Below are 288358 nucleotides of genomic sequence, written 5' to 3' on the forward strand. Positions count from 1 at the left end.
ATTCAAGGTTGAATAAGTATTGAACCACAGAATCAGTAGTGCTTAGACCTAAAAAAAAAGGAGAACATTAAATGTTAGACCTCATTCACATGGATGGATAGGGGTCAGTAAAAACAGAAGGTTGAGTCACAGTTTTATTGCCCTCAATTTTCCACCTAAAGGATAGCATGCAGCCACTCAGAGTTGTACAGATGCTATGGCCTCGATGCTGTGCGCCTAAGAAAAACTATACTCCCACTTGTGTTTCGGCAGCTAGTACCATCGCCCAATGCAACCCATTTAAGTGATTGGGGACGCTTTGCAACTGCGAGGCAAACACTTGGCTCACGGTTGCAGTGTGCTATTTACATACAAAATCCCCATCTTGCTTGCTCTTGAGAGAATAAAATCAGACATTCAGGTTGTGGCAGTATTGCCTCCTAAATACCTGGCACCCACTGCTCTACCATCCTCTGAAAAGTGATCTTCTGCAAATTGCTTTTCAGAGGAGTGGCAAAGGCTGCCGCCATGTAAACGAGCTCTTAGTGCAAATAAAAAAGTATCATGAATGGTACTTATCTGTGTTGTTGCAAGTGCACCAGTGGAATTTAGATGCACACCTAAAAAACGAAATATTACTGCAACATAAACAGTGATCCCAAGTATTCATACGTGAAGCAAAAATGAAGTCAGAATTATTTGCTACATTTTTCAATTTAAGTGAAGTAATTTGTGTTGTTCTGTTACACAAATTATTAGGCAATGCACTAATGCCCCCTCCTGGCAGCACAGAGAACATGCACTGTTAGTTGGCCACCATTGAAGTAACATTTGTGAAAAACTCACTGTATATTTGTTTTGTGTTACCATTCGCACAACTTTCCTAAAAATAATCTTTTTTTTTAAATATTTCTTACCATTCTAGTTCTTTATTTGGAACAGGCCAAATGGCAGACTGCAAGCTACTCTGAAAAATTTCAACGGAAAGCCTTGAGATCTTTAAACCTTTACAAACCAACACCAAATAATGGAGATGGCGTCCCCGGCTCCTATCAGTCCGGATCCGGTGACTGAAGCGTGCCTCCTGGGAGAAAGCTCGGCTCAGCTCAATGAACACAGGCATAGAAAAGAGGCAGGAAGTCCCCAAATGCCACACATCTGTCAAAGCAATCCAGGCCACTCCTCTGGGGCTTAATCATGAAGAAGGCCACTTTCATTATAGACATCGCCAGGCTTTGTGGGATGTGCGGCATTTGGGAACTTTCTGCCTCTTGTTTATGCCTATTCCTATCTTTAACCATTTGCCAACCACCCTATAGCAGATACACTGCTACAGGGCGGCCGCTGTGCGCAGGATCACGTATATATACTAGATCCTGCACTTCTGGGTAGCGGGTACAACTGTACACCACCAGAGGCTTGCACCTGCTGCGATTATACACAGAGGAAGCCGATCATTCGGTACAGAGGCAGAACGGCAGCCTTGCCTATGTAAACAAGGCAGATTGCCGTTCCGTCAGTAGGGAAGGCATGGATCCTGTGTTCTTGCAAAGCAGGGACAAGGATCCATGTCTTCCCCTAGTAAAAGCACCTCTCACACTGTACAAAAACACAGGATAGGCACATAGTTAACTCTTTGATCACCCCTGATGTTAACCCCTTCCCAGCCCATGTCATTAGTACAATGACAGTGCATATTTAGCACTGATCACTGTATTAGTGTCACTGGTTCCCAATAAGTGTCAAAACTGTCATTATCCGATTTGTCCGCCACAATATCACAGTCACTGATCACCACCATTACATTATTAAAAAATAAATAAATAAAAAATACAATATGTCCCATAGTTTGTAGATGCTATAACTTTTGTGCAGACCAATCAATATATGCTTATTGGGATTTTTTTTTTTTTTTTACAAGAAATATTGGCGTAAATTGAAGAAATTTGATTTTTTTTACATTTTTTAATTGGATATGTTTAATAGCAGAAAAAAAAAATGTTTTTTTTTTTTTCAAAATTGACTGTCGTTTTTCGTTTATAGTGCAAACAATAAAAAACACAGTGAATAAATACCACCAAAAAGAAAGCTCTATTTGTGGAAAAAAAAAATTACATCCATTTTATTTGTGTACAGTGGCATATCACAAAATATGGCCTGGTCATGAAGGGGGTAAATCTTTCAGAGCTGAAGTGGTTAAAGGGGTTGTAAAGCTTTGTGTTTTTTCACCTTAAAGCGGTTCTTCACCCTAAAGGGGAATTTCCGCTAATCTGATCCCTCCCCCCCTCCGGTGCCATAATCGGCACCTTTCAGGGGGGAGGGGGGTGCAGTTACCTGGATAATCCAGGTATCTGCACCCACTTCCGGCCAGACCGCCGCAGACCCCCGCAGACGCCCCCCCCCCCGTTGTGTTCTGGGAAACACACAGTTCCCAGAGACACCATAAGAGACGTGCAGCGCGACTTGCGCATGCGCAGTAGGGAACCGGGCAGTGAAGCTGTAATGCTTCACTTCCCGATTCCCTGACAGAGGATGGCGGCGGAGGCAGGTAAGTGTGATTTTATTAAAAGTCAGCAGCTGCAATATTAGTAGCTGCTGGCTTTTAATATTTTTATTTTAGGTGCAGAACCGCTTTAATCCTATGCATTAAGGTGAAAAAACACCTTGCACTCTCCGGCCCCCCCGAGCCCTCCGTTTTACCTACCTGATCCTTGAATTCCCATGAGCGCAATCCCACGTTGCTTTCCCCCAGCTCCTCTGAGTTTTTCATTGAATGATTGATAGCAGCACAGCCATTGGCTCCTGCTGCTGTCAATCAAATAATTGACACGGCACGCCGGGGGGGGGGGGGGGGCAAGGCCGAGTGATACACACGGCGGCTATAACCCTTAGGTCTGCTTTGAATTTTCATGGGAACCCTACGCCAAATTAAAAAAATAAAATAAAACACCCCAAAGCACCATGTCTCCATGTTGATGGGGACAAGGGCCTCTTCCTGACAACCCTGGGCGGTGGTTGTGGGGGTCTGCGAGCAGGGGGGCCTATGAGAATCTGGAATCCCCCTTTAACAAGGGGCCCTTCAGAACCCCCCTGCTATGTGAATAATATGGGGTACATTGTACCCCTACTCATTCACCAAAAAAAACTGTCAAATATAAATAAAAACACTAGACAAATTTTGGACAAGTCTTCTATGAAAAAACAAAACAAAAACAATGTCCCCCAATGTAGGTCCTTCGTCAATCCTAATGCACGACTGCACCACCAGACCCGGGGAAAAAAATTAAAAACGGTCCGCCGTATGCCAGGTGACAGTTCTTAAATAGGTCAACCTTATGACATCACCTGGCCCCACCCCTTACCTTTTTTAAAGGGTCTGGTGGTGCAGCGAGCATTGTGATTCATGATGAATATACATTGGTAGACTTTAGTTTTGTTTTTTACAGGACTTTCAGGTCAAAAACTTGTCTAGTGTTTTTATTTTTTTTTGACAGTTTTTTGGTGAATGAGTAGGGGTACAATATTCACATGGAGGGGAGGGATGGGTTCTGACATGGGGACAATGTGCTTTGGGGTGTTTTTTTTTCTTTTTTTTAAAGCGTGGGGCCAAAATCCACATGGGGGGCAGGATCTTAGGGCCCCCTTTTTAAAAAGCCCCCTGCCTGCAGACTTCAACAACCACCGATCAGGGTTGTCAGGAACAGCCCCTTGTCCCCATCCCCATGGTTTAGATCAAAGCATATTCATGTGTTAGAATGGCTCAAAGTCCAGATTGAGAATCTTTGGCAAGACTTGAGATGCTCTCCATCCAATCTGACAGAACCTGAGCTATTTTGCAAAGAAGAATGGGCAAAAATGTTACTATCTAGATATGCATATTGTAGGAAAAGGTGGTTCTACAAAGTATTGACTCAGGGGGGCTGAATACAAATGCAGGCCACACTTTTCACATATTTATTTGTGTTGGTCTATCACATAAAATCCCAATAAAATACATTTATGTTTTTGGTTGTAACATGACAAAATGTAGAAAATTTCAAGCGGTATGAATACTTTTTCAAGCCACTGTAACTGTTGTCCTCGTACCAACTTACCAGCTTTGTTGCCCTTCTTTGGACTTCCCACCTTTAATTCCAGCACATATTTCCCGAGGACTGAGGAACAGAACTGGACAACATATTCAACATGTGGCTGAACCAGAGTTTTGTAGAGTGGCAGAAATATAGTTTTATCTCTTGAGTAGATACACTTTGTAATGCATGATAGTAGTCTTCTGACTTTGCTTGTTGCAATTTGGCATTGAATGCTATTGCTAAGCCTGTGATCTACTTAGCTCCCAAGTACATTATTTTACATGTATCTACATAAAACCTCATTTGCCATGTATTTGCCCATCCCTCTATTTCACTGAGGTCCTCCTGTAAAATAGCTATATTTTGCTGAGAGGTTGTTGCCCTGCTTAGCTTTGTATCCTCAGCAAACACTGAAATTGAACTATGTATTCCAACCTCTATATCGTTTAGTTAAGCAGAACTGTTTCCAGGACAGAGCCCTGGGGCACCCAGGTCGCAATTCCACGCAATTCAGAAAATACGCCATTTATCACTTCCCTCTGGACACGCTCCTGTAACCAGTTTTCTATCCAGGTATACAGTGCCTTGCGAAAGTATTCAGCCACCTTGATTTTTTTCAACCTTTTGCCACATTTCAGGCTTCAAACATAAAGATATAACATTTTTATTTTTTGTGAAGAATCACCAACAAGTGGGACACAATTGTGAAGTGGAACGAAATCTATTGGATTTTTGAAACTTTTTTAACTAATAAAAAAATGAAAAGTGGGGCGTGCAAAATTATTCGGCCCCCTTGCGTTAATACTTTGTAGAGCCACCTTTTGCTGCGATTACAGCTGCAAGTCGCTTGGGGTATGTCTCTATCAGTTTTGCACATCGAGAGACTGAAATTCTTGCCCATTCTTCCTTGCAAAACAGCTCAAGCTCAGTGAGGTTGGATGGAGAGCCATTTGTGAACAGCAGTTTTCAGCTCTTTCCACAGATTCTCGATTGGATTCAGGTCTGGACTTTGACTTGGCCATTCTAACACCTGGGTACGTTTATTTGTGAACCATTCCTTTGTAGATTTTGCTGTATGTTTGGGATCATTGTCTTGTTGGAAGATAAACCTCCGTCCCAGTTTCAGGTCTTTTGCAGACTCCAACCGGTTTTCTTCCAGAATGGTCCTGTATTTGGCTGCATCCATCTTCCCCCCAATTTTAACCATCTTCCCTGTCCCTGCTGAAGAAAAGCAGGCCCAAACCATAATGCTGCCACCACCATGTTTGACAGTGGGGATGGTGTGTTGAGGGAGATGAGCTGTGTTGCTTTTACGCCAAACATATCGTTTTTCATTGTGGGCAAAAAGTTAGATTTTGGTTTCATCTGACCAGAGAACCTTCTTCCACATGTTTGATGTGTCTCCCAGGTGGCTTGTGGCTAACTTTAGACGAGACTTTTTATGGATATCTTTGAGAAATGGCTTTCTTCTTGCCACTCTTCCATAAAGGCCAGATTTGTGCAGTGTACGACTGATTGTTGTCCTATGGACAGACTCTCCCACCTCAGCTGTAGTTCTCTGCAGTTCATCCAGAGTGATCATGGGCCTCTTGGCTGCATCTCTGATCAGTCTTCTCCTTGTCTGAGCTGAAAATTTAGTGGGACGGCCAAGTCTTGGTAGATTTTCAGTGGTCTGATACTCCTTCCATTTCAAAATGATTGCTTGCACAGTGCTCCTTGGGATGTTTAAAGCTTGGGAAATCTTTTTGTATCCAAATCCGGCTTTAAACTTCTCCACAACAGTATTACGGACCTGCCTGGTGTGTTCCTTGGTCTTCATGATGCTCTCTGCCCTTTCAACAGAACCCTGAGACTATCACAGAGCAGGTGCATTTATATAGAAACTTCATTACACACAAGTGGATTCTATTTATCACCATCAGTCATTTAGGACAACATTGGATCATTCAGAGATCCTCGCTGAACTTCTGGAGTGATTTTGCTGCACTGAACGTAAAGGGGCCGAATAATTTTGCACGCACCACTTTTCAGTTTTTTATTTGCTAAAAAAGTTTAAAATATCCAATAGATTTCGTTCCACTTCACAATTGTGTCCCACTTGTTGGTGATTCTTCACAAAAAAATTAAAATTTTATATCTTTATGTTTGAAGCCTGAAATGTGGCAAAAGGTTGAAAAGTTCAAGGGGGCCGAATACTTTCGCAAGGCACTGTATATACCATTGTCAATGCCAACTGACCTCAATTTGTAAATTAAGCGATTATGGGGTACTGTAGCGATTAACAAATGCTTTGGCCGGTAACACCACATTAACCACATAGAATGATAAAGGTTGGTCTGGCAAAAACTCCTGACCTTTCATTCCATCTGTGTCTCATTGGGGAGATTTTCCTTCACTTTGTGTCCCATAGCCAAAATAGGAAGTGAGAGGAAATCCCTTCAAAGGGAATCCTTGGCTGGCACTAGGATCGCTAGAATGAATGTCCTCATTGTAAGATGTCCCCTCTATTCTTGTTCTGGGGACAACTCAGAATTTGAGATTTTCTTTTACTTTTACTTTCAAGGATAATAGTAAACACGACAAATAGAAAAGGCCAATCTCCCTAATGGGGGCACAGACATTAATAAAATCCTGACTGGTTAAAAGATAACATCTGACGATGCATGCGCAGCTCTCTGTGTGATGGCCGCCTGATCACGGAGCTCCGTCCCGCTCTGTGCATTCCACGCACCCTGGAGCGGCTATATTAGCCACCACACTGCCAGACCGAGACCGGAGGGGTCAGTAAGCTTTGGGGAACATTTAAATGCAAGCGGGATCGGCAAGGAGAGGCTTAAGGGCACAATTAGCAGCACTCCTCACGAGGCTCTCACAGGGATCCCAGGATCTTCTCCTTGGTGGGACACACTGCATGAGGAGGTATGTGGAGGGTCCCCATCGCCCACAACAAGCAGAGGCCCACTGTCACCAGCCACCACGGTATCCCTCCTGAACCAGACCCTGGATGACATGCATATGCTCATGTCCTCCTCAGGAGCCCACACTCCCAGGCCTAATGTATCATAACAGGAGACAGGCAAGCACATCTCACAGCCCCAGTACATTACATTTATGTTCTCAAAATTTGCGGAAATGCTGGATAGGGGCTTAGCTCAGACTGCATGCAGAATCACCTCTGATATTAAAGCGGATCTCCAACTTCTAGGTTCCCGCATTGAAAACAAAGTTAACGCCATGATCGACCGAATCAAAACACTGATTGCTTTCAGGTAATGCATAACCAACTAGAGGGGGCCACGGCAAATGTGCCAGATGCAGTACATTCTCTTATAAAAACCTAATCTCAGACATTCGAGCCCATAAAATGGAGCTTAACCATGCGCATAGGGCCCTAGGACCCCCCCCCCCTGCGAAGATGGCCTGCCATGCAACATTGTGGTTAAACCACATTATTATAGTGTCAAGGAAGAGGTCATGAGGAGAGCTTGCACCACCCCACAGATCCAGCTGATGGGGCACCAGATACAAATTTACACGGACGTCTCGCCCTTCACTATCCAGAAAAGGCGGGTGCTCAAGCCTCTTCTGACGGTTTTGACACAAAAGAATATCAAGTATTGGTGACTTTTCCCTTTCAGTCTGAAATTTGATCTCAACAGCAAGCCTTTCCGATTCTCCACATACCAGGAAGGAGAACAACTGATGCAAAAATTGGGCCTTCTTCAAAAGGATCCACCTTCTCCCAAGCAGTCCTCTCCATCCAGCATGACCAAACTTCCATCCCCATCTAGCCCTATAACCTCCCTCTGGCTGACACCCAGAAACAAGAAAGCCAAAGACGGACTCTCCCCTGATTTTGAGGGGCACCTTTTTCTTTCAATACAAACTTCCTATTTTTTGGGTCAGGACCCTCCTAGACCCCTTCCATTTATACCCAAACCAATCCCCAATTTGTCTGATTCTAAGGGACTATTACTCCTCTGGCAGCTTCTGCTACATCCCCCCCCCCCCCGAGTCTCTTGGCCATGCTATAGTGTATATGAACTTAGACAGATCCGGTGAGGACCCACCATTACCTTGACCCCCCCCCCCCTTTTTTTTCATCTACTTGGACTACCAGCTGGACTCCATGGACTTCCTGCGCAACTTAGAGGACTGATCATCCGGTCTCGACCAGTCTGCTCTACAATGTGATCCGCGTCTACACCAGAGGAACTTTTACCCAATTAATTAACACTTGCTCCCCTTTTTAGGTCCACTGGCGCTGTCGAGGAGCATGCGGAGGGAACCGTTCTAGCCCCTTCCCCCAACGCAAGGCTGGAGCCATGTCTGGCCCATTAGGCTCCCCTCTCCCCTTACCCCATTCCCCTCTCCCTTCCCATAGTTTGCATTTCTTATCTAGACCTCCAAGGCTGGCTCTACACCGGACTTACAGTTCATGGTCTCAAGTTATAATTTTGTACTCCCCTCTTTCTCGCCCATATCCTGTTATACCCCCAGTCCCGTTCCTTCATATTTTAGTTTATAAGGGACAAATATCCTGACTGTTCACCTTTTTTTTTCTGTTACAAGCTGCTAGCTAGGGGTGCGGAGGATGGAGCGGGTCCTATGCGCCTACTCCCGTATGGAGTTGTTAAACGTAGTGGTTTCACTACTCCTGGTCGGGAACTCCCTCACTAGTTGGGGGATACCATGATTGTTTCTCTGGGTGGGGTGGACTTGCTCTCACCTCTACCTTGGAGCTCACTTCTACTTGTTCTTCGTACTGTCATCTCCTTCTTTCCTCTATCCCTCATCTCTCTAATTTTTCTTTGAGTGATGGATGTGGTCTCGTTCCTTTCAGGAATCTGATGGATGACATGGTGAATTCGCATGGAGCATTCGCAATAAGATCAGCCTCTGCAATGAAGGTAGGTGGTCGGGGATCGCCCGCTTTCTCCTCTATACTGCTCCATGGCTAACCCCACCACACAAAGACCAGCTCTACGCATTGCCACCCACAATGTTCAGGGACTTAATTCCCCTGTGAAACAAAGAAAAATCTTCCAACATTATCATGCCCAAAAAATAGATATATTGTTCGTGCAGAAAACACACTTCCCTAAACCATATACCCCTTCATTCATTCATGCAAAATTCCCCGGATTTTATCTAGCGAACTCTGACAATAAGACCAAAGACGTAGGCCTGTTCATTTCTAGCAAAACTCAGTTCTCCCTGGTATCTGAATTCAAGGACCCGGAGGGCAGATTTCTGCTGGTAAAGGTGGTCATAGACGAACATCTTTACTCCCTTTGGCTCATATTACGCGCCAAACAAGGGGAAGGTGAAGTTCTTTAAATCCCTTTTCCACACCCTTGCACCACTTACTGAAGGCCTAGTCATTTATGGAGGAGACTCCAACCTAGCCTTTGATGCGGGAATCGATAAAACCCATCCCCCAGGCAAAAACCAGGTTCGTCCTACCAGGCAGAGTCTTAATGTGGTCAGACAGATATTCCATCATGGTTTGGTGGATATTTGGAGGGAAATGAATCCAAGGGCAGGGGACTATATGCACTACTCCAACCTACATCAATCCTTTTCTAGAATAGACCATTTTTTTCTTCTACAACATGTTCCGCTGGTGCATAGGTTGGACATTAGGAACTCTGCCTGGTCAGACCATTCCCTTCTCCTATTAACTTTGAACGGCGGACCAATTCCAGGATTTCAGTGGAGACTAAAAGCCTCCATCCTCAGCAACCCCACTCACGTCTGCAAAATCAAAAAACACATTCAAGAATACTTCCTTCTGAATGACATTGACAACATCTCCCCATCCACTCTGTGGGCAGCTCACAAGGCCGCAATTAGGGGTAGCCTAATCTAAATTTCTTCTAGAATACGCAAAGCTCGCAAGTTGGACATTGAAAGGTTGGAGAGGGAGTTTTCCTCCCTAAGCAAACTGCATAAATCCAAACCTTCGTCAGGCTCCGCAAAGAGGCTGCAATCAGCACGCAAAGCCCTGAACCTAGCTCTCGTCGCAATAGCGGAAAAGAACCTCAGATGGGAGGGGGGCGGTTTTACCGCCAAAAAGATAAGCTAGGATCTTTATTAGCGAGACAGTTAACCCCTAAAATAAGAACCCATGCACTCCCTAAAATAAAATGAAGTGACGGGTCCCTCACACAGAACCTCAAAAAAATTATGAAAGCCTTTCATGACTTTTATCGCACTCTGTATAGCAAGGTGGGGAAGAAACCCTCTCCCGACATCATAGATTCCTTTTTGGGATCGGTAAAGATCCCGAAGATCAGGGAACAGCACAGGGACAAGATAGAGGCTCCGGTCTCAATGGAAGAAGTAGCATAGGCCATTAAAACCCTTAAAAACAACTCAGCCCCAGGCCCTGATGGCTTCTCTGTTCTGTATTATAAGCATTTCTCCCCAATACTCTCCTCATAGCTCGCTTTTTCAATCATCTCCGGTCCGGTGCACCCCTTGATAAAGCATCAAACTCAGTGTTCATTAAAGTGATCCCTAAGCCAGGTAAGGACTCCAGTTGCACCTCCAATTATAGGCCCATATTCTTGATCAACAACGATCTTAAAATTCTAACAAAAGATATAGCTGACAGGATTTCCAACTTTATTGGCCTTTACATTCATAAGGATCAAGTTGGCTTTATTCCCAGGTGACTGGGATTAGGATGGGACGGGGGCCCCCAACAAAAGGATTTCCTGCTCTTGCTGAATCTCATGAAGGCGTTCGATTCCGTCTCCTGTCTTTTCTGGTCCCTACCCTGCAAAAATGGGGATTTGGTGAGTTCTTTATGAACATAATAGGTGCTCTCTATTCTAATCCGGAAGTGAAATTTAAGATGCAGGGATATCACTCGCATTCCTACCTAATCCTCCACGGTACAAGACAGGGGTGCCCCTTATCCCCATTAATCTTTGCCATGATCATTGAAACCCTGCCCATTTCCATCAGAGACAACCCTGATATACAAAGGGTACAATGCGGACCACAAACCCACAAATGTGCTTTGTTCGCCGATGACATCTTGCTCTTCATATCCTCTCCAATCACCTCCCTTCCTATTATATGCAGGGTGCTAGATGATTTTGGCAAAGTCTCGGGACTCGCGGTTAATTATCCAAAATCTTTAGCTCTTAATATTAATCTACCAGTTCAGCTGGTCTCTCAATTTAAAAACAACTTTAGGTTTGGGTAGACCGAGACAGCGCTCCCCTATTTAGGGATTAACTTGACTGCCACTATAGATAAACTCTACTCAGCCAATTTCCCAGTAATATTTCGCAAAATGGAGGAAGATCTCTTAATATGGGACAAACTGGGCCTTTCCTGGCTAGGCAAGGTGAACTCTGGGAAAATGACTCTATTACCAGGCATCCTGTATTTCTTCAGATCATTACCTATCCCCATCCCTAAGGACCGTCTCCAGAATTTACAATCAAAAATCGTAAAGTTTATATGGGGTGCCAAAGGGCATAGAATTGCCAAGGGGACTCTCTTCTGCAGAAGAGATCAGGGTGGGGTCGGTGTGCCAAACATACTCTGGTACTATCGAGTAGAGTAATTGTCCCAACTATCGACTATATATTCTAAAATAGCTCACCCTGATTGGGTACATATGGAAAGACAGGCTGCCCCCCACTACACTCTAGATTATATACTTTGGTGTCCAACCAAGACCAGACTGGCCATCCTAGCTCCCACACTTTCTCATTCCTTAACACTTTGGGATTCAATTAAAAACAATTCACACTTGATCTCCCACTGGCACCCTCTATCCCACATTTTCCCCTGTTCCCACCTGGACAGGAAATTAAAGCCTTCCAATGGTGGCTAGATAAGGGACTTCACAGGATTGGTCACTTTGTAAACGCGACAGGTCCTCTTGCCTTTGCCCACTGCACCGGTAAACTTGACATACCAAGGTCGGAAAGGTTTAGACTCCAACAAATGTCCCATTTTATCAGATCTCTAGGGCCCTTCATTCACAAACCTCTGTCTATCATGGTATATTAAAGTGGAAGTAGACCCATGGATTTAAACAGTCGGGAATGCTAACTGCACATTGGCTGTGCTCTCAGCCAAACGATCAAACAATCCAATGGCTGGTGTCATAATGAATCACATGTGCAGCACCATAGCAGTTGAAGATTAAACAGAGGCAAAGATGGCAACTTCCTTGGCTGAAAACCATAGGGGAGTTTACTTCCACTTTAACTATAGTATGGTCAGGCCATGGAGCAGAGAAGTGGGGATAACGGTGATTTGCTGGGCACTTGCTCGGGCTGAATCTAAAACGCTTTCATGCGAGAATAGGAGACTGATCTACAACAACAATGGACCCTAACTGAGTGGCACATAGCTTCTGTTGCTGCTTCAAAGGACATCCTCAACATAGCGTTAGTTAAAGCTAACTTAGAATTTTTAATGAGATGGCATATGGTACCCTAGCGGATAGCTAAAATCTACCCGAATGCATCCCCCTTATGCTTTCGTAACTGCAGACATATTGGTTCCATGATCCATATCTGGTGGGAATGCCCCAAAATCAGGGATCTATGAAACAAAATATTCCATATTATTAGGAAAATTATGAATGTATCTGTCCCAAAAACTCTATTACAACCCTGGGGTACCGAAATTAGCCCAAAATCTTATCAGGTTCATCCTTCTTGGAAGTAAATTAACAATAGCTCGAGCTTGGAAACAGCCAGGGCTGGACTTACCATTGGGCTTGACTGGGCTCAAGCCCATGGGCCCCACCCAATAGGGGGCCCCGCGGGCCCTGCCGAGATACATAGCTGAGTATACTCGGATCAGATCTGCTCACAGTCACGCCCAGTCCCGCCCTATGATGGACATAACACAGGGACTGGGCTACTCTCAGTTCCGCTTTGGACTGCAAGAGTACCCTTAGCCGCTGAGAGGACCCTTAGCCCGTCGAGAGCCGGCGAGATACACAGGACTCTGTGTATCTCAGTGGCGCCATTTTTAAACTTCAAGGCAGCAAATGACACTGGGGCAAGGCTGCAAATGACAAAGCTACACTGACAAGGCTGCAATGACACTGGACAAGGCTGCAGATGGATAGGCAAGGCTGCAGATGGACACTGATAAGGCTGCACTGATGGGCATTTAAATGTAAGTTTTTTTTCCTTAAACTACCCTCCTAAACTTGGGGTGCGTGTTACACGCCGACGCGTGTAATACGCCAATAAATACGGTAATGTATAGAAGGTAGGGCCCGAAAGTGACATAATCCCAGGGGCTCCCACCACCCTAAGTCCTGCCCTGGAAACAGCCCACAGTCTCATTTTTGTTAGATAAAAGAAAGATATTCTGGATTATGGTTCAGGAAAAAACAGTCAGCATCCTTCTTGACACGGTAGACAGAAATGATGCCATATGGGATCCCTGAGCCAAATACATTTCTGGGTCACTGGTCCATGCTTCCTCTTCTGATTAGATGCAGAAGAGCGAGTGCCACTCCGTCTTAGGTTGCTTTATCAATGCCTCACTTTCTCTTTCTCCTTTTTCTCCCTATACTCTTTTCTGTTCTCTCTATCCCTTTATTGCATTTGTTTTCCCATTAGGTGCAGCATGGTTCTAGACGAGGTCACAGATATTAAGTGCAGAAAAACTATGTGTTAAAATCTGGGGATGAACCCTAATCTACTTCTTGGAACTCTTTAAACAGATCCTCTCCAAACGAGCGACCCTTGCTAGCCAGCCAAAAAACAAGCAATAGCCGAGCGATAGGCGCTATGGGGGGGGGGGGGGCGACACTCCTCGGACCCCAACACAGTTGGTTCCCATTAGGGGTGTTTGGACTGAGGAATTCCCTCCCCTCTCCGATAATGATGAAGGCTGCTTGAAGACACTACTCTGTATGTAGGACCATGTATGTTATGGCTCTGTTGCACCTCTGAAACACATGGTTTATTATTTGTCTGTTTGATAGCTGTTATCGCTGTACCATGAGATTTTTCCATTGCTGAAACTTCTATAAAAATGTATTAAATGAAAGATCAATAATATCCAAGCACAATCACTAATTGGCGTATTATACAGTTACATAGTAGGTAAGGTTGAATAAAGACAACAGTCCATCCCGTTCAACAGGTGTTGGTGTGTGTGTGTTTTTGTAGATAATCATTTCCCATATCTCTGTATATTGTGTTTGCTAAGATGCACATCCATGAGACTTTCAAAACTATCAAAACTTCCTGCTGACACCACAAATTGTGGAAGAGAGTTCCACATCCTTACCACCCTGACAGTGAAAAACCCCCTACGCAGCTTAAGGTTAAAGTCATTGTAAATGCCGGTTCACACAGGGGTGGCTTTAAAGTCGCTCGACTCCTGTCCGACTCTGAAGCTGCCCCATACAGTGTGACTTCAGCGTGGCTTGCAAATGACTTCTGTATAGAAGTCAATTCAAGCCCCTCCAAAGTCGTCCCCAAGCAGCTCAGGAAACTTTTTTTCGTCTTGAGTCACTCCTATTAGAATGGTTCCATTGTACTGCATGGAGCGTGACTTGTCAAGCTGACAAGTTGCCCGACAGGTCACCCCTGTGTGAACCGACAGTAGAGGTTTGTGTTTTTTTTTTTATATAAAAAACTTTATACTTACCTGCTCTGTGTAAGGGTTTTGCACAGAGCAACCCTGATCCTCCGCTTCTGGGATGCCCAGCCAGCACTCCCTCTCTTCACTGGTGCCCCCACAAAGAGCTGCTTTCCATGGGGGCACCCGTGCGGGCATACTCAAGATTCCCACTACAGCGTCCATTGACACAGACAGCAGGACTCAGCTTCTCCACCCGTTTCCATGTCACTGGATTTGATTGACAGCAGTGGGAGCCAATGGCTCCTGCTGCTAAGGCACCGCCGCTGAATCCTGGGACAAAAAAAAGGGGCAGACTTGGTTCGGGGACAGTGTCCTCAGTCTGGGGACTGTCCCCAGAAACCGGGAACATCTAGTCACCCTAGCCTAGGAGACTGTGTCTGAACCTACCTTCTGTGAGTTCATTTATACTCATATCATCATTTACTCTAACCCATATTCCTGTTCTTATAAGGGCTTGCAGCAGGGTTGTCAAGTGTCCATAAATTTACGGACAATTGGTAAAAATCTGACGATTTACAAACTGTCCGTAAATGGGCAGTGGCTGCCCGTAAAAAAATATGTCTGTGGGCTGGCTTCGGAAACTGCGCATGCTTGGATTAGGGGAGAGCACATGTTGACATTTTTGCAATGCTTGGTGCCTTTTATAAATTACAGAAAAACTGGTGGCCTGGAACAGTCACTGGAGGACTGGACGTGGTCTGGATTGTGGAGGAGAAGAGGGGAGATGTGGTGATGTGGATCAAATCAGAGGAGCCAACCAGAGGACTGCATCTGACTGCTCTGATGTAAAGGGGAATGCTGCAGACCATGAAGTAAGGGGGGAAGATGTGGACCCTGATGTAAGGGGGGGGGGCCTGGTGACCAGAAACCACAGTACATCAGAGTTACCCCTACACCAGAGTCTGTAGCATTCTCCTATTCATCACGGTCAGCAGAATTCCCCTTTACAACAGAATTCTCCTTTACATCCATGTCTGCAGAGTTTCCCCTTACACTGGGTACTCTGTGGACTTTGATATAAGAGAGAACTTTGTGGACTGTGATGTAAAAGGGAACGCTGTGAAATCTGATGTAAGGGGAAACTCTGTGGACTCTTGTGTAAATGGAGAGGGGGCTCTGGTAACTAGAAACCCCCTTACATCAGAGTTTCCCTTTACACCACAGTTCGCAGCATTCCCCCTACATCAAAGTCCTCAGTTCTGCTTTACATCAGAGTCTTCCCTTTTGTATTCCCTTTTACATCAGGGTCCACAGAGTTCTCCCTTGCGCTGTAAAGAGGAACCCTGCAGACTCTGATAACTCTGTGCTGGGTTATATAAACCTGACCTTTGTGTAAAAGAAGAAATATGCTTTTTTGCTTTTTCACATTGCTAATCGCTCTAGCTACATGTCTGTAGCTTAACTGCTTAGCTGTCGCTCCATGTACATTTATTGCAGTAGGGCAACAGCTCTGTGCCAGATAACATACATAGTACGTGATTGCGGATCTGGGGCGCGTGCTGTCCGCTGGGACCTGCCGATCATTCAGGAAAGAAGCTGAATGGCGGTCTGCCTATGGAAACAAGGCAGACCGTCGTTCTGTCAGTAGGGAAGGTAGAGATCCTGTGTTTCTGCTAAGCACCTCCCCCACAGTAACCAAGCACATTTTAGGCACACATTTAAAGGGTTTGTAAAGTCTCAAGGTTTTTCACCTTAATGCATCCTTCACATTAAAGTAAACAACCTTTTGTGGTGCAGCTGCCCCCCAGAGCCCCCCTTTTACTTACCTGAACCCTATCTTTCCAGCAAAGAGAACGAGCCCGTTGCCATATTACAAGGCCACCTATGAAGCTAGGGGGTGCATGAAGAAGTTTGATAAAGTATGGCACACGTGGTTTAACTCTGAATCAACAGTGGGATGAGAGGGACTGGAGTCGCATGGTTGTTCGGGTGCTGGGCATATCGATGCTGAAGTAGATGGGTTGTGATATAGTGACTTCTGTAATGCATCTAGGGGGGTATGGAAACTGAGGTTCTGATGATGGGGCTGACCTGATAAGGTGGTGCAAGACAACGGGTGAATCCGTTAGAAGATCGAGCTGTGACCCAGGGGGGGAGTGGGGGGTTGGGGGATAGATAGTTGTATCGTGTTAGCTAGTTCAACGGCCGGCTGGCCGGATGGACGCCTCCAGTTGAGGCGTTCACTGTTTGTATTGTATTATTCTATGACAAAAATAATAAACAGAATTTTTCAAAAAAAGAGAACGAGCCCAGCAGCTCCAGCTGCTGTCGCGGGTCCTCGTTGGATAGATTGATAGCTGCTGTCAATCAAATCCAGTGACATGGGAGCCGGGGGCAGGGCAGAGTCTTGCTGTCTGTGTCAATGGACGCAGCAGGACTGGAAAGTGCTCACGCACAGGTGCCCCCATGGAAAGTGGCTCTCCGTGAGGACACTAGATGTGGAGGAGGAGCCAGGAGCACTGCCGGGGAACCCCAGAAAAGGAGGATCTGGGCCACTCTGTGCAAAACCCTTGCACAGAGGAGGTAAGTGTAACATGCTTGTTATTTAAAAAAAAAAAAAAAAAGAACCTTTGCAACCACTTTACCCTTTGATCTCCCCTGATGTTAGCGGACAATTGCATGGTCGTGCGACGTTGTACCCAAATAAAATGTATGTCATTTTTTTTTCCAACAAATAGAGCTTTCTTCTGGTGGTATTTGATCACCTCTGTGGTTTAAATTTTTTGCACTATAAACAAAAAAAATTTGTGGATTAAAAAAAAAACATTTTTACTTTCTGCTATAACACACATCCAATAAAAAAATGGAAAAAATGTCTTCATTAATTTAGGCCAATATGTAACCTGCTACATGTTTTTGCTAAAAAAAAAATCCCAATAAGCGTATATTGCTTGGTTTGCGCAAAAGTTATAGCATCTACACACTATGGGATGTATTTATGGAATTGTACTGTATAATCAGGGCCATCTTTAATATTGATTGGACCCTGGGCAAAAATGTTCTTAGGGCCCCCCCCATGCAATTTCGATCTCCACCTGCTCTGAGACATACAATAAATAGCAGCTATACTTAAAATCAGTTTACTGTATCAGTTCAGGCAGCGATTGTGATTGGTTGCCAGAGGTTACAGCATATCATTACTGCTTACTGACTGGTGCTAGAGGTTACAGCACTCCTTAAGGCTCACTGATTAATTGCTAGAGGTTACAGCACATTTCTGCTTGTTGATTGGCTGCTAGAGATTACTGTACAGTAATACTGCTCACTGGTTGTGATTACAGCACATCTTCTCCTCACTACAGGGGGGCATGATATACCTATGAATGCTGCCTTTATTTACATATCAATGCAGTTGGCCTCAGCTATTTACATATGCATGTGACTGCTATTTACATATGAATGCCAGTATTTACATGTAAACACAGGGTCTGCAGGTGAGCCATATGTACACAACAATAGGGCAGAGCTGGGCAGCAGTAGTAGCAGCACAGGACTAAAACTTCAAGGGAATGTAAACTGGGATAGTTGGCAAGTATGAGGCAGCTGCTTTGGGCCCCACAACAATGACAGGCTGCCCCTTTTGCCCTGCCTTAAAGTGGAGGTCCACCCTAAAGTGGACCTTCCGCTCATTGGAACCCTCCCCCCCTCCGGCACCACAATTGGCACCTTTCAGGGGGGAGGGGGGTGCAGGTACCTGTACAGTACAGGTATCTGCACCCACTTCCGGGATGGCTCTCTGCGGAAAGGGGCGTAGATTACGCCCCTTTCTGAAAGTCCCCCGCTGCCTGCTGGGAAACACACAGATCCCAGAGGCAGCGGGTCCATCCTTATTGCGCAGCGCGACTCGCGCATGCGCAGTAGGGAACCGGGAAATGAAGCCGAAAGGCTCCACTTCCTGATTCCCATACCCAAGATGGCGGCGGCAGCACCCGAGAGACGATCGAGAGATCGGCTTCGGGTGCCGACATCGCGGGCGCGCTGGGCGGGTAAGTGTACTTATTTTAAAAGTCAGCAGCTGCAGTATTTGTAGCTGCTGGCTTTTAAAAAAAAAAAAAACGGCGTAACTCCGGGTGGACTCCCGCTTTACAGACGGCCCTGTGTATAATGACACTGGTTGGGAAGGGGCTAACCACTTCAATACTGGGCACTTTCCCCCCTTCCTGCCCAAGCCAATTTTCAGCTTTCAGCGATTTCGCTGTTCAAATGATAATCATGCTACACTATACCGAAGCAAAATTGCTATCATTTTCTTCCCACAAATAAAGCTTTCTTTTAGTGGTATTTGATCCCCTCTGTGTTTTTAATTTTTTGCTATACAAATAAAAAAAGACCGAAAATTTTGAAAAAAAAAATATGTTTTTCTTAATATCTGTTATAACATTTTGTAAATAAGTATGTGTTCTCCTTCACTGGTGGGCACTGATGAGCACGGATGAGGTGTCATCACTTAGGTGGCACTGATGTGCACTGAAAGGCTGCACTGATGGGTACTTATGGGTGGAACTGATGGGCATGGATGGACACTGATAGGTGGTACTGATGGACACTGATGAGTGGCACTGATTGGCATCATTGATTAGGAGGCACTGGCAGGTATTGCTGATGGGCACTGATTGGCATCATGTGTGGGCACACATTGCCACCAGGGATGCCATGCCTGGTGGTCATCAGTGGTGGCATCCCTGGTGGTCCTGGGTTAACATCCGAGGGGGGCTGTGCTGATGAACAATCAGCGCAGACCCTCCCCCCTGTCAGAGGAGCAGCCAATTGGCTCTCCTCTACTCGTGTCTGTCAGATGTGAGTGAGGAAAAGCCGATAAAAGGCTCTTATTGTTTACATTGTGATCAGCCGTGATTGGACATGGCTGATCACGTGGCAAAGAGTCTCCATCAGAGACTCTTTACGTAGATCTGAGTTGCTGTGTGTCAGACTTACACGCTTCCCCCGGGCGCACATCGGCTTGTTATCCTGACCACGTCATATAACGTCAGATCAGGATATCGCAATCACTTTGCCGACATCATTTTGTTATATGGCGGGTGGCAAGTGGTTAAAGTAAGGAAGTGCCATATCCCCAAAATGGCCAGGTCATGGGGGGGGGGGGGGGTAAGCCTTCTGGAGCTGAAGTGGTTAAATATTGATAGATGAACAGAAAACGGTCAGTAAAAAATTGGCATGGTCAGTACATTTTTGCATTGTGTCAGTAAATTTTATTTTGGGAGGTTGGCAACCGTGGCGTGGTTCACCCATGGGTATCAGAGGGTGTTATTGGAGTGGAAGAATAGAATCCAAATTACCAAGTGCCTCCTTCTAGAGTATGGCTACATATATGTATATAATGCATATACTGCCAGCACCATATCTATAGATGTGGACTACAGATCATACACGAAGTGTCACAAGCCGTATTAGTGCAATCGCCACAAAAACAACGTTTCCAGTTGTGGTGACTAGAGATCACGCACTGTCATATTCTCCACTTCTAAACGTACACACTAATGACACGCCAATGACAGCCTGTGTCTGACAAGCAGCTCTCCTGACCAATGAACACACACCATAGTAGCCAGCGCGTCCAATCGAGGCTTAACAAAATAGCTTCTATCTAAACCATGCCACGCCCACCGGCGCGGCGCTACCAAACTCAAAGCAAGTCTGGAAATTCCCTTAAAGGAGGCGTGTCTGGAGACAGACGTCACCGCCTGCCAATAGCAGCGAGCATTGGCGCTAGTGGGCGGTCGCTGGTCCCAAGCGCTGGGTGGAACCAGGGAAAGTAGGCGGGGTTTCGGCTGGCTGTAGGGTTCGGTTGTGGCTGTGAGGAATGTAGCGTTGTGAATATGAGGTAGTTGTTTATTTATAGTAACAGGTGAATGGTTTATTGGACGGCGCACACCCCAGAGGTGAGTGTTGGGGGGTCGCGGTTTGAGGGCCGCTCTCTGCTACGTCCTGCTGGTGGGCTCAACGTCTTATATATTACAGCCTGACAGGATTGGTGGGAAGACTTGTGGAGAAGAGAGCAGAGCAGAGGAGAGGAGAGTGTCGCTATGACCTTCTGTGTCAGGTGAGATGCTGCACTCACTCCTATACACTACACGGCACAGAGCGGTCTGTATGAAGGGATGGGAGTGTGGTACCCAGCACAGGGGGAGGGGGGAGGGGCAGGTATTGTACACCAGGGATCATCATTACTCAGGAGCCCCCCATAGAGATCAGAGCCCCCCACCTCCATCCCACCAATCACATCACTACCAGTCTCCAGAAGAACCACCTACACTTGATTCAGGTAAACCATTTCCCAGCGTCAGGAACATTACCAACGTGTGCGGCACTTCTTACTACCGCCCCTTTAAGAACCCGGCGCTGCCAGTGCCCAATTCCTCAATCAGAACTATACCTTCCTTTACAGCCCAGGAGGCTGCCATCTTAGCCTCTGTTTGATCTGCAGTTGCCATGGCGCTGCACATGTGATCAGCTAGGGCGCCACCCATTTCATGGCTTGACAGGTCACCTACCAGAGCTAACATAAGCAACACAAGCAAATTGTGAGCGTTCTCATCCATGGCATGCCTACAGTGTAACTGTCATGGGAAACAAAGCGGAATTCCAAGGATTCAGACACTTTGTAAAAAGTGAAGGTACACTGTGAGTTAAAGTGTTACTAATCCCACAACAGTAACATCAGTGTGTATTTGCAATAAAAGCAGGGATGTCAAACTGGCAGCCCTCCAGCTGTTGCAGAACTACAAGTCCCATCATGTCTCTGCTTTTGGTAATCATACTTGTAACTATCAGCCTTGCAATGCCTCATGGGACTTGTAGTTCTGCAACAGCTGGAGGGCTGCCAGTTTGACACCAGTGATACTGCAGCCTTGTTATAATACTTTGGAACCTAAGGGGTTAATCCTACACATTGTAAAAAGGCTGTTTGATCCTGTCTTCTCTGATCCTCTTTTTTGGTTGATGTTATTTTTGAAGACAATGTCTCTATTTATAGGTTAAGGTGGGAGGTTCCTATTATGTATTTATATTAAACATTAATTAGCATTCTTTGTGCTTTCAATAAAGATTTTTTGCATTTTTTTTTTTTTTATACTGACTTTGGTCCTTTGAGTAGACTTTATTGTCCACCTCGTTTCTATATGCATTGTGTTTTAGTTATAGAACCCCACTTCTAATCTAAGTTAATGAGTGGGTAAGTTGCATAAGGTATCTTTTTGGATAGCTCACATTTTTTATGGATCCCTCTGTTTTTTTTTGTTTTTCTTTCTCTGATCCTCCCCTTCTTTTACTGTCCCCAATATATTTCCTGATAATACAGAGCCAGGGGACAGGCTGCACATGTTCAGTTTGGTGTTTATTGCTAAAGAGTTATATTTCTTTTCTTGGGAGGCGCATGTGATCAGCACAGGGCCAATCAGCACTGTCCAGATAGAGGGTTAGAGGTCCTGCATCCTGATAGGACAGTCAGTGGCAGTGCAGAATGAAAACTCCTCCTACAAGCTTTAACCACTTGCCGCCCGCCATATAGCAGAATGGCGTCAGCAAAGTGGTTGTGATATCCTGACTGGACATAATATGAGGTGCCCAGGATAACACAGCTGGCACGCGCCCGAAGCGGTGCGCAGTGCAGCGATCGGAGGTGCTGTGTGTCAGTCCGACACACTGCAACTCCGATCGTGGTACGAAGCTTCTGACAGAGGCTTCTTACCATGTGATCAGCTGTGACCAACAGCTGGTCATTACGTGAACCAGGAAGTGCTGGTAAATGGATGACATCCAGAGGCAGAGGCATGATGGGACTTGTAGTTTTTTTTTTTAACAGCTGGAGGTCCACTAATTGCATATCCCTGGTCTAGGGGAACCAATTTCCTTAAGAAGTTGCCTACTTAGTAAATCGACTTCCACCTATGTGTAATTTAATCTCAGTGTAAATATAGCTGTTCTGTGAAGCCCCCAGCAATTTGTTAGAGAACCTTAGAGAACAAAGAGCATCATGAAGGCCAAGGAACACACCAGACAGGAGGTCAGGGACAAAGTTGTGGAGAAGTTTAAAGCAGGGTTAGGTTCTAAAAAAAAAAAAAAAAAAATATCCCAAGCTTTGAACATCTCACGGAGCACTTTTCAATCCATCAACCCAAAATGGAAAGAGTATGGCACAACTGCAAACCTACCAAGACATGGCCGTCCACCTAAACGGACAGGCTAGCCAAGGGGAACATTAATCACAGAAGCAGCCAAGAGGCCCATGGTAACTCTGGAGGAGCTGTAGAGATCCACAGCTCAGGTGGGAGAATCTGTCCACAGGACAACTATTATTCGTGCTCTCCAAAAATGTGGCCTTTATGGAAGAGTGTCAAGAATAAAGTCACTGTTTAAAGAAAGCCATAAGAAATCCCATTTGCAGTTTGCGAGAAGTCATGTGGGGGACACAGCAAACATGTGGAAGAAGGTGCTCTGGTCAGATAAGACCAAAATTGAACTTTTTGGCCTAAAAGCAAAACGCTATGTGTGGCGGTAAACTAACACTGCACATCACCCTGAACACACCATCCCCACTGTGAAACATTGTGGTGGCAGTGGTATATTGTGGGAATGCTTTTCTTCAGCAGGGACAGGGAAGCTGCCCAGAGTTGATGGGAAGCTGGATGAAGCCAAATACAGGGCAATCTTTAACCACTTGCCGCCCGCCCTATAGGCAATTGACGGCTGCAAAGTGGTTTCATAATCCTGACCGGACGTCATATGACGTGATCAGGATTATGAGCCGCTGCGCGCCCCCGGGGGCGCGCATCGCGGCGATCGTTGTTGCAGGGTGTCAGTCTGACACCCGGCAACTACGATCTCGGTAAAGAGTCTCCGACGGAGACTCTTTACCACGTGATCAGCCGTGTCCAATCACGGCTGATCACAGTGTAAATGGGAAGAGCCGGTAAACGGCTTTCCCTCACTCGCGTCTGTCAGACGCGAGTAGAGGAGAGCCGATCGGCTGCTCTTCTGACAGGGGGGGGTCTGTGCTGATCGATTATCGATTATCGATTACCGAGGATGCCCACGCTGGACCACCAGGGACGCCACCAGACCACCAGGGAAAAGGTAATCCTCCCTAGACCACCAGGGATGCCAGTCAGCACAATGGATGCCAATCGGTGCCCACAATGGGCATCACTGATTGGCATGCATTATTGTTTGGCACTGATTGGCATCCATTACTATAGTATAACACCAATGCCGCCTATCAGTGCCCACCTGTGCCGCCTATCAGTGCCCACCTGTGCCGCCTATCAGTGCCCACCTGTGCCGCCTATCAGTGCCCACCCATGCCCATCTGTGCCGCCTATCCATGCCCATCTGTGCCGCCTATCCATGCCCATCTGTGCCGCCCATCTGTGCCACCCATCCATGCCAATCCGTGCCAGCTATCAGTGCCAATTTGTGCCACCTATCAGTGTCCGTCCGTGTCGCCCATCCGTGCCGCCCATCCGTGCCGCCTATCAGTGCCGCCTATCAGTGCCGCCTATCAGTGCCACATATCAGGGCAGCACAGTGGTGTAGTGGTTAGCACTTTCACCTAGCAGCAATAGGGTTGCTGGTTCAAATCCCAACCACGACACTATCTGCCTGGAGTTTGCATGTTCTCCCTGTGCCTGCTTGGGTTTCCTCCGGGCACTCCGGTTTCCTCCCACACTCCAAAGACATGCTGGTAGGTTAATTAGACCCTGTCCAAAAAAATTGGCCATAATATATGTGTATGTCAATGTTGTAAGTGCGTCAGGACCCTACAGGTTAAAGGACCACATAAAAAAAAAAAAGCAGCAGATGGACACCGGTGGCAAGAAAGCGCCCTGAGGCGATTCAGTTCGTATAGGTAGCGCTATACAAGTCATTCATTCATTCATTCATTCATCAGTGTCCATCAATGCCACCTCATCAGTGCCACTTCATTGGTGCCCATCAGTGCCGCCTTATCAGTGCCCATCAGTGTAGCCCCATCAGTGCCCATCAGTGAAGGAGAAAACTTACTTATTTACAAAGTTTTGAAACTGAAACAAAAAAAAACATTTTTTTTTTTCAAAATTTTCGATATTTTTTTATTTGTAGCGCAAAAAATAAAAACCGTAGAGGTGATCAAATACCACCAAAAGAAAGCTCTATTTGTGGGAAAAAAATGATAAAAATTTCATTTGGGTACAGTGTAGCATGACCGCGCAATTGTCATTCAAAGTGCGACAGCGCTGAAAGCTCAAAATTGGTCTGGGCAGGAAGGTGTTTAAGTGCCCTGTATTGAAGTGGTTAAAAGAAAACCAATTAGAGTCTGCAAGAGACTTGAGACTGGGGCGGAGGTTACCTTCCATCAGGACAACAATCCTAAACATACAGCCAGAGCTACAATGGAATGGGTTATATCAAAGCATATTCACGTGTTAGAATGGTCCAGACCTAAATTCAATTGAGAATCTGTGGCAAGGCTTAACTCCAATGTAAAAATGCATATAAAAAGCAAAAGAGAAGGTCTTCAAAAAATACAAGCTTGAAAGATCATCATCAGCATTTAGACTTTATAAAGAATGCAACAAAAAAAGTAAGGGTGCAATTAGGGCGGCTAAGATAGATCACGAAAGACACATATCGGAGGAGAGTAAAAAAAATTCCAAGAAATTCTTTAACCACTTCCCACCCGGCCAATGCACATATGCGGCCGGGTGGGAGCCGTCTACTTCTGATAAGATGTTCAGGAACGTCCTTCAGAAGGAGCGGGATCGCGCGCGCGCTCCCGATTTGCTCGTGTCACCCGGACACCGAGCATCTCGGATCGGCAGGAGGGCTCTGTGATTGGCCCTCCTGATCACATGACGGCCGTGTCCAATCACGGCCGTCATGTGATGTAAACAAACAGCCGGTTGCTAGGCAATCGGCTCCTCCTCTCCTCACACAGAAGTCATCGCTGAGGAGAGGAGAGCAGATCGCTGCAGTCGGCTGATGATCAGTGAGTATGAGCTGTTTTTCACAGCTTTTTACTCACTGATTATCAATCTAGTGTAAACACACAACACACCACACAGTATAAACACAATGTCCCCACATATGTCCCCAAAACATATATGTCCCCAAATAATAAAAACACATGTCCCTAATAATAAAAACATGTCCCCTACATATGTCCCACTAAAATCACATGTCCCAATGATTATCTGCACACACATGTACATGATCATTTGCGTACATATGTCCGTTATCACACAAACCAATTATTATACACTTAACGGAATTTTTTTTACCAAAAACATGTAGCAGAATAAATTTTGGCTTAAATTTATGACAAAATTTGATTTTATTGGATTTCTTTTAAAATAGAAAAAAGAAAATATTGTTTTTTTTCCAAATTTCCGCTTTTTTTGCACTTATATCGCAAAAAATAAAAAACGGAGTCGTGAATAAATACCACCAAAATAAAGCTCTATTTGTGCGAACAAAATGATAAAAATTTCATTTGGGTACAGTGTAGCATGACTGCGCAATTGTCACTGAAAGCGATAGAGCGATGAAAGCTGAAAATTGGGCTGGGAAGGAAGGGGGCGAAAGTGCCCTGTATTGAAGTGGTTAAGTATGTAAACAGTAAAAAAGGGAGGACAGACCATATTTGCTCCATAAAGAATGAGGAGGGACATCTGGTTACAAAGGATGGGGAGATGGCAAAGGTATTGAATTTACAGTATTCTTCTCCTCAATCTTCACAAGGGATTTGGGGGGCTTCAGTAACCAAAACCGCAGTGTTTATCCTCGTGACACATCACAGGAAGCACCTCCATGGTTAACAGAGTACAGAATTAAAATTAGACTTGGGAAACATAACATTAATAAATCATCGGGACCAGATGGCTTGCACCCGAGAGTACTTACGGAACTCCGTCAAATAATTGCCAGACCATTGTCTACTGACTAGAATGGTACCAGCTGATTGGAGAAAAGCCAATGTAGCCCCAATATTTAAAAAGGGCCCAAAATACATCCCTGGGAATTACAGACCAGTTAGCCCAACATCAATAGTATGTAAACTCTTGGAGGGGATGATAAGGGACTATATACAAGATTTTAGTAATGAGAACAGTATCATTAGCAGTAATCAGCATGGATTCATGAAGAATCATTCTTGCCAAACCAATCTGCTAACCTTCTGAGGAGATGAGTTGCCAGCTATATAAAGGAAGGCCCGCAGACGTTGTGTATCTGGATTTTGAAAAAGCATTTGACACAGTTCCCTATAAACGTTTAATGTATAAAATAAGGCCCGTTGGCATGGACCATAGGGCGAGTGCATGGATTGAAAACTGTCTACAAGGGCGAGTTCAGAGGGTGGTGATAAATGGGGAGTACTCCGAGTGGTCAAGGGTGGGTAGTGGGTCCCCCAGGGTTCTGTGCTGGGACCAATCCTTTTTAATTTGTTTGTTCAACAGTTCAATCTCTGTATTTGCGGACAATACTAAGCTAAGCAGCGCAATATCTTATCCGCAGGATGTGGAAACCTTGCAAAAAGATCTGAACAAATTAATGGGGTGGGCAATTACATGGCAAATTAGGTTCAATGTAGAAAAATGTAAAATAATGAATTTGGGTGGCAAAAATATGAATGCAATCTATATACTGGGGGGAGAACCTCTGGGGGATTCTAGGATGGAAAAGGACCTGGGGGTCCTAGTAGATGATAGGCTCAGCAATGGCATGCAATGCCAAGCTGCTGCTAACAAAGCAAACAGAATATTGGCATGAATTAAAAATGGGATCAACTCCAGAGATAAAACTATAATTCTCCCGCTCTACACGACTCTGGTCCGGCCGCACCAGAGGATGCTGTACGATTCTGGGCACCAGTCCTCGGGAAGGATGTACTGGAAATGGAGCGAGTACAGAGAAGGACAGCAAAGCTAATAAACGGTCTGGAGGATATTAGTTATGAGGAAAGGTTGCGAGCACTGAACTTATTCTCTCTGGAGAAGAGACCCTTGAGAGGGGATATGGTTTCAATTAACAAATACTGTACTGGTGACCCCACAATAGGGATAAAACTTTTTTTGCGGAAGGGAGTTTAACAAGACTCGTAGCCACTCATTGAAATTTGAAGAAAAGAGGTTTAACCTTAAACTACGTAGAGGGTTCTTTACTGTAAGAGCGGCAAGGATGTGGAATTCCCTTCCACAGGCGGTGGTCTCTGTGGGGAGCATCAAGAGTTTCAAAAAACACGTTAGCACCTGAACAACCAAAACATACAGGGATATACAATGTAATGCTGACATATAATCACACACATAGGATGGACTTGTGTCTTTTTTCAACCTCACCTACTATGTAACTATGAAAACCATTTAACGTTTTCCTTCGACTTCACAATTATGTGCAACTTTGTGTTGGTCTATCGCATAAAATTCCAATAAAATGCATTAACTTTTTTTGGTTGTAACATGACAAAATGTGGAAAAGGGGTATGAATACTTTTTCAAGGCACTGTACATCAATTGGGGGCAAGAGCTGCACCCAGATAGAATTGTAAACGGTGTCTGACACCATTTACCGTATATACTCGAGTATAAGCCGAGATTTTCAGCCTCTTTTTTGAGGCTGAAAGTGCCCCCCTCGGCTTATACTCGAGTCATCGCTGTCTGCCTGCTCGATCAGCGTGTCGAGCAGACAGACAGCGGCCATTCTATTCTAATTCAAAAGCCGCGCCTCCGGCTCCGCCTTCGCCTGTGATAGGCGGAACACTGAATTTCCCAGCAGCCTGTGTTCCGCCTATCACGGACATCCGCTCATCCTCGTACTACGGACGAGGATGAAAGGATGGCCGTGATAGGCGGAACACAGACTGCTGGGAAATTGTGTTCCGCCTATCACAGACAGGGAGGCGCGGCATTTGAACAGGAAAATGGGCGCCGACGAAGAGCGGTGATCCTGGGACGGGACCGGACGGAGGCTCGGCTCGGCTCGGCTCGGGACGGGACGGGACCAGACGGAGTCTCGGGACGGGACGGGACCGGACCGGACGGAGGCTCGGCTCGGGACGGCTCGGGACCGGACGGAGGCTCGGGACCGGACGGAGGCTGGGGACACAGGTAGGCTGGACACACAAGGCCTCACACACACACACACACACACACACACACACACGGATGGACACACACACATGGATGGACACACACACATGGATGGACACACACACAGGGATGGATGGATGGACGGACACACACACAGGGATGGATGGATGGATGGATGGACGGACACACACACAGGGATGGATGGATGGATGGATGGACACACACACAGGGATGGATGGATGGACACACACACAGGGATGGACAGGCATATCTCACCCTCGGCTTATACACGAGTCAATAGGTTTCCCAGTTTTTTGGGGGTAAATTGGGGGCCTCGGCTTATACTCGGGTCGGCCTATACTCGAGTATATACGGTATACATTTCCCAGATGATATCCTCGGTTGCATGCTGTGGTTCCTTCTGACTAGAGATGAACTTGGTTGTCCTCCTACCTCACCTTTTTATATGAACCAAAGTCACGCCCCCCCCCCCCCTTTTTTTTTAAAGACCGCAGTACACGGAGGAGCCGTGCCATGGGCACTGCAGCTTCCACATATATTTGAGAATGTGTGCAACAAAACCCTCTGTTTTTATCATGAGTTGTTAGGTGGGCAATTTGGTTTGTTTTCAGGCTGGCTGGTAAGTGTGGGGAATTTTTGCTTCTTTCAGCCCAATCACTTGTGGGCTGAGTACCAAGTAAAATTTCTGCTCTTACACTAGTTGCTTTTATAAGCACATTACTGCATGAATTTGTGTTTTCTTTTCACAACTTCCTGTTTGTTCAGCTTTGTGATGTTTGCTATAGATAGCGTTTTGACTTATCACAAAAGGGACAGCTCAGCTAAAATATATTTCATTGCTAGATACTGGTGGGTTGAACCATCCTTTAAAGAGGAAGTAAACCCTGATGAGTTTACTTCCTCTTTCATTCCCTGCAAAGGCAAAGCATAATGGACTACTGTGCATCGCATAGTAGCCCATTATGTGTCACTTACCTGACACAGGAGCCAGCGAAGTCGCCGCTGTCCCCTGTAGTCCGCTGCATCCATCTTGTTGGTGGGGTCTCGCAGCTCCGCCGCTGTCATTCGGCGAGGCCGCGATGACGTCACTCCCACGCATGCGCACGGGAGTCGACACGCGCGGCAGCTCCATTCTTGGAAATGCCGCGCTCAGTGCGCCTGTGCGCCGCTGTCTACGGCGCATGCGCCCTAGAGAGCGGTGCCCGTTTTCGGGCAAATATCTCCTAAACCATATAGGTTTAGGAGATATTGCTTGGACCTACAGGTAAGCCTTAATCTAGGCTTACCTGTAGGTCAAAGTGGTTTGTAAGGGTTTGCAACCACTTTAAAGTTTTTTTTTTCTTAGTTTTGGATACAGCGGAGAAGGATTAGAACCCTTGTGAGTTTTTATTGCTGTCTGTGCCCCCTTTAGGGAGATTCACCCCCTGTATTTACATTTATCATCAAGAGGAAAGTAAAAGAAAATCCCAATTTTGAGTTGTTGTCAGAACAGAAATAGAGGGAAAATCTTTCAATGGGGCACTAGATCTGGTGACCCCCGTAACAACCAGAGATTTCCTCTCAATTCCTGTTGTGACAACTAGACAGGAAGTAAAGGGAAATCTCCCCAAGGGACACAGATGGCAAAAAAAAATAATAATAAAAAAGACCACAGGGTTTAAAACATTCCTTTATACTATGCAAAAATAAAAAATCTATTTTGGCTTTGATTCTGCCTTAGGGCCAGAATGTGTTGCAGGAAACCTGCGTTTCGTGCGTTTTTCCTGCACAGCGTTTAAAACGCACTGCACTTGCAATCTGCAGGAGATACCAATGTTAACGACATTCCAAACACGCGGTGCATTTGCTTGCACCAGATTGCATGATACAGTAGTGCCATGCAATCCAGCCTCTGTGTGTTTTGTAATTTTGTAATATAGGGATTTATTTACTAAAGATAAATCAACTGTGAACTACAAGCGCACTTGGAAGCGCAGTCACTGTAGATCTGAGGGGTAGATCTGAAATGAGGGGAAGCTCTGCTGATTTTATCATCCAATCATGTGCAAACAAAAATGCTGTTTTTTTTATTTTAGTTTTTTTTTCTTGCATGTCCCCCTCAGATCTAAAGCGACTGCACTTCCAGTGCACAGTGGTTTCCTCTTTAGTAAATAAACCCTATAAAAGTGGAAGGTGCAAGGAATATTTGGGTGACTGTGCTTCAAATATCCATAGCTTTTAGGAAGCTTGTAAGTTTGAGCATTATAACTTCAAGTTATGCTACATTTCCATCGAAAATATGTTAATTGTCAAGATTTGGTGATTTTTTTTTTTTATCTATTGATTTTTTGATTTTTTATTTTTTTTTCTTGCTTTAAACAGTGTCCTGCTTTTGAAAGGGTTGAGTTTTCTTTTAGGCCCCTTTCACACATGCGGACCATATGTCCGTATTTCATCGATCTGTTTGCGGATGAAATACGGACATACATGCATCCCTATGGGATCATCTGGGTTCATCTGCTGATGAACGTCCGCAGACACCCGATATTGTCCGCCTCCGCAATTGTCCGATTCTGCAGACGGAGGAAAATCCTATTTTTCTATCCGTCTGCAGAGCGGATCGGATGAACACGGACAGACGGTCCGTGCTCATCCCATCCCCCATAGAGGAGAATGGAGAGCTGACAGGGCCGCACAGTGTGCTGGGACCGCCCGGTTATCCGCCGACTCAGCGGGGACAAACGGAGCGATCCCCGCTGAGCAAGCGGATCATCACGGGGCGTCCCGTGTGAAAGGGGCCTTACAGTGTTACACCTTTTATTTTATTTTATTTTTTGTCACATTTATGTATCAGTAATTTCAAGAAGTGGACTTTTTGTTTTTTGGTAGTGAAAAGTCTGTGTCTTGTCAGTATAGGTAGTCTGTAAGGATGAGCTCAGGCGTGTTCACATGGTCCATGTGCTGAGCCCGCCAGGAAGTTTGCGCAGCGCTGCGCTAATCACAGGCAGTGAGACATTGCCCGATGTGCAGAGATCGGGCAATATTTCACTGCCTGTGATTAGCACAGCTCTGCGCCGACTTCCTGGCGGGCTCTGCGCGTAGACCATGTGAACACGTCTGAGCTCATCCCTAGTAGTCTGTATGATTTTCATGCTAAACGGCAGGAATGGAGGAATCTCCATGGCTGTCAGTATACATAAAGAGCCACTGCATCTGATTGCTGCAGTTACTGACAGGACCACCCACAGCTCAGATTTCAAGCCTTGTCTGGCCAGCAGTGTTTGCATTTTGCAAAACACAGAGTTTTGGTTATTAAAGTGTCTGGAGAATAGATGCCTCTAGAAAGAAATCATTCGCCCTTCACTAGGACAGCAGGGCTGCTGAAAGTGAAATTATGATTGGTTTCTGTGTTTAACAAGAACAAGTTCTTACTGATGTTTTGATAAAAAGGGCATTGTGTTTGGTTCCTGTTTTACATTGAATAATCGCCGGTATGATGAGGTAAAAGTTATTCCAACTTGACTGATAGAATAATATGCATGTGTAAAATCTTTGTACTATAAATGTACTCTGTGTTCCTTTGGTATTATGAGTCAGAATATCCTAGTGGAGCATAGCCTGTTATGGACATAAATGTTCCCAGTCCATTTTATTCTTAAAACCTCCATACATTGTGATATTGCACACCTTTTTAAAAAAAAAACACTTGGTAGAAAAACCTGCTCCATTCATGCGTTTATCAGCCTTAAGGTTGTTTGTGTATAAAGGCAGCCGTCCTAGAAGAGACAAGGCCTGCCCTCTGATTTGTGAAATAGAATAGAGTAAGGCTGATAGATGAGTAGCATAGTAGTGACTTTATGGAATCTTCTTCCAAATCTTGTAAAACTAGCAGTCAGAAAGCACAGTGTCTTAGATGATCTCACGCTGCAGATATACATTTGTGAGGCTTAAAGAGGAAGTAAACCCTGATGAGTTTACTTCCTCTTTCATTCCCTGCAAAGGCAAAGCATAATGGACTACTATGCATCGCATAGTAGTCCATTATGTGTCACTTACCTGACACAGGAGCCAGTGAAGTCGCCGCTGTCCCCTTTAGTCCGCCACATCCATCTTCTCGGTGGGTCTCGCAGCTCTGCCACTATAGGTTTAGGAGATATTTCTTGGACCTACAGGTAAGCCTTAATCTAGGCTTACCTGTAGGTCAAAGTGGTTTGTAAGGGTTTACAACCACTTTAAAGTGGAACTAAACCTACCAATTTAACTGCTTCCCAAAACATGGCATGCCTTGAATGACAGCTGCCATAGCTACTACTGTGCATATGTTAGCTCTGAACTGAACTGTTTCATTGCTGGTGTCATAGATGATCACATGTGCAGATCAGACATTGGTTACAATAGTAGCTTCCTTGACTGTAAAGTATAGGAGTGTTTAATTCCACATTGAGGCCCAGGAACTGCTTTGCAATGTAGGCTAAAGTGTTTTTTTTTTTTTTTCCATCTTAATGCATTCTCTGCATTGGGGTAAAAAAAACTTGTCATGTTCGGCTCCCCTTTCCCAGATACTTACCTGAGCCCGCTCTCGATTAAAGTGCTGAGCCCGAGAGCATGAACGCTCAGCTCTTTGTTTGTCCTCACAGGGACTGAGGCAGCAGTGAAGCTGCAGGCAGTGTGGCTCGGGAGCGAGCCTGCAGGGGTGCCCCCCCATAACAAGCAGCTTGCTATGAGGGTACATCAAGAAGAAAAATAAAACAGCCTTTAGTATCAGCTTCTGGGGGTGGGGAATTGCCCACTGCATCAATTTTCTCCAAACCCTGTAGTGGCCATGGTGTCTCCAGATGTGGTATTTCAGCACTATTCACTTCAAATCAGACAAATTAGTTTGCAGTGAAAGAATATGAGTAGTTGCTCTAGTTATAGAATTTTTGCCGTTGTGATCCCCCATGGCAAGGTGCTTGCTATGTGGACATATGTGTGCACTTGATCTTGTGTCCATAGACGCACACAGCGTGTTTCGGACCTGCCCCCCTCAGGATTTGGCTGACAGCAACAGAAGCCAATGGCTGCTGCTACTGCCGAGTCTTCTATGAGAAGGCAGAGAGGGGAGAAGAGCTTCTGCAGAGAGGCACAGCACTGGATCCAGATCAGACTCAGATGATTGTTTGGGGTGAGGCTCGGGGAGTAGCAGCTATTGGAAGGTTTTTTTTTCCCCTAATGTAGAGAATGCATGAAGGTAAAAATCTTTAGTTATATAACCACTTAACATGAGACATTTTAATTTTGATGGAAAGATTTTTCTTTCATCCTGTCCCTGAGACCGGCATACAAGATGGAGGTACAGTTGTCACTTGGACAGGAAGACACGATTTGCAGTAAAAATGTATTCAGAAGTTCTAACCCTTTCCCCTGTATTACATTTTTTTTCACCTTTGTGCGGGGAAATCACCCCACTAGAGATATGTGCAGATGGCAATAAAAACCCAACAGAGGCTATAAAATTTACTTTTAAAAGCAAAAAAGTTCTGGTTGCAATTGAGCTTTACCCATTTGGGAAACTTTTATTTTTTTTTTTTTTTTTATTTTTTTTTACTTGCACAGCACTGTACCAGAAAGTTTTTATGTATTCCTAAAGATGAGGGTTGGTAATAATTTACCTAGCAAAATAAATTATTATTATTCAGGATTTATATAGCACCAACAGTTTGCACGGCGCTTTACAACATGAGGGCAGGCAGTACACTTACAATACAAATCAATACAGGAGGGGTCAGAGGACCCTGCTCATTAGAGCTTACAATCTAGAAGATATATAAATAAGTTCCATAAAAATGACATGCCTTTGTGCACTGTAAATATTTACAGTGTACGTACATTTGCTTGGTTTTCCCCTTGCATATGCACGAGTCTTCGCCGAGCATCCTGAATGGCCAAGCAATCTTCTGGGAGCTGTGACGTGTCCCAGAAGATTGCAGGGAGGGAGGAGGAGAGCAGAAATGGGGGGGGGGGGGGGTACCTGTCAACACTAGTGGCATGTCAGGTGGTCAGGAGTCCTTAAAGTGGTTGTAAACCCTCCCCCGCAACTTTCTCCCATGTAAATCAGCATAAAAAACCCTAATGAACACTGCTTGTAGATATCTCCTTACTTGCTTAGTATTGTTGTAATCCTTGTTGTTCTGTAGAATGAAGTCACTGAGCATGCCCAGATCTCCCCTGATTTAAGGCACACACTCTATGTCTTATCTGAACTTTGCTAATCACTCAGCTTCCTCCTACACACCATGTGACCGCACATAGTCTAAACATGGCCATTACTGCAGTCTTATCAGCTGAAGCTGATAAGCCTGACAAAGGGAAACATTAGACATCAGCACAAGTAAATACTATGAAATAAAACAAGTAAGATATGAACAGGGAAGCAGGGTTGCCATAGAAACGTTGGATTGAGAAGGAGGCTTGGTTAAAAGTACAGGAAGTGCTCAATGTAAGGACGGAAATACACTCCACTGTGGACTCAGAAAACAATACTTAAGATGGTGCTGCCTAACCCCTGGAAACACGTTTTTTAAAGTTTCTTTAAACAGTAAGTAATATGCGATTTGGGCTGTAATACAGTGGCTATAGTCTGATAATTACTTATTATAATGGACTAAATGAAAAGAAGCATCAGAGTGGGAGAGTTTACTTCCTCTTTAAGGCCGGGTTTACACCGCTGCGATGCGGGAACGCCGCGAATCCGCGGCGTTTTCCCGCATCGCATTACTCCCGCCGGCAGTTCACACTGCCCTATGCGGATGGCTGGGAGTGTCAATGATATGTTAATGACACCCCCAGATCCGTCCGCATATCGCAGTGCGATCTGCCGACTCGCACAGGAATCGGATCGCATGGTGTGAACCCCCATGCGATCCGATTCTGTTGCGGACCAAAAAAAGGGTCCCGTGCGAGTTTGCTGCGGGAGCGATGCGAATTCAGCCATACTATCTGTATGGCTGAACTCGCATCGCTACGGAGATCGGATGTGATTTGCACTGCAGTGCGGTGCGAATCACATCCGGATCTCCCCCCGCAGCAGTGTGAACCCGGCCTCAAGCTAAAAAAGTAGGTTGTGTTTCATTCTTTTTTCTGTATAAAGCGCAAAGGAACACAAATGTCCTCAATTGTGCTCAATTGAGATGAAGAAGAAAAGAGGGAAAAAAATTAACTGGAACGAATCAAAAACATGCGCAAAGAAATGTGTCCAGAACACAGAAATTGTGGTGTGAACTCACCCTCTGGGTTCTTTTTGTGTGGACTTTATATGCTCAAATGTGTTTTTAGAAAAGATTCCTTTTTTCAAATATATGAATCTTTAATGTTGATAAGTTATCAGCATATATTATGTTAAAGTGACCTTCTCCCTCTTCACCCATTTTACATACAACCCCTATTCCCAAAAAGTTGGGACACTGTGAGTCTACATAAAAACAGAATGCAATCACAACAGAAAACATATTAACCACAAGCCTCTTTCTGAGATTTGGTGTTTACAAGTTAAAATAATTTTTTTTGCTTTTACTTGTAACCCCCAAACTTTATACGCACGCACGCGCGCGCGCGCGTATTCTATGACCCAGAGACTGGGGAGAGGGAATCATAAGGGTAAAACACACAGGTAGAGCCGTGTGATCAGTCCAATTGAAGTAAAAATGACATAAGCCAATACTCTTATATTGTACATCTGTGATATTGTAACCACAAAGACCAAGAGGAGACCAATTTCTCTTACATAGATTTTTAAATGTCAATAATCTTTCCATTTCATATTGATGGTTGAGGTTTCTTATTTTCTTAGTTATGTTGGGCTAAGAGAGTGAGTTCAATAATCTAACTAGGCTAAGTCTCGCTTAACCACTTCAGCCCCGGAAGATTTTACCCCCTTCCTGACCAGAGCACTTTTTGCGATTCGGCACTGCATCGCTTTAACTGACAATTGCACGGTCGTGCAATGTTGCACCCAAACAAAATTGATGTCCTTTTTTCCCCACAAATAGAGCTTTCTTTTGGTGGTATTTGATCACCTCTGCGGTTTTTAATTTTTGCGCTATAAATAAAAAAAGAGTGACAGTTTTGAAAAAAAACTCAATATTTTTTACTTTTTGCTATAATAAATATCCCCAAAAAATATCTAAAAATGTTTTTCCTCAGTTTAGGCTGATATGTATTCTTCTACATATTTTTGGTAAAATAAAACGCAATAAGCGTATATTGTTTGGTTTGCGCAAAAGTTATACCATCTACACAATAGGGGATAGTTTTATGGCTTTTTATTATTATTATTATTATTATTATGTTTTAGTACTAGTAATGGTGGTGATCTGTGAATTTTATCGGGACTGCGACATTATGGCAGGCATGTCGGACAACTTTGACACATTTTTGGGACCATTGGCATTTTTACAGTGATCAGTGCTATAAAATTGCATTGATTACTGTGAAAATGTCACTGGCAGTGAAGGGGTTAAGTGTGTTCTAGCACGTGTTCTAACTGAAGGGGGATGGGACTGTGCAGGGGAGATGACCGATCGTCTGTTCATACTCTGTATGAACAGACGATCTGTCTGTTCTCTGCTCAGAGAACCGGAAACTGTGTGTTTACACACACAGATCCCATTTCTCGGTGTGCCCCGAGCGATAGCGGGAGCCCGGCGGTGATCGTGACAGTCGGTAACTCGCAACGGCTCCGTGGGCACCCGCCCCCTAGTGGCCGTCTATGGCAGGGCTCGACAAACCTCAGGCGCCAGGTCGCCAATGGGACCAGAAATCGCAACCTGGCGCCTAAGGTGCCACCAGCTCACTCACTATTGATGCCCCAGACATACTGCAGCATTAACACTGACTGCCGTCCTCCTCCCTCCTCCACACTCAGCGGTGCCACGCTAAGTGTGTGAAACTGACAAGCAAGGGAGAGAGGAGGATATGTCAGATTTCAGCTTGATTTTCGGGGTGGGCGGATCCGGCCGGGGTGGGCGGGACCCAGCAGCTATCAAACACCAGCCAATGGGATCTGGGCGGGTTACTACGTGTATGTGGCCCCGCCCCTTATCTTAAGCAGCCCAATCGTTGGCTGGAGTTTGATAGCTGCTGAGTCCCGCCCACCCCGGCCGGGTCCTGCCCACCCCGACATCAAGCTCAAATCTGACATATCCGCCTCTCTCTTACTTGTCAGTTTCAAACCCCAGCCGGGTCCCGCCCATTCCGACATTAAGCTCAATTCTGACAGCTCCTCTGTTACATTTCAGTAACAGAGGTCTCCGTGTGAAACCTGCCAGTGCCAACTGTCAGTGCCACCACCAATCAGTGCCACCTGCTAGTGCCAACCAGTGCTACCGCCAATCAATACCACCTGCAACCACCAACCAGTGCCACCTCCAATCAGTGCCACCTGCCAGTGCCACCTGCCAGTGCCACCATCAGTCAGTGCCAACTGCCAGTGCCGAGTGTCACCGCCAATCAGTTCCACCTGCCAGTGCCAACCAGTGTCACCTGCCAGTGTCAACCAGTGCAACCTGTCACCACCTACCAGTGCCACCTGCCACCGCCAATCAGTGCCACCTGCCACCGCCAACCAGCGCCACCTGCCACTTCCAAACCAGTGCCACCTGCCAATCAGGGCCACCTGCCAGTGCCAATAGTGCCATCTGCCAGTTCCAAACCAGTGTCACCTGCCAATGCCAACCAGTGTCACCTGCCAATGCCATCTGGCAGTTCCATGTGCCTGCCAGTGGCAACCAGTGCCACCTGCCACCGCCAATCAGTTCCACCTGCCAGTGCCAACCAGTGCCACTGCCAATCAGTGCCAACATCAACCAGTGCCACCTGCCAACACCAACCAGTGCCACCGCCAATCAGTGCCATCTGCCAGTGACAACTTGTCCCGCCGCCAACCAGGGCCACCTGCCATCACCAACCAGGGCCACCTGCCACTTCCAAATCAGTGCCACCTGCCAATCAGTGCCACCTGCCAAAGCCAGTGCCAATAGTGCCACCTGCCAGTTCCAAACCAGTGTCACCTGCCAATGCCAACCAGTGTCACCTGCCAATGCCATCTGGCAGTTCCACGTGCCTGCCAGTGGCAACCAGTGCCATCTGCCAGTTCCATCTGTTGCCAGCCTTACTTTTTCTTGTCAGCCCATAACCCTGATGTAACAGCGCTTCAATGGAGTTATTGACTGGGTGCTGCATTCTGAGTTAGGTATAGGGGGTGAAAATGAGTGGCCTTACCCCGGGAGCTGACAATCCATACCACTCTAAAAAAAAAAAAAAAACTGGCTCCTAACTTTTTTAACTGGCTCCTAAATTCAAAGCAAATTTGTCAACCCCTGGTCTATGGTACCGATGTACCATGACGGTGATTCGCTCAGCTGAGCCATGTTGCGCAGTATAACTGCGGCAGCTGGTCGGCATACGGTTAAGGAGCAGATGGATGATAACAGAAATAGAGTTGGTGGTGGGCAACCTCTTTGTGCCTATATGCAATAAGGCTAGAGCTGAGTCAAGTCATATGTGTGTTAAATCCGATTTAGGGGTCTCAAAACAAGACAGATGATGAGATAGTGAGTCCAGATCTTAATATAAGTATGTGCTTTTTATTATTCTAGACATAGCAGTGGAAAGACATGGCACTCCCAGGCCGAACGAAGCAGGAAGTGTCTCTGACTTACAAACATCAAGTTTAACAATTTATACTTTATAAATATGTATAAGCACTAGGCTTGTTATAGGTGTGATTGTATAGTTTAGTCCAGTGATGGCGAACCTTGGAACCCTAGATGTTTTGGAACTACATTTCCCATGATGCTCATGCACTCTGCAGTGTAGTAGAGCATCATGAGAAATGTAGTTCCAAAACATCTGGGGTGCCATCACTGGTTTAGTCCAATCAGCATTCATATCTTCTTATGCCGCGTACACACGAGCGGATTGTATGGCGTACTTAGTCCGTCATACAATCCGACGGACAGTCCGTCGTACTTTCCACTGAACGGACTTGACCACACACGGATACACAAACAGTCCGTCGAAAGCTTGCGCGATGACGTGTACAGCACATACGATGGGACTAGAAATAGGAAGTCCAAGACACAGCAAAGCACCCTTCCGCCGTGTAAATCCTTTCTGGGCATGCGCCATTCTTAGTCCGTCGAACTAGCATACTGACGACCGTATTGTCCGCTGAAACCAAAGTACGACGGACAGAAATTCGAAAAAACCGAAATACTTAGTACTCCGGACTGCACGCTGAAAAAGTCAGCTGAAGCCCACACACGAGCGGATTGTCCGCTGAAATGTGTTTCGACGGACTAAGTACGCCATACAATCCGCCCGTGTGTACGCGGCATCAGTAACAAGGGAACAGTTGAATGGGTGGTTACATCATGTGACTCCACCATCTTGGTACTGGTTCAGACTAGCTAGATAACTGTCCGTTTCTCGGAGCAGAGGGAGTAAACTGTTTCTTATCTGGCGGTGAAGGTCATCATAGACTGAAAACTCTCTTATGCCGTGTACACAAGGCCAGACTTTTCGACAGCAAAGGTCCGATGGAACGAATCCGTCAGACAATTCGACCGTGTGTGGGCTTCGTCTTACCTTTTGCTGTCGAAAAATCAGACGGACTTTAGATTTAGAACATGTTTCAAATCTTTATGACGGACTCAAGTCCGGTCGAAAAATCTGTTTGTCTGTATGCTAGTCTGACGGATGAAAACAGACGCTAGGGCAGCTATTGGCTACTGGCCATGAACTTTCTTATTCTAGTCCGGTCGTACGTCATCACGGTCGAATCCATCGGACTTTAGTGTGATTGTGTGTAGACAAGTCTGATTCAACGGAAGTCCGATGAAACTGCATCGAAAAGTCAGCCGGAATTCAGTCCGTCAAAGTCTGGTTGTGTGTACACGGCATAAGAAGAAGCAAGAAAGTATATTACAAATTCTTAAAGCGACAGTCTCTTATCGGACCCCTATAATTCTACTCATGTGCGTTCCAGTAATGTTGGAGGCGAGGGAGAAGATCTGGTTAATATATGAGCAGATAGATTTGCAATACCACAGTACGTGAGAGAGGGAGCTGGTTTCTCCATAGTCTCCAGCACCTTGAAGAGTGTGCTGGGTATAATTTAGAGGCTTTATAAGGAAAGAAATCCAGCGTTGCAGGTTTATTTATTTTTTTCATATAGTTCCAGGTGATTCATACAATGGGAAACTTTTTCCACTTGGATTCAGTATAGGTCCCCCCGACTCTACTTTGTTTACACATATACTGTAGTTACTTTTGAAATCACAGATGTTGTTGTTCAGTAGGTCGTAAAACGGAGAGCTTCCTTTTACTTGGAGCCTGTTACCCGACAATAAAACAACATATAGGAAAAATAACCAGAGAGTGTTAAAGTGGATGTAAACCCGATTCATGAAATTTGACCTAGGCACATATATCTGTAGTGTTTTTTTTATCTCTTTTGAAAGCCCTGAACCCTGTTTCTTTATGCTGCTCCGTTCTTCTGTTATCAGCATGATAACTTCTAACAAGTCCTCTGACACAGGAGAGGGAGGTTGCTATAAATAGATTAGCAGAGAGCTTGTCTTGTCACAGCACAGCTCTTAAAGTCTCTGCCTATGTGGAGTGGGAGTGTGTGCCTTTCCTCCTATCAGCTGTCTCCCAATGTAATCCAAGACCACTGCTACTGCTGAATGAAGAAGTGAAAATGTTAACCTGATGTAAAAATTCTAAAGAATATAGCAAGCTGAAGACATATGTAAAACTTATGTAGGGAGATTTGTTTCATCTCTGTGTATCATCTGAGGCTGTTCACTTCACTGGGTATATGTAAGGGTTTACATCCACTCTATCCAAGTCAAATTCAGTACTCAATCTTTCAAAGGATTTGATACTCTGCACAGAGATTAGGTTGCTAAGAGCAGCGAACCCTTTGGGAATTATGCCTTTTTTTTTTTTTTAATGCAGTGTCTTCTGAGTTCCTGAAGACCAGACATTCAATATTGCATTTGGGTCTTATCCCTCGCACACAGAGATTTCTTCGGATTCTCTGAATCTTTTGATGAGATTATGTATTGTAGATTATGACATATTTAACCACTTCAGATTTGGCTGTTCAATGTCCAGAACCCTTTTTACAATTTGGCACTGCGCTGCTTTAACTGTAACTGGTAATTGCGTGGTCATGCAATGCTGTACCCAAATTAAATTTTTGTTCTTTTTCCCCACAAATAGAGCTTTCTTTTGATGGTATTTGATTGCCTCTGCAATTTTAATTTTTTGCAATATAAACAGAAAAAGACCAAATGTATTTTTTTTTTCAAAATGTACAGCTTTTTGTTATGAAAAAATGCAATAAACTAAATTTTATTAATAATTTTAGGCCAAAATGTATGTATTCAGCCACATGTCTTTGGTAAAAAAAATGTCAATAAGGGTATATTTATTGGTTTGCGCAAAAGTTATAGCGTCTTCAAACTAGGGTACATTTTCTGGAATTTACGCAGCTTTTAGTTTCACTGCCTAACTGCTTTCTTGAAGTGCTAAAATGGCTGGGCAGTACAACCCCCCAAATGACCCCATTTTGGAAAGTAGACACCCAAGCTATTTTCTGAGAGGCATGTTGAGTCCATGGACTATTTTATTTCAAACCCAATTTTTTTGGAAACAAGACACTTTTTTAAATTTTAATGCACTAAAACACACTATATTGCCCAAATGTTTGATGAAATAAAAATGATGATCTTATGCTCAGTACATTTATACCAAGCACAACATGCTTTAAAATTGCGCACAAACGTGCAGTGGTGACAAACTACATACATTTTTAAAAGCCTTTACAGGTTACCACGTTAGAGGAGGTCTACTGCTAAAATGTACTGTCCTTGATCTGTCATTCGTGGTGATACCTCACATGCATAGTGAAATTGCTGTTTACATACGACACAAGACCGACACTTGCCTTTGTGCGTGAGCACAGGGGGACAGGGGTGCTTTTTTTTTAAAATTATTATTTATTTTGCATTTTAAACTGTTTCATATATAATATATAAATCTTCTTTTTTTTTTCCATTTAAAAACAAATTGGGGTCTATTAGACCCTAGATCTCTCCTCTGCCCTCAAAGAATCTGGCCACACCAAGATCGGTGTGATAAAATGCTTTCCCAATGGCGCTGTTTATATCCGGCGAAAATGCTCGTAGCTTCCGGTTTCTTAGGCCATAGAGATGATTGGAGTCATTCTGGTCTCCGATCAACTCTACGGTCAGCTGGCGGAAACAGCAACTGCATTCTCCGGTTCCCTGGTGGGACAGGAGAGCCAGAGAAAACCATTGAAGAAGCCAGGAGGGGGGGAGCGTTGCCTCCCACAGCTTGTAGAAGCAGTCTAGAGGCTAATTGCCCACTAGGATTGCGTTTACATGAAAGCCGACCGCTGGCTGAAAAGAATGACACGAAGTTGATACATAAACCTGCAGCCACCAGTCCAGCAACATACCAGTACGTTGCTGATCCTTGTTGGGCATATATTGTAATGTTCTTTTTTTTTCATGCAGCCTGTGGGCTGAACGAAAAAAAGAAATTGATCGGTTGGTATGCCCACCATTAGAATACCGCCCTTCATCCACCCACTTGATGGACATACATGCACCATTTTTTTAACTGTGGTGAAATCACCTTCTACAGCACTGGAGTCATGGCTTTACGTATCGTGGGATCAAACACTGTTGCTGTCAGAATATATAAACCTGTGCTGCAGCTGAATGGTGTACCTGCTAAGCAAATTATGGTTAACAATAAACAAAGTAACATTACAGTACAACAGTAAGACATACCATAGCTTCAAAGCAAATACAGTAAAACAAAGTAAAAATAAAACATTACAGTTTTAAAATACAGTAAAAATAGAGAGAGAACAATATAGAACAATAGAGAGCGGGCAATAGAGAGCGAATGTAAGAGAGAGAACAATAGAGAGTCCCCCCACCCCAAAGCACCTTGACCCATTTTGATGAGGACAAGGGCCTCTTCCTGACAACCCTGGCTGTTGGTTCTCGGGGTCTCCGGGCGGGGGGCTTATCACAATCCGGGAGCCCCCTTTAATAAGGGGGGCCCCAGATTCCGGCCCCCTACCCTATGTGAATGAGTATGGGGCATGATGTAGCCCTACCCATATACCTGGGGAAAAAAGTGTACATAAAAAAAACACAACACAAGTTTTTAAAATATTTAGACAGCTCCGGGGGTCTTCTTCTGTCTTCAGGGGCCTTCTTGCCGGACTCTGCTATCTTCTACTCTTTTGTTAGCTCTTTTACTAGTGGAGGAGCCCGCCTTCGTCACCGCCGCGGCCTGGGGGTCTTCTTCTGACTTCGGGGGTCTTCTTCCGACTTTGGGGTCTTGTCTTCGGTTCTTCTTGCCGGGCCTCCGATTTCTTCTTCCAAGTCTTTTACTAGCGTTGGCCCGGTCTTCTGTCTCTGTCGCTGCCGCCTTCTGCTTTTGCTTCTTTTTCTTCCTCTTCCTGCTATGTACACTTTTTTTCCCCAGGTGAATGGGTAGGAGTACCTACATCGTACCCCATACTCATTCACATAGGGTAGGGTGCCAGAATCTGGGGGCCCCCTTATTAAAGGGGGCTTCCGGATTCTGATAAGCCCCCCCCACTGGCAGACCCCAATGACCAGGGTTGTGGGGAAGAGGCCCTTTTCCTCATCAACATGGGGAGAAGGTGTTTTGGGGTGGGGGGGGCGCAGGGTCTCCTCTTCCCCAAAGCACCCCCCCATGTTGAGGGCACGCAGCCTGGTATGGCTCAGGAGGGGTGGCGCTCGCTCGTCCCCACCCCCTTTCCTGACTGGCCGGGCTGCGTGCTCAGATAATGGTCTGCTATGGACTTTGGGGGGACCCCCACGCCATTTTGGCGTAGGGGTTCCTCCCCTTTAAATCCATACCAGGTGTTGGGGCTTGCGAGGTGTCAATCTCGACACGTTCAAAATTAAAGGACTTTACTCCGTGTGTGGGCAAGTCTGTTCATTTCAAAAGTCTGGCGGACTAGCACACAGACGGCTGGATTGTCCACCGGACTGCAGAGTCCAGTGGACAATTTTGAGTCAAGACTTCTTTCTAAGTCCGCCGGACTTTTAGGAACAAAAAGTGCACCGGAGCCCACACACGGGCGGATTGTCCGGCGGACTCTGTAGACTCTATAGAGGGTAACCCAGTAAACAGGTTAAGAGGGGATTAAAAAAAAAACAGTGGGTCCTTCCCTGACCATGGCTCATGAAACCTTAGACATGTTTAATCCTATTTCTTATTATAAGGTCAGTGATGGTAAATCTCATATACTAAGCTTAAGAACTGATAAAACAACCAAAGCCAAACTCAAATCACAATACCCATGTTCGTGGAACATCAAGGGAATAAAATACCTAGGCATAACACTGACATCGAAGGTTGAGCAACTGATTGACGGAAACTATACCCCATTTCTTGATAAACTTAACGAAACTAAATGCCATATCCAAAAAGGAATTACCCTTGTCCGGAAGGTTGGCAGCCTTCAAAATGACCATATTGCCACAATTCAGTTACCTGTTCTGAACCCTCCCCATCCCAGTCCCAAATTCGTTCTTCTCTAAAGCACAGTCATTAATTAATACATTTCTATGACAAGGGAAAAAAAAGCCAGATATGCTTTCAAAAAATGGATTAAAGCACGGAGTGTAGGAGGGGTGGGACATGTTCTTATAAAAGACTACTATGTATACTTCTAGGGGTAAGATTAGAAATTGCTAAACATTGGAAACAAAAAGAGGCTCCAACCTTTACGGAACCACGAATTTACATATCCCTTACGAACAACCAATCAATTCAAACACACTGGAAATCCTGGTTAGATTGGTATAATGCAAACAAAGCATGACCATCACTACCTCTACAACAAACAGTATTGTCGTATCACTTATGTTCCGAAATACATCCCACTTCATGTTATTTTTGTTACCTTCTTAGATACATCTTTATAACCGTTCACTTCCAAATACTAAGTAAATGGGCTGATTACCTACAATACACCCTGTTGTATAATTATAGGGCTCTCCCGGTTGCTCTGGCCTGGGGTCGCAGTGAGTGCCCATGTGGGGTGTCACCAGGTAGAGGGCAGTCGAAATTTATGAGTCACAATTATGATGTCTTCCTGGGACATCACTGAATAAAAATATTAACTGAAATGAATAGCCCTATTGAAGGTTAATAAATGTGTCTTAGGAATATATTAAGACATAAGCTAATACAACATGTAGTCCTATGTATTCAAATACCTTCAGCGCAATGTACTGTCCATACATATTGCATTTTTTTTTTATCTTTACTTTGTGTTAATATCCTGTACAATTTTTGTTACAATCAAAAACTTTTTCAATAAAAATGATTGAAACTAAAAAAAGAAAAACAGAGAAGGGTGAAGTTCCTATTTAATGTCTAAAAGTTATCTTCTGTATCATACGTCTGCATTCAGTTTGCAGTTGGAGACTGTACAGGCTTTCAGACTGACTACGTCAGAGATGAAAATGTGGACAGCAAAGGGTTTGACAGTTTTTTTCTTTTTATGCATGACTTACCCACCTACACACAATACTAGATTTGGAAGCCTAAAATAACATGGTTATTGTTCTGCAAATGAGACATTTAACCCCGCTTTAATTCCAGTGCTGCATTGCTATGCGCTAGCTTTTACCATTTTAGTGTTATTTCTCTAAGAAAAGGAGATGTGTGGCTGGATTCTGTGGGTTATGGGCATATCTTTGCAGGTGCTCCTAGATTTTTTTCTGCCTTGCAGATTCTCTACTCTTTGTGACCAGTTGGAACCTGGTAGTTTTAACTTCTACAAACTTTAGATACTGGTGCCAGATATCTGATTGCTGTGTGGCAATATTGTGTGTACCAAGTCTGGTAATACTGCCCCTGTCAAGCCTATGGTCTTCCATAACACCAGGCTGACTATGCTCATTGTGCCCAATGCATCACGTAGAAGGCGTGCTATTGAGTATTGACTTCAGTAAGGAATTCTGTAGGAGAAGAAGGCAGTGACTGCTCTGGCCCTGGAGAAAGGGCATAAAGACTTTGTGTATTGCCATATAAAACTTTTAAAGAGCAAGTAAGATATGTGGGGGAGAATCTTGCTGCCTGAGAAGTCAAAAGAAAAAGAAAAAGTAAGATGTCAAAGCATTTCCTCTTCAAATGTCTAGTTATATTAGGCAAGGCATCCAGAAAATAGTTGAAATGTTTTAAAGCGGAACTTTACCCATAGCAGTGTGTATTGTAAGTGTACTGTCTGCCCTTATATTGTAAAGCGCTGTGCAAACTGTTGGCGCTATATAAATCCTGTATAATAATAATGAAATAAATATAAATAAGCATTTACAGTGTAAACTAAAGTAAATAGCTCAACAGTATAAATAAACCCAGTGACAGATTATAGTGATCGACAATACTAATACATAAACAACTGATAATAAAGTTTGTGCAAAAATAGTCCATAAGACCCCTTTCTCACGAGGCGTTTTTCGGGTGCTTTTAAAAATAGCACCTGAAAAGCCCCTGAAAAACACCTCTCCTACAGTCCCAGTGTGAGAGCCCAAGTGCTTTCACACTGGGGTGATGCGCTGGCAGGACGTTAAAAAAAGTCAGCATCTTTGGGGTGGTGAAGGGGCGGTGTATACACCGCTCCTGCCCATTGAAATGAATGGGCATCGCTGCTGAATCTCACCAGCGACCGATTGTGGGACGTGGCTTTAAGGCATCCAGTTTTTCACACTTGACGCTATTCCGGAAGTGACGCACAGAGGATCACCATTTTTCGCTGGCGAGATTCAGTTCACCTGTGCTGTGTCCGCTGAGTCCACATTACACCAGTACTAGCTGCTGCAAGTGGATGCCTCTAGGCTTCATTGATTTGAGCTTATGTGAGTGCAATGTTTGAAGCTGTTTTCATAGAACACATTTTTTACAACGATACTGCACTATGATACTGTCCATGATATCGGGTGTCACATCTGTTTATTGGTGGATATCTAACCCTGTAAGGGTGGACACTGAGTGAACGTGGTGTGGTGAAAGTTTTGAAGATCCCACATTAGGATATATTCAGCTTTCCTTGTTTGAGATAATCCAGTCTCATTTATAGACTATTTTTGCAAAAACTTTATTATTAATTGTTTATGTATTAGTGTTGATCACTATCACCTGTCACAGTTTTTTTATTTATACTGTTTAGCGCCGCTATTTACTTTAGTTTACACTGTAAATGCTTATTTATAATTAATGTTCTTTAACAAAAGAACATACATTCCACATGCATAATTATGCTACCACGATTAGGGCTCATGCACACTGCATCTCAGAGAAGATGCTCCTAAAGGCTTTTGAGCTCTTTTATTTTCTGCCTGGAAACCCCACTCCATGTTGGCCAATGTGTCCATGCACACTATGGCTTTTTCAGGAGTGTACAGGCATATGCTCTTAGGACTCATGCACACTTCAGCTCAAAAAAAACCCAAAAACCTGCTTTTACAGTCATTTGAGCTTTTATTTCAGCTTGAAGTAGCTTGTGCTTTTTTTATTTTTATGTACTATTTTTTATTTTATTTTTTCAACCTTTTTTGAGCATAAGCATTTTCTTTATTCGTATATCATGGGACACAATTAAAAAAGTAATTACTATGTGGGTTATAGTCCACCTTCAGGTGCTGGACACTGGCACACCCTAAACATGAAGTTGCCTCCCTATATAACCCCTCCCACTATTGGGAATCTCTGTTTTTTCATCAGAGTCTAGTGTTGGTCACAAGTAAAGCTGTGCTGAGCTCCACTGGAGCAATCCTTGCTGGGGCTAGCTATTCAACTGGATCCATTCAAAGTGTCTTTTAGGCTGAATTGAATGGTACTTGGGCCTTGTGCCTTTTTATAGAGCTGGACCCCGGGATCCAGTACTTTTGGTATTAAGGCCATAAAGTTTTACTGGTGGAGGTGCTATTACAGGTCCAGGATTGTGGGTTTCCCCAAGGATCCCTGACTCCTGAAGGTTTAACAGAGCCCACTGTGAAGGGTGAAATCATTGGGTCTGTTGGTTTTTACCACAGAAAACCCTGCGGCGGGAAAGGTAAGTGGAGTTTTTTAAGACATTTTTGAATTTTTTTATGAAATTAATTTAATTAGTAAATGTTGTCATGTCTATGTGTCACCACTGGGGGCTGTATGGAGCACATACCTTCTCATGCTTCCTCAAGAGATCACACTGTGTCTAGAACAGCAGGCTTCCTTTTCTCTTCAGCCAGCAGCCAACCTCCGGTAAGTCTGGGGGGGGGGGGGTTTCTTCTCACCAGACACCCCCCACCTGTGCTGTATTCTCCCCTCTTCACGAGAAAGACCATCAGGAAAAAAATAATTATCAGCACGCCGCTCTACTCCACGGCTTCCAGGCTCTTCTCTCCTCGCCATTTTTTTACCCTCATGTGACCATCCTGTTGGATCAGAGGCCTGGGAAAGTTCTTAAAAAAAAAAAGGAGGGGGCGGAGCATAGCGCGGCATTGGCGTTCTCCAATGCCCAGAGTGGGAATGTCTTTTAAAACACCGTTATTACTGCCACAGGCTGACCAAGGGACACAAGAGCGTAGAGGGTCATGGTTTGGTGACCTAAGCATTCCTTTTGACACATTTACTATTGCATTAGGCTGAGCATTAATAGCAGCAGCAGGGCTGGACTATTGCCCAAGAAATGGATGCAGTTTCTTCTGGTAGTACCTCTGCTTTGTGCATCGGACTATAGTCAGAAGGGGGGTGGAAACATCCCCAAAAAATAAGCTAAAAGGGTCTCCCTCAAGCTCTGGAAAGCCTACTCTACAAATAGAAACCTCCCCTGAGAGGGGGTGGCTGGTCAGAGTGAGATGGGGGCCATGAAATGTTTGCAACTGTTTTCAACACTGCAGCCCCTTTTTACTAAAGATCTCTTTTACCTTAGCTATGGTAGGTTTAAAAAAAATAAAAAAGTTTAGGGACTTTAATCGCATCCCAGTGTGGTCAAGATGCGACAGGTTCTCTTCCATTTTCCTAGGACCCTCAAACTGAGGAACTAGGGGCAAGAGTAGACAAATTCCCTCAGGGGACTCTTCTGAGGTGTCAAATGCGGGAGAGTCAGCTTTCACAATCTATAAGATTGTTGGTACAATTTCTGGTACATCAACATTACTATATCCGAATAAGTTTGACTTGTCCGGCAGACAATACTCAAATACTTAGGGTTCCAATGGATAAGAGGTTGGAATTCCTATTAAAAAAACAAAACAAAAGGCCCAGGAGGCAGCTGGTGTTTGTCATAGTTGCTATGACAGATTCTATCCTTTAGGTCTTCGCTAAGTGTCATGCAAGAAGCTAGTCTTCCTTTTTGCGGTGAAGCAGCTATCTGGGGATATTTTGGATAATATATCCAAAGAATTTCTAGTGAAAAAGTACCCCTATTGCCATTTAAATGAATGAGTAATTGTATTTTTGTTTCAAAACTCCTTCTTCTGTGCCAGGGGCATCAGCCTCCAGGCAGTCACGACTGCTTCCACCATCAGGTTCAAAAGGTAATCCTTAGGGTTAACCCCAGGGACAAGAGAGTTCTTGGGGGAGGAGGCCTACAAGATACTGAAGCCTCCTGATGAGGAGGTTCCCCTGCTTGCTCAATAGGGAGAATTCTTCTGCAGTTCTCAGGGATCTGGCAGAAGGAGTGACAAGACGTATGTGGGACTTCGTCAATAGCTCTAAGGTAGAAACTGGAGTTGTAAGAGTTTCCGTCTCCTCGTTTTCTCAGATCAACCGTTACTAAGGATCCAGAGAAAAAAAATAAGTCTTTCTCTCAAGCATTGTACCATCTTTTGGCAAAACCTGTTCATGGTGGCCCCCAGTAAGAGCAGAGGTTGTGGTTTGGTTAAATCCAAATGGACATTATGGATCTCAAAAATCTAAATTCAGTTCCTGAATATAACCACTCTTTTTTGCATGAAGTCAATCCAATCAGTTATCTCCATCCTACAAGGAGAAGAATTCTGGCATCAATCCACGTCAAAGATGCATATCTCCATATGCCTATTTCCTCGCTCACTAGTAATATATAGTAATATATACTTTTCAAAGTAGAAAATCTTAATTTTCAGTGTGTAACTCTGCTTCCGATCTAACTACTGCACAACGAGTACAAAGGTTCTGGCTCCTCTTCTAGCCAGATTGAGGGCCCAAGGTATAACGATTATGGTTTACCTAGTCAATCTGTTCTTGATAGGCTAGTTGGTAGCCCGCTTAGACCAAAGTATGGTCAGCACATTCGACTACCTGGAATATCTAGGTCGGATTCTCAACCTAGGAGAAATCTTCTTTAAAACCATGAAGAAGGCAATACTTGGGTCTCATCATAGGTACACCCAGAAAGGGGTATTCGTACCACAGGCAAAGATCAGTGCCATAAAGGAACTGATATAGGTGGTCGTAACAAGATGAATTTCTCCTATTCAACTTTGCATGAGGTTCTGGGAAAATTTTTTTTATAAAAATGCTATAAAACCATCCCCTATTTTGTAAAAGCTATAACTTTTGCGCAAACCAATCAATAATATATATTTTTTTTTTACTAAAAATATGTAGAAGAATACGTATCGGCCTAAACTGAGGAAAAAAAGGTTTTTTTTTATATCTTTTTGGGGGATATTTATTATAGCAAAAAGTCAAAAATATTGCATTTTTTTCAAAATTGTCGCTCTATTTTTGTTTATAGCGCCCAAAATATAAACCCATCAGGGTTTACTTCCTCTTTTAAGTGGTTAATATACAACTGTATTGTCAATAATCACTTGGTGCACTATGGAACTATACAATATTTTTCTTCAGAACGATGTGTATAAATACCATGTGCAATAATACAATCACTGCATTTATGAATAACGGTGACACACCCTAGTAACACTAAATCTAAGGAGTGACACACCCAAATATGCAGAAATTGCTGTCTCTTCCGTATATAACCATTCAGTACCCACTTCCAAGTGTTACCACTGCTGATGACAGTCCACCAGAATTATTCTATCTCCGTGCTGTTATTGTTAATTCTACACCACATGAAATTCTTTACCAGATCCACCAACTGCTCACCTTCACAATATGATCTGCACAAAGTATAGATCAGTATGCTCTTTCTATTATGTAGGCTATCACTCTCCAGACAGGATTTTACTTCTGATGCACCAAGATGGATGTTTAGAAATATACCAGGCTCTCCAAGGTGTTCAAGTGATTGTAAAGGTTTTTTTAAAAATAACAAACATGTAATACATGCTCTGTGCAGTGGTTTTGCACAGAGTGGCCCCAATCCTCCTTTTCTGGGGTCCCCCGGTGGAGCTCCTGCTCCTCCTCCACGGTGAGTGCCCCCATGAAGAGCCACATGCCATGGGGGCACTCATGCGGGCTCACACCCGAGTCCTGCTGCTGCGTCTATTGATACAGACAGCAGGACTCGGCCTCATCCCCCGGTAGCCAATGGCTCCTGCTGCTATCAATCTATCCAGTAAGGACCCGAGACAGCGTCTGGAGCTGCTGGGCTCATTCTCATCGCTGGAAAGGTTGGGTTCAGGTAACTAAAAGAGGGGCTCTGGGGGGCAGCTGCACCACAAAAGGTTTTTCACCATAATGCATAGAATGCATTAAGGTGAAAAACATTGAGACTTTACAACTCCTTTAACCACCTCAATACAGTGCACTTACACCCCCTTCCTGACCAGACCAAATTTCAGCTTTCAGCGCTCTCACAGTTTGAATGACAATTACTCAGTCATGCAACACTGTACCCATATGAAACTTGCGTCCTTTTTTTCACACAAATAGAGCTTACTTTTAGTGGTATTTAATCACTAGTGGGTTTTTTATTTTTTGTGCTATAAATAAAATAAAATGTAGATTTTGTGAAAAAAAATGCCTTTTTCTTTGTTTCTGTCTTAAATTTTTGCTAATTAGTAATTTTTCTTCATACATTTTGGCCAAAATTTATACTGCTACCTATCTTTGGTAAAAATAACCCACATTAGTGTATATTATTTGGTCTTTGTGAAAGTTATAGAGTCTACAAACTATGGTGCCAATCGCTGAAAATTGATCACATCTGATCAGGCCTTCAGTACATCAGGTGCATCTCATTTCTGGAGACACTAACAAGTCAGGAAAGTACAAATACCCCCCAAATGACCCCTTTTTACAAAGTAGACATTCCAAGGTATTAAGTGAGTAGCATGGTGAGTTTTTTTAAGTTGTAATTTTTTCCCACAATTCTTTGCAAAATGATATATATATTTTTTTAAAGAGATTTTATTGAGATTTAACAAATTACAACAGGGCAAAATAAAGACAGTTCTCTTCCATGTTGCAACAAGTAGAAACCAGAAAAGATGAACATTAGTATTAACAGAGCAATGTGAATCACAATCGTACATGTTTCGTGTATGCCAAACTCAATACAAGCATAGAATCGTAGGAATACAATTTAGGTTGGGGCACAATAGTAGGGCTGGAATGAGAAGCCACTTGTCTAGCTTTTCCTGGCGGAATCTGAGAGCTTGTATTCAAGTGTTTTTCAAAATGGCCGGCTGGGTTCTTAAGCTCCGATCGGGTTTTTCTTATAGGTGGTATGTTGTCTGTGGCAAATTGGGGGACGTCTGTATAGTTCTGTAAGGGAGTGATGTAGATCTTGTCTGAAATTTCGTAGGAATAGTCGCAATACGTTTGAGTCCTATGGGAGATAATGGCTGAAGGAATTGATGAATGGGTAATGTACGGGATTCGTATGTTTGGAAGAGGGTGCTAGTAACAAAGGGGGCAGATGGGGTAGGAGAGGATAGTAAAAGGTGTGAAGATAGGGAGGGAGAAAGGGGGAGAAGAAGGGGAGGGGGGGGAGTGATCACGCCTCCCGGGGCTAGGTTGAACAGCTACGATCGTTTTCAGGATTAAAACCAATATTCGTTGATCTTATTCGTAGTAGTATGTTATTTACTCAGGATATTTGTTCGAGAATCAAGGTGGGCCATTGAGAATGTTTGCATAGGATGAGGTGGATTTGAAGTGGGTCCAGCAGGCCCATTTTGTGCTGAATTTCGATGGTGTGTCGCGAGCGATGTGTATCAATTCTTCCATCTCTGCCGATTTATTTACTCTACAGAGCCAGTCTTCGATTGTGGGTACTTGTGTAGATTTCCATTTGGCAGGAATTTATTATTTTTTTTTACAAAATTGTCATATTATCAGGTTATTTCTCACACACAGCATATGCATACAACAAATTGGCCACATACAGATCACCAACATTGATGTAGTACCTTCAGACGTTCTACGAGCAAAAATGAAGCATCTCATTTCTCAACCACCTATTACATTTTTGAAGGCCCTGGAGTACCAGGACAATGGAATTTCCCATAATATTTCCCCATTTTGGAAAGCAAACACCCCAACGTATAATCTGTGAGGCATAATGAGTCTTTTGAACGGTTCATTTTTTTCCAGAAGTTTTTGGAATATGTGGAAAAAAATTAAAACGCATTTTTTTTTTTTTTTTACACAAAATTTCCAATTTAGAAGATATTTCTAACACATAGCATATATATATATATATATATATATATATATATATATATATATATATATATATATATAATATAGCAAAAATTACAACCCAAAACACATTCTGCTACTCCTCCCGAATATAGCGATACCACATGTGTAGGACTTTTACACAGTCTGGCCACATAGAGAGGCCGAACATTGACATTGACGTTCAGGCATTCTAGGAGCATAAATGACACATCTCATTTCATTCCTACCTATCACACTTTTGAAGGTCCTGGACTACCAGGGCGGTGAAATTACCCACAAAATGACCCTATTTTGGAAAGCAAACACCCCAACGTATATTCTATGAGACATGGGCTGGAGATAGGTACTCGGGTACTCTGATGGCCTGGTGACAGGTACTCGGGTACTCTGATAGCCTGGTGACAGGTACTCGGGTACTCTGATGGCTTGGTGACTGGTATTTGGGTACTCTGAAGGGCGGTGACAGGTACTCATATGGACTGTGACGGGTACTCGGGTACTAAGATGAACTGTGACAGGTACTCAGATGAACAGTACACTGTAGGCGGTAACGAGATTTTACCGCAATCTCCTCCTCACACACGATCGGTGTGTGAGGAGAAGAACCCGGTAACATCTCGTTACCCTGGTTTGTTTACATTTTAGTGATCGGCTGTGAAAGGATCACAGCTGATCAAGTGGGTAAACAGCCGGCCAATGGCTGTTTACCAGCGTCGGTGACGAGCAGTATTTCCACAGTGCGATCGCGCGCATGCGCCGCGCACAGTCGGGGTGTGACCATCTGTGACCATATATATATATATATATATATATATTTTTTTTTTAACAAAAATATGTAGAACAATACGTATCGGCCTAAACTGAGGAAAAAATTAGTTTTTTTGTGGGATATTTATTATAGCAAAATGTAAAAAATAATGCGTTTTTTTTTCCCCCAAAATTGTCGTTCTTTTTTGTTTTATAGCGCAAAAAATAAAAACCGCAGGGGTGATCAAATTCCACCAAAAGAAAGCTCTATTTGTGGGGAAAAAAAGGACGTCAATTTTGTTTGGGAGCCACGTCGCCGACCACGCTATTGTCAGTTAAAGCGATGTAGTGCCAAATCGCAAAAAGTGCTCTGTTCAGGAAGGGGGTAAATTCTTCTGGGGCTGAAGTGGTTAACCACTTCAGCCCCAGACCATTTGGCTGGCCAAAGACCAGAGCACTTTTTGTGATTTAGCACTGCGTCACTTTAACTGACAATTTTGCGGTCCTGCGACTTGACTCCCAAACAAAATTGATGTCCTTTTTTTCCCCACAAATAGAGCTTTTTTTTTGGTGCTATTCGATCACCCCTGCGATTTTTATATTTTGCGCTATAAACAAAAAAAGAGCGTCAATTTTGAAAAAAAAAAGCTATTTTTTTTACTATAATGAATATCCCCAAAAAATATAAATTTTTGTTTCCTTAGTTTAGGCTGATACATATTCTTCTACCTATTTTTGGTAGGTAGATATCAGTAAGTGTTTATGGATTGGTTTGCGCAAAAGTTATAGCGTCTACAAAATAGGGGATAGTTTTATGGCATTTTTATAAATAATTTTTTTTTTTTTTACTAGTAATGGCGGCGGTCAGCAATTTTTATCGTGACTGCGACATTATGGCGGACGGATTGAACACTTAAGGTGCTATTTTGGGACCATTCACATTTATACAGCGATCAGTGCTTATAAAAATTGATTACTGTTTAAATGTTACTGGCAGTGAAGGAGTTAACCAGGAGGGGGCACTGCAGGGGTTAAGTGTCCTAGGGAGTGATTCCAACTGTGGGGGGGGGGGGGGGGCTACGTTTGACACGACACTGATCACCTTTCCTGATTACAGGGAGCTGTGATCAGTGACAGCTTCACTAGGCAGAATGGGGAAATGCTTGTTTACATCAGCATTTCCCTGTTCTTCCTCTGTGTCAGATGATCGTGGTTATCCCTGCGGACATTGAGTCCGCAGGAGCCGCGTTCATACTCACGGCAGGGTCACGTGCATGCCGCCAGTGGCAAATTTAAAGGGACGTACCTGTAAGCCCATTTGCCTTCGGCAAAGCCTTCGGTAAGCCGGCTGTTCACAGCTACCTGCCCACTGCACATGCACCAAGTGCGCTGAGTGTTTGCAATCTTCTGGGACCTGTGATGGCCAGAAAGCTGCAGGCAGATGGGAGGGAAGGAAATCGCCCAGGCAATCGGAGCAAAAGTGGGAGTGAGTACCTGCCAAAACCAGGAACCCCCCCCCCCCCCCCAAAAAAAAAACACTACGTGCCAACTGCCTGAGGAGTGGCGGAGGAAGTGCTGAATTTCCCCTTTTGGATGAAGTTTTTCTTTCAGAATATGTAAATGGTTTAATGTCATAGTCTGGGCAGAGGTGCATTTTAAAAGGGATTAAACATAAGAAATAGTCACATATTGCAGAGTGGTACTGCCTATGTTTTTTGTTTTACTTTACCCACATACACACTTCAATATTTTCTTGTGTCCCCTGACTGCTTACTGGGCACTGACACCTTTGGCAGGTTAGACAGTTCTCCGTTCTGGATTTCAGCACTGTGTATTTATCTGTGTGAGTGGAGTTCTCCTTTAGTTCCGGTATGCTTGATCCAGGAGCCAGCTCTGACTTGAGATAAAGCCTCTCATGTCATATTTAGATCTTAACACAGGCATTGCCATTTATATTTCATTACTCAGTGAAACAGGAGATCAAGAAGAAAAGAAAATAGACTATGAATCATTTATGGGGCACACATTTGTAGTGATTGTACCTTCGTGGTCATTTGAGAACAAGTTACTGTTTGTACTGATATCCCACAGCTTATTATAAAGTTCTAGAGAAATGTTAGGGTTGAAGAGCTGGAGTTTTCTTTATGTAAATATTGGTATTGAGGTTGTGATTACAGCTCCAATAGCAATGCATAGAAGTTTTTCTCTGATACCAACTGTTGTAGGAATAGGTATAGTTCATAGGGATACATTCTCTATTCTGTGTATTGAAATGGAAATGCAGGCTTTTGTTTTTGTGCAGTTCTCTCTAATGCCTGGCTTTGCATACACATGAACTCCAGGTTAGCAGCTAAATACAAAGATGGAATGCATACAAGGGAGCCATTATATCTGCCATTTGTCAAATCAGCTCAGGTATTTACACAGCCCTGCCACTACATACAGCTCTGTCTGGCAGGGGAGGACAGCGTTTTCTCAGTTGCAGTTCAGTAACTTGCAGGTCTCCTCTGCACCCCCAGTGTATGACTGGACAGTAAAAACACAAGCAGCAGACTGATGAGCTCATTTATCACTATGCTTCCTAGCAGCATGCTTTTTTTTATTTTTTTCTCTGCAGCACAACTGATTGACTCCTTGAGTTGCCCCCCCCCCCCCACCCACCAGAAAAATTAAGTCAATAGCTATGAATATTGTAGCTGCTGACTTTTAATGTTAGGACACTTACCTATCCATTGATCCCGCAATGCCGCCACCCCAGTTGATTTTTCGATCAACTCTCGGGTGCTGCCGCTGCCATTCGTGGTAAGGGAAACTGGCAGTGAAGCCTTTCGGCCTCACACCCGGCACCATACTGCGCATGCGCTTTCTAACTGGCACGGCGGTGGAGGAAGGAGGAGGGGGGCCACGGTCGTAATGATGTAGTTTTCTGGACATGGGTGACGGGTACGTGCCCCCCCCCCCCAAAAGGTGCCAAATGTGGCACCGGAGGGGGGAGGAGGCAGATAAGCAAAGCTTCCACTTTTGGGTGGAACTCCACTTCAAACTGGAAGTTCAGCCAAGAATGATCTAACTCTAAGGCTACTTTCACAATGAGGTGCTTTGCAGGCGCTACAATGCAAAAAATAGCGCCAGTAAAGAGCCTCTCCTGTCTCCCCAAAGGGAAAGCCTGAGGTGATGGTAAAAAGGTTCTGCAAGCCGCATCTTTGCAGTGCTGTAGGAGTGGTGTATACACCTGCCCATTGTAAACAATGGGGCAGCGCCGCCAAACCCTTTTTCATCCGCTAGCGGGGGGTAAAACTGCCCCACTAGCAGCCGAATAGCGGCGCTAAAATGATGGTAAAGCGGTGCTATAAAACAGCGCCACTTTGCTGCCGATGCCCGCCCGCTCCAGTGTGAAAGTAGCTTAAGACTACTGGCAGTCACATTCTAAGACTAACCTATCTAACCCTGTAAAGCAAAAATTGCTCTACAGTACATACCCTTTCTGAAGCTGGTCCGGTCTCCAGCTGTGTACAGGAGACAGCTGACAATGGCTATGCAATGCCTGGAAAGTGACGTCACCCATAGAGTAACTATGGGGCTTCTGTTGTCGGCTGCCTCTTCTGCACACTCACACTCGCACAGAAGCCACCGCTGACAGCTCAGCGTGGGACCAGAGCGGCTGCAGAAAAGGTATGTATAGCGATTTTTTTTTTGCTTTACAGGGTTAGATAGATTTGTCTTAGAATATGGTTGCCAGTAGGTTTAGAATTTTTAGTTACAGTAGTTTTTGGCTGAACTTCTACTTTTGAACTTCTTGTATTTAAAAAAAAATACAATTAAAGTGAACATTAAAGTAAAAGTTTTTTTTAAAAACAAGCCTTCACTCACTTCTGTAGCTGCTTTTAATGTGAAGCTGTTCATTCTCTAAAATTCTGACTATAAGAATTACAAAGACATTTTAGTCCGTTTCTAACAGCTTAGAAATACCTGCTGGTGGTTTACACTAGAGGGCAAACATATGTTATGGGTTTGTGAAATTTGAATATTAATTTCTCCACAATGCTTTAAGATATAGAGATAAATGAAGGCTTGCTTTAGACCTCATGCACACAAGCCCGACATGAATTGTGGATGTATTTCTGTGCCTGGGGGACGACACCACTACAGCATACAGTTGCCCATAGTAATGAATTGCTGTACATGTGTAAACACGCATGTGGGCGGTAATTCTGTGGATGCAGCTAGTTTGCATCCAGGGGTTTACGTCATGTTTATGCAAGCATGGATTTTAGCTAAATTATAGTCACTTATTACATTATATGTCTGTATGCAGCAGCTGTGTCTCTGAGGTATTGAAATACGCCCACAATTTATGTTACATAGCCTTGTGCGCCCATATGCATAAGGCCTTAAAGTGTTTTTACAGCTTTTTCAGAATCTGTATATACTTTTGTGTGCATGATCTGGGCACAGATTCACTTTCTGAATATATTAATTAATACAGAGCTGCATTCATTTGTGTCTTTTATACCTGCCTGGAGTTGCGCTTTAATAGAGTAAATTCACATTTTCATGAAAAATTTAAAGGTGACTTATTTACAAATAACCTGACCACTTCCCAGGACACCGTTGCAAATAGTGGCCATGATGCCCGCGCTGTTGGTGTAATGGTCCACTGCTCAGGAGTAAGCATCCATCATAGTGCTCGCAATGGTCAGTGTGACTATGTGGCCGTACTCATCAATGAGAAGCACTTCTTTCTTCTGGGAGACTTTACCAAAAGAAGAACCCTCCGATTCCCATTCAGCATGGTTATATGTCTGTGCTGTTCTATAAAATACGTGTCATTGTGAGCACTGTGATGGATGCTCACTCTGAGGCTGTTTATTGCGGTGCATGGACTGCTACACCAGCAGCACAGGGCATCATGGCTGATATGTGCAGTGCTTTCAGGAGGGGTGGTTTATTTTTCATAAAAAGTGAACTTGACTTTTAGAGCTTTTAAAAAATAAAAAGCAAATACTCCCTGAGGTCGGTACATATTTGCATGAGAACAATGGTCTCGCTCTGCAGTGGTCTGATACTTCCACCTCTGAGTTACAGCTAAACCTTTGGCAGTGTAGGTGGCACAATTAACACAATTTCCTATTCTAGAAGTGTATGTAACTCTTAAAATTATTATAGCATATATAGGTCCATCGGGGTATGTCTTTCCTAGGCAGCTTAGCCTCTTGTGCTTATAGTGTGTGCTTCAAGGACAAATAACTGGTGATCATTTACATTTCAAATATGACCACGCTAGTCACAGAAGCACATCCGTACTAGTGTGGTCAGTTTGTATTATAACTAGAGATGTAGGCACATCACTCCTGTGTCTCTGTAGTCAGAGCAGCAGACACTTCCTTTGGCCAGTGCTGCTGTGACCCATCAGCCAATCACATCCAGTCTTATGCAGCTAAAGCCAATAGGGGCACGGACAACATAAGATGTACACAGTCGGGTAAAGTAATTCCCTGTTGTGTATGTCACTCACAGCCTGGAGAGCAGAAGTGGAAAGCTCCTGGAATGCAATGTACACAGCGGGAAAAGTACTCCCTGTGGTGTTAGAAGTCGCTAACAACCCATCCCTCTAATGATGCAACTTGCATATGTGATACTGTAGAATCTTATAATCCTGGCTCTTCACTCCACTCTTTACATATGTCAGGAGTGTACACTGCACTGTGCATGCACTGCAGGCAGTAAACAAAGCATTTAGTAAAAGGTAAGGATTGTTTTTGGCTTTCCCTTTTTTACTTACCGTTATTTTTTTTTCATTTTCACTGATTGTGATGTCTGTACAGTACATTCAAATAATTTTTTTCTACAAAAAAAATACCCCAGCTTTCGAGCATTCTTTTTTTTTTTTTTTTTTTACTTCGACAAATGTAACTTTGCAGGCTGTAGCGTTTGCATTGAATGAGTTAAAATCAAGCTGGTTTTTATTTTAATCTTGCTGCAAGAAGCAAGGGTGGGAAATATCACATGCTGACCGTGAGATGGTAATTATAACCCTACATAATCACCAGCCTTTTCTAAGGAAAGAATAACTTTGCATTGTTCTAGTGCTGACAGCCATACGCTATAAAATTAGATGACTTTGTAAGCTGTAGGTAACTTCTGGCCCATACTTCTCTCAGGTCCTCACTGCTGGAAAATGTCTGCTGCTTCTGTGCTCTTATTTATCATTTTTAAAGCATATCTCAACCCAGAAAAGAAATATGCAGCAGCTTTCCAGTCATTAGATATTATGGCTGCATTTGTGTTTATTTATTTATTTATTTATTTTTTTCAAGCTCAGTACATAAAAATCCCTATAATCCTGCAAGAAGAAATGTGTACTTGTAACTTCATGTGCAAGCAATGTTTTAATTTCTTCCAGCTATCTGCTGTTAACTACAAAACATACCCTCTCTATATCATGGAGAGTAGAAGAAGTGGGGTTAGCCAAAAATCTGGGGTGCAGTCAAGGTGCTTCCTTTACAGACCCAGTACAGTGAATGTTGTCACCCTAAGACCGGAAGTGTGAGCTATGATTAAGCGCTGATTTAGCGTGAAACGTGTTGGATTTGCTGTATTCTCCTGCTATGTTTTGTGGAGGTGTTTTTACATGAAGAATTATCAATAAAGGTGATTTTATCAGATGTGCGGCCAACCAGATTTTCTTTTATTCTTTGAAGACGGCTATGAGCAAGCCAGCACCTGCTAGTGTGTGAGTGATGGTGGAACAGGAGACCGTCCTGTAATGGGTTTCATTTTATTTGGGTTTTACACATTAACCATACTTTATGTCTTCTTCTGAGCTCAAGTCTCTGAGTTGTGACACAAAGTATTGCAGCCAGTGACAGCGAGGCAACTAGAATATTCAGAAGGATGTTCGCAACGACAACCCTGTTTGTTTCTTTTTGGATAAAATGTTTATTTTAAGGGTATTTCGGCATGCAATCTTTTTATGTTGGCTTGTTACGTGATTAGCCACATTTATTTAAGTTGTTTATCAAGCAGCAGAGTTTTAGGGGTCTTGTACACTAGAAAATGTAAGAGACACGCTCACCTCTCCAAAGCTCCCACATCACTCCTTATTCTGTGGTCACCAATGAAAAATACCCAGTGTGGAGAGCACATGACCTCCTCCCATGATGCAGTCGTCAGCACAAGCAGCCAATTGCTAGGCTCAAGCATTGTCACATGACTGAGAGAAAGACATCACCACTTTTAAGCACTGATGAAGGCGCCATGGGGGAACACTGGAGAGGTGAGTGCAAAGTGTTAAGAGAGTGGGCTTTACACAGACAAGGGGGCATTCCTTCTTAATTAATATTAGTAAAGGTAACAATCAAATACTTTTATTTCATGTTTTGATTTTGCTTTTCTTTACAGATTTAAAACCGATTACTATTTGCACTGAAAGCGTATGCACTATTACTTCAAGTATTAAAAGCCCATTAATGTGGGGATTTCCACATCAAACAGGCGGCAATATGGATCACCGCTGAGGCTGCTACACCAATGGATTATTTTACCTAATGGATTAAAATATTAAGGTAAAAAAAAAATGGCTTCTTTATCCAACTTGTGGAACCAAGATCTACACTGCTGCTAACGTGATAAATATCCTGGTTACTCTTTCCAGGTTGATAACCACTAAAAAGACATGTCTTGTGAGGGCCGGTAGTGAAAGGAAATGTGTGATCTAATGGTTGCTGTGTAGGTAAAGATGAGGGAAACGATATTGTAAAAAACTTTGTTTTTAAAGTAAACTAAAAGGCTAATGTTATCTATATTGAATTTGTCTATGGTCATCTACCATATATCCACAGATGCCTTCTAAAGCAAATGTCTTTCACATAATAAATGCTTTAGCTATATTCAAATATAAAGGCTGGTTATGTAGAGATATATATTTTGCATTAAATGGTGGTTATACTGTAGTTCTCAGTCACTGAGACTGATGGAAGAAAGCTGCTGAGACTGCATTTTGGATTGAGTGGGAAGAATTACATTTTGTTAGGCACAGATCAATAGATGCTGCAGCAATTATCTTACCGCGTCCAAAATCTCCTGGTTTGTGTCCATATCCTGTAATGCTTAAAATCAAGATCAAGACTTCACAAATGGACACACAGCATATATCCTGTGTAGAAGGCTGGTCATCCCAAGCGGTTCTGTCTTCACTGGGTGACTAGTCTCTGCAAAACCCTCTTTACAGTTCTCTTCTCAGCAGGCAGTGCTGATGTCATTTATGTTGGCAGTGCCTGAAGTAGGTGCATGCAAATAGACAATGCTAACCGAGGCACTGCCTACACATGAATGTATAGATTTTCAATAGTCAAACCCACCAGTAGTTCCTATATTGCTTTGCTTGGCTCTGACAGATTACTTAGCTCTATGGTTCATGCAAAATATTGACATTGGTCTCTTCCTAATTAGACATTTAAAAGCTAATGTAATCTAATATTTATTACAAGAATTACAAACACATCAATTAAGGGTAGAAGCAAATTAACAACATATAAAAATGTTTATATGTTGTGTAAAGTCTATAAAAATCCATAAAACCAGGGATAACATACAAACAACATGCATATATCGTTGTTATGATTAACTCAGAGTATTTGAGGATTGCATCCGTAGTATTTAAAATGTTAACTTTCTCGCCACTATTTTGCTTGTTGGCAAATTATTGTAGTGCTAATTTACTTTTAGGTACATGACATTCATAGACATATAGTACTGACATCTCGTAAGCAGTCAGACAGTATGGAAAGTTATCATGAGGGTTCCTGGTTCTCCATAGACATTGATTGGTCCATAAGTGAGTAAGGTGCATACTCTTGGTGAACCTTTTTGTTAGCTATTCTTTACTGTGTTCATTCTTCTTTTAGGTTGCTTTAATTCATTGTCCTAAACATGGACCTGCCCTCTCTACATTGTTGGGCATAAAAGGTCATCTGATTCAAGGACTTGCTGAAGGAACTCGGTCAAAGCCCATCTTATCACAATGAGTTCGAACCTCTGGGGGCAAGAAAAAAGCAGCTCCACCTACTGGGAAGAGCGCATCTTTTACTTGTTGGTCCAGGAATGCAGTTTGGTTGACAAACAGACGCAGAAGCAGATTAAGATCCCCAGGGGAAGCATTGGTCAGTTTGTCCAAGAGCGTTCTGCAGTAGCACATAGCCGGAGCATCCCTTCCAAGAGCAAAAAAGTCCAAATTGCACTAAAAATCTTAGACCAGCCCCATGCCCTTCTGTTTGTGGATGAGAAGGATGTTATTGAGATCACAGAAAAGCTGGCTGAATTGCTTTTGGCCGTTACAAACTGTGAGGAGAGATACAGCTTGTTCAAGAATAAAGTGAGACTTTCTAAAGCTTTACAGATTGAGACTGGCTCTGCTGTAAGGGTGTATATGAGGCCTGGAGATGGGCACTATCCTGGTGTTGTGCGATATAGGGGACCTTTGTTGCCAGAAAGGACTGTCACTGGTATATGGTTTGGGGTAGAATTATTGGTAAGTTTTTTTTTTTTCTTTTATTCTACATATGTTATATTTTTATGTTCAATCTGTTTTTATTAAAAATATTATTTTTTTTATATCAAAACCAACAAGTGAAAAAACAGTCTGGTTATTCACTTTACATAGCACAGTACTATAATGTATTCAAATACAGGGTAAGGCACTAGTATGATAGCTGTCACAATCGAATACGTAACAGAATAACTTATATGCAATGCACATAGTTATAGATAGACAAAACTTACAAAATGTCCCTGTCTTCACTGCAGAAAGGGCATATAGAGGGATAACCTGAAAAGCTGCACAGCCCACACTATAGGAGCATAACCCTGTGAACATAGAGTAAAAAGAACTAACTAAAAAGAGAAAAAGAGGTGGAAGAAAAGGGGGGGCACAGCCCAACAAGGAGACATCCACTTGGACAAGGCATCACCCCTAAACACCTTCCAAGAGAGCCAGGTTTGGTGAGGTTGATCATATGTTCCGAATTCCTGTGCGCCATTCTAAGAGAGCTATAACTTGTGCAGTTTGCCAGTGGCGAGGGATAACAATCTGGCTGCTGTCAAGAAGTGTTGTGGACTACCTTTCTTTGATTAGTCCCGGTAGACTGGACAACAGAAAATCCTGTGGCGAAATTGGAATGGTTGCATCCATATGTTGACCTATTATTGAAAAATCAATCAATGGGGGAGAAGTTTCCTGCTCATATTGCGGAGCTGGAGGGGGGGGGGTGCAGGGGCCGGTTTGTTCGTAGCATGTTACACTCTGAATTTATCCTTCTTTAAATTGTTTCTCATCCCTGTAAGGCTACATTCACACTGGGGCAGGGAGTTAGTGGTAAAGCGCCACTAGTTTTAGCGGCGCTTTACCGCTGTTACAGCTGCGCTTTTCGGTCTCTAGTGGGGCGTTGCCTCTGCTAGTGGCTGAGGGAAGCTGTAAAAGTGTCAGAAAAGTGCAGCCGTCGAAGCACTTCTCAGGGGCTTCGGTAGTGCTGGCCATTGATTTCAATGGCAGGGGTGGGTTAGGAGTTGTGAATACACTGCTCTTGCACCACCCCAAAGGTGCTCCCTTCCTGCAAGTGCACCTCCCCAGTGTGAAAACACTCAAGCTTTCACACTGGGGAGGAATGAGAGGCGCTTTTCAGGTGCTTTACATGTGCTATTTTTAGCACTAAAACACCTGTGTTTGAAAGTAGCCTAACTGATACATTCTGCTGGAGAGCTTTTTCTTTTTGAAAAAACAAAAGACTTGCTGGCCAGATTGCCATATGAAAATTGAAGAAAGCAAGCCTAAAAAATGCATCCATCACAAGTAAGAATTGATTAACCGCAATATAATAAAATATGATTACTTTTGGGTTTAATACTGCTTTTATTAGCACCTAGGCCTTTTACAAGTATTTTCCTATATAATGAATTCCTAATAGATCTTTTCCTTCATCTGGACTGTCATTTGGCTGTTATTGCAATCCAGACTTAATCCTAGAATATTACGGTAATTTTCTCCAATAAATTTAATGTAGACTAAACTATTCTAGTTTTTTTTTTTTAAATAAAATAGAAGATACCTGAACTCAAAGTTGCATAAAAAGTCTGATCCATTGTAACATGCAATCCATCTGAGGTAGCTGAAAGATATTGATTTGTATTGTGTATTTAAGAACATGTATTATTTTTAATATCTTGTTTTGTTCCCACCCACCAGGAAGATGGCCGTGGTCAGGGATTTACGGATGGTTCTTACCAGGGAAAACAGTTATTCCGATGTGATGAAGAGTGTGGAGTGTTTGTCGCTCTTGATAAATTAGAGCTGTGTGAGGAAGAAGATGAGGAAATAGAAAGTGATTATGCATCACCGGTAGACAATAACCAGACAGAAATCCCTCCTCTAGAAATTAACTCCAGGGTGTCTCTAAAAATCGGGGAAGGAATGGAATTTGGGACTGTGATCTTCTGTGATGTCCTGCCTGGCAAAGAAAGCCTTGGATATTTTGTCGGAGTAGATATGGTAAGTGTTACATTTTTAATGCCAGAGTGAGAAATGTATTCCTTTTCTCTTTAGAATTATCTTTAAATGGGATGTAAACCCAAATTATTATTATTTTGTTTTTTATGTCATAATGTAGAGTATAAGATTTCCTATCATTTGAGCCCAGTCTTGCCACACAGAGTTATTCCATCTCTGAGCAATCCTCTTTTATTGTTCAGTGAGATAAATCTTGACAAACAGAGAAAAACTTTGTCAAATCCTCCCTGTTGCTGTGAGTGACAGGTGATTTACATATCTCATGCACTAGCCTAAAAGACATGCATTATTTTTTAATTCCCTCCCACTCCTTTCTTCTGCTGCTCTGCCAGGATTGGATGTTCCACACCTCAGCATGATTTGGCATGCTGAAGTCATGTGGTTACTTTCCTGTCTTTTCATTGGATGTTAGAGATCATAGCAGAAGTTCAGTGTAAGAAATACACAGGAGAATATGCATATTGACAAGGGAAGTGTAGAGGTGGGCGAGGAGTCTATTGACTTCACGACTCCACCTATCAAGCTCCAGACAACCGACCCACCCACAGAATCTGCAGTTTTTCGGGTCTCATAGCAGACAGAGGGGAGACATTTGACAGGTAAAGATACATGCAGGAGGCATGTATATCCTTACAGATAACCCCTATGGCAGTAATTTAGAAAGGATGACATTGGGTTTACATCCACTTTAATACTAAAATATTTTCTGAAAAGTTAAAAGAAAAGTACAATTAGGCTGTACACTAGCATTTTTTAAATCTCATATAAACTATTATGAGCATTTTTTTTTTTACTGCTCCTAGAAGCTAATAGTTTTATTCTATTCCCTAGTTTTTCGGAGCGTTTCCCGAATGAAAAAATGCTGCTAAAACGCTCCTAATAGCTTTTTTTTCTCTGAGTTTTTCTTGTTTGTTTTTTCCTTCATGTACTGTAAAAATGCTAATAAATGGCTAATGCTGCTAAAAGCCTAAAAAAAAGAATTCATAAATATTTCCAAGGTAACAAGTGTACTTAAAGTCCAACTCCAGCCAAAACATATTTTTTTGTTTTTAACAGAATGGAGAAAGGATAGACCCACTGGTACCTCCTCTAGCTTAACAATAAATCTCTTTTACTGGGGATGATAATTTAATAAAATTTTTCATAGATTGCCTAGGGTTCTTTCCACTGCCTTTTTAATGTTTCAGAAACTTATGGTAGGTCCTAACTGAGGTTCTCCTCCTACCTATCTCAGCGCACTTTTAGTGTCACTTACAACTCCATCTCCTCCGCTCCCCTTCCTCTTTCTGTTGGGGTACCAAATTCTGTCCTTGGGCCCCTCCTATTCTCACTCTATACCTCTTCCCTGGGCCAGTTGATAACCTCCCATGGTTTCCAATACCACCTCTATGCCGATGACACCCAGATCTATCTCTCCACTCCTCAACTCACCCCCTCGATCTCCTCACTGATCTCAAACTTACTGAATGAAATATCAGTATGGATGTCACACCACTTCCTCAAACTCAATCTTTCTAATACCGAGCTTGTTATATTTCCTCCTTCACGATCCTCCCCCATGACATCACCATTGATATCAACACAACCATTGGTCCCTTCACACATGCCAGAGTCCTGGGTGTAATTCTTGACTCTGACCTCTCCTTCAGCCCCCATATCCAATCACTGGCTAAATCCTGCCTCCTTCACCTCCACAATATCTCCAGAATTCGACCCTTCCTGACTAATGACACCACAAAGCAACTCGTTCACTCTTTGATTATTTCCCACCTTGACTACTGCAACGCTCTCCTTAATGGCTTACCCTTAGCAGGCTATGCCCCCTTCAGTCTATTATGAATGCTGCTGCTAGACTAATAAACCTCACAAATCGATCCGTGACTGCCGCCCCTCTCTGCCAATCCCTTCACTGGCTTCCCCTACCCCACCGCGTAAAATTCAAAATGCTAACCATAACATACAAAGCCATCCACAACATTGCCCCCATCTATATCACCAACCTCATCTGCAGATATCGCCCAAATCGTCCCCTCTGCTCCTCCCAGGACCTCCTGCTTTCTAGCTCCCTTGTTACCTCCTCTCATGCTCGCCTTCAAGACTTCTCCAGAGCCTCTCCCATCCTCTGGAACTCCCTGCCCCAGTCTGTTTGATCAGCCCCTACCCTGTCCACCTTTAAGAGATTCCTGAAAACTCATTTATTCAGGGAAGCCTATCCCACATCCACCTAACAACTGTCCCGAGCCACCCCCACATCAAATCATTCTCTGCATCTATTAACTTTTGTACCACCACCCCCTCCCTTGTAAGCTCTATGAGCAGGGCCCTCCTGTACCTTTTTGTATTGAACTGTACTGTAATTGTGTTGTCCCCCCCCCCCCCCCCCCCATACATTGTAAAGCGTTGCGTAAACTGTTGGCACTATATAAATCGTGTATAATAATAATAAAAAATAATAATAGTGATGACAACCTCCAGGCCCAAGATTCTAGCTCCACCCTCCCTTTTCCAACGGCATGTGCTGACTGTCTCTGGCACATTGCGTGTCTCTAGCTCAGGATTCCATATTTCATTCTTTATCCCATAGGTACACTTTAAAGGAAATGTTTAGTGTTTTTGTATACATTTTCTTTAAATTCAGAGCTAAAAAAATAAAAGAATTGCAATTTTTTAAGTCGCGTTAATATGAAATATTGCAATAGGTGGAGTATTGAGCTAATTTTTGCACGTTTTACTTGTCTATTTTAGCTGCTTTGCTGAAAGAAAGGGCCTTAGCCCTTGTACACACGGTCGGACATTCCAATGAACAATGTCTGATAGGACCGTGTTGTCGGATAATCCGACAGTGTGTGGGCTCCATCGGACTGTTTCCGTCGGAGTATCCGATGGACCAAGTTTTACAGCTGGGCTATAAAATTTTCCGACAACATGATCCGATCGGACTTTGTCCGATCATGTGTAGAGAATTTCCGATCGGACAAAGGGCCACGCAGGCTCAGACCAAATTCCTAGACCAAAGCTATTGGCTACTAGCCTGAATGTAGTCCCGTCCTAACGAAATAACGTCATCACGTTAAGTACGATCGGATTTTCTGACAACTTTGTCCGACTGTGTGTATGCAACAGTTTCGGACAAAATTTGGTTGTCGGAATGTCCGACCGTGTGTACCAGGGCTGAGACTCTTTATCAGATAGGGAGTTACCCATATTACCTTTTTGTAGGAGCATTAGATGTTGAGGGGACCTTCTCCTGTCTCCCTGCCCTTCTCTCATCCCCTGTCGGTTCACCACAGCCCCTTACTTAGCGTTTTCATTAGATGCCTGACCAGGAGTTTTCTTTGCAGTTTATTATCTTATTTATAAACCTCTGGGGCTGCATTTTGAAGTTCCGGAACAGGTGGTTCCTTCTACTTCATGGGATCTCTCTGGTCGGGTCCACTGTTTGTACACCGATGGGCACCATCTAGGTACTGCTGTATCTTCACCATCAAGAAGGAACAAGAGTCCTTCCCGTGTCAGAAGAGGTAGTCTGGTTGTGGACAGTAACAGAGGTCTTAATTTTACCCTTACATTAGGGACTTCACTATCACCTAGTCTTTTCTTATCTAAACAATGCCACCCCACCTGGCTCTCCTATCCTGGAAGTTACCCTTGTAATATAAAAACCTGTAGGTAGTGTAATTTGTGTCTTTTGGGTAAAACTTTGTTGCCACAGCAATAGATGAAGAGTTCATTATACAGCAATACATCAACTGTGGCACAAACTATGTGATCTACCTGATCGCCTGTATTTCATGCAGCCTCCAATATGTAGGTTGTACCACATGTCTTTTGAGAGCCCGTATAGGGGAACATTACTGTGACACAAATAACCCAAATGCTAGAAATATTTTGAATGCAACACGTCACTTTAGGGAATGTCATCAGGGCGATCTTTCTTCATTTTGCTTCAGAGGAATAGAACGGTTGTCTCACTCGCCCAGAGGAGGTGACAAGGAGAGAAGGCTGCTGGGGAGAGAAGCATGGTGGATTTTTAGATTAAAAACTAGATCGCCTCAAGGGTTAAATCTGAGGTGGGATCTGGACTTGCACTTACATTAAGAATGCCTCTCTCCAGAGCCTCCTCTCTCTCTTTTCCTTTCTTTCTTCTGTTTTTTTATTCACATACCTGGATTATTATTTCCATCTCTTTTTATTTAATGTTTTTTGAATTTTATGATGTGCTTCTTTATGCCTATGTCTATACATGTATAATTGTATGCACGTGTGTGTACATACATGTGCATATTATCATTATACACATATACATATACACATGGATCACCCTATATGTATTGTAGCTGATTCTCTTTTTTGGATAATTGCCTGCAGTCAATTAAGTCAATCAATGGGTGGAGCCTGTGATCTTTAGAGCTACTATTTCTTTCAAAGTTTTATGTCTGTAATGTGGTCATGACTAAGGCCTTAAAGGGCTGAAATGCATCAACTGACTTAATCTGCATTTGTTCATGGTTGCTATTCAATCAAATGAAGAAATTTTAAGAGCAACAACCGGAGTGCGGATAATTTTTTCTACATTATTCTACTTAGCCAGCGACTGTGGATCGAGCACCTGGGAGCTCTGCTATCTATGTGGTGTATGGGTAGTAGCACTGACTTTTCTGTTTATACTTAATTTTACTCTCACTTTAAAGGGTAATCCTTTAAAGGGTAATCCCCACTTTGTAGCTTCTGGATATAGGAGGTGATTCATGCTTCAAGGTGCACCTAATGCCACACACACACACGACCGGACTTTCCAGCAGACTAGGTCAGACGGTCTTCCCAATGGACTTTCCGCAGAGTTCCGACTGACCTTCCGAACTAACGTACTTGGCCACACACGAACGGACTAAGTCTGTTCGAAAGTCTGTTTGTTTTGAACATGATGACATAAGACTGGATTAAAAAAGAAAGTTCAATAGCCAGTAGCCAATAGCTTCCCTTGCGTTGTATTTTGGTCCATCAGAACAGCATACAAATGAACAGTTTTCCCGATAGGAATTGAGTCCGTCAGACAGATTTGAAACATGTTCTATTTCTAGGTCCGTTGGATTTCTTATGTGAAAAACTATCAGATTAGCCCACACACGATCGGATTGTCCGACAGACTGATTCCGTCGGACCTAGTCTGCCCGAAAGTCCTGTTGTGTGTACCATGGCATTAGACTCTGGCTTGCAGATTAATTCCGTAAGAAGAGGTCCTTATGTCTCCCTGGCCTGTCTGCAGTTGGAACAACTTGTATCCTCCATCAGGAACAGGGAATACCTTCAAGACTCCATGGGACCTGTCCCCATAGGGTTAGGCCCCTCTACCTTGGCTGATCTACAGTTTTAGGCCTCATGCACACTGGACATTCTAAAAAGGCCAGTAGCATTAGCTGTAGAATGCCACGTTAAAAACGCAAGTTTTGTTGCATTTTGCAGAGTTTTTGCATTAACTTTTTTTAGCGTTTTGTCACGGTTGCATGTTTTAGTAAAACTATACCCCCACAAAAAGACGATTAAACACAGAATAGCCGTGTTTTTCTACGTTTTTCAGCATTTAGAGTGTTTTTACAGCTGAAAAACTCTTCAATTGCCGTAGTTCTATTGTTTGTTTTTTGTTTTTTACAGCCTGAAAATTGCCCTGCTAAAAAACACTCATAAAATCTTTTGTGTGCATGGACACATTGGAGAACATGCTGTAGAAAAAAAAAACACCTGATGCCAAAAACAGCAGCTGTTAAAATGTCCAGTGTGCATATAAAGAACACCTTTCTGGCACTGTTCCTTCTTCTTGATCCATTCAAGTGAGTTTCCTTCACTGTTTGACTCTGTTCATTGCTGCTGCATCTTTGAATTGGGTGGAGGATTCGGAACATTGTTTGCCCTGTGACTCTTGCAGTCAAGTTTAGGCAGGGTTATTTTTTCACCCAACTCACCAGTTTATGATTGGGTCCTAACTTTCATTTCCTGCCTACCCTTGTTAAAGGGGTTGTAAAGGTAAATCATTTTTCACCTTAATGCATTCTGTGCATTACTTTGCTTATATTTCTTCAGTTACTTTCTGGTTTCCAGGTCTAGATAAATGATGTCATACATCCCAGGAGTCTTCAGGAGGTGTTTTCTCAGCTAAGCACAACCTCTTGCCGTATGTCTGAGCTAAGGGTAGATTGATTTCAGGAAGTAAATGCTACATGAATCCTTTGCGTTATTCAAGATGGCATGCTAGGGGGTGTTTTTCAAAGTGATTTCTTGGCAAAATAAAGCATAGAGACATGGATGGACGGCTGATGTTGGTTTGAATATTAAAAATGAATTAAACAGAGTTTTTGGTTTATAATGCTCAGATGCAGTGTAGTTTCGCTTTTAGTTAATGGGATGGAATTCTTTGTTAGTCGTTTTCACATTCTTGGCAGGCTGTGGGTCAATTTCAGGGTTCTTCCCTGGTAAGATTCACCTTGGCGAAAGGATTCTGTTTCAAAAACCTACTTCAGTTCCCTTGCAGAAGAAATCCATCTGCACTGCTCATGAAAAATATATATTATGTATTAAATACAACATTCTTAAATAAGCATATGACATCCTAACAACTACCCTATTTATTTATTTATCAGTATGTTTTACATAAGCAGTGTAACTGATTTCTTTTATGGGGGCTTTGTGGTGGTTTCATATTAAGACTGGGTTTACGCTATAGCGTTGTCAGATATTGCATGTGATTCGCATTGCATTGCTGTGCAGATCACATGCGATGTCTGTGCGATGCAAATTCAGCCATACAGATTGTATGGCTGAATTTGCATTGCATTCGGACCAAAATGGTGCAGGACCTTTTTTTGGTCCATACTGAAATTGGATCGCATGGGTGTTCACACCCATGCAATCTGATTCCTGCAATTTGACAGTTCGCACTGCGATCTGTGAACCGATCTGGGGGTACCTTTTTAACTTTGTATTGACACCCACAGCGGTTCGCATAGGGCAGTGTAAAGTGCTTGTCGGATACTTGCGATGCGGAAACCCGCACTGGAAGCACACTGGTTCCCGCATTACAATAGTGTAAACCTAGCCTGAGTCTTTCCCTGGCCAGCATGTAAAGTTATGTGGATCTAGTTTAGATTAATATGTTTCTACCACCTCAGTTCTAATTTCTTGAGCCTTATTGATTCAGGGACTAAAGACTCGTTTCCTTTCTTAGTTAAACATGTTTGATTTGGAGTTTTAACCTTCACTAATGAAAATGTGTTGCTTGCTTAACCCTTTGGTATGTTTAGATTGTGCAGTTTCTCACTTGGTCAATGGTTCAGTGCTCCCTTCCATGTTGGGTCATTTCTTTTTGGTTAATGACCGTTTTTGCTTTGGTTTTCGGCATCAGGTTTATTCTGCACCCTCATTCTGATTGTTTTGGCCTCATCCGTTGTCAGATTCGGACACTGGTCCATCAGGTGTCTCTTCAGGTAGTCTCTAGTTATGCTTTGTTGGGCCTGTTGATAGTAGTTGCCATTTGCCCATCCTTCAGTTGAACTTATGTTGGAACTCCTTATAATCAGCAACCTTCCTAAGGCCCTAATGCCAGATGGGAAGGAATTGACCAGATGGGATCTTGCAAGTATCTGCCACTGGCAGTTACCTGTCATTGATGGACACAGCTGTTCAGCTTCAACCCTCGCTTGTACACCTGTGTGCTATTGGATTCCTTGTCAGAAGTTCCCTCCCATCCAATTAGGGGTGTGATGGGCATTGGGTGAGACCTCTTTCAAGATGGTTTTTCACTGCCTCCCTATTGCTATGAGCCTGTGCTCTGAGCATGACAGCTTTACCCACACAGATGGTGCAGACAAGTGCACCTGTGGCTTTCCTGCAGGTTAGCTGTACTTTGCCATAGACATCTATTATATCCTGCGGGTGTGGTGCACTTTCTGAAAGTGCGCTAAACTTGCAGGTAATAACAGAAGTCTATGGCTCAGTGCAGGTAACCTACAGGTGTTCTGCACCTGTGGATCAGTTTGAAAGCAACCCAGTAACCACTGAAGAACAGATATGCCCATATATACACTGTGATTTAAGTAATAAACTTACCTTACCAGATTTTTTTTTTTTTTTGTTTGCCATCCCTCTTGTAGGCAGCAGTATAACCTGACCATATATGTCTTCCTGTGTCCCTTAACAACTTGTCTACCAATGTATGCTTCTAAAACGGAATGATAAACAAGTGGTTAAATCAATCTCATAAGCTTTAACCGCTGGCAAAGGGCTTTCCAATAAAAGTGATCTGGGCAGTCTAGAGCCCTCAATCACCTTTATGGTGCTCTTCCCAACATCTGTTCCCCAATCCCTCTTGTGACTAATTACGCTGGAAGTGTGTATTACATCACTTCCAGGGTCAGCGCTGTCATTCTTTGGCTAGCATAGGTTTTAATGTGTGATTAAGGGAGAACTGTGGAAAACAAAAGAAGAAAAAAAAACATACATACTCACCTATATGGCTGCAACATTGATGCAATGCTGCAACTGTCCCTCACTGGCACAAAGCCCAAGAACTGAACGATCAAATGCGTGCTGATAGCTCAGTTGTCTGGTCCACTCTGTCAGTCACCACTCTTTGCTCTGCCCCTCCAGCTCTCACTGGAGCATCGGGCAGGAGAAAGCTGACCGATGGCTCGGGCTCTCAGTGACGCACTGAGAGACTGAGCCAACTGCCGCTCAGGCATCTGGGTGGACTGATGGCTGATTCTGGAGCAGCCGGAGATATTCACATCTGTAGTAGCCCGGTAACCTCACCGCCGCATGTGCACTGTGCTCTGAATGGATGGCACTCTTGAGTGTGCTGTCCATTTAGAACGCTGTGGCGTGGCCATGACTCCTGTGTGCATTATATAATATATCTATTAGTACTAGGGGGGACATTTATTTATTTGTTTATTTTCTTTTAAACATGTTTACTACTGCTTTAATGGACTCCAAGATCAGGATTTTATGATGAGTAGAAAAACCCTATTTTATTTTTTATTTTTTGTTTAAATCATTCATGAATTATAACTATTGAACTCGGAACAGAGTTCTGTAAAAGCCTAATAATTATTATTATGAAATCCTAAGATATCTGCACTTGTTTATCAACCATACAGCACTGACATGTGTGCCAAAACGTTCACATATTTGGGGTCCGTGTACTCTAAATAAATGACAGAAAATAGTTCTGTAAAAATATTTGGACTAATATTCAATATTCGAAAACAAGTATACATTAAACAAGCTAAACCTACAATTGCATTTTGTTCATATCGCTATGTGTTTTTAAAAACACTCAAGGTATTCTGTAAATGATTTTACTATGCCATGTTGAGTATTTTTGCATTGCAAAACTTTAAGATTGCATCAGGTCATAAAGGATTTGATTACTCCTGGCCGTGAAAAGGTTACTACATTGGCTTACTCCCAGCACTAAGCGCAATTTAATATTTGTTATTTAAAGTGATTGTAAAGGCAGAAGTTTTTTTTTGATCTTAATGCATTAAGATAAAAAAGCCTTCTGTGTTCAGCAGCCCCCCTAATACTTACTTGAGGTCCCTCTAGATCCAGCGATGTTGCAGTAGTGTCTTCACTGCCCGGGACTCCCCCCTCTGGTTGGCTGAAACAGCAGCATAGCGCCATTGCTTGCATTGAGGGCACTCAACAGAAGGGGGCAGGAGCACCGAAGATGGATCAGAGAACAGGAGGATCTGGGCTGCTCTGTGCAAAACCACTACATAGAGCAAGTATAACATGTTTGTTATCTTTAAAGCAGTTCTCCACCCTAAAGGGGAAGTTCTGCTCATCTGATCCCTCCCCCCCTCCGGTGCCACAATCGGCACCTTTCAGGGGGGAGGGGGGTGCAGTTACCTGGGGGGTGCAGGTATCTGCACCCACTCCCGGGACAGACCGCCGCAGATGCCCCCCCCCCCCCCGTTGTGTTCTGGGAAACACACAGTTCCCAGGACACAGCGGGGACCAGCAGAGACGCGCAGCGCGACTCGCGCATGCGCAGTAGGGAACCGGGCAGTGAAGCCGCAACGCTTCACTTCCAGATTCCCTGACAGAGGATGGTGGCGGGGGCAGCAGAGAGACGAGCGATCGCTCGTCATCTGCCGCCGACATCGCTGGACCTTGGGACAGGTAAGTGTCAATTTATTAAAAGTCAGCAGCTGCAATATTAGTAGCTACTGGCTTTTAATATTTTTTTTAAGGTGCAGAACCACTTTAACTAAAAATAAAATGAGACTTTAGTATCACTTTAAATTCTCTGTTATGATGTATATTAACAACTGTTAATAAAAGTACCGCTAGTTTTTCTTTTTAACAAAGACAATTTTCTTTTATTATATCAGTTCTTTTGTTGGGCTTTTTGAGCTAGTTATATTAACTATATAATTATATTATTTTTGAGAAATGTGTACAGTAGTTGCCTTAATGTGTCTTTCACTGCTACAAGTGGAAATTTTACTCTTGAGCTGACTGTGATGTAAGCAATGTGAGGGTAGCTCAAAATAAACCGTTTCAGAATGGAAGTTTGTAATTTAGTTTTTTTTCGTGGTGCCCAGCCCTAAATTAGACTAAATTCACATTTCTGTATAAAGAGTTACTGTTAGAGACTATGTTATTTGATTCTCTCCTTCTACTGCTGGATGCTGCCTTCTCGTTCTACTGCTGGAAGTTTATTTGATAAAAAGGTGGAACTGATGTTTGCTTTTGATTTTAAAGGACAATCCTATAGGAAATTGGGATGGAAGATATAATGGAATCCAGCTGTGTAGCTTTGCTAGTGTTGAAAGCACACTTCTTCTACACATTAATGACATCATTCCAGGTAGGAATTTGGTCTTATTCCTCTGTATTGTTTTAGTTTGGTCACTTTATTGCTGTTTTATATACTTTAATCCAAAGTATCAGATTTCTAAAATATATTGTGCGTTACTTTTTACAACTTTGACTGTTATTATTCAACATTTTTCATTGCAATTTAGTATTTTTTTTGTTTTGATTTAATTTATATATTTCTTGAGCAAACATTTTTGAAAGATATAACCAGGTTACGAAAAGAGTCCAAAAAAGCCCACACTAGAATAATTTAAAATACAGCATTGTCTTCATGAAACAAATGCATTTACATATCACTTCCACAAAAACAACAGGAATTCTTGCTTAGCAATACAAATCTATTCTTTACAAAGGGACATGTGCGTTCATAGTCTCAGATCTGTAGCAGAGGTATGATCAAAAAATGCTATAGTCACTTATTACAAAAGCTGTTTTAATCATTTTTTGATATTGTCAGTACAGGAATAGAAACAGGGAAAAACAATGGATTTCAGATTTTTTCCCTGATTCTATTTAAAAATCTTGGGAAACAAATCCAGACCTGATGAAATAAAAACGCAGGCAATAGTATTGGAAGATCCCTTTGTACCACTGAGGTGCAGTGGGGACATTATACTTTATTTTTTTTTTTAAATAATAAAATGAATAAACCTGTTATAGTTATCTGCTCTGTACAATGGTTTTTCACAGGGCAGCCCCAAACCTCCTTTTCTGGGGTCCCCTGCTGGCTGTTTGGCCCCGCCCCCTGATCCCTTCACAAAGTTTTGATTGATAGCAGCCAATGGCTCCAGCTGTCATCTCTGAGCCTGTGAGGAGAGAGAGGGAGAGCAGTGCTGCTACTCTCTGGCACAGAGATTGGGCTCAGGTAAGTGTTCAGGGGGGCTGAACATAGAAGGTAAAAAAATATTTAGGCCCCTTTACATGGGAGGTGCAAAGTTAACAACACCCCAAACACAGGTCGAAAACTTAGTTCGTTTGACCACACTGGATTGCATACAGTAGGTGCCGCCGATATTGTGTTTCCAGTGCGATCCTGTCGCGCTGGTTCCCGGCAACAGGCTTCTCTCCTGAGCCGTACCAGGCCGCGCGTGCCCTCAACATGGGGGGGGGGGGGGGTGGGTGCTTTGGAGAAAGGGAGCGCCCTGCGCCCCCCCCCCCACACCCAGATACCGGCCCCCCACCCTGTGTGCATGAGTATGGGGTGCCATGGGTCCCCTACCCATTCACCTGGTGGAAAAAGTGTAAATAAAAAACACAACACAAGTTTTTAAAATACTTTATTAGACCGCTCTGGGGGTCTTCTTGCGTCTTGGGGGAGTCTTCTCGCCAGGCTCATCCGCTATCTTCTGCTAGCTCTTTTACTAGCAGAGGAGCCTGGTTTTCTTCTTCGGCGTCACCGCCGCCGGTCGGGGTCTTCTTCCGACTTCGGGGGTCTTGTCCCCCTCTTCGGTTGTTCTTGCTGGGCCTCCGCTATCTTCTTATAGCTCTTTTACTAATGGTGGCTCGGTCTTCTGTCGCCGCCTTCTTCTCTTCTTCCGACTTGGGGGGTCTTGTCCCCCTTTTCGGTTCTTCTTGCCAGGGCTCCGCTTTCTTCTTCCAGCTCTTTTACTAGCAGTGGCCCACTCCTCTGCTCTATCCAGGGAGAATTTCACCATGCAGAAATTTCGCAGGATCCGCCGCTCGCACTCGCCCCCCCGGGGGGACGTGCAGCTTTGCGATTGTTGGTGCGGTATGTTGCTCTGACACACCGCATCTCTGATCCTGGTAAAGAGCCTATGACGTAGTGTCCAATCACAGCTGATCACATCCTAAACAAGAAATGCTGGTTCTTGTCTTTCCTCTGAGAGCCGATAAGTGGCTCTCCTGATGGGGGGTCTGCGCTGAAAATAAATGCATTGATTATCAGTGCAGGTCCTTCAGGGATGCCCACCAGTGATGCCTTGAAGTGCCCGCTTGTGATGCCAATCGGTGCCCATCAGTAATGCTTGTCAGTGCCTCCTCATCAGTGCTGCCTATCAGTGCAGCATATAAGTGCTGCATATTAGTGTCTCCTCATCAGTGCCCGTCAGTGACGCCTCATTGGTGCCCATCAGCGAAGGAGAAAATGTGTTTACAAAATTTTATAACGGAAACAAAAATAATTATTTTTTTTCAAAATTCTCAGTCTTTTGTAATTTTGTAGCACAAAAAATAAAATAAAACCCAGTGGTGATCAAATACCACCAAAAGAGAATGTTATATTTGTGTGAACAAAATGATAAAAATGTCAAAAGCTGAAAATTGTCCTGGCCAGGAAGGGGGTAAAAGTGCCATGTATTGAAGTGGTTAAATTGCACTTTTATGAAGCACAGTGGTGTTTTACTAATGTGCAATGTGCTCTACTTGCTTTGGGTAACTATACTTTTTTGAATTGATGGCTCTATTAAATTGGCCAATGTTGTTTAGAGTCCTGGTGCAAAGCAGCATCAAGCTATAGTGATGTCATCATTCCAGCTATAAAATGTAACTAGGTTGTTGTGGTTAAATAAGGCTCAAAAAGTTTATGCACATTGGCTACCTGGCTCTTTGATTGTGTCCAATCCTGAAACTATCTCTCTTTATTGCAGAATCTGTAACCCAAGAAAGGAGGCCTTTAAAACTTGCCTTTACTTCAAGATGTGGAAGTGAAAAGAGCTTATCCAATCATAGCAAACCAAAGGTTACAGGTATCTGTAGTGTATCCTTACTAAACTAGATTATGGTGTGTATCTGTATATACTACGCGTTTTGCTTTTCATCTCTGTGAAGATGTGTTTTGGATTCATTCAGATGACTTGAAGTTCATTTTGCTGTGCTATGCTTCAGCAGCTGTAACCTTTCATTTAGAGTTAGTATATTGCTCAATAATTGCAGCACTCTTAGCCCTTGTACACACGGTCGGATTTTGTCCGAAACTGGTGTTGCATACACACGGTCGGAAAATCCGATCGTTCAGAACGTGATGACGTTATTTCATTACGACGGGACTACGTTCAGGCTAGTAGCCAATAGCTTTGGTCTAGAAATTTGATCTGAGCATGCGTGGCACTTTGTCCGATCGGAATTCTCTACAAACGATCGGACAAAGTCCGATCGGATCATGTTGTCGGAAAATTTTATAGCCCGGCTCTAAAACTCTGTCGGTCGGATATTCCTACTGAAACAGTCCGATGGAGCCCACGCACAGTCGGATTATTCGACAACACGGTCCGACCATGTGTACAAGGGCTAAGGCCTCGTTCGTGGTTACATAGTCAGGTTGAAAAAGACACAAGTCCATCTAGTTCAACCCAAAAAAAAAAATAATCCCATATACACAATCCTATACCCACAGTTGATCCAGAGGAAGGGGAAAACCCCCAGCAAAGCATGATCCAGTTTTCTTGCATTCAAATGCCACAACTCCCAAACCTTATTGTGCCTATCTGCATCTATATGTCATTAAAGTGTGCAGTGAGCATTTCCATGAGCTCCACATCTTTAATTCTGGCATGCAGGACTATTTGGCAATGGGGTGCTCTCTGTTTCCAGTTAAACACGATTAGGCATCTAGCTGCTGTGAGGTTGCCTCTCAACAATTTCTTACTTGATTTTTAAAATGCAGGATTTTACTGTGCAGGCAGCTGTCAGTGGAAGGTCTGGGAAGGGGCGGTGTGACTCTTATTTAAGTGTATTGCACTACCGGTATATCCTTTTTTTTTTTTTTCTTGTAACTTCATTGAAATGTCAAAATGACCTTGCATTCATTTCTATGAACCGCAGATGCTTAGAAATGTACAGCATACAGAGTCTTAAGTGAGCTCTGGTCCGTTGCTGAAAAATGCTTATCCAGGGGCTCCTTTTCAGGGTGAACAGTCTGATCCCATGCAGGAAAACACCAGCCACAGCATATAGTTTTAACAAGCCCTAAATCAAGTCTGCAGACTGAGCATCTAGTAGACACCCCAAGCACCTTCTCCCTTTGTTCTGTAAATTAATGTATGTTTTATATTCCAAAAAAGTTGGGATGCTATGAAAAATCTATAGAAAACAGAATGCCATGATTTGCAAATCTCACAAACCCATATTTTATTCACAATAGAAAATAGAAAACATATTATATGGAAAAAAATAGGATCATTTTTAAATTGATGGCAGCAACACATCTCAAAAAGGTTTTGAGCAAAGCAAAGTTAAAGCAAAGTTAAAGAACATTTTGCAACTAATTAGGTTAATCAGCAACAGATTAGTAACATGATTGGGTATAAAAGCAGTGTCTTAGAGAGTCAGAGGGTAAATAGACTGTGCAATTGCACTATGCAAGTGCAGTTGCTCCAGAGCTTAGTAAATGAGAGGGTGTCCTGCTGACTTCCATCATCCAATCATGTGCAAGCAAAAATGCAGTTTATTAAATTTTCCTTGCACGTGATTGGGTATTCTTTGCAAACTGAACCTTTACCTCATTTACCAAGCTCTGAAGCAACTGCACTTGCAGGGTGCAAACGCACTTTGCAAAGTGCACAGTCTATTTGCCTTTAGTAAATCAACCCCAGAGTGTCTCAGAAATAAAGATGGACCGAGGTTCACCAATCTGTGAAAAGCTGCATCTAAAAATTGCTGGACAATTTCAGAATAAGGCCTTTGGCACACTGGATGTTTTGCAAACTCTTCTAGACTCCTTCTGGCAGAAGAGTTTTGGCAGAAATAAATGCTTGATGCTTCTAAATTTGTGTAACCTGTTTAGGCACGTCAATCGCTTGGGTGCTCATTAATTTCATTGGCTAGAATAATAATTTATTCTGGCAATTGAAATGAATTAATGCTTAGGCGCGTTTAAACGTGTTTACAAACATTTAGGCATGACGAGCGTTCTTCCTGCCAAAACTGTGCGACTCCTGGACACACTGGCTGTGTTTTTTTTTTTCTGCCTCTAAACGAATCTGGCTTTAAACGCCTGTAAGTGCTTATGTGTGCATGAACACATAGGCTAACATGCAGGTGCATTTAGAGGCCAGGGGCACAATATTATCAAAGGATTACAAGGATCTGGAGAAATCTCTGTGCGCTAGGGACAAGGCCAAAATGCAATATTGGATGCCCATGATCTTCAGGCCCTCAGGCTCGGTTCACACTGAAACTGGCTGTGGGTCGCAAAGGAATGCTGTGCATCCCCATTCTCCGGTTCAGGGGGGAATCAGGGCTGAATCGTTGCCTGAATTCAGCCCTGTAACGGAGCTAAAGACACACAGCGTTTCTGTGCAGTGCGCTCCGCATCTGCCCGGAGATATGTGAACCGGCTCCATAGAGAGCTGGTCACATTCTCCTGTTATGCAAATTGGATGCAGTGAAAATCACATCCAGTTCATATAGCTGTGAACCCAGCCTCACACAGCACTGTTTTAAAAACAGGCATAATTCTGTAATGAACATCATTGCATTGGCTTAGAAATACTTCCAAAAATCACTGCCTGTGAACAAAGTTCACCATGCCATCCAAAACGCAAGTTAAATTGGATGTAAACCTGATTCATGAAATTTCAGATGGACGCATATATCTGTAGTCTTGTTTTCTTATCTCTCTCCAAAGCACTGAGTTCCAAGGCTTTCATCCTGCTACATAGCTGTGTTATCAGCCTGATAACCTCTGACAAGTTCTCTGACACATTAGATAAAAGCAGCCTGGAATTTGTGTCCTGGGAGGTTGCTATAAATAGATTAGCAGATAGCTTGCCTTCTCACAGCAGAGCTCTGCACATTCCTTCCTTCCTTTGCCAATGTGGAGTGCTGAACAGGATGAGATGTGCACATTCTAAAGGATATACAGTTGTGCTCATAAATTTACATACCCTGGTTGAATTTATGATTTCTTGGCCATTTTTCAGAGAATATAAATAACACAAAAACAACTTTCTTTCACTCATGGTTAGTGTTTGGCTGAAGCCATTTATTATTAATCAACTGTGTTTACTCCTTTTAAATCATAATGACAGCATAAATTAGCAAAATGACTGTGATCAAAAGTTTACATACGCCAGTTAATACTGTATATTGCCCCCTTTAAAATCGATGACAGCTTGATGTCTTTTGTGGTATTTGTGGGTGAGGCTCTTTATCTTCTCAGATGGTAAAGCTGCCCATTCCTCTTGGCAAAAAGCCTCAATTTCCTGTAAATTCTTGGTCTGTCTTGCACGAACTGCACTTTTGAGATCTCCCCAGAGTGGCTCAATGATATTGAGGTCAGGAGACTGAGATGGCCACGGCAGAACCTTCTCTTTATTCTGATGTAGCCAATGACAGGTCGCCTTGACCTTGTGTTTTGGATCATTGTCATGTTGGAATGTCCAAGTATGTCCCATGCGCAGCTTCCTGGCTGATGAATACAAATGTTCCTCTAGTATTTTTTGATAACATACTGCATTCACCTTGCCATCAATTTTGACCAAATTTCCTGTGCCTTTGTATCTCACACATCCTCAAAACATCAGCCATCCACCTCCGTGTTTCACAGTAGGAATGGTGTACCTTTCATCATATGCCTTATCTCCAAATGAAGTGTTTATGGTTGTGGCCAAAAAGCTCAGTTTTGGTCTCATCACTCAAATAATTTTATGCCAGAACATTTGAGGCTTGTTTCTGTGCTGTTTGATGAATTATAAGTGTGATATTTTGTGGCATTTGTGTAGTAATGACTTTCTTCTGGTGACTCAACCATGCAGCCCACCTTTCTTCTATGAAGTGCCTCCATATTGTGCATCTTAAAAAAGCCACACCACATGTTTCAGAGAGTCCTGTATTTCACCTGAAGTTATTTGTGGGATTTTCTTTGCATCCCGAACTATTTTCCTGGCAGTTGTGGATGAAATTGTAGTTGGTCTACCTGACCGTGGTTTGGTTTCAACAGAACCCCTAATTTTCCACTTCTTGATTAGAATTTGAACACTACTGATTGGCATTCTCAATTCCTTGGATATCTTTTTATATCCCTTTCCTGTTTTATACAGTTCAACTACTTTTTCTCAGTGATCGTTTGACAATTCTTTTGCTTTCCACATGGCTCAGAATCCAGAAACGTCAGTGCAGCACTGGATGAAGGATGCAAGGGTCTGTCAGGAGTCGAGAAACTCATTGACCTTTTATACACACACACTAATTACAAGCAAACATCACAGGTGAGGATGGTCACCTTCAACAGCCATTCAAACCCCTTTGTGTCAAATTGTGTGCATGTTATCAGGCCAAAATCACCAGGGTATGTAAACTTTTGATCAGGGTAATTTGGGTAGTTTCTGTGGTCATTATGATTTAAAAAGAGTAAACACAGTTGATTGATAATAAATGGCTTCAGCCAAACACTAACCATGAGTGAAGCCGAAAACAGTAGGAATCGGCTGAAAATTTAAGCAGCATATGGCCAGCTATAGTCACTGAGCCAGAAAACATGTAACCACCTAATTGTGAAAACAAAACTCAGTTGTTACTGGTCAGTGATTTGGGAATTTTTGAAGCCACTAAGCCAGCATGACAAGCAAACAGCTGACATTTTCAGTAGTGTAGATTAGAAGTGGCTGACTGCCTAGCTTTAAAAGAAAACCTGTACTGAGGGAAGTATGTAGTGGAATAGACAAATGCTGTCTTTCAGGAAGTGGCTCATAATAATATTTTGCACGTTCAAAGCTGATTCCCTGGGACATACCTTTTAATCTTTTCTGTTTCAGGATCTACCTCTGAATCAGGAAGCAGGAACCGTTCAGAATTTTTTTACACTTTAAATGGTAGCTCGATTGAAACTCCACACCAACCGAAGAGCAAATCTAATTGGTATATGGAAGAAGGTACATTGCTTACTATACTTCTTCTGGGATGTACTCACGGGGTTTTAAAGGACCATGTTTGATGAGGTCCCTTAAAAATGTCATATAGTTGAGCTCTCTAAGGGTCCTTTCACACGGGGCGGATCAGTTCTGATCCGCCCCGTGGATGTCCGTTTGCTCAGCGGGGATCACTCCGCCGATCCCCGCTGAGCAGGGAGATGACAGGTCTGTCTCCGCACACTGTGCAGGGACGGACCTGTCACAGCGCCGCTCTCCCCTATGGGAGATCGGATGACGACGGACCGCAGTGCCCGTCGTCATCCGATCCGATCCGCAGACGGATGGAAAAATAGCTTTTTCCTCCGTCACACTTTTTCGGATCGGAGCGGGTCGGATGTCAGCGGACATGTCACCGCTGACATCCGACGCTCCATAGAGCTCTATGGAGCACCCGTTCAGGTCCGCCTGAAAAACTGACAGGCGGGCCTGAACGGGACGTTAGTGTGAAAGGGGCCTAACTCTACTTTTATTAAATGAGTAAGTGCACATTCATGCATTTTTTAGAGATTATGTACATACACGTTGGCAAAATAATGATGGGCCAAATTTGTATAAGTTATACTGTGTATTAATCTGATTTCAGGCTGTTGTGGCATGCAGTATAAGGCCTCATGCATGCAGGACGTTTTGAAAAGATTTTCCTCCTGGCAGCAGTGTTTTTTGCAGAAAAAATGCCTAAAGCTTATAAAAGTGTCTAACGATTTTACAAGCGTTTAGGCACATTTACAGGCATCAAGCGCTTGCACATTAATAATTATTCTGGACATTGAAATTAATTAACGCTTAAGAGCTAAACACGCCTAGCGTTAATACTCGTTTAGATGCGCTTACAAGCTTCAGTCTTTTTTTCTGCGAAAACACTGCTGCTCCTGGATGCACTAGCAGTGTTTTTTTTTTTTTTTTCATGTTTCTAAACTCTCCTGCCACCAAAGGCTGCTAAAATTCCGTGTGCATGGACACATTCAGTGGGGAACGAAAGTTTGGGCACCCCAGGTAAAAATGTGTATTAATGTGCATAACGAAGCCAAGAAAAGATGGAAAAATCTCCAAATGGCATCAAATTACAGATTAGACTTTCTTATAAGTTGTGAAAAAAGTTCGATTTTAGTTCCATCATTTACACTTTCAAAATTACAGAAAACAAAAAAATGGCATCTGCAAAAGTTTGGGCACCCTGCAGAATTTATAGCATGCACTGCCCCCTTTGCAACGCTGAGACCTGCCAGTGTCATGGATTGTTCTCAATCATCGTCTGGGAAGACCAGGTGATGTCAATCTCAAAGGTTTTAAATGGCCAGACTCATCTGACCTTGCCCCAACAATCAGCACCATGGGTTCTTCTAAGCAGTTGTTTAGAAAACTGAAACTGAAAATAGTTGACACTCACAAAGCTGGAGAAGGCTATAAGAAGATAGTAAAGCGTTTTCAGATGTCAATATCCTCTGTTCAGAATGTAATTAAGAAATGGCAGTCATCAAGAACAGTGGAAGTTAAAGCAAGATCTGGAAGACCAAGAAAAATATCAGACAGAACTGCACGCAGGATTGTGAGAAAAGCAATTCAAACCCCACGTTTGACTGCACGATCCCTCCAGAAAGATCTGACAGACACTGGAGTTGTGGTACACTATTCCACTATAAAGAGATACTTGTGCAAATATGGTCTTCATGGAAGAGTCATCAGAAGAAAACCTCTTCTACGTCCTCACCACAAAAATCAGCATTTGAACTTTGCAAATGAACATATAGACAAGCCTGAGGCATTTTGAAAACAAGTTCTGTGGACCGATGAGGTTAAAATAGAACTTTTTGGCTGGAATGAGCAAAGGTACGTTTGGAGAAGAAAGGGCACAGCATTTAATGAAAAGAACCTCTGCCCAACTGTTAAGCATGGGGGTGAATCAATCATGCTTTGGGGTTGTATTGCAGCCAGTGGCACAGGGAACATTTCATGAGGAGAAGGAAAAATGGATTCAATAAAATTTCAGCAAAGTTTGGATGGTAACTTGATGCCATCTGTGAAAAAGCTGAAGTTAAGGGGAGGATGGCTTCTACAAATGGATAATGATCCTAAACACACCTCAAAATCCATGGGGGATTACATCAAGAGGCGTAAACTGAAGGTTTTGCCATGGCCTTCACAATCTTCTGACCTCAACGTTATTGAAAATCTATGGATAGACCTTAAAAGAGCAGTGCGTGACAGACAGCCCAGAAAGAATGGAAGAATGGGAAAAGATACCTCAATTAAGAATTGAAAGACTCTTGGCTGGCTACAAAAAGCGTTTACAAGCTGTGATACTTGCCAAAGGGGGCAGTACAAGATATTAACTCTGCAGGGCGCCCAAACTTTTGCAGACACCATTTTTTTGTTTTCTGTAATTTTGAAAGTGTAAATGATGGAAATAAAATCGAACTTTTTTTGACATATTATAAGAATGTCTAATCGGTAATTTGATGACATTTGGAGATTTTTCCATCTTTCCTTGGCTTTGTTATGTACATTAATACACATTTTTACCTGGGGTGTCCAAACTTTCGATCCCCACTGTAAGCTAACATAGAGGGGTTTTTGGAAGCGGGAAAAACACCTGATGCCCCTAAATGCAGCAGCAGTAAAAACATGTGCATGAGGCCTTAAACAGAATAAATGTGTACCTTTCTGATGCTTGTATGTAGAAACCATAAGATTTATGTACCAATTTACAAGTAGATGCCATCCTCAGTTCTCTTTGGATGTGCAGTAGCTTTGGGTAATCTTGTTTCTCTGTACAGCTACCATTTTAATTAAAGACCCAGTCTAAGCAAACCGCTAAATACAGAGATGAAATACCTTCATGAGAGCTTTAAAGGAGCCAAAAAAAGTTCATCCAGTCCCAAACTCTACACAGCTGTGCCACACAGTGGGCAGGGAGGGGACCTGATCCTTCTCTGTTGCAGTTTCACTTACAGGTCTCCTCCCCACTCTATAGACAGGACAGTGAAAGGAGAAGAAACGCTCTGATGAGCCCATATTTTTCCTTTAGCTTTAGCTGCTTTAAGAGGATTTTTCTAAAAACAGTTAGACTCACACAATACAAAGTAATCATGTTATTCATACATAATAATCAGCAAGGTTTAGTTGCATACAGTTTAGCTGCGTTTAGGAAAAGAAGGAAAGTGCTGCATCCAGGGTTGACTTTTTGTTCCCATCTGCAGCTAAACGCACTTAGTGTTTACCAACAGAAAAATATTTTTTCCCCCTTTTTATCCTGAAATATTTTTGGTAACTCTCATGTTTGTTCACATTCATCCACATGTTGGTATTCATTCTTTGCAGACGTCATCTAACAATAGTTAGTAGGCTGCCAAAGGGGGACATTGACATTCTGGTAAACTTATGCAATTTATCGGGATAGGTTCTCATTTCCTCATACATCAGGTACAAATATCCCCTAGTTAGATGTTTGGATGTTAGTAGAAATAACCATCTTCGCTTCGTTTGCCTCTCTTTCTGCCTCAGGGCCAATTCACACCAAAATAATGTGATGCGGGAAAGGCGCGTTCCAATGCGAAAATCACACTGGAGGTTTTTCCTTTACAAAAAGTTTTATTTAACCACTTGCCGACCGCCGCACGACGATATACGTCGGCAGAATGGCACGGGCAGGCATATGGGCGTATATATAAGTCCCTGCCTGCCCGCGGGTGGGGGGCCCGATCGGGCCCCCCCCCCCCCCCGGTGCCTGCGGCGGTCGGCATTCCTTCGAGAGCGATCCGGGATGAGGGGGCGGCCATTCATTCATGGCCACCCCCTCGCGATCGCTCTCGTAGAATGGAAATCCTCCGTGACATCACTTCCTCTCCTGTAATGTAAACACAGGAGAGGAAGTGATGTATTCTCTCCTCTGTGTCGGTATTTTTCGTTCCGGCACCGAGGAGAGAGGTTCGGTGAGTTGCACCAACACACCACACATACAGTAGAACATGCCAGGCACACTCACACCCCTCCTTTACCCCCCGATCACCCCCCCAATTACCCCTGCCCCCCCAGTCACAGTGACGCCAATTGCTTTTTATTTTTTTTTTTTATTTTTTTTTTTTTGCATTGGTGTCATTTGTGACTGTAATAACTGTTAGGGCAGTTAGGGTTAGCCCCCTTTAGTTCTAAGGTACCCCCCTAACCCCCCCAATAAAGGTTTAACCCCGTGATCACCCCCCGTCGCCAGTGTCACTAAGGCTGGGTTCACATTGCAGCGGTTTGAGAACGGATGTGATTTGCACCGCACTGCAGTGCAAATCACATCCGATCTCTGTGCGATTCGAGTTCAGCCATACAGATAGTATGGCTGAATTCGTGTCGCACCCGCCGCAAACTCGCACGGGACCCTTTTTTTGGTCCGCAGCAGAATCGGATCGCATGGGTGTTCACACCATGCGATCCGAGTTTGCAGATCGCACTGCGATATGCGAACTGATCTGGGGGTGTCATTAACATTTCACTGACACTCCCAGCAGTTCGCATAGGGCAGTGTGAACTGCCGCCGGGAGGCATGCGATGCGGGAACCCGCCGCGGATTCGTGGCGTTCCCGCATCGCTCCAGTGTGAACCCAGCCTAATAAGCGATCATTTTTCTGATCGCTGTATTAGTGTCACAGGTGACGCTAGTTAGGCAGGTAGGTATTTAGGTTCGCCGCAACTTTTTATAGCGCCAGGGACCCCCATATACTACCGCATAAAGCCCCCTGATTGCCCCCTAGTTAACCCTTTCACCAGTGATCACCATATAACTGTTACAGGTGACGCTGGTTGGTTACTTATTGTGTCGGTATTTTTCGTTCCGGCACCGAGGAGAGAGGTTCGGTGAGTTGCACCAACACACCACACATACAGTAGAACATGCCAGGCACACTCACACCCCTCCTTTACCCCCCGATCACCCCCCCAATTACCCCTGCCCCCCCAGTCACAGTGACACCAATTGCTTTTTTTTTTTTTTTTTTTTTGCATTGGTGTCATTTGTGACTGTAATAACTGTTAGGCCGCGTACACACGCGCGGACTGTTGGCCCAACTTTGTCCGTCCAACAGTTTGAGCGAACAGTCCGCTCAAACTTAGCATGGACGGACATGGCCACACACGACGAACGAACAGTTTGCTGAAACCGTGCGCGATGACGTGAACGGCACGTACGACGGGACGCAAAATACGACGTCCTATACACTGCATTATAACTTTCGGCTTGAAAATCCTTTCTGAGCATGCGCGGAACTTAGTTTGACGAACAAGCCTACACACGGGCGGACTGTTCGTTGAAACAAGGTTTCAGCGGACAGTTTTTCGGAATTTCCGTAAAACCTTGTCCGTCCAACTGTCCGCTGAAACTGTCCGCTGAAAGCCCACACACGAGCGGACTGTCCGCCCAAACACTGTTCAGCGGACAAGGTTGGGCCAACAGTCCGCGCGTGTGTACGCGGCCTTAGGGCAGTTAGGGTTAGCCCCCTTTAGTTCTAAGGTACCCCCCTAACCCCCCCAATAAAGGTTTAACCCCGTGATCACCCCCCGTCGCCAGTGTCACTAAGGCTGGGTTCACATTGCAGCGGTTTGAGAACGGATGTGATTTGCACCGCACTGCAGTGCAAATCACATCCGATCTCTGTGCGATTCGAGTTCAGCCATACAGATAGTATGGCTGAATTCGTGTCGCACCCGCCGCAAACTCGCACGGGACCCTTTTTTTGGTCCGCAGCAGAATCGGATCGCATGGGTGTTCACACCATGCGATCCGAGTTTGCAGATCGCACTGCGATATGCGAACTGATCTGGGGGTGTCATTAACATTTCACTGACACTCCCAGCAGTTCGCATAGGGCAGTGTGAACTGCCGCCGGGAGGCATGCGATGCGGGAACCCGCCGCGGATTCGTGGCGTTCCCGCATCGCTCCAGTGTGAACCCAGCCTAATAAGCGATCATTTTTCTGATCGCTGTATTAGTGTCACAGGTGACGCTAGTTAGGCAGGTAGGTATTTAGGTTCGCCGCAACTTTTTATAGCGCCAGGGACCCCCATATACTACCGCATAAAGCCCCCTGATTGCCCCCTAGTTAACCCTTTCACCAGTGATCACCATATAACTGTTACAGGTGACGCTGGTTGGTTAGTTATTTTTTTATAGTTTCAGGGCACCCGCCATTTATTACCTAATAAAGGTTTAACCCCCTGATCACCCGGCGGGTGTCATTTGTGACTGTAATAACTGTTAGGGCAGTTAGGGTTAGCCCCCTTTAGTTCTAAGGTACCCCCCTAACCCCCCCAATAAAGGTTTAACCCCGTGATCACCCCTCGTCGCCAGTGTCACTAAGGCTGGGTTCACATTGCAGCGGTTTATGAGAACGGATGTGATTCGCACCGCACTGCAGTGCAAATCACATCCGATCTCTGTGCGATTCGAGTTCAGCCATACAGATAGTATGGCTGAATTCGTGTCGCACCCGCCGCACCCGCCGCAAACTCGTACGGGACCCTTTTTTTGGTCCGCAGCAGAATCGGATCGCATGGGTGTTCACACCATGCGATCCGAGTTTGCAGATCGCACTGCGATATGCGAACTGATCTGGGGGTGTCATTAACATTTCACTGACACTCCCAGCAGTTCGCATAGGGCAGTGTGAACTGCCGCCGGGAGGCATGTGATGCGGGAACCCGCCACGCATTCGTGGCGTTCCCACATCGCTCCAGTGTGAACCCAGCCTAATAAGCGATCGTTTTTCTGATCACTGTATTAGTGTCACAGGTGACGCTAGTTAGGCAGGTAGGTATTTAGGTTCGCCGCAGCTTTTTATAGCGCCAGGGACCCCCATATACTACCGCATAAAGCCCCCTGATTGCCCCCTAGTTAACCCTTTCACCAGTGATCACCATATAACTGTTACAGGTGACGCTGGTTGGTTAGTTATTTTTTTTAAAGTTTCAGGGCACCCGCCATTTATTACCTAGTCTCACTAGTGTACCCCTAAATTTAGGGGTGTCTACTTTCCAAAATGGGGTCATTTGGGGGGGGTTTGTGCCATCTTGGCATTTTATGGCCTTCAAAACTGTAACGCCCTTAGAAAGCCTGAAGGCGGTGCTTGGTTTTCGGGGCCCCGTACGTGGCTAGGCTCCCAAAAAGTCCCACATATGTGGTATCCCCGTACTCAGGAGAAGCAGCAGAATTTATTTTGGGGTGTCATTTCACATATGCCCATAGCATGTGTGAGCAATATATCATTTAGTGACAACTTTGTGAAAAAAAAAATAAAAAAAAATTAAAGTTTGTAATTTTCCCGCAACTTGTGGCAAAATATAAAATATTCCATAGACTCAAAATGCCTCTCAGCAAATAGCTTGGGGTGTCTACTTTCTAAAATGGGGTCATTTGTGGGGGTTTTGTGCCATCTTGGCATTTTATGGCCTTCAAAACTGTAATAGGTAGTGAGGAGTGAAGTCAAATATTTACGCCCTTAGAAAACCTGAAGGCGGTTCTTGGCTTTCGGGGCCCCGTACGCGGCTAGGCTCCCAAAAAATCCCACACGTGTGGTATCCCCGTACTCAGGAGAAGCAGCAGAATTTATTTTGGGGTGTCATTTCACATATGCCCATAGCATGTGTGAGCAATATATCATTTAGTGACAACTTTGTGTAAAAAAAAAAAAAAAAATATTTTTTTGTCATTATTCAATCGATTGAGGCAAAAAAATAAAATATTCGATGGGCTCAACATGCCACTTATCAATTTCCTTAGGGGGTCTACTTTCCAAAATGGGGTCATTTGGGGGGGTTTTGTACTGCCCTGCCATTTTAGCACCTCAAGAACTGAGATAGGCAGTCGTAAACTAAAAGCTGCGTAAATTCCAGAAAACGTACCTTAGTTTGTAGATGTGACAACTTTTGCGCAAACCAATAAATATACAGTTATTGACTTTTTTTTTACCAAAGACATGTGGCTGAATACATTTTGGCCTAAATGTATGACTAAAATTGAATTTATTGGATTTTTCTAATAACAAAAAGTAGAAAATATCATTTTTTTTCAAAATTTGCGGTTTTTTCCATTTATATCGCAAAAAATAAAAATCGCAGAGGCAATCAAATACCATCAAAAGAAAGCTCTATTTGTGGGAAGAAAAGGACGCAAATTTTGTTTGGGTACAACATTGCATGACCGCGCAATTACCAGTTAAAGCAGCGCAGTGCCAAATTGTAAAAAGACCTCTGGTCATTTACCAGCAAAATGGTCCGGTCTGAAAGTGGTTAATATGGAAGCTTACAATACATGTTAAGCTAAATGAAACTAAATACAAGAGAAAAATAAAACTGCTCTAGTCCCATACGTGGTGTCCCTAAACAGGGAAAATCAAATTACACCGTTTGAAGAATCCAGGAGATCCAAACCGCATTGCAGAGAACATGGGAGCAAGAGTGTCCCAACATAGGAATAGGCATGACTAAACTTAAAGCATTTGTCATAGAAACATATTTTTAGGAGTAAACGTAATGCAAAAAAAAATAAAAAATTATCATTACAACCATCTTTACCAGGGCAAAAGCCGTCAGCCTAATGGCGAGAATAAGGAAATGGAGAAAAGAAAGGGAAGGAGAGAGGGGAAGAGTCCACTGGGCCTGCAACAGAAGAGCGCTAAATTAAAGTGTATTATTAGGTTGGATATATGTGAGCCACGGTTGCCAGACCTAAAAAAAATTACTATGGTTGTCTGAGAGGATATCGGTCAATATGATAAAAAAAAGTGAGAATTTCGAAAGTGCAATCATGATTTGCCAATCCTCTGGATGCAGCTGCTTTCCCATTGGAGATAAGGTCTCAGTGGAGGCTTTTTAGAGGAGATTATTGATGAATAGATTCGTGAGATAAGTCCCGTGGAGTGTGGACGGTCTCTGCAAAGGCTGTCAAAGGTGGTCAAAGTATACGGAGTAGATTGAGATTTTATGAACTGTTGAAGAAAATATCATGAGAAGATCATAGGGCATCAAATGTTAGTATCCTAGTGGGGGTAAAGTGAATGTTGAGAAGCCCGTTGGCGACCCACCGGGAGAATTGTGCTGGGTTTTTTCACCCTGGGGGGGAATAATGGGCAATGGATAAGATGGAGTAGAGAGAGATGGGGGTGAAATCAAGCCCACAGAGTATTTGACTGAGTCCCACAGTCGGAGGGAGTAGGCAAGACACGGTCCTAACATGGTTGGACGATTAATAGGGGGAAGTCAAGGCTGGGAAGAGATGGGTATAGGGTGAGAATCCAGAATATCAATAGTGGACCAAAGTGGCAGTTGATATGTTTCAAGAAGGTGGGCTAGTGGGGCAATATTCGCTGCTGTATAATAGACCTGTAATTTAGGAACTGAAAAACCACCAGTGATATTGCAGGCCTACAAAACCCACTTATTGATCCGGGGCTGGGAGGATCCCCAGACAGACTTCAATAGTCTACGTTGATGTATGCGTAAAATGTGAAGGGGGGGGACTGTAATGGGCAATACTCAAAAGAAATAACGTCGTTTTTGGAGATAAGACATGCAGGCAGCTATCCTGCCAAACCTGGACAGTGGGAAATGAGTCCAGGAGGACAGCAAATCGGTCAGTCTCCTGAGTAAAGGTGGAAAATTGGCCTGGTACAGACCGTCATACTTTGGGGTAAGGCAGATTCCCAAATAGGGCGAAGAAGTAAGCAAGTGGCATGGGAAAGCTTCTTTCAAGGTTGCCAACTCAGAGGGGGAAAGATGAACTGACATTGCCTTAGATTTAATAGTTGACATGGAGTCCCGAAAGGGACACAAAAGTATCCAGAAGGGATAGTAAATTGGCTAGCAATATTTAGGGGAAGTCAAGGACAACAAGATATTATCTGCAAATAGGGATATCTTTTATGGGGAACCTGCCATATCAATGCCTTTTATGTCTGGATGGGAGCAGACCACCTCAGCCAGACGTTCCAAAGCCAAAATAAACAAAAGGGGTGAGAGTGGGCAGCCCTGATGGGTACCCCTTTTAATAGGGAAGAGAGATGACTCAAACCCATAGTATTTAATCTTTGCCTAAGGGGTATCATGTAAGTGCATCTCAGGAATGAGGTTCCGAAACCACAGTGGCCGAGTACATTCAAAAGGTAAGACCATGACAAAGTGTCAAATGCTTTGCTCACATTGAGAGACAAAAGCATAGATTCTATGTGACGGTTATGAGCTACATGTTGCAGCTGTTTTAGTTTCAATAAGTTTTTATTGTTTTCAACACAAGTTCAAACAGAATAAACAAGAACAGGACCAGGTGCCCAACAAATGGCGTCCTGGTCTGGTAAATTCGTGTTGTACAAAAAATATAGTGCATTCTATGTCTTTTATATAGGTAATCTGGGAATGGATCATTTGAGGTAAAGTTCCAAAAACCGTACTAACATTTGTACAAGTGTAATTTCTGTCGGTTTGGGCGCCCCTTTTGGAACCTACTGTGATCAGAGACCGAGGAAATCAATGTATCTAAACTGAACATCGGGTATTATCAGTACAATAATATTGGTGTACTTTCAGATCCCTTGGATGATATCAGTGCTTATATAGAGGAGCTAGAATACAATTGATTTCATAGTATGGCTATATACAGCCAAATGCAGACCAAGATGACAGAGGGGGAAATGATAGAAAAGGGGGGGGCTAGATAAAGTGAGGGAGGGGAAGAGATGAAGAGACAGCAAGCCTCATTCAGAGGGGAGGATTGCTAGTCTAGGGTATAAGGATGTCGTCGTTGAGAGTCTGTGCTTCAATTTGTCAGAAGTAGAGTAATGCCTCCAGGTGCTCCAGATCAAGGAACATTTTTTGTATTTATCTAGAGATTTGTCTTGCAACTCCTTCATAAGCATAATATTGTTTATCTCACCCACTCATTCTATGAGGGATGGGGGGGAGGTGGTTCCAATGTCTTGGAATTAGCTGCCGACCTGCACTAAAGAAGGTTGTGCTTTTGGGATTTAATAGTACCAGGTAGTATGGAAAGGAGGACAATGGAAGGGGAGTTTATGAGCAGTTTGTCATATATCTCAGTGTAAATTTGAAAGATTTGAGCCCAAAATGGGTGGATCTCATTGCATTCCCACCAAGTGTGATTGTAAGTACCCTTCTCCAAATTATATCTCCAGCAGATATCAATAAATGATGGGAACATGATCTTGAGGTTCGTTGGCACTCGATACCACTTGAACACCAGCTTATCATTTTTTTCCTCTGTGTAGCTCGAGATAGATGACTTATGGGTAAAGAGAAAGGCCTTACCCCATTCTGCCTCTGATATGTCTCTCCCCAGCTCCTCTGACCAGGCTTTAGTGTACTTAGGTAAAGTACCATGCGTATGTTCTAGGATCAGTCTGTAGATCGTTGATAACGTGTGCCGGGGCATTTCTGAGAATGTGCATAACTGTTCAAAGCCAGTGAGGGGTCTGTGAATTTGTTGAAAATTGTGAATTTCTTACAATAGAAGGTCAAGTGTAGGCAGGTCAGCCATGTTATATTGGTTTGTCACGAAGATACCCTGGGTGTCATTGACAAATTGTTGTACTTTGGGCCAGGTGGATCTGTTATAATTATCTATGGTTAAAGCGGTAGTAAACCCTCAGAATTTTTTTTTTATATCTGCAAGGGAAAATGCATAATGAGCTAGTATGCACCGCATACTAGCTCATTATGAAATACTTACCTTAGAACGAGGCCCCTGACATCTCGCCGATACGCGCCGAGGGAACATGTCAGCTGTGTTCCGGATATCGCAGCTCCGGCGCTGTGAGTGGCTGGAGCGGCGATATCGTCACTCCCGCGCATGCGCGCAGGAGATTTCTTTCTGGCAGGGTCCGGCGTCTGCCGGGCTTCCAGCCGAGAAACCCCTTTGCGCATGCACCGCTGCAATCAGCGGCTCATTGCCAGGGGAATATCTCCTAAACCATACAGGTTTAGGAGATTTTTTTTACATACAGGCAAGCCTTATTATAGGCTTACCTGTAAGTAAAAGTGAAAAAAAAAAAGAGTATACAACCGCTTTAAGGCTGATCTACCATCTGGTAGAGCTGGGTTGTCAAATAGGGGGATGATTGGGCTCTGTCAGTGGATAGTGAGTAGCTGTCTCTTCTGCATTACCAGATTTGTAGAGCTTTTCTGGTGAGGGGGGATAACGTTGGGAGAGATTTGTACGTCCAGTCATAACCCCATAGAAGTGCTCGGAGGTCAGCTAAGGACAAATCTTGTTCCACCAAGGTGGAGGCTTTAATCAGAGGGCGGGGGAACCACTCCAGGACTTGGGAGACCACTGTGGATGTATGGTAGAGCTCAAAATCTGTTAGGCCTACCCTGCCAATGGAGATGGGCGAGCATAAGAGCTTGTGTTTCATGGATAGAAGTGCAATTGGTAGGGCTTGAAAGAGATACAATAACTTGGGGAGTATATACATTTTTAGCATATTCATGCGACCAAACCATGACACTGGTAGGTCCATTCTGTTTTCAGTGAGGCGTCCGAGTTTTGTGAGTAGTGGGCTAAAGTTTAGAGCATATATGCCTGTTATGTGTGTTGACATGGCTGTGCCTAGGTATAATATTGAGTTTGATTGCCACTGAAAGTAGAAGTTGGTCTTGAGGGAGGAGAGGGTAGGTTGTGTTAAGGAGAGGTACAGTTCTTCAGTCTTGGAGATGTTCAGTTTGTAGTTGCTGAACCGGCCAAACCTGTGGATCTCTGGGAGTATGGATGTAATGCTGATGTGGGTTTGAGTCACATAAAGGAAAAGATCATCTGCGTATAGGGAAAGTTTACGTTGCGAGCAAGGGGTTTGTATACCGTGTATATTTGGATTCGCTCTGATGGCTTAAGCTAGATGTTTAAGGACTAGGGCAAACAGAAGTGGGGAGAGGGGCAGCCCTGTCTGATGGCATTTGGCGAGTGTAAGCTTCTTTGATTGAGTTCCATTCACTAAGATTGTGGCAGAGAGATCATGTTCATATATGAAAGTATATATCTCCCTAGAGTATCAATATAGGTGTCAAGGACATCTGGGGTGAACGTGGCGTGGAAGGCGATGGAGACCCCCTTAGAGTTCGCAGAGGGGTTGGGGCTATGGAACCACGTGGGGTATTGCTTATGGAAAAGATGTGGGATTGTATCGGATCTAAAGTGAGTTTCCTGGAGGAGTATTTGGGTGCAGAGTTTATGGAAATTATACAATTTTTTCCCTACTTTTCTCTGGGGTGTTGAGGCCTCTACAATTCAGAGAGGAGACTTTCAAGGAAACCTGTGTAGCGATGAGGGGGAATAGCTTGGGTTGCAGATAGATATTGTTGGAGTCGAGGCTCGCTGTCTCAAAGAAGGGGGTGGGAGGGGAGAGATAGGGAATAGAGCAGCATCTAGTGGTGAATAAGTAGAAGGTATGTGTGAGAAATAGCATAGGAAGAAAAAGGGAGAGCAAGGTAGAAAACCAAGGCCTCAACTGCCAACCTAATAGCTTTGTGATCAACATGTCAGGTAAGACCGCTAGGGGGGCTGAAAATCCTAAATGGGGGGTGGCGGTCAGTGCATGAAGGCGCGCGCACACACCGGGCAGCAACAAAAAAACGTTTCTGGTAAACATTACAGCTTGGGACCCTGAGAGGCTGCATACATTTTGTATACCAGTAAACGAGTTTCTGAGAGGACAAGTCCTGGGATGATACAGTGAAAACCTGACCAGTATACAGGGTCCTTTTACTGGCTCTAAGTATAACAATACATTGTAATAAGGGTGGGGAGGGGAGGACCCATTTTTAAGATCAAAACCTGTTTGAGGGAAATAAACAGTAGGTTAGTAGTGTCCCAACAAAACTGGAAACGGGGAAGGCTTCACGGGTCTGATACCTGTGAAGGGGAAACTAGTCAAAGTGTAAGAGATGGTAGTTCATCTGGCTGTCGATTTGGAGCTTCCGATCTGGAACGTTTGTTCTTCTTGGGTCTTTTTTGCCAGCCTGTGATGACGGGGAGTCCAGGAGTGGCTGCATGAAGTGGCCATTCAGGTGTAGGGATTTGTGGTAGCCCAAAGGTGCCAAGGAAATTTGGGAGGTCACCCAGTGTGCAATGTGTCGCTGATTTTCCATCGTGGGACGCAAAAAGGTGAAATGGGAAACCCCATCAATATTTAATTTGTTTTGCTTGCAGGATGCCTGTAAGTGGTTTCAGAGCTCACTGCATGTCCAGGGTCAGCTTGGAGAGGTCTGGGAGTAGGGATACCTGGGCACTATCAAAGTATATGGCCTCTTGCATGCATGCCGCTTACATTATGTCAGCTTTAATAGCATAACATTGCACTCTGCGTATAACATCTCTGGGTTGTTCCAGGTTCGGATTTTTAGGGCACAGGGCTATGTGTACACAATCAAGTTCCAGGGGAGCTCTGGGAGGCCACGGATGCGTTTATTGTTGCGTCTGACCCTATTTTCCTGGTCATATTGGTGATACATGATTTGTTAAATCTGCAGGATGTGTTCATGTAAAATGGCTTCATGTGAATTCAATGTGGAGACCGTTTCCTCTACACTGTGTTCCACTTCCTCTAGCCTGTTTGTGACAACTCTGCGCAGCTCTGACATCTCTTGTTTGTATGAGTGTTCAAGTCTCTGCACACACTCTTCAAAATCATGTCTGGTTGGCAGGGCCTTAATGTAAGCTTCCATGTCCCAGCTACGGAAGGCCCGGTGTAATTCAGAGGATTGGCAGGCAGAACGGATGGAGCCGTTTTCAGAATCTACAGGGGATCTGACGCGCTGCCTGGTTCTCATGTGTGGTGTGGAGTGCTGTGAAGCAGCTCCCTGTGAGGCTGCATGTGTGCCTGTGGATCAGGATGGCGCCATCTTGGATGGGGGGGGGGGGGGCATGCTGGCTCGGCCCTAATCAGGGAAAAAAACCCGGCAGATTTCCCCCTCTTTATGCGGGTCGGTGGTCTGGTGGCCCTCTCCCCCCACCTCTCTTCCCTATTACCGATCTTTGCTGCAGATCCTGAGAGTGCTGGGAGCCGTGAATAGCATGGTGTGTGCGGGAGCCTCAAGTAGGACACATCCTACTTCTCCATGCGCTCGACCACGCCCTCCATTGCAACTATTTTATTTGCCTAATGGCATCTCCTGCCTAAACGAGGGAGGAAAGAATAGCACACTGCAGGTTTTTACACTGCTCTTATGATCTGTATGTAGAAGCCAGTGTATTTTTAATGGCACCCAATCGCAGATGGGCACTAAATCGCATGGTACTGCAGTACCATACGGTTTGGTTCATAGTTTTTTTTTTTAAAGTAGTGCTTGTACTACTTTTTCCACTTTTCAGTGTGATTTGCAGCCTGTCAAACTGCACCGCATTAGGAAAGCGGGCCGTGTTCCTGTGTGACCCTGGTGTGAACTGGCCCTCAGGCGTCTTCTCTTTTCAAGTAGGCATACAATGGTAGGCACCATCTGTAGTATGTACTCCATTTCAATTGCATTTCAATTATCTCCTAGCTCAGAAAACTACCTACAAAGAGGAAGCAGAGGTGCCTGGGGTATTTAGGAAAAAATACCTTAAAACGATGACGCAACTCTGCAGGAAATATTAAACTTTTTCCAAGTGCAGATTACTGGCGTGTGCTGCTGTCAGATACAAATGTCCATGTGACTGTAGCTTTGCTTTGCTCTTTCTTTTTATCAGTATTCTACTTGCACTTTAGCACACCTCACTGGCTTCTTGTGTTAACTCCAATGTAGAGTAAACTAAAAAATGCTGATACCAAGTCAAACTCATGTATATACACTGCTTGCATGAAAACAAAAATATTAGAAATGCATTAATTTGGGTCTGATATATCTTTCTTTTAGCTGGCAAATTTTAACATAATAAGTAAAGTGAGAAAAGAGAAAGTCAAAGCAGTCTTTTTCAACCAGGGTGCCTTCAGGTCTCTTCGGGTGTGCCTTGGCAAAATGGTCAAAAAATTGCCCAAAAATTGCATTGAAGTAGCGGATGGATGAAGCCCGCCTTTTAGTTACACAAAGCCACAGGTTTTCATTATGTACCATTACAAACGTCCAGCCTGCCGGCATCCTGACAACCAATGATGTCATCAGTTTATAAGGAGGACCCTGGGAGTCTTCACAGAATCCGTATTTGCCCCTCCCCTGCCCTCTCTGTCAACACTGGGGTATCATATGCTAAGTGAGGGAGAGAAACCTAGAGAGCAGAAAAGCACTAGGATATATTCATTACCAGTGTGTTAAGATGTATTTGCTTTGGAAGAATAAATCATCTCTAACATTGGGTGTCCTACATGTGTGGCTTTTGCTGCATTATATAAAACTATTCATTTTATTTTTACATTTTAGAATGCAGTGCCTCGAGATGTGCATAATTTTAAAAGGGTGCCTTGACTGAAAATAGGTTAAGAGTTAAACCAATAATGTTACTGCTGATTTAGTAGGAAGAAATGCAAAAGACCAGTGAAACACCTGCCATTTTTTATATTAGGGAAAAAAATCTTTGCCATTATCAATTGAAGTTGTATTATTTCCCTAAATTCTACATATTGTAACCTTTTTTTTCATAGGAAAGACAGTGGGGTTTATTTACTAAAACTGGAGAGTCAAAATCAGACTCACTTCTGCATAGAAACCAATCAGCTTCCAGGTTTTATTTCCAAAGCTTAATTGAGCAAGCTGAGATTAAAAGCTGATTGGTTTCTATGCAGAAGTGACCCTGATTATGCACTCTGCGACTTTAGAAAATAAACCCCATTGGGTCACCCTGTTTGCCATTGATGCCCTCTTTGGCAGTAAAAAAGAGACATCTAATTGAAAGAGTAATAAACCCAAAAGCTTGCAGCTTACCAATTCTTGTGATGTGATGGCTGTATTAGTTTTCTGTTTTAGGCTTTCTTCTATTTTCATCTGGTGATCCTGCCAATAAGTGTCCATGTGCATACAGGCTTTGGCAGGGGCTTTTAGAGACAGAACACCCCCCCCCCCCCGCCAGTGCATCCAGGAGCAGCAGAGCTTTGGTAGAAAAAACACTTGGCACTTCTATATCCGTCAACGCGGGTTAATACTATGCATTTATCACTTGAACGTTAATTCATTTTTACGACCATAATAAATGATTATTATAGCCATTAAAATTAATTAATGCCCAAGCTCTTGACGCCTGTAAATGTGCCTAAACGCTTGCAAAAGGGTTGAACCCTTTTACAAGCATCAAGCGTTTTTTCTGCCAAAATATTGTTGCCAGGAGGAAAAGCTTCTAGGAGAGTTTGTAAAATGTCCTGTTTGCATGAGGCCTAAGTCAGTTTTTCAACAGAAAAGCTCTTTTGCAGTTACAGTGATCAGACAGATCATTTAACCCCAGAATGGGTGCTTAAAGTGATCAGCTTTTATTTATGTAAAAAGGAGAAACTCGGTTTGCCATAACTGAATATAATGTATTAGCTGGAGTTGAGCTTCAATTTGTTATCATATTTAAATTTGGTAGTACTTTTAACCCTCCCCTTCCCCCAGAGTGGCAATGCTATTGTCCAAAATTGCCACCAGGTGAAACAAAGGGGAAAAAGCCTAAAAAATAAACTGATGCAGCCACTATTGGGTTCACACTTATGCAAATAGGATGCAAATTTCTCTGCATCCAATTCACATGACAGGAGAGTGTGACCAGCGTTCAGTGAAACTGGTTCTCACATCTCCTGGGTGGCCACGGAGCACACAGCAGAGGGATCCTGTGTGTCTTTGGCTCCTTTTCAGATCTGATTTCGGGCAAAAATTTGAACTTAATTCGGACCTGAAACGGGGACGTATCTCCTTGCTGTGCTCAGCACAGCACATAGTGTGAACCCAGCCTTACTATAACCTAGCCATAAGCCCAGCCTTATGTTTATAGATATCAGCACACTCAGTATGTGGTAGGGCTATATCATATAAGCTTGAAACAAATATACAGTGTATGTATACAGTGCTGCGAAAAAATATTTGCCCCCTTCCGTTTTTTTTTTTTTGCATACTTGTCACAATTCAATGGTTCCGATCAAACACATTTTAACATTACTTAAAGTAAGCCCCATTAAATGCAAAATGCATTGTTTAACCACTTCCCACCCACACGCCATCATATGACTTCACAGATTTTGAGTGGTGATACCTGAATGATGCCTGCAGTTACAGCCATCATTCAAATACCTTCTTTTTACAGCCGGTGATTCCCTGCACTGTTAGAACAATCTTAGCGGCAGTTCAGTCGATTGATCGTTCGTACAGGTGGGAGGAGGTTACGTCCCTCCTGCTGCTGTCCGGTGCTTTTAGCGGCTTGCCCGTGCAGGAGGAGGAATTGGCCGGCGCTGGAAATGTTGGCCATAGAAAATCTGGTGGGCCAGATGGTCCCCGAAAGTCTCTATGACCTTTTGGAGGCTGAGCGCAATGTTATGATGTCACGCCCAGCCACTGCATTTGAAAATATGCTGCCACTTTGGCTGGGAATCCAAGATTGTTTTTTTGGAGGGGATTTCAGGGCTTCCCAGCCTAGAGGCGAGGTCTACGAACTTATAGACCCCAGATCTCGCTGTAAAAAGGACCTGTCAGGCCCTATTCCTATTACAGGAGATGTTTACATTCCTTGTAATAGGAATAAAAGTGATCTAAAAAAAATGTAAAATGAAAGCGTCAACATAGAAAAATACTAGTAAAATAAACAATAATAAAAATAATGTACCGAAGTTTGGTGCCATTCCAGGAGTGTGTGCACTTTTAAAGCGTGACATATTGGGTATATATTTACTTGGCATAACATTATCTTTCACATTATGCAAAAAGATTGGGTTAACTTTACGGCTTTGTTTATTTTAATGCATAAAACTTTCCTACAAAAAAACTTATTTGAAAAATGACTGCGCAAATACCGTGCGCAATAAAAACGACAACCATTTTATTCCCCCGGGTCTCTGCTAAAAAAACATATATAATGTTTGGGGTTTCTGAGTAATTTTCTAGAAAACAAAATGATTTTGAGAATGAGAATTGGCCTGGTAGGCAAGTGGTTAAATGATGATTTCATGTAATAAGGGGAAAAAAGCTGTCCAAACCTTCCTGGTCTTATGTGAAAAATGAATTGCCCCCTAAATCTAATACCCGCTTGTGTCACCCTTGGCAGCAACAACTGCAATCAAGCATTTGCCATAACTGGCAATGGGTCTTTCACATCGCCGTGGAGGAACTTTGGCTCACTCTTCTTGGCAGAAATGTTTTAGTTCAGCTACATTGGAGGCTTTTTTGAGCATAAACTGCCTGTTTAAGATCATTGCACATATTCTCAATCATCTGGACTTTGACTAGGCCACTCCAAAACCTTTTGTTTTGTATTTTTGAGCCATTCAGAGTTGGACTTGCTAGTGTGTTTCGGATCATTGTCCTGCAGTATAAACCCAACTGTGTTTTGAGTTTGGGATCACAAACTGATGGCTGGATATTGTTCTTAGACTTGAGAGCCCAGAACTCATAGTTTCATCAATTTTGGCAAGTCTTCCAGGTCCTGAAGCTGTAAAGCTGTCCCAAACCATCACACTACCACCATCATGTCTGATTGTTGGTATGATGTTCTTTTTATTAAATTTCAGATGTAACGGGGCGCACACCTTTCAAAAAGTTCAACTTTTGTCTCATCAGTCCAGAGAATATTTGCCCAAAATTTCTTGGGCATAATCAAGATAATCTTTGGGATAATCAAGATGATTTTTGGCAAATGTAAGACGAGCCCTTGTGTTCTTTTTGGTCAGCAGGGTTTTCACCTTGGAACTCTTAACTGAGGCAAGTGAGGCCTGCAGTTCTTTAGATGTTGTTCTGAGTTCTTTTATGACCTCCTGGATGAGTCGTTGTGCGCTTAGAGTAATTTTGGTAGACTTGCCACTCCTGGGAAGGTTCATTACTGTTCCAAGTTTTCTCCATTTTCTCCATCTTTGCGAAATAGCTCAAACTCTGTCAGATTGTATGGAGACCGTCTGTGAACAGCAATTTTCTTATTTTTTTTTTTCAAATAATTTTTATTGGTCAATCCTTTTTTTTTTTTTTATAAAAAATAAGACACTCCAGGATATAAGCGCTATGTTCATTACATATAAAGATCACTAATAATGCAGTAAAGACATTTTTAAACAACCATGGCTGTAACAACCACAATGTTCAAATATAAGAGAATGCAAAAAAAAAAAATGGAACGAAAGCCAATCTAAACAGGTTCTCAGTTAAAACTATAAAACTGGCAGAACATTGTAGCGCAAAAATTTTTTGTTAGAAGGAGAAATAATATTACTTAAAGAAAAGCATGAAGAGAAAAGATCATCAGGAAAGAAAGAGAGAGAGTCAAGGGTCATCACAACAACTCGTTTACGAACTCAAGGGGGGTCCTCCTGGAGATGCCATAGTTCCCAAACATGATTGTGAGCCTCCATTCTGTCCTGTGTTCTAGCAGTCATTTTCTCCATCAACTCCACATCTTTAATCCTAGCATACAAAGCATCTGAGGAGGGAGGAGAGCGCTGTTTCCAGTTAATAGCTATAAGAAAGCTCACAGCTGTAAAGGATATGGCAGAGCAGCTTGTTATAGGGTTTAGAAATTTTCAGTGGGGATAGGCCCAGCAAAAAAAGTTTTGGTGTCATAGGAGTAGATACCTCAAAAAGGCGCCCAGCAACTGTTAAAAAAAATTGAAAAAGGGGTAATCAATGGACATCTCCCATATATATGGAGGAGGGTACCTTTATCCCTGTGGCAATGCCAACAACAATCAGAACTAGTATGGTAGATGGTGTGAAGAACATCTGGTGTTGGGTACCAAAAGTAGAAAATATTATACTCATTTTCCTTATAGAGAGTACAGAGGGAGCTTTTAGCTGCCTGAGAACAAATCACCTGCCACGCCTCCAGAGGAATTTCCTCACTTGGCACCCTCTCCCATCGGAGCATGTAAGAGTGTTTACCTTGATCTTGAGTGGAATAAGCTTTCAATATCTGGTAAATGTCAGAAATCAGTCCCTTCCTTGCAGTGCCTTGCAGAATTATACGTTCAAAGGAGGATGGAGAGGAGAATTACAAATTTGGGGTCATGGTTTGGGAATAATGGTGAATCTGCAGTTAACCATAAAACGCCTGGTGAGGCAAATCAAATTTATCCTGAAGTTCAGCAAATGGCAATAATTTACGAGACCTAGGGTCTACCAAATGGCCAAAATGGAACAGGTTCCTCAATGCCCAGGGAGATGACATCAGGGAAGTGAGGCCGTCAGGTAACTTGGGATTGTATAGAAAGAAGGTCGGCAGTGATGCTTCAGATTTAAGAGCATATTGGCGGGATAGCGTGCTCCAAATCGTCCGAAGCTGGGACATGGCCCCCAGCAATCAACTAGGATCCCCCTCCGCATTCGCATTCCAAAGTAGATTAGGATGTATAGGTGCGCTAACCAGAGTTTTGGGATTTCCAAGGCTTGGTAATATTTTATAAGGTTGGGGAATGCAAGGCCACTGTCAGAGCATGATGCAGTAGTTACTGAGCGGGGTATTCTGTGCCATTTGTAGTTCCAAACAAATTGCAGCAGATCTGTGATTTTTTAAGATGTGCAGAAGGAAAATGAATAGGTAGTGTTTGGAACAAATTTTGGGGCTGAATACAAATGCACGCCACACTTTTCATATATTTATTTGTAAAAAAATTTGAAAACCATTTATGTATTTCCTTCCACTTCACAATTATGTGCCACTTTGTGTTGGTCTATCGCATAAAATCCCAATAAAATACATTTACGTTTTTAGTTGTAACATGACAAAATGTGGAAAATTTGAAGGGGTATGAATAGTTTTTCAAGGCACTGTATGCCTTGAGAAAGAGCTTTTTTTTTTGATCAAAAAAGCAGCTTTATTGAGCATGGTGAACAGGATAAAGTTACCAAAGTGTAGCGCAACAGGCACTACCAAAACTAACAAGTGCATTTTACATACAGGTGCATATAATATACAGATAAATGCAAAACAAGGCACACGGGACACTTATCAGCAGAAAAGCTTTGAAAAGGGTGCGGAGTGAGGGGGGGAGGGGGAGACAGTCCCCATGAGAAACCCAGGGGGCATGCTGGAAAGAAATCATCTAGCTTTCAACACTACAGGTAGAAGCATCCTCCAACCATCTGTCCCAGATTTTATTGTATTTATGGGGACATCCCCTGTGAGTGTACAACAGTTTCTTGTAGGGGAGAGTGATATTGATTGCCCTGATCCATTGTTGTATCGTAGGGGGGCATCCTCTCAGCCATGTTTTGGCGATCTGCAATCTGGCCTGAAACAGCGTCTCTTGCAGAAAGATATTAAGGTATTTTTCGCCATCAGATAGAGAGAGGAGCCCCAATAAACATTGTCTAGGGCATAGAGACACCGGGGAGCCCATGCGGTCATGGAGGAACTGGACCACCTGTGTCCAGTATCCCTGTATAGTCGGGCATGCCCAGAGTAAATGATAGAAGGAGGCATCCGAGGAAGCACAGCGAGGGCAGCGGGGATCATGCTCAGGTCTGTATTTGGCGATACGACGAGGTGTGAGGTATGATCTGTGCAGGATATAGAGGTGAGTGAGGCGGTCTGAAAGTTTAGGTGACACAGTTTTGTGGTTCGCTAGAGCTTCGTCCCAATCTTCTGTTCCGATTCTTGGGATGCGGTTAGCAAACTGGGTATGGAGCGCGTGTCGGAGTTGAAGATAGCAGAATAGCATGTGATTGGGTAGGGCAAAGTCGTCCTTGAGGACCTGAAAGGATTTAACCATCCCATTGGAGACCACCTGCGAGAGATAGATAACACCCCTGTTTGCCCACAACTTGGGACCCGGGATGAGGGCAAGATCCGGCATATCGGAGTTGTTCCAGAGGGGCGTATGAGAATGGGGGAAGGGGCCTGTCCTAGTCGCGTTGCGAGTCGCCAAATTTTACAGTGGTGAGAAAGCATGGGGTGCTTATCCCTAGGAGTGGGCGGGAGGAGGGAGCTACAAAACAAAAACTGGAAAGGGTGGATCAGTGGGCCTGGGGTCTGCGGACACACTAAAGTGGTGTATCGGGCTCTGTCCGTGTGATTGAAATGAAAAAAATGGGAGAGTTGAGATGCGATGTAGTAAAGGAAAAGGTCAGGCAGGGCGGTACCACCAAGATCCGAGGGGCATTTTAGGACCCGCCACGGCAACTTGTGCCGGGATGAACCCCAAATAAACGTGTTGAGAATAGATTCCAGAGCTTTGAATATGCGAAGGGGAAGGTGTATTGGTGCCTGCCAAAAAACGTACAGAAGCTTGGGGAGGAGTTTCATCTTGACTAAATTTATTTGGCCCATCACCCCAAGGGGGAGACGGGACCATACTTGTGTTTTAGATTTTAGGGTATCAAATAGGGGCTCAACATTGAGGGTAAGGTAGTCTGGGAGGGACCTGGAGACATGCACTCCAAGGTATTTAATGGAGTTTGCTCTAGCATGCGGAAGCGCCGCTTGCTCGGCGGTGGGGGGCCCCAAGTCTAGCGGAAGTATTTAGGACTTGGTCCAGTTAATCTGGAGCCCAGAGAAGGCTCCAAAAGCCGTGATGGTTCGCAGGGCCACCTGCAATGAGGGGCCAGCATCCGCCAGATAGAGGAGCATGTCGTCCACATAAAGACTGACCACCTCATGCAGGCCACCACAGCGAAGACCTCTGATGTCCGGGTGGGTCCTAAGGGCCACGGCCAGGGGCTCCACCACCAGAGCATATAGCAGTGGCGAGATGGGGCAGCCCTGACGTGTCCCCCGGGAGAGCGGGAAGGGGGGGGGAAATCCTACCATTTACCTGGATATGCGCCATGGGAGCGTAATATAGCAACTGAAGCCATTTAATAAAGTTGGGACCTATTCCAAATCTGCGTAGGCATTCCCAAAGGTAACACCACTCCACAGAGTCAAACGCCTTAGCGGCGTCCAGGCTGACCACCACTCTGGAGCCAATGTCAGAGTGCTGGGCCTGGAGGTTCATGTGAAGCCTCCGGAGATTGAAGGCCGTGTTCCTTTGGGGCATGAACCCAGTTTGGTCGGGATATATCAGGGAGTGGATTATTTTGTTCAATCGCAGGGCAAGAATTTTGGCCAAAATCTTTACATCTAATTGGAGCAGGGATATGGGTCTGTATGATTCGGGAAGCGTCGGGTCCTTGCCCGGCTTGGGAATGAGGACTATGAGGGCTTCGCCCATAGATCTGGGGAGGGTGCCAGAATCAAATATGTGTGAGTACAATTTGGTCAGTTTGGGGATCAAAGTCTCACTGAACTGGGTATAGAACTCCAGGGGCAGACCATCAGACCCTGGGGCCTTGGAAGTAGGGAGTAGTGACAGGGCCTCCGCTACACAATCAGAAGTGATGGGCGCTTCAAGTTGGAGTTTTTGCAGAGGTGTGAGGGAGGGGAAGGAGACAGTGCCGAGGAACGCTACGAGCTCATCCTGAGAGTACTGTGCAGTAGAGGAGTACAGGTCCGAGTAGAAGGACCCAAACTCCTCCGCCACCATATCAGGATCAGTGACTACAGTTCCATTTGCAGTTCTAAAGCCGCGTACACACGTAGCGGTATGTCCGACGTACTTAGTCTGGCGGACTTCCCGCCAGACTGTCCGTCGGACTTTCCGAACGGGCTACTTGCCCACACACAGCACTTTTTGAGCGGACTAATACGGCGTACTAAGTCCGCCGTACTATCCGCCCTACTTTTGAAATGAACGGACTCGCCCACACACGCGGAGGAAAGTCCGCTCATTTCGAGCGCGTCTCCAGGTAGACGGGGCCCGCGAAGGAGACGTCGCTCGCCCCGCCGCCTGGTATGGACTTAAAGGGGAACCCCAACGCCGAAAAAAATCGGCGTGGGGGTCCCCCCAAATCCACAACAGACCCTTGTCCGAGCACGCTACCCGGCCAGCCAGGAAGGGGGGGCGAGCGAGCGCCCCCCCCCCTCCTGAGCCGTACCAGGCCGCGTGCCCTCAACATGGGGGGTGCCTTGGGGAAGGGGGGGCCACACGGCCCCCCCACCCCAAAGCACCTTGTCCCCATGTTGATGAGGACAAGGGCCTCTTCCCGACAACCCTGGCCGTTGGTTGTCGGGGTCTGCGGGCGGGGGGCTTATCGGAATCCGGGAGCCCCCTTTAATAAGGGGGCCCCCGGATACCGGCTCCCCACCCTATGTGAATGATTATGGGGTACAATGTACCCCTACCCATTCACCTGTAAAATAAAGTACAAAAAAAACACAACACACAAGATAAAATAATTTATTGCACAGCTCCGGGGGGTCTTCCGTCTTCGGGGGTCTTCTCGCCGGACTCCTCCGCTATCTTCTTGTAGCTCTTTTACTAGCGGAGGAGCCCGGCATTCTTCTTCATCGCTGCGGCCTCTTCTTCCGACTTCGGGGGTCTTGTCCCCCTCTTCGGTTCTTCTGCCGGGCCACCGCGCCTTCTTATAGCTCTTTTACAGGCGGTGGCCCGGTCTTCTGTCGCTGCCGCCTGCCGTTCTTCTTCTTCTTCTCCAGGAGATGTTGACTCGATCTCTCCGGCCGCAATGCCAGGGACACGCTGCGCTGACACTTATATAGGGACAAGGGGCGGTGTCACATGGGTTGATGTCACATGGCGACAGTCCCAGCATCCTCCGGGACTGTGACATCGTAAGGGGGGCGGGGTCACCATGTGACACCAACCCATGTGACACCGCCCCTTGTCCCTATATAAGTGGCAGCGCAGCGCGTCCCTGGCATTGCGGCCGGAGAGATCGTCGAGTCAACATCTCCTGGAGAAGAAGAAGAAGAACGGAAGGCGGCGGCGGCGACAGAAGACCGGGCCACCGCCTGTAAAAGAGCTATAAGAAGGCGCGGTGGCCTGGCAGAAAAATCGAAGAGGGGGACAAGACCCCCGAAGTCGGAAGACCCCCGGAGCTGTGCAATAAATTATTTTATCTTGTGTGTTGTGTTTTTTTTTGTACTTTATTTTACAGGTGAATGGGTAGGGGTACATTGTACCCCATACTCATTCACATAGGGTGGGGAGCCGGTATCCGGGGGCCCCCTTATTAAAGGGGGCTCCCGGATTCCGATAAGCCCCCTGCCCGCAGACCCCGACAATCAACGGCCAGGGTTGTCGGGAAGAGGCCCTTGTCCTCATCAACATGGGGACAAGGTGCTTTGGGGTGGGGGGGCCGTGCGCCCCCCCCTTCCCCAAGGCACCCCCCATGTTGAGGGCATGCGGCCTGGTACGGCTCAGGAGGGGGGGCGCTCGCTCGCCCCCCTTTCCTGGCCGGCCCGCGAAGGAGACGTCGCTGGCCCCGCCTACCTGGAGACCCGCTCGAAATGAGCGGACTTTTCTCCGGGCGGGAAAAGTCCGCTCATTTCAAAAGTACGGCGGACTGGCATAAACACGGTCGGATTGTCTGCCAAAATGCGAGTCCGGCGGGAAGATTGGAGTGCAACACGGCATTCTAATTCCGCCGTACTTTCGGGTCAAAAAAGTATGCCGGAGGCTACACACGGGGGGATTGTTTGGCGGACTTGAGTTTGCCGGACTTTTCCACCGGATTGTTTGATCGTGTGTACGCGGCATAAGGGACACCACCACCGGGGGCCGGTGATCCAAATGGGCCATGTAGGCCAGTAACTTGCCCGCGCGTTCCCCATATTCAAATAGACGTTGTTTAGCAAAAAAGATACCCTGCCTGGCCTTTTCGTGGTGAAGCTGGTCCGTGAGCCTAATCTGCAGTTTCAGGAGGGAGGCGTTAGCCTCTGACGGATCAGCCCGGAAGGCCAGTTCAAGAGGATGCAGTCGCTCCTCCGCCTGTCCAAGCAGGCATTTGGAAGAAGCCTTATGCCTGGATATGCGTGTGGTGAGGATCATGCGGGCATGCACCTTGAAGGCCTCCCACACGGAGCCGTACGAGGCAGAGCCCGTGTTCGTGTGAAAAATTGGTCCCACTCGCGCTGGATAGAGTCTAGGTCTGACAGGACAGTGAGCCAGAAGGGATTAAGTTTCCAAACACGGGGTCCAGGGGGATTCGGCAGTCGCAATTTGATCCAATAGGGGGAGTGATCGGAAAGTACCCTGGCCTCAAACCCTACGTCTAGGAGGTGGGGGAGGAGAGGGGGCGAGAGAAATATCAGGTCTATGCGGGACATGGCAGAGCGTGAGGGAGTGAAACATGAATAGTGTGTTAATGTGGGGTGTCTATGTCTCCATGAGTCCGTGAGGGCAAATTCCGCGATGAATCTCCCAAACCTAGTGACACCCAGCGACGGGGGCGAGGAGGCCAGTGGGCTCAACCTATTGAGTATGGGATTTATAACCATATTGAAGTCCCCTGCCCAAACAGCAGGCACCAAGGGGTACCGGGCCATGAATGCAACACCCTGCTGCAATACAGCAAAGGCAAATGGTGGGGGGATGTAAAAGGCAAGGACGAGGAGTTCCAGACCTCCAATAGTAGCATATAAAAATAAGGAGCGACCCTGAGGGTCGATTGTAGGTCATGCAGCTGAAATTGAACTGTTTTAGCGATCAAAACCGCTACTCCCTGGGAATTCGAGGTGTGCGGGGCTTGGTAAAGCCAGCCCACCCATGGTTTTTTGAGACACATCTGCTTTTGTCCCGCCAAGTGAGTTTCTACCAGGATCGAGACCTCTGCCCGTTGAGACTTGATATGGGACAGGACTGCCGCCCACTTAGCTCCATCTCCCAGGCCCCTAACGTTCCATGTCAGAAGCTTAAGGGACGCCATAATGTATGCTTGGAGCGCATGCATATGCAGATCCCCCCGGTCCCACCAACATTTTTACACGTAAAAAGAACATGCCCAGCAATTGCACATCCCGCCCCAGCAGCCCGGGTTGCCAAGCCCCCGGGTCAGCAGCCGATGGCCACAACCAGCACCAAGGTGGCACAGTTCAAGGAGGAGTCCGGCAACCTCGGGCACATAGAGCAGCGAGCTGCAGCAGAGGATGTGAGGTAGCAAAATGCACATAACGATAAGTAACAAAAATACCGCATTAGCACTGGTCCGGCTAGGCAGGTTCAACTCTCTGGCCACCTCCGAAAACAGAGGGGCAGAGGCCGGCCAGGGAAACTTGGGCTTACAGGTAACAGTCAGTCGCGTCAAATACGCCAGTGTCTTAGGGTAAGCCTCAGCAAGGGGGCGAATAAACTGAAGAGCACACATCAGTTTCTGGGGGACTCAACCAGTCCCAAACAGAACGGGCTAGCGAGGGCCGCCCGAGGCACAATAACACGGTATAGGGCATATGGCATTGGAACAGGGCACGCAATGCCAGAGCTGAGGGACAATATAAAGTCACCGGGGGAGCCAGGAGAAGAAGGGGAAGCATAACAGGGGGTGTGCAGCTGAAAAACTCACATGTCCAAGTCTTGTGCACGGTCCGTAGGCCAAACAGAGAGCATCCGCGCCGGGAGTTGGACATCACTGGTCGGGCCGGCCGGCCTCGCCACGGCGTTCCAGCCAGGAGAAGACGGCCTGCGGGTCCTCAAAGAAGTGCGCCTTGCCATCCCTGGTCACACAGAGATGAGCTGGGAAGAGCATCGCATAGGGCAGGTGGAGCACGCGCAGTTGGCGCTTCGCCTCAGTGAACTTTGCTCTCTTCTTCTGCACCTCTGCAGAGAAGTCTGGGTACACTGCGACAGGCACGCGGAAGTTGAGGAACTTGACGATGAGGGTCCTCGGTGGGGCTCCCGCTGGAAGCGCCTTTGCGGCAAGGCGGTGGGCGCGCTCCACTACAAAGGTCGAGGAGAATGCCTCTCGGCCGTAGGTGGTAATCAATAAATTCTCCAGGTATGTGGGGGGGTCGGCACCCTCACATCGCTCAGGCAGGCCCACAAAACGAAGGTTGCACCTCCGGAGGCGGTTCTCCATATCGTCCTGTTTGGAGAGGATGGTGTTCAGCTGGAATTGCAGCTGCTCGGTGGTAACTTGGAGGGGATGCAGGCCATCCTCCACGTGGGCGACCCGGCGCTCAGTCTCCAACACCTGCTCCCGGAGCCTGTGAATGTCCTGCCTTATCAAAGAGATGTCCACCTTCACCTCTTCGATTCTGGAGGTGAGGGTCGATTGGCAGAGAGCTATGGCTTCACGCACGCGGGTGGTATCACTAGCAGGCTGCTCACCACCCTCAGGGAGCTGAACGGCGCCATCTTCCTCATTGGGGTTCCGGTCCTCACGGCGGTATTTGTCCAACCTGGCAGCAGCACCGGAACGTTTAGGGGGAGACATGATGGGTAGTGGAGCAGCCCCAAGCCCTGGCAGCGTCCAAAAGCTGATGAGAAATGCACACAGGATCGGGTAAAGGATATGCCTCGAGCGGAGCTCCTACACCGCACGTCCTATTCCATGCAGCACCAGACCACGCCCCCTGAGAAAGAGATTTTAATATAGAATCTTATAGATAAATATAGATGAAAAAAATATATATATATATATATATATTTTTTTTTATTTTTTTTTTTTTTTTTTATGTCTAATATTATTATATAATATATTTTAAAAAATCTATAAATATAGACATATGTGAAAGTATCTAGTTTCTATGAACGTTGTCTTTTGTCCCTGTCTGTTTTTTTTTCTTCTGATTTGAGTTTACTTGTAAAGATGAATAGCTGCATATAATTAAGAATTTCACATGTCACTACCTGTGACTTCACAGAAAGGCATATACAAATTAAGTTTCAGAAAACTGAAAACCAAATGCTCACATTGCCTGCAGTAGCTTACTTGTGTCTGTTTTGTGAGCACTGCTGATTTCACTGTAAGCACAAGGGAAGGTTTTCAGCAGTTGCAATAACTACTGCTTATAACACCCATATACTGTAGATAAAGAGAAAGCAAGCTTTGATATAGCCTACTCCACCCTCTACATTCATGGAAGATGCAGGACCACAGATCCAGAGAACTCATTGGATCTCTAAAGGGAACTGCCGGTGATCAATATCCTGCAGTAAACTTGGTACTTTGGCATCTATTGCAATATTTTTTTTTCTCTCTGCAAGATATACATGGTAATTCATATAGATTTTTATAGATAAAAGGAATGGTGGCAATTTTTCATACACCAGCAAGTTATTTTGAGGATCAGAAGATTTTTTCTTTTCAAGTTGCGTTGTGTTATAGCAGAAATAATAATAATTGTGTGTATGAATGGTGTCTTTGTCTTCACAGCTAGAGAGAGATCATTACGAGGAGGAAGTTCTGGTATGCAAGAAAGCAGCCGCTGTGAAGGTATAAGGTGTCTCTTTAATATAAGGACTTTTAGTTGTTTTTTAGGATGTTGCAGGCATTAGGTTAATGGCAAATAATGTTTAATGTAGAAAAATTTAAAATAATGCATTTGGATGGAAAAAATAGGAATACAATCTATACACGGGGGGGCTCTAGGGGAATCTAGGATGGAAAAGGACGTGGGGGTCCTAGTAGATGACAGGCTCAGTAATGGCATGCAATGCCAAGCTGCTGCTAACAAAACAAACAGAATATTGGAATGCATTAAAAAGGGGATCAACTGCAGAGATAAAACGATAATTCTCAGACTCTGGTCCGCCCGCACCAGAGTATGCTGTCCGGTTCTGGGCACCAGTCCTCAGGAAGCATGTACAGGAAATGAAGCGAACACAAAGAAGGGAAACAAAGCTAAGGGAGTTAAACAAGACATTTGGCCAATCATTAAAATTTGAAGAAAAGAGGTTTAACCTTAAACTACGTATAGGATTCTTTACTATAAGAGCGGCAAGGATGTGGAATTCCCTTCCACAGGCGGTGATCTCAGGGGGGGCATCGATAGTTTAAAAAAACTATTAGATAAGCACCCCAACAAGCGCAGCATACAGGAATATACAATGTAATACTGACATATAATCAGACACATTGGTTGGACTTGATGGACTTGTGTCTTTTTTCAACGTCACCCTACTATTATTATTTTTATTATACAGGATTTATATAGCGCCGACAGTTTACGCAGCACTTTACAACATTAGGGCGGACAGTACAATTACAATACAATTCAAAACAGGGGGAAATCAGAGGGCCCTGTTCATTGGAGCTTACAATCTAGTATGTAACTATGTAAGGCTTCAGGTGCTTCTATTAGAAATTTTTAGGTCCCATAAAGCCTACCTGACAGGGCCCCCCTTTATTTTTTAAAGATGCATTTTGTGGATCTGTATCCCTCTGCTATGTGAACAATAAGAGACACTGATTCTAGCTCTAGGACTTGTCATCAGCATCCACTATTGTGACAATGCCACAAACATCATGACCTAACATATTTGGTCTGTGACATGCTCTGTCAGAGCTCTGTCCACCCCCAACCCCACATCTGTCACGGTGATGTGTAGAACACTTCCACCTTGGAGACCTGTATTGATAGGTGCTCACTGCCATTGTTCTACTGCACAAGCCTACTGGTCACAAGGTGTTGCAAATTCTCTCTCCTACGCTTGAGGTGCTGGCTTTCTATTGCTTTTTGCAGCCAGATTCTCCTGGCAGAGCCTAGCGTGATCAGTGATTGGTATGCTCTCAAATTCTATTGCCATAAGCATCACTTTCCAGCAGTCAACTAGAACAATATCATGTGGTCAACTGAGCTGACAGTTTGAGGGTTACGCAGGCTGTACACCTCCCCTATTGGTGATCCTGCTATCTAGTATTGTGTAACCACAGGCCAGTCTTTATTCTAGACAGTTGTAAGGTACTATACAAACAATGATCCACTCCAACAGGCTTTGAGCCAGATGGGTTTCTAAATGGTCATATCTCAGCTCTTGTTATCTGGTATGACCTAATGCATGGTTAATCTTTGTCATATTTGGTCCCAGAAACTGTCAATGGGCATCATAACTGTGGGTACTTTTTTTTTTTTTCTTTTATTCATTTTGCAGTTGACGAGTAACCAGTGTAACCCAAAAAAAAGAAAAAGTTTGTGCTCACACATGAACTAATTGGTTCTTTTAGTTTTCTAGGAAACTCTAGCTTGTCCAAACTTGAAATGTGAATTGATTTTGTAATATATATATATACATTATTAACACTACTAAAACATGTTCTTATTTCCTGTTCTTTTATGATTCATATGTTGTATTCTAGGATCTGAAAAGTGTTTTAATGTTGCCTTTTATAATAGGCAGACTTTACATTTTCCTGTGAATCTTTGTGTTAGCTTATCTAGAGGGATAGTGTTTCTTTGACAAAGTGACTGCCACTAGTACTGCCACTAGTCTCACTCTGAATAGCAGGTACCACCCTGCTCAGGTTCTAGCTGAAGAGCTATTGTGTGCTTGGGGGAAAAAATTTAAAGGAAAAAAAACAAAAACTGACAGCACAGGTTGGAGCCGCAGTAGTAATAACACGACATTACAGAGATCTCCCCTGCTGTTCTATTTTGTTCTGACCAGCTGCCATGCGCGAGAGCCGAATGCTGACTGTTTTTTATTGAACCAGCCAACATTTGGCCCGTGTGTACTAGGCTTAAGGAAGGGTAGAACCCCCCTCTAGGTTTATTCCTTTCCTGTCTGTGCTATATTGGGGAGATATTCTTTAAATTCCTGTGCCAGAGATGTAACAGAAAGTGAGAGGAAACCTCTACCATGTCACCTTTTACACAGTTGTCACCAGCATAGCTGTCCCCATTAGAAGACTTTCCCTCAAATTCTGTTTTGGTGACAACTGTAAGATTTTGATTTCTTGTCAGATTCTGTTCTGGTAAAAAGGTCACCAGGAAAAATAGGGTGAAGGGGACACAGAGTAATAAAACATTGACAGGGGTTCTTATCCCGCAGTACTCTATCCAAAACTAAAAGAATAAAAAGTTTTGGCTATATATACACTTTAATCTCAGGCACAGGTGAATGCAGTGAGTGCATAGGGTTAATACCAGGATGATATGTCTTTCATGAAAGCTGTATAGTATCAACTATGCAAGGGACAAACCTGGTTATGACATTACATGTTTTTGCTACAAAGCATTTATAAATGTTTAGTAAACTTGGGTATTATATACCATCTTTTTAATGACTCGTAACTATGTGATTTCTTCTAGTTGTTGAAGATTCAGCAAAATCTCTGACAGAGACTTCCCCATCATCATATGGACATTGTTCACCCCCTTTGCAGCCTACAGCAAGCAGCTGTTCACCTGGGGAGAATAGATTTCATTCTCTCCCCTTCAGCCTTTCCAAGATGTCTAGTACCAATGGCACAATGGGGCACACCCCTCTCTCATTGTCTGTACAGTCAGTCATTGGAGAGATGAACCGTTCTTCCCTGCAAGACAGCCTACCAGAACTGCCCCACATGTCTAATTTGCATGGCCTTGAGGTGGGATCACTTGCTGAGGTTAAGGAAAACCCACCTTTCTATGGAGTGATCCGTTGGATTGGTCAACCTGTAGGAGTAAATGAATTGCTGGCAGGACTGGAGCTGGTAATTAGCCACAATTATGTAACTAACTATTCAACTGTTTAACAATTTACTTAATATCACATATGATAACCAGTGATTGCTTCTAATTGCATGACTGACTCGCAGGTGATTTTTAGATTCATGGGGATGTTTGAAAAGGTATGCAAATGAAGCGTTTCTTTACTTAACATTCATTATGTCAAGGGGCAGTGAATCTCTCTAATGGAAGCAGGTATCTGTTCTGATTTCCACATTCCTGGAAGGACATCTGTTGCTATATGCGGAGGCCAAGATGAAGTCAGTGCTGTGAAATAAAGGAGACAATGTGCAGAGGCATCCTTCCATAAAACAAGAAAACACATTTTGTATGAAAGGATTAAAAACATAATACTTAAAAGACAACTGTGGCTTAAAAGGTAGAAGAACCACAATTCATCTGTACACAGCCCCAAACCTTTGTTTTCTAAGGCCTCTTTCAATGGGCACTGAGGGTGCACTGTGAATTGGCCATTTTTCTTTGTGACTGGAACTGCTAGATGCTGGATGCAGGCAGCTCATCTAGGTCTATAGGGACGCAGCGTTTGCTTGACACAGTCACCTACATGCTTGTCAAATTAGGAAAAGCGACTGGGTCCTTGCAGCCTTTGCTTACCCATAGACTAATGGTCGAATTTCAAACAAATTTTCTTTTCAAAATCAGAAAGCTAATTATTATTTTTTTGGATCCAATGATGCTACCATTGTTTTTTTTCGAAATTCGGCCGACCAAGCCTTCGATTTCACCTCATGTTGCTACAGAAAATTGTTTTCGTGGCCGGGAATCTTCGTTTATCTCTGTAAATTTTCTTTTCTTGCACATGCACATTTTTTTTCTTATTACATTTCTCGCACGATTCTCCCATCATTGATTCGAAAATCGTTTATCTTTCAAAAAATTTCCAACATGTCCAATTCCTCAAATTTGATTGCCGCACGAAAATTGGCTGTTGCTGCAGCCCACTAATGGTGCAAAATTTGTACGAAAATTCTTAGATACGATTTTTGAAAGAAAATTCTTTCGAAATTCGAACCGTGTATGGCCGGAATAACATTGGCTGCCTGTGTGCAGCACCTGGTGACTCCAGCTTCCTAAACGAATAGGCAGTTCATGATGTACAGGCCTCAGCACCCACATGAACGAGATTTAGGTTTATATAGTATTTGGATGATATTTCTGTTTTTTTAAGCTGAAAAACATTGTGTATACCATTAACATTTGTATATTTTTATTTGTAGCACTGTTAGAATTTCTTTGCTTATAAATGTCAGCAGTATTTATTAGGATTTGTATTTTAGATAACATTAGTTATGAATTAGTGCCAATCTCTTTTGTTTTTTTGGCCTCGGTTCACACTAGCATGTTGTGTGGGAAACCTATAATTTGTGTGTTTTCCACACCACATTCAAACTTACAATCTGCAGCGGGTGTCAGTGAAATTCTAACGACCCCACAAATGCAGGTCGCAAATGCAGAGCATTTGCCTGCACCGGGTTGCATGGTACAAAACAACCATGTGAACGGGTTGCAATGTATTCCCAAAATTGCTGCATGCCCAAATGAACATGCTCAAATAGCACTGCGCTGAACTGCATGTGAATTGTACAGAAACGTGTTGTCCCTATGTAAATATTTGCCAGCAAAAAAAACTGATTTTCAAATAAATCTGAACTTTTTTTTATTTTTTTATTGAAGAAAGATCACACTACAAAAATGTGCAAAATTTTTAAGCCACAGAGAGCCCCTTCATCAGGCATGTCAAGATCATCACATGCCTGATAAAGGGGCCCTGCGTGGCTCAGGAACGTTGCACTTTTTTGTAATGTGATCTTTCTTCAATAAAAAAAATAAATAATGTTCGGACTTACACTATGTTGTAAAAAGTATTGTGACACCTACCTTTACATGCACATGAACTTTGATGGCATCCCAGCCTTTTAGTCCATAGGGTTCAATATTAAGTTGGTCCACCCTTTGGAGCTATAACACCTTCAACTCTTCTGGGAAGGCTGTCCACAAGGTTTAGGAATGTTCGTACCAAAGGTGTTTTATAGGGAGAGGTTAACACTGTAAAGACCAGTCAAGTTCCTCCACCCCAAACTTGCTCATCCATGTCTTTATGGACCTTGCTTTGTGCACTGGTGCACAGTCATGTTGGAACAGGAAGGGGCCATCCCCAAACTGTTCCCACAAAATGGGGAGCATGAAATTGTCCCAAATGTCTTGGTATGCTGAACTGGAACTAAGAGGGGCAACCCCTGATAAAAAAATAAAAAAAACACCATAATCCCCCCTCCACCAAATGATTTGGACCAGTTCACAAAGCAAGTTCTGACATCAACCTGATACAACACCTTTGGGATGAATTAGAGTGGAGACTGCAAGCCAGGCCTTATCCACATTTTCATAGACAAACTCTCTTAAAGCCTTCCCAGAAGAGTTGAAGCTGTTATAGCTGCAAAGGGTAGGCCAACTCAATATTGAACCCTACAGACTAAGACTGGGATGCCATTAACCACTTAGGCCCCGGACCATTTGGCTGGCCAAAGACCAGAACGTTTTTGGGATTCGGCACTGCGCCTCTTTAACTGACAATTGCGCAGTTGTGCGATGTGGCTCCCAAACAAAACTGATATTTTATCACTTCTGCGGTTTTTACTATTTGTGCTATAAATAAAAAAAGAGCGTCAATTTTGAAAAAAAAACTCAATATTTTTAGTTTTTGTGATAAATATCCCCAAAAAATATATAAAAAAATGTTTTTCCTTAGTTTGGGCCGATATGTATTCTACATATTTTTGGTAATATAAATCGCAATAAGCATTTATTGATTGGTTTGCGCAAAAGTTATAGCATCTACAAAATTGTTTTAGTAATGACGGCGATCTTCGTTTTTTTATCGTGACTGCGACATTATGGTGGACAGATTGGACACTTTTGGTGCTATTTTGGGACCATTCACATTTATACATCGATTAGTACGATTAAAAATGCATTGATTACTGTGTAAATGTGACTGGCAGTGAAGGAGTTAACCAGGAGGGGGCGCTGCAGGGGTTAAGTGTGCCCTAGGGAGTGATTCTACCTGTGGGGGGAGGGGCTACGTGTGACACGAGACTGATCACCGCTCCTGATCACAGGGAGCTGTGATCAGTGTCACTAGGCAGAACGGGGAAATGCTTGTTTACATCAGCATTTCCCTGTTCTTTCTCTCCGTGAGAGAATGGCGGGTATCTGGGTGTCCGTGGGACCCGCGATCACACTCACAGAGCTTGCAGCAGGGTCGCACACACGCCGCCAGTGGCACGCACATGACCACACAGTGGCAAATTTAAAGGGACGTACCTGGACGCCCATTTGCCTGTCCATGCCATTCTGTTGACCTAAATGTACATGCGGCGGTCGGCAAGCGGTTAAAGTTCATGTGTGTGTAAAGGCAGGCGTTGCAATACTTTTGACAATATAGTGTACTAGAAGATCCGTGGTGTGTTGGCAAATATTTACACAGTGTCGTGCATGCCCCAGTAACCCAGCTGGTGCCCATTGCAGCATCCAATATTTTTAACATTGCAGGAACGCGTGCATTGGAAAGTTGGACATTGTACAGGAATGTGGTGTGATTCCTGTGTGATTTATATGCAATTTCATAGTGTTAACCTAGGCTTTTTGGTTCGTTTTGACCAAATGCCTAGTCTTTTAGTCACATGACCAGCTGTAAGTGTAATCTGGGCAGCATTCTGTCCTAGAAAAGCAGCAAACACCTACGTATATTGATGATAAAAACATATGTTTATTGTGTTTACCTGCCTAAGGTTCTATTCTTGTAATACACACACCTCTCCAAGTCAGTTAACTTACTCCCTCCCTTATCAGCTCCTACTTACTTGGCATAGCTATTGATGCTGATTTACTATTCTATGAAGAGGCTGGAGGTAGAGAGGTAACATAGAAAACTGAAAAAAAAAGTGAATTTCTTTATTAGGATCTCTGTATCATGTGTGTGGTCTGGCTGTGTAAAACATGTTTGTAAATCACAAGCTTGGCTATACAGTAGCAAATACTTTGGCTTATGAACTGTTTAATATATGTGTGTATATATTTAAACTACTGTAGGTATTTTGCTGTTTTGCTTGGAGGTTTGCTTTAATGTATCTTTCTCTTGGTATAGGTCAACCTTAAAGCCCAAGTAAAGTCTATGCATAGCTAAAAATTTAAAACCAGAAAAATCAGCACAAGGCATGGAAGGAGGATCCCCCTCCTTCCATGCCTCAAGCCACTGTTATCTTTCAATGCGCTGGGGGTTAATAGAACTAAAACAGGCCATACATGGATCCATTTTTTTCAATCTGCCAGCAGCCTGATCGGAAAGAAACTGAACAAACTCCCTCTCCCACACAAGTGAGGTGAATGGAAGAATCCTTCCCGCTGTGTTATTGTATTCTGACAATGGTACTCCTTCACTGTCAAAATACACTGATCAGCATTGGAGTCGATTGCCTGCAGCACTGATCAAACAAAAAAATTTCAACAATCCTGTTCAACTGCAGCCATGAGCTTGTTTTAAATGCTTCAATCTCACTCTTTGAACATTAGTTAAAAAAGCATTCTCACTTTAGAGTATTTTATCATATATATCAAGAAATACCGGCAACACGATTGCTTCTTACAAATCTTTATTTCGCACTAACAGCAGTGCCACATCTATAGTGCTAACATGATTTGGCCAGAGCCTTCCTCAAAGCATACAGGTTGATTTTATTGTAAACCTGTATGCTATGAGGAAAGCTCTGGCTGAAACGCGTTAGTCTATAGCTGTAGCACTGCTGTTAGTGCCAAATAAAGATTTGTAAGAAGAAGCAATCGTGTTGCTGGAATTTCTTGCTATTTTGATGTTCATGGGACACAACAAGCACCGATATTCAGCTCATTACTTTACAATTGTGCTATGGAGCTTGGGAGAGTCTTTAGCTACAGTACTATTTTTTCATAAGTGCCTGAAACTTTTGCTCAGTATTGTGTATTTAGGATAATCATCTCCAAAAGAATGTTAAAGTGCTGCTTGCTTTCATTAATACTTATGAAATGGAATTTGACATGTGTATCAAATTCAGCAAGCCTGGATATTAATGATGGCATTCTTTTTCATTGTGGTGGTAGTCTCATCTTCCAAGTGACTAAGCCTCAGTTTTGCTGTAATTAGTTGGGATCAAATTTTGTCTAGGTCCTAATGGACAAATCCAATATCTAGCTGTACAAATCCAATCTTACAGGTCAAGGTTGTCTGGCAGGCAGCAGCTATAGCCTCCATGACATTTGAAATTGGTGGCGATCTTCTGCTATATTTGCGGGTCAGTTTGGGAAGGCCATGTTGGTCATTGTCCTGGGAGGTCTATCTTCACAGTTCTTCAATACACAGGGGAATTTGAAGTCTTTCCTTCCTTAGGCATCCCACAAGATTAATAAAGTAAAAGATAAAATCAGTAACAGGAGGATGTGCTTAGGCGAGAAAACCCCTTCTCCCCTTCTGAAGACTCTTGAGAAGTTAAACTTCGATTCTAAAAAACAGTTGGGATACTGTGTAAAATCTATGTAAAAACCAAATGCAATGATTTTCAAATCCCATAAACCCATTATTTTATTCACAATAGAAAACATATCAAATGTTTAAACTTCGAAAATGTACAATTTTCAGATCTCATTTAGACTTGCAGTTGGGGATTGGCAAAAAATGCTGTTTTTGCCAACTGCCTCCTTTAGCTGCAATAGGCAGAGAACAGGTGTTCATATGTTGTGGCTGCACTGAACTCTACACAATCAAGTCAATGGGAAACAGCCGCAAATATCCTGCAACCGTGTGCAATGCAGTGCTGTTCATTCATTCAGATGCTTCCGAATGAACGAATATGCAAAATTTCGTATGCAAACTAATTTGTAATGAAAAAAATTGCACATGTCTATTGTGATCTGGGTTCAGACCAAGCCCAGCTCCTCTTTTGTCATCATATAGGATAAAAGGTTTAACCACTTCCCGACCAGTGCACACCGATGTACGCCGGCAGAATGGCACAGACAGGCAAATGGGCATACAGGTACGTCCCTTTAAATTTGCTGCCGTGCCATTGTGTGCGCGCTGGTCAGGATCTCTGTGAGGTGCCTGGACTGACATGCATCTCAGCCTTTCAGCGAGAGGCTGAGAGCCTGAGATGGCCCCTCCACCCTCTCCACAACTCAATGCTCCAATGAGTGAGGCTGTGACTGACAGTCTGCAGCTCTCTGCTCACAGAGCTCTGGAAACCGAGCATTCAGCAAAGTTTGATCACTCAATTTTCAGTGCAGAGGTGCTGGGGACAAAGATTCCTGTACTTCTCTTTTAATAGAAACCTGCACAAAGAAAACACATAAGAATTTAAAGTTTCTGTACAGTTTAAACCTGATTGATTACTGCTTACAACAACTCTGTATGCTCTTTACTCTTCTGCTGTTTTATGAAATCGGCTCCTTTGTGTCAAGGAACAATGTAACTGCTTTTTCCTCTTTTCTTTTGGTCACCTCTTAGGAAGACGAATGCGCAGGATGCACTGATGGCACTTTTAAGGGGACAAGATATTTTACCTGTGCCCCTAAAAAAGCACTTTTTGTGAAACTGAAGAGCTGCAGGCCAGACTCGAGGTTCGCATCACTTCAGCCGGTCTCCAATCAGATTGAGCGCTGTAACTCATTAGGTAACATCTTTCAAGAGAACCAACTGGAGGAACTCTACCTCAACACTATGACTTGTTTCTAAAATTGCTATATAAAATATACCTGCACCCAGTATAATTTATAAAACCTAGAAGGTGTCCCCATGCCTTTTGTAAGGTACATAAGCAGATTGGTAATAACCTTTTCCCAGTAACACATTGAGAGCTTTACTGGCTCTGCCATTGCTCAAGAAACTTTGATTCTTTATTACAACTTTCTTTTCTCCTCTATGTAAACTTAAAAACACTGAAAACCTTTGAGCTATACTTTCTAATATTGCAGGGCACTTGTGGAATTTTAACTGGTTTTATTTGATTAATTGGATCAGCTTGGGAAATGTCACCAGGGGTGATGGCTTAAGCCCCATACACACCATCAGTTTTTCTGCTGCGTTTTTCCTTCAGATTTACCAAAACCATATAATATGAGGTCAAACCTTAGGAGTTTCAATTTGTATGCAATCAGGCAGGCCCTTGCACTACATGGTTTTGGTAAACCTGAAGGAAGAACTCAGCAGAAAATGTGTATGGGGCTTTAGTTGTCCATAATGACAGATGTATTGACATCATTGTTAAAGGTATTATGAATAGTAATAATAGTAAATTATAATTTTGTTTTGTTCTAAGCTTTTGGTGGATACTTAAGTGAAGTAGTTGAAGGGAACACGCCTCCACGATCAGAAAAGGAAGGCTTAGAGGTAATGATTGGAAAGAAGAAAGGTATCCAGGGCCATTACAACTCCTGCTACCTTGACTCAACCCTGTTTTGGTGAGTAGATAAAGTTCGTATATCCATAATATGCTTGATTATTGTATACATCTGATAACATTATAAAACTGCCCTCATCTTTCCATACAGCTTATTTTCCTTCAGTTCAGTGCTAGACTCTGTCCTTCTGAGACCGAAAGAGAAAACAGATGTGGAATATTACAGTGAAACACAAGCACTTCTTAGGACGGAGATTGTGAATCCTCTAAGAATGTAGGTTAAATCACAGCCTCATATTTAGTAACATGCATTGCTGATACATGTGTGATCCTTATCCCAATATCCAGTGCTTTTTCTACAAATTGCTTAGTGGTTTAGCAATGTTTAAGAGAAGCCATGATCTGTTATTGTTTCATCTTGCCAGTTACAGAAACATGTAATATAAAGATGGATTTACTGGGGATAAGTATAGTCTATTGCATAAGTCCAATTACCAATTTAGGCTTAAAGTTACAATGTACTTCATTTTTAACTTTCCTGCTTGAGAACAAATGGTCTAGCATAATTGTTGTCACCTTATTAAAATGGAACTTAAAAAAAAAATGGCGAACAGGCAGGATTTTTAATGCAGACGAGGCCTATTATGTAGTTTCTGCATTAAAGTTTCTTACCTGTCTGTCCACCCTGTACACTGAACTGCGCATGCGCAGCTTATTGTACAATTTTGGCAGAGCCACGATGAATGACATAATTTCAGCCCGACCAATGAAAATGGCCAAAGAACGATACCCAGTAGCAGACCGACCAAAGATATCAGCAGCTGGCAGGGAGCTCCAGGACACTGCAGGACTGGAATGAAGGGGAGTATAGCTCAGCTTTATCCAGGAATACAGTGGGGGGCTCACAAGGCTGTAACCTTGTAACAAGTCTCACAATGCATCTTACTGCTCATGTTCAGCATTGCTTTGCCATGACCCCTCTTTGATATAGTTTCACTTTGTTAGTGGAGCCTAAGTTTCCTTGACTTCAGGGCTAAGCTCAACCTACTGCCATCCCCATTTCCAAGAAAAGTGATCTAAGTGGCCGTTGAGGTGTTCATTTGGGAAGTGAAATGGAAGTTGCTGGAACTAAGTCATGAAAATCGTAAAAGACTGGCCAGTAACAAAATAAAGCTAAATCAGAGAGAGGCAAAGAAAACGATTTATATAACGGGGGCCTTGTGGTATCTGCTCCCGAGCAGCACCAAAGTACTGGCAATGATTGTTCATAGGCTCAGTTTGATAAGCTATAAAAATTGTATTTGCCATTGTAATTGCTGAAAATAACAATCACATGTCTAAAAATGATTGCTGCAACAGATAAAATGTGTTATAACAACTTATTTAAATAAGCTTTTTAACCACTTCAATACCAGGCACTTAAACACCTTCCTGCCCAGACCAATTTTGAGCTTTCAGCGCTGTCGCACTTTGAATGACAATTGCGCGGTCATGCTACACTGTACCCAAATTTGTTCCCACAAATAGAGCTTTCTTTTGGTGGTATTTGATCACCTCTACGGTTTTTATTTTTTGCGCTACAAATAAAAAAATACCAAAAATTTTGAAAAAAAAAAATGTTTTTTTTGTTTCAGTTTCAAAACTTTGTAAATTAGTACGTTTTCTCCTTCACTGATGGGCACTGATGGGGCTACACTGATGGGCACTGATAAGGCGGCACTGATGGGCACCAATGATGTGGCACCAATGAAGTGGCACTGATGAGGTGGCATTGATGGACACTGATAGGCGGCACTGATAGGCGGCACTGATGGACACTGATATGTGGCACTGATGGGCGGCACTGATGGGCGGCACAGATGGGCGACACAGATGGGCGACACGGATGGACACTGATAGGTGGCACAGATTGGCACTGATAGCTGGCACTGATTGGCATGGATGGGCGGCACAGATGGGCATGGATAGGCGGCACAGATGGTCATGGATAGGCGGCACAGATGGGCATGGGTGGGCACTGATAGGCGGCACAGGTGGGCACTGATAGGCGGCACAGGTGGGCACTCATAGGCAGCATTGGTGTTATACTGTACTAATGGATGCCAATCAGTGCCAAACAATAATGCATGCCAATCAGTGATGCCCATTGTGGGCACTGATTGGCATCCATTATGGGCACTGATTGGCATCCATTGTGCTGACTGGCATCCCTGGTGGTCTAGGGAGGATTACCTTTTCCCTGGTGGTCTGGTGGCGTCCCTGGTGGTCCAGTGTGGGCATCCTCGGGGGGGCTGTGCTGATAATCGATCAGCACAGACCCCCCCTGTCAGAGGAGCAGCCGATCGGCTCTCCTCTACTCGTGTCTGACAGACGCGAGTGAGGAAAAGCCGATCACCGGCTCTTCCCATTTACACTGTGATCAGCCGTGATTGGACACGGCTGATCACATGGTAAAGAGTCTCCGTCGGACACTCTTTACTGAGATCGTAGTTGCCGGGTGTCAGACTGACACCCCGCAACAACGATCGCCGCGATGCGCGCCCCCGGGGGTGCGCAGCGGCTCATAAACCTGATCACGTCATATGACGTCCGATCAGGATTATGAAACCACTTTGCCACCGTCAATTGCCTATAGGGCGGGCGGCAAGTGGTTAAAAATTACAGCAGCTGATTGCAGCATATATGTGTGCATTTTGTTTTTAATGATTTATTAAGTAAATTGCAGTGCATTAGTTATACATAACATATAGTGGGTATGGAAAATAATTATTCCCTTTAAAATCATCACCATTTGCTGTTTTGCAGCCTGAAATGAAGACAGACACAGTTTTTTTTTTTATCCAGCTGTTCTTTAAGTGAAAAAAATAACACCAACATGTCAGAAAAAAAAGTCAATCACATCGGGCCTGAATGGGTAATTATGAGGGAGGTAGGGATAAAGGGGATGGGTAAGGGAGTATAGTGAAGGAAGCTAGAGGAGGTGCAATTCTCCCAATTTGTATGCCCCCTAAATTATCACATATGGTTTTGTCCTTTTCATCACTTTTTTTTTGGTTATCTGTTCACATCACAAACACAGGAAGTTAGGGGTGATTGGGGGTGATGCAGGGGGGAGGATAAGTGGGTGGGAGGGGGTAGGAGATTTGGGGAGCAAGGATTACTTTAACACCTAGATTTTTTTTCTTAAGGGGGGGGGGGGTGGACCGGTTAGAATGTTTGCATTCAGATGCGGGGTGCCAACCACCTCTCACATTGTCTCTTGCCCTGTCTTATTATAATTACGATATATATTGTTATTATGACAAGGTCCTAGGGGATGCACCTTTTCACCAGTGTTTGTTACTGTATTGGTGTTTGAGATAGTTTATTGAATGAATATAGTCTTGGCTTTTTATGGTGGCATTTTGTGTTTTTGTAATCCCTTGTTGAAATGAAAAAAAATAATGTAAGCATGAGAGAAAAAACAATCATCGAGTTGGAAAAAAGGATCACACCCTTGTGTCAGTATTTTATTGAACCTCCCTTTGCTTTAATTACAGCCTTTGGTCTGTTGAGATATTTCTCTACTAACTTTGCACATCTAGACTTTTGATGGTATTTTGCCCCATCCATTTTTCCTTCTATCCTGACAAATGTTCCAGTCCCTGTAGCAGAGAAACACCCCTACAACAAGATATTACCACTTCCATGAGGTACTGTAGGAATGGTGTTATTTGGATGGTGAGCTGTATTGAATTTCCGCCAGACATATCATTTGGTGTTAAGGCCAAATTATTCAAATTTAGTCTCATCTGACCAGAACACCTTTTTCCATGTGGCCTCAGAATCTTCAAGTTATGTTTTGGCAAAGCTCAGTTGTGACTGCATGTAGCCTTTCTTGAGGAGTGGATTTTTTCTTGCAACCCTCCTATACAAGCCATATTTGTGGAAATCTTTGTGATATTGTCACATGCACACAATGACCACTCTTTGTTACAAATTCCTGTAATTCTACAGAGTTGATGTAGGCCTCTTTATCCCACAGATCTTTTGACAGTGCCTTGCCACCCACAGTTGATTGCTTCAGTTGCACTATCAGGGACTGAAATGCTCCAGGAAAACTTTTTTTCATGCTGAGATAATCAAAATGACCACAGCTGATCACAGTTGAAAGTCAAATGGCTTTGTGTGCCATTGTGAAGGTGATTATCTACACCAGATTGTGTTTACAAGTCATTTTTAGGAGGCGGTGATCTTTTTTCCAACTCAGTGATTTTACTTTTATTTTTAACTTTTTCTGACATGTTATATAGTTAGTCTGGTTGAAAAAAAGACACAAGTCCATCTAGTTCAACCAATAAAAAGGGAAAAAATATATACAATCCTATATAGTTACATAATTGGTAAGGTTTAATAAAGACAACAGTCCATCCAGTGCAACCTGTGTAGGTGTGTGTGTTTGTAAAAATAATTTCCCATATTGTCTTCATTAAGATGCCCGTCAGAGTCTTTTTTTAAAACTATCCATACTTCCTGCCAACACCACAGATTGTGGAAGAGAGTTCCGCATCCTTACCACCCTGACAGTGAAAAATCCCCTATGCAGCTTAAAGTCCAGCCTGACATTTTTAGGCTGGGCTTCTCCTCTGGGTCACAGAAGTGCAATTCGTTTTGGACTCCTGTGACCCATTTTCGGCAGATAGTAGTCTGAAGTCCCCTGGTCAGAATACCCCTTCTTTTCCTGTGTGAAGACTTAGGAGAAGAAAGCATTTAGCACAGCTGTTGTCTCCTTGTCATCTGTAACCACCTTCCCTTCCTCATCCTTTATGGGGCCTATGTGTTCCGACCTCACCTTTTTGCTATTAATATATTTTAAAAAACCTCTTGGGATTATTTTTTCTCTCCTCCACTAAGTGTCTCTCATAGACTTTTTTTTAGCCGCTCTGATTGCGCTCTTAAACCTCACATTGCATTCTTTGTATTGTTGGAATGCGGACACTGACCCCTCTGCTTTGTACTTTTTAAAGGCCATTTTTTTTGTCCTTAATATTACATTTTATGTTTTGGTTCAGCCACCCAGGCTTAACCTTTGTTCTTCTATATGTATTACCCCTTGGAATGCACTTGTGATACATTTATTTTAAATATTCCTAAAGCACTCCCATTTTTCCTCTGTGTACAATGTTTCAAGGATTTGGTCCCGCTTAATACCCTGCAGTATTGAGTGCAGTTTAGAAAAATTGAAATTTTGAAATGTAGTGTTCTTGTTCTCCCCTTGCACCTCCCTTTTCTGTGATTTATGTGGAATGTAATAATTCTGTGGTCGCTAGTTCCCAAGTTTTCCCATATTTCCACGTCTATAATTAGATCTGTATCATTTGTAATTAAAAGATCTAGCAATGCCTTACTTCTAGTCAGGGAATCCACCAATTGGTCCATGAAGTTGTCCTGTAGAACATTTAAGAAATGGCAGGCCTTTAATGAGTGGGCTGTCTCTTCTGCCCAGTCGATGTCGGGATAATTGAAGTCCCCCATTATAATGACATTACCCTGTCTTGCTGCCTTTTCTACCTGTGAAAGGATATCCAACTCCACCTCTTCCCTCAGGTTTGGGGGTCTGTAAAATACCCCCACTAATAATTTCCCGCTTACTTCCACCCTTTGGAGTTCCACCCATGCGGACTCCACCTCCCCCCTTCCCACATCGCTGATGTCATTCCGCTCTCCTACCCGTAAATCAGTCCCAATATATAGACACGTCTCTCCCCTTCTTCTACCTTCCCTGTCCCTCTGGTACAAAGAATACCCCTGGATGTTTGCCAGCCTGTCAAACCAAGTTTCTGTTATTGCCATGAAGTCCACCATATATACACAATACTATACCCACAGTTGATCCAGAGGAAAGCAAAAAAACCCGGCAAAGCATAATCTGATTTGCTCCAGCAGTGGAAAAAAATCCTTCCTGATCCCACAAGAGGCAATTGGCTATTCCCTGGATCAACTTTTACCTAAAAATGTTAGTATCCAATTATATTATGTACATTTAGAAAAGTTATAAGTACTGAGTAAATACAGCTGGATAAAACAAAAATGGTGTCTGTCTTCATTTCAGGCTGCAAAGCAACACAATGTGATTATTTTAAAGTGGGTGATTATTTTCTATACCCACTGTATAGTAAACAAATATTTGCTATGCTGAATAAGAGACTATGGCAATAAAATGTCATAATTAATGGCCAGGTCAGTAATAGTTGTCTTTCTTGTACATTGAGGAACACAGGAAATCTTTAACCTTTTGGGTTATAATGCTGTCTATAGGAGAAATGGACACTGGCAAAAAAAAAAACTGCTTTGTTGCACAAAATAACCCTGCCCACAACCAGCATGCCTCAGTTTTAGCTAGTGTCCTCAGGAGAGTGTTCAGCTCTGCTGTTCTCTGTTCATTTGCAAAATTTGTTTTTACTATCCACAGCTGCCGGTAGTTATGTTGAATCCCAGAAACGTCTCCACTGAACCAGCAAGCACAGGTTCTCCACTTTATACTTTGACAGTACTTCATTTCTTAAAGTTCCTTCAGTTGTCTGTCTACTGGTAGATTCAAGCCTGATGTGATAATCCTAAAAAAGTTTTTGAGTTTTCAGTGCAGGTTCCCAGTTCCCTGTTCATTATCTGTACAAATAATGAACTCAGCGACAGTCTTGCAGTTAACAGTTACTGTTCATCTGTGTTCTAGTTCTCACACATCTCCGCTATTCAGGTTAAGCCAGAATGTCCATGGATTCCTTATGAATTTATTGGTCCAGAGCTGATAGACTTTTCTTGTGCTCATCTCTGCAGCTTACTGTTGTTAGTATCTAGCAGGCTTATGCTGGATTGAGATTTCCTACATATGTGGAATCTTAAATCTTCAGAATTTAGTGCTGGAACTAACTTAGCCATTGAGTATCTTGGTTTAGTTCTGGTAACAGCTCAAACCAGAGTGTTTTTTTCCACTGGAAAAACCTCAGACTCTGTAATCTCAGTTTCCACCTCTCCAGTCCAAGAGTTCTTCAACTTTCTGCTTTATATGAGAGTCTTTGACCTGATTGTAGCCTCCTGTATGGCAGTCTCATTTGCCCAGTTTCCTTTTAGACCTCTACACAACCTCCTGTCAAATACTTGGCATGGTGGCTGGATTTGGTATCAGGAAGCCCTTCCTTCCCTTCTTCTATCAGGCTGGAAAGATGTTCTGGGCACCCTAGCAATGCAGGGGACTTGGTCATTTTTAGAGACTCCTCTTCTGATCAGCATCCTGTTGTCTTGGGCAATTTGTCTGTTTCTGCAGCATTGGACAATCCTGCTGACTGGTAATCTGACCTGGATTCAAACTGTCAACGCCACAGGGGTGTGTGTACATGAATCACCACCACAAATATGTCACTGCAGCAAGTCCTTGCATCCTGTCCCGGGCAGAACTTTCCTCCTTGTCCACTTTGTACATCCCAGGTACAGGCTACCGACAGGCAGAATCGGCTTACGGCACCTGGACCCAGGGAAACTGGTCCCTATACCTGGAGACATTCCAGGACCTGTGTTGCAATTGGGAAACAATGTCTTCTTCACCTGCTTCGCAAGATTGAGATGGAGGACACTCAGGTGAACTTTACTGCTCTAAACTGGCCCAGAGGGATGTAGTACACTGACCTGGTTAGACTCCTGGCACCCCTGCTTCATGGTCGCTGACTTTAACAGCATGCAGGTTTTGAGAGACCGAGTCATCCGATTTTGTGATTCCTAGAATATTAGGAAGGCTAGTTCCCTTCACATAAGATCTACCATCCAGATATAGAAGGAACTTATAGAATGCACTACTTGGATATAGAAGGCACTACTTGGTGTGATCTCGAGACTTCCACCCTTGAAGTTTCTCTATGGGATGAATCCTCTCTCTCTGGTCCAGTGTTTGGCTCTCAGCATAAAAGTTAGGTTTCTGTCTTTTCTACCTTGTTTCAGATATTGTTGGTCTCTCACTTCTTGATTAAGATCTTTGTACAGGGAGTCTTCCCTTTAGCCCCCATTTGTTCATTCTCCTGTGACATCGTGGGATATAAGTATTTTTTCTGTATACCAGAAACTGCAGTTTCAATGCATTAGAGACATTACCCTACTCTCACCTGTATGGGGGTGTTTTTTGTAGCCATCACCTCTGTGAGGCAATTGTCTCAACAAGAGGTCTCCTTCTGTTAGGAACTCTTTCTGGTTTTGCATAGAGACAATGTAATGTTGATATCCATGACGTCTTTGTTGTCTAAGGTAGATTATTGTTACCCTGTGTGGACCCTGTAAGGGTGAATCAGTTTATTGTTACCCTGCTCTAGAAGGCTCAGGCAGACCATCATCCAAGCTTATGGTTTTTAAGAATCGTGCTGCACCCTTTTCTTTCAAGGCACACTACTAAGTACTTCTTTGGTCTTTTCGACATCAAGCATATATTCCCAGATTTGCAAGGCTACAGCCTGGTCTTGATTTATTTTCAAAGTTCTACCAATGTTCAGGCCTCATCTGATGCCAGCTATGAGCTTACAGTACTTCAGGTGGCTTTGGAAACTGTACTTATTCCCCAATTGCCTGTTTTCTTGGGCCTGTTAGCATTTGTATACCCACCCCTCTGACTGCTTTTGGTCACCCTGAAGGTTGAAGACTTTTTGTTCTCTCAATTAACAAGCAAGAAAAGGATTTTATGATAAGTACAAAATCATATTTGCTTTGAGTCTATTGAGGGACACAGGTCAACAGTAAGACCCAAAGGCTAAAGATTTCGGGTACCCTCAATGGACTCCAAGAATAGGATTTTACAGTGAATAGAAAAATCCTTTTTTTTTGGTGGTCACCATTTTTAAGTTATATTCTGTTTTACCTTTACCTTTAGATATGGATATGTATGTGCAACAAAAATAATGAAACTAAGGAAAATTTTGGAGAAAGTGGAAGCTGCATCAGGATTTACATCAGAAGAAAAAGGTTTGTGTCTACTAGTGTTTTATAAGACCACCATGATTATTTCAGCTTCATCTCAGCAGCATAACTCTGGCCTCTTAGCAGATTGAGAATAGCCTCTTTTTCGGGGACATAAAGGGAAAAATTTTGGAAAATGTTATTAATTGCTCCTTGAATCCTCCTACATTTCTACTTGTATTTTACATTTCTAAACATTTGGTAATGCAGGCAGATTATCAATTTATAGCTAGCAGGAAAGGTGCATTTGGAATGGGTAATTCATGGAAAGCACGTTACCAAACACTGGAACATTCTGTGTATAGCATGATAAAGGATGATAAAACGGAATAAAGCTTTCCTGGAGATCATCCAAGTCATTTTTAAAGTGAATCTCTGGCCAGGCTATAAACATTAATGATTTTATATTATGATTTTTACTTACAACAAGTTGAAAACAATTTTTAAAGCTGAAGTTTACTCTGCTTGTAGTTTGCTTTACCCTGCTACCCTACCACCTTTCCCTACCCAATCAACATGCTATGGACATTTTTAAATAAAACATTTACATTTTTAATACGCACTTCCCTAACCAATCAATGTGTTATGGAAATTTTTAAATAAAACCCTTTTCTATTTTTATTATTTAAAGCTCACAATGTGCAGTGTATTCAGAGTAAGCTATTTCTGTACAGCAGAGAGCTTAAAAGCAGTGTAAGAATGAAGGTAAGACTAGAGTTCAGACCTAAAGCAAGCCGTAGCTGATCTCTGCAGCTGCAGACAGCATGGAGAATTTCATCCTCGAATTCACAGTAGAAGAAATTGTTTATTTCAGGTTGATTCCCTAAATAGCTAAGATTCCCCCCTAAACTGCTGACATAATAACTTTACAAACCTGAGCTCAGCTCCCGGTTGTCCCCATTCCCCTAGCTATGGTTTAAAGGCTTCTGGCCTTCTAATCTTTAATACAAAGAAGGTTCTTTGGGAGGAGGGGGGAATCCGCCAAGCTGTTACGAGAACAACCTGAACTACTTCATTTTTTTCTGCTGTGAATTTTTGAGAATGAATTTAACCAGAGTAAAAGCAGCTATAGATAGGTCAGTGAGAACATGTTTTTGAAGCTCGTTTTCTGCTTGTTAAAAATAGGAGAATACTTCACTGCCTATAGCCTGGTCACCGATTCACTTTAATATATAGGTGTATGTTTAAAAAAAAAAAAAAACAACACTCATTCACTCTGCCTAGCCCCACTAAAATCTGTACTAGAAACCACAGCTGTTTCCTTATCTAAGGAAGATCACTACAGCTTAATCCTGGCTGCAGATTTGTTTTGATTCTTTACTAGTGCTGGCTGCATCTGTACTTTGAATTCTTATAGACTTTTATAATAATTATATTTAGTGATTGCTTGCATAAAAGAGATTTATTGTGATTTTTAGGATATATAAAGGTAGTCTATTTGAGTGTGGCTAATGTAGGTTGCTTGAAGAAGGTGGTTAGATTGTAAATAATGGAAGTAGACATTTGTAAAATGCAGCTGCTTGTAATGAAATACCTGATGTACAGTCATATGGACCATTTACACACTTTGCTAACTAACTCAGTCCCGCAGTAGTGTTGCAAGGTGTGTTAAATATAAAAGTTGAGCTGTAGAACATCAGATTTTCTATGATGTGTTTGTTTTCTCAACAGATCCTGAAGAATTTTTGAATATCTTGTTTCATCATATATTAAGAGTAGATCCCCTCTTAAAAATAAGGTAACATTTCTTTAACGTAAGAAAGAACTCATGGTGCTAAAAGTAATACAATGTTTACAATAACCTAAAAATTACAGTAAATGGAACAAAGTGTAAAAAAAAATAAAAAAATGTAAACAATATTATTAGGCTAATAAATATGAAATATTTTTAATGTATAGTTTGTATTTATTTTAATTATAAAAAGTAAAACTTTTTTTTTTAATTATAATGTCGCTGTCTATTATTAGATGACAGAAATGTAATCCTGTAGACTTTACAGTTACTGACAGTTCCACTGTAAATTTAGCAACAGCTACCCAATTTTCTCTTCCTAAACAATCTTACAAACAACTAAAGGCAGAACTTTTAAAAACATTTTTGGACAGAGTGGAGAGGGATTAGAACACCTATTAGGTTTTTCTTGCAGTCTGTGCCCCCATTAGGGAGATCCACCCTCTCTATTTGTCCTGTTTACCATTTGTCAAAGTGAAAGTAAAGGAAAATCCCAAATTTGGAATTGTCCGCAGAAAAGTAATAGGGGGAAATTTTCCAATGTGGGCACATCTTGAGGTCCCCAAAGATCTTTGGAGGTCCCCAAAGAATTCCATTAATTTACATGGGTTTTCTATCACTTCCTGTTTTGGCTATGGGACAGGAAGTAAAGGTATAACTCCCTAATAGGACACAGATGGCAAAAAATAAACTGATAGGGATTATAACCCTCCCTTTATTCTATCCAAAATAAAAGTAAACGTTTTGCCTATAGTTCTAAATGCAGGCCCTTTCACTACATAGATGTGGTTAAGCATAAAAGATTGTACCATCAGACTCTAATGAATGTGTGGCCAGCTTTGTGAATCACTACACCACAGTTACTAGTCTCCCTGACACTGCTATTAGGGGTCTTTACCTATTTTATTATTAATTTGTATTCATTTTACATATCTGAAAGTACGACCAAAGCTGGTAAACTTACCATTCCTAGTAGAATATTGGAGAGTCCATGCCATGCAAAGCTGAAAACACTAGTTTGGAGACAGTTGCACTCAGTAGGTGTTTCAACTGACAAATATGAGTTTTAGAAGTTACAGGCATTTTATTGAAAATAAATTGTGTTATTCTCGCTCATTGAGCAATACACAAAGTCTTGTGTGTGTCTCGGGTTTTGGCTAATATCCTAAAAGGATGGATGTCCTTTCTCTGCTGAGAAAAATCAGACATTTTGGCTAGCTACTCTTTAGACCTCTGAATATTCAACCACCAAAACCCCTTCTGATGCCAACTTTCTCAAGTCCCTGATGGACCAACCTGTAAACAGGGCGTCACAGTGCTCTTCCATTACTCCCAGTCTGAAAGACTCTGTTTTGGCTCTTATTGATGCAGTTTGCACCACTTTAAAACTCAAGAATCAGCCCATAGCCTCTACCAGTGCTGTCCTCACTTTAGCCTCCTTTGGGGCTCCTAAAACTGCCAAGACTTTCCCAGTGTACCTGCTGTTTGCAGTCTTTGAAGACTGGAAACATTCTGACCATCTCTTTGTACTTCCCAAGCGTCTACCAGCCATGTATCCATTTGAGGAGGATTTTGTTAAAAAGTGGGCTGACCTCTCTGTGCAGTTTTAACAAAGATTCTACCATCCTATTGGAGAATACACCTATGTTTAAGGTTGCCAACAAGTGACTGAAGGTCCTTTTTATAGTTTTATTTTCTAAAAAGCAGGCCCTGCACTGCAACCTGTCCTGGCCTTGCACTGCCAAACACTAGCTCACTGGTTTAAGGTCATTAGAAGGGATCTGATCACGTTGGCAGTTGGTCTCTTTGTCATAGAGCATTTGGAACTAATACTGCAGTTTTGAACTACAGTGTGTGTGGGTTGTTGGTCTCCTACCCCATCTCCTGTATGAGCCTTCCTATCAGTATAAGGATGCTTTAGCTGAAGTGTTGAAATGCAGAACCCACATACAAAGGCACTAGCTGCCCTGTGACATTAAACCTCTCTTCGGGGTTGCTTTGGGTACCCTTTGTCAGGGATATCCCCAGTGGCAAGAGTGCACATCTTTCTCAGCAGAAGAAACCTGGTGCTTGGTCTGGTAAGACCCACCCCTCAACTGAGGCCAAGTAGAGTCCCTTTAGTTACTGCATGGTCTCAACCTCCAAACCCAAGTCTGGCCCCAGTCCTGCTGCAAATCTTGGGTTTTTAAGCCCCAAAAATCCTAGTATAAATTTTCTTCAGCATTAAGGGAGACCAGCACTTTCCAGAGTAGGGAGAGTTTATTAGTCTTTGCTGACACATAGACAACCTTCATCTCAGATGCTTGAGTCCAGGAGGTAGGTTACAGGGGCTGGAATTTTGCTCCTAGCCCCTAGTTAATTTCCCCCAACCTGCTTCTGTCACCGAAGAATTTAACAGATCACCATGCAGTAGGGTGCACATTTCCAAACTGCCATTCAGGGACAATTTTTTCAAGGACCAGGGGCCTGGTGTTGAATGTAGTCTCGGAGTTGACGGGATTTCGGCACTGGGTGATTTGTCGGGTTAATGGCTGGTTTACATTAAGTATAGACCCCCTCCTCTTAGTACGGACCCCCCTCTCCACTAAGTTCAGACCCCCCATTTTACTGACTCCCTCCCCTTCCACTTGTGCTTGTAGAGAGGTGGAGGTCGGAAATGTGCTGGGGGGGGGCGCTTTTTACTTTTTTCCTGATCACTGTCCCTGTCCCCCTCCTCAGTCCTTCTATATACATATGATAATATAAGCTTAACAACAGACCTCAGATCAGTGTCCCTCCTCTGGCTCCTGTGTACATGTAAACAGCCGAGGAGGGGGAGGCGGCTTCGGCACACTCTGCTGTATGAGGCAGGGATACAGCCAGGAGCAGAGCCACAGAGATCCTAACCCAGACTGCAGTGCAGGTGTTCTGTCCGCCATTGTGGAGACTGGAGAGTGTTAGACGCAGAGGAGGAGGAGAAAGTTAACTTCTCCACTTTGAATGCTGGCCAGAGTCTCAGGTGGAGCTGGAGGCGGAGTGAGCGCCAGCGCTATGGCGGGGTTTGCATACCTCCCAACTTTCTGAGATGGGAATGAGGGATACCTATTAGCAAAAATATGTAGGCATAGGACACACCCCCTGCCACGCCCCCACAAAGGAGAATTATACAAAAAAAAGATTGTTTAAACCACAGGTGCTTTTTTTCCACTACTATTCTTTTATATTGGCTTCTGGAATTTACAAATGCAGCCATTTGGAATATTGATTAAAGGTTTAGCTCTGTAAAATGCTTTTTAATAGATAATTAGTACATTTTATATACAACTATATAGATCAGACCAAAATGAGGGACAAACAAGGAAGAAAGAGGGACAGAGGGACATTGCTCTAAATGAGGGACAGTCCCTCCAAATCAGTAACAGTTGGGAGGTATGTATTTACCAGCCCCTTCCCTGCTCTCCATCCTGACATATCTCAGCAGCAGATGATGGGTTAGGGGAGGAGGGAACCTGGCAAAGCTGCAGGGGTAGAAGGGGGGCCAGGAGACAGTACAGGGGGACTGAAGAACAGCAGGGAACTGGAGAAGAGCACAAGGGGAAGGGGAACCAGAGAACAACATGGAGACCGGGGGGGGGGGGGGGGATAGAGAAGAGCATGACAACCTGAGAAGAGCACGGGGGGGGGGGGGGGCAGAGAACAGCACAAGAGGGGACCAAAGAAGAGCACAGGGGGACCGAAGAAGAGCACAGAGGGACTGGAGAGGAGCACAGGGGGACCGGAGAAGAGCATGAGGACCGGAGAAGAACACAGGGGGACTGGGGAAGAGCACAGGGACTGGGGGGTGGGCTGGAGAACGGCACAGGAGGGCACCGGAGAACAGCAGAGGAGGAGACGGGAGAACAGCAGAGAAGGGGACGGGAGAACAGCACAGGAGGGGCCCGGAGGACAGCACAGGAGGGGCCCGGAGGACAGCACAGGAGGGGCCCGGAGAACAGCACAGGGTTGGGGGACTGAAGAAGAGCACAGGTGGGACCAGAGGACAGCAGGGGGTTGGAGAAGGGGGAGTGGGGTGGGAGAGAGCAGAGAAGTTGCTCAGGAAGATCACAGAGGGGCCTGGAGAGCGTTAAGGGACCTGTGGGCAGCAGAAGTAAACTGGATAGGAGGGATGGCATATAGAGCAACTGATGCCCTCCATGTTCTTCTTGCAGCCACTGAATGCCCACTTTTCCTCCTTTACCACCTGCAGGCATTCAGTGGCTGCAAAAAGAACATGGAGGGCATCAGTTCCTCTATATGTCGCCCCTCCTATACAGGTTTAGAGGGAAGCTGCATGGGCCCCCTGGAGTATGAACCTGGGTTGCAATGGCGACCCCTGTGGTTATACCGCTGCAGTGGAGAAAAAAAATAATTCTGTCAATCCGGGACACGTGGCCACCCTACCATGCAGGCTTGGCAGGTTTTCTGGAGCAGAGCATCGTTGCTCCAATCCCTGTGGCAGATTGGTTTCCAGGGGTTCTACTCCAACCTGTTCACCTTTCCAAAACCAAAAGCTGGCATCTGCCCCATCTTGGATCTTAAGGCCCTAAATGTCTTTATTTAGGCCCAGAAATTCTGCATGGAATTCAATAGGTCTGTCATAGCTTTCCTTTAGCAGGGAGAATGTCTGTCTGGCTTCTGTGGACATCAAGGATAAGTATCTGCATGCCCATGCTCTGTACTTTGGGCATTCATCAAGGTGCTGGCCCCTGTGTTAGCCCTACTGTGCTTTCAGGGCATCCCCATTGTGGAATATCAGTCAGTGCGGGTTCTGTCAGACAACTTAGCTGTGGCATTCATCAGACCTTACAGAGGTTTGGCTGGGTCCTGAACCTTCAAGCTGAACTAATATTCTGAACATTTACGTAGGTCCAGCATGCTTAAGTAAACAGCGATTACACCACACGTTTGGTATCACTTCAGAAAATCAGGGTGAGAGCTGTAATTCTAGCACCAGACCTGCTGTTTTAACACAAAATTTGTTTCTTGTATAGGCCTTTAAAACGTCACCTATAGATAATTTTAATGTATCTTATTTTGTTGCAATTCCAAGGGCATGTGCAGTTTTAAAGCCTGACATGCTAGGTATCTATTTACTTGGCGTAACATCATCTTTTATATTTTACCAAATAGATGGGTATAATATTGTGTTTGTGCTCATTAAAATGCATTTCTTGGGACACAGAGCACCATAGTAATCACTTAGTGGGTATATAGGCACCTTCAGGTGATAGACATTGGAATACCCAATACAGGAAGTTCACCCCCTATATAACCCCTCCTCCTTCCAGGAGTACCTCAGTTTTTTCACCAGTGTCTAAGATGTTGGTCACGAGTGAAGATGTGCTCTGAAGAGCTCCAAAGCTGGAGGGATCCCTGCTGGATTTAAACAGCCTCCATAGACCAGATCCATCCAAAGTGCCACTGAGGCCAGGGTGGATGGTACCCAGGCCTCTCATAAGAATAACAAGATTTTGCCTGTTACACCTCTCTTTGTAGGGCTGGACCCAAGGACCCAGGAATTTTTGGTCATTCTATATTACCTAAAGTTCTTGTCTGGCGGGGTGCTAATACAGGTCCAAGGGAGTGGAACCCCTATAATAGGGACCTGGTCCTTGAAGGTTTGCTAATGCAGCCCGCCGTAATGGGTGAAGTTTGGATCTGCCTGTTACAACAGTATCCTGCAGCAAGAAAGGGTAAGGGAAGAAGCCTAGGAACTGTAAAAAGTCCACCTATGCTTTTTTTTCTTCTTCCATAAGTAAAATGTTGTCATGCCTAAAGTCTCCACTAGAGGGAGTAAATGCATACCTTATTATGTTGCTTCTCAGTCAGGTCAGAAGTCCCAGCTAAACAGCATGTGTGTGGTCTCAGCAAGCCAGGGGGATTCCTCATCTAGAACATTTCCCCTGGGGGAAGGGAGGTACAACAGTAGCTTGTATTCCCCCCCTCCCCCTTGGGGGTGCGGCGGTGGCTTTCATATGTTGAGTTTTCTCTTTTTCCCCACAGAAGTTTTTCAAACTTCCCACCTCCCAGCCCTCCCAGCCCTCCCTCCCCTCCCAGCCCTCCCTCCCCTCCCTCCCCTCCCAGCCCTCCCTCCCCTCCCTTCTCACCTCCCTTCTCACCCAATGAGCGTATCGAATGCCATCCGCCCGTGTGTGGACTAGGACTAGTTATACAGAGGGAGGGACATGTGTAATTGACGGAGGGGGTGTAGCTTAAAGGCACGGCGCTGTGTGCTGGGCGTAAGTCCACAAGCAGCACACAGCGCAGGGGATGGGGACAAGAGACAGACGCTCCCAGCTAACAGCTGGAGCTTGACACACAGGAGCGCTGGGGGCACGTAAGGTTGATGCAGGCATTTCCACTACAGGAAATAACATTTACAACAACACTAAAGCTGAACTTTATTAGCTTTGTCTTTTGCTAGACTATTTTCTCAGCGAGTTGTGCATTTACTTAGCGCCTCTGCTTTTGTGCTCAGCACTATGGCTCCAAAAAAACACCACAAATGTACCAAAAATTCCACCCCCAGGCGCTGGGAACTCCAGTCGTGCCTCCACACTGTCATCCTCTCCTGAGATACCAGATATGGCAAGCCAGGGTGAGTCATTGGGACCTTTTCAGCCCCTGTATACGTGACTGAAGATGCGTTTTCCTCCGCCCTGCAAGGCCTAGAAGGAAGATTAGCGACTTTAATCGCATCCTCCATCCATAAGGATAGGAAGCGTTTTAGATCCCCTTCCCCCACCTCAGACCCCTTACCAAGGGAACAGTGGGTAGAGGATGAGGTGTTACCCTCAGGCGATCAGGAAGAAAGGCAAACCGATTACTCCTCTGTGGAGGAAACAATGGTAGATGAACCTTTTTCAGCCTTGCAATCTGAGATATTGCTGGTACAATCTCTTACGGAGATGGTTCGTGCCTCTTTCAAGCTAACCCTAGTGGAGTCAGCTGAAAGTTCTGTTTCTTCTTTAGGTTCCTTAAAACCTTTACAGCCTTTTCATGAGTTTCCTGTACATGCATAAAGCTTATTTATACTGAATGGGATCACCCGGATAAGCATTTTCTCCCTCCAAAGAGATTCACAGCACTCTATCCCATGGAGGAGAAATTCACCAAATGATGGACTGTACCAGCAGTTGACGCTGCGATTTCCAGTGTGAATAATAGTCTAACTTGCCCAGTAGACAACGCACAAATGCTTAAAGATCCAACAGATAAAAGGTTGGAATTTCTGTTGAAATACTATTTTTCTTTGGTAGGTGCGGTTACTGAAGGACCGGCTTAGACAGGGCCTTAAGGAGGTCCCTGCACAACAGACCCGCAATTTGGCCGAACTACCAAGGGCGCTATGTTTTTCCATAGACTCCATGAAATACTCACCAGGCATCCCGCCTTGCACTTGTGCTAGTACACATGCTTAGGACCATGTGGTTAAAAAATTGGTCAGCCGCAGCATCTTGCAAAAAGCTCCTGACTAGTTTCCCTTTTCATGGGGATTGACTATTTGGGGAAGATTTGTACAAATACATCCAAACGACTTCTAGTGGGAAGAGTACTCTTTTGCCAGGCAAAAGAAAGTATAAACGTCCTTCATTTAAACTGACTCTTTCCCAATGCGCCATGGGAATCTGCCTATAGGCAGTGGCAACAGTCTCCACCGTCAGACTCTAGAGGAAAGCCTCAGGGTCAGGCCCAGGCACAGAAGAAGACCTGGGGCTGGAAATCTGCAGAGCAGAATACTAAAGCCTCATTGTGAAGAGGCGCCCCCTCTCACCGGAGTGGGGGAAAGACTTCTGCAATACTCAGAAGTTTGGCAAGAGGAAATTCAGGACAGATGGGTCATCTCCACAGTGTCTCTAGGATACAAACTAGAATTTCGGGAGTTTCCACCGTCTCGTTTTCTGAGATCAAATGTTCCCAAAGATCCAGGGAAAAGGCAATCTATGTTTTGGGCATTAGACCGATTACTGGCTCAGGGGGTGATCATTCAGATCCCCACAGAAGAGCAAGGTTTGGGGTTTTATTCAAACCTCTTTACGGTACCAAAACCGAATGGAGATGTCAGACCCATTCTAGATCTAAAGAATCTAAATCAGTTCCTGAAGATCTGCTCCTTTCTCATAGAGTACCTTCTATCCTACAAGGAGGAGAACTTCTGGTGTCTATCGACATCAGGGATGCATATCTTCTTTCCCTATGTTTTCCCGCTCACCAAAGGTTTCTGCGGTTCAAAGTAGTACAGCAGCATTTTGAGTTTGTAGCCTTGCCCTTCGGGATAGCTACATCACCCTGAGTGTTCACAAAAGTGGTGGCCCCACCTCTAGCCAGGTTAAAGGCACAGGGCATAACGGTCTTGGCATACCTAGACGATCTATTGCTAATAAACCAATTGGTGTCTCGTTTGGAGCAAAGTGTGCTCATTACAACTAGTTACCTGGAAAGTCTGGGTTGGATTCTAAACCTAGAGAAGTCTTCCTTAAAACCGCTAAAAAAGCTGGAGTATTTGAGTCTGATCATAGATACAACACAGAAAAAGGTGTTCTTGCCTCAGGCAAAAATCAACTCCATAAGAGAGCTGGTGCGGATGGTCAGGTGGAAAGGAGATCCCTCCATTCGCCTTTGCATGAGGTTGTCAGGAAAGATGGTGGCTTCATTTGAAGCGGTTCCCTATTCCCAGTTCCATTCGAGACTGTTGCAAAACAGTATCCTGTCTGCTTGGAACAAAACGATCCAAGCTTTGGACTTGCCAATGTGGCTGTCCCCAAGGGTGTCTCAAAGCCTCAGTTGGTGGTTACTAACTCGGAATCTGCTGAAAGGAAAATCCTTCAGACCAGTTATCTGGAAAATGTTAACGACAGACGACAGCCTTTAAGGCTGGGGAGCAGTACTAGAGAAGACAACTGTCCAGGGACAGTGGTCAAGAACCGAAAGAGCCTTGCCCATCAATATCCTAGAGATTCGGGCAGTGCGTCTCGCTCTGAAGGCCTGGACTTTCAGGTTACAGGATTGTCCTGTCAGGATCCAATCCGACAATGCCACAGCCATGGCCTATATCAATCACCATGGGGGCACCAAGAGTCTTGCAGCGCAGACAGAGGTGAACCATATTCTAACTTTGGCAGAAAGGAATGTTCCATGCCTATTGCTTCTTTCTGGGAGTAGAGAATTGACAGGCGGACTACCTAAGTCACCAGCAGTTATTCCTAGGGGAAAGGTCTCTTCACCCCAACATTTTTCAGGCTGTTTGCCAAAGAAGGGGGACTCCGGACGTAGATCTTCTAACGTCCAGATTCAACATGAAGTTAGTCAACTTTGTGTCCAGGACAAGGGATCCACTCGCATGCAGAACAGATGCGTTGGTGACCCTGTGGGATCAGTGCGCACTGATTTATGCATTTCCCCCTATTCAGTTGCTGCCATAACTTCTTTGCAGGATCAAGCTGGAAAGAAAGCCGGTAATTCTGGTAGCACCAGCATTGCCCAGAAGGTAATGGCATGCAGAAATCGTAAAGATGGCAGTGGAGGATCCATGGTCCCTTCCACTACGGCCAGACCTACTCTCACAGGGGCCGATATTCCATCCTACCTTACAAATGCTAAATTTAACGGCTTGGCTTTTGAAACCCACATTCTGAAGAAATGTGGGCTTTCCAGGTCATTTATATCTACCTTGATTAATGCAAGGAAGCCAGCTTCCAGAACTATATATTATAGAGTCTGGTGGGCTTATGTTTCCTGGTGTAAATCCAAGGGTTGGAGATATATCATAGGCAGAATTCTTGCCTTTCTACAATTAGGGGTAGAGATGAAGTTGGCCTTGAGTACTATTAAGGGCCAAGTCTGAGCTTTTACAGGTCAGCTGTTATAAAAATCCTATTTTGCAGAAACCACCATTTCATTCTAAGTCTAGGTCCTCTGCTTTCAAACATATATGATGTTTGGGGGCTCTTAAGTAGTTTTCTAACAAAAAGTGCGGATTTTAACATAAATGGCAGAATTGGTCTGGGTTTAAAATGGTAAAGCAAAAGTCAGCATGGATTCACGGAAGACTGAAGTTGTCAAACCTGATTTCTTTTTATGAGGAGGTAAGCAAAAACTTGGACAAAGGAGTGGCTATGGACGTAGTATGCCTGGATTTTGCAAAAGTGTTTGACTCATTTCCCCACACATGATTAATGTGTAAGGTAAAGTCTACAGGCTTGAAAAAATCAGTTTGTACATGGATAGAAAACTGGCTAAAAGACCGAATTCAGAGAGTAGTGGTTATTGATTTATACTCTGAATGGTCTAAGGTTATCAGTGGTGTACCCCAAGGTTCAGTGTTGGGACCCTTCCTTTTAATATCTTTATTAACCACTTTCAGACCGGACCAATTTGCTGGTCAAAGACCAGACCACTTTTTGCGATTCGGCACTGCGTCGCTTTAACTGACAATTGCGCGGTCGTGCGACGTGGCTCCCAAACAAAATTGACGTCCTTTTTTTCCCACAAATAGAGCTTTCTTTTGGTGGTATTTGATCACCCCTGCGGTTTTTATTTTTTGCGCTATAAACAAAAATAGAGCGACAATTTTGAAAAAAACGCATTATTTTTTACTTTTTGTTATAATAAATATCCCCCAAAAATATATAAAAAAACATTTTTTTCCCTCAATTTAGGCCGATACGTATTCTTCTACATATTTTTGGTAAAAAAAATCGCAATAAGCGATTATTGATTGGTTTGCGCAAAAGTTATAGCGTTTACAAAATAGGGATAGTTTTATAGCATTTTTATTAATAATTTTTTATTATTTTTTTTTTTACTAGTAATGGCGGCGATCTGCGATTTTTATTGTGACTGCGACATTGTCGGGGACCCATCGGACATTTTTGACACATTTTTGGGACCATTGTCATTTATACAGTAATCACTGCTATATAAATGCAGTGATTCCTGTGTAAATGACACTGGCAGTGAAAGGGTTAACCAGTGGGTGGCAGTGTAGGGGTTAAGTGTTCCTAGGGGAGTGTTACTAACTGTGGGGGGGTTGGGCTTTCATTTAGTGTACACTGATCTCTGCTCCAATCACATGGAGCAGAGATCAGCGTCACTAGTTGCTAGGCAGAATGAGAGAATGTTGTTTATACAGCATTTCCTCCATTCCGCCGCTCCGTGAGACGATCGCGGGGATGCCCGCGGCGATCGAGTCCGCGGGTCCCGCGACCGGACTCACGGGGGTCCCGACCAGCACGGGAGCGCGCCGCCGGCGGCGCGCTCCCGATGGCACGGCGGCAACGAATATTGGACGTACATGTACGCCAATATGCCTGCCCGTGCCATGCTGTCGACGTACATCGTCGTGCACTGGTCGGGAAGTGGTTAATTATATAGGGTTTAGGTTTAAAAGTAAAATTTCAGTCTTTGCAGACACCACGCTATGCAGTGGACTAACGGCCTTACAGGATGTCTCCAATTTAAAAGCCGACCTCAATGCACTGTTTAATTGGGCAACTAAGTGGCAAATGCGGTTTAATGTTGATGCACTTGGGGGTTAAGAATATGCATGCATCATACATACTAGGGGGAGTACAACTGGGGGAATCCATAGTGGAGAAAGATCTGGGGGTTTTGGTAGACAATAAGCTTAATAGCATGCAAGTTTCCAAAGCAAAAGTCCTTTCTTGTATTAGGAGAGGTAAGGACAGCAGAGAGAGAGACATCATGTTGCCCCTGTACAAATCATTAGTAAGACCTCATCTGGAATATGCAGTTCAGTTTTGGGCACCAGTTCACAAAAATGATATCGGGGAACTGGAGAAAGTGCAGAGAAGGGCAACCAAACTGATAAGAGGCATGGAGGAGCTTAGCTATGAGGAAAGATGAGAGAAAATGAATTTATTCTCTCTTGAGAAGAGGAGATTAAGGGGGGATATGACCAACTTGTATAAATACATAATTGGTCCATATAGTCAACTTGGTGTACAGTTATTCACTTGCAGGTCATTATAGAGGACAAGGGGGCATTCTTTACGTCTGGAGTAAAGAAGATTTAACCTACACGTACAGAAAGGCTTCTTCTCAGTAAGAGCTGTGAAAATGGGAAAAATCCCCCGAGAACTGGTACTGGCAAGCTCAGTAGATTTTTTTTTTCTCTTTAAGAGCTAGATGCATTCCTACATGCACAGAAGAAAACTGGATACCAAATTTTAGAGGTATTAATGTGAGGGGTAGTTGATCAAGGGAATATCTGATTGCCTCTTGGGGATCGGGAAGGAATCCCCCCCCCCCCCCATTGGAGCAAATTGAACCATGCTTTATTGGATTGCTTTTCCTTCCTCTGAATCAACTGTGGGTATGGGATTGTGTATATAGATGTTTTATCTTTTTGTGTGTTTTTTTTTTTTTTTTTTTTAATCAGTTGAACTAGATGGACTTTATTTCAACCAGACTAACTACAGTGAAAAGATCTTTTAACGGGGTGTATAGAATTTTTTATAACCACTGTATGTAACTATGTAACATATTAACTATAGTTTTCAAGTTATGATTTTATAGTGTACATTTCAAGTTGTCCAATGCAGCTCATCCCTCAGACAAGGCATACATCTGAAATATAAAATGTGGATAGTGCGACACCTAGTGGAATATCTAGAAAATAGACTATGTTAAAAGTTTTTTTCTTTTTAGTGTGTGTCATTTTCATTTATTGTCCTTTCCTTCCTTTTGACATTGAGGGTGTATCATTGGAACCAGAGGAATGTTTTCCCCTCCACCTGTGAATAGACAATGGATAGGCACAAGACCCCTTGACCTTTATTTATGTTTCTATGTACAAGTAAAGCTAGAACATTCTATATTTTTTTTGTTTAATTTAACGATTCTTTTGTTTCAGGTCAGCAGGTCAGAAAGTACAAGACTGCTACTTTTACCAAATCTTCATGGATAAAAATGAGAATGTTGGGGTTCCCACCATACAGCAGCTACTTGAGTGGTCATTTATAAACAGCAATCTGAAGTTTGCAGAGGTGAAACACAAATTCCTATGTCCTTATTGTATTGTTCCATATATATGGAGGTTCCAATATACAGTATATAAAAGGGCACAAGTAGGTTGCAACCCTCCAACATTTTTTACTTAAGAATTGTCAGTAAAATAGCCTATCCAAGACTACACTATATTCCCAAAATTGTAGGGCCTTTTCTAAAGGATTGCAGTGGTGTATGTAATGAGACTAATGTGAAGCTATTTGGCATACACTAAAAGTATTGGGACGCTTCACATTAGTCTCATTGCACATCACTGCAATCCTTTAGCAAAGGCCCTACAATTTCCAGCAATGTCACCAGTGCAGATTATTGTACTGAAAAAAGTTTTTTTTAGGTAACAAGTGCAAGGGGTCTTTTCCATGCTTGAACTGTGTGCATTACTCACATGCTTAAGCGGTACCGCGTGCTGGTCGGGACCCCCGTGAGTCCGGTCGCGGGTCCCGCGGACCCGATCGCCGCGGGCATGTCCGCGATCGTCTCACCGGGCGGCTGAACGGAGAGATGCCATTGTAAACAGAATCTCCCCGTTCTGCCTAGCAACTAGTGACGCTGATCTCTGCTCCATGTGATTGGAGCAGAGATCAGTGTTCACTAAATTAAAGTCCAGCCCCCAACAGTTAGTAACACACCCCTAGGAACACTTAACCCCTACACTGCCACCCACTGGTTAACCCCTTCACTGCCAGTGTCGTTTACACAGGAATCACTGCATTTATATAGCAGTGATTGCTGTATAAATGACAATGGTCCCAAAAATGTCCGATGTGTCTGCCATAATGTCGCAGTCACAATAAAAATCGCTGATCGCCGCCATTACTAGTAAAAAAAAAAAATTATTAATAAAAATGCCATAAAACTATCCCCTATTTTGTAAACGCTATAACTTTTGTGCAAACCAATCAATAATCGCTTTTTGCGATTTTTTTTTTTTTTTTTTTACCAAAAATATGTACAGGAATACGTATCAGCCTAAACTGAGGGAAAAAAATGTTTTTTTTAATATAGTTTTGGGGGATATTTATTATAACAAAAAGTAAAAAAGAATGCGTTTTTTTTCAAAATTGTCGCTCTATTTTTGTTTATAGCGCAAAAAATAAAAACCGCAGGTGTGATCAAATACCACCAAAAGAAAGCTCTATTTGTGAGAAAAAAAAGGACGTCAATTTTGTTTGGGAGCCACGTCGCACGACCGCGCTATTGTCAGTTAAAACGACACAGTGCCGAATCGCAAAAAGTGGTCTGGTCTTTGGCCAGCAAAATGGTCCGGGGCTGAAGTGGTTAAAGAGGAGTTCCACCCAAAGTGGAAATTCCGCTTTAAGCACTCCTGATCCCGATATGCCACATTTGGCATGTCATTTTTGGGTAGCGGGTATCTTGTTTTGACAGGCACCCAGCTCCCACTTCTGCTCATGGTGCCGCAGCGCCAAGCGAAAGTTCTTCTCTCCCTCCTTGCAATCTTCTGGGACACGTCACAGGTCCCAGAAGATTGCCCAGCCGTTCAGAATATGCAGTGCGCACCCGGCTGTGAAGCCGCAAGCTTTCACAGCCGGGTGCCCACACTTGCAATGCCGGCGCTGCCAAGAGGGAAAGGAGAGAAGCGAGTCTTTGGGCAGCCACATCGCTGGGCCATGGGACAGGTGAGTGTTTGTTAAAAGTCAGCAGCTACACTACTTTTTGTAGCTGCTGACTTAATAAACACAGAAATGAGTGGAACTCCGCTTTAAGGGTAGATTTTTCTAACCATACCCATAAGGAACACCAATCTTAATGGGTAATGCACATATCAGACTTCATATGTAATCTATATTATCAAGTGCATGTGGAAATGTGATTCATGAGGCCAAGACATCTTCTCCCTTTGCTCCATGGTCTAGTTATGATGTTCATGTCCATTGCAGTTGCTTGAAGGCTGTGGAAACGGGTGACCATGGGCACACTGACCGGTCTGTGGCTATACAGCCCCATACACAACAAACTGCAATGCCCATTTTTTCTGCTTTCAACACATCAATTTCATAGACAACATATTTACTTGCTAATATATCCCATTGACTTTCATATGCCATTGTAACAACATAATCAATGTTACTTGCTTAACCTGTCATAAATATTTCACTAGAGACAAGAAAATAGTATTACCAGTACCCAGACATTTTAGAGTAATCTCATTCAGGATCCTATATGCCATGTGCCTGCTGTACCATATACTTGTGTGAAAAAGTATCCTGTTCTCTTTGGATTGCTTCCTTTGTGTGAAGTCCCTGGTGTTCCTGCCAGTCCCTCTTCATTCCTATAAAAACTGACCACACTAAACAGGAGAGCACATTGCGGTCAATTCTTTAGCTATGCTGGGATGATCAGACTTGTCCCCTCCCGCATAGCCATTTACTGGGAAGCTCAATGTGATGCTGTTTCTTCTCCCCCAGCTCTTATGCAGCTGCAAACAGAGGGAATGTGATCACTTAAAAAGGGGGGGGGGGGAGGGTATTTATAATGTTTTTTTAGATCTATACACAAATCTTTTGCCTTTTACTTCTATTTTAAACAAAATTGTCTGTTTTATAAGGTGATCATTTACAATCACTTTAAATATACAGTCATAGATCATATAGCTCCATTAAGATGGAGTGATGACAGATAACTTATGCCTTGTATACGCGGTCGGACTTTTTGACGGAAAAAGTGCGATCGGATTGTGTTGTTGGAAAATCCGATCGTGTGTGGGCGCCATTGGACTTTTTCCGTCATAATTTCCGACACACAAATTTTGAGAGCAGAATCTAAACTTTTACGAAAACAATTGCCTCGTTCTGAACGATCTGATTTTCCAACAACTTTGTCCGACCATGTGTATGCAAGAGAAGTTTAGGCCAAAATCCTTCGGAAAAAATCAGACGGATTTTGTCGTCGGAATGTCTGACCGTGTGTACAGGGCATAATTCTGAAATGCGTAGAGATTCAGTGGATCTATAAAATGTACACTGTAGAACCTAGAGGTTTAAATGTAGACTTCGCCCTATATTTATTTGTATAATAGCTGAGAGCTGGGGTTACTGAGTCCGTCCCATTTGTGAACACATAGAACTATGCTGGTGTGCTAGTTAACCACTTCAGCTCCAAAAGGATTTACCCCCTTAATGACGAGGCCATTTTTTGTGATAAGACGTTGTTTTAACTGACAATTGCGTGGTCGTACGACGTTGTACCCAAACAAAATTGATTTTCTTTTTTCTTTCCCCTCAAATAGAGCCTTCTTTTGGTGGTATTTAATCACCTCTGCGTTTTTTTTTTTTTTTTTGTTTTGTTTTTTGTGCTATAAACAAAAAAAAGATTTTTAACTTTCTGCTATGATACATATCCAAAAGAAATATGTATTAAAAAAACAAATGTATTCATCAGTTTAGGCCAATATGTATACTGCTACATATTTTTGCTAAACAAAATGCGTATCGGGGTATGGCGCTTCCTCGGGACATGATCAGCCAATGGGGATTAAATAGGAAATGACTGCTGGAAGATTAACATTTTTAAAGAAACCATGACAGGTTACATCCACTGTAGCAAAATCTCTACTATTAAACAGCATAAAAATCATAATACAATTACTGGAAAATCACTGACTAAGACCTACATAAATAAGAAGCCACAAAGAAAACTAATGATAATAAAGGAATGGTAGATATAATTAATGTAGGTAGGGGAAGGGAGGAGTAGGTAGGGAAAGGTGAAATAAAATTAAATGAAGGATATATGTATATGTACGGCTAAATAAGGTACCATTATAGTGGTGAGCAAGCAAGAAAAGGAGGATTTTCATTTTTTTTAATTAAAAAAAATAATTGTATGGCAACATTAAATCTATAAATGGTTCTTTTAATTTTTGCCTGTTTATCTGTCTGCACAAGACTGGCTCGAATAGTGCTTTTCCTTATGGTTGCCATTGACTGTGTACACTTTTATCACATCTCTCCAGTTGTGTTCATCCATATAGCTGCTTATTGGGCACAAGTAGGACATAAAGAATTACAAATGTCCCAGTTTTATGGTGCCAGACTTTTTTTGCTGTTTTCACAAAAGTTATAGCTTCTACAAAATAGGGGATAGGTTTATGGACTTTTATTTTATTTTTTTACATGTAATGGCGGCAATCTGCAATTTTTAGCAGGACTGCGACATTGTAACAGACAAATCTGACCCTAAGTGACACTTTTTGGGGACCAGTGGCATTTGATACAGTGATCCTGGCTAAAAAAAATGCACTGATCAATGTATAAATTTCACTGGCGGGGAAGGGGTTAACACTAGGGGCCGATCAAGGGGTTAACTGTGTTTCCTGGGTGTGTTATAACTGTGTGGGAGATGTGCTCACTGGAACAACACAGAGATCGCTGTTCCTGATCACTAGAAACAACAGCTATCCAGCTATGTTGTCCCTTGTCAGAACGGGGATCTGTCTTGTTTACATGGGCAGATCCCCGTTCTGCCTCTCTGTACCCGATCGCAGGTGTGGCCGGCGGACATATAGTCCGTCAGACTCACGGGGACGTGCAAGCGCAACACCCACAATATCTATTACACAAAATGATGTACAGGTATGTTTCACGCAATAGAGCCGTCCTGCTGCAGTATATGTGCAGTGGGTGGTCTTAAAGTGGTTAAATATATACCGATCAGCCATAACTTTATCACCACTGACAGGTTAAGCGAACAACATTGATTATGTCGTTACAATGGCATATGAAAGTCAATGGAATATATTAGACAGCAAGTAAATATGTTGTCTATGAAATTGATGTGTTGAAAGCAGAATAAATGGGCATTGCGGTTTGTTGTGTATGGGTCAGTGTGCCCATGGTGACCCGTTTCCACAGCCTCCAGCAACTGCAATGGGCATGTGAACATCATAACTAGACCATGAAGCAATGGGAGAAGATGGCCTAGCCTCAAGAACCACATTTTCTTTTACATTATGTGGGGGTGAGTACATCACTTACCTGAGGAAGAGAGGGCGCCAGACTGCATTATAGGAAGAAGGCAAGCAGGCATAACAGTGTGATGCTTTGGGCAGTGTTCTGCTGGGAAATGTTGGGTCCTGCCATTCCTGTGGATGTTATTTAAAATGTACCACCTACCTAAACATTGTTGTTGACCATGTACACCCCTTCATGGAAACAGTATTCCCTGATGGCAGTGATGTCTTTCAGCAGGATAAGCCATTCTGCCACACTGCAAAAATGGTTCAAGAATGGATTGAGGAACACAATGAGTTTGAGGTGTTGACTTGGCCTCCAAATTCTCCAGATCTCAATTCAACTGAGCATCTGTAGAATGTGCTGGAAAAACAAGTCCAATCCATGGAGGCCCCACTTTGCACCTTACAGGACTTAAAGGATCTGCTACTGACTGCTTGGTGCCAGATACCACAGCATACCTTCAGAGTCTAATTGTGTCTATGCCTTGATGAATCCGGGCTGCTTGGCAACAAAAGGGGGGCATACACAAAATTATGTGGGTATTCATACAGTTATGGCTGATTGCTATGTATGTGTATAAATCAGATAAATGAGAGCAACAGCATTTTGACAGAGCTCAGTTCATCTTTCGTAGGACATTAAAACACAAGATGGCTTTTATGTATCTCACTTTGTGCCCAGGTCAAGCTGGAATATTCCTTCCCCAAACTATTGGCACAAGGGTAGAAGCCTACATTTTGTCTTAAATACTTTATATGTGGTGGCATATTGAACTCAGTCCTTTGGAGGGTTGTTCACACACGTCTGCCCATATAGTGTAGCTTTTTATTTGAGTTCGTTTTTATTTGTCCTTTCATTTGACATTATTTCTGTAATGTATTCATTGTTTAATAGGCTCCATCATGTCTAATAGTTCAGATGCCTCGATTTGGAAAAGACTTCAAGATGTTCAACAAAATATTTCCTTCCTTGGATCTGAATATTACAGACTTACTGGAGGACAGTGAGTAACAGAAATTTCCTTAACAGACACTTTACTCTTTAAAGCAAAACTGTAACTGCTTAAAGTATACCTGTGAGGATAGAAAAGGGGAGTTTTTCACCAGATAGTCAAGCTATGATCAGAACGACAGCCCGATGTCTGCACCTTTAAAATCTGTCAGCAATGACAAATCCCTCTCTATGCTGCAATACAATTAATAAAGGATATGAATTGCTAGAAGCAGGTAGCCTATACATACCTTTTATGTATAGTGCAGAGAGGTCTCCAGAAAAAGAATGACAACAAATCCTTAGATGTCGCTCTTGATGTGCATTCTTCTTTTCCACAAATGCATGTCTGATTTTTTTTTTTTTTTTTTTTTTTTAAGATTATGTAAGTGCAGAGCAACATCACACTAATAATGTATTATACTCCAGTCACTTAAGACATATGCACTGTTAGAAGTGCAACTGCAAACATGCCAAATGTAAAAATAACAATATTTACAGTGGCATGGGCTTGTGCTAACAGCCCTAAAAGCATAGGGGAGGACAAGGTGAGGAAAGGAAGAAAGTGAAAGAAACAAGTACTTGGTGTGTTTTTATTTAAAGTAGTACATTTTGCATTAAAGCGGAGGTCCACCCTAAAGTGGACCTTCTGCTCATTGGAATCCTCCCCCCCTCCGGCACCACAATTGGCACCTTTCAGGGGGGAGGGGGGTGCAGGTACCTGTACAGTACAGGTATCTGCGCCCACTTCCGGCGTAGATTCTGCAGAAGGTACGCCCCTTTCCGCAGAATCTACGCCCCTTTCCGAAAGTCCCCCGCTGCCTGCTGGGAAACACACAGATCCCAGAGACAGCGGGACCATCCTTATTGCGCAGCACGACTCGCGCATGCGCAGTAGGGAACCGGGAAATGAAGCCGAAAGGCTCCACTTCCTGATTCCCATACCCAAGATGGCGGCGGCAGCACCGGAGAGACGATCGAGAGATCGGCTTCGGGTGCCGACATCACGGGCGCGCTGGGCGGGTAAGTGTCATTATTTTAAAAGTCAGCAGCTGCAGTATTTGTAGCTGCTGGCTTTAAAAAAAAAAAAAACAGCGGAACTCCCGGCGGACTCCCGCTTTAAAGGTACCATTATTGCTTAGTAAGGTACAGTGGTGTGAAAAAGTGTTTGCCCCCTTCCTCATTTCCTGTTCCTTTGCATGTTTGTCACACTTAAGTGTTTCGGAACATCAAACCAATTTAAACAATAGTCAAGGACAACACAAGTAAACACAAAATGCAATTTGTAAATGAAGGTGTTTATTATTAAAGGTGAAAAAAAATCCAAACCATCATGGCCCTGTGTGAAAAAGTGATTACCCCCTAAACCTAATAACTGGTTGGGCCACCCTTAGCAGCAACAACTGCAACAAAGCGTTTGCGATAACGTGCAATGAGGCTTTTACAGCGTCCTGGAGGAATTTTGGCCCACTCATCTTTGCAGAATTGTCCTAATTCAGTTACATTAGAGGGTTTTCGAGCATGAACGGCCTTTTTAAGGTCATACCACAACATCTCAATAGGATTCAGGTCAGGACTTTGGCTAGGCCACTCCAAAGTCTTAATTTTGTTTTTCTTCAGCCATTCGGTGGTGGACTTGCTGGTGTGTTTAGGAACATTGTCCTGCTGCAGAACCCAAGTTCGTTTCAGCTTGAGTACATGAACAGATGGTCGGACATTCTCCTTCAGGATCTCTTGGTAGACAGCAGAATTCATGGTTCCTTTTATCACGGCAAGTCTTCCAGGTCCTGAAGCAGCAAAACAGCCCCAGACCATCACACTACCACCACCATATTTTACTGTTGGTATAATGTTCTTTTTATGAAATGCAGTGTTCCTTCTACGCCAGATATACTTGGACACACACCTTCCAAAGAGTTCCACTTTTGTCTCATCGGTCCACAGAATGTTGTCCCAAAAGTCTTGGGGATCATCAAGATGTGTTGTGGAGAAATTGAGACGAGCTTTGATGTTCTTTTTGCTCAGCAGTGGTTTTCTCCTTGGAACTCTGCCATGCAGGCCATTTTTGCCCAGTCTTTTCCTGATGGTGGAGGCATGAACGCTGACCTTAACTGAGGCAAGTGAGGCCTGCAGTTCCTTGGACGTTGTTGTGGGGTCTTTAGTGACCTCTTGGATGAGTCGTCGCTGCGCTCTTGTGGTAATTTTGGGCGGCCGGCCACTCCTGGGAAGGTTCACCACTGTTCCATGTCTTCGCCATTTGTGGATAATGGCTCTCACTGTGGTTCGCTGGATTCCCAAAGCTTTGGAAATGGCTTTATAACCCTTTCCAGACTGATAGATCTCAATTACTTTCTTTCTCAATTGTTCCTGAATTTCTTTGGGTCTCGGCATGATGTGTAGCTTTTAAGGATCTTCTGGTGGACCTTACTGTGTCAAGCAGCTCCTATTTAAGTGATGCCTTGATTGTGAACAGGTGTGGCAATAATCAGGCCTGGGTGTGGCTAGAGAAATTGAACTCAGGTGTGGACAACCACAGTTATAGTATGTTTTAACAAGGGGGGCAATCACTTTTTCACACAGGGCCATGATGGTTTGGATTTTTTTTCACCTTTAATAATAAACACCTTCATTTACAAATTGCATTTTGTGTTTACTTGTGTTGTCCTTGACTATTGTTTAAATTGGTTTGATGTTCCGAAACACTTAAGTGTGACAAACATGCAAAGGAACAGGAAATGAGGAAGGGGGCAAACACTTTTTCACACCACTGTATAAGTGGAGCTTTTTTCTTTCTTTTTTTTTTTTATTTTGTAAATCTTTGTTAAAAAAAAAAACTTTTTTCCATAGGAATATATAATAATTTAAGAATGTTTCCTACAGAATTACACCTACTGACAATTAAATCTAATTTCTCAGAATGAATACTTTGAAAAATTAAATGGTTGCCTTTCACTAGGCGTAAGCACTTCAGTCACTAAACTTTGGTATTATGCTGCCATCTAGTGGTATATTTGTTAAAAGATTCTATAAATAAAATGGGTGTCATTTAATCTGCTCCCAGGGATATTTCTGCAAATTTCTAAAAGTTCAGCATAGATATGGGATGGTTGTAGCCTAGGCTGCAAGCAATTTCTCTTAATTACTGGCAGTTCTAAGTTAAACCGGGTCTGTGACCAATTCAATTCAGTCAGTGTATCTGTGTAATTCATGCCTCTCAGTAAATAAGGAGGCTTGGTAACACTGATAGTTGTTTGGTCCAGCAAGTAGTCAGATTGGGAAATATCTGTATGTTTATAGGCAACCTGTACAGACTCGCTCTGGCTGAATAATCGATCAAAATGGATTTTTTTTCAGATGGTTGATTTTCATAATTTCTTTCCCAGCCGCACAAGATTTCAAAATACATTCAGGTTATCCTGCTGCATACTTAAGGTTTGTACAATAGCAAACAGAAAAGTGTAACATAGTCCCGTATAACCCATGCTCTGCTCAGCATGCCTCAGTTTTCTGCCTGTGTCCCCAGGGGCTAGACACCTTTTCTTCTCTTAATGAATTTTTTTTCCCCCTCTGTGACTTCAGTTGCTTGAGCTGCTTTCTACACAGCAGCTATCTGGATTGTTTCCTCAGCCTACCTTTGATGGATTGGATATTCAGGGCTAGCCTGAAATATGATCTTCATGCACTGGTTCATCATTGTGGGCCTGAGGGTATAGTATAAGTGAACTGTGGAGCGCCTCTCAGGTCCACAACTGTAGCACTGCCCCAAATGTTACCCTGTCTCTGAATACTCATTTTGTGAGTATGGCCATTTAGGCTCAAGCACAGCAAGTTACTTAAATGTTTATATGGCTGGACACCTTTCAGAATTCCCACCACTGCCAGTCTTACCGTGCTAATAGTTAAGGAGATATTAAAGCTTAAATTCTTAATTGTTTAGGTTATTTCAGATGCTATTGAAATAACTCTCAATGTTTGTTACCCCTTCTTGTATTTCTTTTTAATATTGCATTTTCATCTTGTCCCCATCACCAACCCTGAGATGAAGTTTTAGGGGCTCTCTATTCCTTTGCATGGTGCCATGGAACCACCAGTTTGTGCATGTTCCCAGTTGGGACCGTATGTACACATGTTGCCTGTGCACATACACGAACACACACTCACAGACAGAGACAGTCCTAATGCTCAATACTAATGATGCAAGCCCTGCTTCTGCTCCTCCTGCAGATTTGCAGAGGGGTTGGAGGGATCCCACACCTCTCAATTCACTTCGTCCTTCAGAGCCTGACTCACACTCAAAGTCTGAGCTCAGCTAACCCCTCTGAGAAGCCTTGTGCTTGAAGGTGCTCTTCCATTTCTACAAGGGAGGGTCTTATTGCATATCCAGGCAAACTAACCCCTTGTCTCTGGCACCTCCTTCAGTTGCTCTTTGCTATCTCCCTTGTGCTACTGCACAAAATAATGCAACTTCCTCAGTCTCCCTGTCTTCCTGGCATCTTTGTACCTCTTGCTTAAATGGTAACTGGGGTTTTGGGGTTGTACCCCATCCAGATGCTCACTCCCTTTCCTCAGGAGACTCCTCTGTCTTTGAGTGCCTTTAACCCTTTTAAAGTCCACATTTTTCATTGAGTTAGTGTGACTCAAAATGTGCGCTACTAAACGGTGGAGCAGAACTTTAAAGGGTTACGTTCCACATGGTACATGTACCACTCAGCATCCCTTCTCTCCAGAGCGACTTCCTGACCTATAAGTTTGACATGCACCCTTTCTGGCTGCCCACTACCTAAATAAGAACCTGGCATCTTTGCGTACTTTGGATACACCTCTTACATTTGGGAGCTTTGGTCCTTGTGTTTAATCTACTGCCCTTTTTGTGGCATTCTCTTTGTGGGATGCTGGTCAACACTTTTTTTGAAGGGCCTAATGCTTGCAATATTTGCCTGCCAGGTAGGACCTTGCAGTTATTCATCATTGGCAGTTACCTGTCACTAATGGGTGAGGCTGTTGAGCTTAAAACATTGCTTAAAAAGTCTACACTTGTGTGCCATTGGACTCCTTGTCAGCAGTCAAAGGAATTCATCACTCTACCCTTAGTCAGAGGTGTGTAGGGCATTAGGGGAACCTCATCTCTATTGCTGTGGGCCTAAATTGGATTGCTTTGACAGACCAGGTAATCCACTTGCCAATGTGTCTCTATTCTCAAGGCTTCTCAGGCTGGCTCTTCAGAACAGATGGGACTGTGCTCATTGGATAACTCTGCTTTGAGTCAGCTTCCTGGATTGGACTACGTTGCACCACCTAGGGTTTGCAGTGTCTGCTTCCAGGAAAGAAAATTTGTCCTTTCTGCAGCAGGACAATTAGTGTGGTCCTTATGCTGGACAATGCTAATGCCCCGTACACACGACCAGACTTTTCAACATCAAAAGTCTGACGGAATGATTCCGGCAGACTATTCGAACGTGTGTGGGCTGCAGCGGACTTTTGATTTGCAAAAGTCTGACAGACTTTAGAAATGGAACATGTTTCAAATTTTTCCGACAGAACTCTGCCGGACCCAGAAATCAGCTCGTGTGTGTGCTAGTCTGACGGACTAAAACCGACGCTAGGGCAGCTATTGGCTACTGGCTATGAACTTCCTTATTCTAGTCCAGTCATACGTCATCACGTTCGAATCCGTCGGACTTTGGTGTGATTGTGTGTGGCCAAGTCTGTTCATTCGGAAAGTCCGTCAGAACTCTGTCAGAACTCCATCAGAACTCCGTCGAAAGTCTGCCGGACTTAAGTCCTGTCGTGTGTACGGGGCATAAGAGTGCTACTCTTGCCCACACTGTCTTCCATAAGGACAATACATTGAAATCTAGCTCTCCTTAACCAGTAGTCCTTGCAGCAAAGGGAGAGGTTTGCACACCGGTCATTCCTTATGTCCATTGGAGAACTCTGGAGCACCTGGCTTGTCAGCAGGTGGCACATACTGGGTTCCTGCTGAAGGCATACCCTGTTGGTGATAGAGTATTTCTGGAGGCCTTTGTGGGATCTAATTTCCTAGGTCATGAGTGCTCAATCTGTGGCCCTCCAGCTGTTGGAGAACTGCAAGTCCCATGAGGCATTGCAAGGCTGACAGTTACAAGTATGACTTCCAAAGGCAGAGGCATGATGGGACTTTTAGTTTGTGGCTGATTTCCAGCTTCCCCTAATCAGGTGAATGTTATTAGCAGTTAGTAAGGATGAGCTCAGGCGTGTTCGCATATGCCACGTGCAGAGCCCAGAAGTCGGCGCAGCGCTGCGCTAATCCCAGGCAGTGAGACATTGCCCGATCTCTGCAGACGCACGGCGGGGCAATGTCTCACTGCCTGTGATTAGCTCAGCGGTGCGCCAACTTCTTGGCGGGCTCTGCATGTGGAGTATGCGAACACACCTGAGCTCATCCTTAGAAGTGAGGCCAAGTATCCTGCTCCTTCATGGCGATGGACGCTTTACTGGACTGGGGAGAGTCAGAAGAGTCTGTGCTCAGGGTTAGGTGGAAAGACAGCTCCAGGTGTTAGAATGGATGTTTTTGTTCAGACTCACTTTCACCAGTGGTAATGGATATCTTGCTTAGCAAGACTCTAATTATGGATTTGTTTTTTGTAATCCACATCATTTTGTGGGTTTGTTCTTCCCTAATCAGGTTATTATGACGTTCCACCTTTTTTGGTGTTTTTTTTTGTTCCACAGCATCTCGCTAGTCCAAGCTCGGTGTTTCCTTTTGGGTGATGTCTTTCCACTCTGGTGGTGATCTCCTCTATACTAGTCTTTAAAATTAGGTTGGTTCTCTGTGCCCTCCCTTCGTTCATTGGCAGCTTATTGCAAGGGGGTCCGAATCTAGTTCCAATTCTGGCATTGGTCCTTCAGGTGGTTGGAATTGCAGAAAGTCCTTAGTCTCCACTTGTTGGCCTATCGATGGCTGTTGCACGCACCTCATTTGGACTGCTTTTGGATACTCTGATTGCATCTGAATTCCTGTGTCCCTCAATGAATGAGAGAGGAAATTATACATTTTTTCTTTCTGTAACATCTATTACTTGGGGTCCTTTTGAGGCTCCTGGCCTTGGTATTGCTTTTTCACAAAACTGAAGTATGCTGGGTAGAGTTGCCATTATACAGGGGCTGACTTACAATTTTTCAGTTTGTCAGTGTTCAAACCCTTTTTGCAGTAGTATAATCCAACTGTATCTGAATGCTTGTGTCCCTCAAAGTAAGTACAAAAATCTTGTCATGCCAAAATATATTGCTATTCAGCTTCTGCCCTATACTAAAGGAATGAAACTGCTTTTGACTATAGCAGTACTACAGCATTGTCATTTTGAAGGTCTATTTTCTGCTCTCTAGCCTAGCAAAATACTTAAAAGTGTCAGATTGACAGCATTTGGCAATACAGTACAGATTAACCGTCTGACAGTCCATAAGTCGCCACTCCCGATCTGATTTCATATTTTTGTGTAGCTAATGTTTCCACACTATCTGAAAGCAAAAAAAAAAAACATTTGATGACATTTAAAGCATGCATATCTTGACACTGGTGTGTGATTCAGTCAAAGGACTGACATGTAGTTAACACTTTTTCTTGTTGAGAGAAAATTTGGCCAGGTAACATGCAGATATTGAAAATATGTGAGCAATAAAAAGGGATCAAAGAGGTTCCCATTAAATAACCAATTTTTACCCAAGTCCAATGAAGTCTTATGCTCCATTTGGGAGAGGCTTTGCTGGAGTTTTAATTTTTCTTGTCACTCACTGCCTGTCTTTGTCTGTTTCTGTCTTACAGCCCCACGGCAGTGCCGCATCTGTGGAGGTCTTGCAATGTATGAGTGCAGGGAGTGCTATGATGACAGTGACATTTCTGCAGGAAAAATTAAGCAATTCTGTAAAACATGCAACACCCAGGTTAGTGCTATGTATGAGGTCTAAAAGTTAGGTTTCCAAAAGTCAAAATGCCTTTTTGACAATGCCTTGGCTATGTTTATCCAGAAGATTACAGGAGGAATATACACCTTTCTTTTTACCTCTAAAGAAGTGGCAAAAGCCTTTGAAGCAAAAACTGTCTATATCAGGGACCAGCTTCCTTTGGCTACTATCAGAACTTCCTTTCATAAAAAATTCTGGAACCCCAAGAAGAGCAACAGGCCTTCTATCTAAAGAAGGAGTGCCACCACTTCTATAAGTGGACCAATGCCTGGTGGCCTTTGCGGCCATTTACACCTGAGACATCTTCACTGGGTTCAAAACATTGTGTCCAGAGACTACAACTTGTAGTTTTGCATCTTTCATCCTTCATGCTTCACGTCGTAAAATGTGCTGGACCTGTTGCACTCTCAAGGGACCATTTGCCCATTCCAAAATCAGAAAGATTTCAAAGTTAGTGTTTTAACCTGTTGATAGTGGCCAGGTCGAATGGCAATGTGTGGCCCGTTCTGAGGCTAAAGCACCTGGAGTATTTGGGCCTCATCTTAGACCTGGGCACATGTGTTCTTTTCCCAGGCAGAGCTTTGGACCCTTTGGCCCAAGATAGGGAAACTATGTTCCCTGGAACAGCCCACTATTTGCCTTTGCATGAGGGTGCTGGGATTAATGGTAGCTTCCATCTAGGTAGTCCCGTATGCTCTGTTTCATTCAAAAAAAATTGCAACTCAACATCTTAATGGCATGGGACAAGACAACTCTGTCTTTGGATTACCCCATGCATCTCTGCACCAAAACGAAGTTATCCCTGGACTGATAGCCATGTGCTGGAGTTTGGGAAATGCTTTTTCCTCAGAGTTTGGAAGGTCCTGAAGAAATATGCCAATCTTTTAGGCTGGGGAAGTGTCCTGGATTGTCTGTCGGTTCATGGGACACAGTAGCCAGAAGAAGCAGAGGAGCTTAGGGCGATTCAGTTTACCCTTCAGCATTGGAAGACCCTACTCTGGGGTCTGGGTCCAATTAAAAAAGCACAGAGTGTACATAATTCATCAAGGTGCAATCAGAAGTCTTGGGTATTCTGAATTGGGCAGAAATTCACATTCAAATCTTGTCTGCAGTGCACATTCTGGATGTGGAAAATTTAGCAAACAAACTTCTTAAGCCACATCTTGACAATTCATGTTGTTCGTTTTCCTGTATTAACATATAAGTTACTACAATAAATAGTTTTTTTATGCTTTAGGGGCTTCACTATTTGCTGCCTTATTCTTCCATTGGGTGATGCTGACTGCTTGAATTGGATGACACACTCTGTATATGTTGGCGTTTAGAAATTTGGTAGGGAGAGTGGAAAACCACCGCTCCAGGCCAGTCTACCTGAAAAACTTGTGCAATTAGCCTGCACCTGGGACTCCCCTGGCTGGAAATTTCACAACCAATGGATAGAGAAAGAGAAACTCTGAACAGCTGCACTCCGGATCGAATCTGGAATAGTCGATGCTTTTATTTTTCAAATAAAAATCACTACATCACACGAACCACAGCAGAAACAAACAAAAATTCGAATGCATTTCTCGCTAGATTTAGCGCTTGCTCATAGCTATGAGTAAGCACTAAATCTAGCGTGAAATGCGTCAGTTTTTTTCATGTCCTCACTTTCTGCTGTGGTTCATGTGATGTAGCAATTTTTATTTGAAAAATAAAGGCATCAACTATTCCAGATTCGATCCGGAGTGCGGCTGTCCAGAGTTTCTCTTTCTCTATCCATATGTTGGAGTTTGTGACCATATTGTTCTATGGGAGCAGTGCTTGATGCAAGTTGTATTCTATGATTGGATCACCATATACCTACTATCAGTGTCTGGGGAGTGAAGCTATGATTCCTGCTTATTGATCCACACATGCCTGTTATATATACCTTTCTGGTAAGCAGATTGGATTTACACATGGTGCGGTGTGCTTTCCTGTACAAACTGAAGCTGGTGAAGGGTTTTTCATCTCTCTCTGCTTGGAAAAACTGTTGATTTTTTTTTAGTGCCGCATGTGGACTTTTATTTATTTTTTGTTTGCTGGCCTCTCATGCTAATATTATTACCACAGTTTAGTAGCGCGGCTATCCACAACCTTTTTTATAAACTTCTTAAGCCGCCAATGTCTAGAGCCTGGAAATGGGTCTCTCCACCTAGAGGGGTTTTACTCACTCTGTTTCCACTGAGGTATGCCAGATGTAGACCTTCTGGCGTCCAGACCCAAGTTCCTAATTTAGGTCCAGGGATCCTCGGGTCTTTGGGATGGATGCCCTAGTCGCTCTGTTACCTGATGGCTTCCAGAAAGGAAAAAGCTGCCTCCCAATCCACAATTGCAAGGTAGATTTGGCAAATTATTTCTCAGGCGTACAAATTTCCGATACTTTGTTAGCTTTTCAGCATTGGGCCATGGTTTTCCAGGTCTTCTGTACACCTTTGCCATGTTTTAACAGATGAATGTGCAGGCTTCCGTGGATAAAGTCAATGGATGGAAGATTTTTTTCTTATCTTGTTAAGATGTTTTCTTTGTGGGCCAGTTAGCCATTGTTTGCTGTTGCTCACCCCTCATGGAATTGCTTTTGGACATCCCAATGGTCTAAGAATGAATACTCCTGTCCTGTGTCTTGTGATGTACGATGAAGAAAACTAAAACCCATTTCTTGGAGTACATTACAGGATACAGGTTCCTCCCCTCTTATTTCACTTCAGTATTGCTTGTTGACAAAACCAAGGCAGTGGTGGGAGTGGGTGGGGTTATGATTTAAGCTTAGCAAGTGTCCAATCACCTAGCGTGGATGGGTGCAGCATAACCCAGTGGTCTAAGAATGAACTCTTCTGTGTCTTGTTATGTACTTAAAAAGGGCTGTTATAGGGAAGTCAAAAAACTGTGCAGAAGAAATGTGTGTGTGTGTGTGTGTGTGTGTGTGTGTGTGTGTGTGTGTGTGTGTGTATATATACACACATGCACATACACACGCACACACACACACACACACACACGTGCATCTCAAAAAATTGGAATATCATCATAAAGTTAGTTTATTTCAGTAAATAAATTCAAAAAGTGAATATTTTATACAAATGTGTTATACACACAGAGCGATTATATTTTAAACCTTTGTATCTCAGAAAATGTGAATATTACATCAGACCAATAAAAAAAGGATTTTTAATACAGAAATGTTGGCTTACTGAAACATATGTCCATGTACAGTATAGTATGCACTATACCAATACTTGGTCGGGGGCTCCTTTTGCATGAATTACTGCATCAATGCGGCATGGCATGGAAGCGATCAGTCTGTGGCCCTGCTGAAGTGTTATGGAAGCCCAGGTTGCTTTTGATAGCGGCCTTCAGCTCGTCTGCATTGTTGGGTCTGGTATGTCTCAGCTTCCTCTTGACAGTACCCCAAAGATTCTCTATGGGATTTAGGTCGGACAAGTTTGCTGGCCAATCAAGTGATACCATGATCATTAAACCAGATATTGGTACATTTGGCAATGTGGGCAGGTGCCAAGTCCTGCTGGAAAATAAAATCAGCATCTCTATAACGCTGGTCAGCAGAGGGAAGCATGAAATGCTCTAGAATTTCCTGGTAGAGGGCTGCGCTGACTTTGGACTTGATAAAACACAGTAAACCAACACCAACAGATGACATGGCTCCCCAAATCATCACGGAATGTGGAAAATTTTGCATTCCATTTGGAAAGCAAATGCCAGAGTCTGGAGGAAAAGTGGAGAGGCACAGAATCCAAGTTGCATGAGGTTCTGTGTAAAGTTTCCACAGTTAGTGATGATTTAGGGAGCCATGTCATCTGCTGGTGTTGGTCCACTTCTTGGAGTTGGAGTTCTTCTTTGAAGCAGAACTAAATTCATTTGGATGGGCACTTGCTATAATGTGCACTTATGCATACTTGCACATTATGGCACACTTACTGTACCTTCTAGTGGGCCTTCCTCCCACAATGACAGGTCCAGGCTCCAGTTGCCGTTTGCCTTTGCCACCTCATCTTCCCTGCTGCTTCTTCTGGGCCTGGTGTCTCTTCCTTGGCCATTGGGCGGTCAATGATTATGTAATTCTTGCTTTTGCTTTACACTGTCTCTGCCATTTAGATCTATTCTCAGAATGCCAAGAACAATCTGTGATGTACACTACATGGCACATGTTCCACAGTGTAAATAGGAAATCTAAAATTGCTGGGATCATAAACTTTTTTTTTTTTTTTTACAAAAACAGACTAACTCCTAGCACATTTTAACTTCTGGACTTTATTTTCGATTCAAGAATCAGATATTGATATTCCCATGTGATGGATATCACATAGGGATTAACTAATTTAACTTACAGTGCTTGTTGTTGCATCAGGTTCACTGCTTCTCTTAAACATATCTTGATTTTAAATTCCATAGGTTCACCTTCACCCAAAAAGACAACACCATAAATTCAATCCAGTATCCCTTCCCAAAGAGCTCCCAGACTGGGATTGGAGGCGTGGCTGTATACCATACCAGAAGATGGATCTGTTTGCTGTTTTGTGCATTGAGACAAGTCATTATGTGGCATTTGTAAAATATGGCAGGGATGACTCTGCTTGGGTGTTTTTTGACAGCATGGCAGACCGTGATGGTAGGTATATACAGTATATGTCTAAGTATTTTAAAATTCTACTTCACATTTTTCCATAAAGATGGTGTCATACAAATTACTTTTATAAAAGTCTATGCCAGCCTCTCTATTAGAGACTGGCACAACAGACTGTGTATGTTTTATTTAATAGTAAATACTGTATATCAGCTGTCTTCGGGCCGGTCTCATCACTCACGGCCGCTTTACAGCTCTGATAGATGTCTTCTGTGGGAGGGGCTGAGATCTCCCTCTGACGTCAGAGGGAGATCGTGTGGCCACTTGTCTCCTCTGCAGAAGACACCCACCGGAGCGAGAAAGTGCCAGAGAGTCACGTGACCGGCCTGAAGACAACTCATATACCGTATTTACAGCGCTTGTTTTTAAATAAAACATACACAGGGTGCTATGCCAGCCTCTAATAGGGAGGCTGGCAGTGACAAAATGTATATTTTAATATTAAAATAATAGCAGCGGGGGGGGTGGGGGGGGCCGGAGACAGAGAGGGCGCTGATAAGGAGGGGGTGAGGCAGGAGAGCAGGCAGCCTATCGCACTTTGACCATGGTGATCAGGGCGGAGGTCAGATTACAAAAGTACAAATGCTGTGCTGTGTAATCTGCTTTAAAGTACCAGATTTTACTTTTTTTTTTTTTTTTTGGGTTAACAAACGCTTTAAGTCATATTCAGATATTTCTTTGGTACTATGCATCATACTTTAAAAGCGGTGAAAGTCACATTCAGCAAACACTCGCTTCAGGTGTATCTTCCTGGTTTGTATAAACTTCAGCAGTTGATTTAGAAATATACCCCTATGTCTGAGAAGGAGAACTGGGTATTCTCAAAAGCTTACACAACAAACTATATGCAGTTTGCCAGCAATAGCCTTTTATGGCTAACGCGGTACAGCGCTACTTCAGACTCTGTCACTTAGATAATGAAAGGCATTACAAAATAAGGAAAATGATGGCCACTGGCCTTTTTCACACTCTTAAAGCGATAATAAAGCTGTGTTTTAACCTCCCCCCCCCCCCCCCCCCCCCAAAAAAAAACATGTTATACTTACCTGTTCTGTGCAATGGTTTTGCACAGAGCAGCCTGGATCCTCCTCTACCCAGGTCCCACGTCAGTGCTCCTGGCTCCTCCCTCCTGCCGGGTGCGCTGTGGGGGCACCCAAGCAGGCACACTCCCGAGCCAGGGCTCTGTGTGTTCATTCACACACTGAGTCATGGGTCGACCCTGCCCCCTCTGTCTCCTGATTGGCTCACTGGTTGTGACTGTAAATGATCGCAACAGGAGCCAATGGCTCCTGCTGCTGCCAAAAGGCAATAAGGAGTGCGAGTCCCCGGAGAGGCAAGGCTCTTGTGGACATTGCTGGATCAAGTGAGGGCTCAGCTAAGTATTAGGAGGGGCTGGGAAGGCTGCAGCACACAGAAGATTTTTCACCTTTATGCATAGAATGCATGAAGATAAAAAACCTTGTGCCTTTACAAGCAGTGCAGGCAATTGCTGTAAGTTATATGACCAGCCTCTCCTCTACTCATGCATTGAGCAAGGAGGCCAAGGCAGGGTGTAATACTGGAGTGTATTGTGAAGAGCAGATAGCAATATTCACTTTCCAATATAAATGGGCGCATTAGTGTAAGTAGATAATTATAGTATGAGCAAAGAAATTCCGGGTGGCCGGACTCCAATTGGCTATGATTAAACATCGGTAAAGTGGTGTGAAACGCATCAGTTAATTTGCTTTTTATTCCATATTTGCATGTACTTATTTTTCAATAAAGGTATTCACTTGGAGTGCGGCTATCTGAACTTTCTTTGCTCATTCCTATCTTGCATACTGAGCCAGCACCCTACCTATGCGAGGGCTGTGAAAATTTTGGAATCAAGAGCTGTCTACCACTCTAGATAGTTATAGTGTTTTCAATGCTCCTGCTTGTTCTGTATGTGATACAACAACTCTGTATTGTTCGTGTAATTAGTCACAGTTTTCACACAAAAACTATTTCCGATTCTATGTTTATACATTTGGACTTTCAGATGTAGTGCCTATTTGATAAAAATTGCTCATTAAAACTGAATGCACAGATAGATTGTAAATAAAAGGAGTTGTATTCCTGTCCATCCAGTTCTAAGATTTACACAGGTTTGCCACACACCTAGGTAGGTAAAGTCAATATCTCTATTAGAATTGCAAATTGTAGAAGAGATATAATCTAATAAACATTGTAATGACATTTATTCCTGTAACAAACAGACAAAATCGTTGTTTTATTTTTTTTAAGTTATAGACTCTAGAAATGAAAGCTGGAAACTGGCCGATATGGGCCATAAAATCCTTCTTGTCAGTGCACTTTTCATACATAAAACAAATTAGTTCGTAGCAAAAAGTCTCCCTACATAGAAATAAGTAAATAATTGCCTCTTCTACGCTGCTGATCACCATTGTTATGAAGAGAATTCATCCCCCAAAGTGAAACAGACACTTCCAGGGGTACCAGTCTTTTGTGTCCCCCGTTGAGCTAACTGGTTCCTCCCAATGACCTCTACGTCACTACGGTGTGCTGGAAGTGTCTGTTTTTGTGGGGACTTTGGGGATGATTTCTCAAGTGGCGTTTGGTGGTGCAGAAGCAGAGGAAATGTATTTGCTCATGTGCAAGGAAACATTTTTCTGCTGTGTTAGTTTATCGACGCAGTTGCTTTGAAGGGTTAGTTCACCTTTTCAAAAAATTGCCTATGGGGTGCAAGTAGAGAAAAACAAACTGTGCGGCTATAACTAAAATATTGACTCCTGGACCTGCTATTGCTTTAGGCCATTTCCACCCCTCCAGAAACCTGCCAAAAAACCTCCCAAAAATGACATATACCGTATTACAATTCTCTCCCTAGTTAAGCACCAGTACCATACACTTTTCATAAAAACTCCCATAGCAGGCAATCCTCCATCCTTTTCTGGCACTCCAGCCACTGATGCTCGTCTCCACCATCACAACTCTCTCAGATTCACACATGTGCAGTAGCTCAGAGCTGCTGCAATGGATGAGCATATGCATGCATGGTGTTTGAATCTGAAAGATTAAGCTTGCCCTTGTGATACAGGAGGTGAGAACCAACGGCTGGAATGTTGGCATAACAACAGGATAGGACAGGGGAGTTTTTCTGGCAAGATTTTGGAGGGTCAAAAATGTCCTACAGCAATAGCAGGTAAATTATACAATATTGTTCATAGCGACACAGTTTTCATTTTACTGGTGTCCTTCATTGCATAAGCATTTTTTTCACAAATGTGAAATAACCCTTTAAATAAGAACAAAAAAATGACTCCAGAACTGATCATCTACACTGGAGAATGACTGAGCGGTAATTAAACTCATGAGAGTTCAACTTTTGCCTTGGTTTAGGCAGTTCTTATTAAAGAAACTTTGATAAGACCCAACTATGTCTCGGATTAATATTTTCTTGTCTTTTGGCAGGTGGACAAAATGGGTTTAACATTCCACAAGTCACCCCGTGTCCTGAGGTTGGGGAATACCTGAAAATGTCCTTAGAGGAGCTTCATGCCTTAGACTCTCGAAATATTCAGGGTTGTGCCAGGCGGCTCCTGTGTGATGCCTACATGTGTATGTACCAGAGCCCCACTATGAGTTTGTACAAATGAAAGACTGCTCTGTTCACTCAACAGTGTAAAATATATGCCTGAGGGGGGCAGACTGTGACTCCACAGCTTCTGCTAACCCCGTCTTGATGAAAAATACAGTTCAGTGACTGGAGAACCACAGATTGCCTGAGCTTGTTATGGTTTCTTGCCTATGAAAACTGGCAAAGCATTTTTCGTACACTAAAATTATTCCCATTTTTTCCTTAATAAATTTACTCTCAACAAACAAAACAAGATAACATACAGTATAACTGCATCCGCAGCCTTCTTTGCACTTCAGTTAGTTTTATTTTCTTGTTTTGTCTTTGAATTTCCACTGAATGTAAGTAACAAGGAAAGGAACAATTGTTCAAGCTTTAAGTCATAACAGAATTTCAATGTGTTCTTTTCTTTTTGTTTGAAATAAAAACATTATAAATGCACAAATTAAATGACTTATGTCTGGACTCTTTTGGTAATTTTTGTTTGATTTTTTTTTTTTAAATATACTGATACAGTGACATATTTTTTGAAGTGTCTGACATTTAAGACCCCTTTCACACTGAGGTGTTTTTCAGGCGCTACAGAGCTAAAAATAGCATCTGTAAAGTGCCTGAAAAAAGCCTTAGACCCCTTTCACACTGGGGCGTTTTTGAGGCGCTTTAGCGTTAAAAAAGCGCCTGTAAAGCACTTGAAAGAAGCCTCATCTGCAGTCCTAATGTGAAAGCCCAAGTGCTTTAAGAGCCCTTTCACAATGTCAGTGCCCGAAAAACGCTCGTAATGCGTCGCTTAAACTAGCTGCGCTTTACCAGCATTTTTCAAGCTTTATTGGGGCGCTTTTAACCCCTGCTAGTGGCCAAATAAAGGGTTAAAAGTGGCCACAAAACACTGCTTCCAATAACACTTTTCAGACGCTTTTCAGGCGTTTTACAGGCGCTTCCCATTGATTTCAATGGGAAGGGGGCGCTTTAGGAGTGTTGTATTCACCACTCCAAAAGCGCTGCAAAGAAGCTGCTTGCAGGACTTTTTTTGACGCCCTGCCAGCGCAGCACCTCAGTGTGAAAGCACTCAAGCTTTTACATTGGGATTGCAGTTGTGGCTTCTTTCAGGTGTTTTACAGGCGCTTTTTTTTAAAGCTAAAGAGCCTGAAAAACGCCCCAGTGTGGAAGGGATCTCAGTGTGAAAGCACTCAGGCTTTTACATTGGGATTGCAGTTGCAGCTTCTTTCAAGCACTTTACAGGCGCTTTTTTTAACGCTAAAGCGCCTGAAAGGGGTCTTAGCTGCGCTGGCAGGGCATCACAAAAAGTCCTGCCAGCAGCTTCTTTGGAGAGGTGAATACACCGCTCCTCCACCACTCCTGCCCATTGAAAACAATGGTGCAGCGCCCGTGATACCACCGGCTTTAACCCCTTTTTGGCCGCTAGTGGGGGGTTAAAACTGCCCCACTAGCGGCCGAATAGCGCCAGTAAAGCGGCTCTAAAAATAGTGCCGCTTTACCGCTGACACCCAGGGTGGCTCAGTGTGAAAGTGGTCTAAAACACATGTAAAATACTCACATTTTACGTGATAGACCAACACAAAGTGATTGAATGGTTTTCCAATTTTTTACAAATATGTAAAAAGTGTGGCATACATTCGTATTCAGCCCCCCAATACTTTGTTGAACCACTTTTCCCTGCAATTACAGCTGCAAATATTTTTGGGTATGTCTACTAGCTTTGCACATCTAGAGAGTGACAATTTTGCCCATTCTTTTTTGCAAAATACCTCAAGCTCTGTCAGATTGGATGGAGAGCACCTGTGAACAGCAATTTTCAAATCTTGCCACAGATTCTCAATTGAATTTACGTCTGGACTGTGACTGGGCCATCCTAACACAGGGGTGGGCAGCCTGGGGCCCACCAGCTGTTGTAGAACTACATTGCCTCTGGGACTAATTGTAACTGCCAGCCTTGCAATGCCACATTGGAAAATGTAGTTCCATAACAGCTGGAGGGCCCCAGGTTGCCTACCCCTGTTCTAACACATGAATATGCTTTGATATAAAGCATTCCATTGTAGCTCTGGCTGTATGTTTAGGGTCGTTGTCCTGCTGGAAGGTGAACCTCCGCCCCAGTCTCAAGTATTTTGTAGACTCTAAGCCCTTGTACACATGGTCGGACATTCCAACGGATTTTGTCCTAAACTTGTGTTGCATACACACGGTCGGACAAAGTTGTCGGAAAATCCGATCATACTTAACGTGATGACGTTATTTCGTTAGGACGGGACTACGTTCAGACTAGTAGCCAATAGCTTTGGTCTAGGAATTTGATCTGAGCATGCGTGGCACTTTGTCCAATCGGAATTCTCTACACACAATCGGACAAAGTCCGATCGGATCATGTTGTCGGAAAGCTTTAGAGCTCAGCTCTAAAACTTTGTCCGTTGGATATTCCGACGGAAACAGTCCGATGGAGCCCACACTCACAGTCGGATTATCTGACAACACGGTCCGATCGGACATTTTCCGTCGGAATGTCCGACCGTGTGTACAAGGGCTAACAGGATTTCTTCTAAGATTTCCCTGAATTTGGCCCCATCCATCTTCCCATCAACGCTGACCAGCTTCCCTGTCCCTGCTGAAGAAAAGCATCCCCACAATTTGATGCTGCTGGTGTTTTCAGAATGATGTGCAGTTTTCGTTTTCTGCCACACATAGCGTTTTGCTTTTTGGCCAAAAAGTTACATTTTGGTCTCATCTGACCAAAGACCTTCTTCCACATGTTTGCTATGTCCCCCACATGACTTCTGGCAGACTTTTAGACTTTTTATTTATTTATTTCTTGCCACTCTTTCAAGGCCAGATTTGTGGAGTGCATGACTAATAGTTGTCCTGTGAACAGATTCTCCCACCTGAGTTGTGGATCTGTCCGAAACCATGAATCAGACTGACAGTTAAGTACAGTTAAATCTCACTTGTTTAATTATAATAAAAAAAGAGAAACAGAGTAAACGTAGTCAAAACATGGCCAGTGTTTAGGAACCGAAACAGATAGTCAGACAAGCCAAAACTTCAGGGAGCCAGAGATGAGCGCAGTAGAACAGCAAGCAGGATTTTGAGCCAGAAGGAATGTTAGCCAGGAACACAGGATAGCGTCTCTAGAGATGTGACCAAGGCAAAGGCAGAGATCATCTTGGCTGGACGGCTTAAGTAGGCAGGACTGACGAGCAGGATATCAACAGGTGAGTCACTGTGGAGAGATAGGAGCTGGCAATTAGCCGACAGCTGAGCGGCCAGCTCAGAGAAACAAGGGCTGAGCTCAGCCCTGACAGGATCTTGGCAGCTCCTCCAGAGTTACCATGGGCCTCTTGGCTGCTTCTCTGATTAATGCTGTCCTTGCCTGGCCTGGCATTTTTTGGTGGACAGCCATGTCTTGGTAGGTTTGCAGTTGTGCCATACTCTTTCCATTTACGGATGATGACTTGAACAGTGCTCCATGAGATGTTCAAAGCTTGGAATATTTTTTATAACCTAACCCTGCTTTAACCACTTTCAGACCGGACCATTTTACTGGCTTAAGACCAGACCACTTTTTGCGATTCGGCACTGCGTCGCTTTAACTGACAATTGCGTGGTCGTGCAATGTGGCTTTCCAAACAAAATTTACGTCCTTTTTTTCCCACAAATAGAGCTTTCTTTTGGTGGTATTTGATCACCCTTGCGATTTCTATTTTTTGCGCTATGAACAAAAATAGAGTGACAATTTTGAAAAAAAACGTATTCTTTTTTACTTTTTGTTATAATAAATATCCCCCAAAAATATATAAAAAAAAAATTTTTTCTCTCTGCATATTTTTTTTTTTTATTAATCATTTTTTTTTTTTTTTACTAGTAATGGCAGCGATCAGCGATTTTTATTGTGACTGCGACATTATGGCGGACACATCGGACATTTTTGACACATTTTTGGGACCACAGCATCTCCCAGTTCAGCCTCACCGTGAGGCAATCGCGGGTATCCCCGCGGCGATCGAGTCTGCGGCACCCGCGACCGGACTCACGGGGGCCCCGACCGACACGCATGCAATGGCAGGGCGGCATATAGAAATGGATGTACACCAATATGCCTGCCCGTGCCATTCTGCCGACGTACATCGTCGTGTGCGCCGGTCGGGAACTGGTTAGACTTCTCCACAAATTTATCCCTGACCTGTCTGGTGTGTTCCTTTTGCCTTTTCTTGTGTTTCCATCATAATGCTGTTTGTTCACTAAGGTTCTCTAACAAACCTCTGAAGGCTTCACATAACAGCTGTATTTATACTGAGATTAAATTACACATAGGTGGACTCTATTTACTAATTAGGTGACTTCTGAAGGCAATTGGTTCTACTAGATTTTAGTTAGGGGTATCAGAGTAAAGGGGCTGAATACAAATGCACGCCATACTTTTCAGATATTTATTTGTAAAACAGTTTGACAACCATTAATCATTTTCCTTCCACTTCACAATTATGTGGCACTTTGTGTTGGTCTATCACATAAAATCCTAATAAAATACATTTACGTTTTTTGGTTGCGACAAAATGTGGAAAATTGCAAGGGGTATGAATACTTTTTTTCAAGGCACTATATATTCACACAATATTGTCAAAAGTATTGAGACACCTGCCTTTACACATGTGAACTTTAACTGCATCCCAGTCTTAATCTGTAGGGTTTAATATTGAGTTGGACCACCCTTTGCAGGTATAACATTTTCAACTCTTCTGGCCGTCCACAAGGTTTAGGAGTGTGTGTATGGCAATGTTTGACCATTCTTCCAAAGGCGCATTTGTGAGGTCAGACACTGATGTGGATGAAAAGGCCTGGCTCATAGTCTCCATTCTAATTCATCCCAAAGGTGTTCTATCGGGTTGAGGTCAGGACTCTGGGCAGGCCAGTCAAGTTCCTCCACCCCAAACTCGCTTATCCATGTCTTTATGGAGCTTGCTTTGTGCACTGGTCCAAATCATTGGGTGGGGTTATGGTGTGGGGCAGTGTTAATTGTGTCGCCTAAATTAATACTATTTAAGTAAACTAAATAGGAATAAAACTCAGATGACTAACATATGACTAAAACTAAAATGGCATTTTAGTCAAAAGACTGACTAAAACGAAATGAAAATTTGATGTCAAAATGAACACTGCACTACCACATAAGAATATGTATGGGTCATCTAATAAGCCGATAAAAGAAAAAATAAGAAGAAAAAGGCTTTGTTGGTAATATATTCAGGTAATATGTGCAATGGCATTACAGCCAACAGAGTTGACAGTTTTGTTTTTTCAAGTTGTACTTCTTGTCAAAGAGCAATATATTTGTTTAGAAATAAAATCAAGTTTCATAAACAAAGACTTTATATATTGCAACAGCTAGATCTGTGTCTGTAGTGCATGTTCAAACCTTAAAGCGGGATTCCACCCTAAAGTGGAACCTCCGCTGATCGGATCCCTCCCCCCCTCCGGTGTCACAATTGACACCTGTCAAAGACAGGTATTTACACCCACTTCCGGGCATAGACTCCCGTGGGAGTCTACGCGATTTCCTGCCCTGCCGCGCTGTCTGCTGGGACACACACGGGTCCCAGTGACAGCGCGGAGATTTCCTATTGCGCTGCGCGACTCGCGCATGCGCAGTAGGGACCTGGGAAGTGAAGCCGATTCGCTTCACTTCCTGATTCCCTCACCTAGAATGGTGGCGGCAGCAGCCGAGAGCCGAGCGATCGATCGGTCTTGGATGCCGGCATCGCTGGAACCCGGGACAGGTGAGTGTCCATTTATTAAAAGTCAGCAGCTGTAGTATTTATAGCTGCTGGCTTTTAATATTTATTTTTTTGGTGGAATCCCTCTTTAAAGTGATTGTAAAGGCTTGTTTGTTATTTTAAACATGTTATACTTACCTCCTCTGTGCAGTTGCTTTTGCACAGAGCAGCCCGGATCCTCCTGTTCTCAGTTCCCTCTTTGCTGCTCCTGGTCCCTCCCTCCTTTGAGTGCCCCCTCAGCCAGCAGCCTGCTACAGGTGGCACCCAAACCAAGTCAGAGCTCTGTGTATCCATTGAGACACGGAGCCCTGACCTGGCCCCACACCCTCTCCCTTGGTTGGCTGACTGACTTTGACAGCTACGGGAGCCAATGGCGGCGCTGATCTGTCTCAGTCAATCAGGAGGAGTGTACTGGATGGCTGTGGGGTTTATATACATCGCTGGAGAGAGTAGGGGCTCAGGTAGGCAATTCGGGGGTGCTGGGAAGACTGCTGCACACAGAAAGTTTTTTTTTTAAACCTTCTGCCTTTACAATTCCTTTAACCACTTCAGCCCCAGAAGATTTTACCCCCTTCATGACCAGAGTACTTTTTACAATTTGGCACTGCGTTGCTTTAACTGACAGTTGCACAGTCATGCAAGGCTGTACCCAACCTAAATTGCCTGCTTTTTTTCCCACAAATGGTGGTATTTGATGTGGTTTTTATTTTTTGCGCTATAAACAAAAAGAGAGAAACAATTTTGAAAAAAAAACACATTATTTTTAACTTTTTGCAATAATAAATATCCCCCAAAAAATTTTTCCCTCAGTTTAGGCCAATACATATTCTTCTACATATTTTTGGTAAAATAAATAAAATAGATCGCAATAAGCGTATATTGATTGGTTTGTGCAAAAGTTATAGCGTCTACAAAATAGGGGATAGTTTTATGGCATTTTTATTAATATTTTCTTTTTACTAGTAATGGCGGCAATCAGCGTATTTTATCATGACTGCGACATTATGGCGGACACATCGGACAATTTTGACACATTTTTGGGATTGTTGGCATTAATACAGCGATCAGTGCGATTAAAATTGCATTGATTACTGTAAAAATGGCACTGGCGGGAATGGTGTGTGAGTGAGTGTGAGAATGTTCAGGTGCTCCACCTGTGCCTCCCTCCGCCTCCCTGATGAGAAGAGCTGCTGAGAAATGTGTGTTGAACTCAGCAATTGTCTCTCCGTATCCTGACCACCTTACCCTCTTCCTTTGCTGAGGCTTGAGAACTTTGGGCTGGGTAGTGGCTTGAGAGAGCGGTGTTCATCCCCGCGGAAGAAGCTGAGGCAGTGCTTGAAGGCACCTCGGGTGATTACGGGATCCCGAGCGGTGTAGCGGCAGAGTTCGGGAGAGCAGCATCCATCGCCTCGGAACCAGCTGGTGCGGCCGAAGGAAATCTCGCTGCCGGCTTGGGCTATCGCGAGATCCCGAGAGGCATAGCAGCATAGTAAGTGGCGTGGGGACGCCTGAAGCAAGCCAAAGGAAGCCACCTTTACGGAGTCTAGGGCAGTGAGGATCTCAGCCCTTGCATTGAGCCCTGTCTGATCCAGGAATAGAGGAGCACTTGAATAGCCCTAAGGTAACGGCTTAGTTAAACGGTACTACAGGAGAGTGAGAGTGAGGAGGGGGGAGAGAGAGAAAAGGCTGGGATTAGACTGTGGACATAGGATTGTGGATACTTTTTGATGTTGCTGTCAGAAGTTGGAAGGTCTGAGCGTTGAGAGATGATTTAACAACCCCCTCTCCCCCGGTGAAATCCCTTCTCTCCCTCTCTTACTCTAAGTAGCCGGATTGCTGGATCCCTGGATTGCGGACATTATGATATATCGATTCTATTTGACTATAGGGAAGATAAACTGAGCAGAATTGAAGAGAGACTGCCATTGCATTGTGTTGCATTGTGTCCCCCCCCCCCCCCTCCTCCTTTTCGATAGAGTGCTCGGCTCCTTTTTCGCCACCGCTGATAGTATCCCCCTCTTCTCCTCCCCCCCCCCTTTTTTTTTTTTTTGGGCCCTGTCACACTGCTGGTTAAGTTTACATCAACACCAGGGTGTAGACCATACTTAGTAAAAGGGCTATGGAGGATACGCCTTATGGCGAGGGGAACCATAAAACCCGAGCGGCCAGAGAAAAACTAAATCAGGCCTCTGCGGCAGTAGCAGCCACAAAACTTGAACGCTATGCCCATGTAACCTCCCCAAGCAGGAGAGGACATCATCAGCCAGCTGGACAAACAAAGCCACAGGGGACAACTTTGGAAAGGAGAAGCACTAGCCACCTAGCCCCAAATCCAGCTACTCAAACTGTAGGAGGAAAGGGGAATAACCTAACCCCAGAGGAGGTCAAGGCAATATATAGCTCAGTAGATTCATTAGAACCCCCTGTGTTGGGGGAAGGCGAACCCACACTGCGAGATATACTGCAAGCGGTTAATGAATGTAAGGATTGTATTTCTGGACTTAATAAACAGCTGAGTAACATAAAAAATGAATTACACTCTATGGGTCAATTACTAAGCAGCACTATTGAAAGAACGACTGTACTTGAGGGAAGATTAAGTGTGGTGGAGGATGAGCTCTTCCCATTACAACAAAAAATAACTGGACTACAGAAACAAATAGCTACACAAACATCAAAAATAGATGAAATGGACAACAGAAATCGCAGGAACAATGTGCGCCTGATTGGCCTTCCAGAGGGAAGTGAGGGCTCTAATCCCATAGTTTTTTTGGAGAGTTGGTTTAGGGAGCTTTTAGGGGACACTTCTTTCTCTCCACTTTTTGCTTTAGAAAGGGCTCACAGAGTCCCCTTGAGACCTCGATCATCGGAGGAACGTGCTAGACCACTAATATTGAAATTTGTCAACTACAACGATCAAATGACCCTGCTGCGAAGAACTAGAGAATTGAGGGATATTTTTTATAAGGGGACTAGAGTATCATTTTATCCGGATTTTTCACCGGACCTGCAGAAGCAGAGGGCCGAGTTTATCCCTATCAAACGTATTCTTCAAAAATACAAGATAACTTACGCACTACTATATCCTGCCCGATTACGAATGACTGCCTTGGGGTCAACTTTTTTTTTTAATACTCCACTTGAGGTCAAAAGGTGGTTGGAGGAACATAAGGGGGATTTGTAGAGTTATTTAGGACTGTTATGTTTATAAGTTTAATTTTAAGGGAGGGAGGAGATTGGGTTGAGGAATGGATTGAGGAGGGTGAGGGATTGCTCCCCCTAACTCCGGGGGTTAAAAAATTACATTTTTTATTTTTTATTTTTTGTGATGAAATTTGCACAAAATGAAGCACTAATTTGTATTAATTTGCACTAATTTGCAATATTGTATTTATATATAGATGCAACTAACTAGATAAGGGGTGTTATGCTATTAACTGACACTTATTGTTGGAGAGGGGGGGTGGGGGGAACAAAATGAGGACACTTTTATAGCATAAATAATATTAAATAGGATTATTAGGAAGGTAATGGTGGGGAGCTGTTGCCCCCCCCCCCTTCTCTTTTTTTTTTTTTCCCCTTCTTTTTAAGAAGAGGGATGCACTAAGTATTAGCACTGTTTTTCGGAGGTAAATAGATATGACAAAGTGTGCTATATTATTATTTGGCACTTATTATGGGGTGGGGGGGGGGGGCACAAAATGTGGATACTACTATAGTATAAATAATACATAAATAACATTGCACTTGATCGTTAGGAGTGAAAGTATGGGGAGTGGGTGTGTTTTCCCCCCTTCTCCCCTCCCCCTTTACCTTTTTTTTTTTTTTTAGCACTGTCTTTATAAATGGAGGTAATAGAGATGACAAGGTGTGTTATATTATTATTTGGTATTTATTAAGGGGTGGGGGGGCATAAAATGTGGACACTATTATAGTATAAATAATACCTAAATAACATTGCACTTGCCTGTTAGGAGGGTAAGTGTGGGGAGTTGGTGTGTCCCTACCCCCCCTCCCCCCTTTTTTTATTTTATTTATTTATTTATTTTCTCTCTCTCTCTCTCTCTCTCCTCTCTCTCCTCTCTCTCTTTCTCTCTTTCGCTCTTTCTCTCTCTTTTTCTCTATCTCTCTCTTTCTCTCTCTCTCTCTCTCTCTCTCTCTCTCTCTTTCTCTCTCTCTTTCTTCTCTCCATTCCCCTCCTTACCCATTGAGGGAGGAGAAGGGACCATTTTTTATGCCACAATAAGTCCATGACATCTTCCTTAGAGTCAGGGAGGGTAGGCTTAGGGGTTGGTCGTGGGGGGTTGGTGGGGCACCTTGGGCTTTGGTTGTGTTTTGAGTAAGAGGGCCACAATGGAGACCCCTAGGGGACGCCTTGATGGGCAGGGTTGGGTGGGTAGAGGGGGTGGAAGGGGGGAGTGGGTGGGTAGGTCTTTGAACACACGCTGTACGTATTGGGAGAGTGGTGGATGCGGGGGGCATGAGGGGGTGTCTCCGGGGGAGGGGGGCAGCCCTCTTCCCCCCCGCCCTCTATTGCTTTTGGCCTAGCAATTACTGACTTCAATGAGTAGAGTGAGTATTATTTCATGGAATGTGAGGGGTTTGGGAGACCCAAATAAGAGGGCGGCGGTCATGCTAGAAACAGAGGGGAGGGGACCTGGTTTGCTCTTCTTACAGGAGACGCATTTAACCCCAAATACAGCTTCGCAGCTAAACAACCGGAAATTTCAGGCATACTATCACTCCTTCCATTCTTCATACTCTAGGGGAGTGAGTGTCTTAGTAAGGAGGGGAACTGACTTTTTATGTAAAGAGTCTTCTATAGATGAGGAGGGCAGGTTTGTCTTCCTGTATTGCTTGATTGGTAGACAACATTATATCCTAGCTAATATCTACATACCTCCTCCCTTTAAGCTGGAGGTTATGTATAAATTATTTGCATTTAGCCTGGATAAACTAGGTGTCCCGTGGGTAATATTAGGGGATTTCAACGAAACATTGGATAGGAGTTTGGATAGATTCCCTTGTCCTGATAGGAATAGAGTAGGCCGACTGCAGGGATTCCTATCAGAAATAGGACTGAGTGACCTTTGGCGAATGCGACATCCCCAGGAGAAGCAGTACTTCTGTTTTTCTAATACTCACCATACCCTATCAAGAATAGATATGGTTCTCGGGAATAAGGAAGCATCAGGGTTGGTACAGGACATAGAGTATGGTGTAAAGGGGATCTCAGATCATTCCCCATTGTCTATTACTGTGAGTATGGGAGATAGAAGGGGCCCAGGAGAGTGGAGGGTAAACCCTGGTTGGTTGGAATTGTTTGGTAGAACTAGTTACCCAGCGGATAGGATCAGGGAATTCCTCCAAATTAATAAGGGCTCAGCGGCACCTGGAATAGTTTGGGACTCCTTAAAAGCCTATATTAGAGGTATACTAATACAGCAAATTGCGACAATCAAGAGGGAAACCCGAGAACAGGAGAATGTAATAAGAAACAATGTCACTCAGGCGGAGAGAGAGTATATAGAGGATCCATCGATTGATAGGCAGAAGGTATGGGTGGATAGCCAACAAGTATATAAAATGGCACTTCTGAAGAAGGCAGAGAATAGACGCATATTTCAACGCCAACATTATTTTGGTGAGGGGGAGAGGGTGGGTCGTGCACTTTCCCTTTTGGTCCAAACTAATAATTCCTCTACAGCAATACAAGTGATTAAAACGCCGAATGGCGACCTGGTCTCCAGCCCTTCGGCTATTATGAAGGTACTTGGCGACTATTATAAAAATTTATATAAATCAGCTGCACAGGGCCATCCTATTGACTTTTTACATCAAACAGCAATCCCAACTCTATCAGAATATGACAAAATGAGCCTTGAATCACCACTAACGCTAGAAGAGTTAAAAAACGCAGTGGTCGAAATGCCTAACTATAAATCCCCAGGCCCAGACGGGCTTCCAATAGAAATTTACAAACGCTATGGCGAATTGCTGCTGCCGGAACTCCTGGAAATGCTAAACTATGCATTGGAAGTGGGTGAACTCCCCGCTTCCATGCTGGAGGCCAATATCACCTTAATACTTAAGGAGGGGAAGGATCAACAGGAAGTTTCATCATATCGGCCAATATCTTTGTTATGCTCCAATGTTAAAATACTAGCTAAGGCCTTAGCGACCCGTTTAAATAACTGTATTCATAAATTAATACACCCAGACCAGTCCGGGTTTATCCCGGGCAGGACAACCAGCACCAATATTAGGAGGGTTTTTCTTAATATACAAACACCCAGGGACAATGATGGACCTGGAGCTATATTAGCCCTAGATGCCACCAAGGCCTTTGACAGCCTGGAATGGGGTTATTTATGGGGAGTGCTGGAGCGTTTCGGTTTTGGCCCTTTATTCATTCGATGGGTAAAATTACTGTATAATGGACCTAGGGCAAAAATTAAGATGGGAGCTGCATTTTCTGAAGCGTTCCAGTTGGAGAGGGGGACGAGACAGAGATGTCCACTGTCTCCCCTCCTGTTTGTACTGGCTATGGAACCCCTGGCTGTCCTGACGAGATTACGCCCGGACATTCAGGGATTCCGACGTGGATTGGCAGAAGACAAAATCGCCCTATACGCGGATGATGTTTTGTTCTTTATTGGGGACATGAATGCTACCTTGAATAATGTAGTGCAGATGATGGGTGAGTTTGGGCAACAATCAGGCCTGGTAATTAACTGGAGCAAATCAGCCCTTCTGCCTATGATCAGACCTGGGGATTTATTACCGCCTATTATTAGGTGTTTAGAGGTGGTGTCTAAGTTGAAGTATTTGGGTGTCTGGATCACTGGAGAAGTAAATCAGTATGTCAACGAGAATCTAGCACCATTATTGATGAAATTGAAACAGAAGGTTAACAACTGGTGTTGCTTCCCTCTCTCCGTGGCGGGGCGCTGCAACTTAATTAAAATGATCTGGCAGCCACAAATTTTATATATCTTGCATAACTCTCCAGTCTGGATCAACCAGAAATGGTTCAAGAAACTGGAATCATTGTTTCGCGACCTAATTTGGAAGAAAGGGCAAGCCCGGATTAGGCTGCAGACAATGCAGCTCCCCGTTGGGAGAGGAGGAGTGGCGATACCTCATCCGAGATCAAACTTTTTGTCAGCCCAGCTCCAGCATTTAGCTGGGGCCGGGCTCCAAAGTGGAGGGTGCCCAAACCACAAACTAATGATTGACAAAGCACCCCATAAATCCTTGGTTGAAGTTTTGGAAGCCAATTCATTTGCCCATAGGTGCCCTACCAATGTATTAGTGAGGAAAGTGTGGCAGACAGTAAAGCAACTCATGGGATACGTGGGAGTGACCGATTATACCCTGCTATGGAATAATGGAAACCTGGCTGAATTAAATGGCATAGATAGATCCTTGGAATGGGAGAGGCAGGGGATTAGCAGGCTAGTGCAATTATATGAAGGGAATCTTATGAAATCGTTTGAAGACCTTAGGCAGGAATTTGGTATTTCTAATAAGACGTTTTATAAATATTTGCAACTGAGGCATGGAATTCAAGCACAGTACGGGTCACTAGTTATTGAGAGGACTGAAACTCCTCTGTTCCAGGGACTCATCGACCGTAGACAAGTAAAAGGCCAGATCTCTAGGCTATATATAAAACTTAGGGACAAAATTTTGAAGGGGGAGGGACCCGATAAGAGTAGGCGGGGATGGATGGGGGATGTAGGACCGATAACTAGGGAGCAATGGGAGGAGACACTTGAACAGGGGAGTTTAGTATCTATATCTCCATCACAGCGAGTGTCTCACTTGTTTCTTATCCATAGGGCATATTATACCCCCCAAAAGATGTGTAAAATGGGTAGGAAACCCAGTGATGATTGCCCCAGATGTGGGGCATCAGGTGATCTCCTCCATATGGTGTGGAAATGCCCAAAACTGTACAGGTACTGGATAGAAATTTTACATAGAATAAATAGGATTTTTAAGACCACTCTGAAACCAGAAGCCAAGACCTGCCTATTGGGGATCTTAGAGGAAGGTAGAATTCCCTCCCTAACAAGGACGTCCATATTAAGGTGCCTGTACCAGGCTAGGCGACTAATAGCAATAAATTGGCAAGCTAAAAACCCCCCTGTACTAGAATCATGGGTAAACGCAATTAATTCTACAATCTGGTGTGAACGTGCGATGCTTATAAAGCAAAATAATTTAATGAAATTCAGGGAGCTATGGAATCCTTGGCTGAGGGATATGGGTTACCCCCTGAGTGGGGTTGCTGAGGGATAGATTTGGTATCCGTTGGCCTGGCTCATGGTCGGGGGGGGGGTTGGGGTTTTTTTCTCTTCTGCACCCCCCCTCGATGGATTGCCCTATGGGTGCATCCCTCCCTCTTTCCTTTCTTTTTTTTTTCTTTTGACCCCGACGGCGTCCATCATCTTCCAACCAGCCAACCATGATTGAGGTGGCTGGGGCGCGCAGCGTGTGTTCAAGGTGAGGGGCGGGTAGGGTGGGGGGTTGGGGGATATTTATGCCGTCATGCCTACGGTAACTTGAGTGTTGTATATGGCTTTGGCTTTATTATATATGCATGAGATGATGAGTTTTTGTGAATTGTGAAAGCTATTGTAAATCCTTTAAAAATTTAATAAAGAGAAATTAGTACAAAAAAAAAATGGCACTGGCAGTGAAGGGGTTAATATGTATCCTAGGGAGTGTTCTAACTGAAGGGGGGATGGTACTGTGCAGGGAAACTAACAGATCGCTGTTCATACGCTGTATGAACAGACAATATGTTAGTTCACTGCTCAAAGAACTGGAAACTGTGTTTACACACACAGCTCCCAGTTCTCCTTGTGCCCGAGCGATCGCGGGAGACTGGCGGTGATCAAAACTGCCAGGCACTCGCATTGGCTCGGGGAGTGAGCGAGGGGCATGCGCGCACACCCCCTAGTGGCCGTTTATGCTACCGACATAGCATAACAGCGATTCGCGTAGCCGAGCCATGCTGCCGCAGTGCAACTGCGGCGGCTGTTCGACATGCGGTTAAGAGGTGTGGGCGGAAGTGATGTTTTGACGTCGCTTGTACCCAGCAATTGTATGGAGACGGGTGGGGGCCATCTTCCCTTCACTCATCTCCATACTGAGCCAGCCAATAGACTTGATCGTCTCCGCCGCTGCCGATGGCTCCAGTAAGTGGCGGAGAGCATTGGATCACGGCGGGGGGGGGGCCTCTTCCACCACTGATAAAAGTGATCTCGTAATGAATGTGCCACAGATACCACCTTTATCTTGTAGCGGACCGCCCACTGAAAAAGAGGATACCGGGGTTATGGCAGCTAGCTGCTGCCATCACATCAATATCCTCCTTCAAACAGCCAACATAAAACTGCGGTGGGTGGTCCGTAAGTGGTTAAATATTATGCCTGGAGCGTGTCTATAGTATTCCTGTAAAGTGGCGCAGTTTTCCTGTGTTTAGAACAGTGCCACAGCAAAATTACATTTCTAAAGAAAAAAGGAATTTAAAACCGCGGCTGTAATGTTTTGTCGGGTCCTGGCAATATAGATGGGCCTGGTATGGATATTAAGGGGAACCCCGCACCCAATTTTTTTTTAAATGGCGTGGGGGGACCCCAGGCACTATATACTCTGAATAGAAGTATATATACTATACGGCCTGCCCTATATACTCTGCAGAAAATTGGGCCTTAGGTGTTGGTGGTACCAGAACACTGTAAGCCCTCACAGTTACTCTTGGGCGCAGGAACGTGCCCTACTGTGAAATATTGGATTAAAAATTGTAATTACATACCCCTGTTAAACAGGGGCAGAAAAATTGGACCTTGGGTAGTGGTGGTGCCACAACACTGTAACCCTTTCACAGATACTCTTGTTAGGCACAGGAATGGGCCCTGCTATGAAATATTAGATAAAAAAAAACTGTAATTACATGCCCCTGTTAAACAAAAATATTGTTGGAAGCTAGCATCATCAAGATTGAGGAGGAATAAGATAGTCACTCAGCATAGGCAGTCTTTAAGGGGGATCCCACATCTATAGAAAAATCAATCAGTTACATTAGCATCAGGCGCTTAAAAGCTGCTGATCCAAGACTGATTCATTTTTATGAATGTGAGCTTATCAACGGAGTCTGTGGACAAGTGCACTCTGTGATCCGTTACAAACCCTCCAGCAGCACTGAATGTGCATTTAGAAAGAACGTCGGATGCAGGGCAGACCAGTAGCTCAGTTGCATATTGAGCAAGTTCTGGCCAGTCATCCATCCTCTAGACCCAGTAACCCAGTGGATGGTCTGTTGGAAAGGTCTGTAAGTCTGCTCTTGCCCCTAGATATTCCTGTACCATGTAATGCAGACACTGGCGATGGTTGCTTGAACCGATCAGACCTTGGCGCTGAGGACTGAAAAATTGTCTAAAGGCATTGGTCAACCGGCCACCTTCTCCACCGCTCTTCATCTGACTGAACGAAGCCTCAGCAACACGTTGTCCAGCACCAGGAAATTGTAACCTCCCAGGGTCTGGAAATGCATTGCACAAACCTTTCTTCAAGGCCTCCTGAAGATGTTTCATCCTCTGCTCCCTCTGCAAAGGCCGGATGAGTTCTGCAACCTTACCCGCTGAACCACCAAATATAGGACGTGTGCCAAACATGGAACATGGGTCAAGTGTCCCTGTTGGAGAGCGGGGAGAAGGTTGGTGCCATTGTCGCATACAACCATTCCTGGCTGAAGCTGGCATGGCGTTAACCAACTCAGAATCAGAAATAGGTTGCAAACAGCAATGGTGCAATCTGTTGCACACATGTCAAAAGCCCACACCAAGGAACTTTTCCAAATGACCAGGGAGTCAGGAGCGCCCTGCACCTGTGGAGCTCTGTGGTGTGATGCAGTAGGATGGCTGCCCTTAAACTGCCCTTTAGAGGACATTCTGCCTCGGAGTTGACCTCATCATCCCCTCCCTCCTCATCACTGGAGCAAACTTGGCAGTATGCTGCAGCTGGGGGGACATGACTGCCAGTTTCTTGTCCTTCTTGGGTACCCCCTTTCTCTAGGCTCACGTTACTCCCTTCTTCAACCTGGGAACCAACATTGGAGCCTTCATATCGCTGTACATCCTCCAGCAGCATGTACCCGACACTGTGGTTGAATAGTTCAAGGGACTCCTCCGTGCACGGTGGTGGGGCTACGGAAGGAGTGACTGTGAACAAGGAGCCGGTGGAATAGGCCACTTTGACAGCTGCATTGGAAGGCACAGTTCTCTGAGCCTGGGTGACAGAGGATGAAGAGGATGAGGACAGCTTTGTTATCCACTCCACCAACTGTTCTGCATGTTCTGGCTCAATAACACGGGCAGCAGCAGAAAAAAAGGACAAGCATGCCCCATGTTCAAGACCAGCACTGTTGACTGTAGACACAGAGGCTGCTTGCCCTCTTTTAGTGGCCTGTGAGCGTCTGTCACGATCAGGGGTCAGGCTCGAAGACCAATTGCTATAGCAGTTGCAGGACTACCACTAACCAGCAGGATGGGTACAGAGGCAGTCACCCTGGCAGATGACACAGGCTTGCCTGAGGTGCAGAGTCTAAGTACTAACTGGTGTTCACCAGAGCTCCTGATGGTGGAGATGGATTTAGCTGCAAGTTAGTACCTGGTCGCGGTCCTCAGGATTGCCCCACCAGGAGGTGAGCAAGCTGGGGTTCAGTAGCGGATGAGCAGGTGAGGATCAAACAGAAGCGTGGTCAGTAAACAAGCCAAAAGGTTAGTAATGAGTTGTTGCAGGTTGGGATCAGGCAGAAGCGTAGTCATGGAACAAGCCAAGGGTCAATAACGAGCAGTAGAAAATATGAACAGCAGCAGGGAAGACAGGAGCAAAATACAGGCTGGAGATTGTACTTCCTTCTTGCCAGAATATTGTGCTGAGACATGGCTTATATCAGGAAGTTTGTGGGAGGAACAAAGAGTTCAAGGTTCAGCTGAAATCATGGTACAAGGCAGAGTTGTCTAAAGGATCAGACAAGGCACTGTCCAGCATCTCAGATAGCTCAGTAGATAGCTCAAGTCCAGGCCCTGAAAGTCTTCTTCTCCTTGGTGACCTTCCAAACATGATGTATATTTTGTTTTGCAACACCACACTACATACACTACTGATTTAACACATTGATAGAGTTATAAGCACAAGTTGATTTATGTTCTTGATATGGTTTGGTTATAAAAACGGAGGAATATAGCACTGGGTATTAGCACAATATGAGGTGGAGGTAGGGTCGTCTACTATTTATCTATTCCTCATTTGGCCCACTAGTTGGGACAGTATTGACAGCAACCATGTCCTGTGGTCTGATGAGACCAAGATAAACTTATTTGGTTCAGATGGTGTCAAGTTTGTGTGGCGGCAACTAGGTGAGGAGTACAAAGACAAGTGTCTCATGGTGGTGGGAGTGTCATGGTCTGGGGCTGCCTGGGTACTGTCAGGACTGGGGAGCTACAGTTCATTGAGAAAACCATGAATGCCAACATGTACTGTGACATACTGAAGCAGAGCATGATCATCTCCCTTCCGAGACTGGGCCGTAGGGCAGTATTCCAACATGATAATGACCCCAAACACACCTCCAAGATGACCACTGCCTTGCTAAAGAAGCTGAGGGTAAAGGTGATGGACTGGGCAAGCATGTCTCCAGACCTAAACCCTATTGAGCATCTGTGAGGTATCTTCAAACGGAAGGTGGAGGAGAGCAAGGTCTAATCCACCAGCTCCGTGATGTTGTCAGGGTGAAGTGGAAGAGGAATCCAGTGGCAACCTGTTAAGGTCTGGTGAACCCCATGCCCAAGAGGGTTAAGGCATGTAAGGAAAAAACAGGGAGGGGAGGTGCCGACCTGAGTGTAGTATTAAAATGATGGCTTTATTAGAATAAGATTAAAAACATTTACAAGATGATAGAAGATGCATGCTTGTCAAAGTAAAGGACAGTCCTGGCATTCCACATGGCTCTGTGGGTCCCACCTCTGTTGCGGATAGCTGGAATGGATCACAGTGTTTCTCCAGGAGCAAAGGAACCAAGCAGCTCCACACAGACCAACATGGACCATGGAACAGGAAGTGATGTCGCCGGCATCTGATTGGACCTAGGCAAGGCTGGAATCTTGTCAATCAATGTCATTTTAAAACAATTATACACATGGAAATATTTGAAGCATAGTTTTCTTCTAAATGTATAGTGGAATACAGTAGGAAAACTTGCAGTAGGAAACTTTGGGTTTGGATGTTAGGGTGGAACCCAAAAAAGCAGAAAGTTCTGGACACACTCTGAAGGATGGCTGCCTTCCTTTTTAACCCTTAATACCCCTTTCTATGGATACATCAACCATCCAGCTATTACAGCCACAGACTATACCCCTAAGGATTACTCCATCTGGAGCGCTAGATAAACACTGCCTATACTACTAAGAGGGTTAAGGCAGTGCTGGAAAATAATGGTGGCCAAACAAAATATTGACACTTTGGGTCCAATTTGGACATTTTCACTTAGGGATGTACTCACTTTTGTTTCCAGCAGTTTAGACGTTAATGGCTGTGTGTTGAGTTATTTTGAGGGGACAGCAAATTTACACTGTTATACAAGCTGTACGCTCACTACTTTACATTGTAGCAAAATGTAATTTCTTCAGTTGTCACATGAAAAGATATAATAACATATTTACAAAAAAATGTGAGGGTTGTACTCACTTTTATGAGATACTGTACATGGATTAACATTCAGCAGGGACCTGACAAATTTCGATCCATGTATGTGCACTGAGATTGTAGAAGTCAGTCTACCGATCTACTACTGTACAACCGCTCTATCAGATGCACGATCAGCACCACAGTCTATAGCCAACAATGCTGATCAGTGTATTCTGATGGTGGGGAAGTCTCACTGCTGTCAGAATACAAAGGCTCAGTGGGGAGGATTCCCCCATCCACATTCGAATTAGGTCAGTTTTTTTGTTCAACCATTGACTCATCTATGACCAGGTTAACAGCGGGACTCTTCCACTCTCAGAATACACTGATCGGCATTGCAACTGCAGATTGAAAGAAACATTTCCAACATTCCCATTAGACAAAAGTTGATCATTAGATCAAGGTCTGTCAACAGGACAGGCCATAGATGGATCAAAATTTGGCTGGTCCCTGCTGAACTGGCTGAATTTTGATTAATCTATGGCTAGCTTAAAGTTTAAGGTACTATGTGGTGTATATAGGGCTCAATTCACAAAGCTGACACACCAGGATACAAATTCTTATTTTTTTTTAAAGTGACTGTTCATTTCCAGTCCTATGAGCTTCTAAAATGACAGGTACACAGATAAAATAAAAATCCTTATCCAGGTGTCAAAACTTTGTAAATGAAACCTGAAGAGTGTAGCTTTCAGGACTTTACAATTGACTACATAGTTCATGTCAATAGATCCTGGATGGGGAAAAATATCCTGATGTCATTCTTCTTGCGACTAAAAAAATTACCCACATTAGGAGGGAGAGATTGACCTGGCCTTAATTGTCTGGATGGAGCAGATATTTATAAATCGGTCTGGGTGAGCCTGAGGTGTGCTATTTGATGCTTTAGTCTGGGTTTACATTATAGCATTGTGGTAACAAGTTATGTGTGTTGGTGTGCTGCAGTGCCATACGTTATGAATGGCACCACAACACAATAAAGGTGGCCACAGACAGAGCAAAATCTGGTTCAGCAGGGAGTGGACGGATTTTGATCGGTGTGTGCCCATCTAATTGACAGAAGTTGATTGTTAGAATGGACAGGTTGGAAAACCTTTGTTGATCAGCAGCCACAGCCATTGATTAGTGTATTATGACAACAGAGGGCCCTGCTGTAAAAATACAATGGGGGTGCTGAAGAATTGTTCAATCCAACCCAGCTGTGTGGATGGAGGGATCTGTTAAATTTTTTGTTCCGTCCGCTGGCAGCCCATTCACAACCAATCATTTGCCCTAACAAAATGCATGTACATGCAGTTGATAAGTGTGAACTCAGACTAAGAGCTCTTTCACACGGGGCGGATCAGTGATGATCCGCCCCGTGGACATCCGCTAGCTCAGCGGGGATCGCTCCGCCGATCCCTGCTGAGTCAGCATATGACAGGTCTGTCTCTGCACACTGCAGGGATAGAACTGTCAGAGCGTCGCTCTCCCCTATGGGAGATCGGATGACGACGAACTGTAGAGTCCATCGTCACCCGATCCGATTAAGGATGGAAAAGTAGGTTTTTCCTCCGTCACACTTTTTCGGATCGCAGCGGGTCGGATGTCAGCGAACATGTCACCTCTGACATCAGATGCTCCATAGAGGTCTATGGAGCATCCGTTCAGGTCTGCCTAAAAAACTGACAGGGGCACCTGAATGGATCATTTGTCTGAAAGAGACCTTAGGGATAATAATGATACATCCAGGGGCAGTCATCAGCAAGAATCAGTATTTTCTTGGTGCCAGGTGTAAAGCTGTCTGCACACACAGTGTTTGATCAGTAATGATGTGCTCAGGTGTGTTCGGATGGTACCTGCCAGGAAACTGTCACATTACACTTCCAATCATAGGCGGCGCATGTATATGCAGCTCCGAGCCAGAAATTGCCTCACTGCCTATGACTGATTGTGTGCAGTGATGGCTTCCTGGTGGGTATGACCCAAACATGCTTGAGCCCATCCCTAGTAATCAGCAAGGGTAGTTAGCAGAAGGATCTCTACTCTGTACAAATCACCAGTGACGCTGTTCACATGTAACTTACATGTGAACAGAATCTTCAACTGACCCTGGATGAAGACACTGAATTCTGAGTCAGGCCCCATCCACATCTATTGATTTAGTATCACGGGTGGAATTGCTGCTATTCTGCCCACAATTCCAAATTGCACTGCAATCCTGGCAAAATGCACAATGCATGGTTTTATGCCATTTATTTTTAATGACACCTAAAATATGGTATGGTTTTACTGTAACTGTTGCATGGCAAATCACATCACATGAAGCTCATTCCCCAAAAAAATCTCCTGCTCTTTTTAAGGTGACAAGATTCATGTGCCAATTGTGGCAAAACAAAACTATACCTCATTTTAGGTGCCAATGAATGGCACAAAAACCATGCATATTGTGGTTTTTCCAGTGCAATTTGTAACTGTGGGCAGAAGCACAGGCATTCCACCTGTGATCACAAATCGCTAGATGTGAACGGGGGCTGGACACAAACTGACCCCAGCTAATGAGACAGTTTATACATGGTTATAGTACAGAGTTGTTGTGTCCAGAAGTGCTGTTTAGCTAAATGCTCTGAATGCAGCAGACTATGCGCCCTGTGAATGTACTGTGAGCTGTAGAAGATGACTAGAGATTAGAATACTCCTGTTATGTGATGGATTTGGTGTGTTGTTTTCCTACCCTCACACAGACCAAGTTCTCTCACCCCCTCACATAAAGTCATGTTTGGTAACTTCTCCCTGCCTGAATGTCCATTTTGACATTTTAGAAAATAAATTCCAACTTCTGCAGGATCATCAGGATCATGTGTTAGAGGTCACCACATTCCGATAATATAGAAAAAAAACACAGGCCTCCTGGGGAAATGGGATTATGAAAGTGACCAAAAACACCAAGTACTAATATAAAAAGTATTTTATTACAAAAAATATAGTATAATCATAAAAACCTTTTCAAATAGACAGGAATGCACAAAAGCATAAAGATTAAGTAATTTTGATACATGTACAGACATTTATGACATCTCTGATGAACCAGAGGTTTCCGGCTTGATGCCCTTCTTCAGGATTTTTTTTACAAACAGAGCAAAATGTCTATCAAGAAAACATATATCATAAAGACAATACATGAACATCGATGTAAGGCATGAAAAGCACATAAATGGCAATGCATATTACGTACCAAGGGTATCAACAGATTGTGTATAGGTATAGGAGCCCTTAGGCCCCATGTAGCAGAGGGGCTGGACGGATGAGACTTAATCTCAGATAACCCCACAGGAAGTATGGATATCCCAGCGAAGGTTCAAAAAGGGTGAGGAAGTTGTGACTATTCTTGGTCTTCGGACAACAGGCTAGTGCTAACTTACCCCCTGGTGGGGGTTCAGCCTCATCTAGTGCCAATTTCGGGCATGGGTTTGACAGCATTTGTGCTGCATACAGCCCCCAGTTGTTCAGGTTGAGCCTGTTAGATATGCTTTTCTGGTGCCTACCCCACAGTTGGACTGCTTTCAGAGATCTTGACAGTTTATTATTTCCTGCGTCCTTCCAATAGATGAGAAAAAAAATAAGATTTTTGTACTCACTGTAAAATCTTTTGCTTGGAGTCTATTTAGGGACACAGATCCTATCCCTCTATGAGTATGATCATGATTTTTGCACTGCTTGCTATGCAACTGAGGCATGCTAGTTGTAGGAGGGGTCACCCTGGGCTTGCCTATAGATTTTATCCAATCCTTCTGTAAGTGGCAGTATAATGACAGAAAATGGCTTCATGTGTCTCTCAAGAAATGAGTTTTACACAGAGTATAAAAATAGTTTTTAGTTAGAAATAAAGTTTACCTTTTTGCTCATTACCTGTTCCAATGACTACATTTAAAGTGTGGCTTTTTAGGATTTTTTTTTACAACAAATTACAAGAGGTCAAGAAACAATTATTGGAAGAGTCCTGCAGAAAACAGGGTGGAATAGTGAAGGAAAAACAATAAAGAACTGCCAGTCATTTAAGCTAGCCATACTTGTATAGCTTTTTATTTTTCAGCCTGTAGGCTGGCACAACATGCAGCTGCTTGAATATCCAAACAGTGACTGCATCTAACTGGATGTAGTCACTGTTTGGTTGACAATTTTCAACCCAGCTCATTCACCAGAAGTTGATTGAAAAATTGACTTGTCGAGGTGGGTGGTACGAATAGGGACACCCATAGCTCAAATTTTTACAGACTAAGCAGGAATCTGCTGAAATTCATACTGTGTGTGGTTAGCTTTAGAATGAAAGATAGTAAGGAGCTGCCAAAATCACTGATTGAATAAAAATAATATATTACCCATTTTGCTTACAGCTTTTAACACTTTAAAATATTGGCTTAGTATCACACATGCAGAAAGTCTAAAGTGTTATTATTAAAGAGTTTGTAAAGGTTTGTTTTTTATTTTCTAAATAGGTTCCTTTAAGCTAGTGCATTGTTGGTTCACTTACCTTTTCCTTCGATTTTCCTTCTAAATCTTTTTTTTTTTTCTTTGTCTGAATTTCTCACTTCCTGTTCCTCCTCAGTAAGCTGTTCAGTAAGCTGTTCTGGCTGACTAAACACCGCTCGGATGATGGTGTGAAGTTTACTGAGGAGAAACAGGAAGTGAGAAATTCAGAATAAGAAAAAAAAACATTTAGAAGGGAAATCGAAGGAAAAGGTAAGGGAACCAACATGCACTAGCTTAAAGGAACCTATTTAGAAAATAAAAAACAAAGCTTTACAACCCCTTTAAGGTTTTATTAGCCCCCCTAATGTCAATGTAGCACTCCTTTGAAGCAGATTGTGTTGATTAGCTTCTTCCCTGGCCAGAGTAGCCAGGGATCGACAGCAAAAACCAGCAGTGATCAGAGGTGTCCTTCTTAACAGGGTTCATCAACAAACACATTTGCTGGTTTCCCACTACACTACCTCTTTACCCCCTGACTTATGTTGCAGTTCACCCAGGCCCAATAATCTCCAGCCTTTCAGCTCACACCATTAACCCTCTGCCTGGCATTTGCTGCAGGCTAGGAGGACTACATCTGGAGTTACAGTTGACAGCTCTGGGGGCACCATTCACCACCACCTCTGCAACCACCTTCCTTACTCAAACTGCATCCATACCCCCATCACCACTGTGCCCACACGCCTCCTTTTCATGACCATACCTAAAACCTCCCCATCACAGTGCCTTCATGCCTACACCCAACCCTCTGAATTCTCACCACTGCAGCTGACCTCCATCTGCTAAGCTCTCCATCATTGCAGTGGCATGTTCTGTATTTAGCACATTTAAGGAATAGGCACACTTCTTCCAGTTTTATATATATATATATATATATATATATATATATATATATATATATATATATATTATCACATTTATTGTTGCTGCTTCCATATTCCCCCTTCAACCATTTATTTGCTACTTAAATTTTTTTTTCTGCGGCACACATCACGTCTTTGTTTCTTTTACTTAGTTTTTAATTTTGACTGGTGGACCAATTAAGTAAAAAGAAACAAGAGGGAAAGAAACACCGGTATGGACCCCTTAGGAAATCAGAATTAAAAGATGACAAGTCTCTGAACTGAGATGAAACTAGATAAATAAGCATAGGGGGAAACTGAAAGGTTCTTGGGAGCTTTAAATCATGGAACAAAACAAAAGGCAGATTAGTGGTTGAACATGCTGAAATTTGACAGCAACATTCATACTGTAGTTCATAGCGCACTACCAATGCATGAATTCTAACTGAACTAGCTAACCAAAGAGGCGTCTGGTACTTGCAAGTCTTGCCTGAACCTCCTGAGGGGGCCACTGGTATATAATTAGTCTATATTCACATGGGTTTCTAGGGGCAGATAGTTTGCTGCATTCAAAGGCAACCTGTAGTGGGTGGGTGTGCTGGGTCTTTTGCCAGCATATTTTAGGGGGCAGCATAGTGTTGATTTCACTGCTACTTCTATACTTTTATGCACACAAAGTGGATTTATACCCTGTGCAGTAATTGAAGAATATATCTGGATTAAAATTTTGTGCTCAAAAGCGTAACTCTACTTTTGTTGAGAAAAAAAACATTCCCCTATGGGTGATCTATGTACATTGCAGGGATTATAACAAACATTGTTGCAGATTCCTACCTTTTGTTATTCTGATTAAATCCCTGTGTATTTGTCTGTGCCTCTCTTCTAAGTGGGCCTAATTGGAGTGGTTTCATAATTAACTGTCAGGTGTGCAGCTGCAGGGCACTGATGACGAAATCTGCTGGGCCTGCATCCCTTTAGACATGCTCCTATTGAAAGTATCGCTCAAAAAATGACATTTTTGTTGCAGGGGATGCCTGAAATTTGACTTGTATCTTAGGCAGACTTCTGAGAAAATTGGTGAGCCAATCGCACAAGCAGGAAATAATATTTCTGGGGAGTGATCAGTAAACAATCTGTGTTCAGAACAACTCCAGGTAGCCATATTGCAGTGCATTCTCAGAAAATGAAAGTGATTGCAGATTACAAAAGAAAGGTCATTTTCAATAATATTCAATTATATATGATTAGTGTTTTAGTGTCACAATTATATGAGGTATATTACTTTTTCTTTATTTGCTATTTTCCCCCCTCACAAAAGTGTAGTTGCCCTTTAAGTTTTGACTTCCATTTTAAAAGATCTGTATATTTCTTCTGGTGCCATTATCTCCGGATCTGTTGATTTGTTTTATGTTTTCTTGAAGGTAACCTTTGCTTGTGCATTTATTCACAAAAATCTGTATGCATGACATCAAAAAGTTTGGATGAATTAAACTAAACACAATAGGCATAGTGAATACTGAATTGCAGAAAAAAATAAGCATTGTCATAGTATGCTCTGATCCCTGGTAATGATGCATGATAGAAGCAAGGGGAAGAGTAAATGAATGCACATTTGTTGGGGAGACACAACATGGGAAAATAATCCATTATCTGGTGGAAACATATACACTGAAAGAGAAAATAAATGTCTGACAATGAGGCAGGGAAACTGCCTTTCGACAGCATTGTAGTCACAGTGATTAGGGAAACTGGTGCAAAGTTGCAAAGAAACATCTAAGAAAAGAGACAGACAGGCTGCATATGGGCGCCTGAGTGTGAGGAGTACAGGTTGCATAAACTGACCATGCTGGAATGGAGGTGCTTCCATGCCTGCTGTGGTCAGTTTTAAAGGAGGATACTGGCCTGGAACACAAGGAATTTTACACAAATGAAAGTAATATAAAGAAAAGATGATAATTTTTAATACAAACACATGGTAACAGACACATCTCAGAAATATGAAATGTTGTGCTAACAAACACTTTACAATTGTGGATTTTCCTTCCACAGGTTCCAATGGGCAAAAATATTTCAAGACGCACAAGCCAAAGGTTTTTCCATATTACTCTTTTTTTTTTTAAATAATTTTATCTAAAAAGAGTGTCAGCAAGCAACTAGGCCCTTTGTTTTGGAAATTTCTGGCAGTGTTTCCAGTACAATATGCTTTTTTCTTTAAAGATCCTACAGGTAGGAAGGGTTGCTAGATTTACACTACGTACCTTGTTGCAGAATCCTTATTGCATCCAGTTTTAGCATCAGCTTAACAGAGTGGGCAAAACTGTAACACAAGTGTTTAGCAGAGGAAGAAGTTTTCACCTCAGGTGGACTTGGCGGAGCAACAGGTACAGAGCTTGTTTGTGATGCAGTGTAAAGGCCCGTACACACGATCGGACTTTTTGACAACAAACATGCAAATTAGCTGTTTTGGAGCAACATCCGACCGTGTGTATACGATCCATCGGACAAACTTTTTTGTTTTCATCGGACTTTTGTTGGCTGTGCGAACGGACAAACTTTTTGACAACATAAGTCCGATGGAGCAAAGTCCGATCATGTGTACGCAAAACCATTGGACTTTTGTACAAGGTACAAACACGCATGCTCAGAACCAATGCAAAAGATCAGACAACAATACAGAAGTTGACCAAAGGTGGCGCTGGAGTAATTGAACGTCCTCTTTTGAAGTGTCCTCAGTACGTTGAAATGTCACTACGTTCGTGTTTGTTGCCTAAAAAGTCAGATCGTGTGTATGCAATACAAACTTGTGGACTACGCCCTTTGTACAAAAGTCCACGGGAAAGTTTGTACAAAGTCCGACCGTGTGTATGAGACTCTTTTTTGGTCTCTAGGCTGTCAGCTTCAGCTGCATCTGTCCACAGATTGCTGAGGCTGAAGCACTGGTCAGTTGGCTCTTACCAATCTGCCATTTACAGGGATTGATTTTTCGGTGTGATACTAGATGCGAATATCATGAACTTCACTGGAGAAAAGTGTATCTTCTTGCCTCAGCTCAGGAAGCTCCAGGATATTCATCAGAAATATTGGCTTTCCTTATCATTCCATAACCTTTTTTTGTTACTTCTCAAGGAAATTTGGATAAGAGGTCTAATGCCGCGTACACACGGTCGGAGAATCCGTCGGAATGCGTCTCATCGGACCGCGTCGTCAGATAATCCGACTGTGTATGGTATGCATCGGACTGATTCCGTCCGAATCTCCTTCGGACCCAATTTTCCAACATGTTGGAAATATTTCCCGACCAACTGGGCCGGTCGGACGTAATCTTATCATGTGTAGAGAATTTTGATCGGACCAAGTGCCACGCATGCTCAGATCAAATTCCTACATCAAAGCTATTGGCTACTAGCCTGAATCTAGTCCCATCGTAACGAAATTACGTCATCACGTTCTGAAAGATCGGATTTTTCGACAACTTAGTCCGACCGTGTGTATGCAACAGTTTCGGACACAATCCGTCAGACTAAATCTGACGGACAAAATCTGATGGATTTGGTTGTGGAAATCTCCGACCGTGTGTACAGGGGCTAAGACCTTTAGGCTAGGTTCACACTATTTCAAATTGGACGCGGGTTTCCCTACATCCAGTTCTCATGTCAAGAGATTGTGACCGACTCTCTATGGAGCCGGTTCACACATCTCCGGAGAGGCTCCAGTGCGACTTGCACAGGAGTTCTGTGTGTCTTCTAGTCTGTTTCAGGTCCAAATTCAGCTCAAAATTCGGACTGAAATTGGACCTGAAACTGTGAGCAGGGACGACCTGGACCCCTGTCGTGAGCCGCTCTGTGCTTCAGTGTGAACCCAACCTTAACGTGGTTGTAAACCCTTACAAACAACTTTGACCTACATGTAAGCCTAGATTAAGGCTTACCTGTAGGTCCAAGAAATATCTCCTAAACCTACAGTGGTGTGAAAAAGTGTTTGCCCCCTTCTTCATTTCCTGTTCCTTTGCATGTTTGTCACACTTAAGTGTTTCGGAACATCAAACCAATTTAAACAATAGTCAATGACAACACAAGTAAACACAAAATGCAATTTGTAAATGAAGGTGTTTATTATTAAAGGTGAAAGAAAATCCAAACCATCATGGCCTTGTGTGAAAAAGTGATTGCCCCCTAAACCTAATAACTGGTTGGGCCACCCTTAGCAGCAACAACTGAAACCAAGCGTTTGCGATAACGTGCAATGAGGCTTTTACAGCGTCCTGGAGGAATTTTGGCCCACTCATCTTTGCAGAATTGTCCTAATTCAGTTACATTAGAGGGTTTTCGAGCATGAACGGCCTTTTTAAGGTCATACCACAACATCTCAATAGGATTCAGGTCAGGACTTTGGCTAGGCCACTCCAAAGTCTTCATTTTGTTTTTCTTCAGCCATTCGGTGGTGGACTTGCTGGTGTGTTTAGGATCATTGTCCTGCTGCAGAACCCAAGTTCGTTTCAGCTTGAGTACACGAACAGATGGTCGGACATTCTCCTTCAGGATCTCTTGGTAGACAGCAGAATTCATAGTTCCTTTTATCACGGCAAGTCTTCCAGGTCCTGAAGCAGCAAAACAGCCCCAGACCATCACACTACCACCACCATATTTTACTGTTGGTATAATGTTCTTTTTATGAAATGCAGTGTTCCTTCTACGCCAGATATACTTGGACACACACCTTCCAAAGAGTTCCACTTTTGTCTCATCGGTACACAGAATGTTGTCCCAAAAGTCTTGGGGATCATCAAGATGTGTTGTGGAGAAATTGAGACGAGCTTTGATGTTCTTTTTGCTCAGCAGTGGTTTTCTCCTTGGAACTCTGCCATGCAGGCCAATTTTGCCCAGTCTTTTCCTGATGGTGGAGGCATGAACGCTGACCTTAACTGAGGCAAGTGAGGCCTGCAGTTCCTTGGACGTTGTTGTGGGGTCTTTTGTGACCTCTTGGATGAGTCGTCGCTGCGCTCTTGGGGTAATTTTGGGCGGCCGGCCACTCCTGGGAAGGTTCACCACTGTTCCATGTCTTCGCCATTTGTGGATAATGGCTCTCACTGTGGTTCGCTGGATTCCCAAAGCTTTGGAAATGGCTTTATGACCCTTTCCAGACTGATATATCTCAATTACTTTCTTTCTCAATTGTTCCTGAATTTCTTTGGGTCTCGGCTTGATGTGTAGCTTTTAAGGATCTTCTGGTGGACCTTACTGTGTCAAGCAGCTCCTATTTAAGTGATGCCTTGATTGTGAACAGGTGTGGCAATAATCAGGCCTGGGTGTGGCTAGAGAAATTGAACTCAGGTGTGGACAACCACAGTTATAGTATGTTTTAACAAGGGGGGCAATCACTTTTTCACACAGGGCCATGATGGTTTGGATTTTTTTTTCACCTTTAATAATAAACACCTTCATTTACAAATTGCATTTTGTGTTTACTTGTGTTGTCCTTGACTATTGTTTAAATTGGTTTGATGTTCCGAAACACTTAAGTGTGACAAACATGCAAAGGAACAGGAAATGAGGAAGGGGGCAAACACTTTTTCACACCACTGTATACGGTTTAGGAGATATTTACCCGAAGACAGCCACCGATGTCTACGCCGCATGCACCGTAGACAGCGGCGCGCAGGCACACTGGGCAGGCCGCAGATCGGGGCGAAATGCCGCGAGTGTCGGCTCCCATGCGCATGCGCGGGAGTGACATCATCGCGGCTCCGGCGAATCACAGCGCCGGAGCAGCGAGACCCGGAAGTCGCTCCGGGATACATGGCAGCGGCGAAGAGGAAGATAGAGGACCGTTTCAGGGGCTTCGTTCTCAGGTAAGTTATTCATAATGAGCTAGTATGCTATGCATACTAGCTCATTATGCCTTTGTCTTACAGGGTGTGTTTTTGATTTTTTTTTTTTTGCCTTTACTTCCTCTTTAAGTGCTCTACTGTTAAAGAGGGTAAGTGTCCCAAGCCTGCCAGGGCCAAGCCTTCTTTATTTTTTTTTGCTGTACTTCGCTTACTACACCTGCAGGTGGCACTATACCCAGTGGACAATGAACCAAAGCAGAATCTTTGCTTTCCAATGAACACAGAAAAAAATATTTATGGTGAGTAGGGATGAGCTTCGAGTTCGAGTCGAACTCATGTTCAACTCGAACATTGCCTGACGCTGGTGAAGGGAGCCAGGGGTTCCCCAGTGACGTATGAGTGACCCCGCCCCCTCTGATGTAACGGAAACCTGCGTTACATCAGAGGGGGCGGGGTCACCCACACGTCACTGGGGAACCCCTGGCTTTCCTCTCCAGCGTCAGAGGGGCTGGGTCAGGTGACGGGTGGCCCCGCCCTCCTAATATAAGAAACGTCAGCGCTGGGATCTCCGCAGTGTCTCCGCACTGGAGACAGAAGACGGATGTATGGACAGCGCTGGACTGAGAGATCCCCGTCGCTGGATATGATCATCCATCGCTGGACCCCGGAGATTCGTCACTGGATAGCAAGAGTGGATTAGCACCGCTGGAATCTTTTTTTTTTTTTTTTTTTTTAATAAAGGAATTTTTCAAAAGTGTGTTTGTCTTATTTAACCATTTTTACACTTTCTTTGTGAAATGGTAGGGGTACTTTTGTACCCCCTTACCATTTCAAACAGTGGGGGGCCGGGATCTGGGGGTCCCCTTGTTAAAGGGGGCTTCCAGATTCTGATAAGCCCCCCGCCCGCAGACCCTCACAACCACCGGCCAGGGTTGTGAGGATGAGGCCCTTGTCCTCATCAACATGGGGACAAGGTGCTTTGAGGGCTCACAGACCCCCAAAGCATCCTCCCAATGTTGAGGGTATATGGCCTGGTACAGTTCAGGAGGGAGGGGGGGCGCTCTCTCGTCCCCCCCTCTTTTCCTGCGGCCTGCCAGGTTGCGTGCTCGGATAAAGGGTCTGGTATGGATTTTTAGGGGGACCCCCACGTCAATTTTTCTTAAAATTTGATGCGGGGTTCCCCTTAATATCCATATCAGACCTGAAGGGCCTGGTAATTGAATTTAGGGGAACCCCCACGCTTTTTTTTTTTTTTTTATCAATGAATGAATGAATTGTCGGCTAATACAGAGAACACTCATTGAATGTTCTCTGTATTACGGGCAGCCGACAATTTAGCCGCAAGTGATTTTAAAAGACACTTTGTGCAGAGACAGTTCTAAGCACCAGAAACATGCGCCCCATTCACAGGCATACTATAGATACCCCCCAGCTACGAAATTTAAAGGAATATTACACTTTTATTGTTTCACTTTAATCATTATTAAAATCACTGCTCCTGAAAAAACGGCCGTTTTTAAAACTTTTTTTTGCATTGATCCATGTCCCCTGGGGCAGGACCCAGGTCCCCAAACACTTTTTAGGACAGTAACTTGCATATTACCCCTTAAAATGAGCACTTTAGATTGTGAACGTTCGAGTCCCATAGACTTTAATAGGGTTCTAAAGTTCACACGAAGTTTAGGTCTGTTCGCAGGTTCTGGTGCGAACCGAACAGGGGGGTGTTTGTTTTACAAGGTAGGTGAAGCCTACTCTAAAAAGCAATACTGATTAAATACCTGACTATAAATTCTTTTTTTTAAGATCCTTCTGGTCCACATGATCTTTCCATCAGTTCCTTTGTCAGAGAGAAGGCAGCAAACACCAACTTTGGATCAAATATAGGTTAACCTGAACCCAAGTTGTTTGCAGTTCAGGAAATTGGCAAATTAATGCAGACATTCCCTGCCATAAAAATCAATTACCAATAATGCACCTCCTGGCCTCCAACCTGTAGTCAAGTGGAATAGAAGGGCCAGCCTTTTGTCAGTGTGAGGAGGTATGCAGTAAAAAAACAGTGTTTGCAGGAGAGAAAGTTGATGCCATCTTATACGGTGCAGCAAAGCAGTGCTATATATATTCCCAGTCAGTCTATGTTGGGGAGACTTGGAGTAGATAGGGTGAAATCATACAATGTATGCAGGGAGAGATAGTTGCTGCCATCCTATACAGTGCTGAATAGGGATGAGCTTCGTGTTCGAGTCGAACGCATGTTCGACTCGAACATCGGTCGTTCGTGCGTTCGCCGAATTCCGAACGTTTGGGCCGTTCGCGGCAAAATTTGTGTGGCCCACAATGCACTGCGATGGCGCAATGCATTGCTGTCTCACGATTGGCCAAGCATGCACTGTGACCCGCATGCTTGGCCAATCGCAGCACCAGCAGCGAGGAGAGCAATGGTTGGACACAGGCATCCTGCCTGTGGCCAATCATAGCTCAGCCTGTGTAGTGCACGCCCCACACTATGTAAAGCCGCCTTTCAGGCGGCCTCGTGTAGTGTTTGTTAGCATCTGAAGCAGTGGGTGTTCTGTGTACCTTCAACACAGTTACACACCAATCGTTTTTGGCTGATTTACTATTTTGCTCTTGTGTAGTGGTTACTGTCTGTGCCCTGACCGCAGTATACACCACTATATTCACCTCACCTATATAGCTAGTGATCTAGCTTTAATAATAGAGCTTGCAGTCAGTAGTGTTAGTGCGTGCTGTCTGCGTGCTCTGTACCCAGTACATACCACTATATACACCTACATAGCTGTTCTCTATTTGGGCCCGATTGTCATCTGCGGGAGTTATTGGAAGTTGTGTGTGCCTCCAGCACAGCACAGTAAACATCTGTATATACCCCTTTAACTCTGCTGTTTTCTGGTTATTGTCTGCGTGCCCTGACCGCAGTATACACCGTGATATTCACCTCACCTATATAGCTAGTGGTCCATCTTTAACAATAGAGCTTGCAGTCAGTAGTGTCACTCAGGAGATAGTGCGTGCTGTGTGCGTGCTCTGTACCCAGTACATACCGCTATTATCCACCTACATAGCTGTTCTCTATTTGGGCCCGATTGTCATCTGCGGGAGTTATTGGAAGTTGTGTGTGCCTCCAGCACAGCACAGTATACATCTGTATATACCCCTTTAACTCTGCTGTTCTATAAAAAAGGCATCTGCAGGAGTTAGTGGGTGTTGTGTGCCTCCAGCACAATATAAACTACCCAACCACTGTTTTACCCAACTCCCTTCAGGCCATTACCATGTCTGGAAGGCCAGCAAGGAGAGGCAGACAGGCGCGAGCCGATAAAAGAGGGCAAGCAGGCTCTGTGTCTAGAGACAACAGTGCTGGTCGTGGACGCGGTGCATTGTCATCAGCACGTGGCCCTGGGACATGCTTGTCCTTCTTTTCTGCAGCTGGACATGTTGAACCGCAACATGCCAACGACTTGGTAGAGTGGATGACCAAGCCCTCTTCATCCTCCTCATCCTCTCTCACCCAGTCTCAGGGTAGTAGAAAAGCAGCTGCCAACACATCGTCGTCCCTCCTCTCAATGTCATCATCAGTGACTCCTTCCCTAGACCCACCACGTCCTCCTGAGGAGTCTCCTGAACTCTTTGAGCACAGTGTTGGGTACATGCTCCAGGAGGATGCCCAGTGTTTGGTGGGCTCTGATGATGACACTCAGCTAGAGGAAGGCAGTAGCGTGAGCGCAAAGAGAGAGGATGCTCAAGAAGCACAGCAATCTGGCAGTCATGTTCCACAAGCTGCAGCATACTGCCAGGTTTGCTACAGCGATGAAGAGGGAGGGGATGATGAGGGCACTGACTCCACATGGGTGCCTGGAAGGAGGGAGGAGGAGGAGGAGGAGGCACATGTCCAACGAGGCAGGATGCCCTCCGGGGGCCAGCTTAGGGGCAGCACACCGACGGAATCACACCGCAGAGCTCCGCCTGCGCAGAGCGCTTCCTCTGCGCGTTATTCTAAAAGTTCTTTGGTGTGGGCCTTTTTTGAGACGAGTGCATCAGATCGCACCGCTGCTATTTGCAACATATGTCTCAAGCGTATCTCACGTGGCCAAAACATCAGCCGCTTGGGCACCACATGCTTGACCAGACATATGTTGACCTGCCATGCAGCTCGTTGGCAAGCGTACCTGAAAGACCCACACCAAAGAACAAAGCGGACCTCTCCTTGCTCCTCATCAGCTGGCATCTCTAACCCCACTAGACCTTCAGTCCTCTCTGAAACCTGCTCTGAGAGGAATGAAGGTGTAGAATTAGGTGTGTCACAGCCAAGTGCTTCCGGGAACTCTGCTAGTGGTACATCCACACCCGATTATAGCAGGCAAATGTCCCTGCCCCAGCTGCTGGACCGGCGGAAGAAGTTTACTCCCAGCCATCCACATGCCCAGCGGTTGAATGCTAGCTTGGCTAAATTGCTAGCACTTCAACTGCTGCCTTTTCAGTTGGTAGACTCGGCCCCCTTCCGTGAGTTTGTACAATGTGCGGTTCCTCAGTGGCAGGTCCCCAAACGCCACTTTTTCTCACGGAAGGCGATTCCGGCTCTCTACCGGCATGTGGAAGGCAATGTCCTTGCCTCGCTGGACAGGGCGGTCAGCGGTAAGGTGCATATTACCGCTGACTCATGGTCCAGCAGGCATGGACAGGGACGTTACCTGTCTTTCACGGCCCATTGGGTCACCCTTCTGGCTGCTGGGAAGGATGCAGGACAAGGTGCAGTAGTGTTGGAGGTTGTTCCGCCACCACGCCTCCAAAATGCTACTATTGGTTGTGACACACCTCTCTCCTCCACCCCCTCCTCTTCTTCTTCCTCCATGGCCTCTTCCAGTGCTCTGTCCTCAGAACCAGCGGTGCTCCGTAGGCGTTGCAGGGGCTACGCAAGTACGCAGGCAAAACGATGCCATGCCGTGCTTGCGCTGGTTTGTTTGGGGGACAGGAGCCACACTGGGGCGGATGTTTTGTCAGCTCTGCAGGGGCAGGCCGAGAGGTGGTTGACGCCACGCCAGCTTAAGCCAGGAATGGTGGTTTGCGACAATGGCACCAACCTCCTCTCCGCCCTCCGACAGGGACAACTGACCCATGTGCCCTGTGTAGCTCACGTCCTTAACCTGGTGGTGCAGCGGTTCTTGGGCAGGTACCCCGGCTTACAGGATGTCCTGAAACAGGCCAGGAGAGTCTGTGTGCATTTCCGACGATCATTTAATGCCTGTGCTCGGCTGGCTGAGCTCCAAAAGGAGTTGAACCTGCCCAAGAACCGCCTTATATGTGACATGCCCACCAGATGGAACTCAACATTGGCCATGCTGCAGCGGCTGCACACGCAGCAGAGGGCCATCAATGAGTACCTGTGCGACTACGGCACCAGGACAGGGTCAGGGGAGCTTGGTTTTTTCTCACCACGCCAGTGGGGCATGATCAGGGATGCATGCACTGTCCTGTCACCGTTTGAGGAGGCCACAAGGATGGTGAGCAGTGACAGTGCATGCATCAGTGACACTGTACCTCTTGTCCACCTCTTGGAGCATACGCTGCGTGGAATAATGGACAGGGCACTTGAGGCAGAACAGAGGCAGGAAGAGGAGGACTTCCTTGCCTCTCAAGGCCCCCTTTATCCAGACAGTGTTCCTGCTGTGCCACCCATCACACAGGAAGAGGGTGAGGAGGAGGAAGAGGAGGAGGAGGATGATTGTGTCAGCATGGAGGTGGAGGCTGGCACTCAGCATCAGCATCAGCAGCAGCAGTCTTATAGGGATGATTTACAGTCCCAAGAAACACGTGGACTTGTACGTGGCTGGGAGGAGGTAGCTGCGGATCATGTTGTCCTTAGTGACCCAGAGGACTCCGGACCAAATGCCTCAGCTAACCTACGCTGCATGGCCTCCCTGATCCTGCAAAGCCTGCGGAAGGATCCTCGTATTCTTCGGATCAAGGAGAGGGACCATTACTGGCTGGCCACTCTCCTTGATCCACGGTACAAGGGTAAGGTTGCCGACCTTATCTTGCCATCGCAGAGGGAGCAGAGGATGAGACATCTCCGGGAGGCCTTGCAGAAAGCTCTGTGCAACGCGTTCCCAGAGACTGGGAGGTCACAAACTCCTGGTCCTGGACAACGTGTTGCTGAGGCATCAGTCAGAAGGAGCGGTGGAGAAGGTGGCCGTCTGACTGATGCTTTCAGACAATTTTTTAGTCCGCAGCCCCAAGGTATGATTGGTTCCAGCACCCATCGCCAGCGTCTAATTTACATGGTGCAGGAATACCTAGGGGCAAGGTCAGACTTGGACACCTTTCCCACTGAAAATCCTCTGGCTTACTGGGTCTTGAGGATGGATCACTGGCCAGAGCTTGCACAGTATGCAATTGAGCTACTGGCCTGTCCTGCATCCAGCGTTCTTTCGGAACGCACCTTCAGTGCTGCTGGTGGCTTCGTTACCGATCACAGGGTGCGCCTGTCCACCGAATCAGTTGATCGACTGACCTTCATCAAGATGAATCAGTCTTGGATCACCCACAGCTACCAAGCACCTGAAGCTGATGTAACCGAATAATTTTTTTTGAAATACCACATCCCTTCAAGACTGCCTATGCTGATGCTGAGTGACTGTCCTGTTATGTTGATTGTCTATCCTTTTCCTCCTCCGCTGATATGTTGGAAGAACATTTTTGGTTCTGGGTGATGCCAGCAGCCCAATTTTTCTGCCCCTGTTTAACAGGGGCGTTTAAGTACAATTTTTGATGCAATGCTTTGCAGCAGGGCTAATTCCTGCAATAAAACTAGAGTGTATGGCAGAGGTTGCAGTGTGATGGCACCAGTGCCTAAGGCCCAATTTTTCTGCCCCTGTTTAACAGGGGCGTTTAAGTACAATTTTTGATGCAATGCTTTGCAGCAGGGCTAATTCCTGCAATAAAACTAGAGTATATGGCAGAGGTTGCAGTGTGATGGCACCAGTGCCTAAGGCCCAATTTTTCTGCCCCTGTTTAACAGGGGCGTTTAAGTACAATTTTTGATGCAATGCTTTGCAGCAGGGCTAATTCCTGCAATAAAACTAGAGTATATGGCAGAGGTTGCAATGTGATGGCACCAGTGCCTAAGGCCCAATTTTTCTGCCCCTGTTTAACAGGGGCGTTTAAGTACAATTTTTGATGCAATGCTTTGCAGCAGGGCTAATTCCTGCAATAAAACTAGAGTGTATGGCAGAGGTTGCAGTGTGATGGCACCAGTGCCTAAGGCCCAATTTTTCTGCCCCTGTTTAACAGGGACATGTAATTACAATTCTTGATATAATATTTCACAGGAGGGCCCCTTCCTGTGCCCACCCAGAGTAACGGTGAGGACTTATAGTGTTGTGGCACCAGCACCACAACCACCAAAGGTCAATTTTTCTACCACTGTTCAACAATGGCATGTAATTACAATTCTTGATATAATCGTTCACAGCAGGGCGCTCCAGCGCCCACCAAGAGTCACTTTGAGGGCTTACAATGTTGTTGCAAAACCAACACCTTGTTCCGCCATTTCTGCAGAGCATATAAGGCAGGCCCCTACTTTCAAACATCCAATTTACAAACATCTCCTACTTGCAAACGGAAGGAGACAACAGCAAGTGAGATGAAAAAAGATGGACGACAAAACAAATTATACAGGGGTGATAACCCTTCCCTATGTTTTCCAAAAAGCTTAAAAATAGTTTTTTTGACTGGAGCTACACTTTAAAAATGTACCAGTTGAAAATTACAAACAGATTCAACTTAACACAACAAACCTTCACAGTCCCTGTCTTGTTTGCACCGCCTGTATACTGCTGTTCTGAGTATATAGGGCCTGGGGGCCACACGCATTTCCTTTTTTTTTAATATGGGTACGGGGTTCCCCTTAATATGCGTACGAAACCCAAAGGGGCTGGTAATGGGCAGGGAGGGCTACCCATGCCATTTTTCTGAATGATTTTCAACCATATTGCAGGAACCAGATATAACATTAAAACCGCAAGCAGTTTTAAATGGTGTTATTTCCGTTTAATGTCATTTTGTGCAGGGACTGTTCTAAACACGGGAAACACGTGGCACTTCACAGGCATACTACAGACATCCCCCAGGCACCATATTTAAAGGAATATTTCACTTTTTTTTTTCCACTTTAATCGTCATTAAAATCAGTGCTCCCGCTAAAACGGTAGTTTTTAAAACTTTTTTTTGCAGTGACCCATGTCCCCTGAGGCAGGAGGCAGGTCGCCAAACCCTTTTTAGGACAGTATCTTGCATATTAGCCGTTAAAATTAGCACTTTCCAATTCGAACGTTCGAGTCCCATAGACTTCAATGGGGTTCTAACGTTCGTACCGAACGCGGGGGTCGTTCGCAAGTTCTGGTGCGAACCGAACCGGGGGGTGTTCGGCTCATCCCTAGTGCTGAACAGTGCTGTATTGTGCTGCATCACAGTGAAGTAATGGGATGGGCTACATAGTGTGTACCCCCTCCCTAGTGCTCATCGTGCTGTATTGTGCTACATAATTCTTAAAGCATTGCTAAACCCACAACAGTAAAATCAGTCTGTTTGTGCAGTAATATTTGTTATACTCCCTGTGGAACCTAACTAATCATGTGCATTGTGTAAAAAGGCTTTTTGATCCTGTCTTATCTGATCCTCCCTTCTTTTACAGTTCCCAATCCATCTCCTGATAGTACAGAGCCTTGGGGATACTCTGTACATGCTCAGTTTGGTGTGTAGTTAGCTAGAGAGTTTTTTTTTTTGGGAGGGTGCATGTGATTAGCACAGGGCTAATCAGCACTGTTCAGACAGAGGGTCAGTGGTCATGCAGCTAGGTTTACAACCTTTTCTTCAAGCCAAACCCAAACATTTTAGTGGTACATGGCACTGAGCTTGCTTAAGTCAACCCATTCACCTGAATGGGGCTGCGCTGCAACCGTGTGCAATGCACATGGCTACCGCACAGTGGCATGGGTTTTTAGGGATTAAAAACAGGTGGTAAGGAGGCAACATAATACTTCTTCACCACCTGTCAAATACCTTCAAAACATGATCCACTATGGATCACTCTTCAGAGTGCCCTGCGACTCAGTTTACACATTTGGTTGGAGGGGCAGTGAAAATTAGAGGTTGAACTGTGTCTTAACCACTTGACCACTGGGCACTTAAACACCCTTAATAACCAGACCAATTTTCAGCTTTCGGTGCTCTGACATTTTGAATGACAATTACTCAGTCATGCAACACTGGACCTATATGAAATTTTTGTCCTTTTTTTCACACAAATGGAGCTTTCTTTTGGTGGTATTTAATCACCGCTCGGTTTTTTATTTTTTGTGCTATAAAAGAAAACTTTTATACTACTACATATCTTTGGTAAAAAATAAGTACAAATTGGTGGATATTATTTGGTCTTTGTGAAAGTTATAGAGTCCACAAGCTATGGTGCCAATATCTGAAAATTGATCACACCTGAAGTACTGATGACCTATTTCAATTCTTGAGACCCTAACATGCCAGAAAAGTACAAATAACCCCCAAATGACCCCTTTTTGGAAAGAAGACATTCCAATGTATTTAGTAAGAGGCATGATGAGTTTTTTGAAGTTGTAATTTTTTCCCACAATTCTTTGCAAAATCACGATTTTTTTTACTTTTTTTTTTTTTTTCCAAAATTGCCATATTATCAGTTTATTTCTCACACACAGCATATGCATACCACAAATTACACCCCAAAACACATTCTGCTATTACTCCCGAGTACGGCGATACTACATGTGTGAGACTTTTACACAGTGTGGCCACATACAGAGGCCCAACATGCAGGGAGCGCCATCAGGCGTTCTGGAGCACCCAGGACAATTCTGACATTTCTCTCCTACATGTAAAAATCATAATTTATTTGCTAGAAAATTACATAGAATCCCAAAACATTATATATGTTTTTTTAGCAAAGACCCTAGAGAATACAATGGTGGTCGTTGCAACTTTTTATCTCGCACGGTATTTGGTATTTTGTGCTAAAAAAAAAAAACACAGTAAAGTCAGCCCAATTTTTGCATAATGTGAAAGATGAAGTTACGCTGAGTAAATAGATACCTAACATGTCACTCTTCAAAATTGCACACGCTCGTGGAATGACGCCAAACGTCGCTACTTAAAAATCCCCATAGACGACGATTTAAATTTTTGTTTACTGGTTATATGTTTTGAGTTACAGAGGAGGTCTAGGGCTAGAATTATTGCTCTCGCTCTAACGTTCATAGCGATACCTCACATGTGTGGTTTGAACACCGTTTTCATATGTGGGCGGGACTTACGTATGCGTTCGCTTCTGCATGCGAGCACATGGGGACAGGGGCGCTTTAAAAAAATATATATTTTATTGTTCATTTTACTTTATTTATTTTAGTTTGACATTTTTTTCCCCCAAAAATAATTTTTTTGATCACTTTTATTCCTATTACAAGGAATGTAAACATCCCTTGTAATAGGAATATGGCACGACAGGTCCTCTTTACAGTGAGATATGGGGTCAATAAGACCCCGCATCTCACCTCTAAGCTGGGAAGCCTGAAAAAAAAAAAAAGATTCTGGCTTTGATCGTATTGGCGAGTCGGTAGAAGCAGCGGAGGGCGGCGGGAGGGGGGGATGTCTATGGCTGGGTATTGCAGGGTATCACCGACTATGGCTGGGTATCTCCGAGTATGGCTGGGTATCTCAGAGTATGGCGTTGCAGAGCATTGCAGGGTATTGGCGGGTGTTGCAGGGTATTGCAGAGTGTTGCAGAGTGTTGCAGGGTATTGCAGAGTGTTGCAGAGTGTTGCAGAGTGTTGCAGGGTATTGCAGAGTGTTGCAGAGTGTTGCAGAGTGTTGCAGGGTATTGCAGGGTATTGCAGGGTATTGCAGAGTAATGGCAGGGAATTGAGGGGTTAATTTTCGGTGAGCAGCGATGTGGGCACTGCAGATGCAGCCCACATCGCTGCTGACACCGATCTCTTCCCCCTCCGCTGTTCCGATCGGTACAGAGAGGGGGAGGGAGGAACCAGCGTCATAACATGACGCCGGTTTGTTTACAAGTGATCACTCCGTCATTTGACGGAGCGATCACGTGGTAAACGGCCGCGATGAGCGAGCGTTTACCGTGACTGTGATCCACAGGACCCGGCGGTCACGGATGCTCTCGAGTGCGCGCCCCAGGGGGCGCGTGAGAGCGGAATTCTGGGAGGACGTCATATGACGGCCTCCCAGAGTTAAACAACCGCCCTGTAGCCGTCATTTGGCTATGGGCCGGTTGTTAAGTGGTTAAATACTACCCAACCATTCCCCTTCAGCTGAAAAGGCAGCAGAGGGGGATGTACACTTGCCAAAGCCAAAATGCTTTGCATCACAGTGTGCTTTGGAACATGTGTGCACTGTTGGGTTCAGCTCGCAGTATTGGCTGCCGAATGTGGCCCATTCAAGTGAATGGGGTCTTCCAACATCCATGTGCAATGCATTAAATTGTGAGGCGATGCTGTGGGGTTTAAACAGATGGTGAGGAGGTGATATAACACCTCCTCCCTTCCTGTCAAACTCCCTCTGAAGAGCAATACCAGTGTTGATTGCTCTTTGGAGAGCACCACATGTGTAAATGAGCCGTAAGGCTGTTCAGCCATTCCAGTATATTCTGTGGAATCAGCTGGGGGCCAGGGGAAGGAACAGGACTATTTAACCCCTGGGCTCATGCACTAGGGTTTTCTTCAAGTCAACTCCGAACACTTTAGCGGCACACAGCAATTTTTTTTATAGTATAAACTATAGATATACTTTGAGATTAAATAACATTTCTAATCATATGCAGTTAATCACAAGAGTACCCCTTTACATCAGAGCCCACGGAGACCCCGTTTACATCTGAATCCACAGAGTCCCCCTTTACATCTGAATTTGCAGATTTCCCTTACACTGTAGATTCTGATGTAAGGGAGAACTCTGGGGACTCTGCCATAAGGGATGCTCTGGAAACACTGATTTAAGGGGGAACACTGAGAACTCTGATGTATGGAGAGGACTCTGATGTAAGGGGGAACATTGAGAACTCTAATGTATGGAGAGGACTCGGATATAAGGGGGAACATTGCTGCCTCTGGTGTAAAGAGGAACACTCATGAAAGGGGTGCTCTGAGAACCCTGATTTACCTTAGTGTACCCACTCAGAGGCAGGGGAGAGAATGGTGGTGGGGTGGGGGGGGGGGGGGTGGGGAGACTTCAGTTACAGACAGGGATGGATGGTGATCTCACTCACCTCTTGGCAGTCATCACCTCTCATCTAGATGCATCTATGGCTGCTGGGCTTCAAATTTCCAGCCCCCACTTTCAGTTTCTGAGGCACAGCGCCAGGGATTGGAGTGGGCAGACACAGAGGGGTAGTGGCGGGAGGAAGAGGTGCAGATCAATCCCTCTCCTCTGCCATCTGTATGTGGGGGAGGGGAGTGTTAGTGCTGGGCAGTGTTAGAGAGTGTGTAACAGACTCCTCTGGCTTAATCAACTGCAGCCAACAACCCTGTTCGGAAGTCATAGTCCAGTGTGAATAATGTGTCCGGGTTTCAGACAGTGTAAAACCTGGACGCATGATTCCAAACCCGAACTGTCCGGGTGAATCCTGGACAGGTGGCAACCCTGTCATGCACTTACCTTCTGTGTTTCTCCTCACTGTTCCATGTTTATCAGGCACCAGTGGTCTAATGCTTGTGAAGTGGTTCAGACACTTTATTTAGCGACCCAATGTCCAAACATACATCAGTGTGTGTATATGTATGTATGTATGTATGTATGTATGTGTGTGTGTGTATATATATATTTATCAGGCAAAGTGACAGAAGGGGGCAGGCAGAGTGATGGGGGGGGCAGGCAGAGTGACAGGAGGGGGCAGGATGACAGAAGAGGGGCAGGCAGAGTGACAGGGAGAGGGCAGGCAGAGTGACAGGGAGGGGGCAGGCAGAGTGACAGGAAGGGGGCGGGCAGAGTGACAGGAAGGGGGGCAGAGTCACAGGAGGACATGTGGAGTGGACACACTATTCTCGCTCATATGCAGGACACTGTGTATTATGCAGGCCCCAGCCCTGACTCTGGATCATCACATACAACACAGATTATAGCAAAAAATCCTAAGAACTACCTCCTCCCTCCTCAGGTCAGTGTTTTCCTTACCAAGTACTGTGGATGTAGCCGATTCTGAGGCTGGTCCCCTACACAGTCTGTTCCCAGTCAGCTGTCTGTGTGATAAATGACATGCTGATAGGCCGATCATGGAGCTCTCATCCCCGATCCAGCGCACTGTCTTCCAATTCTCCACTGACACCCAAACACTTACAGGGCACTGCCAGCCAGACTCTTTCTTCTATAGTGGTATCATCCTCTGTAAAGTTGTCCAGGGTTGGAGTGCCCTCATTGTCTGCCAGGCACCTCTTCTCCTCCTGTAAGATCTGAACTGTGCATTGTCTGAGAAAGTCATGGGGGCAAGAAAAAAGCCTTGGGGGCAAAAATCATCAAATAGTCTGGGTAGTAATCTTTGAGCTGCAGTTCCCGGCAATTAAATTTCCCGGCGGATACTATGAAGCAGGCGTCGGGACTAATTAAATTGTCCGAACTGCTGTATTAGCATAAGAACCTGTGCCTGAAACACTAGTAATGTTCCTGCCCCGGCCCCCAGCTGAACAGATGGAGCCCTGAGCCACAGCGCAGTCTGGATGATTTGTCCAGGTTCCAGGAGGCAGGAGACCAGGACACATGATTCAAAATTACTCTAAACCCGTACTGTCCCGGGTAATCCCGGACAGGTAGCAAACCTACATGCAGCCTCATAAGACAGTCAGAGGAAAATTAAAACTCCTCCTACAAGCTTTAACCAGTGCTCGGCCAGACTGTGATAGAAGTCACAAGACTGCTATATACTGGTGATAAGAAAAGGTATTTAGCAGTTTATATTTACAAAAATGATTGCATTTCAATATTATGTGTATTGTGGGGGACCAGATATAGTGAATGTAGTGTGGTGGGTAGGGGTGAGCTGAACACCCCCCCCCCCCCCCAGTTCGGTTTGCACCAGAACCTTCGAAAAGACTGAAAATTTGTACGAACTTTAGAACACCATTAAAGTCTATGGGACTCGAACATTCAAAATCAAAAGTGCTAATTTTAAAGGCTAATATGCAGGTTATTGTCCTAAAAAGGGTGTGGGGACCCGGCTCCTGCCCCAAGGAACATGGATCAATGCAAAAAGATTTTTTTAAAACGGCCAAGTGCTGATTTTAATGACACTTAAAGTGAAAAAAAAGGTGAAATATTCCTTTAAATATCGTGCCTTGGGGGTGTCTATAGTATGCCTGTGAAGTGGCACGTGTTTCCCTTGTTTAGAACAGTCCCTGCACAAAATGACGTTTAACAGAAAAAAAGTCATTTAAAACTGCTTTTAATGTAATGTCTGGTTCCGGCAATATGGATTAAAATCAGTGAGAAAAATGGCATAGGTAGTACCCCTGCCCATTACCAGCCCCTTTGGGTCTTGTGTGGATATTAAGGGGAACCCCATACCCAAATTAAAAAAATGAAAGGCATGGGGCCCCCAGGCCCTATATACTCAGAACAGCAGTATACAGGCGGTGCAAACAAGACAGGGACTGTGTAGGTTTGTTGTATTAAGTAGAATCCGTTTGTAATTTTTAACTGGTACATTTTTAAAGTGCAGCTCCAGTAAAAAAATCTATTTTTAAGCTTTTTGGAAAACATAGGGAAGGGTTATCACCCCTGTATAATTTTTTTGGCCGTTCGTCTTTTTTCATCTCACTTCCTGTTGTCTCCTTCCGTTTGCAAGTAGGAGACGTTTGTAAGTTTGAAAGTAGGGGCCTGCTCTATATGCTCTGCAGAAATTTGGCCCTAAGGTGTTGGTGTTGCCAAAAGTTAACACTGTAAGGCCGCGTACACACGCGCGGACTGTTCGCCCAACCTTGTTCGTCAAACAGTTTGACAAACAGTCCGCTCAAAATTAGCATGAACGGACTTGACCACACACGATGAACGAACAGTCCGCTGAAACCGTGCGCGATGACGTGAATGGCACGTACGACGGGACTAGAAAACGACGTCCTATACACTGCAATGCAACCTTCGGCGTGTAAATCCTTTCTGAGTATGCGCGGAACTTAGTTTGACGAACAAGCCTACACACGAGCGGACTGTCCGCTCAAACCAAGTTTCAGCGGACAGTTTTACGGAAATTCCGAAAAACTTTGTTCGTCAGACTGTCCGCTGAAACTGTCCGCTGAAGCCCACACACGAGCGGACTGTCCGCTGAAACACTGTTCAGCGGACAAAGTTGGGCGAACAGTCCGCCCGTGTGTACGCGGCCTTAGTCCTCACAGTTACTCTCCGTGGGCGCTGGAACGGGCCCTGCTGTGAAATATTATATCAAGAATTGTAATTACATGCACCTGTTAAACAGGGGCTGAAAAATTGGGCCTTAGGCACTGGTGCCACAACACTGCAACACCTCACAGAAACTCTAGTTGGAGAGCAGGAATGAGCCCTGCTGCAAAGCATTGCATCAAAAATTGTAATTACATGCCCCTGTTAAACAGGGGCTGAAAAATTGGGCCTTAGGCACTGGTGCTGGTGTCACAACACTGCAACCCCTCACAGATACTCTAATTGGAGTGCTGGAATGAGCCCTGCTGCAAAGTATTGCATCAAAAATTGTAATTACTGTATTTATTGACGTATAACATGCACTTTTTCACCCTGAAAATCGTGTGCAAATAGTGTGTGTGTGTGTTATACACTGATATTGCAATTTGGGCTGCCTAGGAAGGAACAGGGAGGGGTTGGGGCGAGAGCCGTCAGATTACATACAGTGAGAATCTCATGTTTACTCAGGGGCCCCTGTAATAGGAAGTTCCATCTCCTGGGCTGACATTGGACCAGTGTTCTGTCTATCATAGAACTTTGTATTAAAGAGGCCGCCGAGTAAACAGGAGATTCTTGCTGTATTTAATCTGACAGCGCTCGTAGTGCCCCCTCCCTGTCCCCTCTGAGGCAGCAGTAATCTGAGGTGAGGCTGCAGATGGGCACTGATCAGGCTGCATATGGGCTTTGATCAAGCTGCAATGATGGGCAATTGTGAGGCTGCAGATGGGCACTGATCAAGCTGCATTGATGGTCAATTGTGAGGCTTTAGATGGGCAATGGTGAGGCTGAATTGATGGACACTGACCCTTATTTTGCTTTAAAGTTCTTTATTTAAATTTTAAGTTTTTTTCCTGAAACTTCCCTCCTAAAATGAAGATGCATGTTATACGCCTGTGCGTGTTATATGCTGATAAATACGGTACATGCCCCTGTTACACAGGGGCTGAAAAGTTGGGGCCTTAGCCACTGATGGCGGCGCCCAGAATCAAAAATGTTCTTCCAAGCTATAAGCAGGATCATTGAGGAGGAAGAGGATAGTCAGTCAACATAACAGGATAGTCACTCAGCATCAGCATAGGCAGTCTTGAAGGGATGTGACATTTCAAAAAGAATTATTCGGTTACATCAGCTTCAGGTGCTTGGTAGTTGGTGGTGATCCAAGACTGATTCATCTTTATGAAGGTCAGTCGGTCAACCGAGTCGGTGGACAGGCACACCCTGTGATCAGTTACAAAGCCTCCAGCAGCACTGAATTATGCGTTCCGAAAGAACGCTGGATGCAGGACAGGCCAGTAGCTCAATTGCATATTGTGCAAGCTCTGGCCAGTGATCCATCCTCAAGACCCAGTAAGCCAGAGGATTTTCAGTGGGAAAGGTGTCCAAGTCTGACCTTGCCCCTAGGTATTCCTGCACCATGTAAATCGGACGCTGGCGTTGGTTGCTGGAACAGATCATACCTTTGGGCTGCAGACTAAAAAATTGTCTTAACGCATCGGTCAGACGGCCACCTTCTCCACTACTCCTTCTGTGACTGACCGAAGCCTCAGCAACACGTTGTCCAGGACCAGGAGTTTGTAACCTCCCAGACACAGCTAAGCTAACATGCCATCAAATGTCTCTTGTATACATTATACAACTATATATACATAGGTTAGAACTGTTAGGTAAGTAGATTGTGTGTCAGCATCCTAGTCCTGGTATTGCCAAGGTAGCATTGCCTCCCTGCCTGTGTTTTCTTCAACACAGCAAAAATGGCCTTACCATGCAAAATAAATAAAATATAAAAGTTAACCACCCACCCACAGTACATTTAGTGTGGACGGGCTGGATCATGTACATGTATGTCATCCAGCCTAGGCCACGCAGGTCACACTAGACACAGAAGAATGTCGTTTCTGGGACCTGGCCGCCTTGAGTGGCCCAGGGATCATGTGATCGCTATACAATCACATGATCACAATGTCAACAAAGCTGTTATAAATGAGTTTCATTCATAACACTTGTGTTTTCTTTAGTGATGCTATGATTCACCCACAGCTATCACACAGTACCTGGGCCAATCAGAGCACCCTGCACTGTAGCCAATCACAGATCACTAATAATCACAGTTGGCAGTTGAAAACATTGTTGTTACTATGATCATCACTGTATACCCCCCAGAGTAGTACAGTGTTACCAGGGCTCAAGTCCTGCGGGAACGCATGGGAACGGAGTTCCTGTACTTTTTCCACAACAGGAACTCAGTTCCCGTTAGCAGCCGTGTTCTGTAAGAAGTATGTGAGCTGTGTGGCAGGTGCTACACCAGCAGCTGCCGACACAGCTTGCAATAGTAAGTGCCGCACACCTGACCATTCAGGCATTGCCAGTAGGGGGCCCCATGACAGCTTCCGCTTCAATCTACCTGCAATCACAGCTAGCTGATGGATAGATCAGGTCCCTGCTGCTAAGGGATTGTATTTAGTCAGACCTCTTGTGATGTGCTCCTCCCCTCCGGCCCCTCCTGATTTTCTGTCTCCTCATCTCCCCCCCCAGTCTCCTGCATAATTGCTCTGTGTGTCCCACTGAATCCCCCCCTCCTCCATCTTCAGTGCCATATGAGGAGAGAACCCAGAGGAGGAGCACAGCTATTCTGCTCACAGGACATGCAGGGAGAGAGGTGAGCTGAGGGAGGAACATCAATTTGGGGTGGTAAGCTGAGCACAATACCTGGCAAAGTTTAATGCCAGGAGGGAAGTTTATGTGGAAATATGTGAAGGGTTGGGATAGCAGCGAGTGTGTGTTGGAGCCCTGCAGAGTTTGCAGCCCCCCAAGCTAATATACATCTCCTAAGCAGGAACACATCACTATCTCCCCAAGCATTCTGTCCAGATAATGTGCAGTTAATTTATGACCTTTCCGTTTAACCCTGTGTTATCCAAACTCTGTTCGTTGAAAAGTGTAAACTCACCACATAAACACTCTATATACAAAATAACATTCCCCAAGAAAGATCAGAACACAATGTTCACATTTGCATGGAAGCACAATTGAATGAATGCTGATTATTCAGAGAATTACCGTATTTATGTTTATTGAGGATTTTTTTTAATGTACTAACAGTTAAGCTTCATACACACAATACGAAAATTGGATGAAAAATACCACTTTTGAAGCGTTCGTGCATATAAGCGTATCATTTTTTTTTTGGTGGGCGAGTGGATCTTGGGTGGGTGGGAGTTCCCACACTTTTTTTCCCCAGGACTTGACTCCTGAGTGTTACTATGGTAAAGAGAGGGGAAGGGAGGGAGACATTGTGACCACTCTGGTGTAGTAAGTTCCAAGAAAGTTTATTTACCAAGAAAAGCTAAAAATACATACTCACAAAAGTATAAAAAAAATACACGTATATATGGGAGTCCGTGGGAGAGTGTGATCCTGTGGTGGAGGCATAGTCCTAAAAGGGTGCAGCTGGATGGATGGATGATGAGCTGCTACAGGCACAAAGCCTGGATCTCTCTGCCACTGGCTGTTAATGGGTAAATGGCTCTGACAGCCCAGTAAGCATGTGTAGTGCCTCGGCTTCCTCGTTCCTGGTGTCAATGGCCGAAGCATGGTAATGTCAACCTGGAGTCCAGGGTCACAGAATGCGTTTCGAGGGACCTTCCTCTTTCTGAGCCCGACACCGAACTACTCTGATGAAAATATTAAAAAAAAATGTAAAACTTAAATTAAAAAATTGTAAAACATTTTTTAGCATACTGTCACCAGTCTGTGTCCCTGATCACTGCCACACCAGTCATATGATGATGCTGTACTGCACAGGTGACAGTATGTAAAAAAAAAAATGTGACATTTTAAAAATGAATTTTTAAATTTTCTAAAAAATTGTGACAAAAAAACGACCATGACTCTTACTAAATACCTCAGATGGTCTACTTTCCAAAAATAGGTAATTTGGGGTGTATTTCTACTGTCCTGGCACTGTAGGGCCTCAAGAAATTAGATAAACTATTATTGGCATTAATTTATGAAGAAATTAGATTTTATTGAATATGTTTTATAACAGAAAGCAGACAATATTGGTGGTTTTTTTTCAAACTTTTTTTTGTTTATATAGCAAAAAAAACAGTGGTGATTGATTATCGCCAAAAGAAAGCTCTATTTGTGTGATTTTTTTTTTTTATAAATGTCATTTGCATACGGTGTTGCATGACTGCCCTATTGCCAGTTAAGGTAGCACAGTGCTGAATAACAAAAAATCCCCTTATCATGAAGGGGGTAAACCCTTCCGGAGGTCAAGTGGTTAAAAACGTGAAAAAATCTAAATACAGAATACTTTTTTAAAAAAACACATACAAAATACCCTTTTAACTCTGGATGCAGAACCTCTGTCTCTTACTACATGGCAGATCTTATTTTTTCATACAGGAGAATTATGGTAAATGGGGAATAAAGTTTTGGTGCTCTCCACTGTTGCGCACAAATTTGTAGTGATCTACTGCCCGAGAAAGGGCAGTTTCACCTATGTCAGGGTAAATGTTAAACCAAAGCTTTGTTGTGTGAAGGAGTCCAGCCTAGGCCCTTTGGTTTTACTCCTGCAGCTTAACCACTTCAGCCCCGAAGATTTTACCCCTTTCCTGACCAGAGTACTTTTTGTGATTCGGCACTGCGTTGTTTTAGCTGACAATTGTGCAGTTTAGGCCAATAAATATTCTTCTACATATTTTTGGTTAAAAAAAATCGCAATAAGCATTTATTGATTGGTTTGCGCAAAAGTTATAGCGTTATAGAATCTCTGACCGCCATTACTAGTAAAAAAAAATTATCAATAAAGAGAGTTTTTTTTTTACTAGTAATGGTGGCGATCAGCAATTTTTATCATGACTGCGACATTATGGCGGACACATCAGACAACTTTGACACATTTTTGGGACCATTGGCATTAATACAGCGATCAATGCTAAATAATTCCATTGATTACTGTAAAAATGTCACTGGCAGTGAAGGGGTTAACCACTAGGTGATGCTGTAGGGGTTAAGTGTGTCCTAGGTAGTGATTCTAACTGTGGGGGGCTGTGTGTGACATGTCACTGATCAGCGCTCCCGATAACAGAGAGTTGATCAGTGACAGTGTCACTAGGCAGAACGGGGAGATGCTTGTTTACATTAACATCTCCCCTTCCTTCCTCACCATGAGATGATTGCGGGTATGTCTGCAGACATTGAGTCCTCGGGAACCACAATCACTGTCATGGAGCTCCCAGCGGTCATGTCTGCCCGCAAGCCGCCTCTTAGCCCTTGTATACACAGTCGGAAATTCCGATGGAAAATGTCAGATTGGACCGTGTTGTCGGATAATTCCACCATGTGTGGGCTCCATCTGACTTTTTTCGTCGGAATGTCCAACCAACAAAGTTTGAGAGCTGGACATAAAATTTTCCGACAACATGATCCGATTGGACTTTGTCCGATCGTTTGTACAGAATTCCGATCGGACAAAGTGCCACGCATGCTCAGATCAAATTACGAGACCAAAGCTATTGGCTACTAGCCTGAACGTAGTCCCGTCGTAACTTACAAACGTCATCACGTTCCGAACGATTGGATTTTCCGACAACTTTGTCCGACCATGTGTATGCAACACCAGTTTCGGACAAAATCCGTCGGAAAAAATCCATCGGATTTTGTTGTTGGAATGTCCGACCATGTGTACAAGGGCTTAGAGTAGAAAAGGATTTGAACACTTGTCAGTTTGCATCGCTGCCTGTGCCCCTGTTAAGGAGATTCACCCCCTCTATTTGTCCTGTTTACCATTATAATTGAAAGTGAAAGTAAAAGAAAATCACAAATTTTTGGTTGCCCCCAGAAAAGTAATAGAGGGGAAATCTTCAAAGGGGGACACTAGTTCTGGTGTCCTGGGGGTCCCCAAGAAATTCCTTTACTTTTCAGGGATTTCCTCTCAGTTTATGCTTGGCTATGGGACAGAAAGTGAAGAGAAATTTCTACAATGGGACACAGATGGCAAAAAAAAAATCTCCCTTGCGTTATCCAACATTAAAGAAAATGTTTTGCCTATAGTTACTTTAACCAGTTGCCGACCGCCGCACGCCGATGTACGTCGGCAGAATGGCACGGGCAGGCATAAGGGCTTACATGTACGTCCCTTGCCTCCCGCGGGTCGGGGGCCCGATCGGGCCCCCGCCCGGTGCCTGCGGCGGTCGGTTTTCGTCCGGGAGCGATCCGGGACGAGGGGGCGGCCATTCATTCATGGCCACCCCCTCGCGATCGCTCCCGACGAATAGAAATCCCCCGTGACATCACTTCCTCTCCTGTAATGTAAACACAGGAGAGGAAGTGATGTATTCTCTCCTCCGTGTCGGTATTTTTCGTTCCGACACGGAGGAGAGCGGATCGGTGAGTTGCACCAACACTCTACACACACAGTAGAACATGCCAGGCACACTCACACCCCCCCGATCACCCCCCGATCACCCCCCCAATTACCCCTGCCCCCCAGTCACAGTGACACCAATGTCATTTTTTATTTTTTTTGCATTGGTGTCATTTGTGACTGTAATAACTGTTAGGGCAGTTAGAGTTAGCCCCCTTTAGTTCTAATGTACCCCCCTAACCCCCCCAATAAAGGTTTAACCCCGTGATCACCCCCCGTCGCCAGTGTCACTAAGGCTGGGTTCACATTGCAGCGGTTTATGAGAACGAATGTGATTCGCACCGCACTGCAGTGCAAATCACATCCGATCTCTGTGCGATTCGAGTTCAGCCATTCGCCGCACCCGCCACACCCGCCACACCCGCCGCACCCGCCGCAAATTCGCACGGGACCCTTTTTTTGGCCCGCAGCAGAATCGGATCGCATGGGTGTTCACACCATGCGATCCGAGTTTGCAGATCGCACTGCGATATGCGAACTGATCTGGGGGTGTCAGTAACATTTCACTGACACTCCCAGCAGTTCGCATAGGGCAGTGTGAACTGCCGCCGGGAGGCATGCGATGCGGGAACCCGCCGCGGATTCGCGGCGTTTCCGCATCGCTCCAGTGTGAACCCAGCCTAATAAGCGATCATTTTTCTGATCGCCGTATTAGTGTCACAGGTGACGCTAGTTAGGCAGGTAGGTATTTAGGTTCGCCGCAGCTTTTTATAGCGCCAGGGACCCCCATATACTACCGCATAAAGCCCCCTGATTGCCCCCTAGTTAACCCTTTCACCAGTGATCACCATATAACTGTTACAGGTGACGCTGGTTGGTTAGTTATTTTTTTATAGTTTCAGGGCACCCGCCATTTATTACCTAATAAAGGTTTAACCCCCTGATCACCCGGCGGGTGTCATTTGTGACTAATAACTGTTAGGGCAGTTAGAGTTAGCCCCCTTTAGTTCTAATGTACCCCCCTAACCCCCCCAATAAAGGTTTAACCCCGTGATCACCCCCCGTCGCCAGTGTCACTAAGGCTGGGTTCACATTGCAGCGGTTTATGAGAACGAATGTGATTCGCACCGCACTGCAGTGCAAATCACATCCGATCTCTGTGCGATTCGAGTTCAGCCATTCGCCGCACCCGCCGCACCCGCCACACCCGCCGCACCCGCCGCACCCGCTGCAAATTCGCACGGGACCCTTTTTTTGGCCCGCAGCAGAATCGGATCGCATGGGTGTTCACACCATGCGATCCGAGTTTGCAGATCGCACTGCGATATGCGAACTGATCTGGGGGTGTCAGTAACATTTCACTGACACTCCCAGCAGTTCGCATAGGGCAGTGTGAACTGCCGCCGGGAGGCATGCGATGCGGGAACCCTCCGCGGATTCGCGGCGTTTCCGCATCGCTCCAGTGTGAACCCAGCCTAATAAGCGATCATTTTTCTGATCGCCGTATTAGTGTCACAGGTGACGCTAGTTAGGCAGGTAGGTATTTAGGTTCGCCGCAGCTTTTTATAGCGCCAGGGACCCCCATATACTACCGCATAAAGCCCCCTGATTGCCCCCTAGTTAACCCTTTCACCAGTGATCACCATATAACTGTTACAGGTGACGCTGGTTGGTTAGTTATTTTTTTATAGTTTCAGGGCACCCGCCATTTATTACCTAATAAAGGTTTAACCCCCTGATCACCCGGCGGGTGTCATTTGTGACTAATAACTGTTAGGGCAGTTAGGGTTAGCCCCCTTTAGTTCTAAGGTACCCCCCTAACCCCCCCAATAAAGGTTTAACCCCGTGATCACCCCCCGTCGCCAGTGTCACTAAGGCTGGGTTCACATTGCAGTGGTTTATGAGAACGGATGTGATTCGCACCGCACTGCAGTGCAAATCACATCCGATCTCTGTGCGATTCGAGTTCAGCCATTCGCCGCACCCGCCGCAAATTCGCACGGGACCCTTTTTTTGGCCCGCAGCAGAATCGGATCGCATGGGTGTTCACACCATGCGATCCGAGTTTGCAGATCGCACTGCGATATGCGAACTGATCTGGGGGTGTCAGTAACATTTCACTGACACTCCCAGCAGTTCGCATAGGGCAGTGTGAACTGCCCCGGGAGGCATGCGATGTGGGAACCCGCCGCGCATTCGTGGCGTTCCCGCATCGCTCCAGTGTGAACCCAGCCTAATAAGCGATCGTTTTTCTGATCGCTGTATTAGTGTCACAGGTGACACTAGTTAGGCAGGTAGGTATTTAGGTTCGCCGCAGCTTTTTATAGCGCCAGGGACCCCCATATACTACCGCATAAAGCCCCCTGATTGCCCCCTAGTTAACCCTTTCACCAGTGATCACCATATAACTGTTACAGGTGACGCTGGTTGGTTAGTTATTTTTTTATAGTTTCAGGGCACCCGCCATTTATTACCTAGTCTCACTAGTGTACCCCTAAATTTAGGGGTGTCTACTTTCCAAAATGGGGTCATTTGGGGGGGGTTTGTGCCATCTTGGCATTTTATGGCCTTCAAAACTGTAACGCCCTTAGAAAGCCTGAAGGTGGTGCTTGGTTTTCGGGGTCCCGTACGCGACTAGGCTCCCAAAAAGTCCCACATATGTGGTATCCCCGTACTCAGGAGAAGCAGCAGAATTTATTTTGGGGTGTCATTTCACATATGCCCATGGCATGCGTGAGCAATATATCATTTAGTGACAACTTTGTGAAAAAAAAAAAAAAAAAAGTTTGTAATTTTCCCGCAACTTGTGGCAAAATATAAAATATTCCATGGACTCAACATGCCTCTCAGCAAATAGCTTGGGGTGTCTACTTTCTAAAATGGGGTCATTTGTGGGGGTTTTGTGTCATCTTGGCATTTTATGGCCTTCAAAACTGTAATAGGTAGTGAGAAGTGAACTCAAAAATTTACGCCCTTAGAAAGCCTGAAGGCGGTGCTTGGTTTTCGGGGCCCCGTACGCGGCTAGGCTCCCAAAAAGTCCCACATATGTGGTATCCCCGTACTCAGGAGAAGCAGCAGAATTTATTTTGGGGTGTCATTTCACATATGCCCATGGCATGCATGAGCAATATATCATTTAGTGACAACTTTGTGAAAAAAAAAAAAAAGTTTGTAATTTTCCCGCAACTTGTGGCAAAATATAAAATATTCCATGAACTCAACATGCCTCTCAGCAAATAGCTTGGGGTGTCTACTTTCTAAAATGGGGTCATTTGTGGGAGTTTTGTGCCATCTTGGCATTTTATGGCCTTCAAAACTGTAATAGGTAGTGAGAAGTGAACTCAAAAATTTACGCCCTTAGAAAGCCTGAAGGCGGTGCTTGGTTTTCGGGGCCCCGTACGCGGCTAGGCTCCCAAAAAGTCCCACATATGTGGTATCCCCGTACTCAGGAGAAGCAGCAGAATTTATTTTGGGGTGTCATTTCACATACGCCCATAGCATGTGTGAGCAATATATCATTTAGTGACAACTTTGTGTAAAAAAAAAAAAATTTTTTTTTTTTGTCATTATTCAATCGCTTGAGGCAAAAAAATAAAATATTCAATGGGCTCAACATGCCTCTTATCAATTTCCTTAGGGGGTCTACTTTCCAAAATGGGGTCATTTGGGGGGGTTTTGTACTGCCCTGCCATTTTAGCACCTCAAGAAATGAGATAGGCAGTCGTAAACTAAAAGCTGCGTAAATTCCAGAAAACGTACCTTAGTTTGTAGATGTGACAACTTTTGCGCAAACCAATAAATATACAATTATTGACTTTTTTTTTAACAAAGACATGTGGCTGAATACATTTTGGCCTAAATGTATGACTAAAATTGAGTTTATTGGATTTTTCTAATAACAAAAAGTAGAAAATATCATTTTTTTTCAAAATTTGCGGTCTTTTTACGTTTATATCGCAAAAAATAAAAATCGCAGAGGCAATCAAATACCATCAAAAGAAAGCTCTATTTGTGGGAAGAAAAGGACGCAAATTTTGTTTGGGTACAACATTGCATGACCGTGCAATTACCAGTTAAAGCAGTGCAGTGCCAAAGTGTAAAAAGACCTCTGGTCATTTACCAGCAAAATGGTCCGGTCTGAAAGTGGTTAAGCTCCAGTGTGATGGAACCTTACACCTGATTTAATTAAAGGTAATGGAAGCTATGGAATACAGGGAAAGAAAAAATAGGAAGTGCTTTGTTGCAGACCACTGTTGCACACAAAAGTGCACAGTTACATGCAACACACAAAGGTAAGCTTTTCCTGTTTCAGCATCAAGTGTCAAACTACAGCCAGAGCCATTAGAATATCCCATTCTCAAAAAATCACTCCTCACTGCCAGCGCCCAAACACTCCTCTTCCTAACCACCAGCATGATTTAGGGTAGAGCGATTCATATCTAGCGGTGGAGTGGAATAAAAGCCTCTTTAATGTGTATAATTGGTGTCAGTTGAGGTGTTGTGAAAGAGGGTGTCACTTTATTTTGAAAAAGACTTCAAAGAGACTATTTGTATACACTGAATTATATTTCAGTTTTTTTATTTGTTTATTTTTATTTATTTACTTTGTAGCAAGTTATTTGCAACTGTTGTGGGCTATTTGAAGCTGCCAAATAAGGCCCCTTTCACATGGACAGACCGTCTATCCGTTTTTCTTCCATCCGTCGACGGACAACAATGCATTCCTATGGGCAAACGGGTTACCATCCGTTAACCTCCGCTTCAGTTTTTATCCGTTTTCTTTATGTACAAGGCTACGTCCATATCCATCAAAATGGATATTAACTGACATTAACAGACAATGTCCATCAACGTCCGACCCAGGCAGTAGTTGGACAATAGGAAGTACATCCCCAGTACATCCCCAGTTCATGCCCAAGGAGAAACATGGCAAGAGATGCCTCACATGAGGAGCTTATAAACCTGGTGCACAAAAGGCCAGGCTTGTGGGACTCAACCTGTCGGGACCACAGTGATAGAATAAGAACACAGCAACTATGGGATGAAATCTCTAAGCTAATTGGTCCACCATGACGCCCAAACAGCGTGATCAACGTAGTAAGTGTTACCCAACTGCAGCTTGCTCTTTTGTCAGTGTTTTTATATAATCATTAGATTATGGCTTGGTTATACATTTTTTAATGGTGTCAGGGTTATTTTTTAGCATTTTAGCAAACTTTATTTCAGTATTCTATGCCTCTATTATAAAAATGTTGCAAACACTCTAACAAACATTTTTTTAATGGAATGTTCAGCAGAGAAGGCATGGTTGATGCAAAGATTCACATGCATTACTACCAGTGATGTACGCAACTCAGTTAAAATAAACAGAGTTACTTAATGCAGTTACTTTAGAGAGTAACGAGTAATCTAACTGATTACTCTTCCCCTCATGGTAACGCTGTTCCCATTACTTGGGCAGCATTACTGCAATTACATCTACCGCCCGGGACCAGGTAGACGGGACTAGCGAGGAAAGTGAATGCCACTGCCTCCATCGGCGAGATTGACACCTCATGAGCCCCGTCGCCTGGTATGGAATTAAAGGGGAACCCCTACGCAGAAAAAACAGCGTGGGGTTCCCCTCAAAGTCCATAGCAGACCCTTATCTGAGCACGCAGCCCGGCCAGTCAGGAAAGGGGATGGGGACGAGCGAGCACCCCCTCTCCTGAGCCATACCAGGCCGCGTGCCCTCAACATGGGGAGGTGCTTTGGGGAAGGGCTATGAGTCCCCATGTCTTCCTGCCCAGCCATTTCTACTGGGCATAAACACTAGCTCAAATTCTGCTGATGTTTCTCAAGCTAATAGCCAAACCAGCTCTGGTTCTTCTTCCCAAAATTCCACTTCCTATTCCCCACCCCCCACCTCTTTTTAGCAGGATTTGTAACACGGTTTTTATGTCAAACTACAAATTTTGTAATATTTAGCATATTTAATGCTTTGTTCATACTTTGATAAATAAAAAAACAGTTACGTGAAAAAACATTTATTTTAAGAATGATAAAACTAAAACCGTTTTGAACATATCATGTGCTTTTGTGTCTTTTTATGCTATCAAAACACAATGGAATAACCAAATTAATTAATGAATACATTTAAATTTGTACTGCATTATTTAGATTGGTACTGCCATGGAACTTCTCCTGATGGGGATAGAAAGTAGTCTACAAATGTTCACACATTGCAATGTAAGATCTCCCTGCACGTACTCTGCTGTACTGTATGGAGGGTAGGTGGAACTCCTCATCTTCCTCAATGGGGATGCCCTCCTTCTCCCAGACAATATTATGCAGAATGCAGCAGGCCTTAATTACTAACTCAGCATTCTCAAGACTGAGCTGCAAGGGTGTTTGGAAAACACGCCATTTACTGGAAAATATGCCAAATGTACATTCAATGAGGTGTCTTGCATGGCTCAGACGATAATTAAAGATCCTCTTCTTGCCATCCAGATTACTTCTGGCATACGGCCTAAGGAGATATTGCGAAAATGCGAAGACCTTATCTGCAACAAGCAGGAAAGGTAGGTCTGGTCCTTCAGTTCCAGGCAGAGGCTGATCAAATGGTATGCTGAAAGCCCTTCTAGCAGTCTTTGACCCATTACAGACTCACGGAAAACTCTGAAAACAGAACTGTTGCCATATGCCCCAATGTCCACAGCGATATATTTATAATTACTATGACAGATAGCCATGAGGACCAATGAAAAATATTTATTATAGTTATGAAATCTAGACCCGGTACATGGAGGCTTTTGGATACGGATATGCTTTCCGTCAAGAGCTCCGATACAATTTGGAAAGTTTTTTTGCTCGATTCCAAAATCCTTCGGCTATTCTTCGCAATGTTTCCATCTGGTAATGGCATCACTGCTGGACACAGCTCTTCCCATATGGCTAGGCAAGTATTATGCACTATATCCAAAATAGTTGAAATGCCCAGTAAAAAATAATGGTTTAAAGAGGTATAGGACTGTCCAATTGCAAGAAACCTAGAAAAAAAAATGAAACATCTTTTTAGCTTTAGCTTTTTAAGTAAAACAACATTCTACTGGCACATAAATAGATACGGTATTTATTATCTATACATACTGTATATATACACACACACACACACAGTAGACCAGGGGTAGGCAACCTGAAACTTGATAAATGAATGACTTTTTACCTTAAGGTCACTAGTAGACTAGTTCATCTGCAGGTACACATCTTCTCATGTTGGTGTATCTCCACTGCAGCCTTGGGTACAGCTGGTCCAGTAAGTAGTAGAATGTGGCTACGGTCATACTGGTGAAGTTGAAAAACGTAGTGGAATACTGTCGTAGATGAGCGTAGTGCAAAGACACAAAACCTTCAGAAGGCCGCTTCATTAGCATGGGGTGGGTCCAAAATCGACGTCTCCTAGCCACAATCTCCTTTTTCTTGCTCTCCATTCTCCTCATATAGGCAAATACGACAAACAATGTCACGCTGTCACAAAAATTGTTGGAATCCATTGCACAATGCAGATAGCACACACAAGGACAAGGACAAAGGAAGGACACAGCAAGGACAAGTTACTCACTGAAAACTGCAATGCAGCATGGGAGGAGCAATATTTTCTGGGTAATTTCCTTAAAGGCACAGAAACTGCTGTAAACAGAACAAAAGGTATGCAAAAACAGATGTAAACATGTACATTAACGGATGAAAACGGATAGTAATGGCGCGAAAGACTGTAATTTCTGGACCAATGAGATGTGGCTCCCTAAAGATACACATACACAAAGGGGCATGGGTGCATGATCTCCTTGACCTAATATGGCCAGCTATAATTGGTGAATGACATTGTGAGACTCCCCATTCCTATGTGCATGTACAGCTACAGTGGGAGGGATTTCCCACATCCGCTTACTGGCTTGGCACATTTAGCCAATGTCCAGGTTCAGACTGAACCAAGAGTGGAACCTAAACTCACCCCTACCTGTAGCAAGGAAGTTAATGCAACCACCACACCTAAGGACTGATAATCTACAATACATATTTTTTTTCTATTTGAGTTTAGACATACCTCCCAACATTTTGAGATGGGAATGAGGGACACCTACTAGAAAACGTATGTAGGCATACGACATGCCACCTGTTACGCCCCCTTAAAGGGGAAATAATTAAAAAAAAAGGTTAATTAAATCCACAAGTACTTTTTTTTTACCTCTACTATTCCTTTATATTGGCTTTTAAAATTTACAAATGCAGCAATTTATAATTTGGATAAAAGGTTTAGCACTGGGAAACACTTTTTGAAAGATAAAAAGTTAATTTTATATACAACTATATAGATCAGACCAAAGTGAGGGACAAATGAGGAGGAAAGAGGGACAGAGGGGCATTGCTCGAAATCAGGGACAGTCACTCAAAATCAGGGACAGTTGGGAAGTATGGTTTAGATACAGTTTAATTTGTAGAAGCCATTCTGCAAAAATCTACATAATTCCAGAGAGTGTACCAACTTTTTTCTTACAATTGTATATAGTGTCTTGATGTGAATTTGCCTTCCTGTCAAACTTACATGTGTTGTTTTGTGCTTGTAATTGTTATTGAAATTGGATTATACCCAGACTGTATTGTGTAGATTTATAAGTTTTCAAAGAATTCAGCTGGAACCATTTGAACGAAAATTGTCCATGGGAGCACAAGCCTCAGTGCATCTTCATTCTTTAGTATGCAGAGCAATTTGTTCTTTGGCAGAAGTAATAAGCAGGCATGGGTGCATTCTTGCCAATACACCAGCTCTCTGTACCAGCGTTTAATCTGCCACTAAGTAGGATATGACATCTTCTATTTGTACTGAGGCAGACACTTGTTAAGCTTCAATGCTCACCAAGCAGCGTACAAGGATCATATAACCAGCAAATGAAGAATAACTCTTTTCAAAAGAGATAATTCCATGATAAATAGGTCTACACTGGATTCCCCCACTCGCACCCCTCTGATTTACACAGTATCTACTAAGCCTGCTCTTTGTTTTGCTTTATGCCGTTTGATATCCGGGTGCATTACATTGTAACAAGCACAAATGAGTCTGTAATGGCCCATCTGCTTTATTTTATTTAGTGATCCCTCAAGGGCTGGGAACTGGAGTGAGAATAACAATACTTCAACCCATCTGCTTTTGTGGTAGGAGATCGAGTATGAATTATATCATATTCTGAGTGGTTGGCATATGCTGTGACATAAAGCTACAGGGAAGTGTTGTTTGCCAGCTGTTGAGTAACTAATACTTTTTAGCCTGTCATTAACTTCAGCTTGATGGCTTCTGGGAAGCTGCAAAAAAAGGAAGAAAAAATAATTTTGATTTTTTTTTTTTTTTGTATCTGTGGCAAAGAATGACTGCTATTTACCTGGAATGGAGACAAACCCCCTGGAGGCCAAATAGTACTGGGTGCCCAGTAAAGCTCATTCTGGCAATAGTATCAATGGTTGTCTTTGCTAAGTGCCACACACCTGTAAATGACTTTGCTTAAAATGTCTTTTTTATTTCTGTCTACACTTTTGGTTTAAAATGCATATTACAAGGCTGCACTCTAGGCAGATATAAAGGGCCCTAATCAGTGCAGCTTTGTAATCAATAATAGATCATTCATTTTTTTTAAAGCAAGCAGTATAATTATTTGAATATAACTTGGCATCAGCCTCTTTCAGTCCAATACACAGTCTGTACAGCAGAGCTTAGCAAGGGTGAGAGAGAAGGAGCCCATCAGGTGTGTTGCAGTGCAAGGAACATGCTGATAGGAGAGAGAGTAGAATGACACAGAGAAGATCATCCGTGTGCTGCTGCGTGTTTCACTGTCCAGTCACAGGGTGGGGAAGGGGACCTTTAATTGTATGTGAAACTGCATCGGAGGAAAAGCATGTCTCCTTGACCGCTGGGCCCATGCTGTGATATGGGCAGAGCTGTATAAATCTCAGGATGGAATGGCTAGAATACAAATCTTTTAGCAGACAAACCCTCTGAGAGCTCTTTTATAAGTATTTTATCTATGTATTAACCTGTTTGCATGGAGTCCAATAAACCCGATCACTAAAATCTCCTATACATTTTAACAAGTTAATGTTGTTTCAAAAGTAATTTTTTGTATTTATAATTCTGCAGCTTTCAATCGCCTAATGTACACATACATTGGCAGTTTTAAGTGGTATAAAGGGATGATGCCTGTAGCTCTGTTTCCCAAACTCAACTTCTAGATATGGCGCGGAGCATATGCGCTCAGGCGAGGTCTGTTCTTACTGGAACCTGTCCTGTTAAACCACTGTATGGTCTTGGCCTCCGTTGCTGTAACTCACTTTTGGGGTCTTGGCAATATTCTTATAGTCTAGGTCATCTTTATGTAGAGCAACCGTTTTTTTTCCAGATCCTCAGAGAGTTATTGGGCCCAATTTGGACATTTTCATTTAGGAGTGTACTCACTTTTGATGGAAGCAGTATAGAAATTAACCTCCCTGGTGGTATGATTATTTTGGATTTTAGGTGCTGAAAGCAGTACAATTATTTTGCATGAAAATTTGACGTTTTATATTGTAGTCCTGTAATTCTTAGGAATAACTCACTTAAATCTGTCCAAACCAGAGTTTAGCAGACATCCCGGGTATGATAAAGTTTGAAAAATGAAATCATAAATTATAATATAATAAATAACTATAAATAATTATACCAAATAATATTACAACAATAATAAAAATGATTCATTAATGTAATCAAATCAAAAACACTGAAATTTGCTAAGTTGCAAAATTGTCACTCTCATTACTTTTCAGTAATTGATGACGGATCTCCCCACAAATCGATATCGCTCAATTCTGCGAGTGATTCTAATTTATTATCACTGTTTTCTAGCTGATCTAAAATAATTTTTGATGTAAAGGGACAGTTTTGGTTGCTATGGACAATCTACAGTTTCCAGGCATAAAGAACAGTTTTTATAATATAAAACTGCATGCAGGACACTGGGCAGAACACTAGGGACAAAGGGGATGTGAAATAATTACATACAGCAATGTAATCTGTAAGATTACATTATACTGTATGTATACTATGTGTTTCACTTTTTGAATTTGGCGCCAATCTCTGTCCCCGTGCGTCGCAACGCTCGCAGGGAACAGAGTCCGGCTCCGTGATGAATCGAGCGGAGGACGAGCCGCTCGCACAGCGGGGGGACATAGCTGGATCCAAGGGAGAAGGTAAGTAAACCTCCTCCTGCATTCAGCGATGTGGTCCCGAGTCTGGCTTTTGGTATAAAACTTCCACCCTGAGCCAGACTTGGGAATACCGCCAGGGGGGTTAATGGCTGTCTGTTGAGTCATTTTGAGAGGACAGCAGATTTACACTGTTAAACAATCTGTACACTCACTACTTTACATTGTAGCAAAGTGTCATTTCTTCAGTGTTGTCACATGAAAAGATATAATAAAAATATTTACAAAAATGTGAGGGGTGTACTCACTTTTGAGAGATACTGTATATCTATATTTCCTGGCCCTACCTCGCGTCAGCACACAATGGGTTAACACCTCATCTGGCACCCAAAAGGCCACCTCTTATTATCTAAATAAAATACAGCCCCTCCCCTAATAAGTTGTTCTTTTTTTGGTCATGCTCCAGGCCACCTGTGGATTGCAGTTTGGTAAGTTCTTTGGTTGCTGCAAGAATATCCCCCCTACTGCCCTGCCCCTCCATGTTCAGCCTCTCATGGAGTTGGAAGACTATATTGGCATGGATTGCCTCAAATGCCAATGGATAAGGAAGCGGATGCACAAATTTCAAAGCCTAGCAGCTGTATCGGACAATATGTGTTAAATATCCATTCCCATAATGACGGCGTTAAAAGCCCATTGATGAAGAATGGAGAAATGTGATAAGGAGAACAAATTACAGTAAAGGCTTTATCCACTGAAGCTGGCTGATGTATGTTTAAGAAACATACTTCCAGGAGTGGATAGGGCCTGCCAGCATCTGGTGCACAAGTGTCTTTGCCTTTCATAACCTTTAGGAATCCTACGGGTTGAAAAGTGGACTTAAGGCTGGTTCACACCAGATACAGTCCAATGCATTTTTATTTGAGTCCAAAATGCATTAACACTCTTTACCATGGATTCCAAAGGCCTACGCTACACCAGTGCAGTGTGTTCCAGTACAGTTAACTAAAGGTTGTTTCATTTTTTTCTCTACGCATCTGTAACATTGCAAAATGCATTGAAAAAGCACCTCAAAAATGTGCATGCAGAAAGACCTCTTCAACTCAGAAATTGTGGTGAACTTGCCTGCAGACTTGCAGAAAATCTATACATTAGCAGGCTTTTTACCTGTTGACTAACAACAGCGTTAACAGTGATGTTAAATTATTAGGAAATGGCCTTATATTCAAGTGGAACCTGTGGGAGTGAGCATGGTTCTGGAGGACTTGAACCTGGCTGTTGACTTTTGGCAGAGGCTTCAATAGACCTAGTTCTAGGGCTGGCACATTAAGTCACAGCGCTAAGAGCTTTGTGGTTTATGCCACTGGAGGGTGGACCAAGCCTCCACACAATAACTTCTCCATATTGGGAGGTTGTTGCTTGGCAAAATGTTGGATGAAGTGCGTGACAGAAGAAATGTCCAGAGTGTGGCCACAGTCTAATAAGAGGAAGCAGCCATGTTTTTTTTTTTTTTTTGCTCAAGTCGTTGATCTTCAGAAGGGTTCAGGAGGCCAAATCTTATAGGCCAGCCTGGAATTTACCAGATCACAATGAAGGGAGCTCAAAAGTCCTGTTTACATGAAATCAAACCCAGAGCAGGTTGCTAGACATGTGGAAAGTCTTTGAAGGTGGGCCAAACCAGTTTCTTCCAGTAGGAGCCAGGATAGCCTCTTTTTTGGAGTGTTTGGGTGACAAACATCAGCTCAAGAAGAACAGTCATGGCGATAGTTCAATATGAACTATGCTAATTAAGGACCGGTTAGAGTCAATCGACCTGACTGTTGTATACTTCCATATACAGTATCTCAGAAAAGTGAGTACACCCCTCACGTTTTTTGTCAATATTTTATTATATCTTTTCATGTGACAACACTGAAGCAATTGAGAAAAATGTAATCATAGAAAAAATTGACTTTAATGGCACATATAGAAAAATCTAAAAAATTGTAATAATTCGCAAAAATTACAAAAGTATTCAGTACATATTTGATAAAACACATAATTTATACATAAAGAAAAGACCCATGGATTTCTTTATGTATAAATTATGTATTTTATCAAATGTGTACTGTATACGTTTGTAATTTATGTGAGCTATTCAAATTTATTATTTTTTTCTATATGTGCCCTTAAAGTCCATTTTTCCTGTGATTCAATTTTTCTCAATTTGTTAGGGTGTGGCACAAGTCTACTTGGGGTGTTTGATTGCCACCCTAGGGTACAGCAATCAATATTTTTTCAACACAGAAGCAATGACACTTTGCTATAATGTAAAGCAGTGAGTGTACAGCTTGTAGTGTAAATTTGCAGTCCCCTCAATAACTCAACACATGGCAACAAAAGTAAGTACACCCCTAAGTGAAAATGTCCAAATTGGGCCAAATTAGTCTCCCCCAGTGTCATGTGACTCTTTAGCGTTACAAGGTCTCAGGTGTGAATGGGGAGCAGGTGTGTTAAATTTGGTGTTATCACTCTCACTTTCTCATACTGGCCACTTGAATTTCAACATGGCACCTCATAGCAAAGAACTCTCTGAGGATCTGAAAAAATGAATTTTTGCTCTATATAAAGATGGCCTAGGCTATAAGAAGAATGCCAAGACCCTAAAACTGAGCTTCAGCATGGTGGCCATGGCCATACAGTGGTTTAACAGGACATGTTCCACTCAGAACAGGTCTCGCGATGGTCAACCAAAAAAGTTGAGAGCACGTGCTCAGCATCATATCCAAAGGTTGGGAAATAAACATATGAGTGCTACCAGCATTGCTGCAGAGGTTGAAGGGGTGGAGGGGTCAGCCTGCCAGTGTTCAGACCATACGCCGCACACTGCATCAAATTGGTCTGCATGGCTGTTGTCCCAGAAGGAAACCTCTTCTAAAGATGATGCATGCAAACCATTTGCTGAAGACAAGCAGACTAAGGACATGGATTACTGGAACCATGTCCTGTAGTCTGATGGGAACAAGATAAAATTATTTGGTTCAGATGGTTGTCAAGCATGTGAGGAGTACAAAGACAAGTGTGGCTTGCCTACAGTCAAGCATGGTGCTGCCGGCACTGGGGAGCTACAGTTCATTGGGGGAACCATGAATGCCAACATGTACTGTGACATACTGAAGCAGAGCATGATCGGATACTTCGAATAGTGGGCTGCAGGGCAGTATTCCAACATAACAACTGCAAACACACCTCCAAAACGACCACTGCCTTGCTAAAGAAGCTGAGGGTAAAGGTGATGGTGGAGGAGCGCAAGGTCTCTAACATCCACAAGCTCTGTGATGTCATCATGGGAGTGGAAAAGGACTCCAGTGAAATCCTGTGAAGCTCTGGGGAACTCCTTGCCCAGATGGTTAAGGTAGTGCTGGAAAATAATGGTGGGCACACAAAATATTGAAACTTTGGGCCCAATTTGGACATTTTCACTTGAGGTGTACTCACTTTTGTTTGCCAGTGGTTTAGACATTAATGGCTGTGTGTTAAGTTATTTTGAAGGGACAGCAGATTTACACTGTTATACAAGCTACACTCACTACTTTACATTTTAGCAAAGTGTAATTTCTTCAGTGTTGTCACATGAAAAGATATAATAAAATATTTACAAAAATGTGAGGGGGTGTACTCACTTTTGTGAGATACTGTACCCATTGGTGTGTAACACCAGAAACATCAGCGATTTGCAGTGACCGGATGTCACTTCCAGTTCAGGTGTCTGCCATTTCTAGAATTTTTTTATTTTTAATAGACAATTTTTATTGCAAAATATGAGTAGAACATAAACAAAATAGCACAATACATATGCATTACAGTTTGTAAAGGCATTTTGACATAAACTAAGTGCGGACGCAGCCGCTAGTCAGTAGCAGGGTACAATGAATATACATACAACGAAGATGTCATAAAGGAGAAAAAGAAAAAAGAACGTTATCTGAACATAACTTAACCACTATCAAACAGTAGTTCGGTAATAGTAACTGGTAAGGTGGTATGTAGCTATATTAGGACATAATAAGGTTGCCTCTAGTGACATACCCTTGGATAAATCTATGAGGCCCAGGCTTGTCCTGGGTCCATAGGAAGGATGGGATATGTCTTTGCTATAGAGAGTGCAGTTGAATAGAATAGAGATAGAATAGAAATAGAGAAGAATGGAGGGGTTGAGTAGCTTTGGGGAGAGCGAGCTTATATCCCGAATAGAGTAGTGTTTGTTCGGGGGGGGGGGATGTCTGATAGGGAATAGATACGTGGATTCAGAGCGATAGCTATTATCTCTGTCAATCGGTTCAGGGTTGTGAGAGGTTCTTGAAGGCATCTGTGGATGTGAAATGGATCCAACAAGACCAGGTGGCTGTAAATTTCGAGGGGGTGTCTTTCGTTTGGTGAATAAGGTCTTCCATGTGCATCATTGCATTAATGCGGTTGAACCATTCTGTGATAAGTGGAGGATTTGGGGAGCGCCATTTAGGTGGAATACATAATCTAGCGGCATTGACCATGTGCACGGCCAGGTACTTGAAGTAAAAGCGATTGGACGTAGTCGTATAGTGTAATAAAAATTGAGCCGGTGAAAAATCTAATTGGTAAGTCGTGACAGTCTCAATTAAGTTATGGACTTCCAGCCAAAAAGGTTGGAGGATTGGACATGACCACCATATGTGGAGGAACGTCCCTACATCATTGTTGCATCTCCAGCATTTCTGGGGGTTGGAAGGGTGAATTCGGTAAAGTTTATGGGGTGTATTATACCATCTTGAGACTATTTTGAAAGCATTTTCCTGGGTTTGTACATTAACCGTTCCCTTATGGACATTTCTATAAATATTTCCCCAGTCATCATCGGAAAAGTCCAAGTGAAGTTCAGCAGCCCATTTTTTCTTGTTTGGAGGTCCGTTCGATCACAATCAGAGAATAATAGTGAATACGTGAAAGATATCATATGGCGCTGATGTTCCCCGTTAGAGCATATAGTTTCAAAAGTGGTTAAGGTCCTGGACCATTGCGGCCGGGGGCTCTGGTTGAGAAAAAAGTGGCGGAGTTGTAGATATGTCCAGAGGGGAAAGGACGCATTGGGCATGAGTGCTCCTAGTTGTGAATGGGACATAAGGGTATCATTGTGGAAGAAATGGAAAGCTCTCACTGTGTTGTATGGCCAATTTACTATCGGGAAGGATGGGTGCATACCCGGTAAGAATTCAGGGTTTCCTCTAAGTGGGGTCATGGGTCCCTTTATGGATGAGATTCTGTGATTAGTGCAAGCCCAACGGAATGAATGTAAGGTCGGGTCGATTAGTGGGTGGGTTTTGTGTAATCGGTTTTGAGATTGGCGTTGGAGCCACGGGAGGGAGGTCAGTGGTACAGGAGAAAATAATTGTTCAAGACGAACCCAATCTTTGGATGTACCATGAGTGTGCCAATCGACTATTCTAGTCAAATGGCAGGCAATGTTGTACTTGCGAATGTCAGGGAGTCCGGTGCCTCCCTTAGGTTTTGGAGTGGATAATCGATGGTAGCTTAAACGCGGACGGCTTTTCTTCCATATAAAGGCTGTGCATATTTTACGATACATCGTATACAAGGATGGAGGAAGCTTTATCGGGAGAGTTTGCATAACATATAATATGCGAGGTAGTATGTTCATCTTAATGATTGCGATTCTACCGAACCAAGAAAAACGTTCTGGGGTCCAAATCTTTAAGTCATCGGTAAGTTTTTTCAGCAGTGGGCTGTAGTTTAAATGGTAAATGTCCGTGAGGGAGGCTGGGAGTTGAATACCTAGATAGGTGATAGATTTGTCTTTCCACTGAAAAGGAAAGTTGGTGCGACAAAGGGAACACTGAGAAGAGGGAAGAGTGATATTTAGAGCATTAGATTTGTTAAAGTTTATTTGTAGGTTTGTAAGGGTTTTAAACGTGGCAAAATCTTGAAGTAGATTGGGAACGGTGGTAAGGGGCATTGAGAGGAAAAGGAGAATGTCGTCCGCGAAGGCAGCTACTTTATATGTTTGTCCTTTGATTTCGATTCCTTTAATATCGGGGTTATCTCTTATTCGTCTTAATAGAGGTTCAAGTGTTAAAATAAAAATTAAAGGGGATAGTGGGCAGCCTTGGCGTGTGCCGTTGGATATGGAGAAGGCATCCGACAGGTGACCATTCACTCTGACCTTCGCAGTCGGGACGGAGTATAGTGCTTGAATGAGATTGAGCATCTTGTCCGGTAAATTAATTGCTTTGAGAACTGCGGACATATAGTCCCATGCCACCCTGTCGAATGCCTTCTCCGCATCCAACGACAGCAGGAATCCTGGATTTTGGGAGACGGACAACCAGTGGGTTATGTTTATGGCCTTGAGAGTATTGTCTCTTGCCTCTCTGCCGGGGACGAAACCAACTTGATCAGGGCTAAGGATTTTGGGCAGTAATGGAAGTAGTCTATTTGCTAAAGTTTTTGCATACCATTTCAGGTCCACGTTTAGCAAGGAAATGGGTCTATAATTAGTCACTACCGAAGCATCTTTGCCGGGCTTCGGTATGACCGCTATGTGAGCTTGAAGAATTTCTTCAGGAGGGTTAACGGGTAAGGTGAACGAATTAAAAGCATTTAGAAAGTGAGGCGTAAGGATTTCTGCAAAGGTTTTATAATAAGCCACTGTGAAGCCGTCTGGGCCCGGGCTCTTTCCAGATTTAAGTTGTTTTAACGTGGATAAAACCTCTGACATCGTCAGGGGGGCATCTAGTTCTTGGACTGTGCTATCAGATATAGGGTCAGGGCTATATTGGTGTAGGAAGTCTTTAATTTTATTGTTTCTAGATGCTACGTCATCTGGGGTGTCTGATTGAGGGAGGTTATACAGTTTGGTTTAATACTCAACAAACTGGGTAGCAATATCTGCGCATTTATGTAGTCGTCTACCGGAGGTATCTGACACGAAGTGAATGGTGTTGTTGGCTTTTTTGGTCTGGAGGGCTCTGGCCAGTAGTTTGCTCGCTTTGTTACCATATTCGTAGAATGATTTTTTATGTAGCATATATTTTCGTTGAGTTTTCTTGTCTAATGCCGCGTACACACGAGCGGACTGTATGGCATACTTAGTTCGTCATACAATCCGACGGACAGTCCGTCGTACTTTCCACTGAACGGACTTGACCACACACGGATGCACAAACAGTCCGTTGAAAGCTTGCGCGATGACGTGTACAGCACGTACGACAGGACTAGAAATAGGAAGTCCAAGACACAGCAAAGCACCCTTCCGCCGTGTAAATCCTTTCTGGGCATGCGCCATTCTTAGTCCGTCGAACTAGCATACTGACGACCGTACTGTCCGCTGAAACCAAAGTACGACGGACAGAATTTCGAAAAAAACGAAATACTTAGTACGCCAGACTGCACGCTGAAAAAGTCAGCTGAAGCCCACACACGAGCGGATTGTCCGCTGAAATGTGTTTCGACGGACTAAGTACGCCATACAGTCCGCTCGTGTGTACGCGGCATAATAGTTCCAGTAGTTCCTTACGAGCGTTTGTAAGATCTTGGAGGGAAACTTCGGCCTGGGTCTGTTTGTGTGCAGATTCTAATTTACGGATCCGTTCAATGAGATCTATGTATATTTTCTTACGTGCGCGGTTTCGCTTTGCCGCCAGTGCTATTAGAGATCCTCTAATAACACATTTGTGGGCCGCCCAATTATTTAAATGTGAGGTATCTGCCGGTGTGTTTTCCGCAAAGAAGTGTTGAAGGTGTGAGGCAATTTCAGCTGCTGCTACGGGGTCCGTAAGAAGTGAGGGGTCAAGTCTCCAGATGGGTTTAGATGATATAGTGTCAGGAAACTTTATAGTTATGGAGGTAGGGTGGTGGTCCGAAAGGATCATAGATTCAATAGTAGCGTGTTGTAATAATGGTAAATCGCGTTGTGTCAGGAAGAGAAAATCGATACGTGAATATCGTTTATGTGGGGCTGAATAGTGTGTGAAGTCTTTACCGTCCGGATTAAGGGTTCGCCAGGTGTCGTGGAGTAGTAAGGTTTTTAGACAAGTTTTTATACTTTTCAAGGCTTTATATGGTAAAGAGGATGTACCCGACGATGTGTCCAAAAGAGGGTTCATAGGGACGTTAAAGTCTCCTCCTAAGATGACTGTTCCTTCTTGAAAGGGGATCAGGGTGTTAGTTAAGGATTTAAAGAATTGAACCTGGTGATTGTTTGGGGCGTAAAGATTAACTAGGGTGATTTTCATGCCTGCGTATTGCCCTTTAAGAATTAGATATCTACCATTTTCATCAACTAGTTGATCTGTGAGTTGGAAGGGGCAGTTTTTGTGAAAAAGGATAGATACCCCCTTTGATTTAGAAAGGGGGGAGGTGGCATGATAAGCTGTGGGGTATCAATAATTATGTAATTTGGGGACTGAATTCATCCTGAAATGAGTTTCCTGAAGGAATATAATGTCAGCTTTATATCTGTGCATGGTGAGTAGGAGTTTGGAATGCTTCTCTGGTATATTTAAGCCCCTGATATTAAGCGAGACTATTTTGGCGTTAATGGGTGTGGTCCGGCTGTGGTGTGTAGGCATCCTCAAAGCGATGTGTTAGTGGTGGAGATATAGAATTGAGGTGTATAGTGATAAATACGGGAATGCGGAACGGGAGGGGGGTTAAGAAGGAAGTAAAGTTTTAGTGCTCGCTCAAAGGAGAAAGAGAGATAAGAAGGATAAGAGAGATATTTCCCCGTTAGTTTTTCTACTGGGGGAATTCGACCGTTATGCGTCGAATGTGAAATGTACTGGCACCGGGGAGTCCCTATATTCTACTTCATGTAGAGAGGGATTTCCTATGTAGATAAGCCAGTATCGGTCAGTGGGTTGAAGGGGAAGTGCGGATTAAACTAGAAAATAAGTCCACTGTTGAGGGGTTGTCTTAGTCGTGGAAGGATCGTGAGCCAAGACAAGGAAAGATTATAGTACATAGAAATAAGCCACTCGGCAATATGCTAATTTCAGTTGTATGAGCTCGATCAGACAATCCAATCAAGCACGGAGTAAGATAGGGTGTGACATGTAGTCTATCTTGCCCGCAGCCCTATCATTGTATTAATTGAGAAGGAAAATTAAGGATGGAGGGAGGTATTAAAATCTGTTACGAGAGTAGGGTTTGGAAAGAGAGATCTAGATTGCTCGTCATGTATCTCAAAAGGTATGGAGTAGTTGAACTTTAGTATCATATCTGTAAACTGAAAAGCCCCTATTATTAGACTGGTGATAGAGGGATTTTGAGTAGGCAATTCTATTAACAGTGAAAAGTCCGACATATAATCAAACAACATAAACAAACAGCAAAACTATGAAACCGTTAAACTATAAGTCTTTAGAGAAAGTGTAAGCGGTGTTACCTAAGGAAAGTATCGGCGAGTGTCCCCCCTGGGGAAAGGGAGGGCACCTGTCGGTATCACAGGCATCGTATGTATAGACATGCATTATCTTACAAACACGAGCGTGAAGCAGAAGCAGCGTGACCTCTATGGAATCGCACAGGCACCTGTTTGGGTGAAAGAAGCTAAATAGTAGGTAGTGAGATCGGACACCAGTAACGGCAGTTAAAAAAAAAAAATATATATATATATATATATATATATATATATATATATAAACCCCCCCCCCTCCCCCCTTAACATCAACCGCGGTCTAGAAGAAGGGGAAAGCATTGGCCTCATATTAGTCAGGGAGGAGACCAAAACTACGTTTAGCCTACATATTGAACATATTGAACCGGGGTTAGGATATTTAGATATAGTGTAAGATCATTGTAGTATAATAAAAGAGTGCAGTATGAGCAAGAAGGGGTATATAAGGTAAGTGTAGACTAGCCAGGCATAAAAGTGACCGAGTAGGAGATATGTGTACAGAATTTAGGTCTGTGTATTATCTGATTAACCCGGACGCTGCAGAGATGGCTCTTTGATCATACTAAGTATACAACAATTAATCATACCTTCCCCGGTCTAGGATTTTTCAAAGCGGATAGTATGGGTAATTACGAGCTTTACTTATCACTTACGAGTCTTGTGTCTGCTCGAAAGATTGATATGAGGCAGTCTGAGAACTAATCGTAACGTCTCATAAATGCTAATGTTCAGATATGTGCTCATGTCCTGCCATTCGGGAGACAGGTTCCGATCTGTAAATCCTCCATGGAGAGCTGAGGTCAGCGCTGCTGTTCGTGAACATCAGTTGTTTAACAACGAAGTCGGTGTCCAAAGCGAGGAAGTGTTGGTGAGCCTGTTCGGTAACTAAAACATAAGGAGAATGTCACACAGGCTAGTAAGGGTACGGAGAAAGTATAATAGTAAGTAGATAGGATATCTCTGTATCGCAGGCTTCGTTAGCCTGTGTCGAGACAAGGAAACCTCCATCTCAACGGGATCTCCGTGCTCTACGTGACATCGGGGCTGCCGTCGGGCTTGGAGGTGGGTGTCTGAAGCTAGGGTCATCCCTTGTTCTAGTTATAGAAGGTGAACGGCGCCTACGGTAGCTAGCGGTCTGGTATTCCATATAATCATCTTCTACATGGTCTCCGTAGTTTAGTGGGATTCTAAAGTCCGCGTACCATCCCGGCAAATCAACGAATGGTATGTCCAGCGTGCGGCAGAACTGATCGAGATCCTCTGGGACTCGCAGCGTGGCTGTGTGGCCATGACGAGTAGCTTGAAGAGCGAACGGGAAACGACAACGATAGCGGATCTCTCTGCTTTTCAGCACATCCAGTAAGGGGCGTAGGTCTCTTCTATGGCGGAGTGTGATTGCTGATAAGTCTTGATAGATGTGAACAGTACACTCCTCGTATTGTAGGTGTGTTTTATCCCTAGCCTTCTTAAGGATTTCTTCTTTAATGGCGAAATTGTTAATGTAGCAGATTACATCCCTAGGAGGATCTAATTCCTTGCCTTTCGGACGGAGTGCTCTATGGATACGTTCCATAGCTATAGGCGATTGTGGGGGTCTGTCCAGTAGTTGGTTGAAGAGGGATGCAACAGTAGGTAATAGTGGGTCCTGGTCGACCGACTCTGGAAGGCCTCGCACTCTGAGGTTGTGTCTGCGGCCTCTGTTGTCGATGTCCTCGACATGACGGTTGAGGTCGCGGAGCTGCAGGGTGTGAGTATCCAGCCTTCGATCATGTTTGCGGATCACTTGTTGTTGCTGATTCGATCGTAATTCCACCGCTTGTATTCGGCCCGTGATGGCCTGTAGTTCTTGACGGAGATCCGTAATGGCGGTTGTGAGAGTGTCTTTTAAATCGGCTGCTACAGCTCATAAGTCCTGTAGAGTCGGGTGTTGATGAGAGGTTTGCGGTCCTTCTCCCGATGTCGGTGTTTGCTCCGTCGGCGTGAGGGTAATCCCGATGTGGCTTCGGGCGGGAGAATTGGCGGCCATATTAGGACCCTGGCTTCGAAAGAGCTCCGGGATAGTTTGCGATGTACGGGTTCCCTGGTCTCTCGGGGAACGCGAGCGAGTTGCAGACTGGCCACGGGAAGACGTTCCCATAATTTAATGAGGAATCGGCTTGATATCTCCCGGTCCTCCGGTGCTAAAAGCTGCGGGCAAGACGGAGCTGAGGAGCTAAGCAGCCATTTCCTTCCAAGGCAAGCCACGCCCCCCCCATTTCTAGAATTAACACAGCACCAAGAAAGTTTTTGAACATTTTGTTGGCAGTAGTTGCAGTAATGCAGGGATTCTCATCCGAGGTGGTTCAGACCTTGGTAAAGACCACAAGAGCATGGTCTGGCATACAAGTCCATTAAAGTACAGGTCTCTGCCTTTTTATCATTTTTTTTTCAGGCTGCAGATGGATGGAAATGCCATTGAACAACTGCTTCATGCAGGCCATAATTCATATATGACCACCAAGGAAATCCTTGTTCCCTTCTTGGGACTTAGGCTTGGTTTTGAAAGCACTAGTACAGGCACCCTTTGCTCCAAAAGCTTAATTTTCATTTGAAGTTCCTAGTGGTAAAACTAGTTCCTCTGACACCAGTTGCTTCAGACAGAAGGATGTTGGAGATTGCAGCACTTTCTTGCAAAGATCTTGATACTGCGTCCATCTCCAAAGCTCAATTCTTGCTGGGTGGGAAACTGGGGGTAGTCCCTCCAAGCATTTACATGTAGTTACTGAATACACAGCAGAAAGACTGCAGGTCCTTACACAAGTTGCTACCAGTGTACATGCAAAGGTAAAAAGACACGAGAAAAGTGGACAATCTTTAATTTCGCCATCAGGTTCTTGAGTAATCTTCTATTGGTTTACCAGGGTGATTAGATTGACATGCAGGAAGAAAGCCTTTCTGCTCAGGTGAAAGTTCCTCCAACCTGAGAGGTGGCAGCCTTTGGGGCAGTTATGCCACGATTTCAGTGGAAGATATATGTGAGACAGCAAGCCTTTTACTCGCCTTTGCAGGCTACGCATGCAGTCAACAAGTCCTGCAAAGTTTGGCGAAAAATATAAAAAAAAAATGTTTTTTGGCAGCTTTTCTCAATGTTTCTTTTCATGTGTTCTCTCCCGCACAATTATTCAGCTAGTCATATCCCATTGTGTGCTGACGTGAGGTAGGACCAGCAATGTGGAAAATTGTTATCAAATACTTACCGTAATTTTCCTTTCCTCACGTCAGCACAGGACTCCCCCCTCCCCTAGTGGCCTGTCGCAGGCTAGGTTATCGAACACCTTAGTGGGGGATGGGCTGTCTTTTATTTACCTAGTAATAGGTGATCCTGTAGGCGCTAGATGACGCGTTAACCCATTGTGTGCTGACGTGAGGCCAGGAAAAGAGAATTATGGTAAGTATTTAATAACATTTTTACGTAATCTATATATCTATAGTTGTATAGATATATCTATATATAGATAATCTTGTCTTTTATTTACCTAGTAATAGGTGGTCCTGTAGGCGCTAGATGGCGTGTTAACCCATTGTGTGCTGACGTGAGGCCAGGAAAAGAGAATTATGGTAAGTATTTAATAACATTTTTACGTAATCTATATATCTATAGATGTATAGATATATCTATATATAGATAATATATCTCTATATATATATATATATATATATATATATATATATATATATATATAACATCTCTGATAAAATTATTTCATATAACAAAGTCCTGTATAATCAGTAGCTAAGAACGAAGATACAGTACTGTTGAATGTATTTGGGCTGCAATGCAATATTATAATAAGGGGAAAGAAATCTTCATTAGAAGGTTACCATGTTTTGTGACTGCAATGTGTAAGCTGTATCAGCAACACTGCCTGAGTAAATTATAAGCCATGTCCCCCAGCTCCGTTACAAAAGGATCATATCAAATAGCAGTGCTAAATGTCTAAGGGGAGGTTATACTTTTATTGTATGAATAGACCTGCAGTCGGCAGCTGTCAGAGCTTCACAGGGCATATTACAAACCTCTGGTTTGGTTATGAATTGCTGATTGAATTTGCCTTTTGAATAAGTTGATTACCATGAACAATAAGACACAGAGCCTGTCAGCATTCTGACTTTAACTATAACTGTTTCAATTAATTATGGGTTTAATTAGCATACATGTCTGGCATCCTTGTATATAATACCTCCTGTTTAACAGATGAGCCGGCAGCTGTAAAATAAAGTGTCATACAGACTGAGTGTACAGATAGTTATTAATAAATGGCTCCCATTGTCTGAAGTCATTAATTATACAAATTAGCAGACTCTACATAATCAACTCAAATTGTATAATTTATAATAATTGATCTGCGTGACCACCATTTCATGTAGAGGGAAAGAAAAATCACCTTATTAGACTAAATTTAATCCTAAACATAGCTAATGAATCCTATTACCTTAAGGTCAAATTTGAAGCTTTTGCTAATTGTCAGAACCATTTTAAATTGATTGGGGTTAAATCAAATCAATGTAATGCTTAAAAAAAACAATATTTTTAATAGATGTTGCCATGCTGACCTCCAGCTAACACATTTATCAAGGAACTGAGAAGGGCAGCTAAGCCCATAATTCACTATTGTCTATAACTCTATATGGGAAATGTCACTATTTCAGCAATTAGTTATGTCAGGTGGTAGTGCTGTTCCACACTGTTAACCATTTGTTAATTGGGACTTTAAATGAGGCAGAAAAAATGGAATAGCCCGCTTTTATAAGAGGATATTCAAGCATTTTCTTTATCCAGAGTGCCCCAAAATTCTGAGTGGACACCAATTCCTTGATACACCAGTTGCACTGTCTATAGGAATGCTTCAAAGGAATCCCTGGCTTCACCATGACAATATGTGTGTTTTCTTCACTAACATGTTAACAGAGCTAGGAACCCTCTGACATAGGGTAGTACAAATACTAGATCTACAGGTTTGTGGGATTTGCCTTTGACCTGCCCATCCATTGATGACTACAATAGTGACATGATCATCAGCACTGTAGTCTCCTGGTCAAAGAGCAGGTCTGAGCAGACCACTGATGCTGTGGAGGAGGAGAGAGTTGGGAGGAGCAGTGGCTAACTCTCCATCACATCCCTCTGGCCGCATATATCCTATCAGAAGCCAGAGGGAGGTTTTAGAGACAAATAATACATCAGAAGAAACTTTATATAAAAGTATTATGAGCAAATCTTGTCTGTATATAGAGTGTAAGATTGCGGTTATCAGACTCAAATGGTAGGTGCGTTTTCCAGTGAGTATGCCAGTACAAAACTGTATTTTTAAGGGCCTGGTAGCCCAATTTTATTTTAAAGCACAGAAAAGTTCACAAAGACATCAGTACCCACGCAGGGGTTTCCACCATTACTGTATCTTGTACACTCAATAATTTAGCCTCCTGGCTTGCATTCTTCCCATACTGCTGATTAAGGCCTTTAGCCTAGGCCTTAGGTCTGCTCCTCAGACCCAAAAGAGTTTCCTATAGTTAAGCTCTCTACTAGCTCACTCCTGATCAGCGTCTTGCTGCTCTGTCACCAAGTATGTCTGCCTCCTGCAGACATGCCCGCTCTGGCTACATCCACATGCACAGACTTCCTGTCTGTTGGGTGGAACCCAGAACCATGGTCAGGTCACTACTAAAAGCCCAGCAAAAATGTTACAAAAGGTGAACTTATCCTTTAACCACATGCTTACTGGGCTGGCCATGCAACGCTGTACTCATGACATTTTTATTATTTTTCCACACAAATAGAGCTCTTTTGTGGTATTTAACTGCTTCTGGTCTGGACCACCCCACGTACATTTACTGTGGCAGAGTGGCCCGGATGCGTGAAATCACATTCCTGTACCTGATCTTGTACACTTGGTTTAGGGGGCACGCCACTCCCTCTGTGATTGGACACAGCGAGTAGCAATCAGCTGCAGTAAAAAAGGCAAACAGCAGATCTGTCAGGAAAGAAAAGAGAGATCTTGTGATTCAGCTAAGCTTTTTCTTCAGTGTGACACTGTCCCACACAGTTAGTAAGCGCCTCACTAGGGAACATGTAACCCTTTGATCTCCCCTTTGTCTTAACCCCTTCCCTGCCAGTGTAATTTATACAGTAATCAGTGCATTTTTATAGCACTGAACACTGTATTGGCGTCCCTGGTCCCCAAAAAGTGTCAGATTTGTCTTCCGCAATGTCGCAGTCCCACTAAAAATCACAGATCACTGCCATTACTAATAAAAACAATAAATAAAAACAATAAAACAAGTTCCTAAATCTATCCCCTACTTTGTAGATGCTATAAATTTTGCATATTGGCCTAAATTTATGAATTTTTTTTTTTTGGGAATGCTTTATAGCAAAAAGTAAAAAATATTGTTTTTCATTTAAAAAATTTTTTTTGCATTTTTTGTTTATAGCGCAAAAAATAAAAAGCACAAAGGCGATCAAAAACCACCAAAAGAAAGTTCTAAAAATTTTCACACATCAATTTTATTTGAGTACAGCATTCCACGACCGCGCAATTGTCAGTTAAAGCGACGCACTGCCATATTGCAAAAAATGGCCTGGTCAGGAAGTGGGTAAAACCTTTTTATCTATCTGAATCATTACTTATGGAATAAGTGTGTTCAGTTATTTGTGCATATACTTGTCTTGAAGTGATTAATAACCACTAGGTTTTTTATTTTTTGCTAAAGAAATGAAAAAAAACTAAAAAGTTTTCTGTTTCTGTTATAAAATTTGGAAAACAGCAATTTTTCACCTTCGCTGATGTGCACTGATAGGCTGTGTCATGGACTTTGGGCTGCAGAAGAACCAAGGCCTAGAGAACTCTGTGTTATAATGTGTTCTTAAGTTGGTCACTAATTGTTTGTGGCTTCTTATACAAGTTAGTCCAGGGAGCAGGACTGTCTAAGGAGGTCACTGTTATGATAATAAGACTAGCTCTAATATGTAAGGCGACCTTTGTCTGAGATAATGGGAGTAGCCCTTTTCTGATGGTTTTCTGTAAAAATTCAGTGTGTTCCTAAAAATAAAGCAGTTCATTTGCTGGTGTACTCCAAGACTGGTGTTGTCTGGTCCTTGGGGTTTCTATAGCCAGATCCATTGGTCTCATGTTCCAGCACTTGGTAAACAGCTTCTTGTCGGAAATACTCACCATCCTCATCAGCAAGCTGTGTGGTCAAGCACTGGATGCTTTTGAAGCCATACCTGGGGAAGGCAAAAAAGTCTACGAGCGAGTCATGGAGCAAATGCTGGCAACATACGCAATCCACCCCCGAAGCTCATAGGTCCAAATTTCTCAGCCTACAACAGAAAGAGGTCCAGCCCCATACGGAATGGGCTCATCAGATGTCCCAATCGGTGATGCATGGTTCTCCGGCTGTCAGGCAACTACCCTAGTGGATGCTGCCCAATTGAGCCTACTGGAACAGTTTTACAACCAATCCCCTAGTGAAGGTCGCCAGTGGGTCCAAGACCAAAAGCGCTTGAGGGTAAACAAAGCAGCGGAACTAGCCGACCAGTATATGGATACCCCGGAGATCCCACCAACCAGAGCCTTGCGTCAAATCCAGATCACAGCCAGCACCTGCCCATATCCAGCCATCCACCCAGCAGTCAGTCACCCTCCCTTCAATTGCCTGATCGGCTATACCCATCAAGAAGACCGGGCTATGCTGTTATGGGTGTAATCAAATGGGACACCAATGAGCTGACTGTCCTCAAAATGTCAACATCCCTTCATGGAACAGTGCTGCCCCTGGCCCAGCCCGAGCGGCTGCTCATTACTTGGAAGCCAACCCCACCATCTACCTCAACTGGCTGGAGTGAAGAGGAATTTGGGCTACTCCATGAGGTGAACCCGACACATGCTGCTGCTGATGACAGTCGCATGCATCACCGATAGGCCGCATGGATGAATGGGCAACCCGCCCAAGGACTCAGGGACAGCGGTGCTACTATTACTTTGGTACAGCCCAGGATGGTTACAATGACTGGGAAAATCCGGGAGGTCCATAGCTCTGCGAGTGGCTGAAGGCAAAGTTTTACCCATCCCTACTGCTTAAGTGCATATGGATTGGGGCTTGGGATACAGAGGTGTGGAAGTTGGAGTTATGAGAGATGTTCTACTTGGAAATGATTTGGGACATCTTTCTTTAACTTTCCATGTGGATTTATCCCCAGAAACCTTCACAGTGACCACCCAACAGCAAGCAAGGTGAGCAGAGGAGGAACTCGATGATGGGACCCAGGTGAGGCCTAACTTCCCTAACCCCCGACCAGACTGTACCACCCTTTACCTGAGCTACCTCGACTGACTTTACCCGGGAACTACTATCTGACTCAACGTTAGCTAGTTACCGGGAGAGGGCAAGGATGGACCCTGGGAACAGATAGTGTGGGATCGGGAATTATTTTATCGGATGACTGAAGGGAAGGGATCTGATCCAGTGCCTAAGCGACAGCTGGTCGTACTGCAGAAATATTGGTGCGACCTGCTTAGCATCGAACATGACATTCCTCTAGCTGGTCACTTTGGAGTGACTAAAACTGTTCACTGTATGACTCAGCTATTCTTCTGGCCAGGGATAACTGGGGATATTAGACAATATTGCCTTACCTGTGATACTTTTCAGTGTGTGGGAAAGAAGGGCAACTGATCTAAAGCTCTTACTGATCATAGCTGAGTCCTTTAGCCAGATAGCTGTAGACCTGGTAGGATCATTACTCCAACCGAATCCCTCTAGGAAGAGATATATCTTGATGGTGGTGGATTATGCTACTCGTTACCCAGAGGCAGTGCCCCTGACAAACATTCATGCAGAGACAGTAGTGGAGGCCCTGCTCTGAATTTTTTCCAGGGTGGGTATGCCTCAGGAGATTATCTCAGACCAAGGGACTCAGTTTACTGCGGACCTAACTCAGCAGTTATGGAAGCTCTGTGGAATTAAGCCTTTACACAGCTCTCCCTAACACCCCCCAGACTAATGGACTATGTGAGCAGTTCAATGGAACGCTAAAGCAATCGCTGCGGACATTCACAACTTCTCACCGGGATTGGGAGAAATTTCTGCCCCACCTCCTGGGAAGTGCCGCAGCAATCTATGGGGTTCTCCCCATTGGAGTTATTGTATGGGAGACATATGAGGGGGCCACTAGATCTACTTAGAGCCCATTGGGAAGGAGGTGTAGGGGCTGAAGAGACCTCTGTGGTAGGGTACGTACTAAAGATAAGGGACCAGCTGAAGAAACTCACGGACACTGTATGAGAGATGGGGACAGGGCAGGTGCAGAGACAGTGAGGTTAGACAGGCAGCTAGGGCCAGAGTAGGACCAGGCCAGGCATCATCAGGAAATGTTTTCCACCAAGCCTAGATACACTAATATGACAGTGCACCGCGCGGAAACCCCGGGACAGCCACCTATCCGGCAGGTGGCATACAGGGTACTTAAGTCAGTGAGAGAGGGTATGAGGCAGGAGATAAAGGACATGCTCAATTTAGAAATCATCGAGCCCTCCAACAGCCCCAGGCACCCCAAGTAGTGTTATTGCCAAAGCGGGATGGTACTATCTGCTTCTGCGTAGATTACCACTGACTAAACGACTGACATCTACCCCTTGCCCCCAGTCAATAAACTGTTAGACCGCATCGCCCAAGGTAATTTACTAACTACCCTTGACCTATGCAAATGGTACTGGCAGATTCCTCTGGACCAGGGAATCTGTTTCAAAAACAGCAGTCATCACCCCCTTTGGCTTGTACCAGTCTAAGGTCATGCCATTTGGAATGAAAAATGCTCAGGCAACATTCCAGAGGATGGTAGATCAACTTCTCGATGGCCTTCAGGATTATGCCTGTGCAAACCTGAATGACATTGCGATCTACAGCGATACCTGTGAGGAACATCTACTCCACCTGGGTACTGTGTTAGATCGCATCAAGACTGCGGGACTAACATTAAAGCCAGAGAAATGTAGCAATGGGATGTCCGAGGTTCAGTACCACGGGCATCGGGTAGGCTGTGGGCAACAGTGTCCTGAGCCATATAATACAAAAGAGGTTTCTATGGGACTTTTAAAGCGCAACTACACCATATTATATAAAAATATACAGCTTTCTCCCATTCAGAGTCAAATGAACTGACACGTTCGTAGAATACCCACACTGGATCGGTATATAGCAGTATTCACATTTCCTCAGATCATGTGGATAGAAAGACAAGCCATAGTGCTCTCTATAGAAAAACGTTTTAATGATGAATATACATAAAAAACACACTTACAATAACGAAAATTCATACGATCATTAAAATGAACAATGACCGCGGGTGACGTCACGTGATCTCCGTCCATAGAATAAGTATCTATAATCCCTCAGATTTAATACTCATCATTTTCATTCGGAGGTATATACCTTATTGTTTGAGTTATATATTTTTATTTGATTTCTTGCATTTTTTGCTACTTATCTATATACATATTCTTTAATTAAATAGATGGATCCTCAAGGGAGTTTGTCTTGTTGAAAATATACCCCTCTCTATGGCATCATCGTTTGATCATTTTTTATCCAACCATTGGTGGAATGTTTATACAGTTTTAATAAAATGCACCGGTCAGCTCGCACGGTTTGGTCTTCATGATACTCTGTATAGTGGTTAACTGTAAATATATTGTGCAGTGTTTTTTGTGTGTTTTGATTTCCTTTCTTTTTGTATTTTAGTGAATATGTACTTATGCAAGATAAACTAGATCTCCTGAAGAAGCCTTTTGATGTATGGCGAAACATGTTGAGACGTTATCCGCAGTATAATTGTTTATATTTATTTTGTGCTATTTTTATTGTATCAAATTCCATTTATGTATTTCTATGTTTTTCAAAATTGTATTAAAATTTATATTTTTATCTAATATGGTGTAGTTGCGCTTTAAAAGTCCCATAGAAACCTCTTTTGTATTATATAAATAACGGGATGTGGCGCTAAAAAATTTTTTTTTCAATATTTCAGCTCTTTACAAAACCAGTGTCCTGAGCCAGTTAAAGTAGAGGCCGTTGCCAACTGGCCCACCCCTCGGACGAAAACCCAGGTCTTGGCATTCCAACAAATGTTTTTGTGTACATACAGATGCTTCCACCATTTGGGAGCAGTGCTAAGTCAAGTGGGAGACGATGGCAGTGAGCACCCTTTTGCCTACATCTGTCGTAAGCTGCTACCCCGGGAGGTGGGGTATACAGCCATAGAAAAAGAATGTTTGGCGCTTGTGTGGGCATTGAAAAAACTTCAGTTGTATCTCTATGGACGAACCTTCATGGTGCTCATGGACCACGACCCTTTGATCTGGTTAAATTGAGTATCCGGGGACAATGGACGCTTATAGAGATGGAGTCTTGTGCAGTACAGGTCAGGCCAACAAAATGGCAACGCAGATGGACTTTCATGGCAAACTGAACTTTGATTGTACTATAGCTCCCGAACACCCCCAAGCTGACCCGTATTAGATCTACCCGGGTCTGCCGGACTATGGAACGGGGGGGGGGGGGAAGTATTGTCACAGACTTTGGGCTGCAGGAGAAACATGGTCTGGAGAACTCTGTGTTATGTGTTCTTAAAGCAGAGGCTCACATTTGGCACCTTTCAGGGGGGAGGGGAGTGCAGATACCTGTCTAAGACAGGTATTCGCACCCACTTCCAGGCATAGACTGCCACGGGAGTCTACGCCTCTTCTGGTCCCCCGCGCTGTCTGCTGGGACACACACGGGTCCCAGGAGATAGCGGGGACCAGTTAGGATGCGCAGCGTGACTTGCGCATGTGCAGTAAGCAACCGGGAAGTGAAGCTGCAATGCGGATGGTGGCGGCAGCTGCCAAGAGCCAAGTGATTGATCAGCTTCAGTTGCCAACATCACTGGACCCTGGGACAGTTAAGTGTCTATTTATTAAAAGTCAGCAGCTACAGTATTTGTAGCTGCTGGCTTTTAATATTTTTTTTAGGTGGACCACCTCTTTAAGTTATCCAGAGCTGGTCACTAATTGCTTGTGACTTCTTAAGCAAGTTGGTCTGGGGAGCCAAACTGTCTAAGGAGGTCGTTGTTATGATAATAGGACTAGCTCTGCTGTGTAAGGTGTCCTTTGTCTGAGATAATGGGAGTAACCCTTATCTGATGGTTTTCTGTATAAATTCAGTGTGTTTCTAAAAATAAACCAGTTCCTTTTCTGATGTACCCCAAGACTGGTGTTGTCTGGTTCTTGGAGTTTCTATAGCCAGATCCATTGGTCTCGTGTTCCAGGACTTGGGAAGCAGCTTCTTGGTATACATACCCAACAGGGGGTCTGGAGTCCATCACAGGCTGCACTTATGAGGTGGCACTGATGGGCACGGATGAGGAGGCACTGGTAGGAACTTATGAGGCTGTACTGATATGTGGCACTGATTGATGCCACTGATGGGCAATAATAGACAGCACTGATGGGCACTGTTGAGTTGCACGGATTATCGGGACACTGATGATCAGTGTCCTGATTATCAGTGTAGATGTCCCCTTTCACACTGGCTGGTTACCATCTCTTTTCTCCTCACGCTGCGACAGTGTGAGGATAGGAATTCTGTTTGTGTTTACATTGTGGTCAGCTGTGATTGGACACAGCTGATCACAAGGTAAAGGGCTGCTGTGATTGACTCTTTGCCCTCATCTGAATCAAGGATCATGGTGGAATGGTAGAAGTGCCTTCATATCAGTGTCAAATAAAGAAACAAAATACACTCCAAAGGAAACAAGGGACTATAAGATGACACCACAAACATACTCCAAATTATGATTATATAAAAAAATTTACAAATCTTTACTACAGTAAACAGTCAATTAAATAGGTAGATGGATTAAAAGCATGAAGGCAGCTGATATAGTATAAAATAAAACACAATGACAGTGATGGAACATGACCTTAATCATAAAAGCAAACTGCAGAGATGGCTGACGCATTCCGAATGGAAATTATTTCTTCAAGGATGCTCATAGGTAGTGTAGAGAGGTGAGCCTGTGCCACTGTTTATTTTGGCAGTTTGTGCCAGGTTTTGCAGAAAACAGATGTGCTAATTATACAGATGTGTGCTAGCCTTATGTTAGAGCCAGAATTAGAGGAAGAGCGGCCCCACCCTCCCAAGGGGATAAGTCTGTGAAAGGGAGATGCGAGCAGAAAATTGCTTCATATTGCACCTTCTGGTACATTTGTTTTTTCAGCGTAGGGGTTCCCCTTTAAATCCATACCAGGTGACGGGCTTGCGAGGTGTCAATCTCGCCGATGAAGGCGGTGACATTGACTTCCTGCGCTAGTCCTGTCTACCTGGAGCCACGTTCAAAATTAATGGACTTTACTTCGTGTGTGGGTAAGTACGTTCATTTCAAAAGTCCGACGGGCTAGCACACAGACGGGCGGATTGTCCGCCGGACTGCCGAGTCCGGCGGACAATCTTGAGTCAAGACTTCTTTCTAAGTCCGCCAGACTTTTGGGAAGAAAAAGTCCTCCGGAGCCCACACACGGGCCGATTGTCCAGCGGACTCTGGTCCGCCGGATAATCCGATCGTGTGTATGCGCCATTAGTGAAATTTGGACCAATGAACTGCAGCCTGTGGCAGCCTCAGCAGCTTGTCAGCCTGGACGATTGGACCCATCCTATGCCTGGCGGTTTTACTGAGAGGCAGCTCTGCACCTTCACTTTGTTTTTATAATCTGTGGCTAAGTACATGTCTATACTCTACACAATCTGAGAATCCTTGTGCCTATATATGAGAATCCCTGAAGAAGATAAAATAACTTTCCATTTGAAACCAAAGAAGGACCAATCCTGTTTAATTTGTTCATAAACGACCTGGAGGATGGGGTAAACAGTTCAATCTCTGTATTTGCAGACGATACTAAGCTAAGCAGGGCAATAACTTCTCCGCAGGTGCAAACCTTGCAAAAAGATCTGAACAAATTAATGAGGTGGCCCACTAGATGGCAAATAAGGTTCAATGTAGAAAAATGTAAAATAATGCATTTGGGTGGCAAAAATATAAATGCAATCTATACACTGGGGGGAGAACCTCTGGGAGAAAAGGATCTGGGGGTACTAGTAGATGATAGGCTCAGCAATGGCATGCAATGCCAAGCTGCTGCTAACAAAGCAAACAGAATATTGGCATGCATTAAAAAGGGGATTAATTCCAGAAGTAAAAAAAGCTAATAAAGTGTCTGGAGGATATTAGTTATAACGAAAGGTTGCGGGCACTGAACTTATTCTCTCTGGAGAGGAGACGCTTGAGAGGGGATATGATCTCAATTTACAAATACCGTACTGGTGACCCCACAATAGGGATACAACTTTTTTACAGAAGGGAGTTTAACAAGACTCATGGCCACTCATTAATATTAGAAGAAAAGAGGTTTAATTTTAAACTGCGTAGAGGGTTCTTTACTGCAAGAGTGGCAAGGATGTGGAATTCCCTTCCACAGGTGGTGGTCTCAGCAGGGGACATCGATAGTTTCAAGAAACTTTTAGATAAGCACCTGAATGACCACAACATACTGACATATAATAACACACATAGGTTGGACTTGATGAATATCTCTGTAGTTTGCTTTTATGATCAAGGTCATGTTCCATCACTGTCACTGTGTTTATTTTATACTGTATCAGCTACCTTAATTCTTTTAACCCATGTACCTTGTTTACTGTAATAAAAATGTGTACATTTTTTATATAATCATACTTTGGAGTTTATTTGTCTGTGGTGCCAACTAATAGTCCCTTTGGACGATATTTTGTTTCTTTACCCTGATCTGTGATCAGCTGTGTCTGAAGGAAACAGCGATCACAGAACACGCTGGATGCACCAGGCAGCAGGTGCACCAAAGGCGTGGTTCCAGGAGGATGTCAATAGACACCCTTCTAGAACTGGACAACCACGCTGTAGCCGTCATTCAGCTATTGCACAGTTGGCAAGTGGTTAAAGAAGAATTCCAGATATAGATATTTTATACATAGTTACATTGGTCCAGCTCAGATCAATATAACTATGCATATACCATACTTGGACATTGCCACTGGAACTCAAGTAGATGTGGCTACTTAACTTGCTTCTGGGTCCCACACCGAGCGGCTGCCTTGCTGTACTCCCAAGACAAGAGGTCAGCTGCTTGTCACAGGTGCCAGTGATCATGCCCGCCCATCTGTTCAACTCATTCGATCAGAGAATGTTTTGCATTCAATCAAAATATTCACATATTTTTCCACATTTTGTTATGTTATAGCCCTATTTCAAAATGTATTAAATTCATTATTTTCCTCAAAATTCTACAAACAATAGCCCATAATGACTATGTGAAAAAAGTTTGTTTGAAATCTTTGCAAATTTATTAAATAAATAAAAAATCACATATGCATAAGTATTCACAGCCTTTGCCACAACACTCCAAATTGAGCTCATGTGCATCCTGTTTCCACTGATCATCCTTGAGATGTTTCTATGACTTGATTGGAGTCCACCTGTGGTAAATTCAGTTGGAAGAAGTTTGGAACCACCAGGACTCTTCCTAGAGCGGGCCGTCCGGCCAAACTGAGCAATCGGGGAGAAGCAGGGCCAGATTAAGAACTTCGTGGGCCTGGTGCTGAAGATTTTTGTGGGGCCTTTTATAAACAATAAATAAATAAAAATGCAAACTATTTTTGTTATAACAAATTAAATTAGAGAGAGAGAGGGAGAAAGGGGATGAAAGAGGTGTGAAGGGTAAGGGAGGGAGGATGAGAAAGAAATGGGGGGGATGGGAGAGAGAGGATGCACATGAGCATGTGTGGGAATGACATCAAAGCAGCCTGGCCAAGGCAAGTGTCCGAAGGCACAGAACCCAGAAGGAAGACCGGGTGAAGATGGAAGTGCTCACAGCACAGCACTGGAGGGCTCAGTCTGACAGGTAAGTGTACCCTAATGTGCTAATATGCTGGGCATAATTGTACATTGTAGCATAACCTACCCCAGGGCCTCTAAAAAGTAGTAATGTTAGAAAAGTTTACTACTGCTATAATATCACAGGAGCCTGTCATGGGGCCCCCTACCTGTGGCCCTTGGGCAGTGCCTTAGTACATAGTTGTCAATATTTCAAAAATATTTTCAGTGACGCTTTTTTTACAAGTGCTATATCTGGAGTAGCTGACATCCCCTATGTTCCTCTATACATCACAATAGTAATTACAAAATTAAATAAGTACTAATAATGGGGCAGAACAAATATGAGGACTGTGAGATTTCCTTTAGTTGAACTAACAAAAGTGTGCTCATTCTAGAGTTGGTAACACTGAGGATATTCAGTATAATTTTAAAGAACAGTTTTTGTGGGTAAGAGGCATAGGGGAGGAGTATGAATGGTATAAAAGTGGGAAGTATGTGCAGGTGAGGGAGAGGAATGTGGAGGGTCTAACAGTGGGCACTATGTACATGAGAGGAGTGCAGAGGGTATGGCAGAAGGCACTATGTACAGGAGAGGAGTGTGTAGGGTATGACAGTGGGCAGTATGCACAGCAGAGGAGTGTAGGGGGTATGACATTGGGCACTATGTAGAAGAGAAGAGTGTGGAGGGTATGACAGTGAGCAATATGTACAGGAGTGTGGAGGGTATGACAGTGGGCACTATGTATAGGAGAGGCGTATGGAGGGTATGACAGTGAGTAGTATGTACAGGAGAGGAGTGTGGAGGGTATGACAGTGGGCACTATGTATAGGAGAGTAGTGTGGAGGATATGACAGCGGGCATTATGTATAGGAGAGAAGTGTGGAGGGTATGACAGTGAGCAGTATGTAAAGGAGAGAAGTGTGGAGAGTATGACAGTGGGCACTATGTATAGGAGAGAAGTGTGGAGAGTATGACAGTGGGCACTATGTATAGGAGAGGAGGATGAAGTAATCTGGGAATGAAAAATGGAAAGGTTTGTGGAAGGATGTTTAGGGACTGCGTAGTGGTTAAGCTGGCCATACATGGATTGAAATTACACCAATTAAGCAGAGACCAGCCATAGTCGATCTATGTATGGGCTAGCTGGTTTTACACAAGTCAACCTATTAACCGACTTGAGTACAACCAGCCTGTCAGGTTTTCCCCAAAACAATCAGTGCTGCCAGCTATAGTTAGCAACACTAATCATTGTATTCACTGGCAGAACACAATAACACTACGGGAGTGATTGCCCCATTCACAGGTCAGCAGGTGAGAGGGTGTGTGGGGACAGACTGGGGAGAGATACTAGTCAGTCCCTGGGTAGACACTGGTTAGTATCAGAGCCAGATACACACAGGTTACATACGCCACGATCGTTACTGTGAGAGCAATAATTCTAGCACTAGACCTCCTCTGTAACTCTAAACATGTAACCTGTAAAAAAATGTAAAGCATCGCTTAGTACACAACATAAAATCGTGCTAACTTTAGTGTTTTTTTTTTAATGAATGAAACAGTTTCTTTCCAAAAAAACACGTTTGAAAAATTGCTGCGCAAATATCGTGTAACATTGCAAAGACCACCATTTTATTCCATAGGGTGTCTGCTAAAACAATATATAATGCTTGAGGGTTCTGAGTAATTTTGTAGCATAAAAAAAATGATGATTTTTACATGTAGGAGAGAAGTCTCAGAATGGGCCTGGGTGGCAAGGGGTTAATTATCATAAGTAATATAAAAATAATTATTATAAGCTATGTGAGTTCATCCTCTCAGTCTGCTGCAGAGTGTTCCAGCTTGTATTTATACTGACCGCTCTGTATGTAGCTTATGACAGTCTGCGCAAGGAGCCCCGTATCCATAGATGATAGCAGCCCCATATTTTAACCAGTGCTGCAGTGGGTCTTTAACTACCTACTCCCCAAATGTGGGGTCTCTGTGACTAATCGCCGAGCTACAATCCTTGTACAAGTCTATCTTTAAAAAAAAAAAAAAAAAAACTTGATTTTTTTTTTTTTTTTTGGGCAAATGGGCCTATCTTGAGAAAGGGGCCTGGAGCTGCAGCTCCAATAGCCCCTATGTTAATCCGGCCCTGGGGAGAAGGGCCTTAATTTGGGAGGTGACTAATAACCCGATGGTCACTCTGACAGAGCTCCAGTGTTTCTCTGTGGAGACAGGAGAACTTTCCAGAAGAACAACCATCTCTGCAGCACTCCACCGACCACCAATCAGGCCTGTATGGTAGGCTGGCCAAACGCAAGCCACTCGTCAGTAAAAGACACATGACAGCCCATCTGAAGTTTGCCAAAAGACACCTGAAGCACTCTCAGACCATGAGAAACAAAATTCTCTGGTCTGATGAAACAAAGATTGAACTCTTTGACCTGAATAGCAAGCATCACGTCTGGAGGAAACCAGGCACCACTCATCACGTGGCCAATACCATCTATACAGTAAAGCATGGTGGGGGCAACATCATGCTGTAGGGATGTTTTTCAGCAGCAAGAACTAGGAGACTAGTCAGGATAGAGGGAAAGATGAATGCAGCAATGTACAAAGACATCCTTGATGAAAACCTTCTCCAGAGCGCTCTGGACCTCAGACTGGTGTGAAGATTCATCTTCCAACAGGACAACAACTGTAAGCATTAGACATGTGCATTCGTTTTTCTTCCGAATGCATTTTCATCCGAATTTCAGGTATTTTCGTTATCGTTTTAACAAACGATAACGAAAGTGCAGAATCCGAAAAACAAAAGATTCAACATAAACAAATGCTTTATTTTTGTTTTCGTTGTGACAACAGTTCGATATAGATAGGAGATTCGACATGACGCTGACAATAACAATCTATGTCTATTGAACCTGTGGTGGAATGTGCCTAACCTTAACTCTATAAGTCCAAGATTATTCTACATAGAGAGAAAAGTTTGCTGCTGGAATTGGGTGGGGGAAGTAATATAAAAATAATGATGATCATGAATTTTATTGGCTGATTGTAACCAAAGCGGAGGAGCAGTAAAATATCTAGAACTAAGTACACACATAAAGCCAACTTACTTTCACTTACGATTGCTAGCAGAGAGAGACACACACTAAATCATTTCATAAGACAGTCAATCTTAGCTGGTCCGTTTGTCAGAGAACCTAAATTATTTAGCAATTAAGCATAGGCACAGCAGCAGAACAATAGTGAAGCAAGCTACAGTTCAACTTAACTTTTTCATAATAATCTGCTGCTATTGTGTTAGTGTTTTGAACCTGATAGTGATACTAATGTTGCTAGTGTTGTGATAGCCTCAGAGGCTGCCCGTGTTGTGGGGGGGATTTATTATTATAGATTCTATATTATAGATTGAGATTCTATATAGATTCTATATACCCTATCTTGTTACCTGTCTAATCAGAAATCACTATCACCAGTCCATTTTCTGTTTGAACTATATACATTCAACATGAACGACAAAGATTCGACAAAGCAGTGAAAAACATACAAATGTTGAATCTTTGGCTCATGGTGTCTGCAGAAAGTTCTAAGAAGATTCAACGGAGCAACTAAACTATATGCAGTCATACAGTTTAGCTGCTCCGTTTAATCTTCTTTGAACATTCGACAGACACCATAAGCCTTCATTGACAGATTCAACCTTAATTTGGATTTTTGGACGAATGCAATTCTTAACGAAAAACGAAATAAATAAAAACGAATTTCAGGAGTAACTAAATCAATATATTTTTCGGACGAAAACTAAATTCCGAAACAAAATATTTCAGTCTGCACTTGTCTACTAAGCATACAGCCAAGATAACAAAGGAGTGGTTACGGGACAACTCTGTGAATGTCCTTTACTGGCCCAGCCAGAGACCAGAGTTGAACTTGATTGAACACCTCTAAAGAGATCTTAAAATGGCTGTGCACCTATGCTCCACATTCAATCTGATGGAGCTTGAGAGGTCCTGCAAAAAAGCATGGGAGAAACTGCCCAAAAATATGTGTGCCAAGCTTGTAGAATCATACTCAAAAAGATTTGAGGCTGTAATTGGTGCCAAAGGTGCTTCAACAAAGTATTGAGCAAAGGCTGTAAATACCTAAGTACATGTGATTTTTTTTTTCATTTTTTTTTTTATAAATTAGTAAAAATTTCAAACAAACTTCTTTCACATTGTCATTATGGGGTACTGTTTGTAGAATTTTGAGGAACATAATGAATTTAATCCATTTTGAAATAAGGCTGTAACATAACAAAATGTGGAAATGTTAAGCGTTGTGAATACTTTAACGTATGCACTGCATAAAATATCCATACCTGGAATTCTTCTTTAAGCCAATTATTTCATTTAAAGCATCAATGCAGCCGCTGATTTAATACAGTGATACATTTCAAGTTATTGGATGAGACAAATATGCAATAACATTTAAATGGTTGTTATTGGAACTAAGGCGCTAACCTGGGATGATATCAACTGATGATGGTATATATTTGAATTAAGGCCCCGGATTGTATGCAGACAAAGGGGGCACATTTTGTAATCCAGAGGCTTCATGGTTAAAAGACTCCTTATGTAAAAATACAGTATATGCAGGGTTCAAGTCCTGCGGCAATGCATGGGAACGGAGTTCCTGTACATTTTTCACTCAGTTCCCATTAGCAGCCGTGTCCTGCAAGACTTTGAAGTATGCGAGCTGTGTGGCAGGTGCTACACCAGCAGCTGCCGACACAGCTCGCAATAGTAAGTGCCGCACACCTGACCATTCAGGCATTGCCAGTAGGGGGCCCCATGACAGCTTCCGCTTCGATCTACTTGTCAATCACAGGTAGCTGACGGGTAGATCAGGTCCCTGCTGTTAAGAGATTGCATTTAGTCAGACCTCTCGTGATGCGCTCCTCCCCATCGGCCTCTCCTGATTTTCTGTCTCCTGCATAATTGCTCTGTGTGTCCCGCTGAATCCCCCCCTCCTCCATCTTCAGTGCCATATGATGAGAGAACCCAGAGGAGGAGCACAGCTATTCTGCTCACAGGACATGCACGGAGTGAGGTGAGCTGAGGGAGGAACATCAGTTTGGGGTGGTAAGCTGAGCACAATACCTGGCAAAGTTTAATGCCAGGAGGGAAGTTTATGTGGAAATATGTGAAGGGTTGGAATAGCAGCGAGTGTGTGTTGGAGCCCTGCAGAGTTAGCAACCCCCCAAGCTAACATACATCTCCTAAGCAGGAACACACCACTATCTCCCCAAGCATTCTGTCCAGATAATGTGCAGTTCATTTATGACCTTTCCGTTTAACCCTGTGTTATCCAAACTCTGTTCAATGAAAAGTATAAACTCACCACATAAACACTCTATATACAAAATAACATTTCCCAATAAAGATCAGAACACGATGCTCACATTTGCATGGAAACACAATTGAATGAATGCTGATTATTCAGAGAATTACCGTATTTATGTTTATTGAGTTTTTTTTTTTAATGTAATAACAGTTAAGCTTCATACACACAATACGAAAATTGTATGAAAAATACCACTTTTGAAGCGTTTGTGCATATGAGCGTATCATTTTTTTTTGGTGGGCGAGTGGATCTTGGGTGGGAGTTCCCACACTTTTTTCCCCAGGACTTGACCCCTGAGTATATGTGTTATTTTCTATGCACAAAACATTTGTTTATTGAAGCAACAGTAAAAACTTGGGCTTGTAATATATCTGCTGACTCACTGAATCCATGGATATTTAGGTACAATAATTACAATATATTACTATGCAAATGATTTCTATACATACAGAGCCCTACAAAAGTATTCACCCCCTTGGCTTTTTACCTATTTTTGTTACATTACAGCCTTTAATTTTTTTTTTTTTTATCTGAATTATACGTGATGGATCAGAACACAATAGTCTACGTTGGGGAAGTACAATTAGAAAAACATATAGATAAAACTATTTTTCAGAAATAAAAAACTGATAATTGGCATGTGCGTATGTATTCACCCCATTTGAAGCCCCAAAAAGCTCTGGTGCAACCAATTACCTTCAGAAGTCACATAGTTAGTGAAATGATGTCCACCTGTGTGCAATCTAACACCTTTTTTAAAGACCCCAGAGGCTGCAACACCTAAGCAAGAGGCTTCAGTAACCAAAGACCAAGACCAAGGAACTCTTCAAACAAGTAAGGGACAATGTTGTTGAGAAATACAAGTCAGGGTTTGACTTGTACTTATACTTATACTTGTACTTATCCAAATCTTTGATGATTCCTAGAAGCATCACAAAAAACCTGCCAAGAGACGGCTGCACACTCACATGCCAGGCATTAATCAGAGAGGCATAACAGAGACCTAAGGTAACCCTTGAGGAGCTGCAGCGTTCCACAGTAGAGACTGGAGTATCTGTACATAGGATGACAATAAGCCGTACGCGCCATAGAGTTTGGCTTTAAGGCAGAGTGGCCAGAAGAAACCAATTACTTTCAGCAAAAAAACAAAATGGCACATTTTGAGTTTGTGAAAAGGCATGTGGTCTGACAAAAATAAAATTTTACTTTTTGTCCATCAAAGAAAACGCTAGGTCTGGCGCAAACCCAACACATCACATCACCCAAAGAACACCATCATGCTGTGGTGGCAGCAGCATACTGTGGGGATGTTTTTCAGTAGTCGGACTGGGAAACTGGTCAGAGTTGAGGGAAAGATTGATGGTGCTAAATACAGGGATATTCTTGAGCAAAACCTGTACCATTCTGTGTGTGATTTGGATGATGGTTCGCCTTCCAGCAGGACAATGACCCCAAACACACTGCTCAAACAACACTTGAGTGGTTTAACCACTTAAGGACTGCCTCATGCCGATATACGTCGGCAGAATGCCACGGCTGGGCACAAGCACGTACCTGTACGTTGCTTTTTAAGTGCCCAGCCATGGGTCGGGAGTGCGCCGCCGGGGGCACGCTCCCAACCCGGTCCTGAGCTCCATGACCGTGGCCGCGGGACCAGCGGACCCGATCGCCGCTGGTGTCCCGCGATTGGGTCACAGAGCTGAAGAACGTGGAGACCCCTCCCTGTGCTTCCCTGAGTGTCTGTCACAGATAGTCTGTTCCCTTTTATAGGGAAAGACGATCAGTGACATCACATGCCAGGCAACGCCCCCTACAATAAAAAAAAACACATAACGTCATACATAACACCTACACTGCCCCCTAGTGGTTAACTCCTTCACTGCCAGTGTCATTTACACAGGAATCAGTGCATTTAAATAGCACTGATTGCTGTATAAATGATAATGGTTCCAAAAATGTGTAAAAAATCCGATGTCCGATGTGTCTGCCATAATGTCGCAGTCACAATAAAAATTGCTGATCGCCGCCATTACTAGTTAAAATTTTTTTTTATAAAAATGCTATAGAACTATCCCCTATTTTGTAAACGCTATAACTTTTGTGCAAACCAATTAATAATCGCTAATTGCAATTTACCAAAAATATGTAGAAGAATATGTAGCGGCCTAAACTGAGGTAAAAAAATGTTTTTTTATATATTTTTTGGGGATATTTACTATAGCAAAAAGTAAAAAATATTGCATTTTTTTCAAAATTGTCGCTCTATTTTTGTTTATAGCGCAAAACATAAAAACTACAGAGGTGATCAAATACCACCAAAAGAAAGCTCTATTTTTGGGAAAAAAAGGACGCCAATTTTGTTTGGGAGCCACGTCACACGACCACGCAATTGTCAGTTAAAGCGACGCAGTGCCGAATCGCAAAAAGGGGCTTGGTCCTTTGGCTGCAAATTGGTCCGGGGCTTAAGTGGTTAAGGGGAAAAATGTAAATGTGTTTGAATGGCCTAGTCAATTCCCAGACCTCAATCCAATAGAAAATCTGTGGTCAGACTTAAAGATTGCTGTTCACAAGCGCAAACCATCCAACTTGAAGAAGCTGGAGCAGTTTTGCAAGGAAGAATGGGCAGAAATCCCAGTGGTAGTTTTTGTGGCAAGCTCATAGAGACTTATCCATGATGAATAGTTATGCACATTGACTTTTTCTGTTATTTTGTCCTATTTGTAATTTGCTTCACAATAAAAAAATAAAAATCTTCAAAGTTGTGGGCATGTTCTGTAAATTAAATGATGTAAATCCTCAAACAATCCATGTTAATTCCAGGTTGTGGTCACAAAGCATATTTTTTGATTTTCTTTTTTATTTTGTGTGCCATGCTATATTGTGTACAACGTATAATAAAATGTTAACCCAGAGTGCAATAAAACAGCTCAAAACCACAAATCCACAATTCAGAGGTAATGTAGTTGCTATACTAAATGAAATAAATATCATTCTGGACAATCAAAATCACACCAGGGGTAAAGTTCACACTTGGAAGTGATAACTCTCCACCACAATATATACCAATAACAAAATATGCTGCCCTCACTAAACTCAATTCACAGAAAACACTTTTACTAATCAAATAATATAAAAATAATAGTGAAAAAACTGTAGGTATTACTAACAAAACAAAGTTGTGTGAAAAAAATCACAATAAGTGTATTAATGTGTAAAATATATTTCAAAGTTCACATATAAAGTCTTAGATAATCAAAAAAATGTGAACATCCCACAAATATATGTGCATATACAATAGTAAAATAAGTCCCAACCCAGGGATGTGCATCCACAAGATGTGCATACTCGTTTAAATTACACACTGAAGTGCAGCCCAATTACCGGTGTTACTTCAACCTGCTTACCTTCATAATATGACCCCCTACAAGGAAATTAAGTCTAAGCCCTTGTGCACACGGTCGGACATTCCGGCAACCAAATCCGTCGGATTAATTCCGACAGATTTAATCCGGAAGAGGTTCGGAAGTGGTGTTGCATACACATGGTCGGACACAGTTGTCGGAATTTCCGGTTGCCAAGAACGTGGTGACGTAAGCCGCGTACGACAGGACTAGAAAAAGGAAGTTCAGCACCACGTCCGGCACCCTTTGGGCTCCTTCTGCTGATCTCATGTTTATCGCGTGTTAGTAGAAGTTTGGTGAGAGACGATTTGCGCTTTTCAGATTTGTGCTTCAGTTCGGTACTGCTCTTCAGTTTGTGCTTGTCTGTGCGTATCTGATTATCAGTGCGTGTAGTCAGTAAGCATTTGTTTCTCATTGTGGACTATATCTTGGTATAGTACGCTTTGATTTGCATTGCTTATTGTCTGCTTGCTTCTGCTTTTCAGGTTGTTCTTTTAGGCATTGCTGTTTATTGGTGCTTTCTGTTGTCCGTTCTGACCAGCCGACTGTTTTAACCACTTAACAACTGCCCATAGCCGATTAACGGCTTCAGGGTGGTTGTTTAACTCTGAGAGGCCGTTAATTAACGGCCTCCCAGATTTCTGCTCTCGCGCGCCCCCTGGGGCGCACACACGAGAGCATCCATGACCGCCGGGTCCACAGGACCTGGCGCATCACGGATCACGGTAAACGGCTGCTCATCCCGGCCGTTTACCATGTGATCGCTCCGTCAAATGACAGAGTGATCACTTGTAAACAAACCGGCGTCATGTTATGACGCCGGTTCCTCCCTCCCCCTCTCTGTACCGATCGGTACAGCGGAGGGGAAAGAGATCGGTGTCAGCAGCGCTGTGGGCTGCATCTGCAGTGCCCACATCGCTGCTCACCGAATTTAACCCCTCCATACACTGGCAATGCTCTGCAATACCAGCCAATACTCTGCAATGCCAGCTAATACTCTGCAAGACCAGCTAATACTCTGCAATACCAGCCAATACTCTGCAATACCCCCCAATACTCTGCAATACCAGCCAATACTCTGCAATACCCGCCAATACTCTGCAATACCCCGCCAATACTCTGCAATACCCCGCCAATACTCTGCAATACCCAGCCATACTTGGAGATACCCTGCAATACCCAGCCATACACGGAGATACCCAGCCATACTCTGAGATACCCAGCCATACTCGGTGATACCCTGCAATACCCAGCCATAGACGCCCCCCCCCCCTCGCCACCCTCCGGTGCTTCTACCAACTCGCCAATACGATCAAAGCCAAAATCTTTTTATTTATTTTTTAATTTTTATTTCAGGCATCCCAGCCTAGAGGTGAGATGTGGGGTCTTATTGACCCCCAGATCTCACTGTAAAGAGGACCTGTCATCCCATATTCATATTACAAGGGAGGTTTACATTCCTTGTAATAGGAATAAAAGTGATCAAAAATTTATTTTTGGGGAAAAAAAATGTCAAACTAAAATAAATAAAGTAAAATGAACAATAAAAAAAAAAAATGTTTTTAAAGCGCCCCTGTCCCCATGTGCTCGCATGCAGAAGCGAACGCATATGTAAGTCCCGCCAACATATGAAAACGGTGTTCAAACCACACATGTGAGGTATCGCTGTGAACGTTAGAGCGAGAGCAATAATTCTAGCCCTAGACCTCCTCTGTAACTCAAAACTAGGGCTTAGCCGAACACCCCCCGGTTCGGTTCGCACCAGAACTTTCGAACTGACCCCAAATTCGTACGAACTTTAGAACCCCATTGATGTCTATGGGACTCGAACGTTCAAAATTAAAAGTGCTAATTTTAACGGCTAATATGCAAGATACTGTCCTAAAAAGGGTTTGGGGACCTGGCTCCTGCCCCAGGGGACATGGGTCAATGCCTAAAATGTTTTTAAAAATGGCGGGAGCACTGATTTTAATGACGATTAAAGTGAAAAAAAAGTGAAATATTCTTTTAATTATGCCTGTGAAGTGCCATGTGTTTCCCGTGTTTAGAACAGTCCCTGCACAAAATGACATTAAACGGAAATAACACCATTTAAAACTGCTTGCGGTTTTAATGTTATATCTGGTTCCTGCAATATGGTTGAAAATCATTGAGAAAAATGGCATGGGTCGCCCTCCCTGCCCATTACCAGCCCCTTTGGGTCTTGTACGCATATTAAGGGGAACCCAGTACCCATATTAAAAAAAGGAAATGCGTGTGGCCCCCAGGCCCTATATACTCAGAACAGCAGTATACAGGCGGTGCAAACAAGACAGGGACTGTGTAAGTTTGTTGTGTTAAGTTGAATCTGTTTGTAATTTTCAACTGGTACATTTTTAAAGTGTAGCTCCAGTCAAAAAAAAATTTTTTAAGCTTTTTGGAAAACATAGGGAAGGGTTATCACCCCTGTATAATTGGTTTTGTCGTCCATCTTTTTTCATCTCACTTGCTGTTGTCTCCTTCCGTTTGCAAGTAGGAGATGTTTGTACCTTGGATGTTTGAAATTAGGGGCCTGCCCTATATGCTCTGCAGAAATGGCGGAACAAGGTGTTGGTTTTGCCAAACCATTGTAAGCCCTCAAAGTGACTCTTGGTGGGCGCTGGAGTGCCCTGCTGTGAACAATTATATCAAGAATTGTAATTACATGCCATTGTTGAACAGTGGTAGAAAAATCGACCTTTGGTGGTTGTGGTGCTGGTGCCACAACACTATAAGTCCTCACAGTTACTCTGGGTGGGCACAGGAACGGGCCCTCCTGTGAAATATTATATCAAGAATTGTAATTACATGTCCCTGTTAAACAGGGGCAGAAAAATTGGGCCTTAGGCACTGGTGCTGGTGCCACGACACTGCAACCTCTCCCATATACTCTAGTTTTATTGCAGGAATTAGCCCTGCTGCAAAGCATTGCATCAAAAATTGTTATTAAACGCCCCTGTTAAACAGGGGCAGAAAAATTGGGCCTTAGGCACTGGTGCCACCACACTGCAACCTCTCCCATATACTCTATTTTTATTGCAGGAATTAGCCCTGCTGTAAAGCATTGCATCAAAAATTGTACTTAAACGCCCCTGTTAAACAGGGGCAGAAAAATTGGGCCTTAGGCACTGGGGCTGGTGCCACGACACTGCAACCTCTCCCATATACTCTTGTTTTATTGCAGGAATTAGCCCTGCTGCAAAGCATTGCATAAAAAATTGTAATTAAACGCCCCTGTTAAACAGGGGCAGAAAAATTGGACCTTAGGCACTGGTGCTGGTGCCACCACACTGCAACCTCTCCCATATACTCTATTTTTATTGCAGGAATTAGCCCTGCTGCAAAGCATTGCATCAAAAATTGTAATTAAACGCCCCTGTTAAACAGGGGCAGAAAAATTGGGCTAATGGCATCACCCAGAACTAGGGATGAGCTTCGAGTTCAAGTCGAACTCATGTTCGACTCGAACATTGCCTGTTCGCCTGTTCAGCGAACAGTGAACAATTAGGGCTGTTCGCAGCAAATTCAAAAAGCCGGAACACCCTATACAAGTCTATGGGAGAAATCTAAAGTGCTAATTTTAAAGGGTAATATGCAGGTTACTGTCCTAAAAAGTGTTTGGGGACCCGGGTCCTGCCCCAGGGGACATGGATCAATGCAAAAAAAAGTTTTAAAAACGGACGTTTTTTCAGGAGCAGTGATTTTAATAATGATTAAAGTGAAACAATAAAAGTGTAATATTCTTTTAAATTTCGTAGCTGGGGGGTATCTATAGTATGCCTGTGAAGGGGCGCATGTTTCTGGTGCTTAGAACTGTCCCTGCACAAAGTGTCATTTGTGCAGGAAAAAAAGTATTTTAAAATCACTTGCGGCTAAATTGTCGGCTCCCCGTAATACAGAGAACACTCAATGAGTGTTCTCTGTATTAGCCGACAATTCATTCATTCATTGATTAAAAAAAAAAAAAAAAGCGTGGGGGTTCCCCTAAATTCAATTACCAGGCCCTTCAGGTCTGACATGGATATTAAGGGGAACCCCGTGTCAAATTAAAAAAAAAAAATGACGTGGGGGTCCCCCTAAATATCCATACCAGACCCTTCAGGTCTGATATGGATATTAAGGGGAACCCCGCATCAAATAAAAAAAAATTGACGTGGGGTCCCCCTAAAAATCCATACCAGACCCTTTATCCGAGCATACAACCTGGCAGGCCGCAGGAAAAGAGGGGGGACGAGAGAGCGCCCCCCCTCCCTCCTGAACCGTACCAGGCCACATACCCTCAACATTGGGAGGATGCTTTGGGGGTCTGTGACCCCTCAAAGCACCTTGTCCCCATGTTGATGAGGACAAGGGCATCATCCTCACAACCCTGGCCAGTGGTTGTGAGGGTCTGCGGGCGGGGGGCTTATCAGAATCTGGAAGCCCCCTTTAACAAGGGGACCCCCAGATCCCGGCCCCCCCTATTTGAAATGGTAAGGGGGTACAAAAGTACCCCTACCATTTCACAAAGAAAGTGTAAAAATGGTTAAATAAGACAAACACACTTTTGAAAAATTCCTTTATTAAAAATAAAAAAAATAAAAAAAAGATTCCAGCGGTGCTAATCCACTCTTGCATCCAGCGACGAATCTCCGGGGTCCAGCGATGGATGATCATATCCAGCGACGGGGGATCTCTCAGTCCAGCGCTGTCCATACATCCGTCTTCTGTCTCCACTCTGGAGACACTGCGGAGATCCCAGCGCTGACGTTTCTTATATTAGGAGGGAGGGGGCCACCCGTCACCTGATTAGCACCGCTGGAATCTTTTTTTAATTTTTTTTATTTTTAATAAAGGAATTTTTCAAAAGTGTGTTTGTCTTATTTAACCATTTTTACACTTTCTTTGTGAAATGGTAGGGGTACTTTTGTACCCCCTTACCATTTCAAACAGGGGGGGGTCGGGATCTGGGGGTCCCCTTGTTAAAGGGGGCTTCCAGATTCTGATAAGCCCCCCGCCAGCAGACCCTCACAACCACCGGCCAGGGTTGTGAGGATGAGGCACTTGTCCTCATCAACATGAGGACAAGGTGCTTTGAGGGGTCACAGACCCCCAAAGCATCCTCCCAATGTTGAGGGTATGTGGCCTGCTACGATTCAGGAGGGAGGGGGGCCGCTCTCTCGTCCCCCCCTCTTTTCCTGCGGCCTGCCAGGTTGCGTGCTCGGATAAAGGGTCTGGTATGGATTTTTAGGGGGACCCCCACGTCAATTTTTTTTTTTTATTTGATGCGGGGTTCCCCTTAATATCCATATCAGACCTGAAGGGTCTGGTATGGATATTTAAGGGGACCCCCACGTCAATACTTTTTTTTTATTTGACACGGGGTCCCCCTTAATATCCATGTCAGACCTGAAGGGCCTGGTAATTGAATTTAGGGGAACCCCCACGCTTTTTTAAAAAATTTTTTTATCAATGAATGAATGAATTGTCGGCTAATACAGAGAACACTCATTGAATGTTCTCTGTATTACGGGGAGCCGACAATTTAGCCGCAAGTGATTTTAAAAGACTTTTTTTCCTGCACAAATGACACTTTGTGCAGGGACAGTTCTAAGCACCAGAAACATGCGCCCCTTCACAGGCATACTATAGATACCCCCCAGCTACGAAATTTAAAGGAATATTACACTTTTATTGTTTCACTTTAATCATTATTAAAATCACTGCTCCTGAAAAAACGGCCGTTTTTAAAACTTTTTTTTGCATTGATCCATGTCCCCTGGGGCAGGACCCAGGTCCCCAAACACTTTTTAGGACAGTAACTTGCATATTACCCTTTAAAATGAGCACTTTAGATTGTGAACATTCGAGTCCCATAGACTTTAATAGGGTTCTAAAGTTCACACAAAGTTTAGGTCTGTTCGCAGGTTCTGGTGCGAACCGAACAGGGGGGTGTTCGGCTTATCCCTACCCAGAACCAGAAATGTTCTTACAACGTATCAGCGGAGGAGGAAGAGGATAGACAATCAACATAACAGGACAGTCACTCAGCATCAGCATAGGCAGTCTTGAAGGGATGTGATATTTAAAAAAAAAATATTCGGTTACATCAGCTTCAGGTGCTTGGTAGCTGTGGGTGATCCAAGACTGATTCATCTTGATGAAGGTCAGTCGATCAACTGATTCGGTGGACAGGCGCACCCTGTGATCGGTAACAAAGCCACCAGCAGCACTGAAGGTTCGTTCCGAAAGAACGCTGGATGCAGGACAGGCCAGTAGCTCAATTGCATACTGTGCAAGCTCTGGCCAGTGATCCATCCTCAAGACCCAGTAAGCCAGAGGATTTTCGGTGGGAAAGGTGTCCAAGTCTGACCTTGCCCCTAAGTATTCCTGCACCATGTAAATCAGACGCTGGCGATGGTTGCTGGAACCGATCATACCTTGGGGCTGCGGACTAAAAAATTGTCTGAAAGCATCAGTCAGACAGCCACCTTCTCCACCGCTCCTTCTGACCGATGCCTCAGCAACACGTTGTCCAGGACCAGGAGTTTGTAACCTCCCAGTCTCTGGGAACGCGTTGCACAGACCTTTTTGCAAGGCCTCCCGGAGATGTCTCATCTAGGGATGAGCTTCGTGTTCGAGTCGAACGTACGTTCGACTCGAACATTGGCTGTTCGGCCGTTCGGCGAATTCCGAACGTTTGGGCTGTTCGCGTCAAAATTCGAGTGACGCGCGCGCGGACCACAATGCACTGCGGTGGCGCAGTGCATTGCTGCCCCATGATTGGCCAAGCATGCACTGTGACCCCGCATGCTTGGCCAATCGCAGCGCCGGCAGCGAGGAGAGCCATGATTGGCCACAGGCATCCTGCCTGTGGCCAATCATAGCTCAGGCTGTGTAGTGCACGCCCCACACTATATAAGGCCGCCTTTGAGGCGGCTTCGTGTAGTGTGTTACTTAGCATCTGAAGCAGTGGGTGTTCTGTGTACCTTCAACACAGTACACACCAATCGTTTTTGGCTGATTTCCTATCTTGCTGCTGTGTAGTGGTTGTTGTCTGTGCCCTGACTGCAGTATACACCACTATATTCACCTCACCTATATAGCTAGTGATCTAGCTTTAACCACTTAACAACTGCCCATTGCCGATTAACGGCTTCAGGGGGGTTGTTTAACTCTGAGAGGCCGTTAATTAATGGCCTCCCAGAATTCTGCTCTCGCGTGCCCCGAGGTGTGCGCACTCGAGAGCATCCGTGACCGCCGGGTCGCATCACGGATCACGGTAAACGGCCGCTCATAGCGGCCGTTTACCACGTGATTGCTCCGTCAAATGACGGAGTGATCACTTGGAAACAAACCGGCGTCATGTTATGACGCCTGTTCCTCCCTCCCCTCTCTGTACCGATCGGTACAGCGGAGGGGAAAGAGATCGGTGTCAGCAGCGATGTGGGCTGCATCTGCAGTGCCCACATCGCTGCTCACCGAATTTAACCCCTCAATTCCCTGCCAATACTCTGCAATACCAGTGCATACTCTGCAGTACCCTGCCATTACTCTGCAGTACCCGCCATTACTCTGCAGTACCCGCCATTACTCTGCAGTACCCCCAATACTCTGCAGTACCCTGCCATTACTCTGCAGTGCAGTACCCTGCCATTACTCTGCAGTACCCCCCATTACTCTGCAGTAACCCCCATTACTCTGCAGTACCCCCCAATACTCTGCAGTACCCGCCATTACTCTGCAGTACCCCCAATACTCTGCAGTACCCTGCCATTACTCTGTAGTACCCCCCAATACTCTGCAGTACCCTGCTATTACTCTGTAGTACCCCGCCAATACCCCGCCAATACTCTGTAATACCCTGCCATAAATTGCCATACCCAGCCATACTCAGAGATACCCAGCCATACTCGGTGATACCCTGAAATACCCAGCCATAGACGCCCCCCACCCCTCACCGCCCTCCGGTGCTTCTACCAACTCGCCAGTACGATCAAAGCCAGAATCTTTTTTTTATTTTTTATTTCAGGCTTCCCAGCCTAGAGGTGAGATGTGGGGTCATATTGACCCCCCAGATTTCACTGTAAAGAGGACCTGTCACCCCATATTCCTATTACAAGGGATGTTTACATTTCTTGTAATAGGAATAAAAGTGATCAAAAATATATTTTGGGGAAAAAAATGTCAAACTAACATAAATAAAGTAAAATGAACAATAAAAAAATAAAATAAAAATTAAAGCGCCCATGTCCCCATGTGCTCGCATGTGCCACACATGTGAGGTATCGCCAAGAATGTTAGAGCGAGAGCAATAATTCTAGTCCTAGACCTCCTCTGCAACTCAAAACATGTAACCAGTAAAAAAAAAAATTAAAGCGTCGCCTATGGGGATTTTTTAAGTAGCGACGTTTGGCGCCATTCCACGGGCATGTGCAATTTTGAAGAGTGACATGTTTGATATCTATTTACTCAGCATAACTTCATCTTTCACTTTATGCAAACATTGGGCTAACAAGTGGTTAATAATAGAGCTTGCAGTCAGTAGTGTTAGGAGATAGTGCGTGCTGTCTGCGTGCTCTGTACCCAGTACATACCGCTATAATATAGGGCAGGCCCCTACTTTCAAACATCCAACTTACAAACATCTCCTACTTGCAAACGCAAGGAGACAGCAGCAAGTGAGATGAAAAAAGATGGACGACAAAACAAATTATACAGGGGTGATAACCCTTCCCTATGTTTTCCAAAAAGCTTAAAGATAGTTTTTTTGACTGGAGCTACACTTTAAAAATGTACCGGTTGAAAATGACAAACAGATTCAACTTAACACAACAAACCTACACAGTCCCTGTCTTTTTTGCACCGCCTGTATACTGCTGTTCTGAGTATATAGGGCCTGGGGGCCACACGCATTTCCTTTTTTTAATATGGGTACGGGGTTCCCCTTAATATGCGTTCAAGACCCAAATAGGCTGGTAATGGGCAGGGAGGGCTACCCATGCCATGTTTCTCAATGATTTTCAACCATATTGCAGGAACCAGATATAACATTAAAACCGCAAGCAGTTTTAAATGGTGTTATTTCCGTTTAATGTCATTTTGTGCAGGGACTGTTCTAAACACGGGAAACACGTGGCACTTCACAGGCATACTACAGACACCCCCCAGGCACCATATTTAAAGGAATATTTCACTTTTTTTTTTCACTTTAATCGTCATTAAAATCAGTGCTCCCGCCAAAACGGCAGTTTTTAAAACTTTTTTTTGCAGTGACCCATGTCCCCTGAGGCAGGAGGCAGGTCCCCAAACCCTTTTTAGGACACTATCTTGCATATTAGCCGTTAAAATTAGCACTTTCCAATTCGAACGTTCGAGTCCCATAGACTTCAATGGGGTTCTAACGTTCGTACCGAACGCGGGGGTCGTTCGCAAGTTCTGGTGCGAACCGAACCGGGGGGTGTTCGGCTCATCCCTAGTCTCATCCTCTGCTCCCTCTGCGATGGCAAGATAAGGTCGGCAACCTTACCCTTGTACCGTGGATCAAGGAGAGTGGCCAGCCAGTAATGGTCCCTCTCCTTGATCCGAAGAATACAAGGATCCTTCCTCAGGCTTTGCAGGATCAGGGAGGCCATGCAGTGTAGGTTAGCTGAGGCATTCGGTCCGGAGTCCTCTGGGTCACTAAGGACAACATGATCCGCAGCTACCTCCTCCCAGCCACGTACAAGTCCACGTGTTTCTTGGGACTGTAAATCATCCCTACAAGACTGCTGCTGCTGATGCTGAGTGCCAGCCTCCACCTCCATGCTGACACAATCATCCTCCTCCTCCTCTTCCTCCTCCTCATCCTCTTCCTGTGTGATGGGTGGCACAGCAGGAACACTGTCTGGATAAAGGGGGCCTTGAGAGGCAAGGAAGTCCTCCTCTTCCTGCCTCTGTTCTGCCTCAAGTGCCCTGTCCATTATTCCACGCAGCGTATGCTCCAAGAGGTGGACAAGAGGTACAGTGTCACTGATGCATGCACTGTCACTGCTCACCATCCTTGTGGCCTCCTCAAACGGTGACAGGACAGTGCATGCATCCCTGATCATGCCCCACTGGCGTGGTGAGAAAAAACCGAGCTCCCCTGACCCTGTCCTGGTGCCGTAGTCGCACAGGTACTCATTGATGGCCCTCTGCTGCGTGTGCAGCCGCTGCAGCATGGCCAATGTTGAGTTCCACCTGGTGGGTATGTCACATATAAGGCGGTTCTTGGGCAGGTTCAACTCCTTTTGGAGCTCAGCCAGCCGAGCACAGGCATTAAATTATCAGCGGAAATGCACACAGACTTTCCTGGCCTGCTTCAGGACATCCTGTAAGCCCGGGTACCTGCCCAAGAACCACTGCACCACCAGGTTAAGGACGTGAGCTACACAGGGCACATGGATCAGTTGTCCCTGTTGGAGGGCGGAGAGGAGGTTGGTGCCATTGTCGCAAACCACCATTCCTGGCTTAAGCTGGCGTGGCGTCAACCACCTCTCGGCCTGCCCCTGCAGAGCTGACAAAACATCCGCCCCAGTGTGGCTCCTGTCCCCCAAACAAACCAGCGCAAGCACGGCATGGCATAGTTTTGCCTGCGTACTTGCATAGCCTCTGGAATGCCTACAGAGCACCGCTGGTTCTGAGGACAGAGCACTGGAAGAGGCCATGGAGGAAGAAGAAGAGGAGGGGGTGGAGGAGAGAGGTGTGTCACAAACAATAGTAGCATTTTGGAGGCGTGGTGGCGGAACAACCTCCAACACTACTGCACCTTGTCCTGCATCCTTCCCAGCTGCCAGAAGAGTGACCCAATGGGCCGTGAAAGACAGGTAACGTCCCTGTCCATGCCCGCTGGACCATGAGTCAGCGGTAATATGCACCTTACCGCTGACCGCCCTGTACAGCGAGGCAAGGACATTGCCTTCCACATGCCGGTAGAGAGCCGGAATCGCCTTCCGTGAGAAAAAGTGGCGTTTGGGGACCTGCCACTGAGGAACCGCACATTGTACAAACTCACAGAAGGGGGCCGAATCTACCAACTGAAAAGACAGCAGTGCTAGCAATTTAGCCAAGCTAGCATTCAACCGCTGGGCATGTGGATGGCTGGGAGTGAACTTCTTTCGCCGGTCCAGCAGCTGGGGCAGGGACATTTGCCTGCTATAATCGGACGTGGGTGTACTGCTAGCAGAGTGCCCGGAAGCACTTGGCTGTGACACTCCTAATTCTACACCTTCATTCCTCTCAGAGCAGGTTTCAGAGAGGACTGAAGGTCTAGTGGGGTTGGAGATGCCAGCTGATGAGGAGCAAGGAGAGGTCCGCTTTATTCTTTGGTGTGGGTCTTTGAGGTACGCTTGCCAACGAGCTGCATGGCAGGTCAACATATGTCTGGTCAAGCATGTGGTGCCCAAGCGGCTGATGTTTTGGCCACGCGAGATACGCTTGAGACATATGTTGCAAATAGCAGCGGTGCGATCTGGTGCACTCGTCTCAAAAAAGGCCCAGACCAAAGAACTTTTAGAATAACGCGCAGAGGCAGCGCCCTGCACAGGCGGAGCTCTGCGGTGTGATTCAGTCAGTGTGCTGCCCCTAAGCTGTCCCCCGGAGGGCATCCTGCCTCGTTGGACATGTGCCTCCTCCTCCTCTCTCCTACCAGGCACCCACGTGGAGTCAGTGCCCTCATCATCCCCTCCCTCTTCATCGCTGTAGCAAACCTGGCAGTATGCTGCAGCTTGTGGAACATGACTGCCAGATTGCTGTCCTTCTTGAGCATCCCCTCTCTCTGCATTCACGCTACTGCCTTCCTCTAGCTGAGTGCCATCATCAGAGCCTACAAAACACTGGGCATCCTCCTGGAGCATGTACCCAACACTGTGCTCAAAGAGTTCAGGAGACTCCTCAGGAGGACGTGGTGGGTCTAGGGAAGGAGTCAATGATGATGACATTGAGACGAGGGAAGACGATGCGTTGGCAGCTGCTTTGCTAGTACCCTGAGACTGGGTGAGAGAGGATGAGGAGGATGAAGAGGGCTTGGTCATCCACTCTACCAAGTCGTTGGCATGTTGCGGTTGAACATGTCCAGCTGCCGAAAAGAAGGACAAGCGTGTCCCATGGCCACGTGCTGATGACAATGCACCGCGTCCACGACCAGCACTGTTGTCTCTAGACACAGAGCCTGCTTGCCCTCTTTTATCGGCTCGCGCCTGTCTGCCTCTCCTTGCTGGCCTTCCAGACATGGTAATGGCCTGAAGGGAGTTGGGTAAAACAGCAGCTGGGTAGTGTATATTGTGCTGGAGGCACACAACACCCACTAACTCCTGCAGATGCCTTTATTATAGAACATCAGAGATAAAGGGGTATACTTTAATGGAGGCACACAACACCCACTAAGCCCTGCAGATGGCTCTATTAGAGAACAGCAATAAAGGGTAGATACAGGTGTATATTGTGCTGGAGGCACAAAACACCCACTAACTCCTGCAGATGCCTTTATTATAGAACACCAGAGATAAAGGGGTACATACAGATGTATACTGTGCTGTGCTGGAGGCACACACAACTTCCAATAACTCCTGCAGATGGCAGATAGCTCAAATAGAGAAGAGCTATGTAGGTGGATATAGCGGTGTGTACTGGGTACAGAGTAAGCAGACAACACGCACAAGCTCCTAACACTACTGACTGCAAGCTCTATTATAAAAGATAGATCACTAGCTATATAGGTGAGGTGAATATAGCGGTGTATACTGCGGTCAGGGCACGCAGACAACAACCACTACAGAAGAGCAAGATCGAAAATCGGCCGATAACGATCGGTGTATACTGTGTTGAAGGTACACAGAACACCCACTAACTGCTTCAGACGCCAACACACTACACAAGCCCGCCGCGCTGGCGGCCTTATATAGTGTGGGGCGTGTACTACACAGCCTGAGCTATGATTGGCCACAGGCATCCTGCCTGTGGCCAATCATGGCTCTCCTCGCTGCTGGCGCTGTGATTGGCCAAGCATGCGGGGTCACAGTGCATGCTTGGCCAATCATGAGCCAGCAATGCACTGCGATGACGCAGTGCATTGTGGGCCGTGAGCGCCACACGAATTTGGCGCGAATAGCCCATAATGTTCGGAATTCGCCGAACGGGCGAGCAGCCGATGTTCGAGTCGAACATATGTTCGACTCGAACACGAAGCTCATCCCTACTCAAAACATATAACCAGTAAAAAAAAATTTAAAGCGTCGCCTATGGGGATTTTTAAGTAGCGACGTTTGGCGCCATTCCACGGGCATGTGCAATTTTGAAGAGTGACGTGTTAGGTGTCTATTTACTCAGCATAACTTCATCTTTCACTTTATGCAAAAATTGAGCTAACTTCAATGTTTTTTTTTTTTTTTTTTAAGCACAAAACTGTTTTTTTACCCAAAAAAAGCGTTCAAAAAATTGCTGCGCAAATACCGTGTGAGATAAAAATTTGCAACGACCTCCATTGTATTCTCTAGGGTCTTTGCTAAAAAAATATATAATGTTTTGGGGTTCTATAAAATTTTCTAGCAAATAAATGATGATTTTTACATGTAGGAGAGAAATGTCAGAATTGTCCTGGGTGTTCCAGAACGCCTGATGGCTGCATGCGGCAAGCCATCACTCCGGAGCAGAGGCTCATCGCCACGTTGCGCTACTTGGCGACAGGGAGAAGCCTTCAGGACCTCAAGTTCTCTACAGGCATCTCCCCCCAGGCTCTGGGGATCATTATTCCAGAGACCTGTTCTGTCATTATTCAGGTCCTGCATAAGGACTATATGAAGGTAAGTTTTATCCTTTAACATCACATTCTATGTATTTAATGATTGCTAATGTCTTGGATTTCTTTCCTCATTCCCTAATTACCATGATTGCAATATGCTCTAATTCATATGCTCTGCCCCTTTGTCCTCATGCATGCTGGAAGCTTTTCAATTTCCTTTTTTGTCCTTCATGCATATTTGCTTTCACTAACTTCCCCACCATGCTCTTCTGGGCCCATAAACCTATAGTCAATTACCAATGTCTTTTGTCAGCTCCATAGTATTTCTTTCCCATAAACACCCCCTAAAATGTCTACAAATGTTATGTGTGTGCTTCATTTCATGCAGAGTGCCATTTTTTTTTTTTTGGTTGGGCCAAACTCATTAGGAACCCCCCTCCCCCCAACTGCTAGGTCAGCTGATAGAAATCCTCTATCTGTTGACTTTACCAAACCCAATACACACTCTACCTACCTTTTTTCTGGTCACATTTATGGAGGAATTCACCAAAGCATGTAGTACAAGGGCCTGCCTCAATACTTTCAAATGCTCCATTTTTTTTCTCCTCTTATTATCTTGATAGGTAATAGCAGAATGTCAAAATGTGCTTCCATTTTTTTTATTTTTGGTATTATGACACTTCTTACCTGTCCGGTGACAGGTAAGAAGTCATGAAACGTTGCAAGTATTTTCTCAGGATTTGAAGTGAGGGGATTGCCAGGCCTCTTGATTTTGGGTAGGGTGTAGGTCCTCTGTTTGGGAGCAAGCCTAGCAGCCAGCATAGAGCCCATCCTGTCCCTATGTGAGTAAAATTTAGCTCCACTTCATCTAATATGTTTTTCTGCCTTGGTGGTCAGGGCCAGGTTGAGCTCCAGTCTGGCCGTGTCAACTTTATCTAGAAGGGCCTTCGAGGGGTTTTTCTTGTGAGTTGCTTTCAAGGATGTGTGTTTTTTCCAAATTCAGTATGTCTATCTGCCGCTCCTTTTTAATTTGGGACGCTTTTTTGATCAAAGTACCTCTAATAGTGGCTTTGTGGGCTGCCCAGAGTGTTTCAGGGGAAACGTCTCCTTGGTCATTCAGTAAAAAGTATTCCTTGAGAGCGTCCTCTATGTCTTTGGTTATAGTGGGGATGCTGAGGAGTGATTCGTTAAGGCGCCAGTGCGTTAGGGGTGATCTGGTGTTGGAGTTCTGCAAGGTTAGTAGAACCAGAGAGTGGTCCGACCATGGCATGTCAATTATGGCGGCTTTTCGAGCCAAGGGTATGGTGGATAGAGCTACCAGAATGTGGTCTATCCTGGCATAAAGTTGGTGGGGGAAGGAGTAGTGGGTGTAATCCCTTTTGGAGGGATTGAGTTCTCTCCAGATATACGTAAGGCCTTGAGAGTGTATCAGTCTCGCTACGTTCAGGCTGGCCCTAGTGGGATGAGTGAGTTGAGATGCTGTGGGTCTGGATTCATCCAGCCCTTGGTCAAAGGCTAGATTAGAATCACCCCCCAAGATGACCGAGCCCTCCAGTAAGGGGTTTACGGTTCGTTGTTGGAAAAATGTATATTGTCCCTTAATAAATCTGCCCTCTGGGTCTTTATACTCGGATTTCAGAGTAAATTGACTGTGCTTGGAAATTAAAATAGCTACCCTTTGGTCTTGTCCTCCGCGTTGGCCAAGAAGAAGGCTGGGAAGTGTGCGTGAAGGAATTTAGGGCTGTATCGAGCCGGAAAGTGTGTTTGCTGCAGAAAAATTATATCTAGTTTGAGGGATCGGTAATTGTCGAGCACTTTCCTCCGTTTATTGGGGGAGTTCAATCCCTGGACGTTGTGAGATGCAATTCTAAGCTCAGAACCTACTTGGTGTGGATTAGCCATAGGAACAGAGAGGAGGAATGCCGTCCAGGCCGTCGTCCCTTACCTTGTACCGGCTTCCCCTGTTGCTAATGGTTATCAAAGGTATCCGAAGTCCCAGGAGAAAATGGAGGTCCTGGATCCTTCTGATCCGCTGAGTGGCATGAGAAAAGAAGAGAGTTAGAAAGAAGAGAGGGGAGGGGGGGGAAGTAATACCAAGAGTTTTCTAAGAAGACCTGTCGGGTCCAGCGCAGACTTGGTCTGCCGGACTCCTAACACTTTCTGCCCGCCGCCTCTATGAGGGGGCTGACGTCCCATCTCTCAGATACCGAAACCGGGATCAAAGGGAGGGGAGGAGGTGCAGGGCGTCACCCCGGGCCTGGCTTACTCATTGTACCAAAAAAAAGAGATGAAACACAGCATTTTCAAACGTAAGAAAATTCAAACTTGCATAACTGGATAACACATAGTAGAGAACAACCCCAGCGAACAATCAGCCACGTCTGCCTCTGTGTCGTCTGGGGCCCTATCCCGGGCAAGTCACCTGGGACCACACTCCAGACAACGTCAAGGGGAGACCTCCGCTTTCAGTGCTGTGGGGAAATGGAGCTGCTCATGATTCCTAATGCCGCGTACACACGGGCGGACTGTATGGCGTACTTAGTCCGTCAAAACACATTTCAGCGGACAGTCCGCTCGTGTGTGGGCTTCAGCTGACTTTTTCAGCGTGCAGTCTGGCGTACTAAGTATTTCGGATTTTTCGAAATTCTGTCCGTCGTACTTTGGTTTCAGCGGACAATCCGCTCGTCAGTAGGCTAGTTCGACGGACTAAGAATGGCGCATGCTCAGAAAGGATTTACACGGCGGAAGGGTGCTTTGCTGTGTATTGGACTTCCTATTTCTAGTCCCGTCGTACGTGCTGTACACGTCATCGCGCAAGCTTTCGACGGACTGTTTGTGCATCCGTGTGTGGTCAAGTCCGTTCAGTCGAAAGTATGACGGACTGTCCGTCGGATTGTATGACGGACTAAGTACGCCATACAGTCTGCTCGTGTGTACGCGGCATTAGTGTCCCGGAATGCCCACAGAGCTCGGGCCTAGTGTCTGAGCAGCTTAAGAACAGTTAGCTCCCGCACATAAAAAAAAGGGGGGGGGATGGTGCCAGGGATGTCCCCAGTCGCGGGAATGTGGTTGTTTAGGAGTCCTCAAAACATGTTCTCCATCTCGTCGGTGTCCTCTGGAGTGGTGTAATATCGAAGATCAACTGTAAAAGGCCAGTAAACAAAATGGCAACAGTGGTTAGGAGCAAAAAGTTCCTTCAACAGGGTGGGTCGCCGTTTCTATTATTTGGCGAGGATGTCGCCCAGAAAGGGGTAAAGGATGATATGGTGAAGGCCCTTATTTTAGGGTGGTCTTCCATCCTTGGATTTTTTGAACCTTCCATTGTCCCAGAGGGGAGAGACCGGGCTTTTTGGGGTCGGGCGTTTGGAAGAAATTGGCTGAACATTGGCGCAGTCCATGGGGGCTTCTTGGGATATCAATTTGAGACACAAGAGAAGCTTTTCACCCTCCGAAAGCTGGAAAAGGAGTGCGGTTTACTTTGAATGGAGAATTTGACCGCAAATGGGAAAGCCCATCTGTACATGATGTCTTTTTGCGTCAGGGCTGAGAGAAGCGGTTTTAGAGATCTCCTTTTCTGAATGGTAGTGGGTGAAAGGTCCGTGAAAATTTGGTGACCCAGGCACAGTATTTTCGATTTGGAGCGTGCTTATCGCATGACCTCCTCTTTTACATTGTACAAATGTGGTTTGTCTCTTGGGGATCCGTTCTTCCTGGGGGGACCAAGGGCTCTATGGGCCCTATCCAGCTCCAGGCGATGGGGGGTTATGTTGGGTATCAGTTCCTTGAGCAGCCCCTGTACTGCCTGATGGGTGTCGGTGACTGATTCAGGGAGGCCGCAGATTCTAAAGTTGTATCTCCTGGATCGGTTCTCGAGGTCATCGATCCTTGAGAGAGCCACGTCTAGCTGGTCCTGGAGCACCTGGATGTGTGCTGCATTTTGATTGGTCGAGGAGACCGTTAAGTCCAGTTTATGTTCAATGGCCTCCATTCTGGAGCCTAAGTTGGTAAAATCAGACTTGAGTTCACTGGTGATTTTGTCAGCAGTAGTGGCTAGCCCCTTTTCCAGTAACTCGGAAAGTTTGAGGAATACTTCCTGCTGCAGAGCAGCCTGATCTTGGGCCTGAAAGCCTGGGGATGGAGTAGCGTGCTGACAGGAGAGGTCAGGCCCCATGGGGGAGAGGGA

At 43.9% G+C, this 288358-nt stretch overlaps 1 protein-coding gene across 5 annotated transcripts; it reads left to right on the plus strand.

Moving 5' to 3' along the window:
- The first annotated feature begins 20468 nt into the window (after positions 1–20468).
- Positions 20469–172908, plus strand: CYLD (CYLD lysine 63 deubiquitinase). 5 transcript variants are annotated; one of them, XM_077458414.1, is made up of 21 exons: positions 20469–20599; positions 20679–20760; positions 30907–31032; positions 62621–62784; positions 64126–64748; positions 66459–66761; positions 77541–77646; positions 80264–80362; positions 85370–85486; positions 115796–115855; positions 118671–119053; positions 125626–125791; positions 126437–126578; positions 126669–126791; positions 135405–135496; positions 137162–137228; positions 150115–150247; positions 156137–156245; positions 164034–164152; positions 168605–168821; positions 172293–172908. In XM_077458414.1, exons 5-21 carry the CDS (start codon positions 64242–64244, stop codon positions 172475–172477), a joined length of 2928 nt encoding a protein of 975 aa, XP_077314540.1. In that variant the 5' UTR covers positions 20469–20599; positions 20679–20760; positions 30907–31032; positions 62621–62784; positions 64126–64241; the 3' UTR covers positions 172478–172908. The 5 variants fall into 5 exon arrangements, with proteins under 5 accessions (XP_077314540.1, XP_077314537.1, XP_077314546.1 ...); XM_077458411.1 differs by lacking the exon at positions 30907–31032; XM_077458420.1 differs by lacking the exons at positions 30907–31032; positions 115796–115855.
- Positions 172909–288358: the final 115450 nt, after the last annotated feature.

The sequence above is a fragment of the Lithobates pipiens genome, unplaced genomic scaffold, assembly GCF_037356315.1.
Source record: "Lithobates pipiens isolate NorthernLeopardFrog02 unplaced genomic scaffold, aLitPip1_a1.2 Scaffold_10, whole genome shotgun sequence".
In the NCBI taxonomy this organism is placed as follows: domain Eukaryota; kingdom Metazoa; phylum Chordata; class Amphibia; order Anura; family Ranidae; genus Lithobates; species Lithobates pipiens.

Coding starts and splice junctions, on each gene's coding strand:
- CYLD (XM_077458414.1), top strand. CDS start 64,242: ATGAGTTCGAACCTCTGGGGGCAAGAAAAAAGCAGCTCCACCTACTGG. Junction 77,647..80,263: donor CATTAATGACATCATTCCAG/GTAGGAATTTGG, acceptor TCTTTATTGCAG/AATCTGTAACCCAAGAAAGG. Junction 126,579..126,668: donor CTTGACTCAACCCTGTTTTG/GTGAGTAGATAA, acceptor CTTTCCATACAG/CTTATTTTCCTTCAGTTCAG.